Here is a 218,849-nt window from a genome sequence, read left to right as displayed (position 1 = left end):
CAGCTCATCAAGTAACCTTATTTTGTACTTGGTAGACACTACCTGGAGGACAACTGTGGCTGGTCTCAGAACTTTTTTGTCACTCACAGGTAATAAAAGTTCTTAGATGAGTAATAAAAATGTCCAGTCCCACATAATTGTCAAAACTCTGCATGTGACTTAACATTAAGGCTGTTCTGTTTCACAGTGGTTGGGCCTCCTGAATGCAGGGAAGCCTGGAGTCAAGCAACCATTAAGAAAATCTTGGGTTTCCATTCCTCATCATCCATTCATGTTTCAGTCTTATTGATTGCCTATGTTAGGATCACAGGAAAGGATGAGGGTTAAAACAGAACAGTCTTAACTTGCCTGGTATGAGCCTCCCAGGTGTTTAAAGCAGACCATTCTCCAAAGACCACTCCACTCCATCCAGTGGGGACTTCTTACCTGCATTGCTCTGGATGCAGGTGGCACGTTCTCCTCAGACCTTTGCTTACTGAGCCCCTAGGCATCAAGTGATCATTCTCACTTCTCTCTGTAGGATATCAGTGGTCCTCCTAGAGAGAGTTATGAATGACCCACTTTCTCTTACGTTTTTGCATGTCCCATGTCAGACCTATAGAAACGCTCTTTCATCCTTTGCCCTGCCACGCTGTGGGAATGCAGGACAGCCACATGCTCACCTCTCTTTGGCTCAAACACCAGCAACCCACCAGCCTAACAATTGTACTTCTGACTCCTCAGATGGAGTAAAAAACCAGCCAACTGTGTCCCCAGCTGCAGGGACCCATTGATGTACATCTTACCAGGCTTGAAATGACAGTCAGGGACTGTCAACAGACATTATCCAAAACCTGGAAATAAGTTAAAGGAATAACTACATGCCTTTTCAGATACACTCTAAGAGCCCACTCAAAGGTTATCTTATCCTCTAGGAAAATGTACCTTTGTGTGATCATCTTTTACTAATCATAAAGCTCTGTTTCTGTGAAGTTACATGTTAATCGGTAGGGTTTTTTTCATCTACAATTTTCACATCATTTGAATCTAGATTTTTGAACCATCCTGGTAGTTCCATCCTTAATGAATAAAAGAAACATGTAAATTCTATATTTATAGAACATCATGTTCTTAACTCTTGAAATTATATTTTGATAGTAGGTACCAAGCCTTCCTCTTCTGAAGGGAGATGGGACACAAGGCAGACCAGAAACTGGCCCAAAACACTCTTTCAATCTTCACTCCACTCTTGGCTTCTCAAACTTTTTTATAGTTAGAAGTTGATGGTCAGTTCAAGATTGTAAAACAGGTTTTCCACCATCTCCCTTTTACACGTCCTGAAATTTAGCTTTACTTTGAAGTGGAGCATCTACTTTCTTCATGCCCTGGCAAACACTGACTATGTGTCCTATTACATATGTATGGGATTTTTCAAATTGTCAAGGATAGCCAAGCTTTAGAGGCAACATAAAATTACAAAAAGATTTCTCAAAATGTAAATTAGTATGATATAAATATATTTAAATATACCTTAAGGACTAAACTTAAAAAGGGAAAAGAAGAAACTTGTAGTTAGGAGGTAAGATTGTCCTTTTAAAATTTTTCTCAGCATTGTAATTTCTGGCTGTCACCTATGACACAGAATTCTTCAGCAAATAAATTTCCATAACGCAAGGTAATGATCACTGATGTTTCAAAAGTGGAGGAAAATCATCAGGGCACATGATAAATTCCTGCTTCCTGCAATGTGCAGTCCTTTCCCAGTTGAAAAATAAATGTATAAGCTTTTTGGATGGGCATAGTGTTTTTAACCAGCATTTATTCAACACCAGCTCTATTGCAGACACTGCCCTAAGAGGGACAAAAATAGGAACAAAGACTGTATCTCTGCCCTTGAGGAACCCATTGTCTATTGAGGGAAGTGAGAGATAACAAATAATTAATATGTAATATAGCAAGTATTATATTCACAAAGTATGGGAGCAAGACGTGTGTGGCATGGCCAGAAGTTCTGGGTGGTTCAAACATAGCATGTGTGGCAGGGAGATAGGATAAAAAGCTGTGCTGGGGTCAAATTTAAAAGCATCTCAGACATTACACTGTTCACAATGGAAATTACAAAATTGTTTTAAAACAGAAATTAATCATCTCAGTATGCTTATAACAGCATCTTTTAAAGATAATTCTGGTGGTAATGTAAAAATAGAGCCAAAGGAGAAAATGGAGACAAAGAGACACGTTTAAAATATGGTTATATTAGTCTGAGATAGAAATGATGAGTCTGGAATAAATCAATGCAGAGGGCACAGGCCAAAGATAATAGATTCAAGGGGATTTCATAAACTCCAACAGGATTTGAAGACTGAAGAAACATGGTTGTTGAAGAACAGGGAAGAGTTCACAGAGTGAGGGTTGAAGAGATGGCACAGAAATGAGTTCAGTTTTGAAGTTTTTACTTTTGAGATAGCAATTGGAAATAATAAAAAGTAAAATATAGGTCAAGTTGTTGGGAAAGTGATGGGGTTGGCCATGTATATTAGAGTGTCATCAGCATATATAGAGTAACCAAAGCTAAAGGAGGAGTTTTGAAAACGTCCCGGGAGCCTTCAAAAAACTATGGAGGAGGGCTTCCCTGGTGGCGCAGTGGTTGAGAGTCTGCCTGCTGATGCAGGGGACACGGGTTCGTGCCCCGGTCCGGGAGGATCCCACATGCCGTGGAGCGGCTGGGCCCGTGAGCCACGGCCGCTGGGCCTGCGCATCCGGAGCCTGTGCTCCACAATGGGAGAGGCCGCAACAGTGAGAGGCCTGCGTACCACAAAAATAAGGGGAAAAAAAAAAAAAAAACTATGGAGGAGGTGGTTTTGAGAGAGACATTCATCCGACATTGCTAAAACAGATGGGTATGAAACTCATACTTGGACTTTTTTATCCAGCAGTGTTCATTGCAAGGTCCTCACAAATGAGCATGACACCCTGAATGAATTTATTAATGTGATCCTCAGTTATTCTCACTGTCATTCATATATTTACCGCTGAGAAGCATGGACTACATAAGTGGTAAAAAAAAAAAAAAAAAGAACTGGCATTGGTCCCTGAAACATGTGTTGCCAATACAAATACACCTACATACAACTTAGGTAAACAGGTTCAGAGTAGATGAAGATAGAACTCCAGGTGAGCCAGAAAGACACTTTATTTGAACATAACATTATGTTCTTTCTTTTTTTTTTTTTACTATATCTTCTAATTTAATATGAGGTTAGTATTTCTTGGTTCCATCCACAGATGAATAAACACCTATAGTGCACCAATAATCTGCGCCTTGTTTCCCTCCCCTTTGCCTGGCAACAATCTGTGAGCTTTGGCAGCCATGTTTTCCTGCACTACCCAGCCCATCCTTGTAATGATTTAGTGGACAGAGTCCATAAATACGTGAATAAATTCAAACAAGATTCTTTCTCGTGAGAATGTATATTTGAGACTGAGAGAGTGATTCTTGGGTTAACAATATTCTACCATGTCGACTAGAGAAAGAAAAAAAAACAGAAGAAAGGACAAAAGGAATTTTAAAAAGTTAGAAGGGAGGGAATTTTATGGAAGCTTTCCCTTTCCTGAGGACTACCTACATTCTAGCTTTTGGGTTCCATGATATACTCTTATATCCTTAAAATAAATTCCCCTTTGTTACTTAAACTGGCATGGCTTGATTTCAGTTGTACAGAAAAAAGAATCTTGACTAAGATGACTGTCAGAATTGTAATACTAAAGTAACTTCCTTTATAAGGCAAGTCCAAAGTTAGATTCCCAGAGAATTATTTTAAACAACGGTTGAACATTAATCTATGTCTCTCATAATGTTAAATTAATATTCCTATATATACAAAGATAGGAAGGTCATTTGGCATTCTTTTGAAGCCATTCTATCAAAAAAAAAGGGTAAAATCTCTTTATTTTTTAATCAGTTTAATTTCTTAGTTTATTTAAGTGTAGCTGTGCTAGTTTTGCTAGCAGACAATTATTTATAATTGATGTAGCTTTAGGGAAAAGCTAACCTTAAAAAGAAAAAAGCTGACATTTCAGAGAAAAAGACATTCATTTTGATCCTTGCCAAGTTTTAATAAGTGTATCGTACTGTCTTCTTGAGATTTATGCACTGTTAGCTGTACTTCATTTGGAAAATTTGCATTTTTTCTCTTATGCACTCAAGCTGGGAGGCACAAAACAAGAGTTATAAGGTTTGTTTGACATGAGATGTCTAACAGTAAATTTCATCAACTTTATTTTACAGCTCTGATCCCCAAGGGCAGGTTTTTCATCATATTTTGTGAAATATTTTATAACAGCCTTACCTTTTGCAGAAGTTGCTCCCAAAATATTGCAAAGGAGCTGTTACAACTCTCTCCGCTATAGAACAAACTAGATTTACCATTCTTATGCCCACTGTGAGTTAACATGACCTATGTATCCATCTTCACATTAATTCAGAAAACCATATACATCTAATGTAGCCAGCTTTCATGAAGGTGTAGACATTCACCAAATACTTCTTGAGGACCTATTATGTCCCAGTTACTTAGATAAATAATGGCTATAATGATGAACAAGACAGATTTGTATTCTATCCTTGCAGAAAAGACAGTTTAGATGGGAGGTACAGACAAGAAACTCAGAATATTAACTACTAAAACTGTATGAGAAATAACACTCTAGAAGCACAGAGGAAGGAAACTAACCCAACAGCTGAGGTTCAAGAAAGGCTTCTTAGCCTAAGTGATGCCCTATCTGGTTTTGGCCCAGTTGTTTAGTAGGAGCTCCAGACTGGTTTGGGGAGATGGGTGAAATTAGGGAGTATTCTGGGTAGAAAAAAAAGTATATGCAAACATCCCCACGATGAGTTAGGATATGGTTAAGTTTAGAGAATCTAAAAATGTCCAGCATTACTGAAACTTGAAAGGGACTTAGGAGAAGTGGGGAAGAGGGAGAAAAGAAGTGACAGTCACACAACTCTGGCAAAGGGGAGAATAAAAGCCCATTGTTACAGTCAGGCAGATACTAGTGGCCTAGGACAAGATAGCATGATTAAAAGAAAGTTTAAGGATTCAATATTTATATGAAAAATTCATCAGTGGACTTGGAGTTGATTAGATGAGAGGCTGAGGAATAAAGGGTGATCCCTAGTATATATGGACCTGAAGATAGGCTTTTTGTATTTATGTTCATGAGAGATATTGGTCTGTAGTTTTCTTTTCCTGTAATGTCTTTTTCTGGTTTTGTTATAAGGACAATGCTGACCTCATAGAATGAATTAGGAAGTATTCCCTTTGCTTCTATCTTCTGAAAATAATTGTACATGATTGGTATAATTCCTTCCTTAAATGTTTGGTGGAATTCACCAGTGTATCCATTTGGGCCTGGTGCTTTCTGTTTTAAGAGCTTATTAATTATTGGTTCAATTTATTTAATAGATATAGGCCTGTTCAGATAGTCTATCTCTTCATATGTATTGGCAAGTTGTGTCTTTCAAGAAATCAGTCAGTTTCATCTAGGTTATCAAACCTGTGGACATAGAGTTGTTCTCTCATTTTGCCTTAGGTGGCTTGGATAGAGGCTTATTGATTTTATTGATCATTTCAAAGAACCAGCTATTTGTTTCATTTATTTTCTCTATTGATTTCCTGTTTTCAATATTATTGATTTCTGCTCTAATTCCTATTATTTCTTTTCTTCTGCTAACTTTGGATTTAATTTTATCTTATTTTTCTAGTTTTCTAAGGTAGAAACTTAGGTGATTGATTTTAGATCTTTTCTTCTAATGTATGTATTCAATACTATAAATTTCTCACTTTAGCACTGCTTTCACTGTGTCCCACAAATATTGATTGTGTCTTCTTTTTTATTTTGTTCAAAATATTTTTCCATTTCTCTTATATTTCTTCTTTGACCCTTGTGTTATTTAGAAGTGTGTTGTTTAATCTTCAAGTATTTGGAGACTTTCCAGCAATCATCCTGTTATTGATTTCTAGTTTAGTTTCATTATGATCTGAGAGCAGACACTATATGATTTCTATTCTTTTTGTTACTGTGTGTTTTATGGCCTAGAATGTGATCTATCTTGGTGAAAATCCATGTGAGCTTTATAAGAATGTATATTCTGCTCTTGTTGGATAAAGTAGTCTATTGATGTACTTTATATCCAGTTGATTGATGGCATTGATGACTTCAACTCTGTCCTTACTGATTTTTTGCCTGTTGGACTTGTCCATTTCCGATAGAGGAGTGTTGAAGTCTACAACTATAATAATGAACTTATATATATATATATATATATATTTCTGCTGGCAAGCAGAAAGTTCTTCCAGTTTTTGCCTCACATATTTGAACATTGTTGTTAAATATAATATATAAATATTAAGAACTGTTATGTCTTCTTGGAGAACTGATCCCTTTATCATAAGGCAATGTCCCTCTTTATTCCTGATAACTTTCCTTGCTCTGAAATCTGCTCTGTCTGGAATTAATATTACTTCTGCTTTCTTTTGATTAGTGTTAGCATGGTTTATATTTCTCCATCCTTTTACTTTTTTGTATATGGGTCTTTATTTTAAAGTGAGTTTCTTTTAGACAATGTATAGTTGGATTTTTGTTTTTGATCCACACTGACACTCTTTTAATTGGTCCATTTAGACCATTGGTATTCAAAGTAATTATTGATATAGTTAAATTAATGTCTACAAATTTGTTACTTTTTCTTTTTTTTTTTTTTTGCTCTTGTTCTTTGTTGTTATTTTTATCTTCCACTTTTTTCTACTTTTTCTGGTTTTAATTGAGCACTTTACATGATTCCATTTTCTCTCTTTTCTTAGTATGTTAGTTTACCTTTTTTAAAATGCTTTTTATTTGTTGTCCTAGTATTTATCATATACGTTTAGAACTAATCCAAGTCCACCTTCAAATAACACTAAACTGCTTCACAGATAGTATGAGTACCTTATAATAACAAAATAATCCTAATTCTCCCCTCACCTCCATTATATCACTGCTATCATTCACTTCATTATATATACATATGAATATATATATATACAATATTGAATACATTGTTGCTATTATCATTTTGAACAAACTGTTGTCTGTTAACTCAACTGAGAATAAGAAACATAAAAGTTTTTCTTTTATCTTCACTTATTCCTTCTCCAGTGTTCTTCCTTTCTTTGTGTAGATCTGTTTCTGACCTATACCTTTTTCCTTCTCTCTAAAGAACTTTTTAAAAACATTTATTTCAAGAAAGTCTACTAGAAACAAATTCCTCAGTTTTTGTTTATCTAAAATATTCTTTACTTCTCCTTCCCTCCTGAAGGATAATTCTATGTTAACTCTTAAATTACAGAATTCTAGGTCAGTGGGATTTTTTTCTCAACACTTTAAATATTTCATTCCACTGTCTCCTGTCTCACATGGTTTCTAAGCAGAAATCAGTCTTTACTCATCTCTAGGTAAGGTGTTTCGCCCTCTGGCTTCTTTATCTTTGATTTTTTTATAATTTGAGAATGATATGCCTAGGTAAAACTTTTGGCATTTATTCTGCTTCATCCTCTCTGACCTTCCTAGATCTGTAGTTTGGTGTCTGACATTTATTTGGGCAAATTCTCAGTCATTATTGTTTCAAATATTTCTCTCTTTCTTCTCCTTTTGGTATTCCCAGTGCATGTATGTTACACCTTCTGTAGTTGTCCCATAACACTTAGATATTCTGGGGTTTTTTAGGCTTTAATCTATTTTTCAGTTTTGGAGGTTCCTATTGAGATATCCTCCTGTTCAGAGACTCCTTCTTCAGCCATGTACAGTTCACTAATAAGTCTATCAAAGGCATTCTTCATTTCTGTCCCAATGTTTTGTTTGTTTGTTTGTTTGTTTTGCTGTACAAGGGCCTCTCACCATTGTGGAGCACAGGCTCCAGACGCACAGGCTCAGTGGCCATGGCTCACAGGCCCAGCCGCTCCATGGCATGTGGGATCTTCCCAGACCGGGGCGCGAACCCGTGTCCCCTGCATCGGCAGGCGGACTCTCAACCACTGCGCCACCAGGGAAGCCCTGTCCCAGTGTTTTTGATTCCTAGCATTTCTCCTTGATTCTTTCTTAGAATATCCAACTCTCTGCTTACATTGCCCATCTGTTCTTGCATGATGTCTTCTTTATCCATTAAAGTTCTCAGCGTATCAGTCATGCTTTAAATCCTCTGAACTGATAATTCCAACATCCCTGACATATCTGGGTCTAGTTCTGTTGCTTGCTTTGTCTCCTTGAACTATGCTTTTTGCCTTTTAGTATGTCTTGTAATGTTTTTCCTGATAGCAGGGCATGATGCACTCGGTAAAAGGAACTGGTGTAAGTAGGCCTTTAGTAATGTACTGAAAGGTGTGGGAAGAGGGGAAATGTTCATTTTATGACTAGGTCTCAGTCCTTTAGTGAGCCTGAGCCTCTGGACTGTGATCTTCCCATATGCTTCTCAGTTCCACCTCCCCTTCAGCTGGGACAGAATGACTGAAGCAAGCTGGAGTTGGGTATTTCCCTTCCCCCAGGTCAGTTAGGCTCTGCTAAAACCCCAGCAGGTTAGACTCTGATTAAATAATTTTTCCTAAGGGTGAATCTTCTGAAGAAGAACAGAAAGCTCTGGTATATTTAAAAACAAATTTTTCCCCTCCCTTTGCCAAAAGCATAAAGGGTTTTCCTCCAATATTCACTGTGAGAACCTGGTAGAATTTCAGGAGGCAAAACACACAAAAGTGTGTGGTCCCTCCAATGACTGGGTCCTTCTGGAGTTTTTAACTTTCTGAGTTGTCTACACTGCACCTCCTTCAATTCTTAAATTACAGTTCAGGTTTCTTGGCCCTGGTACTGGTTCCCCAGGATGTTTCTGGCCCAGAAAGTTGTGATTCTCTGTATTTGCCTATGGGTCTCTATAATTTGGAGGCAGTGGTTGGCCCTGTGACCTCACTTCTCTTGTGGATCTAAGAAGCACTGTTGATTTTTCAGTTTATTCAGCTTTTTACTTGTTGCTAGGACTGAATGGTGACTTCCAACCTTCTTGCCAGTAGAAGCTCACCAGACCAGAAACCAGAATCCTCTGTTTGTTTTTTTTAATAGTTCATATGAGACAATCATAAAAATTTGCAAATCTTAAATTTGCATTTACTTCATAGTGAGTTTAAACATTTTCTAATGGCCATTTGTATTTCTAGTTCTGCGAAGTGCTTCTTTTCAACATGATTGATTTTTAATTGTTACCATTTGGTATCTACTGTAAATAAGGCCATCTTTTCTTTCACCCAAATTATTGAGATATATACTTAAAATGTAATACAATAGGGCTTCCCTGGTGGCGCAGTGGTTGAGAGTCTGCCTGCCAATGCAGGGGACATGGGTTCGTGCCCCGGTCCAGGAAGATCCCACATGCCGCGGAGTGGCTGGGCCCGTGAGCCATGGCCACTGAGCCTGCCCATCTGGAGCCTGTGCTCCGCAATGGGGAGAGGGTACAACAGTGAGAGGCCTGTGTACCACAAAAGAAAAAAAAATGTAATACAATAGATTACACACATTTTAAGTTTACAGCCAATGAGTTTTAACAAATGTTTACATGTAACTACCACTAAAATCAAGATAGAGAAAATATATATCATCCCCAAAAAGTTTGCAGTTAATACCCCCAAACAACCACTGATCTGCTATCTTCCACTGTGGAATAATTTTTCCTGTTCTAGAATTTATTATAAACATAAACATAAAGTTTGTTCTCTTTTGTGTAAATCTTCTTTCACTCAGCATAATGTTTTTGAAATTTTTCCATGTTGATGTGTATAACAGCAATTTGTTCCCTTCTGTTGCTGAGAACTATTTCACTGGATAGATATACCACAATTTGTTTATACACTCACCTTTTAATGGATATTTAATTGTACCTAGTTTTTGTCTCTTACAAATAAAGTTATATAAATACTTATGTGAAAGTATGAGAGTTCAATTTGCCACCACTTCTTTTACGGGCATGACCTGGAAATTGCATGTATGCCTTCCATCTATATCCCATTAAACAGGGCTTGGTCATGTGACAACATCTGGCTGTGAGGGAAGCTGGAAATATAGTCTGTATCTGGGAGACCAGGTATCTGTCTAAAACTCAGCGTTTCTATTACAATGGAAGAAAGTCAAGATGGAAATGTCAGGGATTGTCTTCATGTGAAGGGGAGAAATCTAATCTGGCTTCTAGATTTTGGATGGGTGTTGGTGCCATTATCTGATTTGACATTTAAGTGGATGGATGAGTAAACTGTTCACTATAACACTCTGATATATTTCCAGCACTGATCAAAGCTGAAAATATAAATTTGGGCATCATCAACATATGGATGGAATTTAAAGCAATAGGATGAGATAAGAGTCCCTAGGGAGTAAGTGTAAGATATGGTTTCTATCTGATGATGCAATGATTTCACCAACTGCTTTCAGAGCGCAAGCTAAATATAACTATCACTAGCAGAATGCTAGTTAGCCTAAAACAAAACAAAACAAAAAATCCTTTTACCTGGTAATATAGTAAACTACTTAAGGATTACATTTCCCAGCCTCTCTAAAAGGTAGGTGTGGCTGTGTGACTAAATTCTTACCAACAGAATGTGAGTGAATTTCCAGTCTGGATGCCCATCCCCAGACAGACTCTTCTATAAAAGGAAAAACTAACTTCTTTCCTATTTAAGCCACTATATTTGAATTTATTTTTAGCAGCTTAAGTTTTTATTTTCAGGATCAGATGGCCAGATTTAATAAATAATATTAAAATTTGTCAAAGGCAATGAGTAAAAAAATTTGGATATTGACAAAAATTCACTATGAAGTCAGGAAGTTGTAGACCTGGTGTTTCTTTTATTAAGTTCTGAGGACCTTTTCCATCAGGATCACCACAGATCCTTCTTATATTTTCCAATACAGATTTTGGGGCTCCACCTTGGATTTACTGAATCTCTCTCCTAGAATCTTCATTTTAATAAGTTCCATAACTGACTTGATATAAAATTTTTGAAAATCAACTTTATAGAAGGACATAGAGTACAATTTTCCTCCCTCCTCAAGTAAATTAAATCTAACTTTGTAGTAAGGATTTGTCCTTGGGGTAGAAAATTTATTTTACTGTAACAATAGTCAGGAACTGGTCTAGCAGATTACTGTAGCAGCTTAAGTTTTAACTGATTCAAGAAGTATATCCAATTATTTCTTATGCTCAACTAAATGAATCTCCATTGCCACTCATTTTATTCATTCTTATTGATTTTATCATAATCTTGGGGGGGGTTAGCATTATTTATTTGGGTTTAGTTTTCAAAAAGTATCAGGTTGCTAGTATTTCTAAACTGCTCCAAGAAATAAAGATACTACCTTACAGAATATTAATGAATATTTTCTTCATATACTTGCAATTCTTTCCAGTCATTGCCTCAATTAATTCTTGATGCTAAAGTTTAATAAATAATATTAAAATTTGTCAAAGACAATGAGTTAAAAAAAAGATAGCTAATATGGTTGTCCTCATTTCACTGAAGAGGAAACTGAAGTAGAGATATTATTTGCCTATAAGAGAAAACCAAATTAATGGAGAAGGTGGAAGTAAAATGCAATTACCTTACTTCTGTCTTTATTGAACTATTGAATTACAAGTCACAACCAATTAAAAACATGACATAAGAGCTAAGCAGTATAACCTGTTTATCATGTAAACTATGGGCCCCAAAAAACTGCCCATTAGCAGTTTGTAAAATGTTTCTTTTAGTGAATTTTATTGACCTTTTTCACTATTAAGTTTACATAAATATACATAGATATAGACACATAGGTGAAGATGTAGAAACTATTTTTAAAATAGAAAACATATTCACTCTAAATTTTCCACACTTGTCAAATCTGTTTATATCTGGATGTATTTTTTCCAGCACTTTCTCTATCCATATCGCTAATCATTTAATTTTCACATAATTGTGATCAAATATAAATTCAGATGGCATCTAAAAAACATAGTGTTTCTCAGCACAAGTGAAATTCAATAGAAATCCATTGGGTGGAGTTGTACTATAGCTTAACATTTCGAAGTATTTCTCAACTGTGTCTTTTTAACTTTTTCTCCAGTCTTTATATAGCTTATGGCTAAGCAATATTTGCTATTTGAAGATCTAAAAACTATTTTATTCCAACTGGAAATTGTTTGGAGATTATTGGTTTAGGCATTATTCTCTTTTCTGATTGTGTCTAATACAAGTCACATGCAATTTAGAATAGTCCTGTCAAAGAATATAGTTGCTTATTTTCCAAAAAATATGCAGATTAATGAGATTAAATAGAAAATATCAACTGGCTTGGTAAAAAAAAAAAATGCTGCTCCGTCTTTTCACCTCTCAAACTCATGTTTTTTCTGCCATCCAAAAAGACAGGTAAACATCTGATATTCCAACTCCTCTGAGACAAAATGCTACGTACACCAAATATGCAAGGTTTCATTAATGTTCATCCATTCTAATACATGCCACAGAAAGTTGCCAAAAGTTTTACGTATTCTTGAGGAACAAGCTCTCAAAAAAAGTTTTGTACCTGCATACACAATCAGGTTAATCTCTCTCTGGCAGAATTTTGGTCTTAAGTGTGCATTAATATCAAGGACCCAATCTTAGAAATTCTGATTTAGCCATAAGAGGTGGATCTCAAGAATTTCACAGGTACCTGCAATAGTCCAAGAATCACATGTGAAAGCACCACCCTGAGGGAAGAACAAAGAAGATGGGGACTTGGCTTCAGTTAGTTCTCAGTCTTGAGCCATGGGAGGAAATAGAGGCATATTAAAACTGGCCTGTGACTCAATTAACCCTCCAATTCCATTCATTCATCTTCTGAAGGAAGAACTAAAATTTTCTCACTTACTCCCTAGGGTTCATTCCCCAACTCTCAAAAATGCACCAGCTATTTATGCCATTTAGAAGAATGAAGGCCAAGATTGTAGTGGGAAAATGATGAGATATGGGAATTTACAGATTGTTCTAGATAAGTATTTTCTTTGATTCGTTAGGAATTACTAAAATTCTTTCTTAGGAAAAGATAATGTTCTTGAATATTCTGCTTTTTTTCTCACAGTTTGTATATAATAGTTATCAATTTTGGTCCTAGCTGATTTCACCAGTAGTACTGGTCTTTTTATGCAGGAATAAGGTTGTGAATTTTCTTTAGCTGGGTATACAGTAAGTATAGGCAGGATTACTAGTGTTAGAAAGCAGCCTGGCACCATGGAAAGATCATAAAGAATCCTCAGATCTGAATTTGAATCTTAATTCCATACGTAGTAGCTGAGTAAAAAAGGGGTAGGTTCTTGACATCCATGAGTTTCACATTTGTAAAATATCAATAATAGCGCTTTAACAACTTCATCATGATGGTTGTGATGAAGTTCTCAAGACAGCAAATAATAAAAATACTTTGTAAGCTGTGAAATGTTTTGAAAATCACAATAACCTTGTTTCTAACAACATATTCACACTTCCAAGTCATTATCCAAAAGACTACTGGCTGTAAACTATGCATATGAATTGAAGGCTGGGAGTCTGTCAAAATGTTCATCAATGAACAATTAAATCAACACTGAGGACCCTTTCTGTTTTCAGTGCAATGTCAACTCTGATACAGCCATTAAAGATATATTCCTCATGGGCTTCCCTGGTGGCACAGTGGTTGAGAGTCTGCATGCCAATGCAGGGTACACAGGTTCGAGCCCTGGTCTGGGAGGATCCCACATGCCGCGGAGCAACTAGGCCCGTGAGCCACAGCTACTGAGCCTGCGCGTCTGAAGCCTGTGCTCTGCAACAAGAGAAGCCGCGACAGTGAGAGGCCCCGCGCACCGCGATGAAGAGTGGCCCCCGCTCGCCACAACTAGAGAAAGCCCACGCACAGAAACGAAGACCCAACACAGCCATAAATAAATAAATAAATAAGAACCTATTCTTATATATGTGTGTATATATATATATATATATATATATATATATATATATATATATATATTCCTCATGGTCCAGGTGATTACAATAGAATTATAGAATATTAGAGTGAGAGACACCTTATAGGTGTGTTTCTTGATCATAAGACTCACTTGGGGTGTTTGTTAAAATCTCCAGTTTCCTAGCCCCCACATCAGATCTAGTGAATCAGAAACTCCAGGAGACCTGAGAATCTGTATTCTGTAATAAATACAAGGATATTGTTATGATCAGAAACAAAAACCTAGGAAACTGTTTCTAAGCCACTTTTCTCCAAACTCCTATACAATGTTAAGTATCACTGAGACAATACCCTTTAACATTTTGTTGACTTAAAAAAAAAATACATGCACTAGGTGAGAGCTGCGAGTTAAGTTTTTTGGGGGCAAAATGAAGACTGCAGCCCTGGAGAGCACGTTTCAGATAACTCTGAGAAACTGCTCGAGGTGAGCGGTGGAGCCGGGATATATAGGAGTTTTTCAACAAAGGATAGGTAGCCGGGAACGTCAACAATTATTGTTAATTGAAGAAAACCAGATATCTCAAATTAAGGAATTTAGCGCTTTTCTATGTATGGGAAGATGCAAGAGTCTGGGCTCACTGAAATCATTTCTCTGATGTGCACCTCAGCTCTCTGGGGCCAGTATCCTGACATATCCTGAGTTTCCTCAGGGTTCACTGCAGGGAGTGGCTGCAGTCTGATGGCTGCTAGACGGCAGGGATTCTTTTCAGCCCTGAGTTTCCTCACCTCACGTTGGAGGGTTGCAATCATTGATGACTGTGATAGCCTTTGTTTATTGATATGGCAGGAAATATTCCATTTCTCGTTTCAGAGGGATGTATTCTATCATTGGTCTTTCAGTCAAAGAATTGGAAAGACAAGATCACACACATGAAACAGCAGCAAGCACTGTAAGTGGTGAGTTTTGTGATGATACACACTGATGCTATGTGCTGGACACCTTTGCTCGAAGTAATGTGGACAAAGACATACCTAAAAAATAAAAGCATCCAATTCCAGGTTAATATTTAGTCTGGAAAGCATGACATATGTGCTTCTACAGTAATAAATATTCAAAAGGAGTAAGGTTTTTACTTTCTTATTTTTATGACAACATCAATTAACCTATGAGTGGCATCTTTAGAGCTCATACCACACCCATGCCAGACACTGTAGAAAGAAACAGGAAAAATTACATGTTGGTTTCCTCCATTCACATGTGGCCCTGAGCTTCCTCAGAGCAGGCACCATGACTCATTTTTCTCCTGGCCCCCTTTGCTCTGGGACGGAGAAAGAACTGCACCTCCTTTCCCAACTCCAGCGTATAGAAGACCAACTTGGGTCATGTCTTAAGAGGCTTTGAAATGGCTAAAACGTCAACACCTTGCTTTACTTGCTCTTACCTTCTCCCTTCTCCTCCACTCAGTACAGGCTGGACTAGGAAAGCACCAGCGCCTGCCCCCTTACCATGACCCTGCCTTCCTTCTCACCCTGCCTTGCCCACATAATTGTGAAGTCTACATGTACTGGCCCGGCCTGAGGCTCACTCAAGAGGCAACTAAAACCAGCTTCACCATTATCAGAGTGCACACTTTTTTTTCCTTTTCCTTATATCTCTGTCTATTTGATTCTGGCCCATTTTGCCCACACACATCATAAATTACCAGTTTGGAGGCGCGAAGGCAAAAGTATGGAATCAAGAGAGAAAGCCATGTGGCCTGCTTTGGTTTGAGGGTTTGGCTTACTTGGTATATAAGGAACCTTATTGCTTGATTCACTCTCATTAAAGTTCTACTTTAAGGCTTGAGTCCAAACCTCCATTAAAATAAGGTATTTCTTTGTGTTGCTTTGCCTTCTTCATATCTTCGTCAGGGATCACCTGAAAAGGAAGATAGTTGCCACGGCATGATTACAGAATTCCTTATTCTTCTGGCAAAATTTCTCCTTAATAGAGTCCAATTTAGTCCATGCAAAACTGCAGTCTCTGAATATATCTCAACTAGTGTGCTGATCCTGGGCCTCCTTGCCCTCAGATCCAGCTTTGCTGTCTACACTCCACTAAATGCAGTGGAGCCGACTGCTACAGATGCATTTCCCCGGTCCACGTCAGCTGCTCCCAACTGGGTTCTGTTGTTGACTGAATAAATAAATGACCCTGGAAACAAAGTCTGTCTGCATGATTGTAAACTTGAGTGATTGCGAGAATGGGGACTACTACAGTACACAAATCCAGGGGACAACATTCACTTTAAAGTGTACCTGAATGACACGTAAGGGAATTGTATGGAAAGTAGCTCATGTGGCCATTTTCAAGGCATGAGGCAGAAGGCTATTAGCATTGGCAGAGGTAGAAATGAGAGGAAAAAAAGAGTTTTAAGGATGATAATCTTATAGGTAGAATGAAATAGTGGAAAGAACACTGGATTAAAATTGGAGAAACTAGTGGGACTTCCCTGGTGGTACAGTGGTTAAGACTCTGCACTCCCAGTGCAGGGGGCCCAGGTTCAATCCCTGGTCAGGGAACTAGATCCCACATGCATGCCACAACTAAGCGTTCACATGCCACAACTAAGGAGCCGGTGAGCTGCAACTAAGGAGCCCACCTGCTGCAACTAAGACCCAGCGCAACCAAATAAAGAAATAAATAATAAAAATTAAAACATTAAAAAAATAAAGTTAAATCTCCTCAAAAAAAAATTGGAGAAACTAAGATTGTTCATATAGAGGGGATACAGGGAAGTCACCATAATGGATAAAATCACTGAAGGAGAAAGTATGTGTCAAAATATACAACAGAGATAAGGTTGAACTTAGAGCCAGGCTAATATCCAGAATTAGCAGGGAAAAATAAATAAAAGAAATGCAGAAACAGGACAGATGAATCATCCCATGCAATGCTTTGAAGACAAGGAAGAAAAAAAAGACCAAATGTGTCTAACGGACAGAGAGAATAGGGGTCTTCAGGTGATACAAGATAAATGCAATGCCTGGACATTGACTGTTAGAGAGTTAAAGTGGCTGAGGCAGAGAGACCATGTGCTTGGCTGTGAAACAAATTCCCTGTTACAAATCCTTTTGCTCTATAAACTATTATAATTGCTATTAGGTTCCCTGGGTTTGTGATTAAGAGCAATGACAATATCTAGATTTATCTGAAAGCAATAGTACTTAAATTTTAGAGTGCATTCTTATCAGCCAGGGCTTGTTAACAATGCCACTCTCTAAGGCTCATCTCATGAGGACCTGACTACTTAGGACTTTCCCAAGCCTGCTAATTCAGTGTGACTCAAAGGACCAGTGTGAACTAGCAAACTGTTTGTTACCAGTACCGGAAGAAAGAAGCACAGATAATGAGAGGAAGGGACTAGAAACTTTCTGAACCATCTGACATTGCTGCAACACACAATCCCCACAATTAGTGAACTTGTCTCATTGCGTAGAGCATAGAACAAAAATGTCAGTCCTCCACAGATTAAGGAAAAAAAGGACCTTCATCACACAGAGTTTAGGAAGCCCTGATCTACATAATTCTGATGCAGATAGATCACCAAATAGATCACCAGATAGATAGAACCAAAATTTGAAAAAATATGCCATTAGGAAGTTCCATGAAAATCTTAATTCAGTCACATTTGAAATGTATTTTATGTGTACAGAAAATAAATATTGTGTGTGTGTGTGTTTATTTATTTATTTACTTACTTACTTACTTACTTATATATCCAAGTGGTATCCAAATGGACTCATAACTTTCAAAAGGTAGGGAAAATTGAGATTCACAAACCTAGAGATTTTTGTTACATCTTTATACCTAGATGTGACCTATCTTAAGAAGTAGCAGCTCATTTTGTTTTGTTTTTTGTTGTTGAAACAGGTCATGAATGCCTGGGCATGTTATAAATATTTGTGATATATGACTGAGAGTGTGCAAATGACAAAGTCCTTGCAAAATAAACACAACCATCATGATACACTAAAGTCTTAAGGTTTTGTCAATGAACACTTTAATTGGAAAATTACATTAGCAAATTTTTTGTGCCCTTTTCTTTTGAAGAGCAAAGGGTAAGGAAGACTGGGATATATCAAAATGACCTCAGAGAACTTAAACGATCATGATTTGTCTCCGCTTTTCACAGGACTTAAATAAAATACCACCACGATGTCAGATTTGGTTGTTGTCACTGGAGAGGAAAGACCAGGGAGAAAGGCGATGTGCCCTTGTCTCATATGGTAAGCATGACACTGCCTACCTGTTTTTTTCTCTTTCTTAATCATTAAATCCTTGAGTATCGCATTTATAAACATAAAGAACTCAGCTACTCGCCTGCAGAATTGTTGAGATGTTCGTTAAGCACAGAGAATCTTGGTGGTAGAAATCTGGCTCCTTTCCACAAACTCTTTTTCTACATCTCACTTGACTTCCCTCATTTCAATTTCTTTGCATTTTTCAGTTTTTTTCTTCAGCCACCAGTTGAATTGCTAAGTTTCATTTGACTGAGGAAGAGCACTGCCCTAGGCTTGCAAAGATACACAAGTCACCTCATAGATACTGTATGGATGACCCATGGAAATAAATAAATTACTCCCTATCCCATTTCAACATAAGTGCGCATGCGCACGCATGCACACACACACACACACACACACACACACACACACACACTTTTCCTCTTCCATGTCATGAGAAAATTATCAGATATGTGTTATTTCCTTACTTTATCTTCCTTGAAACACTGCTTAGTCTCATACATTAATATTTCATTCCCAAATATAACATGTCAAAGTGGAGAGTTGTGTTGACCAGCAAGAAGTCAGAAGGTAAGAAATTGCCCTGCTACCAAAAAAACTATTGTTGGTACAGCAGACAATAAATAAAAGGGAAAGGCAGGAGGGAGCCTTTTATGCTGAGAAAAATGCAGACGATGACAGAACTTATAAGGCTAAGAAAAAACAAATCATCTTTAGGAGAACTTTCACTCAAAATGGTTTTGCCTTTCAAAAGGAAAAATGCCCTGCTGAATCAGCAGCCTTTGGGGGGGAAATCTTATGCGGTTTTCTAAATACTAAAACTCACTGGCAAAAAAGAAGATTGTGTTTGTATGTAAAATGAGAATGAGTTTAAGCTCGGCAAATTGCAAGTTTCAGATGAGGACAATCAAGCAGAGGGGTTGGGGAGAAAAGAAACAAAGCACTTTTGGGCATCTTGACGTACAACAGAAAAATCCACATAGTTGGGAGTGGGCCCATTTCATCCTTGCACTTTGTTTCATGGGTGTGCTACAAGGTAAAAAAATGAGTTCTAATTCTTGCTCAGTCATAGAGCCTTTCAGCCAAGCAAGATAACAGATAATGGACCTCTACAATGGAAAACTGATTTGTGGGCTCTCAAATTCTTCATTTTGTTTATGTTTCAGAAATGTATAGATGTGTAAGTATGTCTTACTAGGTTTTTTTTTTCCTTTTCAATATTTTATCACAGCAAAAAGGGATAATTTGACTATCACTGTGAAATGCAAATTTGTTTTATCTTGAAATGTCAGATATACTATTGTCAATCTACAACAAACATAAAAAGGAATAAGATTCTCTGAAGGACTGGATAACATAGTCAATAATATGCTTTTACTGTGGAAAATAAAAACCCCCCTCCTTCAGAAAAATATTGTCTGGATTTTTATGAACTTTAAAATTACAGGCCATAAATTGTGATATGTATGTTGTATTAGTTAAGAAATATTTTCTATATCTAGTGAATTTATTATGTAATATGTACAAATCAAATATATAAAAATTTAATGAGTGTTTATAATCACTGCTGGTTGGTATTTACTCTAAATCCTTCTACTTTTTGTCTAAAGAATTACGATAGTACATGAAAGAAAGTTTAGTTTTAGGTATCTGACATTTGCAACCTTTTAGCAAAATTTAAGGACATGTGAGACACCAGAAATATATTGTTCTTAAATAGGCAGGGTATTATCGTAGGCCAATGTGGCTTCATTCCAAACCTTGTACAGGAGTAGATAATTAAGAGCCATTGTTAAACTGATGAGAATGAGCAAATATCAGATACAAGAAAAGGTAATTTACAGAGATAATCCACACAAAACCTAAAGCTGCTGAAGGTTTGATTAAATCACGACCGCTGTTGTTCATTCACTCACTCATGAACTCATGCATTCAGTCACTCACTCAGTAAGTATCTTGTGAATACTTCATCACAACAACTATTTTGTTAATACAGCACAGGGACAATAACTGCCATTTATAGAGTACCAGTTATGTGTCTGGAGAACAGGAAAAAGATCCAGTTAGAGACAATGGCAGTGACTGAAGTCATTGGAATTGTTGAAATAACCCAATGAGAAAAGGTAGATGATACAGAAATCTTGTACTCTGTCACAGAAAAGGTAGACAAAGGATAAGGACCCTGAGAGGAAGACTGAGAAGGAAAGAATGAGATGATGACCAGAAAAACTATGTCACAAAAAAAATACAAGGAAAGAGATTAATATGAGATGAGGAGAGTGTCCAAGGGAGCTAAATGCTGCAAGAGAATGAAGACTGAAGCACATTCATTGCACTTGAGTAATAGAAGATTGCTCCCAAACTCTAATAGGATATTTTCATGAAGAGGTGGGTTGGAAAACTGACTGCACTGAATTGCAGACTGAATGAGAGATGAAGGCGAAGAAAAAATTAATATAGTTTTTTCATTCCTGAACTTGACTTTTAAACTGAATGGGAACTCCTGAACTGAAATTAGTAATTGAAGAGGACATTCCAGTGAGTCGTTGTCACCAACAATTAAAAAGCCTATGATGTAGCACAGGGAGATCAGCTCGGTGCTCTTTGCCCACCTAGAGGGGTGGGATAGGGAGGGTGGGAGGGAGACGCAAGAGGGAGGAGATATGGGGATATATGTTTACGTATAGCTGATTCACTTTGTTATAAAGCAGAAACTAACACAACATTGTAAAGCAACTATATTCCAATAAAGATGTTAAAAAAGAAAAAGCCTATGATGAGAAAGATGCAGTAAGGGCTTTCTCCAACTTAAGCAACCAATAAATTCTTCCCAACTGGAAAAGAGATTATCAGAGCTCCCTTTATGTTATGTTGATTTGCAACCTAAGTGACATCTTCAGAGATAATTAGCCCTTAATAATATGCTTTTATGAGCACCACTTCTGTGTGAAGTGTCTAGGAAAGGAATATATTTATAAAGAAGAATATCAATAAACGCTTAAAGGCAATTTGGGCAAAAGCCAACTTACATTTTTCCCAACGGTGGAAAAGTTTAACACATCTTTCTTAGTAATTTATACAATGGAGACACTTTCCAGGGAGCTCATGAGATTGAAAGTGTGTATGGAAAAGAAGTAAATGTTAAGGGAAAACTAAACTATAAGCCCATTGATAAGATGTTTCTTAGGATAGTCCTCAATGTGAGCACCATGGATATATCTAGGAAAATGTTTTAGACTTCAGGTTTCACTGCAGATTAGTGAGCTTTCTCAGTTTTTATACTGTGATCTCTAGGAAGGAAGGAGAAGGGAGAGGGAAGGACCTTGAGGAGTGGCAACCAAGAACTAAGCCCTAATATTATTCCTGAAAAGAAGGCAAGGAATGGAAATTGTGCAAGGTGGAAAAGTTTTAATTTTGTGGGTAGGACTTAGCATTTGAAAAATAATAATCTAACTCAAGAGATCAGTTTTCTCCTAGTAGCTCCTCAATGGCCTGTCTGCCTACTGACACAGGAACGGGGAGGACAGGCTATTGCTTGCGAAGCTGGAAGCTTTCCCATTCAGTCCACCACTAGGAGCGCCTTCTGCCTGTTCGCTCCACTCTCTGCCCTAAGTGGCCATTATGTCAATGTTTACTTGGTCTGCTGGGTGGCGCCAGATCATCACATAACCACAGAATCCCAGCAGCATCAAGCATTTCGAAAACTTCAAATGCATAAGTATAAATGTACAACTTTCACTATATTTTTAAAAATTTTCTAACAAAATCCAAATAACGATACCAGAAAGAAAGAGTATGAAATCTCTCAAGTGTAATACATTAATTTAAAATAGTTTTTTTCTAAAGTTAATGCTAAAACATTTTTATATAGAAGGAATGCCCAAAGGTAATGTCTGTATCTACATGACTTTTCCAATCAGAGAGGCAACTAGAGGTGCAATATGGTTTATGAAAACAATATCCGAGTGTTATCAGTTAATGACTGATATGCTCTCAGACGGTTCTGGGAAGATCTTGACCTGGTCTTACCACCAGCTCAGTGTAATATCTCCACTGTGCCCCAGTCCCTCATAGTTTATCCAAGTTTATCTTTGGCTACAATATTCTCCTCCAAGATTATTTTAGGCAACTGTAAACTCATCTCCATACCCAACTCATAATCAGGCCCAAGTAGCCTGCAGAGGCCTTATTCACTCTCTCCCCATTAAAAATATTCTTGTCGTATGTCCCATACTTTCAAGTTTTCACTAAAACAATAGTTACTTTATTGAATTAATTATGCAGAAAATGTTCTGAATGATTCTATGGTAGATACTGCTACTGGTCTATCAAAATCCATACTCCTATTTTTCCATAGTAATAGGGTTCAAACTGGATATGTGGCTATCTAGCTAGAGACTATGTTTTCCAGACTCCTTTGCAGCTGGGATGTGACTTAGTTATCATCAAGGGACTGTGAATGGAAGTGATAAGTGCAATTTCTACCTCACTGGTTTAAAAGAAAATTGCCTGTCTTAGACATCTGCTCTTTTCCCTTGCCTTCAGCCAGAACATGGACTTGTCAGCAATTCAGCTTTTATTGCAGAGATGAAGACATTTCTTAGGAACTGACAGTTCTTTTAAAGTCATTGTATTTCGGACCTACTTTTTTAAAATAGTAATTTAGCTGTTACTTAACTAATATAGATGTTAATAGAGCAGTGAGTTTCATCTCCCACGTTTGCATTTTTGACACAGATGGCCCAGAGACCTATTTACTTAATGACAAATAGCACCTCTACTACAAGAATTCTCCACGCCTTAGCAAGTCAACCATGTCTGCTACTCTCCCAGCACTAATGATTCGAAGGAAAAAACTATGTCTTTCTAGCTCTAGCATTTAGCACAAGTTTTAGTACAATGGTAGGTATAGAATAGATGTTTGCATAGAATAGATGTTTAAAAATATTGGGAATAGGAAGAGTTTACAGCCTCTAAAGTCTTGCCACATTGGCAGCCACTTAACCTACTTACACACAGGGTGAGCCCTGCAAAGGTTAGGCTTTATGAGAACTACTACTGCTACATTGATGGATATAATATCAAGCCAGAAAAAAGACCATATGGCTAATGCATCCACATTTTGACCTGCCAGAAAATGTGGCAGCTCATCAGAAGATCAGCAGTAATATTGACATTGCTAACTTTATTGACCTCTGAACTGTGTTTTAATATTAGGTGTCATAAAATTACAGGAATGGTGAGATACCTATAGGCTTAATTAAAAAAATACTGTGGAATTAATTTACCAGATGAAAGATAATAAGAAATTTGAATCTTTAGCATTCATGTCACTGTTTGGATGCTGTATTAAAGCAATCATGGCTCTCCATGGTGCCTCATCAAAGGCTGTGTTTGGATAAGTTAGGGCACACCTGGGCAACACTGACCTCATTTAAACATTATTCTCTAAAGGACACTGCTTAAGAGCATTTCTCAATCTGCTCTACACAATAATCTTAGCTTCAGTTGTATATTTGGTCTGCCAAGGCTAGGTACCCATCTATAACAACCCTGGAAAGTGATTTTTGTTCTGGACTTGATAATAACAGCAAAATAAGTCATGGAAGAATGTACTCAACCTACAGTTTTTGACTTAATATATGCCCAAGAAATACAAATAATATCTTTTTTTGTGTGTGTGTGGTACACGGGCCCCTCACTGCTGTGGCCTCTCCCGTTGCGGAGCACAGGCTCCGGACGCACAGGCTTAGCAGCCATGGCTCACGGGCCCAGCCGCTCCGTGGCATGGGGGATCTTCCCAGACCGGGACACGAACCCGCATCTCCTGCATCGGCAGGCAGACTCTTAACCACTGCGCCACCAGAGAAGCCCCTACAAATAATATCTTGATGGCAATTTTCAATGCCTCTTCACTAAGAAATCAGAGCCAAGTGTAGACAGAGAAAATGTCTCTCAGGACCCAGGAGAAGTCTAAGATACAGGATGGTCTTAGTCTACTGTTCTCTGAGTCTTAGAGTGATCCCTTTCTCCTTCACTCTTCTTTGTCAGGCATTTTTTTAGATTCACCTTCCCTTGCTTTTGAAGATTGAATATAAAAGGGATGATAGGTAGCTCTGGGCTTGGGAGAGATATAAACAAGCTGCTCTGCCTGATCTGATTCCAGTTGAAGCTGCCCTATCATAAACCAGAGGGTTTTATTTTTGTCTCTTTCTGTCCAGTTCAGCCTATGAAAAAAATACTTTAGAGTTAAGGCTAAAGGTCATTATTAATAAAGCATTTGCATTTTCCTGGTCTGGAAACTCCTAAGAATCTGGGCATGCTGACCGCTAATATTTGTAAGTCCTTGGGAAGAGTCAAATGGAGGCCCACATACCATATGTCCAAGTATTTAAAAGTTATAAATCCAGCGAAAAATTTAAAGGAAATATGTCTATTCTCTTAATTTAATAAATAAAATTTCAAAATAACCTGGAAGGCCAGATTTGAATTTAGAATTCTTGAATTAATTGGGTTCCTTTAGCAAAATATGGCAGCATAAAGAGAGCCAGCCCCTCATCCCCAGAAGGAAGTAACCCACTCTTTTCTCTTTCACCCTGCCTCTGGCTCACTCTGGAAGGAGTGTGGTTGTGTGCCCATCCCAACCTGTAAGGCCAAGCTCCATCTACCACCCTGCAAATACCAGTCCTTTGACCCTTTCTTGGATCTCAAGATGGTCCCTCTAGCTGTGCAACAATTCCTAGAGAGAACAGACTCTTGGGAGTGCCCTACACTAATGTTGAAAGAAGGCTTGGGGCTGTTTGGGAAGTGAATTCTAGGATTTCAGGTATCCAAAGCATGATCTAAAAGATCTAAAAAAGAGAGTTCCAAGCTCTGGATGGACTCATTCCCTTGGTTTTGCAGATTTTTAGCTCCTTGGTCAAAGGAGGTTTATAACAGGGGACCCAAACTCTCTTGCCTGGGACTAATTGTGAATCTAGGGCAGCAGTAGGCAGTCAGGAGAAGATTTGGAAGTTGGGCTCTGGTCCTATTTCCTAATACAGCCACCTGATGTCAACATTTGGGAAAGGATCCTTTTGAGTATATCAGTTGTGAGCTATGTTATACAATGGCATGGGGATTGATCACATCAAATCAGGTTCCCAAGACTGGTGAAAGACTAGGAAGAAATAATTTGGGGCAGAGTTATGATAAGCACTGGAAATGAGAATTTTAGAATTGTTTACAAAAAGAACTATTACTACAGCATATGTCATATTGCCCTAGTTACTAAATTAATCTGAGATCTAACTTTCTAGTCCCAAGTATAGAGCTATAGAAATGATTTTTTCCCCTTTAATTAAGTGGGTACTTACACAGGGACATGTGTAAGACAGTACTGATAAGACACAGGCAAGCCTGAATACCACTTCCAATTTCTCCCTTTAACTAGAGGAATTAAAGACAGTGCATGGCCAAGGAAGAGGTTTGGGTGTTACATTTTTTCAGCATTCTCTAGGCAGGACTGAAGAGGAGTAGATCGCATTTGTAAACAGTTTTTTGGCTCTTCCAGGAGAAGCCCATGGTTGCATCCCAGACCAAATTGTTCATGTCCTGCTGACTTAGGCTGTAAGGGTGGGATGGCATTTAGGCCTTCCATTTTATGAGTGCAATTGGGTGTAATTCTAACATCACCAACAGTGATGAGGCACTCTGACAAACAGCATTCTGGACAGAACACTTTAAAAATGGATCCCAATGCTAAAAGTCAACCGCAGGCTCCCATTTCAGACTTACAGATATCGCCAGTTATTTTCTCAGGTTGCATCAGCCCCCATTTATATATAGGTTCTGATTAATTTAGGTGAGAGTCTGGTGCCCAAAGAGAGAAAGTTCATTATAACATAGCAATTGCTTAGGGAGGTCCAAACTTCATAAAGAGAACTGTCCAGGGGACTTACATCAAAACAGATACCTACAATGATATGTAAAGAAAGTGGTTTATGCCAGTTACTAAAACTGTAGTGATTATGTGCTGATATCATGATTGACTGAGACTCTGGGGAGGGTAACTAAGTTACTTAGATATAAGTAGAAATCTGTAGCATATAATTACATATCTCTTATTTCTAGTGAAAGGCAGTGTTTGTCCAGCTCTCAAGGCACTCCTCTGAGACCTAATTTATATTCCTTCATGAACATCAGCCCCTAATACCTGTAAGCAATAACTATGTTAATCAGGGCTGAACATATAACCCAAACTGGGCTAATCAGATTATTGCAAGCTGGAATAATCTGGAATCGGAATTCAGTGATGCTAGCCAGCCTCTGCTGGTGGGTTGGCTTGTAAATGTGGAAACTTACGTGGGAACTTACTTCATACTTAACCATATGCATAAAGCAGCAAAAAAGCTGATCTACAGAGACAAATGAATTTATCAGGATCCCAAAGAGAAGCAAAGATGAGAAACCATAGTGCTCCCCCAAAAAAGGATAATGCTTTAATAACCTCCTGAACACTTGATGGTGGTTACTTCCAGTTTCTTGTCCTTCCTGAAACTTGGTTGCAGGTTCTCCCTTGGTAATCAAAATGCCCCTATATCCTCAAATAAATCCTCTTTCCTGTTTCAGCATGATAGGTTTCTGTAGCCAGAGAGCCTTGACTAAACATTACTTGAATTTCTAATTTACCCTGTAAAGAACTCTGCAAACACTGGGTAGTAAAGATGAGTCTTGTTCTTCTTTTAATGCATGTTCTCTACAAAACAATTTCGATGATGTTTTATTTCCTCAGGGGAAAAAATACAAACACACACACACACACACACACACACGTAGTTTTTTAAATTGCATTAACGCTCTGTTGCCCTTCCTATGGCTATATTCTGCTCTGTAGTCGTGCTCTGCAGTCCATCTGTCCTGAAGTCATGTAAAGGATTTTATAGCTATTCTGTTTCTTTTTCTGGTATGAGAAAAAATTGGGGGGCTGGGGCACAGTAGTACTTGAAATAGTTATCCACATTATGCAGATATCTCTAGGATGTGCCTATCTCACATTACCATACACTCCTGGTTCCCAGACTTATGCTGCTACTTCTTCCACCCATCAGTCATCTCATTTTTTTGTTTTTGTTTTTGTAATCTTTAACCATCTCATATCAATGTGGCCTATGTAAATATACACTAGGGGTTTACAAGAACTTTGGTCTCAGGGTATCTTTCCACACTTAAAAATCACTGAGCACACCAGAGAGGTAAATATTTTTCATACTAAAGAATAAAACTGAGTAATTTAAAAAATATTTATATTAGTTCATTTTAAAATAGCAATAATAAACCTATGACATGTTAACATAAATTATGTATCTTTATTTTAAAAAACTACATTTTCCAAATTTTAAAACAATCACAGGGAAGAGTAGCAGGTGTTTATATTTTTCATGTCTCCTTTTCATATCTCGTTTAATAGAAGACAGCTATAGTTTCGTATCTATCTGCATTCAATTTGTTGCAATATCATATATTTTGCATGTAGCCTATGGAAACTCCAGGCCATGCTCATGAGAGACTGAGAGTGAAACGGGCAAATACCTTCATAATATTATTATGAAAATAGTTCAGACTCAGAGTCTCAGGTACTAGGTACTCAGGTTCCTAGACCATACTTCAAAAAGTACTGCCATACACTATAAAACCACAGTATTAATCTAACAATCAAAAAATAAAATATTAAATATTTTACAAAAAATAAATCTTTTTGTTTTGGCTTTTAACTAAACAAAAAATTCACATATTTGTGGCATCTTATACCACTAATTTCTGAAGGGAAAATTATTTTCCTATTATAAATTTGCTAATGCATAAAATACTTTGGTGAAATTTAAATTGAATCCGAAAAAGCTTATATAACCTATCCATATAGTGGACTAGTTTGTTAACTTTTCATTGTCCAATAGATAGAATGAATAAATTAGTAACTTAATTTATTAAGTGTCTTAGAAGTCTAACATTACCTTTTTCCTTTGAATGCTCACATATAGAATTGGACTATTCTAGCATTTTTCAATTTGATATATTTTTTATCCTAACCTACTGGTACAATAAGTATATAAATAAATATACTAGTCAAAATTGAATTGCAGAATTCTATAAATCTCTAAAAGGAAAATGTATGCTGTGATTTGGTACATCTGAGAAAGCTCAAACACCCCAACTCCCAAATTATCTTTCATCAATAATCTCTAGATAATTTGATCCAACACAATTTCCTCTCTTAACATTCTTTTGAAAATGCACCAGAGTAGAACTCCCTTAAATATATTCTATCTGTCCTTAGACGATTAGTTCCATGTCAAATTCAATATTTATAAAGATATCGAAAGTTACCTCCTTATTCTTTTCTCCACTCTGGGCAGGTATAACACTTCAAGGTGATGTTAAGGGCAGGGAAATCAATTTAAGAAGTAGCCTACCTGGATTGCAGTGAAACATTGCAGAAGACATGGAGGAAAACATGTATCTACTTTTTCCCTGTTGAATTCTAGATTTTTTTTTCCAAGGTGGAGACAAGATGAGAAAATATGGATATTAAACTAAATAAGTAACTATTTATGTTGACTTTAACAATCAGCAGGGAAAGCAATGTCAGCAGCTTCCAGTTCTTTTAAGACTTAACCCTTTTACATGCAAATCATATTCTTCCCTTTCATGTTATCATTTTCTGTATATAGCTGAATTTTCTGTCTTTGGCCTTGAAAACATCAAACTGATCTGCAAGTCATTTATGTCTGCTAAAATAAAACTCAACTCTCTTTAAAGTCAGGCAACAAAATCCAGAACACAGCAACATAATAAAAACATTAACAATGACCAGCATCTAATCAGAATCACTACATATGCAAAGAAGCAGAAATGTGATCCATCAATAAAAGGAAAATCAACCAAAATAACAGTGATAATGGATTTAGCTGACAAGGGCTTAAAATAGCTATTATAAATATATTTAAGGATCTAAAGGAAAACTTTTTAAAAATTGGAGAAAAATGGAAGGTTTTTTAAAAATAAAACTTCTAGAGCTAAAAATATAATAAAAATTTTACTAGATGGAATTCAGTGAAGATTAGACCCTACAGAAGAAAAGACTAATGAACTTTAAATATATTAAAATGGAATCTATGCAAACCAACTTATAAATAAAAACATAAACAAAGCTACAGTGTCCTGTGGAGTGATGCAATGCAGTTACCATACATGCAATTCAAGTCCAAAAGAGGTGGGGAGAGGAAAAAATGTTTGGAAAAATAATGGCCAAAAATTTCCAAAACTGATATTAACTATGAATCCATGAATCCAATAAGGACAACAACCCCAAGCAGAATAAACACAATGAAGATAACATCACAGCACATTGTTATGAAATTGCTGAAAAGCAGTTAGAGAACAGGGTCACATTACCTAAAGGGAACACTTTAATTGTGCATTTCTCAGCCTCAAGAACTGTGAGAATTAAATGTCTGTGTTAAGCCCACCCAGTCTATGGCATTTTGTTGTAGCAGCCTGAGCTAAGATACAACACCATAGAGACAGAATTACTGAGGGAGATTGAGTCTCTGATAGTCGTGGGACCTCTATACCAGCCATGGACTGACAGCCCCCAGTCAGTGAACTTTTGTTATTTTAAGTCACTATTTTTTGAGTCACTGTTATTCATGGTTGAAACAAATTCTACCTTACACAATTATCTACAATTTTGGGGTCCTCATACTGTCTGATAAGGCAAACATATCCCTGAATTGGTGACTCTAACAAAGTTCTTTAATAACTTCGATTTGATGACCCCCTCACTGAGCAACTGCCAGGATGCAGCAGAGTCCTAGGTCCTATGAGAAACAAATGTGAATAAGGCTTTATTATGATGCAGTTAAAAAACACACAACTCTTCCTGGGCCCATTGTTATATGAGCAACTCAAATAACGGTTATGATACAGGGGAGAATATTGGAGGGAAGAAGTAGAAATCAAGAAAGACTTGGATGGCATTTTTAGGAAAGGAAATATTTGGACTAAGTCCTGAAGCTCAATTAGAGCTTTGACAGACAGAAGAGAAAAGCATTTCAAGTCAAAGGAAGCAGCTTTAGTAGACACCACCCAAGGTGAGAGATCGGAGAGGTGCTGGATGACCAAGCACAGATGAGTGAAGCTTAGTCTAGAAGCTAGACTAGTCTAGAAGCTAGACTAGTCTAGAAGTCTTAGTCTAGAAGTCTGGGATTAAATTATGAAAGACTTTGAATATTGGCTGCACAGTCTTGGTTTTATTCTTCATGCAATGAAGAGTCATCACCTTTGTAATTTATTTACCTCCTTTCATTTGGATTTTTTTTTTTTTTTTTCTGTGTCGGGTCCTCGTTACTGTGCTCAGGCTTTCGCTAGTTGCCACGAGTGGGGGCTTCTCTTCGTTGTGGTGCCCAGCCTTCTCATTGTGGTGCCTTCTCTTGTTGCAGAGCACGGGCTCTAAGGGCATGGCCTTCAGTAGTTGTGGCATGTGGGCTCTAGAGCACAGGCTCAGTAGCTGTGGCGCACGGGCTTAGTTGCTCCGCGGCATGTGGGATCTTCCTGGACCAGGGCTCAAATCCGTGTCCCCTGCAGTAGCAGGCGGATTCTTAACAACTGCACCACCAGGAAAGCCCCCCTTTCATTTGGATTTTAATGTAATCTTTTCTTATTGGCCTTTTTCTTCACTGAATCTTGTGTTCTAGTGGCTTCTTTCAAATTGTACTGATTATCGGATCATTCTAATTATAGCAAAAAAAAATATAGAAGAGAAGCAGTTTATCTTATTTCAGTGGTTCTCAAAGTATGGTTCCCAGACCAGTAGCATCAGCACCATCTGGAAACTTGTTAGAAATGTAAATACTTAGGACCCAATCCAGACCTCCCAGGGTGGTCCTCACCTACCCTGAGGTAGGGACCAGCAATCTGTGATTTGACAAGCCCTCTAGGTGATTCTGATGCACACTGATGTGTGAGAACTACGGGCTTAGTGATTAAGACGTGAGGTCTGGAGTCAGAGAACCAGAGTTCAAATACCAAATTTATGCTCCATGCATGCCCTTGAGCAAAGTATCTTAATATTTCGGTTTCAATTTTCTCATTTTGCAAAGGGTGGGGCAGAAATGTGAGGATTATGTAAGATGCTGTATATACTTTACTCAGTGATAGTAGGACCTCTGTAAATATAAACTATCATTAATTACAAAATTAAAATTTAATTGCCAGAAATTTTTCTCTGTATATTTCCATGGATACAAAAAATATGAATAATGTGATACAGGCCATGACAAACCAAAGAATTCAAATCTAATATGTATAGAGAATCCAAAAGAAAATCTGTTTTGATCTCCACAAATGCTTGTTGAGATCTTCTAAGACCAGCTTTTTTTCTGTCATTTTCTGTGAATCATTGAGCACATGCTTTTAAGAATCATTAGCGAGGCCATATCTGCATTCCTTACAAGTAGGCATAATTTTTTATATAAGTCAAAAATCTTTTCAGGACAAATCTTTAAAGATACCCTCAACCCCCACCTCCCACTTCCACACACACATGCACACTACACACACACACCACAGACACACCACACACTGCACACACACTGCACACACCACACACACACCATACACACCACACACAACCACCACACAAACCACATACACACACCCCACACACCCCACACACACCACACACACACACACACACCACACACCGCACACACCGCACACACCCCACCACACCCCCACACACACAACACACACAAACACCCCCACACACACTACACACACACACCACAGACACACCACAGACACACCACACACACCACGCACACACACCACGCACACACCACACATACACACTACACACACTACACACACCACACACACCACACACACCACACACACACTCCACACACACCACGCACACGCCACACACACACTCCACACACACCACACACACCGCACACACACCACACACACCACACACACCACACACACCACACACACCACACACAACCACACACACAAACCACATACACACACCCCACACACCCCACACACCCCACACACACACCACACACACACACACACACCACACACACACACACACCACACACACAAACACACTGCACACACCCCACCACCACCCCACACACACAACACACACAAACACCCCACACACACACTCCACACACACACCACACACCACACACAACCACACACACAAACCACATACACACACCCCACACACACCACACACACAAACACACACACCACACACACCACACACCACACATGCACACCACACACACCACACACACACTCCACACACACCACACACCACACACATCACACACACCACACAAACACACACACCACACAAACACACACACCAGGCACACACCCCACACACACACCCCACACACGCACACAACACACAAACGCCACATACACCACACACACAGACCACACACACACACACTACACACACACCACAGACACACACCACAGACACACACCACAGACACACACCACACACACCACACACACACAGAGTAACTCGGAGATAAAGGCTGGTTTTATATTACGAAAAGAGTCTCAATCAAGAAAGCTATGTGGCAGCCAGCAAAGCACCCCATTAGTGAGCTTTCTGCATTTTACATCCTTTCCTCTCTTTTGGTGAAGATACATTTTTACCACGGAGCTGAGCAGTTTGCATGGGAAAATGCACTGGATCATTCCTGAACTTCTTTTACAGAATTAGCCAAAATGAAATAGCATTCCAGAATTTTGTCTTACCAGGTGTCAGCACCAGGATGAGAAAACGTACAGTACAGACTAATACATGGAAAACGTATTAAAAACATAGGTGTACTACTTTCTTGAGCACTAGGTACCTAGTTCCTGTGGCTTAACATCACATGGTATATTTCTTGTTCCTAGTAGAGTCCAGTAGGGAATCCCTGGTCAAGGGTGATGGGCAGAGAATAGAATGGTTGTGATCCATGTAATTATTCAGGGACCCAGGCTGATGGAGATTTGTCATGTTCCAGATGCCTTGTAAGGCTTTCAATGTCATCCTTGATGTTGATATGCAGCCAACAGAGTGAACAAAAGAGAAAAAAAAAATAGGCCAACTTGCTTCCTCACCACTGTGGCCAGAAGGGACACATAACATTTCTGCTCATATTCCACCTGGTGAGTTTGAGGACAGGTCAAGTAGTCTACCAAGTTCAAGTTCAAGAGAGATATGAAATGTAGTCTCTAGCTAGATACTGGGTCTGTATACACATGGTTTACTTTCCAGGTTATCACAGGCAACAGGTACCAAATAGTTCCACAGCTTAACAAACTCTGCTGCTTTCAGCCTGCTCTGTGTTCTTATTGTTGTCGTTTTTGCTGTCCAACTACAAATTACACCACATACTTTCCATACTTTACAAAAGCATCCCATTAAAGGTACCAAATTAACACTCACTATTGTCACTTACAACCTCTTAAATTTCAATGAAAATGTAACTCTTGCTCACATCAGTCCCAGGCCAGTAGGTATTCCTGATTGACTTTGGTGCCAGCAGCAGAGAGGATCTGGACACACGATGACAGAGGAACCCAGGCTAACAGAGGCTCTGTCATCTTCTAAATAGAGCTTCCAGGGTGTCCTTGAGCATTGGCATCCAGCTGGTACAGGAGAAGAGAGCAGTTAAAGAGGGACATTTATTCCTTAATCATTTGGGCTCACAAGTGACACACTCACCTCCACTCAAATTCCACTAAGGAGAACTAATTACAAGGGTCCACTTAGATAAGTGCAATGGTAGGAGAAATGAAGTCCTCAGCTAGGCTGCCACTGCCCAGCAACATCTCTGCACCTCAAAACCATGCTCAAAAGTCTTCACTAGATAGGGGTCTCTGCTACAATGGTAAAACTGTTTTATGTGCATTCTATTTTTAAAAATTGAATCTCAAACTTATGAAGAAACAACTGTATCATTTTTTATAACCTATATGAGAAAAGATCTGAAAAAGAGTTGATATATGTATATGTATAACTGAATCACTTTGCTGTACACCTGAAACTAAAACAACATTGTAAATCAATTATACTCCAATAAACTATTTATTTAAAAAGAAACAACTGGAAATAGTTAAAGATAATGTCATGGACCAAAATTCTACTGAGAGATGCATCCTGGATTTTTGTTTTGTTTTATTTTATGAAAAAACACTGCTTATAGACAATATTGACTCAGAAGACATTATTCCAAATGTATCTTTGTTGAGAAGATTTACAAACATAGGACTTTGGGAAAAGGACTTCAAACTTAGAAATACAGCAAAGACCACCATATTTACTTACTATATGTTCTTGACTAATTTATATAATGTCTTTGAGCTTCAGTTTCTTCATCAGGAGGAGGGGTAATAGTATAGTACCTCACAGGATCTTTCATGCATTTAACATAATGCCCAAAAAAGTGCTTACTTCAGTGCCTGCCACAAAATTAGGGCTCAACAATGGAGAGCCATTATCATTAAACTCTCTGCAGATAATTGCCAACACAAACAAAAGGACATTTTACATCACTAACATAAAAATGGAAAAATTGTGAAACACTTTATATAAAGTCATTAGAATGTAGTATTATTTGGGATATTTACATCTGACATCAGAGGAAGTGTCTTGCATTTAATATTTGTAGATTACAATCTAGGTTCTAACACTGCCATTAACTCAATGTTATGAAATCATGGAAGGTCAGCATCCTGAATCAGGCTAATTTAGCTGCCACTTTCATGTATAGGAAAGTTTTATAGAAGTTCTCATCATTTCTACTTTTTTACATGTTTAAAGCATAAATCAGAAGAAAAAATTGATATGTCCCCAAAGGTGTTGAAACAAGGCAACTGTTAAACACAACACATGGAGTATCAAGTTAAGATTAACTACATACTCACAGTTTGTGTACTGTCATGGGTACTGGATTTTTGTATCTCAGGTTGGACCACAGAGAGGCACCCAGCACACCCACTCTCTCTTGACCTTACTTCCCCATGGTCTGGATAATGCTGCTATGCCTGGGAGTCGGATAGTCCAGTCTTTTAAGAATACAGACTTTGATATCTAAGACAGGAATCTGATATCTAAGCTATTTTAGATGGATTGTTCTAACATATTAATATCTTATGTAAGTTCACTGCTTTTGATTCATGTATACTCTATAAAAATACAGAAAGAACAAAAACATTTAATGCATAATTTCATTTATTTATGAATACAGATTAATAAAGGCACAGTTTAAAACAGAAAAAGATATATAGAAAATATTTGATGATATTTTGCCAATCAACTATTTTCCATATTCTGAGGCTGTGCTTTTCATTCACAGTGAATCTCTTCCCTTCATCTTCTGGGTGTCAGGATTTGTCACCCTTCCCATAAACAAAATTGAATCTAGGAAAAGAAAAAAAAAAACTTTCAGAATTTCTGGAGAAAAAAATGACAATGATTAGTATTTCTTAATATTTTAACAAATCATTGTCTTTTTTCTCTATATGATAAATAGGCAATGTCTAATAGCAAAACCCACTCCTCTGTCTAAAATAGATAATTATATCATTATTAATCATTTTCTGATAATTTATGAAGTAAATTAACACCCACAACAGCTTGTCATGGAGAATGCATTAGTCCTGTTTCTCATAAAGGAAAGCAAAAATAAAGTGACAGAGAGGTGCTCTTCAAAATATAGAGATTCAGTCAGGCAAACATAGAATAATAAAATGGTGATGAGCATGGACGCATTTTAAATTTAAGGTATTAGCAGTCATCTCTTTATGCATGTAATATAAACCATTGGGGTTAAAAGTGCAGCTTCTCAGATCTCTTCCTTCAGCTCTGAATCAAATCTTACTGCTAAAGACAATATTTTCACATCTCTAGTGCTTTCAAATCCTCACCGGTGATATAGTATAAAGCATAAATGTAAATACATAAACATCTATTTCCAGCCATTCTGTGTGTGCAAGTGAAAAGGAACTAAGAACTAGAGGACAAAACAGAAGTAAATATGTTAAAATGCATTCATCTTCCTTTTCAACTAGGGTAAGGGAAGTGGCTCTATGTCAAGCGTTGCCTTAAGTTATGTCCCTTAAAGTCATATGTAATAAAGGTTTATTTCAAAAGTGATAAAATAAAATTTTACATAATTTTAAAGCTTACATGTATTTGAAATAACAATGGCAGAAATGAAATAAAAAGGAAGAACCCTTTTTCATTAACTCCTTACTGTTCAGTCCAAAGACAGACAGTCTTAAAAGAGTCAATAACATGGAAATAGACATAATCTCTAGCAGATTTTTTCTTTTTATGATTATAATTAATAATACTTTGCCTCAAAACTCTCAGAATAATTCCCCAAACACAAGAAAAGAAATACTCTATTTTTCAGATAGATAGAGATACATAAATAACTTCCTCAGGATGTATACTACATTTAGCCACAATAGGAATCAATAGTAACTCTTGTGTCTTTATAATTCTATGGAATTAAAATGCTTACCAGAATTGCTTGCTTGGGGAATTTTTAAAGTAACTTTCATAGAAACTAACCTCATAAATTGAAGGTAATAGTTTAAAGTTCTAAACACTGAGAAGTGTAGGACATTACATAAAAGCCATTTGTCCCAGCCTTTTTAATCTGTTTTTTTGACCAAGAAAACCACATTTTGAGTAGAGTCTTCATGCAATCACCAAACTACTCAGTACTAAATTGGACAGATTAGTGAAATCTTCCTTGACATAGTCACAGTGGATTCACAGGCAGGCTGAAGCAGAAATCATTGTTGTTTCCACATTTCTTTTCATGCCCACTTCTTAAAAAGTGTTCCTCATATTTAATCAATACAGTTATAAAACATCTCCATCAGATGGAAGCAGTTTTTACTTCATAATGTAAAACTACAATAGCATAACCAAAGCTAATGACCTAGAAAAAAGATTTCTTAGTGAATACCCTGCAGTCTGCTTCTCCCTTCAACCTACAATCTGAAAGAGTTATAAACACATTTTAAAATTATGTATGGAGTACTGTCAGTTTCAAAACCAGGATTCACTATTTTCTGAGAAATGGCACATTTCATGTAGCATCTTTGACAATTTTCTTCTGAAAGTCTCTAACGCTGGCCTATACCCTCAGCCTAAAAGAAGAAAAATTGTTCTTCATTTCCCTAGAAGTTTGGCTTGGTAAGAGGTTTCGATGAATATACTGAAATATATATGATAGGAAGTCAAATACTGACAGGAAAATACAAGTAATGTATGGATTTTGCATAAGAGGATTGTTTGACCAAAACAAAATTTAAAATTTAGGTAAAAATTGGTTGTACTAAATCTAAACTTATTCACCCTCATACTCCAGAAATTGTCAAATGAATATATTTTATATAAATCATTAAGCCATTTAGTAGTTTACTACACCATGCTAAATCACCAGCTTCGTTAATCCCAATGATTTCTTCAGTTCATTTGTGAGAGGAAAAATAAATAAATCACTGAATGTGTATTGTCTTAAGGCAATAACCCATTCTACAGTTTATATGGCAACAACTTACAGCCTCCAATAAATGAGTGGTCATTCATTTTAAACAATACTTTAAGGGAGTAACCCTAGTTTAGAAAGTCTCATTACAATAGAGATCATAAAACAGTGGAAATTGTCATTAAGGGTCTGATAGTTAATTATTATCATAAGTAAATAAATAAGTGAATTATTTTGGGTTTTGAATTTTCACTGCTGTTTAACTGATAGCTATTACATGTCTATAGTCATCAACTTGGAAAATAAAGAGTAAAACATCATTATGCTAAACACCATTATTTCCTAGTGCATTGATGCCCAATGAGCTTCGTTTCTTTCTGTTCTCCATACTCAATAGTTACACACTGATGGCAAGAAATCAGAGTTACCCTAAGGTTAAAGATGTATAGATCAAATGACATACTCAGAATATCTCTTAACACTGACACATCCACTACTAGAATTGAAGTTGTGTTAATACAATCTCAGCAAATCTGAAACTGTCCCACTGTTTCCAAGATATAACTTTCAGAAAGGTCATTCAGCATTAGTTTCATGGAACTTAAAAAAAGAGACTGATATATCCCTTAGGGGGCCAATAATATCAGTATTGTTAGTTAATCTAACAGATTCAGATTCTGAAATTAACTCTGTCTCTTCTCCACGCAAAACAAGTTATATAGAGAAAATTTCCATTTTTCTTCCTTCATTTATTCAGTCGTTCACTCATTTACATTTATTGATGTATTCACAATGAACACTATGTGCCAGGTAGTGTCACAGGTTTCATATATTCTTTTATTTAACTCTCTAAGATAAGTACTAATATTATGTTCAAATAGGAGGTGGGGAAAATTAGGTTTAGAAAGTATGTGACTTGTCTTACAACTATTAGTTCATTAAGCTGGGACTTGAACCCCAAGTCCAAACCTTCAATCTCTAGGGGCACTGATATTAAGTGCAAGGCACTTTGCCAAATACTGGGCTGGATAAAGAAATGAATAAGACATAATCTCTTTTCCCCTGGTTTAGAGTCCTCACATGGGGTTATGACTCCTGAGAAGTCCTAAATATACACTTAAAGAAAGTTTCCTCACTGTATCCACATTTCTGGCCTCTCTTTTTCATAAGAGAAATTGCAAAAACATCTACTCAGACAATCTGCATTTACGATGCCATTGTGTCTAACGCCAGTCCAATCGACTACTACCCCTACATTTTGTGCCCCTACCTTTTGTGCATTATCTTTCACAATTGCCCAAATTGGAGATTTGGAATAATATTTGACTCCTCCAGCCCACTCAGAGCCTATAGCTAGTCACTTATTCTTTTGGAATCTACCTATGAAACTTTTCACAACTGTGCAACTTCCAATTTCCACTCCCATTGTGGCACCATTGAAAGAAAAGTTGACTTCTGAAACAAAATGTCTTATTCTCACTATGCCACTTTTCATTTGTATGACCTTAGACAAACTACACAACCTCTCTCTGAGCATCTATGTCTTTATTCATCAAATATCTAACTTATTGGAATGGTGTTAGCTGTCGAGACTGGTATTTAAAATCATCAGCACAGGGCTTCCCTGGTGGCGCAGTGGTTGACAGTCCGCCTGCCGATGCAGGGGACACAGGTTCGTGCCCCGGTCCGGGAAGATCCCACATGCCGCGGAGCGGCTGGGCCCGTGAGCCATGGCCACTGAGCCTGCACATCCGGAGCCTGTGCTCCGCAACGGGAGAGGCCACAGCAGTGAGAGGCCCGCGTACCGCAAAAAAAAAAAAAAAAAAAAAAAAAATCACCAGCACGTATAGTAACTATTTCGGCAGCTATTACTACTATTGCTCTATTTTAGGTCACTGTCATCTCTTAAAACACAATGCCTGGTACAAAACAAGCACTCAAGAAATAGACACTAAAAAATTTTTGAAAAAAATTAAAATAAATTCAATAAATTGAAAGAACAAATGATTTCAGATGTATAGACTGAGATTAGCATCTAGGACTAGGTCTATTTAACTTAAGCAGCTCCCCCAGGGAATTCTCAAAAAGGTACCTGTTGGGTTATTCTTCATAATAAACAGAAACGGATGGTTTGCTATAAATTTGTTTCGAGGCAGACTCATGATTACAGGGACGTGTATGCCTATGAAATAGAGACAACAGGTATTTAGATGTGCACATTAAAAGATCAGTAAAGAAAATATATCCATAATATCCATACTATTTTTTGTAGACAGGAAAGGTCATTTTGTTTGAGAAATTAACATGTGGAAAAATAACCATTTTCTAAATACAAAGAAATTTGTAATAAATTTAAAAATCGAAGAGCAGAAGAATACATATCGGATTACTCATTGAATAATTCTAACTTCACATTTATGCTCAATGAAGAAGAAAACCAAAACTAGTTTCAGTTTAGTGAAAGCAGTTGAAAATTTCATCTTTTAAGCAGTAACTTTCTGCTCACTTTTTATTTGCATTATATGATTTATCTCATAATTTTTCAACTCCTAATTCCTATCCAGGTATGTTTGTACTTTATTTCTATTCTCCAGGCTTGTAGTAATCACATCTGACTTCAAATTTATTTTTTTTAATTTTTCCAAAATTATTCTGTGAGCTCAGAACTTTTAGGATTTGTGCTGTGAATGTGTATGGGATTTTTATTATGATATTAGAAGTTTGCTGCCTTAACAATTATTTACTATAATAATTTGTATCATGCTCCTCCATTGTGGCATTTATCAATATTTCAGAGTGGATAAATTTAAATGGCTGGATTGTTTTTCTTTCTAGATTAAATATTTCTGCACTCAATTCAGATGTTTTATTTAACAGTAATGTAATAATTTTGTATAATTTTTCAGACCTATGAAAATGGTTTTTAAAATGCAACATGTGATCAGAATTGAAAAACAAATGTAGAGAAGGAAAAAACTATTCCTCTACACTTTTTGTTTGTAACTGGGGTGTGCAAATTAAACTGACAAAAGACAGATTAACAAAATAAATGGTTTTATTTTGTATCCGCACAGGAGCTTCACAGAAAAGAAGTGAATACCCAAAGAAGGGGTTGTATCATTTTAACAAAAAGTGGTAAATTGTGGAGAAGTGACTACACAAAGGAAAAGGGGCTTGAATGTCTAGGGGTGGTAAATTGTGGGAAGGTAAATATATGGGGAAAATTAATGGTATATAAGGATTATTTAGTAAGGTTTTCTTATGCAGACTCATATCACTGCCAACTTTCATCTCCTATGCCAAAGGTTCCTTCTCTTGACATGGAAGACAAGAAGGGAGATACCTCCACAAGGGAAATCTATGCCCTGATTTTAGACATGTAAGAGGAGGGTAGAGAGCTCTTTTTGTACCTGCTGTTTCTAAACTGCCTTCAGCTCAAAATAACTCTTCTGCAAAAATAGCATATTTGGGGGTGGCATATTCTGATCCCCTGCACAATCCAAAATAACCTTAGTAATATTAAATGTATGGCATTCTTCTACCTGAAATATCAGGGCTATGTTAACCAAATTACCAGTGAATATAGACTCCCGTCTGAATTAATGAGATAATATAGAAAATCATAGTCAGGATCACGCCCATTCTCATTTGGGTGAATATTTGAGTTCTTTTGTTCCTGAGCATCCATTGAGTAGATGCCTGAAAGTCAAAATACTCACACTAACTATTTAAGTGTGATACATCAGGGTCACTGCTGATCCCTTAATGATTGTTACATCCTCTTAGAGAACTCTACACTTAAAACACTTAAAACAAGAGGCATCAGGTGAAAGCAGAAAGAGTTCTGAACTTGAAGTCAGGAAACGTGATTTCAGTCCAAACCCTACTGTCTATTATTAGCATGACCTTAGGCAAAGCACTTCACACGTGTACCTGTTTCTTCACCAACATAATGAGAGGTTCAGACAATGATCTATAAGGACTCTTCCAATTCTGTGTAAAAGCAAGTGGAAAATTTGTCTACGTGAACTAGCAACTTCATCCCAAAGCCACCTTTGATTTCTCCAAGGATTGTAATAGCTCATCTCCTCCAATCTAAGTTACTTGAGCACAGTAATGCAAAGTCCTTCAGGAGATGACAAAACAGTAGTGGGAGTCCAGTGTGCCCCACCTAGATGTCAAAATCCATCACCATTACATAGCATTATAAATTAATCAAGAAATTAATAATGTGGATATAAATTTATCAATGTGACTATTTAAAGGATGCATATCTTTTACATACAGGTTAAAGTCATGGTCTGAAGAATTAAAATAGACTTACGAGGAATTCATTAAAGTTGCCCTTCCATTTCTAATTGAACTTAAGGCTTTTCTCCAATTATTTTTTGAGTATTACTTTTATGCAGCACAGATACTATTCAAAATGCCATTTGTTCAAGGAAATATATCATAGAAGTGGTTCTCAAGCTGTAATGTGCATACAAGTCACCAAGAGACCTCGGAAAATGCAGATGCTGGATTAGTAGGTCTGGAGTTGAGCCTGAGGTTCTGAATTTCTAACTAGTTCCCAAGGGGCACTGATGCTGCTGGTCTATGCATTACACTTGCAGTTGCAAGGATAGGCTCCAAGTGTTTCTCAACCTGGGATTCACACTGTTATCACTTAGGGAAAGGTAAGAAAATACTGAAGGCTGAATCTCATCTGCAGAGATACCGTTCTAATTATTTTGGGGTGCAGTCTGGGCACAGAAATTTTAAAAGCTTTTCAGCTGACTCTAATGTGCAGCTAAGTTTGAGAGCCATTGCCATAGAGATAATAAGAGTCACATTAGACTCTCATTAGAAAAGTAGGGACTAAGAGTGCAAAGGAAGAATGGAATTAATACAATTTCTTAAGAGTGAACATTTCTGAGCAATCATGTTTCAGGTTTGAGCCTACAGTTTTCTCCACTGGGTCCTATCAGCTAATGGGCAGGTAATCCAAGTGAAAAATAAGTAGATATCAGTAGTTGAGCCTCAACTCGTAATCAAGTCCCTTCCTTTTTCTTTTGCCTTAAGCTCCAGCCGCACAGGTGCATAAATAGCTTATATAGCCATTTTCCCCTTCCTTCAGTGTACTGGACAGCAGGAGGAGAAAAGGAGATCAGAGGACCACAGAGTGGAAGCATCCTCACGCTCATTTCCTCCAGTCCTTCCTCCTGGCTTGCTGTGACATCATTTGTCCTACCAGTTGATGTTGCAGCTTCACTGCCATCTTCGTTTATCTCAAAGAAAACTTGTTGCATGACATAGGAAACATACACTTCAGCGGAATCTGTAGGAAAATATGAAAGTGCATTGAAGGGTTAACACTCAGGGCTAGTACTTATTGGATCCCAGGTGAATTACATTTTCAAATGAACAAAGAAAAGGAAAAAATCCAAACTCTTTCCAAGTTAGTTAATTTGCTAGAGATAAATGTGGTTTAGGTTTAGGTCTTGCAGAGATGATGTAGAGAAGGTATGGAGAGACCAAGTTTAGCTCAGATATAAGTGAAATATTTGAATGGACAAAGGGTTTTGCCTGCCTTAGTCATGGTCTACAGGCAAGATGAAAAAGGCTTTACAGATTTGAATTAATCCCACCCTATGTCTTTGACCTCAAAGCCAACTTGCCTTTTAAATTCCGTATTGGGTTTTGATCTGAGTTTAGAACAAAATTTACTTTCTTTCAAGACTGATGAGGCGATAAAGGTCTAAAGAGCTTTTGTGTCATCTGTTACAAAATAGCTTCAGAGCTATGCTTTAAAACCTGTCAAATTTCTCAGTGTAAGATAGTGTCTTAATAACGTTTTGTTCTGCTGTGGAAACGAGCTGAGAGAGAAGGCCCCTCTCCTCCCCTTGGTGGAACTGATGTATGTGTGAAGCGTTTCTGGTATTGTGACCTGTGAAGAGTCTCCTTGAGAAGGGGGAGTGAAACCATGAGTTCAGAAGCCACCTGCCACCCGTGTCCAGACCAGATAGATCTGACAATATTCCTCAGAGAGACAACGGAAAGGTTGTCGTGAGTTCAGTGGTGGCGAAAGGGTGAGGAAAGGAAGGCAAGCCTTGAAACTTGAAGAGAAAGGAGCTTTGTCCCTCATGAGAGAGAAAGCTGATGTGACGCAGGTGGACTCCACCAAGACGACTGAATTTAGAAGGATTCATGAAGAAATAATTTAGTCAAGGCAAACCAGCTCTGACAGCTTACAGAAAAATAAATCTCCTCAGGCAAGATAGAGAGAAGTCATCAAAGGGTTACTTTCGTAAAAAATGGCTTCCTAAAAATAACTCCAAACTGCTTGTAATGACTCCGTCTGGGCCCCTGATTACCTCTCATCCTCATCTCCTACCCTCGTCTCCGGGTCCAGTAGCTCCAGCTACAAGGTCAAGCATCAAGACTTTAGCCCCATCTCTCCATCTGCTTAAAATCCCTTTTCCCAGAACTTTCCCTGATTGGCTCCCTTGTTACTTAGGTCTCAGCAAAAATGACACTTCCTCAAAGCAATTGTCCCTTCTCACCATGTCTAATTCTGTTCTTATCTGATCTAAATCTCTTTATCCCATGACTCTATGTTAGTTAATCCATAGCATCTATCACCTCACCATTTAATTAATTAATTACTTGTTAATTGTCCATCTGCCCTAACAGATGTAAACTTCATTAGAAGAAGGAATGTAGATTTTATTCAACTCTAGAAAACTGCCTGGCACATAGTTGGCTTTCAATAAATACTTACCAAATAAATAAATCAATGGATAAGGCTATGTCCAGTGATAGAAACATGTAAGATGGAGAAAAGGGGGCATCCACATCATTAGTGTGGGTTAACTAAAATGCAGGAGTGTGGTTTTTTAAGGTCATGCAAATGAGCACATTCTTTTCCCACAACTGCCTGGAATAAGATAGGATTCACATATAGAGCACAGAGTAGATGACCAAGGGGCTCATGCAAAGAATGAAGACCGAAAAGCAGGTTGGGGTGGAGTGGAGAATTTCACGCATGCAGTTTAGCACTGGCACCAGACCAAGTGACTCCCTGGCCATTAGACTGAGCAATTTGGTCTTCTGTATTCCATCTTACACAGAGGGGGGCCCGGTCTTGGAAAAAGAACAGGACTTGGGAGATGATAGATTAGAACAAGGGATCTGAACTTCATAAACTCACTGGTTTCTACATCTTTGCAATAATTCTTTCCCTTAATTTCCTACGAAAATTCCAAGTATGTCTTTGTCAAGTTAAGAGGACAAGAAACTTTCAATAGCTTTGCTAGAAGATGTGCAAGTAAATATTAATGTGCCATTTACTCACTTTTTTTTGTATTTAACATTTACTGAGTGTCCACTATATAACAGATGTTGAACAAGGTGATTTACATATATTCTTTTTTTTCCACCACTAGGATATATTATCTCATTTAATAGATTAGAAAGTTGAAGTTCAGAAAGGTTAAATATTTTACCAAAGGTGACACAAGAAGTAATAACAGTTAGAAGTCAAATATTCATCGCAAAGTTTCCAAAATAACTCTTTTGAAAACATTTCATTCAAAACTTGTGAATGACATGAGTATAAGATAGTGTCTCTTTTGTGTAACTATCACACAGCACTAGCATTGGACTGGTTCCCAGTAGCCTTTAGCAAATGTTTATTGTCTACTTACAAATGGTAAGTAGGGATAGCAGGGAATTAATTCACTATTCTCCTGAAGACCAGAAATAGTGCCAGTCTTGACTGTGGTTGTTCTATTTCAGGCAATAAGACAGAACCAAAGAATCAAAGTAGTTAAAACAACTCAAATAGGCAACTCAGAGCAAAAAATGTTGGACATTTATTCTTTTCTGTTCAGGGTTATTCTCTCGCACAAAATCTTTTATAAAGCATTTTGGAGGTATTTTCTTGATACATCTTCTTGTAAAAGGAGACTTTATAGAAGTCACAAATTGCTGGGAATTTGCAGAGCAAGTGGCTATTTGAAAGTCTGAGATATAGCAAGTGAGCTTCCAAAGGCCAGAAAGAAATTTAAGAGGAAGAGGTGTTTAAAAAATGGCTTGGTTTATTTCAAGTTGGTGAGGTGTCTGCATTCCAGGACACACTTAGATAGCATCCTGTTGCAGTATTTAATTTTTTTTATTAGTTTCTGCTTTATAACAAAGTGAATCAGTCATACATATACATCTGTTCCCACATCCCTTCCCTCATGCATCTCCCTCCCTCCCACCCTCCCCATCCCACCCCTCCAGGCGGTCACAAAGCACCAAGCTGATCTCCCTGTGCTATGCGGCTGCTTCCCACTATCTATCTACCTTATGTTTGGTAGTGTATATATGTCCATGCCTCTCTTTTGCTTTGTCACAGCTTACCCTTCCCCCTCCCCATATCCTCAAGTCCATTCTCAAGTAGGTCTGTGTCTTTATTCCCGTTTTACCCCTAGGTTCTTCATGACCCTTTTTTTAAAAAAAAATTCCGTATATATGTGTTAGCATACGGTATTTGTCTTTCTCTTTCTGACTTACTTCACTCTGTATGACAGACTCTAGGTCTATCCACCTCATTACAAATAGCTCAGTTTCGTTTCTTTTTATGGCTGAGTAATATTCCATTGTATATATGTGCCACATCTTCTTTATCCATTCATCCGATGATGGACACTTAGGTTGTTTCCAGCTCCGGGCTATTGTGAATAGAGCTGCAATGAACATTTTGGTACATGTCTCTTTTTGAATTATGGTTTTCTCAGGGTATATGCCTAGTAGTGGGAGACAACCCTCAGAATGGGAGAAAATATGTGCAAATGAAGCAACTGACAAAGGATTAATCTCCAAAATTTATAAACAGCTCATGCAGCTCAATAGCAAAAAAACAAACAACCCAATCCAAAAATGGGCAGAAGACTTAAATAGGCATTTCTCCAAAGAAGATATACAGACTGCCAACAAACACATGAAAGAATGCTCAACATCATTAATCAGTAGAGAAATGCAAATCAAAACTACAATGAGATATCACCTCACACCAGTCAGAATGGCCATCATCAAGAAATCTAGAAACAATAAATGCTGGAGAGGGTGTGGAGAAAAGGGAACACTCTTGCACTGCTGGTGGGAATGTGAATTGGTACAGCCACTATGGAGAACAGTATGGAGGTTCCTTAAAAAACTAAAAATAGAACTACCATATGACCCAGTATTTAATTTTGACTGTCTCATTCCTGATGCTGATGAAACTGTCAGAGAAGTCAGATCTATCCAGCAGTGTGAGAACAAGCAGCTAAATCATGCGTGAAGGTGATAATGAACAGATATGTCACCTGTGTACCCCACCCACCTCCTCCGCCAGGAAAACTCATTCATTCTATTCATTTACTCACGTAATTGATGAGTGCATAAATTAATGAATACTTCTCCAAAGTCCAAATTTTATATAGGAATACACAATAATGCTGGGTTATGATATCCAACCCCATCAGACAGACAAGCCTGTGTCATTAGGACTGTTGTTTATATATATATATATATATATATATATATATATATATATATATATAAAACAGAAGACTGAATTTAAAAAAGGGTAGATAACTTAGGACAAATTGGCCCTCTTCATCCATTTTCTTTCTCTTTAGTTATTTTTGAACTTGTGGGTACTGCCAGGATGAGAAAAATTAAAGACTGTCTTGGGCTTTGTTGTATAAGTAAGTGTCTTAACTGCACACAATTTCCCAGGTGCCAGTTAGCATAAAAGCTCCATCTCCTCAGATGTGTTGTCAGTCTCAAGCTAAATCTACAAACTGCAGCATTACAATTTCTAGATTGTGTTCATCATCCAGCAACTTGTGGATGCCTATTTCATGGCCTCTAATATTACCGAATTAACATTTGCTAATTGGTTTATAAAAGTTTTATTAGCTCTGCTTAGATGAGAGCCTCACAGTTGTAATTCCCATTATTCAGATAAGGAAATCCAAACAGGGCTGGAATAAAAGCCCATATAATACTTCTCCTACACAGTCTCACTGTAAGCATGGTTAGAAGGCTTATCTAACATTCTATAATGCTGTCTGACTTTCATTAAGCAAAACTACTTAAGTGCAAAATAGAGTGCTTGTTTACAGACAGCTTGACATGACTATGACATTTATTCTCTGTGTATGTATCTTCTGGGGCCAAATGCTCTCTCAGTTTTAAGATCAGTCAGTTAACATCATTAGTAAGAAAACATATTTACATGATAATATAAGAATAATTTTCCATATTACCTGTTATTCCAGAAAGGTCACAGCCACCATTAAATATCTTAGTTATATTCAATGAATACAAAGCTTCTTTGAGGTCTAATTTTTGTTCTACTTTAAATCTGTTTTAAAAAATGAAGAGGAAAATTTTTGAAACACTGTACACATTTTCTACCAAAATGATTTTTATAAAATGGATGACTTGGAAGAGATTTTATTGTGAAATATTTTGTTTTCATTATCCCAGTTACGTTTCCTCACTTTTCACACCATTTTTCCCCAGCTACACTGAGCAGTTCTGAGTTGCTAATAACTTGTTTCCCAGATAAATGGTTGGTTGGGAAGGGAGAAGCAAATACTCTATTTTTTGAAGTAACACCCAACAAAACAGGGTGAATTCTAGCTAAGTTTTCAATTATTTGCTTCTTCGCCAGAAATGTAAAGCTTCCCTCCAGCAACTATACACACTCAGATTTTTCACATCATCAAAGGTGGTTCCTGGCAGGCATCCACGAGACTATGAGCCTGAAACAGAAGCCAACGGTCCTTAAAGAAGATTTTTGGCTACTGAGGTACAGAGAGGGGGCATTAGTAACCTATGAGCCTTCCCATCCATTGTCACAGTTGATGTGACTTCCTTCAGTTTACAGACACACCTAACATCTTCCCCAAAAGCCCTGTATTTTACAGGTAAAAGATTGAAAGGGAACTAAACTTCTTTCCAATAAAGTAAAAATTATAGGAAAAACAAAAAGCTGGTCAATACTTCTAATTCAGGGCCCTAAGTTAGGACTCCAGATTCTGCGCAAGTCTCCAAGCCTCGATTTGCCTGAAGAGGGAGCTTCACCAAAGAATCTCAAAGATTCTCTCAAGCACTGATCTTCTATGATTCCAAGTCAACAGCAATCAGTGACCCTCACTTTCCCATTTCAATAAAAAGGGGGGGGGGGCAGAAAAAAAAGAAGCTAGTACTTACTGGCTTTAGAGATGCTGAAAGCATCCATTTACATTTTACAACCAAGTTGGAGACTTTGTTTATGAAAGAAAAGAGTCTTAAGTCCTCCATCAGGGGGCTATGTATATTTCTTACCTCAGGGAAATCCCAAGACAGCTTCTGCCCAAGGGGCTCTGTCTGTGCCCTAGCTGGGCCTTTGCCCCCGTGCTCTCTGGTTTGGATGCAGACATGATTGCCCAAGCACAGGATCCTTGCTTAGCTAACAGGTAGGCCCACATCTGGGGCTAGAAATTAGCTTGTGCAATCAGTCTAATTAGATCATTGTTTTAATTGCCAAATACTGAACAAGCTTCTTAATTATAGTTCTTCAAAACAAGGAACATGCTGTGGCAAAAATTTACTGGCCCTAAATTACTTCTTGGTAAAATATTATGCCCTTTTGGAAGATGTTTATTCATTCAGAACCCTAGCTAACTGGGGACGGGCACAATTCACAACAAGCACATTAAAACCTACTGATAATGAAAATAACTTGTTTTATGCCAATCATTTTCAACTTCTTCCTTTTAACTTCCTGCTAAGAAAGATAATATGCAGCATGATGGCTCTGAGGCTTTGGGGTTGTTCTTTTTTTCTATTTTCATTAGCACACTTTTTTTATTCTGAATGGAGTATGCGCTTCTAAAAGGTTGAGGAACAATGTTCTAGTCCACCCATAATTTGGCTATTTTTAGTATAACAGTCCAATGATTTGGGGATAATGACAAGAATACTGCAAGACTTATTACAACCTCTAATAAGGTCTAATCATACCAGAGAGTCATTTAAGTAACAGTCTTGCTCATAACATAGTCCAATGAAAGCTACAGTGATAGAAACCCATTCAACCATTTAATAAAAGTATAATCTACGGCCGATTACTAATTAGCCATAATTATTGGAGCCATGAATAGCCAGGTGTGAAGTAGCACTTCCATGTGTTAGCAGTTAATATAGATCATAGTTTTTAATCTTCACAAAAACCCTAGGAAGTGAGCATTATTATTCCCATTAACATATAAGAAAGTGGAGGCTTTGAGAAGGTTGATTTTCAGACTCAAGGACAAGATAGGAGACAGGGCTAGGATTCAAATGCAGGTCCCTTCCAAGTCAGAGCTAATGTGCTAACTTCCACTGCCTTCTAATCTAAATATAATCCAAAATCGTAATCTCGATCAATACAATATGTGTAGTGTTAATTGTGTACCTCTTCCAAATTTTGTGAATCTTAATATTTATTCTAGATGTGGTTCATTTCCTCTTTTCCTTGACTCTCCTCTAAAATTGTCAAAAAAAAAATACAGCTAAAGGTAAAAGAATGAGTAGCAAAAGGACTGGATAGACAATTATCAACCAAACAATCATGAAATGAATGTTTTAGCATATGTAAACATTATCTGCCTCCTTAAAAGGCAGCAATTTACTGCTATAGGCTACCATTGTGCTTAAAGGGGTCTCACACAGGTTAAAGCTGCAGAAAACGAAGGAACACAATTCAGAATTTCTGTTTGAGAAGGAGTCACTCCTGGTCTGCAGGCCCTACTGTGGATTGGTGTTGTCCCTTTCTTCTCCTTTATACCCAGGACTCTTGTTTAACGACAAAATGTCTTCAACTGATTCCCCTCAAGGTCCCTGTCCTTATTGTTTAGAATTCCACTTTTGATACAGTGGGCTTGAGTCATCTTTGGAAGGTTCAGGCTTAGAAACAACCAAGTCTTAGGGCTGCCCACAAGGATAAAAATATAACACAATCCTTGACAGTGGTGGACTTGGACTATTATGTGAGTACATAGTAGTTTCCAGTCACTTTGTGTGTGTGTGTGTGTGTGTGAAATATTCCATTGGCCTCAAGGGCTGAATTAAAAATTCTTTCTGTCACATAGGAAACATATCTGGACAATGTTTAATGTAAACTTGGATTCCAATTTGTATCAGTGTTTGATAGGCTAAAGTGAAAGAACATTTAGAATCATCATTGCAGCTGGTCATGACTTATCTATTCTCACACCCAGCCTCATTTTCCCTGAGGTCACTTTCTCTCACCCACACACAGTTCACATTCACACACTTAGAGATCCAAAGCTGTCTGTTTGGGATTGACGTATGTACACTACTATGCATGAAGTAGTTGGCTGGTGAGTGCCTACTGTATAGCACAGGGGGAAAAAAAGTACAATCCGTTTGCAGGACATATATTAAGTTAACCTGAAAAATGCATTCAAATATACATTAGGTGCAGACAAATACTGTTTGATTCCACTTATTTGAGGTACCTAGAATAGTCAAATTCATAGAGTCAGAAAGTAAACTGGTTGATGCCAGGGGGCGGGGGGGGAGGGGGCGTGGTGGGGGAGGGGGGAATGGGGAGTTAGTGTTTAAAGGGGACAGAGTTTCAGTTTAGGAAGGTGAAAAATTTGGAAGATGGATGATGGTGAGAGTTGCACAACAATGTGAATGTACTTAGTGCCACTGAACTGTGCAGTTAGATACGGTTAAAATAGTATGTTTTATATTATGTGACTTTTACCACAATAAAAAAAACATTTAAAAATAAAATAAAAGAGTAGTGTTTTGAAATACAAATAGCTACAGTTACAGCAGCTAATAATAGTAATTAGATACCATTACTGACTGCTTGGAACTATACTAAGCTCTTTATATATATTATATCATTTAACCCTTTAAATGACTTTATGAGGTACAGAGTATTATTATCAATTTGCAGATGGGGAAGCTGAGGGTGTGAAAATTTAAGTAACTTTCCCAAGGTTAAATAGCTACTCAGAGGTGGAGCTGGGATTTAAATCCAGAACTGTCAGACTCTAAGATCATGTTCTTCACCACTGTACATACCCCTTCTGAGTGTGTCTCAATAATTGTGCAAAATAGCACTCACAGTCTGTAGAGAACTTCCCAGAGATGCTTCCTTGTAGGAGCAAATGGCTTTGCTCAGTGGGATCTACCAACTTGCTAATTACATTGCATACAACATCCTGAGGTTAAGCAGGGGTACTGGTCAAAGAAAAGAACAAAGTCCACCAAAGACAAAGGCCACTGAGCTAACCAACCACCAATTCCCAAGCGAATCCTGACTTCTTATTCAGTTCCACCCCCCTGCCTAGAAATGAGCTGGTCTCTGGGGGAATCTCTTAGAACTAGATTTCCTGGGATTATTCCAAACATCCTAATCACTTCTCTCTTCCCTTCTGGATGTTGAGGTCGGATAGCATCAGCTAATCCAGTGCTAAAACCTCTAAATCACATGGGATTGTGCAGGAGAGAGACATCAGGTAGACATCAGACCCACCCCCTCAGCACCACCACACACAGACAGGGCCATGTTCTGAATCTGTGGATGAAGAACTGCACCCAGAAAATGGCAATGGGGCCCCCCAGGACTTTGTGCAATCTTTAGATGGCATTATTTGGTCAAGTGAACCCAGTACCTTAGTAGGTTTACATTTTCTACATCTCAGCAGCTCTCTAGAAAAGCAAGCTCCTAACTCATTCCCATGTATTATCTTTTTTATTTGGCAGGCAAGCAGGGAGGAGAAAGAAATAGAAAATATAGAAAAGGAAAAACAAAATGTTCATAATGCCATAACCCTATTACAACTAATGTTAACATTTTGGTAAATTTCCTTTGTTTCTTTCTGTAGATTTGTTTCTTTACATAGCTGTAATCATTGTAAAAAAATTTTAATCCAGTTTTTTTTCTATTAAAATATACCATAATTTTTTCTCATTATCACAGCCTCCATATCTATCATTGTTATTGGCTAGGTTACATTCTACCACACTTTTCTTAAAATTCGTTTACTGTTGAACTTTTACATTATTTCTGTATTTTTTCAAAATAAACAATGTTGTAATAAAAAAAAAATCTTTGGTGCCTGGAATTTGTTTGGAAAAGGTGGTACAACTGCCAACTAATGTTTCTGCTTCCATATAACTGAAGATTCGATTTCACCTTTTAAGGCAAGTTATTCATTTGTTTGGGAAAAGCAACGCAGTGAGCTCTTTTAATGCAAATAGAACCCCTGGGATGGAGATGGAGAAGTTTGAGATGATGAGAGTGGAATCTGTTCTACCCCATATGAAGACGTTGTTTTCACTAAGGGTTGAAATCTACTGTTATAGATTCCTATTACGACTAGGAATCTGGCCTTAGAGGGGATGGAAGAAAATCTGTGTTACCTTTATTTTATGCTAGGAAAAGTTGGAGGACTCTGGATGCTGGGTAGGATGGAGATGGGAAAGACACCCATTTTGGGTGAGTGGGCCCCGGCACCATGAAAATGGTAGGCTAAGGATAATAATGGACAGAGGAAGACTCCCTGGTACAAGAAATGACCTACATTCCAGGAATACTTATCCCTGAAACCTGGTTTTAAATTTCTTTTCACCTTGTAAGCCCTTTTTATTATTAGATTTCAGTAAAGTTTGGTTAAACATTGAAGTTGCTCTTACTTGTAGTAGCTTGCCAAGGGCTACCTTAACAAATTACCACAAACTATATGGCTTAAATAACAGAAATGTATTGTCTTACAGTTCTGGAGTTTAGAAGTCCAGAAACAAGGTGTCTGCAGCATTGGTTCCCTCTGAGAGCTGTGAAGGAAAGATCTGTTCCAGGCCTCTCACCTCGGCTTGTAGATGGCCATCTTCTCCCTATGTCTCTCCACATCATCTTCCCTCCCTGTGTATCTTTGTATCCAAATTCCTCCTTTTTATAAGGACTCCATCCATACTGGATTAGGGCCACTCTAATGACTTCTCTTTAACTTGATTACCTCTACAAAGACTCTATCTCCAAATAAGGCCACATTCTGAGGTAGTGGGAGTTAGGATTTCAACATACGAATTTGGAGAGCTCATAATTCAACATATAACAGTTGTTCCTGGGCAAATTAAAAGAAAAGTCTGTGTTCACACTATGGGAGAAGTTGTATGAGAAGTGTGGCTACAGTTTGGAGTCGCTGATGACAAGGCCAAGCAGTTTGGAAAAGCTGTCCAGACTACAGTAGTCTAGGCAGATTTGTGGACTGTGAACCATTCCTGTTGGTATTCCTAAAATGTTGGAGAAGGGAATTCTGAAAAAAGCATGTATTTCCTATTGTCAATTCAGTTTGGAACTTATACATTATTATCTAGGCATTTGTTATCTAGGCTAATGAAGATGAAGATACCTTAGTTATAAGTACCATTATCCCCATTTTGTACTAATAAAACCACAACCAGGACATTAAGTGACTCTCCTAAGACCCCACTACTAGTACATAGCACAGACAGTTCTCAAACTCAGGGGTATTTTTGTGTGTGACCCCAAATATTAATCTTTCCAAAGGGAAAAGAGAGAGAGAAATAAATTTGAAAGTAACCAATTCCAAAAATTATTTCTATGATCAATAGGTAAACTATCCGTCACATACACCATTATATCCCTGGTGTTTGGCACATAGTAGGAGCTAAAAGAAATACTCTTTGAAAGACTGAATAACATCCAAGCAGAGATTTATAGATGGTAGAGAACTGGAAGAGAGATTGGAAAGAGAGAGTCGATATTAGAGACATGAATAGTAAGGAACAAATAAAAGAGAGAAGAAGAGGAAATTTCTGAAAATGAAACTCTGGTAAATATTATCTGGGGACAGAAGGAAAAAAGGTGTAAGTCAGGGAGAGGAAAATTTCACAGAAAGAGAGAAAAATAAATAGAAGTAAGTTATGCCATAGGGGTTAAAGAAAGAAGGGTTTTCAAGAAAAAGGGGATGGTCAAAAATATTTGGATCGGGCTTCCCTGGTGGCACAGTGGTTGGGAGTCCACCTGCTGATGCAGGGGACACGGGTTCATGCCCTGGTCCGGGAGGATCCCACATGCTGTGGAGCGGCTGGGCCCGTGAGCCATGGCCGCTGAGCCTGCGCGTCTGGGGCCTGTGCTCCATAACGGGAGAGGCCACAACAGTGAGAGGTCCGCGTACCGCAAAAAAAAAAAAAAAAAAAAAAAAAAAATTTGGATCAAGAGCCCAGAGTTAGTGTGAGGGAATCATAGGATACCTCTTTCTCCAGGATATCAAGGAAGACAGAGGAAGAGAAGTTTAGCAAAAATGTACACAATTTTTGAGGTGAAGGGTTGAGAGGTGAGTTTGCATGCTAATATGTTTTCTTTAAGGAAGAGGTAGTTGAGACATACATTGAGAGTAAGAGAATCAACATGAAGCAGTGCCTGGAGAGCAGAGGTAAAGTCTTGGTTGGGTGTTAGAAGAGAAAGTTCTCTGAAGAGAAAGACTACCAAGCTCCAGCCTCAGGGAGACCAGAGTGACTGATTTGGAGAATTTTGCTTAACAAAATCAGTAGTTGGGAAGCAGGAGTAGCTTGTTGATGAGAGAACTACAGAAGCACAAAGACAAGGTGACAGAAATATTTAAAACGTTTGGTGAGAGTACAACTGAAATAACTGACTGGATCCCGGCTAAGTGGGAAAGTAAGGAAAAGTCAAGAGGGTGGAGAGGTGGAGGGCCAGGAAGGCCTTGATGAGTGTTTGAAGAAAAGTTTAGAAATGAAGGGACAGAAAATAATCTATTAGACACCTGTCTCTTTTTAGAAGTTCAGGTAGAGTGTGATTTATTTGGGCACCCCTTACTCTCTGAAGTTTCTCCTGTCTCCAGGAACCATGATATCAAAAAATTAGTGTTTATAATTATGGCTTCCTGAGATACACCTTTGTGATTTCCATTTTGTATTAACTATCTGAAATGACCCCAATATTTCATAATAGCTATAAATGGAAAGTAACCTTTAAAATTGTGTAAAAATAAAAAAAAATTAAATATTTATATAAATATATATACCCCAATAATAAAAAAATGACCCTAAGATTTATATTTTATATTTTAATGACTCTTACGGCACTATCTGTCAAAGGCACTTTAACATATCTTTTAATTGTAGAGTATCACAAGAGTTTTGGGAATTATATTTTCCTTAAACACAATAGAAGACAAAATATTTTAAATTCCAATCAGGAAAAAAAAGAGAAAGGTAAGTTTGTATACTAAAAAGAATAATAATTCCCTTTAATCCCAGCATTCTGTTTTGAAGACTTACATTTCTTCATCTCTTTCAGAGAATATTGAGTACTTAAATTCCATTCTTGTCATGGCAACGCAATGCTGGCAATGTTCAGACCTGCCTTTGTAAGCATAAAGTAGAGTAACAACTCCAAACGGGTTTTTTTCTTTATATGTTTGTCAATAGCCTTTTCGAGCATTGGTTATCTTTCAGCCGGCTATTCAAGTCCCTCTATAAGTGAAAACATAGGAACAAGAATGATAAAATGACATTACCAACCTGGGGAGGCTTATTTCCACTTCCTCTTCTTGCATCTCAGAGAACCACTGCAGGATTTGATGAGCAGTAATTAGCTTTTCCATTTCTTCTATGTTCACATCTTCTGCAGGAAGTATGATAATTAAACTAAACTCATCACCTTTGTAAGGTAATTCTAAAACCTGGTAGTTCATGGAGGACTCAGAAAAATAACCTGGAACAGAGAAAATAAAATATTAATATACTTGGTAATTCCCAAAATAGTGCTTTAGAGTGTGATTTTTTTCATATTACCATATTTTGTTCTCAGAAGAGTCTTCATCATTGGAATTTTGACTGCTGCACCATATTTCTGAGTGAAATTCATCAGCCTTGTGTCTTCTTTTCTAAATTTCTGTTTCCAATCCCCCTTGAAATAAATAGCATTCACCAAAACAAGCCGAGTCAGAGGGCCAAATTCTTCCCCTGAAAACATGTCTTTAATTTTTCCTGTGAAAGGAAGAGGAAGAGGTGGGAAGAAATATGCAATAGTTATTCAAAGGAACTGCTTTAAATAGAATTAAAACAAAAATTTATTTTGCTAATCAATTAAAAACAGGGTGCTTTATCATTTAAACTTGGCAATTTTGAGAACAAAGGGGAGCTTTATTAAATATTTCACTTAGAAACAGGTACAAACAGGATTTCACTAGGAAACAGGAGGTACAGGATTGTCTTAGGCAAATTTGGACAGACCTAGTAATGGCCTCTCTTTAGTGAGATTATTTGTGTAAATTGTTTTTCAGACAGAAAGAACAAAACCTAAGTATCTCTTCCTGTATATTTGTTGGTAATTTTTAAACTTTATTTCAAGGTTCTTCAGCAAGTCAATCAGAATTAATATGTTAATGGTTCACTCAAATTCTCCACTCTTGCAGCTGCAGCCACTGACCATTGGGAGAAGACAAGAATAAGGTTGCTAGTATGATTTTCCTCTTCTAAAAAACCAGTCTCCTGGATTCCCTGGTGGTACAGTGGTTAAGAATCTGCCGGCCAATGCAGGGGATGCGGGTTTGATCCCTGGTCCGGGAAGATCCCACATGCCGCGGAGCAACTAAGCCCATGCGCCACAACTACTGAGCCTGCGCTCTAGAGCCCGCCAGCCACAACTACTGAGCCCGCGTGCCTTGACTACTGAAGCCTGAATGCCTAGACCCGGTTCCCCCACAACAAGAGAAGCCACCACAATGAGAAGCCCATGCACCACAAGGAAGAGTAGTCCCCACTCGCTGCAACTAGGGAAAGCCCGCACATAGCAACGAAGACCCAAAGCAGCCAAAAATTAATTAATTAATTAATTTAAAAATAAATAAATAAATAAAAATAAAAAACCAGTCTCCTATTTCTACATCCAATGAGTATTTCCAAGCTGTGAGTCAACAGCATGATCAGGTGCCATGGAGCTGTCTAGGGATGTGTATCATTGTGTATCCCAATAATAGGACTTTCCTGTGAACACTGCTCACAGCACCCATCTCATATTTTCAACTTCTGCTTCCCCATAGGAGGCTCCCCATGAAAAATACAGTGGTGTCTTACACATCACAGTTTTTTGTAACAGGACGAATGAACAAAGAAACAAGCTACTATTAATTGAGGACCTGATATATGCTGTTCACTTCACATACATTTTTTTTAACCTTCCAATAATCCTGAAATGTTTTAATAGTATCCTCATTTTAAATGGAGCATAGTTTAGAACTTGTCAGAATTTGAACTCAGATCTGTATGAGTTTAATCTTGTGTTCTACTATGTCACTCAGTAGCGCCTTTGGAATTTTTGCCAGAAGTTTAGATTACAACTTTATGACAGAACTATCAATATTTATTATGAAACATTAACACATCCAACTAACATGAGTTAATTATTTACAGTATATGTGGGAAAGAAGGCATCTGAGATGGACAGATCTAAGTTTTACCTGGCCAAAGATATTATTCCTGCTGCCATACTTAAAAATCCTATACTTAAACAAAAATTATTATTAAAATTCTTCCATCAAGAATTCTACAAATAGGGCTTCCCTGGTGGCGCAGTGGTTGAGAGTCCGCCTGCCGATGCAGGGGACACGGGTTCATGCCCCGGTCCGGGAAGATCCCACATGCCGCGGAGCGGCTGGGCCCGTGAGCCATGGCCGCTGAGCCTGCGCGTCCGGAGCCTGTGCTCCGTAATGGGAGAGGCCACAACAGTGAGAGGCCTGCGTACCGCAAAAAAAAAAAAAAAAAAAAAAGAATTCTACAAATAGGTGTCTCTCTCAAACAAAAAATAATAATCTGTATACCTTTCAAAGCAGCTTACAATTTCTCTCTGTTTTACAATTTAGTATTAATTTGAATAACAGGAAAGAAAAATAGGAGATTTGATCCCTCTGAACCATAATTTAATAGGAAAATATTCAACCATTCTTTACTTTAGGATATTAAAAATCATGAATACAATGGCAAATAATGACTTAATGAAAATGGGAAACTTTACCATCTGTTTTGCTTTCTACCCAGGTACTTATTGTCTCTGCACAAGCTTTTGCATTCTGAAAATCCACCAGTTTTATGGCACTCTGAAAAAATTCCTTGTTGCCATGGAGATACTGTTCTTTCACAGTGAATCCTTCTTGAAGGTAGAGGGCATTGGCAAGATTAAATGTAAATTCTTGTTTTTTCTCTGAGATGGCAGAGAAAAATGACTTCAGCACAGAAAATTCTTCTCCTAAAAAATAATTATAATGTATACTGACATATTGAACAACATAAGAACAACAGCTTCTCAGCTTTGCTTCTAAGCACTCTGATTCATATCACCATTTTTTACACCCTTAGGTATAACTAACGATCCTTTCTAAGTTAGTGTAAATATCTTAAGCATTTATCTCCTGTGGAATATGCATTTTGTAGAGAAATCAGCTCTCATACAGGAAAAAAATGTCCATGTAAATTTGAAGTTTGTCAAAAACAAGAATATGCATTTAAACAGGCTGAAGGAAACTTCCTCTTTATAATCAAATTTAGCTCATTCTTAGTTGTTGGAAAGGTATCTTTAGAATCTCATTCTTTGCATAACATGCAATATTTATGAAAGAGGAATACTAATGAATGCTGATGGGGGCTAAGACAGTGATGAGCAATCCTTTTCACTACTACTTTTATTTCAGCTTAAGAAAGAATTGCTCTCTTATGAGCAACTGTGCCTGTCCAAGTTTTGAAATTTATGAGGTACCCCTATAATTATCTCTGGAGATGCATAAGAATCAAAATTACCTATTTCTTCAGGTTCATGAATCTATATACTTTGGCTGTCTTTGTGAACAATAAAAATCTTTAACCATTCCAACTATAACCACTAGCCAAATGAGTCTGTCAGAGTCAGCTACTAATCACCATTGGCCCATTACTTATTTATCACTGGGTCATCCTGACCACCATGTTTTCAGGAAGCTGTATGTGCCATTAGAGAATTCAGCTCTGATCGTTGCTCAGTGGCTTCCTATTTATTACCAGAGGGTACCAATATTTTTCATTTCTTTCTGGCTTAATTCTGGAACTCAGTTGTTGAATCTGGGAACTGTATTTCAAATCCAAGGTTCCTTCAGAGCGTTTGTTTATTTTGATTTAAATACTGAAAATACCGCTTTCATAACTTACAAGTTGATTGCATGCAATTAATCTCTATTGAAGAAAACACAAATGGTTCATCATTGGGAGATGTCCATTGAATAAAGAGGGAAAAAAAAGACTGAGAGGAACTTGCTATGAGGTGTCTATTGGAAATAAGGTGTGTAAGTGTGTGTGTAAACCTTTTATCAGAGAGCTAGCAGCCCATAGGGCATCTCTGTGCAAATAAGAACTCATGCCCTCACTGAGTGGTGGTGGTAGGCTTCATGCCCATATCTTGTCCAGCTGAGTGGAGACTACATTGTCAGTCCCCAATTGCCTCTTTGTCCTGGTGCTCTTGAGCAGATACAACCTACATAACCATAGAGCAGGCTTGGAAGGTATATTGCATCATATTTCAAACTCCATGATTCTCCATTTGTGGGGATATAGACACAGACATAAACAATTTTAGTTACAAAAACTTACTTCCATATGATTGGGTATGAAGAATATCAATAATTCTTTACAACCCTGGAGTTCCTTACATAAGGAAGAATGTTAATCTATTTTACTTGTTTATACAATGATTTCAGATGCAATCATTTCTTGCTATTGGAAGCTGAGAGAATATCTCAACAGCTGAGAGCCTACAAAGAAGACTTTCTGAGGGAAGGCATAGAGCTTCTCCAAAAGACTTAAGTAAGGTCAGAAATAAAGTGGCAGAATTTGAAACCAATTTTCAGAAGTTTGTAATTTATGAACATCTTTATAGGAATGGGGAAAAAAGGAGAGGGGGAGAAAAAAATAGTTCCAACTCATTTGTCAGAGCAAATAAATTTATGTCATGTACTTAAGGTCTAAGACTGTTTGACAAACAGTCAGCTGCCCTTTGATAAATCACTGGATGCAGAAGTCAATGAAAAAATGTCACCAATAGCACAAGTTTGGAGAATATAAAGTTATCTGCCTATACATTTGATTTAGTTTACAGATTAATAGTTTCTTTTAGCGCAGATCAAAAAGAATACATATCCATGGCTCCTAGTAAGCAATGAGAATAAGTTTATTTCATTTCCTAAAATAGAGCCATGGAAAACCTACCAGTCATGGAGTGAATGTGACTTTTGGTTTGGTTGTACCAGACCTCCAAAAAATGTTCTAAAATTTGGTACATGTTTACTTCTCCTGCTGTTAAAAGCCCAAAGATCAACCGTGTGTACAATGTGAGAGATCCAAAGATGAAAACAAAGGCAGTCATAGAATTATAGATTATTTTAGCTGAAAGGTCCAGAGAAGTCATCTAATCCAAACTCCTCTTTTTATAATGAGGAATCTAAAATCCAGAGAGATAAGATAACTTGAAAGGTGCCCAATCACAAGGTCATTTGTATGCTTAACTGAGACAGAAGTTCATGCTCTTCTCTTTCTATAACCCTCTTGGAATAAAGACGCACCTTTAAGTTAGTCTTCGATTAATAAGCAGCATCATTAGACACAAAGCAAAATGGAGTATTATCAGATGCTCAGTAAACTGGAGAAGGTAAATTCTGAGCAGACGCTTTGTCAATGGGGAAAGAAGGATAAGTGAGGATACTGAGAGCTCCAGTAGGGGTAGGATGCTAGGAGTTGTATGCCCATCTGAAGAATAAGCAGTTTAGATGTGAAACAGGTTGGTAGCTGGAAAAGTAAAATATAGCCTGACTGAACAGATAGCACTGCTTGACAATCAGAGGGAATTGAAGGCAGGGCCAGGACCAAGATGGGTCAATGAGACACTCATTTTGGCATAAAATTTAAGGAGATGCCAACAAATTCAGTAATCAAGATAAATAATATTTTACTGCAATATAATTTTAAATCAATATTAACACAAAGAAATCCATGATGAACAAAATATAAAAATTTTAAATAAATAAAGACAGGCTCATTGTTACTGATTTTTCTTTTTGTCTTGGGTTCCAATATGGCTCTGCTAGGCACTACCTTCTAATCTGTCATACCCTTTGTTCTACCCTTAACACCATTTTGCTTTTCTTTCTTTTCATCTTCCTGCACTTTTTCTCTCTGTTCCCCTCCTTAACTCTGTGTCTTATTTTTCTTCATTTCTTAATTTTCCCTTTCTTTTTTTATTTTCCAGAGTTTAATATTTATATTTTCTCCCTTTTTGGTTGGTCTTCTTTTCTTTTTGTACTTATCCTCCATCTGTGCTTCTTTCTCCCTCCCTTAATGAAGTATAATAGAAAGCAAGTTTGGTAGATTTTGTTACATGTGTTAAAAGGTTAATGTTTAATTGTCCATATATACTCTTTCAAAGAAAATATTAAAATGTTCATTATTGCTCTTGTGACCTATAACCCTCAGTGAATCATTTTTAGAATTAGTTCTGGGCAAGTTACTCAACCTTTCTCTGACTCAGTATCCTCATCCGTATAGCAGGGTTATGTCTGCCTCACAGAGTAATTGTGGGGATTAAATGAGATAAGCACATAAAACAGTGACTGGTACACTATATATATATATGTTTGATAATGTCATCATTATTATTACTATGATTATTATTATATTCACAATCCAGCGTTGTTAAGACTCCCATGTTCCTCTATAAGATGGATTCATTTAAAGTAATTTAAATTTCAGAGGCTCTAATTTTGCTAGTTTATCGTGGAATCAACTTTACATATCTTCATAAATGTTCTATTACTTTCCAAAGCAGTATCATGTGATATAAATGTTTCTGGGACTGTGTAGTGGGATTTGCTGAAATTAATACAGACAATGAAGACTAGATCTGCAACACAGTGGCTTCATTTTACATTATCCACAAAGGAAAACTCTTGCAATTAACTTCACTATCACCAACTTCTTTCCTACATAAAATTGCCTTTATTTAAAATGAAGCAAATAAAACCTTGTAAATAGTTTATTCAGAAAAAAAATTTCCTAAAAATAACTACTCTGTGCTAAAGCAAACATACTGAAATTGGTTACAGTTACAGTGACTAAATGTCCAAATCAAAAATCTGGAAGTCACCTCTAATGTTTAGGACACAGTATCTGACAGTGATATAAACATTTTAAACTAAAATGGAAATTGGAAGCACAGGATAGCCAGGGAGATGGACAACTACCCCCTGAAATGGGATACCAGCACTAAAGCATCAACACAGTATCTCAGATGGCCGGGCCCTTGCAATGCTAGAAAACAACTACCCACATGCAATGGGTTATATAAATGCTTCTTTTTTTTTTTAATGTTTTTTAAAAACTATTAAATAAGCTTTTAAAATATATAAATGCTTTTTCTTGGTCTCACTTAAGTGAAAAGGTTAAATTCTAATTAAAAACTAATTTTTAAAAGCTTACACAATAATAAGAGATGCACACAAAGATTTCTGGGTGAGGGTACTCACTGAAGCATTTTTATAAGAGAAGTATTGGATATTATCTAATGAAGAAGGGTTAGGTGAGTATGCAATAATGTTTTCATCAGAGGCAAAAAGACACAGCAATTAAAAACTACATTCTGAAGCAGTTGCATGATATGAAAAAATGATCAGACACAGTAAGTGCTAGTAGAAGAATATGTGTATACATATATATGGGTGTATATCTACTCATACACATACACACGTGCACACACAACATAATCTCACTTAAAACTGGCTAAAACAGGCTAGAATAAAATATATAGACATAGTCACAATTTTTATGTGTATAGAATTAATTAATAAATTATTTTGGTAATATTTTCATTAAGAAACAATTATAAATATTTACATTGACAATTATTTGCATTTAAAATTCTCCATTTTATTATAATTTCATACTTTTCATAACTTTTTATATTTAATAAGTTCTATGACCCTGAGCTTCTCTGATAGTTTAAAAATAAATTTGGCCAGATCTTATCTAGTATAAATAATCATATGTAAGAATCTTACCAGTTGAGGTTTCTTGAAATTTTAAACTTTGTCTTATCTGCTGTTGTGTTATTCCTTTTGCTCCCAGTTGTACCATTCCAAGGGCCAGAGTTGTTCCAAAAGGGGAAATTATGATGTTGTTCTTATGAGATAAACAAACAGCTTGATAAAGATCCACTGTAAATTCGGTATTTCTTTGAGCCAAGGGGCTTGAGGCTTGACTTCCAGAAAAAGTCAATAGGAGACTCCACAACAAGATCTTATCCATTTTGACCTCTCTGCATTGGTTAATTCAAAATTTGTTAGTTTTCAAAATAATCAGAGTTTACCATAGTAAGCTCAATAGAAAGATTTCTATTAGAACTTTCTGTCTTATTAGAACAAACTACCACAAGAAGATTCTAATGTCAATTTTCAGACTAAGCATCTTCTATTAGGAGAAATAGGCCATGTGCTAATAGCATTTTTAATATGTATTCAAGAAGCAGTACAGGTGTACTGCAGTTTTTTTAAATTAAAGGAGAAATTATAATGCTGGAATATTATCAATAGCAATACTATCTCTGAATAGCTATGTGATACTTTTTTGCATCTTTTCCATGGTTTTAAATGGGATACTTGCAACTCTGATATCAAGGGAAATTTCTGTTCAGACTACTCTAAAATAGTTTAAAGAACAAAAGGAGAAATGGAATAAAAACCGAACACACTCCAGTGTGGTTTTGAACCTATAATATTAGGAAATTCAAGTATTCTAAATCAGTTGAGTAATCTGGCTAACTTCTTACAGCAACAAGTCTCACACTTTATGGAATGGTGAAATAACCTCCAAACCCACCTCATACTTTTCCAAAGAGAGGTTTTACAAACTCAGAAAAAAATTATAAAGAAACAAAATTACAATCAAATATAAATGGTACAATAACAAGAAATGAAGAAAGCAATTTTTTAAAAATCAAAGAATAATTTGACAAATAAATTAACAAATATAAGAAAGCTGCGACTGAAAACTGTAACCAATTCACAACACTAATGACACCGTATTAAACTGCTCTCCACTAAAACTCCAGGAAATTCAACCATCTCATTACATCGGGAGCAGAATGAGTTTTACAATATTACTGCAGACTTAGTAGAATACTGACTCTGAAGTATTTTAAATTTTAAGTACTTTAAATGAATAAATTTTAAATAAAATTTCAAAGTATTTAAAATTTTAGTAACAATAGTTTTACCCTACAAATAATACATTTTAGTCACTTTCAATAACTCCTACTAGTTTAATAGGTTACTAGGAAGTAACCCTTTATTGGACATAAATATGAAAACCTCCGGAATAATGTTTTGTTAGCCTTAAAGAAATGAAGAACTATATTTCTAGTGTGTTTTGAAGATTATTAGGAAGGCTTCCATGGCCCCTAAATGGCTAAGAATCACTAAGAATCACTATTATACATAAAGATTACTAATAGTCAATTATTTTCCAAAACTAAGTTGTAGAGTCATTATCTAGATATTTCCATTTCTTTTCTAATATGTGTAGTTAAACTTAGATATACAATTTACAAAGAAAAAAAAACCTCAAAACACAATCCAAAGCAATTGTTAGAAAATAATGTGTTGATAAACTGCAAATATAAATATATGCTATCAAGCATCTTATTGAAGATTAAATTAGTACATAAGGTTGTGAGTGGTAGTGCAATAGTAAAAGTGTAAAAGATGTTTTACACGCAAAATAAATTTCTGAGTATCATTTTCTAATATATTCAATATCTCAGAAGATTTCTGACCAAAATATCAGTTTGTAGATAACATAAGTAGTCAAAATGTTATCAAAAATTTTAAGTCATCAAGTGGCAATTCATTTGGCCCATTTTTAAGTACTTGGTTTATATTAGAATAATAAGCAATATTTTGAAGGATGTAATTTTTCCCTAGTAGTAGAATCTGGGAGTTGCCCTATCATTATTAACAGTCTTAATAATTAAAATGTATATTCTTTGAGCATCCATTTCTCCCAGGAAATTTTTAGGCCCTTAATAAACTACAAGCTCAGGCAAAAAAGTTGTTTTAAAAATTCACTTACCTCATTGGGTTTTGGATTGTGTCTCATCAGAAAATACAAAGTACTGGTGAACTAAGCAAACTGATGAATAGTCATAAGAATTTGACCTTCAAATTTGTAGTGAAAATTTAAGGAAAATTTAATCTTTTAAGAAAAATAAAAGTAATGTGTTAATTTGATACATTTAAATAATACCTACACCAGAGTGAATTGAAATGCCATTCCCTTACTCTATTAAACACTCATGGTCAATGTTGTTGCATACATACTTCATTCAATCATTATTTAATTTCAAGGTACTTACCCGAAATTGGCTTCTGATTACTCACTGTAATGTTACAGCTAAAATGTGCCTGCTGGGAAACACTAGTACATGGAACACCTGATCAGTCAAGGACAACTCTACTTATCTTGAACATTGCTCGATTAATACCTCTAAAACCAAAGCAGGTGTTCACAACATTTGTACAGAAGGACTAACATGACCAGGTTAATGATCAATTATGAAATATACAAGAATTGAGGGAGAAAATAGAATTTTAAAAAATCATTAAGTTTGAATTATTATTTCATCCATTATTTCACTTCTTTTATAAGTAGAAACAGAATGTGGAAGAATGTGCCAGTGGTTGTAAATCTGCTAGTAATTAGTTCTTTTTGTTTTTTACAGAACTCCCATATCAGATTACCAATGTATTCCATCATAAATATTTCAGAATGCCTATAAGAAAAAGAATAAAGTTAAATCAAGTCCAAACTGCACAAATTACTGCTGCGTTTATAGAGCTCTCAACAATTCATCAAATTATACAATAGTCAGAGGAGTTTCCTGGGGATACAAGGCCCATTTGAATCCTTAGGAAACAGAGAGAATATTGAAGAAATATAGTCTTTATGTTGAGCAAAAGCACCAGATTAAGATTATTGTCTTACCAAATTATCAGGTTAATATCAAGATATTATTAAATATGAATAATTTGATAATAAACATTGGTGTTACTTGTATATGCTTTTAAAATTCTACATGATTTTCTCTACAAACAGGTTATTAATAAAAAATGGATGTACAATTGAATGGGTTTTGATCTCATTTTTCTAGTTCAAATCAATCACCTCAGGGACTTCCCCGGTGATGCAGTGGTTAAGAATCTGCCTGCCAATGCAGGGGACATGGGTTTGAGCCCTGGTCCGGGAAGATCCCATATGCTGCGGAGCAACTAAGCCTGTGCGTCACAACTACTAAGCCTGCACTCTAGAGCCTGCAAACCACAACTACTGAGCCCGCGTGCCACAACTACTGAAGCCTGCGCACCTAGAGCCTGTGCTCCACAACAAGAGAAGCCACTGCAATGGGAAGCCCAACACAGCCAAAAATAAATAAATTTTTAAAAAATACTATTAAAAAAATCACCTCAATGACAATCAGATATTAAACACATTGTGTTATTCATCAGAGGCCTCTGAGAAGGGGAAAATTTGGTGCAGTTTCAATTAAACAAATGTTCACTATTTTTTATTTTATTTTATTTTTTTGCAGTATGCGTGCCTCTCACTGTTGTGGCCTCTCCCGTTGCGGAGCACAGGCTCCGGACACGCAGGCTCAGCGGCCATGGCTCACAGGCCCAGCCGCTCCACGGCATGTGGGATCTTCCTGGACCGGGGCACGAACCCGTGTCCCCTGCATCGGCAGGTGGACTCTCAACCACTGAGCCACCAGGGAAGCCCCAAATATTCACTATTGATCACTAAATGTAATATTATTTCTGATAAATTTATGAGAAAGAAATAAAATGAATGTAGATACCTTTAAAAAAATTCATTAAAAAAAAAAACTTTTGCAAGGACTCTGTTAACCTCTTTCAGTGTCCTAACAGGGCTATAGCTCAGGCCACAGAAGGCTGATGACAGTCATAGGCCATAATCTCTTAATTTACTAAAATTCTTAATTTCCCATCTAGGCATCTCTAAATGTTTTCTAAATCTTGGGTTATATTCTAGTATTACTTACTCTAACATAAGCAAACTCTATTCCAACTTCAACTTAACACTGTTGGAGATAATTTTCCAAACACAGAATTATACAACACGAGAACATTATCATTCCTCTTGTTCTAGTCAGCAATTCATAAATAAGTCTGAATGCCTAAGACTATCATTCAATCAATGCTCTTCTACCCATGGAGTGACACTAGCAAATATCCATCAGAAGTACCCTTGGCTTCCAAATTATTATGTCTGTACATTACTCAGATCATAATGTGACTTACCCAGGGAAAGGCCATTACTTTTCCTTCTAATGACAGAGACAGACACTCTGTCTTAGTAAGATCACTTAGTTGTTCAGTAAGAACCTCATGTTACAGCAGTTCCAGCAGAATGTATACTTTCCGGTCTCTTGGGTAGTAAAAAGCAATGGCCATGAATTTCTCCTCCTTGGTTTAAGCTCTTTTAACTGACAATAAAGATACCATGACTGTCCATAAAATATTGCTGCAAACCTTTTAAATATTTTCACAAATCTGTTTTCTCTATAACTCTATTTGCTCCTAGATCATCAAGAAAAATACATTCATTAGTGAGAGCCAAAGCATCCTGCTATAAATTTGAGCACCGTCACTACCGCCACTGTAAAAAATACACTTGAATGTGTATAAAAATAATAGCAAGGGGTTGCAGCTTCAATCTCATTATCTTTCTTAGCATTTATAGATTTTTTTAAGTAAAAATGTATTTAATTCCAAACTAAAAACATATAAGCAAGCGCTCTCATTTGTAAAGGACATAAAAGTTAATTCTTCCATCTGAGTATGGATTAATTTCAGGCATTCTTTCCTTTGTCAGTTTGCTCTATATATTTTGAGTGATAAGAGGAAAATGTTCTGTAAAGAGAACAGGCTAAATTATATTTAGTGTAAGTCTACACAGTACAAACAAAGTAGCCTATTGAAAATTATGGCACATCCTATTTTGCCATTTTTCCACTGCAGAAAAATGGCTCTTAAATAATTGAACCTAAATGTTAATTTCAGAAGCAGCTTATAAAGTCTTCAGTTCTATTAACATTTGATAGGTGAGACCCTGCTACCTGCCTGGCACAATTAGATACTGTAAGATATAAAAGAGTTAAGACATAATAACTAAATGTCTTTTTTTTTTCCTTTTGTGAGTGTTTTTGTTCCACATTATTAGAAACAGTAACATTAAAAGAGACTTTCATACCCTTAAAAGTTCTATTCTCATTAAATTTAGAGAATAGACAGCTCCTCTTAATTCCTTTTACAAAGCAGGCCCTGAAGTTAACTAAGGATGAATTAGGGTCACACACAGCATAGTGCCATGCACATGTAGTAGGCCACAGAGAGAAGTTCTGTCTACATGAACCAAGCTATTTCAGAACAGTCACTTCAAACAGAGTCGTCTCCAGGGATAAAAAATATATAAAATAGGTCTAGTAAAAGAACTTCCAAATTATAACAGAAAAACTAGAGGGCTCATTCAATCTTTACTTTAAAACCATTGCATTTTATGTGCCTTCACTCCAGAAAGCTGATGGCAGGAGAAGTGTATTCTATTTATATGTGTATACCTGGTGTCTAAAACAGTCCCTTGTATATGCCTTCAATAACTGGTGGGATAGATGGATGGATGGATGCAGAAAAGGGCCTTCACGAAGTATTTGGTAACCATACTACTTCTCTTTAACATCTTAATATTCCTTTAAATTTCTGGAAATAAGGCTCAAATTTCCCTCCACTGTACTGTCACCAATCTATGATTCATAGATCATATGCTCTAAGTTTGAAATGATGGATTGTCCAATCAAACCTGCCAACTAATCCAAGAATTCTCTTCAATATCCCTGTGAGTTATTCAGCCTCTGCTTTGACATCTCAAGGAACCCTTTGGATTAAGGCAAAATTTTTCATTTTTTAAAAATAATTTACTTTAAATACCTTAAAGTTACAGAAAAGTTGCTGATATAATACAAAGAACTACCATCTCCGTCTCTCCTTCTCTCTGTTTCTTCAGTTGTTAACATTTCACCACATATGTGTGCTCTATCTATATACCTAATCTCTCTTTCCCTCCCTCTATCTCTTTTTCCTTTCACACACACTATATATATATATATAGTTTATATATATATAAACTATATATATAGATAGATAGAATGAAATGTTTAGGAGTGATTGAAAATTGTGATTGAATCTTGCTCTCAAATGATTCAAAAAATACTAATTATAATATTTATATATAACTATAATTATAATTTATATATAACTATAATTTATATATAACTATAATTATATAATTATGTTTATATATATTTATGTACACAACAAACACATATATTTATCTACACACACATACACACTATATATATATATATATATAGTGTGTGTGTGTGTAAACATAATTATATAATTATAATTATATATAAATATTATAATTAGTATTTTTTGAATCATTTGAGCTCCTCCTGTTTCCTTCCCTAGCTGTACAGTGGGCCTGCTGCCAACAATTCTGTACCAAGATGAGAAGTGAAGATGGGAAGGAAAGGGAAAATAAGAAACCTTTTCAAGTTCAACAGGGATTAGGAAGAAATTCTAGAATCTGCCTTCTTAGCATTGTGCCTGTCAGTTCTACTCTCTTTCTTCACTGCAGCTTTGAAATATTTGAGGATAGTTTATATCTCCCATGAATTCTCTTTCTTAAGCCAGACCTCCCCATTTCTTTATTTGTTCCTCTAGAATATGGTTTCCAGGACCACTACTGCTCTGACAACATTCTCCAACATTTGTTGAGATTGATTCTTCCAAATATCTTTCTCCTACATCTTTCCCATATGTGACTGTCATTCAATGAGAGGGAGAAGGAATATTCATAGAACTCACAACGTCTGCCTCAGGATTCACTTAAATGTACATGAAATAGGCAACTGTCTTCTGAAAATCTTTCTTCTGCCTCCCTCTCCACCAAGCTAAAGCATTTGCTCCACTGATGCTGAAAATTCTATAGTTAGAGTTCATTCCACTGACTTTATACTAATAAGAAATGTGTGAACAGAATAGTGAAAGGTGAAAACCATGGTCTTTGGAGTAAAACAGATCTAGGCTCCAATCCCAACTCTGCCATCAATAATTGGGCACTCTCCTAATGTATCCAAATCTCAGATTTTAAACTTAAAATAGATATATCTTATACAATTATTGTGAGGTTTAAATATGATAAACTTTTGCAGTAACTGGACAGAGTAGACCGTAGACCCTTACGTATTGTCAATTCCTTTACTTGCATGTGTTACTGCAAAATTCTTAAAAAACAAGTATTTTTAAAGGAGTCTTTTTGTTTTTTTGTTTTTTTCGCGGCACGCGGGCCTCTCACTGTTGCCTCTCCCGTTGTGGAGCACAGGCTCCGGACGCGCAGGCTCAGTGGCCATGGCTCATGGGCCCAGCCGGTCCGCAGCATGTGGGATCTTCCCGGACCGGGGCACGAACCCGTGTCCCCTGCATCGGCAGGCGGACTCTCAACCACTGCGCCACCAGGGAAGCCCTAAAGGAGTCTTTAAAATACAAAAAAACCTAAACTTATGTGAATGAATTGATTAATTATTCCTACAGGACACATTAGCTAATGTACCATAAAATACTGGTTGCCTAGTAGATAATATTTATAAAGAAAAATGGATCAAAAATGTGATGTGTTTCAGAACGAAACAGTCCCTACTTGACCTTACACATAAAGTGAAGCTTTTACACAGCCTCAGTCCCCTATTTTTCCCCCAAGGCTATTCCCTCTTTGGTGTGCCATGCCTCTCAATTTTAGAGTATAGTATAACAAAGTATAGAAGTAGAACATATGCAGTAATTTCTCAAGAAGTACATAGAAGGATAAATATAAGTAATTAAAAATTAATAGTAATAGCTGCTATTGACAAGGTTTAATTGCATTATCAGAATCATTTTTTAAAAACCTAGAAAGTGTATATAAGTCTCAATGCTTTTCTCAGTCAAGTTTATATAGATATTCACTGTGTCAGTACATATTTAATTTCAATGCAAATTGATTTTACAATGAAAACTGACCAAAAATATTTATCTATAGGAGTAACAAGAAGTGTGACTGGTTAGAACACTTTGTTCTGGAGTTGTACATTTTTATATAAAAACACTTGAGAATAGATAATACCAATTGCTATTGCCCCCCCTCTTTAGTCATATTTTTCTATTTAAAATGCAGAGAAAGTGAAAGGTGATGGATAAAAGCAGCACTAAAACATTGTTTCAAAATGAAGCTTCCTGGGGCTTCCCTGGTGGTGCAGTGGTTGGGAGTCCGCCGGCCGATGCAGGGGATGCGGGTTCGTGCCCCTGTCCGGGAGGATCCCACATGCCGCAGAGTGGCTGGGCCCGTGAGCCATGGCCGCTGAGCCTGCACATCCGGAGCCTGTGCTCCGCGACGGGAGAGGCCACAGCAGTGAGAGGCCCGCGTACCGAAAAAAAAAAAAGAAGCTGCCTGAAGTTCAAATATAAAATAAAAGGAGCAATATTTTTGATTCCATTTTTTTTGCATTTTATATACATACTTTATGTGACCATGAAATATTTATTTTTCTTTCAATTATAATGGCTTCTTATTCCTTTTTATCTTTACATCACTACTTGTGTCTTGACATAATTGCCTGGCTCTTCGTTCACGATCCAGAATTTCTTTGGGGAATAGGCTCTTCTCATCAAATACTGCTTTCAATGCTACAAAATGATGAAGAAAATGACATATAAATTATACTTGGCAAAAGATCCAATTAAATGAAATAGTGGGGAGAAATTTTCAAATTTCACTTCTCAAAATGTGGATGTTCTTAAAACCAAGAGTGCTCTGGGAAAATTTCCTCTTAAGCTTCTACTATTCCTTTTAGTTCACTTTAAATTTAAAAGTTAAATTCTAACAGAGTTTGTCCTATTAATGTATTTATAACATGATAGAGATCTACCACGTAACAGGAGAAGTCTAAAGAAGCTTGTGTTTTTCATTTTTGTTTTTTAATCTACTTAACAACTATCAAGGACTCATAATAAGCAAAGAACAAATTATTCTGTATTGAAATAAGACAATTAAAAGCATCAAAACACAGTTTGACTGTCTGCATGACTAAACAAGTACATCTGTAATCACATCCTTATAAGAGAGTTTGACCTGCAGGGATCTGTGGCTTCAGAAGAAAAAGAGCCAAATTATCCCCATGAATGGTTATATGTGCATCAGTGAGAAGTGGAAGGAAACTGTGTTATGCATTCAAAAAAATAATTTTGGCCTTTTGCTAAATTTTGTCATTTCAACAAATGTTTATTGAAAATATATTACGTACTGTGCTCAGGCATAATGGGGCACAAATATGACTAAGTCACAGGCTTCCTTCCAACTGGTAGAAAGTGGAAGCAGTAGCCAAATAACCAAAATGTCATCTATAATATGATAGCATTCTAAGAGAACATGAACAATGTAAATTATGTGGTTAACCATATAAAGAGCTTATAACAATACACAGAGATCAGAGAAAAAGCTTTAAGAATCAGATGCTATTTGAGATAGATCTTGAAGCCCAGAGAGGATTTTCATTGATCTTGAGGGCTGTGGAGATGAAGAAGGGTTTGCAAGGGGGAAAGGAAATGTCAACTAGAAGGAACAAAGTAAATACAAGTATGGAGAAACAGAGCTACTCTTCAGGTAACTCTGAGTAATTCAGTACAATTTAACATAAAGGAGAGGAAAGTAGAATGAGATTGGAGCTGGACTGAGGGGCACTTTAAATACCAAGCCAAGAATTATGAAACAGAGAAACTACATGAACATTGAATAACCTCACAGTATAGAGGCATCTTTATATAGTTGGATTAAAAAAAAAAACCAACAAAACTCTCCACTTCTCATACAAACATAACTCTAAAAGTCAGTATCTTGCCCCCTTTGCTCTTGGATATTATACAAGAAAAACCAAGAAAATGAGGGGAAGTAACTCCGCGAATAAATTCCACATTCGGCAAAACCCAAAGGCAGATGTAACCTGCAGCCTACAGAACATGAAGAAGGGTAGCCAAACAGCTGAGATTGGGCAGAAGTTACACAAGATAAATCAATCCGCATGGAGAGTATAAGAAGGCCAGCAGCAGCTGCAGCACTTCAGAAAGTGCTGGCACAGAGACGCTCACTAAAGATGAGGGGCTCACCCTGCGGTCCAAATGCTGTAACTTTCATTTATATCTATGGATGCTACACGGGGTGAAGAAGGCTGGGAGCAAAAGCTCTCCCCAACCTCATTTGGTTCAGCGAAACATATGAGGCAGGACTATATAAAGAATCACACCCACGAGCCATCTTCTGCTAAAAGCAGTCCGCCTCTGTAGGTTGTAAAACTTGAAGGCCACACTGATCCCATGTCCCAGGCTCTCACCCAGGGACCTGCTACAAATGTCAAGTCTAAGAAAACCAAACTCATTAAAGGTAATTGATTAAAAGGGTAAATTTTAAAAACTGGCATAGCATGGACATAAATGTATTACAAGCAAAATTAAAAACTAAACAAAATGAATTTTAAAAAGAGCAGCAAAACTAATCAATACATAGATTGCCACCAGGAACATGTTGCCATTGGACAAATATTGTTACCAAGCATTTTGCCACAAATTAAAATTTAAAACTTGAAAACGCTCCTGTCTCTATGAAAGAAGATCACAGAGCAAAAATGTCCCTTCATCTCAGGGATGAGATGAAGACACAATGGGAAGTGATGAAATGTCAGCTGGCAGAACTCAGGAAAAAAATATCACAAGTGAGAATAGACTGCATGGTAACACAATGGGAAGCGTAGAGTGTATGAGTGAGAAAAACAAATAAGATGAAAATTAAAAACAGAACAAATTAGAGGGAAATGATAGATATTAGGGAAAAAAAGACCCAACAAATACATAAATGGGCTGAGTCCTCAAGAAAGAAAAATTAAGCAGAAAAAATTTTAAGTGTTATGTAATAAAACTTTCCTCAAATAAGAGACAACCTGACATATATAAAAAGGACATACTGTTAATTACCTCTTTAATGGACCTATCTGCAAATAGAGTCACATTATATGATACTGTGGGGTTAGGAATTTGGGGAAACACAGTTCAGCCCATAGCATATATTTTGGAACTTTTAAATGACCAGTGAAGCTGCAGGAGCTTCAGCCTTGCTTCTGCATTTTTGGTAACTCAGTTCCAAACACAATCACAGTTTTATTAATGTGTCTTCACTTTTCCAAAATCCTGACCCTTTTATTTCTTGGTAAATTTGGTATTTCTTGGTATAATTTATTCTTGTATAGCTTAGAGATAGCCAATCTTTGTTACTGGCCTGAGACAATTTTTAAAAATTGTGGCAAAGATGGAGTTTGGTGATATCTCTAGTGGAAAGAAGGAGTTGGAGGCAAAAAGTTAGGTCTTTTAAATAAAAGACCTAACTTTTCTTGCTCTGGGGGAAAAAAAAGGACATAACTTGTGCCAGGAATAATAGAAAAGTCAAAAACAAGGCATATCCTACTAAAGTTACTAGACTTTAAAGATAAAGGCAGAATCATTTGGCAGCCAAGTAAAATGATCAAGTCACTCAAAAGAAGAGAAATATATGTATTGCATTTGATATCTTCATAGCAATGATCAATACCAGTAGACAGTAAAGAGAGCAATTCCCACAAGATAAGTAAGGAAAGAACATGTGAGGTACAAATACTATAAACATCCAAACTACCCATCAAATCTGAAAACTTCCAATAGTTTCAAAATGCAGGGAGTTCATGGACTATTGTTCCCAAGAGTCCTTTTTGAGGGAATTACTACAACATAAACTGAGAAATGACTGAGGAAAAGATTTGGTGGTGAGCACCAAATATATTTTAACGTAGAAGTGAGATTAAAACAACATAAAGTTTAGGATGATAAATTAGAAGGCAAATGCCACATGCCTGACAACGTAAAAATGTTGACAAAAATTGGGAAAGTAAGAAAGAAGTTTCATTCATGATAGATCAGTAACAGCTGAGAGACAAAAGACTTAAACCAACAAGTCAAGTGCCGTATAAGCAAATTTAACAAAACAAAAGCAGAAAGAAAAATCATATTATTGAACAAAATTGTGTGGTGGAAGAGGGGGAGGGGAATGAAGAAACACATTCATTTATCATCAGTCAGCATGGATTTAATTGTTACTGCTCTAGAAAAATAAAGGGTGACAATTATAATTATATGAATGTATAAGTATAAAGGTACTACCAGAACAAACATATAACACCCACCCACCCCCCACCTCAAATAAAAACGAAGAAAAAGATTACAGGTCCAGTGAAAACTTCAAAAAATATATAAACAGTAAATAGCAGAAAAGAGTATGAGATATACAAAACCAAACTATCTAATAAACAACAAATTTAAATGTGCTCAATTTCATGATTTTTTAAAAATGGATTTTTTAGTTGGATCAAAGGCAAAAACCCGATTCACATCTAAAATAAAATGATTCCGAAAATTTGAAATAAAAGGATGGGAAAAGTATACCAGGCAAACCAAAATCAAAAGAAAGCAGGGATCAAAATCTTCTAAAATCAGGGCTTCCCTGGTGGCACAGTGGTTAAGAGTCCGCCTGCCGATGCAGGGGACACGGGTTCGTGCCCCGGTCCGGGAAGATCCCACATGCCGCGGAGCAGCTGGGCCCGTGAGCCATGGCCACTGAGCCTGCGCGTCCGGAGCCTGTGCTCTGCAATGGGAGAGGCCACAACAGTGAGACGCCCGCGTACCGCAAAAAAAAAAAAAAAAATCTAAAATCATAGATGCATGAAGAAACCCTCAAAGGATACACAGACACTCGCAGTAGTGGTTGCCAGAAATAGGTGATAGTGGGAACTGGACAGATCAGCATCATGGAAGGGAGGTAGACTTCTCACTGAATAATTTTTTACATGTTCTAATATTTGATCAGTGTGAATACATGCTGTTTTTCATATAAGAAAGTATATGAAAAACAGCATATTCTGTTTTTTAATAAGACAAAAATGCAAGCTGGACCTACCTCATAAGCAAAGTTACAAATGAAAACCCTTTCCACTGGCCTAATACCAGCGGTACAAGATAGTGTGGATTTCTGCACATCAGCAGTTGATTCTGTCCTCTGTTGTCTGAAGGTAAGCACGTCAGAATCACAAGGCATTCTGAATGCCTCAGAGTTCTCCTGAGGTCCACTGTGAAAGCCAAAAGGTTGCTTCTGAAATAAACCCTAGCTGCTTTACTGAGATTTGTCTCTCAACTAGACAAGGAATTTTCATTGTAATTGACTGGGTTTCAGGACAGTTAAACCAATAACTAACCAATAGGCCTTTGCAAGTTCTTTGACAGGGATCATCTTTCTGGGATAATTTATTTTTCTGAGTTAAAAAATTCATATGCAATTCATATGCAAGGGTAGGTACCTATTTCCTGGGCCTGAAGCTTACAATTTGGGGAGCTTTCTTTAAGAAAATGAACATAAAATTACAAATACAAAATTATTCATAAAAGTGGTTATGTACTTAGAATGAGAAAATAAATCTCAACAAATTACTGGAGTTTTGTAGAGCTGAATCCTTTTCTTCTCAGATCTCTTTTAGGAAAGGCACCTGAAATGCTTACCTGGAAATGATTCCTACTTGCAACCTGGCTTCCTCTCTTCACCCAGAACACCCTAAAACTCCCAGCAACTCCTAATACTCACAAGGGACTTTGCAGATAAGGCTTATAAAACTTAACCTACATTAGCTTCACTAGCAATCTCCTTTATGTGGCGAAAGCCATGTCATTAACCTAACACCTTCTAAATGAATAATGGTCATCAATTCCTCTCACTATTCAGAGTAACAGCATCTGCTGGGTTAATGGCATAATGTTTGCATATAAGTGAGTCTGCCATGGATTATGAACCATGTAAGAAACCATTAACCATTTATTGAACCTGTTTAAGATGATAAAAGAATGTCTTTAACCTTGCTGTGATGACTTGTTTTCTTTTCTTTTTTTTTTTTTCGGTATGCGGGCCTCTCACTGTTGTGGCCTCTCCCATTGCGGAGCACAGGCTCCTGACGCGCAGGCTCAGCGGCCATGGCTCACGGGCCCAGGTGCTCCGCGGCATGTGGGATCCTCCGGGGCCAGGGCACGAACCCGTGTCCCCTGCATCGGCAGGCGGACTCACAACCACTGCGCCACCAGGGAAGCCCGATGACTTGTTTTCTTGATGAACTTGGCAAGGCTCTTCCCAGTTATTCAATCAAACACTAATCTAAGTGTTGCTCTGGAGAAATTTTGCCTATATAGTTAAAGTCCCTAATCAATAGATTTTAAGTAAGGAGATTATCCTGGATAATTTGGGGGAGCCGGACTTAAATCAGTTGGAAGGCCTTAGAAGCAGGACTGAGGCTTCCCTAAGACAGAAAAGAAATGCCAACACTGGACAAAACTTCTGCCTGTGCCCATGGAGTTCAGTCCTCTTCCTTTAACTGCCTGTGGACAACAGCTTTAGCCTGTGCCCAGTCTGCGATGATCTTCCTTCCTGGCGCAGCTCTTCTCCTTTTGCACTTGCTCCACCAGCCCTCACAATCCCATAAGGCAATTCCTTGTCATAAATTTCAATACATGGTCCTGCTCGTTCTGTTTCCCTGCACCCTGACTGACACACTTGCCATAAAGTGCATTGTTTAATGCAGAATCATCGTGAAGGGCGAAGCATTCTTATTGAGACAAATAGACTGGTTTGTCAAGGTTCCTGCGGTTTGTGACTGGAGTCTGTCGGATACTCCTTGAAAAGAAAATTTATGTTTATTCAAATATACAGCTTATCTTAAAGCACCTTCAAGTTCCCACACAGGTGTTATGTGGGACCTCAAGCCTTAAACTTCTTTCCTTATGGGTCCAACAACTTACTTAGAATCTTGGTGAGTAGTTCACTCAGAAGGGTTAGTAACAGCCAGTGTATTTGGACTCACTGTGTCCAAATGGACCCATCTTTAAACCTTCTAAAGGCTTCCTTCTCACTTAAAATAAACCCAAGTTTCTTGCCCAGGCTACCTCATCCCACAGGAACTGATCCCTAATTCTTCCACCCACATCTTGGGCTTCCTGTGAGCATCCCTCACACTCTACCCTGGCAACACTGACTTTTCTGTCCCTGGAACATGCCAACCTTGTTCCCACCTCAGTAGCTTTACACTTCTGCTCCCATCCTTGGAATGTTCTGTCCCCATTTGTTTGTGGAACTGCTTCCTCTTATCTTTCAGGATTCAGCCCAACAATCAGAGAGAACTTCACTGATGCCCCACCTTAGTCACGTTCCATCACATTGTCTTGCTTTATTTTCCTCATACCTTTTATCAATATCACTATCCAAACGTATCTTCTTCTATTTAGTTATTTATTTATTGTCTATCATGACCCTAGGTGATAAATTCAATGAGAGCAAAGACCTTGTTTGTCTTTATACCCCATATACCCTTAGCACCCAGCATTGTGTCTGGTATTTACATAGAAGATGGTCACAAAAATGTATTTGTTGAATAAATGAGCAAATGAATGAAGATACCTCCAGGCTTGGAAAGGGGCAGGATCACTGCTCACACTTTGGAATTCCTGCCTTCCAGAGACCCGAGGGACTCTATTATGGTAATAGAAGGCTGGTCCTCCATGTCATTTATCTATATATCCATCCACTTACCGCAACCCCTGCTCTTAAAAATTAACATCAAGTGTTATTGGTAACCATTTATGTTCCCTATTTCCTACTTGGGAAAAGATGACATTATACATTAATCACTTCATTTTATAGTTGGCTGCCCAACAAGGCTTGTTATAATGATAACCAAAAGGTGTTTTAAAAGTGATGGAAATGAAAGATGCGGTGGCCATGAAGCTATTCAAACATTTTCACTAAAATAAAATGATTCAGTGATTTTCATAAAGCAAAGTTAATCTTTATCATCTGATCCCTCCCTTGCCCCCTAATTGGAGACTAACTATATATCAGATGAACAACAGTGGCAAACCTCACAAAGGCACCCTGGCAATAAGGTACTTAGCGACTATGTAAACACAGCACTGCAATGACCAACTGTTGTTAGTTTATGAATATACAGTATTCTGAAAACTTTCTCTTCAATTCACATTCTCCATCCTATTCTAAGTCCTCTAGATAAGTGCTTCTCAATCATTAATGTGCATAAAAATCACCTACAAGTCTTGTTAAAATGCAGATTCTGATTCCATAGATCTGAGTTGAGGCCTGTGATGCTGCATTTCTAACATGCTCCTGGGTGATGCCCAGGCTATATCCACTGCCCACATTTTGACATCAAGGTTCTAATTCCTAAATATAGACTAGATCAGGATGGCCAGGCTGTCATTTAATTTCAGCCATCACTGTGTAACAATCAGGTAACAAAGCAACAGGTTGTTGGCAGAGTAGTGAGAATTTATCAAAATGCTTTAGTGGTCTTCATATGGCTCTTAAATGATTGTGCTTGGGACCTGTTCAACCTTTTTTTTAAGACTTTTTTTTTTTATGAGCCATTTTATTTTTACAACAAAACTGAAAGGAAGGTACAAGTATTTCTCATATATCCTCTGCCCACACACATGCAAACCCTCCCCTGTTATCAACATCAGTCACCAGAATGGTATATTTTTTAGTAAGGGTGAATCTCCACTGACACATCATTATCACCCAAAGTGCATTGTTTACCTAAAGTTTCACTCTTGGTGTTGCACATTTTAAGGATATTTAAAGGATAATGACAAATATCCTTCATTATAATATCATACCGAGTATTTACACTGCCCTAAAAAAATCCTCTGTGGTCCCCCTATTCACCTCTTCTCCTCCTCCCCTGGCAACCACTTATCTTTTTTTATTGTCTCCATAGTTTCGCCTTTTTAGAATCTCATAGAGTAGGAATCATACAGTGTGTACCTTCTCAGATGAGTTTCTTCCACTTAATAATATTCATTTAAGATTCTTCCATGTCTTTTCATGGCTTGACAGCTCTTTTTTTAAAGTGCTAAGTAATATTCCATTGTCTGGATGTACCACAGTTTATTTATCCATTCACATGCTGAAGGACATCTTCGTTGCTTCCAAGTTTTGGCAATTATGAATAAAGCTGCTATAAAGATCTGCATGCAGGCTTTTGTATGAAAATAAGTTTTCAGGTCCTTTGGGTAAATACCAAAGACCATGATTGCTGGATTGCATGTTAAGAGTATGTTTAGTTTGTAAGAAACAGACAAACTGCCTTCCAAAGTGTCTGTACAATTTTGCATTCCCACCAGCAATAAATGAGAGTTCCTGTTGCCCCACATCCTCACCAGCATTTGGTGGTGTGAATGGTCTGGAGTTCGGCCATTCTAACGCGTGTGTAGTGATAACTCATTGTTCTCTCACTTTGCATTTCCCTGATGGCATATGATGTGAAACATCTGTTGAATCTTTTAAAAAAATGTTTTTCACATGTTAATGACCTGTTTTATAGGACCCAAATTATGGTGATATCATGTAAACAAAGATATAAAATAATAGGAAGGATTTTTTTACTTCTAAGATATCTCTGAGTTTTGTGCTCAGCCTGGATCTTCAGTTATCTAAGATTTCCTGGCATGGATCATGTGTAGAAATCTCTCATTTCCTACTAAAAATGAATATATCTATAAATGCATTCTTCTTGTATTTAATTATTTGTTCAAGTAAGAAGATTTCCACAATATTTGATTCTTTTTCTTTACTGGTACTAGATTTAAGATAGTATTTTAAGGCAAAGATATATAAGGTTGATTCTACTAAAATCCTGTGTGTATACTTTTTACCTGTAGCTTAAGAATTATAGAGAGTAAGTTTGTATATCAATGAAAAACCAGTATTGTCTCTAGCACACCCTTCTGAGTATGTAGATTCTGGCTGAGTTCACCATTTTTGAACTATTTTGCCCCTCTTTGTAAATTGCTGGTTACCATGGATATGCAAACTCCGCCTCATCTGGTAGAGTGTTAACTGACTTGCTCCCCTTCCTTGGAAACACCAGTTTTTGTACCTACCTGCAAATTGGGTCAGGGACAGTTATCTTGCACAAATTATCAATTCTTACGAAATTTTCAATCCTCCCACTTTTCTTCAATATCTGACCACAATCCTCCAAACTTTTTCAATTCTCACGTCTGTCTAAAACCGAGAACTAAAACCTGACAGTCCAAATCTTTATCCAGACTCTGTGCTGCCTTGCAGCTGTCCTTTGCTCTCAGGACCTCCAGGACACCAAAACAACTGACCTCCCCCCCTCCTAACATCTGGTTCAACGGGTTCTACAGAAGCAATGCCAACAAGAATCCCTGAGAGACACTTCTCAGACACTGTTCTGCCCCACCCAGAAGATTCATGATCACCTCTGGGCTGTTCAACAATGAGCGGTAATCATTCATCTTGAACAAAAGTAAGGGGGCTGACAACAGTGACCTCTACCCTGTGCAACTAGAAAGTGGAGGCAGTTAAGAAATGGCCCGACCCTCTTGCGTTCCAGAAACAGATAACAGCAAAGGACCACTCTTCTCTCTCTCATTCTGAGATAAGACCCTCTTCACCCTCCTCCCAAGTCTAATAAGACTCATGGATTCACTGACCTGTCTCTATAATAGCTGAAGCCCCCCTCCTTTTTTTGAGATACTCCTCTTTAATGACTATTCTCCCTGTTGCAATAGCTTGAATAAAATCCTCTCTTTAATTGTCCCGCACACTTTGTCTTTGACAAACAACAACAACAAAACAATTCACCTGAGGTATCACTAATGCAGCATTTTCTCTACGCTGGAAATTTTAAAGATTTTATAGGTACAATATGATGACTTCTGGGGAATTTATTGGCAAAACCTGACCCAGAGCCACTTCTAAGTAGATTCCAGTTTTTTGAATAAAGCATATCAAAAAGGAATTTCAAGCTGTTTGAGAACCCACGGGGAGCAACTTGGAAGCTAAAGAGAGAGTGTGAAAGATGTTTCAACTTGAAAGGGAAAGAAAGAAAATACAAAAGGACATTAAAAACACAGTAGGTAAAACTGAAAAGTCACCTGGGGTTTATGAAGTGTTTGAAACTGTCCCAAGTTCCAAAGCGGTAGTTTAGAATGTTGAAAGTAAGTCTGGCAAAATGCCTCTCATCATACAATTGCCAAATAACCTTCAGCACACTGTAATTATGGAGATTTCAGGAATGTGTGTAAAATGCAGTGCAAAGACTTAAGGTAGACTCTGTAATGATAGTGTGGAGGAGGGCATGTATTAGTAACTGAGATTTTTTTTTAAAGTGCTCATTTATAATAACAATTTTTAAATTCAGTAGCCTCCTACGAAAAAGGAGATGAACGATTTTAAATGAAAGTGTTAAAAATAGGTAATATTATAGTGAAATAGCTCGTTTTAGAAAGCCGCATAAGAATAGGTTGCCTAGGGACTATGATTTCAACGTTATTTGAACAAGGGAGGCTGTACCTAGAAATACTAATAACATGGACACCTGTAAGACAGGGACACTTCTCAACTAGGGTCCACCTTTTACTAGCTACACGAGACTAGGTATGTTATTTAAACTCTTTTTTCTATCCCACAGAGTCTATGCCAGAGACTCTTTATATAGTAAATAGGGGCAATAATAATTCCTATAACAAAGAGCCATTTAGTGGAATAATAATAATAAAATACCATCAATAAAGAAATGTATCAAACTCTTATTAGGTGACAGGCTCTGTGCTCAGGGCTTCACATGGGTTATTTCACCTAATGTTCACAGAAACATTAGGAAGACAGTAACTAATACGATGCCCATTATTAGTTGAAAAAACTAAGGCATAAAGAGTTTAACTGACCTGCTCAAGGTCATATAGCTAGCAAGTGGTAGAGTCTTGATTTGAAGCCAGGTTGATGCTTGAAATTTTGCCCTTACTATACCTTTATTGCTTTGAGTCTTCCAAGTTTTATTCATTCTATAAATGGAAATTCTCCAAAAGACAACCATAACCGTTAACCCCTTATAACTGAGTAGGAATAATGACTGTGATTTCAAAGCTTATAAAATAATGTAAAGGACCAGGAGTGGGATAAAAAGCATGAATAGCCAGGGAAGATGGTACTATGCCAATGATCAGTACATTGCCCCTGAGCTCCAAAGCCACTCTTCACTGCTCGCTGTGTGATAATGGACCAGAGTCTTGTAAATGGTTCTCCTTTGACAGCTGGTACAATGTTGAGCTCTGTCACTAGAGGGACACTGGAGGAGAAATGGATTTCTTTCCAAGCGGGTGCTCCCTTCACCAGGCTCCTGCAGGGCAGTTCCTCCAGCACTAGACTCCTACAGCATGACTTCCCCAGGACCAAGCTCGTCCAGTGCCTTCTGCAGCTCCAGACTCCTGTGATGCAAGGATGGCTTTTCCAGAGCCACAGCTTCCCTTGCCACCCTCCCAGGGGACTTTGCAGCAGAGTGCCACCTGTCTGTCAGCATGCAATGAATGACTTTCTGTAATACCCTAGGAGGCAAGCAGAGGGCCGCCAGTGTGACTCTTCTCTGTGAACAGCGCCCCCCTGCAGCCCCTTGATGGCTTTGCAGTGAGTTCTGAGACACAGCACCTCCCTGTGGATGGCTTCCCCTGACACCCCTGAGAACAGATTTCTGCAAGTTCCATCTGCAGCAGCTCTGCCAACTTGCCAGGTGGCAAAACAGCGATAAGCCCTCTTGCACAAGGTCTGGGTCTCTGCCCTAGCTTAAGTGGGCCTATTCCCTGGTCTGTCTCAGGCCTGGGAGTAGTGGCTTCTCTTTAGATCTATTCCTGTGTTCTTTAGAATCCTCTTTGCTGCTTACTAGCCAATGTTCTATAATGTGTGTATATTATATCTAAAATCGGAAGAAAAAATGAACTGAAAAATAAAATTAATTCTAAAACATGCCTTGACTGTACTTGCTCTTCAGTTACCATTCTTTTTCTTTCCTCCCTACTATAGTCAGTTTCTTGGAAAAGTGTTAGCTTTTCTTGGTAGATGTCCCACAGGTACCTCCGACTCAACATATTCTGAAAACTAACTCTAAATCATCTTCTCCTCCTATATTTCCTCTCTCAGTAATTGCCTATCTTTGACACAGTTATCCGGGCTGGAAACCTGATAGTCATACATGTCTTAACATCTCATTAGGACACAAAATCCTTTAAATTCTATCTCTGCAACACTTCTCAAATTAATAGTTACTTCCTTTCTAGGGTCCCCTTATCTTCAAAATAATAATAGTTACCATTTATGAGTGCTTATTATGTGCTAGTCATTGTGCTAAAATTAACCCACACAACTCCAAGAAGCAGGTACCATTAGCCCCGTTTTACAGATGAGAAAACTGAGACTTTGTAGCTTATTTAATTTATCCAGATATAAACAACTAGTAGAAGGCAAAGTGAAAATTCAAAAGAAGATAGCTGCGTCATACAACAAGTTCCCACCACTCTAATACATACACTGCCTTCAGTCTAGCCCCATTATAATGCATCAACTACACAGTTTCCAGAAAGCTTTCTAGAATGCAAATCTGGTCATGTCACTTGCCTGCTTAAACATTTCAACAGGAATTTTGTTTCTGGATAGGATTTAATAAGTAGTGGCAGGTCTTCCTTCTCATTGCACCAGATAGAAAAAAAAAAAAGGTAAATTACAGAAATAATATTTTTAAAGCCTTCAGAGAGCTGTGAAAACAAATATTATCAAATTAAAATTCATGAGATAGTAGAACCATTCTCAGATGAGCTGAGATTGCCAAATCTTTTCTTCCCTTTGGGGATTAATCATGTCTGGGCATTGCTAAGAAACAGGCTTGCCATAGACAGATTTTCTAAGGGAAGGGAAAATCAGAAGAGCTTTTGATGACTATGTGGGGTGGTGTGATGGACTGGAATTTGGAGAAACTTTGTAACTGTGGCCAGGGTTCCCCACAGGACATATTCTGAGTGCTGGGGTAGTGTGGGAGGCTGTGGATTGGACTGGGGAGGCAGATTAATGTTTCCTTCGGTCACAATATTGCACTACAGGGAGAGGCCTAAAACAAACATTTGAAACTGAAAGTAAACGAAGTCTAACTAAAGCCATAACCCAGCACTGACCGAACTCCATCCCTAATTGGATTAACATGGTCCACCCTTCATGCTCTCTGTCCAGCTAAGGAAAGGGTGCATGCACTGCCTCAGAGAAAAAACGTTAAGTTCATTATCTGTAGATATTTAACACATAATTTCTGCCATATAATAAAAAATTATACAGAAATTACAGGACTTGCAAGAAAAAAGGAAAATGTGACCAATAACCAAGAGGAAAAAATAGACATTAGAAACAGATCCAAGGATCACCCAGATACTGATGTTAGCAGGCCAGGACTTTAAAATTATTATAAATATGTTAAAGAAAACAGAGAGAAAATTTGGACAAAATGGATGAAAACAGAAGTAATTTCAACTGAGTATTAGAATATATATAAACAAGATTCAAATGGCATTTTAGAAATATATATACATATATATATATATGTATATATATATACACACACATATACATATAAAATCTGAAATTGGGAACTGATATCATGGGTTTAAAAGAGATTGGCAAAAGAGACAGGATTAGTGAATGCAAAGGTAAGTCAATATAAAATATCCAAAATGAAGCCCAGAGAAGAAAATAAAATGCAAAAATGAGAAGAACATAAGAAATATTTGTGATATAATGAAAATCCAACATATGTGTAATTGCAATCCCAGAAGGACTGGAGAGTGGTAACTGGAAAGAAACAATATTTGAAAAGATAATAGCTGAGAATTATTCAACATTGAAGAAAGATGTATTCAAGGATTCCTATCAACCCCAAGCAGTATATATACAGAGAAAAGTGTATTTATGCCCACTGTGATAAAACTGCTAAAAAACAAGGATAAAGATAAAAACCTGTAAAGCAGCCAGAAAAAAAATTACATTCAAAGAAGCAACAATAATATGAAGAGTGGAATTTTAAACAGGAACTACAGGAGCAAGGTAGCAATGGGATAGTATCTTTAAAGAGTTGAAAAAACCCTGCTATCTAGGGTTTTAAACCCAGTGAAAAAATCCTTCCAAAGTCAAAATGAAATAAACGCATTTTTCAGACACATAAAAGCTGGGAAAATTACTCACCAGCAGACCAACATTATAAGAAATACTGCAGAAATTTCTTGTGAATAAAGGAAAATAATCTCAGATGGAAGCCTAGTACCCCAAAAAGAAATAAAGTACTGTAACCTCTAGAGTAATCACTAAAAGGTTAACACAAAGAGATCTAAAAACTGAAGAATTAATAGAAGAGATAAAATGGGATAATTCAGAATACTTGACAAAAACATTCCAATGGTTCCGCATTTCTGGTAAAATAAATACCAAAGTCCTTAACACAGTACACCAGGTGCTCCATGATTTGGCCCCCATTTACCTCTCTGGCCTTAATTCTCATCATGTCCCTTCAAGAACCCAGCCATTTGGGACTACTTATAGCTCCCTTAGCACACCATCCATATACTGTTCCTTTGCCAGTAATATCATCCCCCCTTTTTTCTTACCTAACTAATATCAATTTAACTTTTAATATCTAGCTCAGGCACAATCTGGTTTCTCTGTAAAATCATCTATGAACCTCCACGTGATCCCACAGTACCCAGTGCTTATCTCTATTATAGCCTTTGTTGTAAAACATAATGATTTGTTTCCTTATCTAGTTCCCCAACTAGTCTTCAAGAGCTTTGAAGGCTGTGCCTCTACACGTCAGCTCTGTGCCTCCACCATCCAGCACAAGGGCCAGCACAGAGCAGGCATTCAATATCCACCAGGAGGGCTAAATAAACACATGAGCAAGAAGACTGCTATTATGCAGAGCATGTTACCAACCTCTCCCATTCTCCAGACCCTTATTTCTAAACAGCACACCAGTACCTCAAACTCAACACATTCCAAACTCAACTCTATTCATCTGTGTCAAACTCAGTCAACGTGGCACCATCTGAAGTCACCCATTGCAGCCAGCTTGGAATCATTTGGACTTGTGCCCTACTTCATCCACAATGTGTCTTTCCTTATGTTTCCTTGATCTTGACTTCCTCTTCTCCTCCCTCGCCCTTTGAACTCCTACTCATTTTAAGTCCCAGCTCAGAGGTGACTTCCACTAATTCCTTCTTATGCCCCAGGCAGAGTTAATCTGCCTTCTTCCCTGATGCGTCCACAGAACTTCATTTGTGGTGGCATGTGTCATGCATTCTGCTGTCCTCAGTAGTCTACATCTGTCTCTCCCTCAAGTCGGTGAAACTTTTTAAAAAAGGAACTATTTTCACTTGCAGAGAAGGCAGATGACTGGAAATATTTAAAAGGGAGCAAAGAAGAAAAATAGAAAAGCAAAAGAGAGAAAACGTCTTTTTTAAACGGTGTGGAAACTATAGAAAAATTTTATATTAAGAAATCCAGGAGAAAAAATTCTCTTTGATAATGTATTAGAGGTTTTTTTGTATTTTCAGTATTTCCAACCAGCCATTCACCCCCAACTTCCCCTATACATCCTCCCTGCCCAGGAGGAGAATTTATGTGCAGATGAAGGAGAATTCTCCTGCTGCAGAACGTGCAAGGCTCCTCACAAAAACAGGAGCTCCCAGGGCTGAGGAGAGACATTTGCTGCCCTCACCCTTGCTCTCTCCCACTTCCTGGCTCTCCATCTTCTGCAATCTCTTTCTCTCCTATTTCTCTTGCCTCTATTCTGACTCCTTGCTCCATCTTGGTTTCCTCCTGTGTGCATGTTCTATGTCTGGACTGTCTTTACACTTTGTTCTGGCTCCCTGGATCTTGTCTTACTGTCTGTTCCCCACATTCTCTTCCGTCTGTGACTCAGCAGGACAAGATAAGTCCTCCCCATGTTTATTCTTGAAGATGAATCATCCTGGGGAAAAAGCAGTAGGCTGATAGACTGAAAGCACAGTCAGATGCACTAAAGGTTATTTAAAGCCCTAACGTTTGTGGATTCATGTTTTTGAAGAAATGAGCAGATATCATAGATGATCCTCCTGAGAGCAAATGAACGACTATAGATTTAGAAAAGAGAAACTGAGAAAAAGCAAAGGAAGCTGATAATAATTAGACTGGAAATACAGCGGTGAGAAATGACAGCTGTACCTTGTTTACAAGTGGAATTTTTTTTAAAAAAGTGTTGACCAGCTGTCATGGGGAACCAAGCAGAGACAAGAGGCTTAAACTTCCCCAAGTGTAGACATAAATGCCTCCCTCCTACAAGGGTTATTATTTCTCAAGGATGATGTTGAACCCCCATCTCAGAGGATTTGAAGTTTAGAAACCACAGATCTCAGATGGTTCGAGTGCAATTCTGATCTTTTGACTGTTACAAGTTGAAAACTTCTCTTTTCATTAATTATTTTAAATTAATTCCCTGCCGTGTCCATATGCTTTCTGAGTGCCTCGCTGAGTAGCAGGTTGTGTTGCCTGCACTCCCGTCGGGTCCCTCTTTGCGGGTAGGATGTTTGTACAGAGATTACTCTTCAAATTCTTAAGACACTCAGAAGCCTATAACAGTCCGAAAACTAGAGCATTTTTTTGCACATCTTGTTTTCAAATCCTCAGAGATCATTCACTTCTGTTTTCTAAATTAAGCTTTCTTGTCGACTCATCATATTAGCCTAGCACAACAGCTGGAAGGCTCTAAGACAATACACTTTAAGTAGCTGCTATTTATAGTGTTTCACATGAAAAGAACAAAACCAGATTGTCAGAGACTCTGTTCTGAAGCTGCCTTAGGATATCTCTTTCTCTGGTATCAGATCTGAAAATTAAGGTTGTTGGGAGGAATGGGTTCTCATTCATAGCAGACTCATTATATATATTCATGGCATTCTGACTTCAGAAAGGTGGCAAAACAAAAATATTCCTCTTATGTATTTTGGCCTGTTGACTGTCCTTTCTGAGAACACAGATCGGCAGCTGAGCTATAAATCTTAGCAGTCAAACCGCACGTCATTTCACTGCAACCTACAAGGCGAACACGTGTTACTTTCGTGCTTTTCTACTTTGTTTTCTTAATTGGTTGAGTTTCGTGGGGAGAGAGGATGGACGTGGTATGATGGTTGAGGACTTACTTTCAGAAAGTGATGGAAGCTCTGGAATTTGGGGACATTCCTCCTCTGGTTCTTCCCTAAAGTATTTCTCAGGGTCTAGAAGAAAAGCTGGTTTATTCACTTCAGGTAGTTCTTTCAAGTTTCCAATGCTTAATGACCTAAAACCGCCTTTACAACAGCAGGTTTTAAGGGAGGATGGGAAAAAAAAAAGTATAATATCATTAATTCCTCAGAAAGGGCTAGCACATTTCCAAGTTAACTTTTTAAAAAAAAAATCTAACCTCCCTGTTACTCAGCTGGTACAGCTGCAGATCAGCAAACCCTATAAACACAGCTGTTCAAGATAAATCCATGTTCCTTTTATGCAAAGGGACCAAAAGAAACTCAAGGCTCCCCATTCATTTATTTTTCATTTTGTATTCTTTGCTATTTTCCCTTGAAAATGAGTATTCTGCAGTTTGGGAAAAGCTCCAATTTCTCTTTTATCTGCAAGAAAACTGTAGGCTTTGTGAGATGGAATCTATTTTTCAGCGTTTAACAACACATCTAAAATTTTGAGTTTGCAGGTTCATTTTCATTTTGCTAAAATATAAACCAGATCTTTATTATTGTATCTATGATGCACACAATGAGATAATGGGAAGGAAGACTCTTAATTATGCCCTTACAGGCAAAGTCTTGGACAAAATAAAGTTTTCTTTTTGCTTCATGGGATAAATGGATAATGGAATGGAAGTCTACAAAAACTTAATTCAAGATGTGATTCTATGTTTGTTTAACTGTTAGCTCTGTGAAGGTAAAAACTGTCTGTGCTTTTGTCATTGTGGTGGCTCAGTATCTAGGAAAAGTAAACTAACAGGTAATTAGTACCTGATCAGAGACAAGTCATGTGCTGCCATATCAGTGGTTCTCAAACTGTACCAGCCATCAGAATCATCTACAGGGCTTATCAAAGCATAAACCACTTGCACCATTCCCGTTTCTAACTTAGTTGGGTGGGGATGGGGCCCCAGAATGTACCTAAATTTCCAGTGATGCTGGTAGACCAGGGAACGTACTTTGGGAACCAATGTGTTATATTAAACCAAAGGAGAAATCTTCACAACCTTTAAAGTATCATTATGCCCTTTTGACAGATGAGGAAATCAAGGCTCAAGATGCTTTAGTAACTTGCCTGAATTTACATAACTGGTAAATGGTAGACCTTAGACATCAACTCAAGTATATTTCACTCTAAAAGTTGTGGTCTAAGGTATAATAATAATAAATAATATTACTTATAAAACTGTATCGAGTTTCTACAATATGCCAAGCACTAAGTGCTTCACATATATTTTCTCATGTAATCCTGACAAAACCCTTATAGAGTAGATTAGTTTATAAATATGCATTGAATATTAACAAATAATAATGTATCTTTTGACAGCAAAATTTCAACAGAAATGAGCTCATTTGCTCTGTGAAAGTGCAGCTTCCCCTTGGACATAAGTTGACAAAAGATATGTAGTGAGTGAAATATTCTCATTATATGATGGAGCTTTGAGAATGATTCTCACAACTCTTCTAAGTAACACACTTCAATACGATAACAATCCTTTTGTTTCAATTACTTTTTTAACAGTTTTTTTCTGGTCAGCCACAACTAAACAAATACATTGTTCTGTGTGGCTTTGGGCTTTCTGAGAACAAAAATAGTTTTAATTTTATTTTTATCTTTTAAACACTTAGGAGAGAGAATTAACATCCTGTGCCAACTCTATTTTGGAAACTATAGTGGTCACTTTCCACATGTTTTCTGGTTTAGACCTTATACTTCTGCCTATTGTATACTATGAAGGCTTGGACAAGTCACTTAATATCTCTGAGCCTCGCTTTCCTCCTTTGTTAAAATGAGATCACAAGAGCTTACTTTCAGATTTATTAAGGAATACCAACATTCCTGGCACATAGAGTAGTTACTTGTTTTCTTCATACCAATCTATAAAATAATAACACGATAAAATATATCAACAGTGATTACTTACTGAATGATTTTTTTACAACTTCACCATTGTAAAGGTTATGTGTTTTTTTCTTATAAACATTTCCTTCCTTATATTCTTACCTAAATTTATAACTTCTGATGGTCTGACACTGGAAGAAAATAATTTATGATAAAACAAAATATCAACCACAAAGGATGAACAGACACTTTCTGGCTATAAATATACACCTTTAACAAAAAAACGTCTCTATCCTGTGGACCTAAGTAGTGACAACTGTTTACACTAATCAAGTTATATCTTTGAATATAATGCCTACTAGCCAGGTGATGGTATAAAAGGGTAAGAGCCACGAAGGAGGAGAAGCTAGTTAAGCTAAGGTCCTGTCCCCATAAAAACTGGAAGGTCAGAGAAAAAACTATGAAAAAGAAAATGCCACAGAAACGCACACTATACTTGCCCTGTGTGTAAATTATATGGGCTAATCAGTGGTATGTGTCAAAAGCTCTTTTATCCAGTGTTATGCCTGGATCTTCATTTATGGTATCCAAAATTCAAAAAGAAAAAAAAAAGTTTAGTGCTTTTGAGGCTTGTTACATGAATCGATAGGAAAACTTTAGATTAGCTTGAATCCACAGGAAAAGCTTTTATCAATAAAACACAGGAAGTGAAACCAGTCCGTAGTTGTATATAATTCCAGTCAGGAAACAGGAAATGGTCTCAAATATATTTAACATTCACTGTCACAGACCTCAACCTTAACAGCTACAAGCCATGTTTCCAAAAATTGTTATTATTCTCTTGGAAGCCTCAGGCCAGAAAACATACCTATTTTTCACAAAATCATTGAGAGCCATGGGGCCTGCCCTCTCCCTTCTGCCTCCTTTCCTTGCACCCTTTAACCCTTTGTGATTACTGCTGCCCTTAACCTTTATTCCCTATTTTGCTACACATTGAGTAGCTATAGAACCTTGAGATGTTTCCTATACTCTCAGCCTCAATTTCCTGCTCTGTATGAGATTCTTACTGTGATTTTAAAGGAGACAAGATGGATGAATGCTCAGCGATGTGTCTAATAAATAATAGTATTCAATAAATGTTTATTTCCCTCCTTCCTTTTCCTCTCCCCTAGTTGACTGTATCTCCCAAACCCAATGAGCTTAAAAGTAAAAGTTTCATTTTAGAGTACTTTTAGAGTTACAGAAAAGTTGCAAAGATAGTACAGAGTTGTGGTATACCCCTCACCCAATTTTCCCTGTTGTTAACATCTTATATTACCCTTTGTCACAATCAATACTGATATATTATGATTAACTAACCTTAGTATTTTAGGATTTTCCTAGCTTTTCCTAATGGCCTTTTTCTATCCCAGGATACCACATTACATTTAGTTTTCTGACTCCTTAGTTTTCTCTGGTCTATGATAATTCCTCAGACTTGCCTTGTTTTTGATGACCTTGACAATTTTAAGAAATATCAGTCAGTTTTTTTGTAGAATCTCCTTCAATTTGGGTTTGTCTGATGTTTTTCTTATGGTTACACGAGGATTATGGATTGTTGGGAGGAAGATAACAGAGATGAAGTGCTATTCTCATTATATCTTATCAAGGGCACAGGCTATCAACCTGACTTACCACTGCTAACTTTATCACCTGGCCAAGGTTGTGTTTCCCAAGTTTCTGCAGTTACTTTTTCCCTACCTGTCTATACACTACTCTCTGGAGGCAAGTTTCCAAGCACAGTCTACACTTAAGGAAGATGAAGAGGAGAGTTAAGCTCTACCTCCCTGACTGGGGGGCATATCGACATAAATTATTTGGAATTATAGATTTTATTTTTAAGGAAATCTTTGCCATCCAAAAGACTGATGGTAGGTAGCAGCTTTTCCCCAAATCACACTGGAATGATTTCCCTCGCAACATACTATCTCCCATGAATAAGACATATTATTCAACCCTCAGAATGGGAGAAAATATTTTCAAACAAAGCAACTGACAAAGGATTAATCTCCAAAATATACAAACAGCTCATGCAGCTCAATATCAAAAAACAAATAACCCAATAGAAAATGGGCAGAAGATCTACACAGACATTTCTCCAAAGAAGGCATACAGATAGATGGCCAACAAACACATGAAAAGATGCTCAACATCACTAATTAATAGAGAAATGCAAATCAAAACTACAATGAGGTATCACCTCATATGAGTTAGAATGGCCATCATCAAAAAATCTACAAACAATAAATGTTGGAAAGGGTGTGGAGAAACAGGAACTCTCTTACACTGTTGGTGGGAATGTAAATTGACACAGCCACTATGGAGAACAGTATGGAGGTTCCTCAAAAAACTAAAAATAGAACTACCATATGACCCAGCAATCCCACTCCTGGGCATATACCTGGAGAAAACCATAATTCCAAAAGATACATGTACCCCAATGTTCAGCACAGCACTATTTACAATAGCCAGGACATGGAAGCAACCTAAATGTCCATCAACAGAGGAATGGATAAAGAAGATGTGGTACATATATACAATGAATATTACTCATCCATAAGAAGGAACGAAATAGTGCCATTTGTAGAGACGTTGGTAGACCTAGAGACTGTCATACAGAGTGAGGTAAGTCAGAAAGAGAAAAACAATATTGTATATCACTTATATGTGGAGTCTAGAGAAATGGTACAGATGAACTTATTTGCAAAGCAGAAATAGAGAGAGAGGTAGAGAACAAACATATGGATACCAAGGGGGGAAGGGGTTTGGGATGAATTGTGAGATTTGGAATTGACATATACACACTACTATGTATAAAACAGATAACTAATGAGAACCTACTGTATAGTACAGGGAACTCTACTCAGTGCTCTGTGGTGACCTAAATGGGAAGGAAATCTAAAAAAGAGGGGATATGTGTATATGTATAACTTATTCACTTTGCTGTATAGCAGAAATTAACACAACATTGTAAAGCAACTATACCCCAATAAAAATTAATTTAAAAAAAAAAACATGTTTATTCAGCCACTATCCGGGCTTTGAAGACAAGAATGATGGTATCTTTAGAGAGTCATTTTAAATAGTAAGAGAATCTGTAAAAATAAGAAGTTGGTGGTGGATGCAGGAAAGGTAAATTACGGTGCAGTTAGGTCTTGCAGTTACTAGGTTAAGAATATATTTTTTTCCTCAGGAAAGTATAACTGAAATAAACTGAAGTGCAAAAGTTTGAGGGAGGTCTATCTTTGGACTAGTTAACACCAGACCTTAGTTTTTCTCCAAACACCCTGAATGGTTTCCTGCTTTTAGACCCTTTGTTTTCCAGCTCTCTCATCCAGTGGCATTTAAACTGAGTATCTTTTGTATGAAATGAAAGACTTTGTCTATCTCCACTAAAGAATTTAATCCACAGAGGGAAAGAAGAAGGCGGACAGTAAGAGAAACTCTTCTAGAGAGTCATAACAACCTGCACGAATTAGATGACTGCCTAGGAAATGGAGCTATACTGATAAAACTCCAAGACAAAGGGCAGTTCTATGAACAACTAGACTGTAGAATCAACTTCGATTTACAGGCCAACCTATTGCTTCTTTTCCATAGATATTTGACTTCTTGGAAAGTGGTTACTATGAAAATGTACAGGGAACTGGAAAGAAGTGAATATTCCTAAGAGTCCAATATTCCTAGTGGTCGAATACAAAGAAGCTAAAGAATGTAATAAGGAACACAGATAGAGTTTAAAACTTTTGCAAAAATGTCTTATGTGCTGATGCAAGAAGGGAGCCTACTATGGGCTCTGACATCCTTGCCATCAATTCTATGAGAAGGAAAGACTAAATCTGCCATCTCTCGGTTCTGGATGTAGAAAGGAGGAACGATGTGTGACAAGTCCCCAAGTGCCCTAAAGGAAAGTGAAGGTACCTAGAGTAGTGGCTTACCCATAGCAGGTACTTGACAAAACATTTGATCACTTGACTCAGGGACCAGCAACTTTTCAATATGGTCACATGTTGCTTGTCAGACAGGCAGAACAGAGCAGTGGCAAAGTGTACTGACTCTGGAGTTCGAATGCCTGCTTTGGGGTCCCTGGCTCACCTCTTCTTCATTGTGTAAATCACTTAACTTTTTTCTGTCTTGCTTTCCTAGTTATGAAATGGAGATTATAATTGTAGATATCACCAAGGATTATAGTGACAATTAAATGTTAAACACACAAAAACCCTAGAACAGTGCCTGGAATATGGTAAGAACTTAATAAGTATTGGCTACTATCTCTTTAAGAAAGAATAATACAATATTTTTCACTCAAAGCAGGAGTTCCAACACCCCTTACAGCCAGTTCTAATACTCTTATTTTATGTTTGTATTTTTTATATTTATAATATTCTTATTTTATTTTCTCACATAAGCTCTACTGGCAGAATAATTAGATAATCAACAGCATATAAATGATATTAAATATCAGTTCCCATCTAACAATAATATGGAATTTAGAACATAATTATTTCATATTTCTAAGGAACATTAATTTTAAGTGTACCTTCTGCCTTATATAAACTTACAGAGAAATTAATGGAATTTATGTTTCATTTCCCATCTAATTATTTTATCCTGGTTTCTAATAATCATTTCCCCATAAATATTTTTTTAATGGTAGCCAAAGAAAAATTTGTCACATAGTAGAAGATGGGATAGATTTGCTCTTTGTTGCCCTAGAATAAGATGAAGATGGATGAGAGCATGTCCTACAAATGGATAGATCTGACCTACAATTAGAGCCCTTCTATAATAAAGAGTGGTTGAATAACAGAGAAGGCTATCTGCACGATGGTGAGTGCAGCCCGTAGGATATATTCAAGAAGAGGCTGGGATGTGCTTCTCTTAAGGCCTCAATAGGAATTAGTCTAGCAGACATCAGATACCTCTTTCAAGTTCATTACTGAATTATTAAAGATTAACAAACGTGAAAAATATTCTCTCACAAATAATTAAAAAATACAACATAAAACTGATGGTTTATCAGAGTGGCAATTTTAAGACAATGACAATAGTCAGTGTTGGTTCAGAGACAGCCATTTCTATATACTGATGGTGGTAGAGTCTTCACATAATTGGGATGGCAATTTAGCAAGACTCAGAGGCCTTTAAAACTTTGACTCAGCAACTCCAATTCAAAGAATTTATTGTAATGATGAATTCAGTCAGGTACTCTTAACACGTGTGCATGAAGTTATTTAAATAAATGTTTCTCAGTTAAAATTTGTAAATATTTTAAAAGAAGACAATGTTTAAAAAGCTAGGTGATAAATTCCTAAGAGGTCATTACGAGTACTGATGTCTGTAGATACTCATATTAAGTAACTCGGAAGTGCACTGGCTGTATGGTTTTAAGTAGTAAAACAGGTTATAAACTGTGTGTATTATATCCTCACGTTTATAAAATGTATATTTCTTTATTTGTATACGCATGCTCAGAACAAGACCTGAAGAGTGAAATGCCTAAGTATTATTGGTGGTTTTGCTGCTAATGATTTCTTTTCATCTTTTTCTTCTTGCTTGTTTGTATTTCTAATTTTTCTCCTAATGAAAATGTATTATTTTCATAATAAAGAAACACTCTAAGGTTATATTGTCTAAATTATTCATTTTATCTACAATTTTTCTAGATTACAATAATTTTGTGTGAATCCAGAAACCAAATATTGCCATAGGTTAAGAAAAATGTATGTCCACTGTGGTTTTTGTTCCCCCATTTACTTTTTTCAGTTATTTCTTTTTTTTCCCATTTTCTAGTGGTACTAATGACTTTTGCAGAACCTACAGAAGGAGAAAAATCTATTTCTTTGTGTCAGTTTTTAACTCAGCATTAGGACTTCCTATTTTCTCTTAAATTCTATATTCATTTGCATATCCCCAGGACTTAAATTGAAGATGACATTTTACCACCTACCTACTTCTCACACACAATACTATAAAATACCTTAAGCACTATAAAAACCTGGTATTTATGTATAAGACAGAACATCATAAATGCCAAGCTTTTTATCCTGGAAAGAGAATCTTAGGAGTTAAGGTGAGAACATGGCTTTAAATTATTAAATTTTTCCTTCATTTTTCAAGCTTCTTTCATTTTCTATTGGCTTTTTTCTTTTTTCATCTGTATCTTACTCTTCCTCCCCCTCCATTTAAACATCCCTCCACCCGCATACACACACCAAATGTGCTTTTCCCCTTTTAGTCTCTCTAAATTCTTTCACATATTTACTTTTCTTTCATACTTTTGCATATGGACAAGAACTGGCATGATTTTCTCCTTGGATTTCCTAATCTGATTAGAAATAGGGCACATTCTTCAGAATAATATTTTCTTAGGGAAAAGGTGATCTGTAATCTCTTCAGTACTGGATGGAGGCCACAAGGGACATTCTACATCTGACAATTGTATTTCATTTGTAGGTTTTCTCCATAGGATTCATGGACATGTTTCCAGGAGAAGTGAGGGCTGTATCTGCCAAGTCAATTCTGAGGATACGTTTTTAACCTTTTCCTTTCAATTAGTTCAAAAATTCCAAAATGATATTATTCCCTTCTATCTCATAATTACAAAGTCTTAAAATTTATTTCAATTCACTCATTTGAATTAAAGGCAGAAATTTTAAATATCACAGGTATTTTTGGATGTGTTGTCACTTGAAAAGATGCGGTATAAACAGAGATAACTTTGCTTTCTACTGCCGGAAACATCTCCCAAGGCCCACAGAAATGTATAACGAAGGTGAGATGATCACTCTGCTGTAGTCTTATTTCCTCTGGCAGAATGCAAAGCTCTAGTTTTAAGAGAAATCTGTGAAGTTAGGAACCTATACATCAGCACTAATTTTCAGAAGACAAGTAAAGTGTCATGGAACAATAGGAAATGAAATAAGATGGATAGAAGTCAGAAAGAAGTCAACAGTTTAAAGTGCCAATTTTTAAATCTAAGGAAAGGCTAATTTAAAAAAAAAGAATAACTGAGATTGTCATAAGTAATGGGAAATTAGTATCTTGGCTGAAATACTCAAACAGGAATCTGTGACACTTGCATTCACTCTTCTAGAAGTGTCACAGGAAGAGAAACAATGATCAATCTGTGTTACCCTGGGGTAACTTTATCTCCTGATCTGTACAATTGAGTTGGGTGGCTGGGTGGGGGCATTTTATCGAACACCAAGTCTTTCCATTCTCAGCACTCTATTCTTGTACAGCGTCGGTCATGCTGTATTTCTAAATTGAAAGATTCTTCTGCCTGAAAGTAAAATGCCACTTGACATTTCAGCAAGCCATAATTCAAGGAAATGGAAGAACAAATACCAAAAGGTAATTTAATGTAACAGGATGTTTAAAGGGGAATTTTTTTTTTCTCTCCTACCTCGTCATCAGAGGTCCAAAAAGTCTGAAAGCAAAATAATTAATTAATTAAGAGGTAAAAAGTATTCCCACATTCCAAAGTGAGGTGCTAGATCAATTCCTTGCGCAGGCCCACTTTGTCAAGGAGGTAGCATCTTGTGATGCTCAGCCAACCACCACTCTAGGATAGAAACAGACTAAGGATGCAGCAATCCTAAGAGAGGACTGCATTGGAGAGAGCCGTAGGTGGGCACTGAGAACCACTTCCACGGGAGAGGAGGAATGCTTCCCCCTCAGTTCTAGCTCCTGTTCACATAAACCAGGCAACGAGTTTAACACATGCCCCCTGGGGTAACCATTAGAGGGACACAGTGAACCAGTGACTCATTAATATCTGAAAAAGTCTACTGTGGTTGAAGGTACCCCAGTGAGAGGAGGAGAAGGTGTAGCTGTGGAGCAGTTGGTGTGGCAAGGACGTGTGAGCTTCCTATTGGTCAAGCAGAAGTTAACCCAAGAGAAGCTGTGCAAAAGGTGAGGCTGCCAGTGTGAGGGGACTGGAACAGAAAAACCCCAACTGGTGGGTTTGAGCCCCAAGAGCTTAGCCAAAGAGTGCATTAATTTAGAAAGGTGCAACGCAGAGGTCTCTGCGTGGTGTCATCAGAGAACTCTCAACTGTACTCCCTTAATGTAAACTATGGACTTTAGTTAATAATAAAGTATCAAGATTGGTTCATCAATCGTAACAAATGTACCACACTAATGTTTGACACTGTGTGGGATGGGCGTGGGGTATGTAGGAATTCTCTGTGCTTTCTATGCAATTTTTCTGTAGACCTTAATAAAAGTAATATAGGTACATGGTAATAAAAATGCCAAGTGTATCAAAGAAAATACAATGAACAAAATTGTTCTCTCAAAAGATTGTTTAATATGAAAGGTGAAATTACGAGATCATGAGTTAGCAAGAATATAGGAAACAGGGGCCTCCCTGGTGGCGCAGCGGTTGAGAGTCCGCCTGCCGATGCAGGGGATGCGGGTTCGTGCCCCGGTCCGGGAGGATCCCATGTGCCGCGGAGCGGCTGGGCCCGTGGGCCGTGGCTGCTGGGCCTGCGCGTCCGGAGCCTGTGCTCCGCAACGGGAGAGGCCACAGCAGTGAGAGGCCTGCGTACCGCAAAAAAAAAAAAAAAAAGAATATAGGAAACAAAAGAAACAATTAAAACTGCCTGGCATTAGAGTTAGATGAATGTAAGAATGGGATCCATCAGTGGCATGAAAAGAAGAAATGGCTGAACAACAGGAAGGAAAGGCTAGAAGTCATAAAAGGAGAGTGATATCCAACATTCAAAGTCAAGCTCTTTGAACTTCTGACATATATACCTCTGTGTGCCTTACTAAAACCAGGAGTAAAATCTGACATACATTCTAAGATGGACAGGTAACTAGCTAGGTAGATACATACATACACATATACACACATATATTGCTTTTGAAGAAAGGGGTTAATTTCCAAAATTAGGTTGCTAATGGAGTAGAAACAAAAGACTAGAAGACACAGAAGTCAAGCATTCAACAGAGACAAGAAGTAAGAATCAGATATCACCCTGAGAACATACGTTCTCCCGTTGCTACACACACATACCTACCAATAACCTAAATGTTAGCAAAATCTTGAAGTAGTCATTGAACATTCCACAAAGCACAGAAGGAATCTGGGGCCAATTTTACTCTTTACAGGTAAGATGTACTTACTTGTATGTTGACTCTTTGTTTTTCTTATCAAGTAGAGAATGTTTTGATGGGTCTAACCCTGATTCCTCCTTAGAAATCAAAGGAATTTCCTTTATGCTTTTCTCTTGAATCTTATCTTCCATTAAATTAGTATTTCTTTTAGGAAGGGAAAAACAGTTCTCAAGTTGCCAATGCTTTGCCTGAAAAAACAGAGATTTACTTTTATAAAATGTATTTTCCTTGAACATTTATATGTGTCTAACATGTGCTAGATTATTAATTGAAGTCCTGGGGACACCAGAAATGAAGATGATATGGTTCCTGAACTCAAGGAGCTTACAGTCTTCTAAGGGAGATGGGACATAGACATGTAAGTTTAATAAAGTTAGAAAGTGATGTATCATAAGAAACAAACAGATATTTTCTGAAGAGATAATAATGAACTGCAAAACAGAAATTAACATTCCCACTTTAAAATCCTGTATAGCAAGATGTATATTAACTAAAAAGAAAAATAAAGCTTTGGTTGAAGTACTGTCAGAATTGTTCATACTACTACTTTCTTTGCATCTTCCCCTCCCAAAATCTCAAAAGCCAGTCCAATTACTGAGTACTTTTTCCTAGAAAAATATATGTGTTACATGATAGTTTTCACAGATCTTGGCTACCGCTCTTAATGTGTATCCATCTAGCGAGAGCTCCTCATTGACAATTTATGTTTTAAATACAGAAGCAATTTCCTTGTCTTCTATTTGTTCACACTGTATCCACAGGAGTGCAGCAGGGAACACAGCCTGTGTGATATGAGGGAACATTAGGGATCCCCAGCATATCTGACAGGCTTATGAATGATCAACCTTTGTCAGAGGATTTACAAAGTAAAATGCCTACAGGGGTCAGGAAGGCAGTGTCAATGAATAAATCAAGTCTCGTACAAGATGATAAATAGCAAATGAAAGTCAGCCTCAGTGTTCATAGGCAAAAGGGAAAGAAAGGTGGCATTACACTGACTTAGAGGGAACCCATTTTCCATAAAGGGGGCCATGGCTACTCTCAGGGAATGACACGTTCTTTTCCAAGAGAAGCAAGAAATTTGGATATTATATGAAACCTCTTAATGTTTAAACGTGGGCAACTAAATCAAATTTTAAACACTGGGTGAATAGGTTCAATCAAAGTCACTGGTCATCAAAGCAATCAGCTGAGGAGGGGTGCCAGTACACACTCTGCCCAGCATAACAGTGGTTAGTGCTGAGATGGACACTGAAGAAGCACAAGCATCATCTAATTTCTTTTTATACCACAATCATCTGACAGTTTCCTGGGATAAATGTATCTCCACAGATAAACCATCCCTACCCCTATCTCTCCAACTCTAGAAATAGACATAGCACACCACATACTTTTAAAAATCTAACTTGAAAACCAACCTCAGATCAATATGTTATAAAACTGATTCACAGTTATTAAAAAAAAACTTCTTTTTTGAAATATACTGAATCACACTGCACTAAATTTTGAATACTTTAATCACACTGAATGTGATTGAAAAATGAAGCCTTAGTGTAAGAAATTAAAATACACGGTTGCTTTTCCTTTTGTTTTTATAACTGCTAGAACAGAATTAATTCCACGAAAAGACAAATGCAACATTCAAATGTAGGTCAAAAGTCACTACACTGTACAAATCAAGCTGGTTCAGGAAAAATTGCTCTGATCCTAGCTATATTTAAGAATTGAGTCTCTTCTTATCTCTGTATTTCAGTCTGTCTCCCATATCTTTCTGTTCTGTGAAAGGGTGTCTCTTCTCACACTATGAGAAGGACATTCACTGTTGCTTTTTTCCAGTATCTGCTAATTTTCTCTCTTTCTTCCTCTCCTCCTCTCCATTGCTCCCCTCCCACTGCCTCCTGTGGCCCTTGGAACTAGCAGCACCCATATCCAAGACAGCTTGACAAAAGTGAGTTCTTAAAAAACATTTAAAGCTCAAGCAGAAGGGACTAGAAAACCCAGCTGTCCCCCGCTTTGCCCGCCTTTACTTTCTAAAACTACCCAGCTCTGGTGGCTCTTTTCCTATCTCAAACAGAAGGGAAAAAAACCAAACTATTTTCATGCAGGCTTTCTGAGGCTGAGTCCTTTGAAATACAAAAGTAGAGATGTGGATGGACCTAGAGACTGTCATACAGAGTGAAGTAAGTCAGAAAGAGAAAAACAAGTATCGTATATGAACGCATATACATGGAACGTAGAAAAATGATAAAGAACCAGTGTGCAGGGCAGAAATAGAGACACAGATGTAGAGAACAAACATATGGACACCAAGGGGGGAAAGTGGCAGGGGCGGGGGGCAGTGGTGAGATGAATTGGGAGATTTTGATTGATATATATACACTAATATATATAAAATGGATAATGAATATGTGACAACCTATATACATGATGAAGTTCATCAATTTCATCAAATAGCTGATTTTACTTTTTTTCTTTCCATCCTCTCCCTTCCCCCCCTTCCTTTCTTTCCACTTCTCAAGTTAGTTAAATCAGTTAGAAACCTTTTTTTGAATGTTAATACCATTTTCCTAACCTCTGCTATCATGAGCTGTTCTTTTGCATTTGTATCACAGATTGCTGCTCCTAAATGTACCTTTTTCAATTTCCGTATCAGACTTTAAAAAAAAGGGTTACATCACTGCAATCATTTAATATTTGGACATTTTAGAATTCTGGCATTTCTGTTCATTTAGGAGTACTGTCTTAATTCCAGTAAGAACAAACTCACAGAAGCCCCAACTCTGTTAAGATCGTTCCGACCTCAATGAAGACTGGATAAGTTCCGTAGAGATGTGTGAGCCGGGTGGCCCCTTACTGGCTCTCTCCGCCTCTGTAGACTGCAGCATTTGTGTGACTGATGTCTGTGGTGCTCCTGTCCAGATCTTTGGTCAGGTAGAAATATCGTTTTTTTTATTATTCTAATATTTACTTGACATTTATTATGAGCTAGGCCTGATTTCCATTTGAATCTCATCGGCCATTAAAGTTCATTAGTCATGAAAGAACTGACTTCCATTTCTGGAACTGTAGCTCCAGGCCTCCCTTATTAACCAAGGCAGTTACATCAAGTGGAGGACACTGGAGACATGAAAAGTTTGGGGCCTCTACGCAGCTCAAAATGTACCAGGATTTGTGAGAAAAATTTCTCCTCCAAAATAAGTGGATCCCTTCAATTTCAAAATTTAGTAGAAACATACTACAATGTGGATACATTTACTGCACTACTATCAAACAGATAGATAACTATGACAGCCAAGTAATAATCAGGTAATAATCAAATATAGAAAATTTTAGAAAAAAAACAAACTCTTCTGTTCACTGTCTGATTTATTCCTGCCTAAATAACAATTGCTAATGTTTGCTGAGTTTCTCCTGTTCTAAGGTCTCTACATGAATAATTTCATGTAATCTTCACAATTGCCCGTCCCATGAGGGATGAATGATCATTATTCCTATTTTATAGATGAGGAAACAGAGGCACAGAGAGTTTGAATAAATTGCCTGAGCTCACAGAAGCTAATAAGTGGTAGAGTTTGGCATTTGACTCAAGCTGGCTCATTTCAGAGCTCATGCTTTTAACCCCTTCCTCCCATGAAACTAAGCTCTGATTTATACCTGCTTATAAAAAAATAGAATAAAGAAAATATTTATTGTCTCACATTTCTTTTCTTTTTTCCATTTATTTTCATGGGAACTCAGCTCCTGTTCCCTTTGTACTTTGGGGGACAAAATATCAGCCTGATCTGTTTCAACCAGCACTGTTCAGACATGGTGGTGTGAGCATACCCTGGAACCTCCGTTTCTATCTGGCCAGTTAACTTGGTCCTATTCAGCAGCCTCAGGTTCCACTCTCATGCCCTGAGTATGGTGATTCTCTTCATGCTGGAAGACAAAGTCTGTTGTTGTTCCCTTTGTGAAGTCGGCTTGAGGATACCAACCTGTGCTGACAGAATTCCATACAGCCCTTTAGGACATGGAGGGTGATGGTAAATCAGAAAATGATGGTAAATTGGGCAGATAGACCATTTTGGGCCGGGTAATGCAGAAGTCTCCAAGAGCTGTACAGCCTCTTCTGCTCTGTAAATAAGGCAAGTGCTAGACTTTTCTCAGGAAAAAGAGTGTCTGGGTGGGAACTCAAATCGGTGTGTGGGCAGGTGTGATGAGACAGCGTGGGGCAAAGCTGGCATTCTGAACATGAAAGGAGTTGAAAAGCTGCTTTGGGCAGTTGGAGAAGTTAATGCAATGCTGACATTGTTATATGGCCATGCCACATGGGCTCTGGTGAGATGAGGTGCAAAAAAAAAAGAGTGTCTTCAAGCGGGTGTTGTCTGGAGTATAAGTCCTTTAGATGGTGCTGAAGCAAGAAATAGGGCTGTTCTAGGTATGGGTGCCATATAAACTGTGTCCACCAAACACAATCTGTACTGCAATTTTATTTTAATTAAGAAATATGTGCTAGTAAAACTGTTCATTTTACACCTTTGATAGTTTTCCTTAGTTATTTTGTAAAGTCTTTTTTTTCATATAAAATACAAAAAATACTATTATTTTATAGTATTATTAGAAAATTGAGCAGGTAATCAGTGACACAAAAATCCCAAACTACCTCAGGATGACAATAATGTTAGATGAAAGGCCAGGACTCTATTTAAATTATGTTTACAGTCTCATTTCAAATAAGGCATATCTTAACTGTTTACTCTCAAACAATGGTATATTACTGACAATACTGCATTCCTAAATTGGGGGATTGACTTGACGATATATTAACAGAGGATTTTCAATATCGAGAAAAATCTGTTTTTCCCCATGAATTATTTAAAAGAAGTCTGATCAATACATATGTTTTCTTTAAAATACTCAGATTGATTGTGTCTTCCTTTATCTAGAAAACAGACAAGACCTGATTCATAGTTATCTGCAACAAAAGGCAATCAAAAATAATAAAGATAATGTTATAATTTTTTCAATGTACCTCTGTATTCCAGATTTTCAACCACCCCTCAAGATCTCCTGCAGCGAGGTATCAATTTGACTTATCAGTAGACACAATAATGGAACCAACAACATTATGAGCCAAAAATTCAGCCAGAAGGTGCTTCTTAAATGTATCCCAGAATCTGACATACCCAGATCCTCCACATGACACCAGGTTGGCTCCCCCTAACGTGTAAGAGAATCCCTAATTAGGAAACTACAAACACAAGAAACAACTTCCTCACTGGTTTGCCCTGTAGAAAGCATACGGATGTTGGAGAGGTGAGTAGCCCCAAAATCAACTTCCAGCACTCTGATTCTCTCAAATATAAACTGGAAAAAACCCTATGATACCTTCACTGGTTTTTGTTGAATATTAAATGAGATAGGATGTGTAAGATATTCCATTAAATCTAGTTACCACTCCTTTGTTCATTGTTTTGATATTATTTGGCTTTTTAAATTTTTGTTTGTTTGTTTTTTGTTTTTTTGCAGTACGCAGACCTCTCACTTCTGTGGCCTCTCCTGTTGTGGAGCACAGGCTCTGGACACACAAGCTCAGCGGCCATGGCTCATGGGCCCAGCCGCTCCGCGGTATGTGGGATCTTCCTGGACCGGGGCACGAACCCGTGTCCCCTGCATCGGCAGGCGGACTCTCAACCACTGCGCCCCCAGGGAAGCCCTTGGGTTTTTAAATTTTGATAGAATCTGTTACTTCAAATAAACTTATAAAATAGTAATTTCAACATTATAATAATATTTCAATTACGTAAAACACATGTTTCTTAATTACCCATTGGACACATATACCAAAGAAGTAAAATTCCTCTTGCACAGAGCTGGATGCGTATATGTAGTTATAGCAGCATAGCTATTGATTCCTCTATGTAGCTGTATGCTTTGAATTCTACTTATGAGCTTGTTTTTTAATCTTTCATCAAGAATTCATTGTAAGTCCTTATGGAACACTTTCTTGGTTCATAGGCCTAGAACTAACCTTTTCATTTTCCATTTTTATATGCTTGTAGAAGCACTTTACCTAAATTATTCTTCTGTGGCAAAGTTCCTATTATTATATGATAAATCTGTAGAAGACTTCCAATTTGCTTCACAAATGTGCTGCCTATTCACAATCATATCTGTTTAAGGTAGAAATAATGGTATGTAGCCGCTTCAGTGGAAACAATTTGGGAATAACAGTAAGAAGAATTAGTGTTGAGAGCAATTTCAGGATAATAGTCATTTTGTAAGTATAAGTGCGTCCTGGAAAATAGAGAGTTTTAGAATCTGTTTCAAGGTCTATTCTAAATATTTCACAATGGTTCTAAAACTCTATAAGGGTATACCTTTATTGACTTTTAATGCAGAAAAATTATATAAGAAAATCATGCAGGTTTTCCATCTGCAAATTGAATATGAGAGAGTGAATGTGGAAAACGGTTTAGATATGTTTCTTTTTTCAATCATATAACATATATATGTCTAGATTCCTAACGTTAAGGAAAAATATTTCTAAAATTAAAAAAATACTTTTTTAGGTGAAAGGTCAAAACTATGCATTGTTCTTAGGAGCAGATTTTTACTTTGGGAGCATGTAGGCTGCATCAACACCACACTAGCACAGCCATTGAAGACAAAGGGGAAATTAAGCAAATAGTTATTCAATCTATTATAATATCAAATAACTATGGTAAATCATATGTTAGCATACATCTTAGAAGAAGCTCTAACCAGAACTCTGACTTATTCTGGAAAGGATTCGTAGTTGGTAAAGACACCCAAAGCATTACCCATAGCCCCCAACCAAAAAAATTAAGACAAAGAGCAGGCAGCTCTCTTGACCTGGGATCAGCAGTTAGCAGCAGCTATTTCAAGTTTTGCTATTGCCCCCAATCTCCAAGTTTCTCACTATCTTCTCATAGCCCACTTTGATAGTAAGTGTCAGTGTGGTCATCTCAAGACTCAACCCTTCTACCCCATGCAGACCTAAGCTTTGGCTCATATATTTGGAGCATATTTCTTGCTGTGCCCTCTACCCTACCAAATCTCTACGCCATGGCTACAACACCAATTCTGATTGCTGCCCAGAGTTTTTCTCACTCTGATCCTGACATACGCAGCACTGTATAAATTGCTTGTGGGGTCTGGTCTAGCTCCTGTTCCTGGATCCATCCTCCTGAATCCTAACCTTGTTTGCCACAGCCTGTGGCTTCCTGTGACCTGGTGCTGACCATTCGCTTAGACGCAGTCAAACTCTACAAGACCTAGATCGGATTAGATTGAACTTTCTTTATTGTTCCCTGCTCCAACACTTTACAATATATCAAAGCAGTCTACAGTCAAAATATAAATATATATTTTACCTGTGGCTGCAATGTTTTCTCTTGCTTCAAGGAAGCAAAGCCTCATAACAGCATTATTGAGCTCAGTGTCTGTCTCAAAGGAACAGGCTCCCAGAGTAGCCTGGTCAGCTGTGGGGTGGGTGAAGTGGCTCCTCCCAGCACCAGGAAGTTTTTGAGGCTCTCTATCTGAGATGGAGAAAAGCCAGGTGTCTTAATGAACAGATATATGCTTTTTAAACAAAACACTTATGAAAAACAATAGGCTCACCCCCATCACAGCCTCCAAAGACTCCAGCAAATCTCACAATATGTTTCCAGTCAACATCCACGGAGCCTTGTGCTGTTCACTTCCTCAACCCCAACTTCAAGGATTGCTTGATTCCATTTTTATTTCTCATACTCCATACAAGCTTACTGTGTTTTCCCTTGATGTGAATTAATATGGACTTCATTTTATAGTCCCTGCTAACACCTTAGAGATCCTGATATGTTCAAGACAAATGTGATTTTAATATCATGGCATTTTCAACTTATTAATCATTAATATTAAGCTTGCAAATAATTTAATGAACATGAGATACGACTATGTAATGTATTTCAATGATCATTCTTAAGCAATATTATTTTAGTGAGTTACCCTGGAAAGGATATTCCTAATGGTGCTTCAATTATCTAATGATACCATCTCCAAGCCACACTAATAAAAACTGGGGATATTTATCTCAGAATCTATAAATAGTCTGCACACTGTTATGAAAAACCTATACAGAGGTGTCTTCAAAATTTCAAAGCAAGTCTATAGCAATGCCTCTTGTGTCCTTTATAAATTGGACATTATCTGCTTTTCTTTCCTATCTGTCTGTCTGTTTTTAATCATAGCCACAATTAGGTCTGCTATCAGAACAAGACTGTGCTCTCCTGAGGACTAATGCAGACAAAAAGGCAGAATTCCACCCTCTCCATGGAGGGTTCAGATGAACCCTCATGATTAGCTTTTTGTATATAAAGCAGGTCAGAGTTTTGTGCCTGCAGCTAAGTAAACTCTAAATCCCTTAAGTTAGTCATGTTCCTCCTAAAAAATTACTCCCTTAGCTTTTCACACACACACACAAAAGTTGTATCTGATGACCAGTCCTTTCATAAGGTCTAACTCAGCCTCTGTGAGTTTATCCAGTTGAGACAACAGAACCTCACTGGGCCATGAGGAATGACATATTCATTACCCAAATAAATTAGTCTAAGGAAAAACCTTTAGTATCTAAAGAAACTAAAATAAAATGTGAAAGGCAATTGTCAAGACATTTTGCTTGAGTATAAAATATTCATCTGCTATGCTAAACTCCCATAAAATACAAGTTACTCCCATCTCATGCTCCTCACAGGTTTCTAAAGCAAGAAATAACTTAAGATTTCCAGGTGGTATAATATTTAATACAAGCTCTAGATTGAGCCTGAGCAGCCTATCAAGTGAACACGAGTTCCCATTTTCCTACCAAGGAGTGCCCAAGGTTCAGCCAAAGGCAATTTGGCAAGGTTTATTGGCAAAAACTAAACTAGATAAAAATGAGAGGCCTGCTCCCTGCTGTCAGTAATTCAGAAACGCTGATGTAGCATAAAGAGAAGGAACGGCAAGCCATGGAGAATTTGCTAAGCCAAGTAAATCACAAGGTTCTTTTTAGTCACTTTGACAAGACAACGATATACTAATCCCTTGTGCTTATAGCCAATCATCTATAATTTAGGAGCAAGCTGCAGCAGGTCCATGAACAAACAACCAGGCTTACTGTGGCTGAAATCAGCCACATTATTTTAGTTGCAAACTTACGCTCACCCGATTTTGATTTTAGCAGCCGCTGATAATCAGGGTGAAGGATATAGTGACCATTTTCTGTGCTATTGTTCCACAGAACAGTTTCTCCATCATAACTCCCTATATGAGCCAAGACAGAGAACAGAAATGGCCTGAAAGTTAGATAGAAAATATGAACAACAGCAATTAGAAGAAATCATTATCAAAATAACTTACACAGAATCTGTCACTTCATAAGTTCTATGTATTTGGAGACATGAATGAATAGTAATTACTAGTGTTTTTATTAAACTTTAGAACTTAGAAACTTCATGAAATATCTGTTCAGTAAGTGTGATAGAAATTATTGTTGTATCTTTTTCATTTTATAGTAATAAAGCATTCAGAATAAAAGCTTTGTAATTAAACAGCTTGAGTCTGAGTCCTGGTTCGACCACCTACTAGCTGTGTAACCTTGGGCAAGTTATTTAACTTTACTTGATGCCACAAGTTCCTCACCTATAAACCTTGGTTAATAATTTTATTTTTTTCATAGGGCTGCTATGAAAAATGAAAAGCACTTAGTGCCTAGCATATTACAAATACTGAAAAAGTGTTAATAATTTTTATCATATTTGTTTATTATTGAGTGAGGGCAAACAAATTAAGTCCTTCTGAGTTTCTGTTTCCTACAGTCTTCATGTGTGTGTGTGTGTGTGTGCGTGTGTGTTCTTTTTTTTAAATTGAAGTATAGTTGATGTGTGTGTATTCTTTCAATTCCTTCTCTTTTATGTCCTTTATTGAATGCTGCTTTCTCCAATATTAAAAGTTTCCCTACACAAAGTCCTTCCCTACTGCTCATTACAGAAAACATAGAAAAGCCCAAATATCAAGGCTAAGTCTGACCAAGCCTGTCTCGGGAGGAGCCGTGCATGCCCAGACCACTGCTCTCAGCAGCCCAGTGAGGAAAGCTCCCTAGTGAGCAGAGTGCCAATATCAAATAGAGAGCAGAAGACAAGAGCTGAGTGGGCTGTACTGATGGTGTCTTTCTTGGGATTTGGAGAGAGAAGAGAGTAATACATGCTGAACTCTGTATTGTCCTGGAGAGGGCAGCCTGTGTAACTCACAAACTGCCCGAGGATGATGGGTTTCCATGGATTAGCTATCCATGGGAGTAGACTTCCAGCAGCTACATAGCAAATTCAACTGCAGAGTTGGCCCCCCAGAAGATAATCAGGCAAGTTCTGAAAACAATGGAACTTTAAATGTAGATAGAGCAGGAAACCTTGTATTGCAACACTTCATAGATATCCAAGCTCTTTTCCTGTAATTTTTCATTCCTCTTAATTGATGACATTTTTGGTTCTATAAAAAAAAATTAGTCTGTCAAAATACAGACTTGATAATTTCATGGTGCAATCTGTCTTTATAAATTGATTTCTTTGGCTGGAAATGATTCAGCAATTTCTGATCCTCTTTAATATATCATGTCAAAGTATGCCTGTAGATCCTTTCAAAAGCTTGGATTTGTAGACGTTTCATGAGACCAGTCTTTAACCGATGTTATTTAGACTAAATTGTGCCACAGGGTTAATGTGTTCCCATTATAAAATACCTGAGTACCACAGAAGTGTGATTTGTACCCAACAGCCCTAATGCTGCTCCTCAAAAAAGGACAATGAAAATAAAAGCTTGTATTTACTGATGAGCTTATTGTAAGCACTGGGTTAAACCCTTACACAGATTATCTTGTGCAATCTTCACTATAAACCAAGATACTGATATATTATTATTAATCAGAAACAATTATAATTTAGAGTTTAAATAACTTTCTCCATATGAGGTAGTGGCAAGTGGTGGAACCAGGATCTGAAGCCAGGTAGTCAAGCTCAGGAGCTGACTGTCATAACCATTATCACCCAGCCCTAGAAATAAGGACCAAGAGTATCTCTAAGGGCAAGGACTGCTTCTTTAAGAAATCTTTTCATTTTGCAGTTGAGAAAAGCCTTTTTCAAAGTGAGTGAGGCAAAAAAATACAATTTTCACAACTGATGGTCAAGTGAAGGTTCAAGTAACCTGTAACAAGAATTTGTGGAGGTAAAAATGCAGTGCATATGATATCATTATGGTGTTGCACTCCTCCCTTCCATTCTTCAGGCTGGATGAAAAACTGATTGAAGTTTTTACTTAGAGTAAAACAGAGTAATAGCCCTAGTAAAAAAGGATATAGCATTTAGCTGTGGATATAAAAGTGATATACATATTGAGTAGCCATCATGCACTTGGATGGTGTGATTTGAGAGGTCTAAAAGATGCTGCTGCCCCAAATTTTATCCCTACTTGTCATCCATAAGGCTGAATCTCCACACTGAACTTGCTTTTGGATTCTCTCCTGAATCCTCTGGTAAATTATAAATATTTAATATCAGAAGGTTAATCTTCCTTTCATAATCATTAAACCAACCATGCATGCATCTATCAGGTTAATTATCCACAACCAAGACCCTAAAACAAAACTTCTCCAACATGGAACCACCAAAAGGTTTTTGACAGTAACAATAAAAAAGGGTAGAGTCTGTGGGTCCTTTTTCATACAGCATCTTGAGGAACTATATTTGTGGAACACTTGAAAATGCCACTTGAAAGAAATGGGATGGAGGACAGATATGTTTTCAACAGAAACAGTAGTTTTGAGAAGGTCAGTATTCTGGGGCACTTCTGGTGACTTTGAGGACAGACCAGAAAAGACAGAGAATGAAATGTCTTGTGCCTGGTAGGGAAGGGAGGAGACTAAAGTTAAATTTGGGGGGCATCAAAATATGGGGCCACCCTGTTTCCTCTTGATTGCAACTCTGGCTTCCAGCCTCTGGTAAGCCTCTCCCTCCTTCTAGAGCCACACACATTTCAAAGGAGCATTTGTAACCCCAGGCTTGGTGTCTCCACCCACGTTCTCTCTTCACCTTTCTGAAATCTTGCTTTCTATTCCGCCCATGCTAAAGGTCTCCCAACTGCCCTGCCAGTGTAACTAACTCCTCACCCTCTGATGGATGTGAGTTTCTTCCTGGAAACTCTTCTGTTTCCAAACGCCCTGCTTCTCTTGCTGCCTCCCCAACCTTTCATTCCTTGTACTCTACTTCACCTCCCTTTTCTCTGTTTCTCTTGTTAATATGGACATTACTCACTGTCCTCCACTCCCCTCTCACTGCTCAAAAGAGCTTGTTCAGAGATTTTGTATATCACCATCATTTCCAATCTCACTTCTGTACAAATGGCTCTTAAATTTATCTACATTTAGAACTTTTTCCAGTTGTGAGTCGCTCCCACTTGACAGCTGACAGTTCCATTATACTTTCCATCAGCAACATATCAAAAATCCAAATGTTTCATCTTCGCTCCACAGGACTCCCGAAATTCCCCAATTGGTTAATAGACCAGAACTCCACCCTCCTGCATGCCTTTCTCTTCTTTAGTCAAATAAAATACTCAGATTCTTCCTCTGTGATATGTTACATATTCATTCCTTCCTTTTTATTTTAAATAACCAATGACAGCTTCCTAGTTCAGCACTCACTAGCTCATGGTGGAAAAATTTTAATAGCCTCTTAACCCATTTCACTGTTTCTAGGCTACCCACCTCTGGTACATTCTTCATCCTGCAACCAGATTAATCATTCCATTCAGGAGCTCTTAATATACATTCATTCTACAAGCATTTCTTTTCTCCTTGGAAGTCCCTGTTCATGGTGCTGCAGGGGACAGAGCCATGAACACAAAGTGACTAAAATGCAAAGTGAAATGTGCTAAGTGCCAAGGAAGTACTGACCAACTGCCATGGAAATCCAGATGTAGAAATCACAGAAGGCTGAGTGAAGGGGTTATTTTTGAGCTGGACCATAACGGATGGGTAAGATTTGGAAGAGGAAGTCACTCTAGGCAGAGTGGGGAAACAGCATGATCAAAAGGTAAGACTAAGGCCCTGTTAAAAACCATTTCTTAGTTTTTTTCCATTTCCTACATGACAAAATTCAAATGTCTGGGGGCCTGTTATTCAAGATCTAATAATATTTGGATCCAATCAACTTTTTTAGAGTTTTTCCCTCTATCCTTCTATCCTTGGTTTTCAAAGTAAAATGTGAATGTCCAACTATTTGAGAGGGCTACTAGAAGCCACAGGGTAAATATGACATGCCTTCCTAAGTGTTCATTTTACTCAAAGGGTTTTAGGGAAAATATTTTTATATTAAAAATAAGGATACATGAATTCATGAAATGGAATGTAAAATTCACCTGGATTTTATAGCTAGAATGCAAGTTTTCAAATAACTTTCTTGCTTGTAGGAGCTCTTTTGAGCTGTTAGGAGTATTCAGAGGCTGTTTCTGAAGCACGTCTCAGGTTCAAGCCAAGCAATACGTACTGCTCTCTAAGTATGCTTTGCATTTCTAGCTGCCTTTTTTTTTTTAATTTGTTATTTATTTATTTTATTTATTTTTGGCTGCTTTGGGTCTTAGTTGCGGCATGCAGGATCTTCGTTGAGGCGTGGGGATCTTTCGTTGTGGCACGCCGGCTCTTCACTGTGGTGCGCGGACTTCTCTCTAGCTGTGGTGTGTGGGTTTTCTCTAGTTGTGGCGCACAGGCTCCAGGGTGCATGGGCTCTGTAGTAGTGGCATGCGGGTTCCAGAGCTTGTGGGCTCTGTAGTTTGTGGCATGGCAGGCTCTCTAGTTGAGGTGCATGAGCTCAGTAATTGTGGCGTGTGGGCTTAGTTGCCCCGCAGCATGTGGGATCTTAGTTCCCTGATCAGGGATAACCCGCGTCCCCTGCATTGTAAGACGGATGCTTTACCACTGCACCACCAGGGAAGTCCCCTAGCTGCTTTGTTTTTATTCATGATGGGTTCTTCCATTCCTCCATGGATTTCCTTTCACACACAGACCCACATCTACCTGTCTACACACCCATTTGTTAAGTCTATCTTGTTCTGTAGTCTTCCTTAATGACTAGTGCTGAAAGAAATATTTCCCTCTTCTGACCTCTTACATCATTTGCAGTTTACTTATAACATTTAATTAATATTATATAGTCTCTGCTCCTCTGCTAGACTGTAAGCTCTCAGAAACCAGGGATCGTGTCTTATTCTACAGCTCCTCAGTGGCAATCATAGTGACCTACACATATTAAGTATTCAATAAATATTTGTCAAGTGAATGAAGGAAAAATTCTCTGCTCAGATGTTACTTCCTTGGGTAAGCCTTCCCTGACCACCCAAGCTAAAGACTCTTCCTTGAGTTTCTCGTTCTTCATCTACATCATTTTTCTTTATTACATTATCATTATGTGATATTGGGGTCCTATTTGTCTGTTTCTTTTCTGTCTCTCCTACCATAAATAGGCTCTAGGAGAGCAAAGACTTTGTTTCTTCCCCTCAGCATCAGTAGTGCCTAGAATAGTACCTAGAAAATAATAGGCATTTCATAAAAACTTGCTGAATCAATATATGAATTATTTTATTTTTAAATCAATAATTTAATATTAATGTTACCTTAATATTAATATAAGACTTAGCAAGAAAAGATAATATAAATAAGGTAATTTGCAGTTCTGAAATTGTCATTAATCTCATAATAGCTTTATATGCATATATTTTTAATTTTCTCTCTACCTATTGGTAAGTTTGGTTAAATAGGTTATCTTTTGGGAATGGAGAATGTGAGGGTGGGAGTGAGAGAGAAGCGATCAGTCCATATCTCTTCTATTATCTCTCAGCCAAAATACAATGTCAGATGTCTTCTTTGCCAAGCTATCCATATTAACTAGGTATATTTAGGGAGTACCACCCAAAGGCACAAAATCCTTTTCATAAGATGGTATAAAAAGCCCTTCTGATATTTGACCTTGTGTGTCAAAATGGTGAGAAACTAATTAGCTGCCACCTTTCCCTTGAAACCTAACCTGAAACTTTCATTTGAAATGACAGTTATCCTTAAAATACCTTCAGAATCCACCCTGTATTTCTTACTTTGTACATTTCCAAGATAACTATTTTTTTTTGTTTGTACTTTTGCCAAAAGTAAAATTGAAGTGCAGAATGAGCCAATTTTTAGGCCATTTTAGGAGTCTGAGAGATTTGTTCTTTCTGACATTGAAGGAGTTTACTAGTTCCATTCCACACCTCACATTTGAAATCCTGGGAGTACTGCTACTGAGTCATTGTGTCTTCTTCTGATGCCGACCTTATCTCTAATTCAGAATTTAGATATGATGACCAACTCTGTGAAAGCAAAATTAGTTTACCTGTCCAGGGCAAAATTTTTTTTAATGTTTTAAAAAACAATTTCTTTTAGGATGAATGAGATAGGAAAATAACTTTTACCAAAACTTATCATGTAGAAATTGTCATGGTGAGAACAAAAGAACACAGTCAACTATTTGTTCCCTCAGAGATTAATTGTTCATGTTTTGTTAGTCCAATTATCATAAGAATGTATCCGTGTTCAATCCATTGCTTTTTAGGCCAAAAGGATTATCTCAGAGAGAGAAAGTGAGGTCAAAATAAATCAGTTCATTTTTATTCTTTTTCCTAAAATTTGCGGAGTCCAATCTTGGATACTGAAACTGTCACAAAATTAGTTTTGAGGGTTATTTGTGAATTTCAAACATACTCACCCCCTCCTAGCTTCCAACAATATTATTCAGAATAAGTCACAACTTTGGAAGTTTTCATTCTGATTCTTATCCTAATAATAGAAACTGACTGAGTCATATATAAGATTATGTATAGTTCCTTAGCAAGGCAATTATTAAGAATTTAATATCTTGTGATAGATAAGTTTTATTGTTGAGGAACTTCAAATCCCTAATCTCATTTCCCTGAAAAATACTTTTAGAAATAAAATTATATCAACAGCTATTTACTGACCATTTGCTTTTTAAAGGACGCTACTATCAATCATATTTTCAGAATTATTTGAAATTATATGAAAGATTCTCTTTTTATTTGTATAAGTCTAGATATTTTACAGAGATAAAACCTTCATAAAGAGAGGTTTTTCCTTTAACTAAAAGAAGAGAAATAAAGTGGGGAAAACAAAGAGCTTGAGTTTATTTCTACAGAGTGTTGCAAATACAGAATCATGGAATTTTAGGGCATAAAATTAAGATAAAAATAAGATCAAATGTTAAACTATTATGATTATTTGATTTCACCAGAACTATACATATTAGATGACTACTTTTAACAAATGCAAAGGTAATTGATCATCTATTCACTTAGTTTTACCAACATAAATACGGCTAGGTATTTAACCAGGTTTTTCCCGTTGCGGAGCACAGGCTCCGGATGCGCAGGCTCAGCGGCCATGGCTCACGGGCCCAGCCGCTCCGCGGCATATGGGATCCTCCCAGACCGGGGCACGAACCCGTATCCCCTGCATCGGCAGGCGGACTCTCAACCACTGCGCCACCAGGGAGGCCCTAACCAGGTATTTTTTAACTGACCCTATGTCAATTCACAACTTTGTCTCTAAGCATATTTTGCTTAAGGTGATAAGAAACATATTTCTAGAAGTTCTGAATTTGGGGCTTTTTTTCTGATGGAAATATTCTCTAGATATGAAAGGTCATATTTCTAAATAACCAGCACGGGCTCTCTGATTCAGGCTTTGCTTAGGCCCATTTCACAGTGACATTTTCCATATCTTGCCTTATATGCATCGACTCCCCTACTAGAATGTGATGCCCTTGAAGGAAGGAATCCTGCTTCTTCACTTTCAGTCCATCATTGTTCCTAACTCCATGTTTTTCATCTAGGTGCAGTTTAAAGATATTTGTGGAAAGGAAAGGGGAAAAATCATGGTAAGCTAAAAGTCTAAGGTATTGTTAAGTTGATAAATGTGTGGGTTTTTATGTGTTTCTTCAAGTGCACAAAACTGATTCATTAGCGTTGACATGACCAACCTACTCATTCATATTATTTATTTAAAATAATATAATTGATCTCCCAAGATTTAATGACTCCATCTGTAACTCTGGAATGGTGGGAAGAGCATAGAAGAGCATAGAATTCTAACTCGGCTGCCTGCTAGCCTTGGCCAGGCTACCCAACCTCTTCAAGCCTTGCCTCCCCCTTTGTGAAAGTGAGTTGGTAATACTTAGCTTTCTGGCTTACTGTAATGAGAGAATAGATTTGAATAGCTACTCTGCTTTCCTCTAATTCGGAGTATAATTACTGGGTAATAAATCTCTCTAATCCTCAGATTCCCTGTGTATTCAATAAACGTTAATTAAGCCATTCAACAAATATCATTGAGCATCTAATAAGCCCCAGAAAAAAAAATATATATAGCATATATATATATATATATATATATATATATATGCTTATTAAATGCTCAGTATATATATTCCTAGATTAAATAAAGTACAGGAAACTAAATAACACAAAGACAAAAGGGGGCATATTTCCACCCTGGGAGTAAAGAGAAATGTTCTGGTGGAGAAGATATATGAATGAGACTTGAAATAGGAATAAACATTAGCCACATGAAAAATATTTGGAGAGCGTTCTAGACAAGGGGAGAGAATAAAGGCATGGGGTTGAGAAACAGTACGGCTTGTATGGAAACAGTCTGACAGCAGGTTGTTATTTGAGTTTAGAATGTACACAAGAATGGGTGAGTATGAAGCTCAGAAAAGTCCAGGCCAGAGGGCGTTTCGTGGGTTTTTTTGTAGACACTTTAAAAAGCTTTAAACAAGGAAGTGACGTAGACAGATCACATTGTAGAAAGAAATCACTGTAGAAATCATTAAAACGAGCAAATCTATTTAAGAGGTAAAAGGGAAGCATTACTAGAGGAAAGGACAAATAAGAAGGCTGTGACATTCGTGTATGTAGAAATGATGCTCTGAATTATACAATTTAGTAGTAATAGGAACAGATTTGAAAAAATATTTAGAATATAAAATAGATAAGGCTTAGAGACTACTTGGTCGTGAAGTTGAGTGAGAAGGGAAAACCAAGGTGGATGAACAGGGTGTCTAGCAATTAACTGAAGCTCCGAATCTAAGAGAAGAAGCAGATTTGGGGAAAGGGAATGAATAATACATTCAGTTTAGAATATGTAGAATTTGGGATTGCAGTCAGACGCATCCAGGAAGCAAACGGATAAGTGAGCTTAGAGAGAGAAGAGCTGAAGATAGAGATTTGAGATATCTATAAAATATTGCCTACCTTCCGAGAAGAAGCTAAGGATTAGGTTAGATAGTGTATGTAAAGTGCGTAATGCTACAAAGCACTATGAATAAAATAAATTGGATGGCATATTTATGTACCTAACTCAATAAATGTAATTCCTATTCCATCTTGGGCAGAATTATCAGACCAATTTCTTTATTTAAATAGAGCCTAAAGTTAAAGTTACAGTATAACTTAACAGCCTCCTCTGGGTTTTAAAGAAAGCTTAATAAGCTGATGGTCAATCTTCCAGTTATTTCTTCTCAAATCACTAAACTATTATGGAGTTGGCTTAATGGACCATCCTCCCCAAGCCAGAACCAAAAAAACGACCTGTTCTCATGCCTCTTTTGCTAAATGCCTCTTGGTTAAAAAAAGACCCTGCAAAGATCCTGCAAAATCCATCCTAATGTAAGACCTTCTACTTAGGAAATATCATTTTTAAACTCATCAACATGAAAGTAAAAAAATATAATTGAGAATGCACTCATTCAACTTTCAATTCCAACCACAGGGATCCAAGTCCTGACAACCTTGTGGAAGATGGAAAAGATGGAGGAAAATGAGAGAAGTGGTAAGTTTTCCTCCACTCATTTCAATCCTCCCAAAAATTCCTCCCAAGATTATAGAAAGTGACCACCCACCATGTTGGGGAAGCTAGTAAAGTAGTCCTGTTCAGGCTTCAGAGGTGGCACTAGGCCTCTCTCTGACGGGACAATGACGCTAAAGCTGGCTGCATGCCAAACTGCTGAGCTACACTCAGGCCAGCAGGGGTGGCACAAGCACACATTGTAAACCATTAGATAAGACAGAGAGTAAGTCATGGGACTTCTTGCACCTTGAGGGTCTGGCCAGCCCCCGGGGATCAAGAACATTCTCAGACTTAAGAGTTAAGACCAAGGCATTTATGACAACAACCAGAGCTGCAAACTTGCACGTAGGCTGATCGTTATCAGCCTGTGGCCTGGTGCTAAAAGCTGGGTTCCTTTGAGCGGCAAACTGAAGTCTCAGCAATGGGGTGGACGCACCGCCTGGGACTTTCCCAAATGGGACTCCAGATTGCTGTTCAAGGGACTTCCCAGTGCTGCTTGGATCTGGATGTAGCTGCTTCCCCAATTCGGTGATGTATAAACCTGTCTTTACCATTCTTTCTTAGTTACACTATTCTTTTCTTAATTAGTATACTGTGATCTTTGTTAATTCAATAAACGCTCTCTAAATTCGTTTGAGTGTAGAGTGGTTATTTTGCCAGCGAATCCTACTAACCTTGAAACCGAAAGTAAGGCTTTCAGCAAAACACACCAATACAGATCAAATCATTGGGTGTTCTTTTAAACCACTTTTGAATGACTCTATATCTTTAATCTTTAAAAATCTCCCCGTGGGCTTCCCTGGTGGCGCAGTGGTTGAGAGTCCGCCTGCCAATGCAGGGGACACGGGTTCGTGCCCCGGTCCGGGAAGATCCCACATGCCGTGGAGCGGCTGGGCCTGTGAGCCATGGCCGCTGAGCCTGCGCGTCCGGAGCCTGTGCTCCACAACGGGAGAGGCCACAACAGTGAGAGGCCTGCGTACCGCAAAAAAAAAAAAAAAAAAAATTTCCCCCTGTAACCAATTAAAAAACCTCACATTTGATGCTATTTCTATCCACGGATGTATAAAAAATATAACTAAGAAAATGGTGTGTCTCCATAGTTTTGACTAACGATTAATTTTTAAAGTTCTTTTTTGTTACGTTCAAAATTTAAAGTGGCTCAGCTGTATATTACACATCTACCCTGCCATGATATTAGAGAACTTCACTTATTCATTGCCATAGCCTAATTATAGAGATCATTAGGCTGTAGTCTGCTGGAGTGGTTATGAGTCATTGATGGATCATGACTGCTACCAGGGATGTGAAGAAGCTGTGTCTTTCAAAGGTGGGGATGATTAAATTAGTTCTTAATAGCACGTAGAATATACATGCTATTAAGAACTATAATTAATGAACTATACTTTCTTTACTTATAGTCAAACTACCCCTGAAAACTAAGCTGTGTGTGTATGTCACTATATTTTCTAGTCTGTGTTTACATTTACATTAGGCAAAAGCCTTCCCTATGACTGATAAAAATCCCCAAATAAACACTGCTGGTTTTCTAGGTATAAAATCTGATTTAGTCCTACTTCAAACCATTAAGATCATATTTCTATAGTGAATAATCTTGGGCAAATTACCTATTAGAGCAATATTTTGTGAACTGTTGAATTTATGGACAATATATTTTCAAAACACATCACACTTTAATTTTCCTAGTGCTTATACAATGCCATAGAAAAGGCCATTTATGATCCCTTAGTTCTCTCAGGAAAAGAGGAAAGAAAAGTAATTTTCCTTATAATGAATGGAAAAATCGCTCCTTGAGAACAGTAAGTGGGCTGTGAAAGGCCCTTCTCTGCACTGATATGAAGGAGGTGCTAACATAGATTTCAGCAGGCTGTTCCCCTCTTGTGCTGTCATTTAAACTAAGTAACAAGAGAAGAAGGAATTAGTTCCTTTTACAGTTGAAGGGATGCAATTTATACATTAAGAATTTACTGACTATAAAATTTGGGAAACTTTTGGATTTAATCCCCAGGAAGTGGTATTATGTTTCTATCTGGAATGGTTAAAGAAGAACATTTCCAAAGCCAGGAGAAAGCAATGTAACACTTCTCAAAGCCACTCAAACTATGTGATCATAAAATATTTTATTCACAAGCATTCAGTCAATTCCAAATAGAGTTTCACTCACCTAGGTCACCAGCGAGTTAAAGACGCAGAATCAGTCAGTATTTCTATGTTCTATTTTCCTTTAGATTTTGATTTAAATAAAACTTTCTCCTTTTACCTTCCTACAGTTTTGCATGAAGCACATCTTACCTGTCCCAGCCTGTAATCAGGATTGTCTTCTTAAGAACCAGGATGTGTGAAATATCCACAGCTCCCTCTTGCCCAACATTTAGTGTGTGGTGACAATAGCCATTGAGGTCCCAGACCTTCAAGAGAAATATTAAAATCAGCTTTGAGACAAGAAAAGAAAATGTCTTCGATGAGTACATTAACAGAGTGTAATAGGATTATTTTACATGTTTTTGTTTACATCCTGGACTAGGGTTGATTCACTTGAGATACATAATAAATCAAGAAAATCCTCTCACTGTTTGAATTTAGCTATTATATTTATTACTCATTTTGTAACCTTATCAGTCTATTCTAATATTGTTGATTCAAAGGCTATAAATAAGTGTATATTTTTTAGGGGGAGACAATACAAAATCATGAAAAGCCACATTTTGGAGTCTGTCAAGATCCTGGTTCTTTCTCAAAGTGTCTTTCTACATTTTAGTTTCCTCATTTATGACACAGGACCTTTACTCTTCAGGCATGCTTGGAATTTTAAACATCTAATACAGAGCCTGAAACACAGTCATCCTGTCCTAGGTTTCCTATCTTCTGCCAGTAAAACCTCCCGTTGACAGTGCGTGCCAGTCCCAAGCCCAAAGAAGCACAAGCAATTCCAGTTTACCTCTTCAGGCAGTGGGTGAGGATGTAGACCTGATGGGTGTACTTTAAGAGAGAAAGTCATTAGGTCACCAGCAGTTAAAACTAAGCCCTGCTATGAAACATTATTGGTTCATCATCAAAGAGGAAGTTGGCACCTTCTATCAAGATTAAAACACATATACACTTTGCCTCAAAAATTCAACTTCTAGAAAATCATCACACAGAGACACTCATATGTATGAAATGACACAGGTTGAAGGATATTCTGGATGCTTTGTTTACAAAAGCTAAAGATTTAAATCAACTTAATTGGTCACTAACAAGAGACTGAACATCAGAATATGGAATATCTACAGTAGCATATAATGTAACTATTAAGAAGAATGAATCACCTCCAAGTGTCCAAGCTTTGCCCAGAGTCGACCAGCTATAGAAACTTAAAGCAAGTTGCTTTATCTCCTTGGGCTTCAGTTTCCTCCTCTGGTATAATAATAGTACCAACCACGTAGAGGTGTGTGTGTGTAAAGTGCTTAGCACAGTGCCTGGTTCATAGTAACCATGTGACAAAATTTAACTAACATCATTATTGTTGTTGTTTGCATTCATATGAATCAATGTCCAATACAGGGAAATGCAAAATGCAGAACAGCATGGACAGTGGACTGCCACTGAGAAAAAAATGGTGCTCATAGTCTAGAAAGATGTACAAGAAACCAGTACCACTGGTAGCCACAAGGGAGGAGCTGGGAACAGGGGTGAGAAAGAGACTTTCTTTGCACTGTATATCCCTTTTATGTTTAAAATTTTATTGTGTGCATACATTATTCAAAACAGTTAATTTAAAAACAGACACTTCAAAACTGTTATAAATAGGGCAATACTTTTAAATCTTTGATTGCATAGGTACTGGGTTTTAGATTCTAAATTATAAATGAGATTGGAAAATATCATTCATTCTTGTTTCTTCATAGAATATGGCCAGCGCAGCTCAACCTTGATTTATGCATCCTACATACCTACACTGAAATTGCCAAAGTTCAGAATTCTGTTGTGCTATTGTGATAAAGATAAATGTACCTTCAAAAGCTGTGACTGTAATACTAAATTCACATTAACTTCTAATACGTCAAGGTTCGAGCTGAGACATTGAGGGGTATACATGCTCTTCACCCACATCACTTTGTTCTCCTCTAAATATGGCTCTTACCGAGTCCACCTAAAATAATACCCACAAAAAAGTATTGTAAAGACCTGTCTCCAGATCCCATCAAGCTGTGACCCTTAGCTGGGACCATTTTTGCAACCATCTACAAGTCTGCCCTACCCTAGACTCTATGACCATTTATTCCTAAGATAGGAATAAAAATAATCTAATCCATTCCCTTCATTTTTCACTTCAGCCTTGTATCCAAGGACTGGTAAGTGGGATTCTCACTTGTTCCTTTTGCCTAAGCCACTGTCTAATACTCCAGTTCCAGTTATTCTTGTTTTATTCTACCTTGACTACTAGGACTGGGATTATCCCATTACCTTCCCACACTTTACCAGTTCTCCCATGAACTAGATTACTTTACTTAAACACATTCTCCCAGTCCATACCTCACACCATTACCCTTCCCAGAGGCCACGTTCTGCTGATTTCTAGAGATTCTCACTGCAACATGCTTCACACTGACCGTTGCAGCCTGGAATCTCCCAGAGTACTTGCCCCCAACTTCCATAATGTTCTACCTACATATCCAGGTAGCTTTCCACTACCCTCCCATGCAGCCTACCTGAATGCATCTTACAACCTAACACAGAAGGTACCTCTAATTAACAGCCTTCTGACCCCAGTTATGACAGAAATTTGAGAACCATTCAAGGCTTATTCAAGAAACTGCTTTCTGTTGCCTCAGAGTGTCACAAGTCATCTCCCATCCAACACTGTCATCTCTCTTGAAGCTGAGAACAGAGAAGATTCACTGGTAAGCATGATTTCAGATTGTAAGTATCTAGTTTTGCCTGAAATTTCAATCACCTTTGCAAAGTAAAATACCACTTTCCTCCCAGAAGAAATTAATAATAGTTACAAAATTTAAAAACTGAGAGGATAAAATAGTGTTCGTTTAGGATGGATAATACATAAGATTATGATTGTTCTTCCTACTTTCCTTCTTTACTGTCTTACTTACCTTCACATAAAAATGCAGATTACAAAATGGGTTAATTTCTAAATATTCATTTTCCAAAAAATTTGCATCTATGCAATTTTTGAAGTTTACTTACTTGCCCTGAGTTCTCATTTTATATACCAAAAAAAAAAAAAAAAAAGAAAAATGAAAACTACAGACATTAGCTGAAGCACATGAAAATTATTCAGGCTTCTTATTCCCCAGAGTGGTCCTCTATGGCTTTCTGAAATAAGTAAGTCAAGTTGTGTTTTGATTCTAAATAATTTATTCAGAAAAATCATTTATTCATTTTTCCTCAGAGGTTTATTTTCCTAACAGTTTTGTTATTAGATGGTTTGGGTTATTTCGTTCTTCTTATCTTCTCATCTCTCTTCTTGAAAGGCCAAAAATACCAACACAAATATAGCCAAAGCTGTGTCTCCTCACACAATATTTTAGCCCCCTCATATCTGGATAGAAAAACGTCACTGTGTTCGCACCTTTACAGTCCAATCTGTGTTGCCAGTCAAAAGCCGTGTCTCATTTGCATCGAGGGCCATTGTACTGATTTCTGCGTTGTCATGGCAACCAGTAAACTGTGTGATTTTCTGCCCAGTGTCTATCATCCAGAAGGAAACAGTCGACCCCGCATCAGAACTGATTACCTACAAGAAAATAACACTGTAGAGAAATTAAATATAGTTCCAGAATCCACCATTTTTATTTAAATAAAATATCCAGCCTGTGCATTTCCACTAGTGAGATCCCCCAACAGTGACAATTTCCCAATGTATTTGCTTTCTTTTTGTTAAGCTGACAACATTTCAATTTCTAGGCCAGAACTGAGGTAATGAAGTCATGATTCTCTTTATCAGAGAAGATAGGAATCTTCTTTCCTTACCCACTGTTCAGCTTAGTGTCTAGAGGCCATCCTGAAATCGAATCCTACTGAAATAAACTTATATAGCTTTCACATTTAGATGAGAAACTTGATTTTATCAGTCACGATGTTCTGACACTATTTACTATATGAAAAGAAACTTTTTATTATATATTAGCTTCCATTTAGCATTCAGAAAATAAAGCACTACCAGCCATTACGGGGAGGAGTTCATTTCAGCAAGTTGCTAGAGTTACTGCTTCTAATGCCGTTAGTTCCTTTCTTCTTTTTTTCCTCAAGGTACTGTGTATATGTTTACAACTAACACAAGTTTTGATGGGTCACTAAAAACAAAGAACACAGGAAGGTTAAATATAAATCTGCATATACACTCCAAGAGGAAGGCAATCAAACAAATGCAAGAAGGGATAGGATTATATATAATAGTTCCATAGTAAGAAATTTAATAGTGTCAAGTAGAATGCTAATTTCAGCTCTAGGTATTTAGGCATCCTTTAAGAGATTTATAGGTTAAAACTACCTTGCCCATATGACTTTCGGACCCAAAGGAATGAAAGAAAAAACAAAAAAACACTAAACATAAAAATGTGTAGACAGAAAGTTGCCTGAAGCAATATCTAGATTTTAAGAAAATTTAAAGTGCATCTTTATCCACTTAGGTATTGATTACCAATGTATAAATATAAATGTATTAAGAATATGTTAAAATGTCACATTTTCATAATTAAATGGGTTAAAGTTTATCAAATGTATGTTCGGAAGGCCTGGATAACTGGCTGTCATACATGTATTCACTCATTCATTCACTTATTCATTCACTCTACAGGCATTCACTGAACGTCCACTGGGTGCCAGCTCCATGGGGACAGTGGGGCTTCACTGATGCATCCCTGCTCTCAAGGGGTCTATAGTCTAGGCTTGTACACTAGAATCACTTTAAAAATCACAGTTGTGTACCAGACCAGAGACTCAGACTTAATTGGATCAGGCAGTGGAATTTTTAAAGAGCTCCGCAGGTTATTTAAGTATGCAACCGGGTCAGGTACTACTGGTCTAGAGGGAGAAACAGACAAGAAGTAAATAAATGCCCAACAATCCTACAAGTTTAGAGGTATCACTCCTGGGTGATCTGGGGGCACAGAGAGTAAAACCACAAATCCATTCACTAGAGGGGGAAATGGGGATAAAAGGTGAGGAGGATCAATCAGGGGTTGAAGATAGGAACATGTATTTATTGAGTGCCAAGCCCTTTACACTCACTACTTCATTTGATCTTTAAAGAAACTCTGTAAAATTATGTTATCACCCTCTATCAGTGATGAAATTGAGATTCTAATCAGTTAAGTACCATTCCCAAGCTTATATAATGAGGTTTGAATCCTGGGCCTTCTATGACAGACACATCATAAGGCCTTCCTCTATTTCAGCAACCTACCCCAGATAATTAAGAGTGGTGAGAAGACAGAACTTGGAGGCTATTCCAAGCATGAGAAACAGTAAGAAGTGTAATGGAGCCAGAGTACAGACGATGAGATAAATGGTGGAATATCAGGTGAAGAAGCAAACTGACGACAGATATTTGAAATCCCTAATGAGCAATGCCAGAGAATAATGGGTAGTGTGTATACAGTTTTTTTTTTTTTAACTGGGAAAGGGTTCATGGCTTTCATTGGTTATCAGTGGCATGTATGATTCAAAATAAAATTAGGAACAATCTCTTTGTTCTTAATAAGGAGGAGAGAGATATTGCATTTTTGTTGGTTGGTTTGTGAAGGTACCTCTGGCAGCAGTGTGGAAAAAAAACAGGTTGTGAGAAGACCATTTAGAGGCTGCTGTATCAGTCCAGGTGGAGATGCTCACCTGAGACAGTAGTCCCAGAGGTAAAAAAGAAGAGGAGGGACTGAATGAAAGGACCACCGTTTAGCAATCTTTATGCCTCAGCAAAGAACTGATCGTGAGTGTGGGAGCTCTCACAGACCTTTTTTCCCCTGATATTACAGCTCTTAATCAGACAATTTCTTAAATGATGTAAAACTATGTCTATGCTACACATTTTCTCTCTGTGAAATCAAAAGTAGCTTCAAAGTTTAATTACCGTTATTAAGCTACAGTGCAATTTCTAGAACAAACGACCTGGATCTTCATAATAATGTGACCTAACACTTTAATTATCATTCCATGTAACTGTGTTTCTATTTGTTTTGGTTTGTGCAATATGCATGGTGGTTAAGCACTGGCTCACGCCAGCAGGCCTAAGTTTAAATGTTAGTGTCTGACCTTGGATTCATTACTTAATCTCTCTAAGCTTCAGTTTCCTCACCTATAAACCAGAGAGAATCAGAGTCACTACCTTAAACCATTTTTAAGAGGTTTAAGTAAGCTAATATTTGTAAAGCATTTAGCACAGTTCATGGCATACAATAAATGTCATAAAAGTTAGCTAGTGTTACTATTCTATTTAAGCTTAATCATCTGACCTTTTATTTGGACTCATATCCCTTTTCATATCCGAATCAATTTAAGAAAAACATTTAATGTCTTATTTTCTTCCAACCATGAGAGTGAATGTAGACAGCTACATTTCAGAAACCAGTTTTTAAGATGTACGTTGAAATTTAAAATTATATCACACTTGGAATTTTCTCACATAACTATTTAAGAATTTGGATTGTATTCATTAAAGATAAAGCCATGAAAACATAATATTCCAAGCATGAGTAAAAATTTTGATAGTGGTCTTTGAAGAAAAGGTTAGGGGATTTTATGATTTCAATTCAAAAAGCATTTATTGGGCTTCCCTGGTGGTGCAGTGGTAGAGAGTCTGCCTGCCGATGCAGGGGACATGGGTTCGTGCCCTGGTCCGGGAAGATCCCGCATGCTGCGGAGCAGCTGGGCCTGTGAGCCATGGCTGCTGAGCCTGCGCGTCCGGAGCCTGTGCTCAGCAACGGGAGAGGCCACAACAGTGAGAGGCCCGCATACTGCAAAAAAAAAAAAAAAAAAAGAGTTTATTGAGCATCTATTATATGCTAGGCATTTCAGTACTAAAAGATGGGTATTCCCTGATAGAAACAAAAAAGGCAAAATAAAGTAAACAATGTTCAAAGAAAGACTTGTTTAAGACTGGTATCACACACATTACAAAGCATTTCATCATCCACCCACCACTTTTATCTAATGCAGACATTCGATAAGGAATTAGTAACCTTTGCTTTTTGCTATTTTGCACTCGCCCTCCTCTGCCTTACCTGGCTGAACCCCAACATACTGTTCATCACTTTTCAGCACTTTACTCATTTCACAATTTCTCACGAAATCGGAATCAATAATGACAACAGTGTATAGCCAGTCAGATTTCATTTTATGGCAATCTACCTTAAGGCGCAGTCTTCAGGAAAACGACGTGTTGAAATGCAAGGACTGACTATGTCACAAACACACACCTGGTATTAACCAGAATCTGCTCAAACTATGACAATATCAGAATACAAGAATAACAAGGCAGGTGAAAAGATGTTCCAAGTCAAGTGAGAGAGGAGGGCGTTTACCATCACTTGGCAGATGAAGTGGTTTGACTACAGGACAGTGAGGACCGTGTTTTTAGCAAGCTGTTTTCATCTGCAATAAATGCCAGGAATAAGTATTGGCATCATATTTATATGCCACATTTTGATGATACCAAGTCCCTTTAAGTTTTCAGTTTCCTCCTGGCTGCTTCTTATCAGATGAGACCTTAACCTTTGAGGACAGGGCCTTGGCGTCTGCAGAGCAGAAACGGCACTTTCCTAATAACTACACTTCAGTGCAAATGGACCCTGTGAGCAAATCGTTCTGATGGAGGCACGCTCCACCTTATGTACCTGAGTTAATAACTGTTTAGGAACATATGGGTCTGTTTTGTCTCTCTCATCTGAAGCTGTCACAGCCAATCAGACAATTCTAAGATATGTGAGGCTCTATCCATGTCCCCTAATTGTCTTTTTGCTATTCCAACGACAATAAGCACTTCTGTTCTCTTTTATAAGCATCTCAAATTCTAGGTCTAAGCAAGAAAAACCAAAAATTGCAGCAGCAGATATTGCTGGCTACCAAGGGATCAGGAGATTTGACTTAATTGCTGTTTATAATTTTATTTTTTTAAGTCAGTGCTCTTTGTGGTCCCATAATATAAAGCAGGTTGTCTCTTTTATTTCTGTTTTGCATCAAATCTCTAGAAGTTACTTACCAGTAAGTAGTGAGGTAAGGAGAATGATAATATCTCAGGGTACTGGTACAGACAAAGAATTCAAATATTTTAAGGCAGCCATTCTCTATTTATAAATCTTATTTATCAGATATCACTTCTTTGTAGGTTAATTTGTAATTGGATCTTTCAGACTCATTCCTGTAGTTTGTCGAACCCCTACAGTATGCAAGGCACAGGATCTAGGCATTGGGGATCCAACAGTAAAAAATTCCTGCCCTTATATTTAGTGAGGGAAGAGGGGAGAGATGCAACTAAATGAGAAAAAAAGCATGCACACACACACACACACGATGTTTAGCGGTGATAAGCATTAATAGAGAAAAATGTAACCAAGAAGGAGGTAGAGATCACTGAGAGTGGGTGAAAAGCTGGGGGCTCTGGGAAGGTTTCCCTGAGGAATTATTTGAAGACAGACACAGAGGTCAGGGAGGGAGCCATGCAGATACCTGGGTGAAGAGAGTCCCAGGAAAAGGAAACAGCAACGCAAAAGCCCTGAGACAGAGTGTCCTTGGCATGTTCAAGGACTAGAAAGGAGGCCAGCAAGGCTTAGGCAGCATGAATAACGGGAAGGACCACGGGCTGTGACCGCCTGTGATCATTATACAGGTGCTCAGAATACTCCCCCAATCAGTAGGCACCCATAGGGATTAGGGTATGAAGTCAGAAAAGTATCACTTCCCTTTTTTTGGGCAATTTTATTTAGCTTTTACTCCCACTTTGTTCTATATATCTTTATACACAATATTCTTTGTCTTTCATAGAAAATCTACACAGGAGGTATTATAATTCTCACTTTACATATAAGAAAACATTGCTTAGAGAAATTAAATTACTTGCTCAATGGAAAACATTAGGAACTCTGACTCTAAAACCTCACTATGTCCCTCCTTCTAAAAAATTGCTAAGAAAAACTACTTCAAAAAATAGTTGAGGCTGCATTGGACTTGCAGGTCCTGGTGCTGCAAGCTTGGAAGTTGTCACTCCATCCTAACATGAGTAAAAATCCGGAAAAACTGAAAGATCAACAACTCCCCTTAGATCAGTAAGAGAAGTGAGGTCACAGGGCAGATCACTGCCCTCCAAATTGGAGAGACCAACAGGCAGATCGGGAAAATCACAACCTACCAGAGCAGAAACTCATGAACTGAAAACTCCCCAGGAAACAGAGCCAAGAGAGGAAAACCTGAACTGTAACTTATGAATCACTGGAGACTCAAAGTGGACAAGTCTGAGAGTTAAAAATTCTGGGAGCTGGTGATAGGGGAGCCTCCACAAGTTTATGAGTTTATTTTGAGGTTATGGACCAGGTTCTCCCTATAAATATTAGAGAAAAATCGCCTCATGCTCTGGCAGGGCCAGAGGGAAGGGAACAGCTTCAAAATACGTCAGACAACTCTGTTCTTCTTAACAAGGTCTGCCCTCGGGAGAAACTGTTTAACAGAGCCTAACCTGCTGGGGTTTCATCAGAGCCTAACTGATGGGAAAAGAAAAAGACAAAATTCTAGCTAGTTCTAGCCTTCTTGTTTCACCGAAGGGTGGAAGACAACTGAGAAGCATATAGGTGAAGTGCACAGTCCAGAGGCACAGGCTCACTAAAAGACTGCGACCTAATCACAGAACTACAGAATACTCCCACCCCCGCCCCCTGACCACCACATCTCAAAAGGCCTGTTTACATCAGTCCCTTTGGCCCAGCACAACATGTCCGACTATAAAGAAAATTTACAAAACATACTAAAAGGCAAAATAACGTAGTCTGAAGAAATAGAGCAAGCATCAGACTCAGACATGGCAGAGATGTTAGAATGATCAGATCTGGAATTTAAGACAACTAATGTTAATAAGCTAAGGGGTCTAACGGGTAAAATAGACAGCTTGTAAGAATAGATGGGTTGGGTAACATAAGCAGAGAAATGGAAATCCTTAAGAAGAATCAAAAAGAAATGCTAGAGATCAAAAATATTGTAACAGAAATGAAGCATGCTTACTAGTAGACTGGATATGGCTGGAGAAAGCATCTCTGAGCTTGAGGATAAATCACAGAACTGAAAAGAAACTGAAAAGCAATGCGAGCAGAGACTGAAAAAAAAATACAGTATCCAAGAACTGTGGGACAACTAAACAAGGTGTAACATTCACATAATGGGAATACCAGAAGGAGAAGAAAGAAAGGAATAGAAGAAATACTTGAAACAATAATGACTGAGAACTTCCCCAAATTAGTGTTGGACATCAAACCACAGATTCAGGAAGCTCACATAACACCAGGAAGGATAAATGCAAAAAAACTACACCTAGGTATATCATATTCAAACTACAGAAAATCAAGGATAAAGAAAAGATCTTGAAAGAAGCCAGTGGAAAAAGATACCTACCTTACCTACAAAGGAAAAAAGGTAAGAATTACACCTAAAAAAAAAAAAAGAATTACACCTTGACTTCTCAGAAAACATGCAAGCAAGAAGGGATTGGAGTGAAATTAATGTGCTGACAGCAAAAAGTCACCAACCCAGAATTCTGTATCCTGCAAAAATAACTAAAATTAAAGGAGAAATAAAGACATTCTCAGACAAAGAAAAATTGCGGGAATCTGTTGCCAGTAGACCTGACTTCAAAATAGACTAAAAGACGTTCTTCAGAGAAAAGAAAATTAATATAGGTCAGAAAATTGGATCTACAAAAAGAAAGGAAGAATATTGAATAGGAATAAGTGAAGATTAAAAAAACTCTCGTTTTAACCTTAATTGACCTAATAGGTAACAGTATGCTCAAACCAATAATGGCAACAATGTATTAAATTATATATTTAATATGTATTATGTATATACATAATGTGTAATTATGTATATAATTAAATTATGTACTTAAGGGAAATGAATGACAGCAATGATACAAGGGACAAGAGGGAGGAATTAAATTATTTTATTAGTATAAGGTACTAACACTACCTGTGAAACAATATAGTGTTATTTGAAAGTAGACTTGGATTAGTTATAAATGTATATTGAAAACTCCAGGGCAATCTAAAGAAAGTTTTAAAAATATATATACATGACTGATAATGCTAAGAAAGGAAAGGAAACAGAATCATTTAAAATACTCAATTAAAACCACAAGAGGGCTTCCCTGGTGGCGCAGTGGTTGGGAGTCTGCCTGCCGATGCAGAGGACATGGGTTCGTGCCCCGGTCCAGGAGGATCCCACATGCCGCAGAGCAGCAGGGCCCTTGAGCCATGGCCGCTGAGCCTGCGCATCCGGAGCCTGTGCTCCGCAACGGGAGATGCCACAGCAGTGAGAGGCCCGTGTACCGCAAAAACAAACAAACAAACAAACAAACACCCACAAGAGGCAAAAAAAAAAATGTGAAAGACAAAAAAATAGGAGCAAAGAATAAGTGCAACCAACAGAAAACAGTAACAAATATGGTAGATATTAATCCAACTGTATCAATATTAATCCAGCTGTATCAATAATCACTTAAAATGTCAAAGGTCAAAATGTACAAATCAAGTCAAATTGTCAGAGCAGATCAAAAATAAGACCAACTATATATATGTAGTCTAAAAAAACCCCACTTGTGGGCCTCTTGTAGACAGTATATATATATAGGTCTTATTTTTGTATCCATTTAGCGAGCCCGTATCTTATGGTTGGAGCATTTAATCCATTCATATTTAAGGTAATTATCGATATGTATGTTCCTATTACCATTTTCTTAATTGTTTTGGGTTTGTTTTTGTAGGTCCTTTTCTTCTCTTGTATTTCCCACTTAGAGAAGATCCTTTATCATTTGTTGTAGAGCTGGTCTGGTGGTGCTGAATTCTCTTAGCTTTTGCTTGTCTGTAAGGCTTTTGATTTCTCCGTTGAATGTGAATGAGATCCTTGCCAGGTAGAGTATCCTTGGTTGTAGTTTCTTCCCTTTCATCATTTTAAATATATCATGACACTCCCTTCTGGCTTGTAGAGTTTCTGCTGAGAAATCAGCTGTTAACCTTATGGGAGTTCCCTTTTATGTTATTTGTTGTTTTTCCCTTGTTGCTTTTAATAATTTTTCTTTGCCTTTAATTTTTGTCAATTTGATTACTATGTGTCTCAGTGTGTTTCTCCTTGGGTTTATCCTGCCTGGGACTCTCTGTGCTTCCTGGAGTTGGGTGGCTATTTCATTTCCTATGTTAGGGAAGTTTTCGACTATAAACTCTTCAAATATTTTCTCAGGTCCTCTCTCTCTCTCTTCTCCTTCTGGGACCCCTATAATGCGAATGTTGTTGTAATTAATGTTGTCCCAGAGGTCTCTTAGGCTGTCTTTATTTATTTTTATTCTTTTTTCTTTATTCTGATCCATGGCAATGAATTCCACCATTTTGTCTTCCAGGTCACTTAACCATTCTTCTGCCTCAGTTATTCTGCTATTGATTCCTTCTAGTGTTATTTTTCATTTCAGTTATTATATTGTTCATCTCTCTTTGTTTGTTCTTTAATTATTCTCGGTGTTTGTTCTTTAATTCTTCTAGGTCTTTGTTACACATTTCTTGCATCTTCTCGATCTTTGCCTCCATTCTTTTTCCGAGGTCCTGGACCATCTTCACTATCATTATTCTGAATTATTTTTCTGGAAGGTTGCCTATCTCCAGTTCATTAGTTGTTTTTCAGGGGTTTTATCTTGTTCCTTCATCTGGTACATAGCCCTCTGCCTTTTCATTTTGTCTATGTTTCTGTGAATGCGGTTTTCATTCCACATGCTGCAGGACTGTAGTTCTTCTTGCTTCTGCTGTCTGCCCTCTGGTGGATAAGGCTATCTAGGAGGCTTGTGCAAGTTTCCTGATGGGAGGGACTGGTGGTGGGTAGAGCTGGGTGTTGCTCTGGTGGGCAGAGCTCAGTAAAACTTTAATCTGCTTGTCTGCTGATGAGTAGGGCTGGGTTCTGTTCCTGTTGGTTGTTTGGTCTGAGGCGACCCAGCACTGGAGCCTACCTGGCTCTTTGGTGGGGCTAATGGCCAACTCTGGGAGGGCTCACACTAAGCAGTACTTCCCAGAATTTCTGCTGCCAGTGTCCTTGTCCCCACAGTGAGCCACAGCCACCCCTGCCTCTGCAGGAGACCCTCCAACACTAGCAGGTAGGTCTGGTTCAGTCTCCTATGGGGTCACTGCTCCTTCCCCTGGGTCCCGACGCACACACTACATTGTGTGTGTCCTCCAAGAGACAGTCTCTGTTTTCCCCAGTCCTGTCAAAGTCCTGCAATCAAATCCCACTAGCCTTCAAAGTCTAATTCTCTAGGAATTCCTCCTCCGTTTGCTGGACTCCCAGGTTGGGAAGCCTGACGTGAGGGTCAGAACCTTCACTCCAGTGGGTGGACTTCTGTGGTATAACTGTTCTCCAGTTTGTGAGTCACCCACCCAGCAGTTACGGGATTTGATTTTATTGTGATTGTGCCCTTTCTACTGTCTTACTGTGGCTTCTCCTTTGCCTTTGGATGTGGGGTATCTTTTTCAATGAGTTCCAGTGTCTTTCTGTTGATGATTATTCAGCAGTTAGTTGTGACTCTGATGCTCTAGCAAGACGGAGCAAATGCACATCCTCCTACTCTGCCATCTTGAACCAATCTTCAAAAAAAAAAAATTTTAAATCAACTCCAACAATGCATCAGAAGAATTTGGTTGGTTCAACTTCTGAAAATTAATTAATGTAAACCAGGGGGCCCCAACCCCTGGGCCTGTAAGGAACCAGGCTGCACAGCAGGAGGTGAGCAGCAGGCAAGCAAGCAAAGTTTCATCCGCTGCTCCCCATTGCTCCCCAGCACTCACATAACCACCTGAACCATCCCCCACCCCCACCCCCCACCCCATCGGTGGGAAAACTGTCTTCCACGAAACCAGTCCCTGGTACCAAAAAGGTTGGGTAATGCTGATGTAAACCATCATATCAATAGGCTTAAAAAGAAAAATCACATGATTATATCAACAGATGCCCCCCCCCAAAAAAAACCGTGACAAAATCCAACACATACTTATGATTAAAAACTCTCAGTAAAATAAGAATAGAGGGAAACTTCCTTCACTTGACAAAAAAAATCTACTAAAAACATGGAGCTACTATCATACTTCATAGTGAGAATCTTGACTCTTTCTTACTAAGGTCAGGTACAAGGCAAGGATGTTCCCTCTCATCACTCCTTTTCAACATTATATGGAAACTCTGCCTAATGCAATAAGACAAGTAAAGGGGAAAAGGCATAAAGGCTGGGAACAAAGAAATAAAACTGCCTTTGCTAGCAGATGACATGATTCTCTATGTAGAAAATCTTAAAAGAATTGACCAAAAAAATCTCCTGGAACTAAGAAGCGATTATTGCAGGATTGCAGGATACAAAGTTAATATACAAAAGTCAATCATTTTCCAATACAGCAGCAATGAACATGAGGAATTTGGAAATAATACCACAGTACAATTTACATTAGCATCCACAAAGCTGAAATAATATAAATCTAATAAAATATGTAGAAGATCTATATGAGGTAAAGTAAAAAACTCTGATGAATGAAATCAAAGACTAAATAAATGAGAGATATTCCATGTTCATGGTTAGCAAGACTTAATATTGTCCAGATCTCTGTTCTTTCCAAGTTAATCTATATGTTTCATGCAATTCTAATCAAAATCCCAATAAGTTACTTTGTGGATGGATATCAACAAACTGATTCTAAAATTTATAGAGAAAGACCACATACTCAGATGTAGCAACACAATATTGCAGAAGAAGAACAAATCAGAGGATTGACACTACCTGACTTCACAACTTACTATAAAGCTTCAATAATCAAGACAGTATGATACTGGTAAAAGAACAGACAACCAGATCAGTGGAACAAAATAGAGAGCACAAAATTAGACTACATAAATATAGTCAACTGATCTTTGACAAAAAAGCAAAGGCAATACAATGGAGAAAAGATAATCTTTTCAACAAATGGTCCTTGAACAACTGGACATCCACATATAAAAATATGAATTTGGACACAGACTTTACACCTTTCACAAAAACTAACTTGAAATGGATCACAGACTTAAATATAAAACACAAAACTGTAAAACTCAACGAAGATAACACAGGAGAAAATTTAAATAACCTTGGGTTTGATGAAGAATTTTTAGATAAAACACCAAAGGTATAGTACATGAAAAAATAATTGAAAGCTAGACTTCATTAAATTTAAAATTTTCTGCTCTGCAAAAGACACTGTCAGGAGAATAAAGAGACAAGCCAAGATCAGGAGAAAATATTTTCAAAAGACATATTTGATGAATCACTGTTACCCAAAATACACAAAGAACACTTAAAATTCAACAAGAAAACAAACAACCCAATTTAAAAAATGGGCCAAAGACATTAACAGGTGCCTCACTAACGAAGGTAAACAAATGGCAAGTAAGCATTTGAAAAGATACTTCCCATCATATATCATCAAGGAAATACAAAGTAAAACAAAAATGTGATACTACACATCTGTTAGAGTGGACTAAATCTAGAACACCGACAACACCAAATGCTGACAAGGATGTGGAGCAACAGGAACTCTCATTCTTTGATGGTGGGAAAGTAAGATGGTACAGCCACTTTAGAAGGCAATTGACAATCTTTTTACAAAAGAAAAATATACTCTTACCATATAATCCAGCCACCATGCTGTTTGATGTTTACCCAGAGGGGTTGAAAACTCGTGTCCACATGAAAGCCTGCACACAGATGTTTATAGTTGCTTTATTCATAATTGCCAGTACTTGGAAGCAACTAAGATGTCCTTCAGCAGGTGAATGGATAAATAATCTGCAGTACATCCATACAATGGAATATTATTCAGTGTTCTAAAAAAATAAGCTATCAAGACATTAAGATACGTAGAGGAAATGTAAATGCATACTACTGAGTAATAGAAGCCAATCTGAAAAGTCTACATACTGTATTCCAGTTATATGACACTCTGAAAAAACTAAACTATGTAGACAGTAAAAATATCAGTGGTTGCCAGAGGTTAGGGGAGGTGGGATAAATAGGTGGAGCACAGAGGATTTTTATGATGCTATAATGATGGACATGTCATTATACAATTGTCTAAACTCTTAAAATGTATAATACCAAGAGTGACCCCTTATATAAACTGTGATTACACTTGATGGTAAGGATGTGTCAATATAGTTTTATCAAGTGTAACAAACATACCATTCTACTGGGGAATGTGGATAAAGGAAGAGGTTATGCATGTGAGGGACAGGAGTACACCGAATATTTCTGTACCTTCTTCTTAATTTTGCTATGAACCTAAAAATGCTCTTAAAAAAATTTTTTTTTAAATAGTCTTTAAAAAATAGCTGAGACTGTGTTAATGAGAGAGGCTGAGGAAAGGGTCATCTTTTACCCTGCTGATGGATTGAATGCACCTTTTATGCAGAAAATTTGACAACATCTGTCAAGGTTACTGTCATAAATACTCTCTGACCCACTAATTCCAGTTCTAGAAATTTATCTCACAGATATTTCCTCACTAGTGCCAAAATTTGTGCATTCAAGGTAAAAAATTACTACATTATTTGTAATACAAAAATACTGGAATCCATCTAAATGCCCATAAGAACTGAATAATAAAGTTTGGCACACCCATTTAGTAGAATAGCATGCAGCTGACAAAAAGAAAGAGGATACTCTGGATAAGGAGATAAATAAAATAATCTTTCGGCTGTATTGTTGGGTGGAAAATCAATGTACAGAGCAGTGTTTCTGTGCAAAGAGCAATTAAAATAATAAATATTCTTAAATATTAAGAATTATTATATACATCTATTTAAAAGTGAGTATACATATTTATATATGTATATGTATATGTATATGAATACAACAGCCCTTAAAGGGTGCTCATGGATCTCATGAACTGGTTGCCTCCAGAGAAGGAAACTGGTAGGTAAAAACAGGGATAAAAGGAAATTTTCACTGTATACCCTTTGTCCATTTGAGTTTTATAACACTGAAATGTATTATTCCTTCCAAGTAATCACATTTAACTAAGTGTGTGTGTGTGTGTGTGTGTATGTGTGTTGGTTTAACCTTAAGGCTTAGGGTGTTTCCCACAACTCCATCAAGTGACCAGAGCTCATAGCCTCAGTACTGACATGTAACCAAGGACAGCCTTAAGCTGACCAGTGAAGAAAAGCCACGTTAACTGAAGGGTGGTCACTTGGAGCCCAGCAGCAAGCAGGCAAAGAGAAAGTTTTCACTAGTGTTCATCCAGTTCTGTTCAATTATAAGCTCATTGATTTTGCCTTAAATACAAGCACTAAAGAGGTGCTTATAAGGTGGGGATAAATTTCCCTCAAGCTTGTCCCCTTCCCTCTGCTCAGATATTACATTTCCCACAGGAACTACCAATTGAATTGGTTAGATTCTCAAATATCTCAATTCCCCCAAAATCATATGCAGAAACGAGGGCAGGAGATGCACTGTCACTAAAAAATTATACCCCAGTCCTATTTTTAATGAATGATTGGCATCATGTTTCCTGTGAGAATGTGAGCATTGGTCCTCAAGAAAAAACACTACTCTGGGTAAAGTAGAGGTCTAATCTTCAAATTTTAAAAGCCAACATCCTATGCTGAATTACAGGAGCCCTGTCAGGGATCTCAGGAGTCGTGCTGGAGGCCGCCAGGCAGCCACTGTCTGACAGGTCTCTTTACGTACGTATGTGATTAATGTTTTTACTCTTAGAGATCAGGTAAAATGGGAAGATTCAGGAGGCCATTTTTGTATCAAATTGTCTCATACGCATTTATTGTAACCTAGAAATTCATTCTCAAGATTTTACCTTACAGAGATAAAGTCATGAGTGTGAATATATTTATGCATAAAGAAATGCATAATAGCAAAATGCTCATCAAGGCAAATGGATCAGTAAATTATGATACATACATACAATAAGACACTGTGCTGCCTTTTAAAAATGATGAAGTAGATCTACATTTAGGTACAAGGAAATAATTCCAATATGTTTCAGAATAAGAAAGTAGGTTACAGAACCATATTCAGGTGAAATAGTCTATGCACAGAGAGATATTTAGAAGATATTCAGATATTTTGATGATGTTTCAGCAACATTTAATTCTTTATCTGAACTTACTGCGTTGTTTTAATTTCTTATAATAAGCAACTAATGTTTTACAAAAAATAAATTATTTCAATGAGAAAAATAGTAAATATCATTGTCTGTCAAGATTTGATGATACTGATATATTTAGCCTGACGATAAATATGTCTAGATGCAAAAAACACTGAAACATTACCTATTTTACAAAAACACATAAACCCACATCATTAGGATGAGAGCCATGGTGATAAGTCAGAAATTTTATCTGTTCCAGTTTATATGTTACCTACAAATACATTTTTAAAGTTCCCCAGCATTCATGGGTTTTTAAGAAAAGTTTTATTTAAGAATTCTATGCAAAGACAGTTCATTAGAACTACCTCCAGGATACTGAGTGACTTTGATTCTTTCAAAATTGTGCATTCCAGGGACTCCCTCAACCTGTCCCAACTTGTTCTGCCACTAGCTGTGAGGGCAAGCTTTGCTGGGTGAAATAAAGCATAAGGTTCCTTTTCAAAGGCCCTGTGTGGTTTAACATCACTTTCTTAGATTAGGATGCGAGGGTACCAAAAGGCAGGAAGATAAAGAAAAGTCAGAGAAATATGCCATGTCACTTTCATGTAGAAATAATGGTAGGTTCCCACTGATGACCAAATAGAATGAAATAATAGTAAAGTGTCAGCAACATGTTGAAATGACAATGGAAGGGAAGGTTTTCATTAGATTCAGATAAAAGGAAAGTCTTTCAAAAAGACACCAAACCAAATAACCAAAGAGCAAGCACCAGTGGACTGAAAAAGCATGGGTTCGTTTTGAACTTAGAATTAGAAATAGCAGTAAAAGGAATCGAACATCCATTGGTGCTCAGAAGAGTGTTGGGAGTTGTAGGAAAACACAGAAGGGGAAGACAAGGATCTTTCCCTTCCATCAAACATGTGAGGGGAGAAAGTGAGAATTTAGCTAAGTGTTTAACTGGAAAACAACTAGAAATGCAACCGACGCGCAGAGAGGGGAGAGAGGTATGGCAGGAAATGTCCCTGGAGACCTCGGATGTCGAGAGGACCAGAGATGAGCCCCGGAACTGAATGTTTACCAGCAGGAACTTCAATGGCAGAGAAGAGAAGGGCAGAAAAAAACTCTTCCTCACCTCAAGGGACCAGAGACAAAGCCCAATGCAGGGGCCCCTCCGCCTTTCTAAACTCTTTCATATGACACGTGGGTAAAATAAAGAGTAAGAAATATCAAGATGTTAATAAGAAAAAGAGGTGTCCAAAAGCATCACCCTTCAACCTGAGAAGTATGGGGGAGCGGGGGAGACTTGCCAGGGCTGGCCGCCCGGGAGGAAGGAGGACGGCTTCCAAGAGGCAGGACACAGTAAGGCAATGCTGCAGAGATACCTGTTGTTACCATTATTACGTCTATGCTCACAGCACCCCCACCCTGCCACACACACACTTTTGAAAGTCAATAAACTGAAGCTTAGACACGATAAATAGTCTGCCCAACATCTGAAGTCACATTTCTCTAACTCAGCAGTTCTCAAAACTTTTGATCTCGGAATCCCTTTATACTACTAAAAATTATTGAAGAATCTAAATAGCTTCTATTTATGTGGGCAACAGAGACAGAGACAGAGGTAGAGATAAAGACAGAGACAGACAGAGAAACATATATATTTACCAAAGTAGAAATTTAAACTGAGAAATTGTTAAAACACAGGAATACAAAAGCACATGTTCCTGTAGCCATCAGAGCAACGATGTCTTCACTCATCATATAGCCTCTAGAAAACTCCATTGTACACTCATGAAACAAGAGAGGAAAAAGTAAACAGCAAGTTAACATTATAATGAAAAGAGCTGTGATCTTGAAGATCCTCTCAAAGGATCTGACTTCCCCAGGGATCTGAGATCACGCTGTGAGAACTGCTGCTCTAACCTCAAGTCTATATTTTTCCAAGACTAGACCTTGGTACATTGAGTGAATGACCTTCACAATCTGGCTCTAAGCTCCCTTCACTGCCTCAAGTCCCACAGTTTTTGCTAAGTATCCCCAAACCAGCCATACCAGAATAAACCCTCTCCCTGAAAAAAAAATGTAGAGTCTGTGCTCAAGCTTCTTTGCAGGTGGCCATGTTGTACCTTCTGTCTGGAACTACTTCCTTCTCTCCTCTTAGGGGTTCTCATTCTAGATTTCAGGGCTCTGCTGAATGTCACCCACCCCAGCCCCAGCCAGATTTGATCACTTTCCAAGGAGAGCACTTTGCTTTTACCCCTGTTCATTTTACTCCACTCCACTGCTTCCTTGTGAGTTGGTCATGTGTCTGCTTCCTCTTCTTTCACCCCACCATCCTGTAATGAGCACCTACCCAGCAATGAGCTCTTGGAAGACGCCCAGAACCTGAGTCTCCCTGAACTACAGGGGCGAAGAAACTATGTGGCACGTGAATCTTTGATCCCTCATTCCTGGCACCTGAAACTTATTCAAAACTGTTTTATTTGCTTTGTCTAATTATTCTGAAATGATAAATTATCACTGGCTGATGGGACTGTGGGTGATATTATTTTCTTTGCACTTAACTGCCACATATTTTTACAATCATAAATGTTATACAACGTTAAAGTGTTTCTCTATAACTTAGCTGCTAATAGTCAGGAAACACTTATGTATGACACACAGCTCTGTGTGCTTTATATACATATTAATGCATTTAATTATTTATACTTTTAACAGCAGAAATAAGTAGAGGCATGAATATCCAACTCATTTGTACAGAGATTCTTTCTACATAATATTCCATATGTGCATAGTCTATTGTTGCCTATAAGTTGCATATCCTTGTGTTATCTTGGCTTTATCTTCATGTTCCAAATGGAAGATTCCAGACCTTCTTTGTGTCCCATTTCCTGAATTCCTCATGGAAGATTGCTCATTTTATGGTCAGGCAATAGCAGATCGTAGCATCAACACACAAACCTAGCACTTTAACTTTGCAGATCTCAATTAGCAGAATGTTCTCCTGGAAACAAATACATCTCTCAGTGGCCACCAGGGAGTCGCATTAACTGGTTGCCTTCATAAAGTTCAGTAAAACATTTACGAGGGAATGTTTTCCCCGAAGATGGAATTCAAAATGGATCGTTTTGTAAAGGATTTTTATCTCCTAGAATAACTGGAAAACAGAGTGTATTTGAAGTAGTGACATGACACACTACTCATTACTAACAAAGGGCTCTCCTCCCCTTGCACCCCATCTGAACTACTCATTTCTGTGTAGATACAGAAGCTTCTGCAGCAAGAAAAGAAAGAATGGGCTGGAGTTACTGTTTAATTGGCCACAAGCTGGATACTGGCTGTCTGCTTGGCTCCAGCTGTGCTGTGACTGTCAGGCCTGAGGTGATCATGGTCGCAGACTAAGCTCCATGAGTGCCCGCTCGCTCTGTGATATCCACAGGCTGGCCCTCCCTTTCCTCTAAGAAGGCCTGTGGTCCTTGCGGCATCTCCACTCCAGAGGAGCCCGCTTCCTCATTGACATGCAGGGAGCGCTCCCATAAGCAAAAGCTGCAAAGCATCATTACCGTGGTCGGGAGACAAACAAAACCCGCACTGCATACCAAGTGGCACCACATTTAACTGAATCATTTTATTATGAATACATTCCGGGCTGCCACTGTGAGCCACTTGCCTAAACTATGCCGGCAAAATGGATCTTTGCTAATTACACTTCATGCATATTTCAGATCTTTCCATGGGGATGCAGGAGGATGGTGTTCATAAAAGGGAATTTTACAGCCAGGTTCACTTGCATTTGGCATCACAACCCAAACTAGCGGGTAACAAAGATAAGTTCAATTACATTCCATGTTGTGTTTGTTTTAGCTGGAATGTTTCCTCCTAGTAACTCTATCAGTGCTGCTGTGGTCACTGGTTGAAAATGCAATCACTCTTCAAATCCACCTGAATACATATTATTGCAGAAATGCACACAGTTATTAAATCATTTCTTTTCCACATTTCCTTTTCTATATTTGTCCTTAGATTGAATTAAGGAAATAAGTCTCTGGATGTGGGGACATCTCAGGAGAGTGACAGAAAAACATCATTACCTGCTTCAAGACTGAATTGTAAAGCACACAAGTGACTGCTTTCTTGTGGCTTCTCACCCTCTTGCCGGAATCACTTTTCATTGCCAGCAATGCTAGCTGGTTATTAAATGAGATGAAAAGTCGTCCGTGGGCTTCAGCAAAGTGGAAGAGACATCTGAAGTCCTGACTTTTGGAGAAAGAACAAGCTATCCTCTGGATGGACAGCTGGTGCTGAATATCCCAGAGTCTCAAAACCTGCATGAAAAGTAACAAAGTCACATGAGTATGTCAAGAATAATTCTAATTTTTTAGCCAGATTTTCTCTAGCTCACCCTCGATCCCAGGCAGGCTCTGCATAGTGCTGTAATTGTTCACACTTCTCTCATAGCACATATTTTTTTGTATTTCCCTTCTCTGTTTCAGTGTCTCCTCAATTGTAATCTCTTCTAGGGAAGGGACTGTGTTTTGTCTCAGTCCCCAGAAAAGTGCCTGCATTTAGTAGGTGCTTATGGTAGGCAGAGTAATCATCTTCAAAGATGCCCACGTCCTAATCCCTGGAAAATGTGAATATGCTATCTTACATGCCAAAAGAGATTTTGCAGATGTCATAAATTAAGGCCTTTGAGATGGAGAGATTATCCTGGTTGATTTGGGCAAGTCCAATGTAATCACAAGGGAGATCAGAGTGATGGGATGTGAGATGGACTCTACCTAATGTTCCTGGCTTCAAGGAAGGAGAAAGGGGGCCATGAACCAGGAGAGCTGGAGAAGGCAAGGAAACGATTCTCCCCCAGAACCTCCAGAAAAGAAGACAGCCCTTGGAGCACCTTGATTTTAGCCCAGTGAGACCCAGGCTGGAATTCTAACCTACAAAACATTAAAGGTGTGTTGTTTCAAACCACTGAGTTTGTGGTTATCTGTCACAGTAGCAATAGAAAACGAATACAACCTCTTTCGATAGATAGATAGATAGATAGATAATATATGTATATATTTTTTGTGAAATAAAAGACTTGTTATTAAATGAAATCAAGTTCAGATAAAACACAACAATTAAGACACAAAAAATGACATGCAGATGGAACAAGGTAAACACTGAAGGAAACAGGAAGAGCAACTTTGCAGATGCAAGTGTTGCCACTGTCAGTCACGGTGCAGAATTAACACAGGGCAGTGAGGGAGAGTCAGAGTGAAGACAGCAAAAATCCTCTCCAACAGGGGCCAGCAGGCCAGCTCTAGGGCCAAACTTTTTGGGTTTTGATTTTGGCTCTATCCCTTACTGCAGGGTGACCTCTAGTAAGTTTCTTTGTCTCTCTGAGTTTTTGATGTGGTACCTACCTAAACTGATGCTATGAAGAGTGAATGAGAGCCCATGTCAAGCACTTAGCGTGATGACCAGTACGTGGTCAGTGTTCAGTAAATGTTTTTTTTTCATTATTAAGTGCATTTTATTCTTTTTATTGTATAAACATTAGAACCTAAGAGCAAAAAAGTTTCTTTCAAATAAGCGAGTGCATCTTATACAGTATGAGAATTATTTTAAATTATCTACAAAAGATGACCTCTGTTTACATGAGTGTTTATTACTCCATAGGGTAGGCTACCCAGTAGTTTTTAACTGATTTTAAATCATATACTCCTTTGGGGGAAAAAAAAATCGTTTGAAAACGATGGTTCATCCCCTCCTCCTAAATGCATATACCCATACATGCACACAATTTTCCACATAATTTCTTTGGATACATAGACACACACATCTCCCATACAGATCCTGATATCCCATGGGATAGGAATTCCTAGAGTAATCATTATGATTAGCCGGGTAAATGGCCCCAGTTCTTTCAACATCATAACATCATTTTTAGATCCCCGTCCACCAAGGCAGCCTCTTGATTCTCTCACTTTGTCTTTTTTTTTCCATTTTCTCTCCAGGGGAGGATGGTCATCCAGGCCTTGTTTACTTTTTTAAAAATATAAAAAGATATGGCCATGGTGTAAAATGCAATAGCACCGAAGGGATTTTTCTTCAACTCATCCCTCTCGGCCTCAAGTCCCACTCCTCAGAGACAGCCTTCTTTAACTCTTTTTGAGCTACTGTTTTCTCCTTAACACCAAATAATAGCTCTGTGTGTGTGTGTGTGTGTGTGTGTGTGTGAACATAGCATATATTAATCATACATTGAATGACATTCTCCTCTGAAAGTAATGCAGTTACTTACACTCATTTTCTCCCTTTCTCTTCCCATTGCCCCAATCTAAACATTGTATTTTTTTAGTTCTATTGTTATTATGCTTTAAAATAATACACTTACACATTAATTACTGCACTATCAACATAAGACGTATCTCTCTGCTCACTAATATGTAAAATGAATACCTTAGGGTCCTCAAGGACCTCTTTAAGCCAAGTGCTCAGAATTGAGCCAATATTTCAGGTGTGTTCTAACCACTGTTACAGCCACTGTGACTTCTTTAAAGCAGCCTACTTTTACGTGAGCTGATTAAGCCACTCCAACATGCATTGCCCTTACCTTGGGGTCCTGACTGAGCAAAACTCTAAATCTTATTCCCATGAACAAATAATCAAGCCAGACATCTACCATCCTACCTTCAAAAATCTGATGTTGTAAGCTAAAACTAGGATTTTTCTAGTTTCAAAGTGTAAAGATATAATTTTGAATCTTAGTTCTATTATATTGATAATTCCTCCCTGATTTGTCCACACATCCCATGGAATACAGTAGATGGTCAATAGATATTTTCTTAATTTGCTGAAGGTTGTGGTTCATTTAACAACTATGTTTTTATCCCACTCACTGTTCAAAATATTAGCTAGGATAAGTCCAAAAATATAACACTTCCATAAAAAAGCTTGCCTCGCTTCTACATGGTTATTTACCCAATTGCAGATCTCATCTAATTCACAATGAAATTTTATGAGACTTTTTCAAACATCTTGCAGAAATGAGTATGTTTGATATATAGGGTAACCTCTCCATTTACTAACACTTATAACAAACTTAAACTGACCTAGTCAAATTTTACCAGATGAGCAGCATTACCAATCCCTCTAATCCCAAGAATATATATTTATAAAGTAAATTGGGTTTTCTTGGCAAGAATTTTTTATTAAACAACTTATTCTAGTTCTTAAACCTTACTATTTTTATTTAAAACATCTGGCCACTCTCCAGAAAATGTTTATCCTCAAAAATATAAACTCTACAAGAACTAAGACTTGCAAATATATTTCAAAGTGTTCTAAATATAAATAGGATTGATAAGCTATTATTTTGAATGTTAAAACCACATAGATTAGATGCATCTAGATCATTCTCAAACACTCATATAACTTACAATAGTCATATCATCATTGTTCAAAATCCTGTCTTGTTTGGTATGGACTCCCTCCTAAAAAACTGAAATTAACTTCATTTCAGAAAAATAATCTGGGGCATGGCTGAGTATAGATCAACAATAACTCAACAGTATTAATGGACTATAATTTCCCCAGAATCATTTTCTGCATGTTGTTCAAATCATTTATGTTGACTTTAATATTTCATTGACATTTAGTCTCATAAATTAAATGAAAAATTAAAAATAGATGAGTGATAACCTCTACTCTATGACAGGTGAGTTCTTCCTATTAGCAATTAAAATTAGAGGTGCATTTTTTAAGCAAAATATGCATATTCATTCATTTTTCTTAAAATTAATTTTTACTTTTCTTCTTTCCCTTCTTCCCTTGAAGAACCCTTGACTCTCATAATTAGTGATCCTACTAAGTCCCCTTCCATCTTTAATTCTCTAATTTTTCTTTCTGCTGAGAATCAAAGCCAACAACATTTATATACTGTCATCAATGTATAAAACAGTGTTTCAGCATTCTCCCAGAAATCATATCATGGTAGGTGACCTCCCATATGGTTTTCAATTTTTTCTACACTTCACATTCTATACCAGTGGTTCTTAATCTTGACATTAGAAGCACCTATGGTGTTTAGAAATTGCTTATGTTTGAGACTTTTCTCAAACCTATTAAATCAGACTCTCTGAGGATGAGGCTCAGGCATTAGTTTTTTGGTTTTGTTTCTTTTAAATTTCCCAAGTATTTTCATTGTATTGTACTTTAACTTCTCAATTTGGTTTTAAGATCAATGCTAATCTCCTTGAACAAGATATCTTTCTCTCAGCTTAATCAGTAATATCATGTGGCTTGGCTTTAAACCAGATAACTGTACTCCCTTAATCAGTCTATATCTTTTTAATCAAGAAAAATATCTCACATTAATTCTATTTTATTAATCAAGTCCTTTTGCAAAATATCACTTAAATATCTAGTTAATATTTGAGAATCCTTGATTTTCCTTTTTTTATATTCAAATTGACTTCTGGAATAGAATTAGGTCACATTTCAGAAAGGAGTATATTTAATATCATTTTCCATTCCGATATCCTAGAGAAGTTTTCTTTATTCTTAGTGGGAAAAAATAAAGAAATTGGTAAACACCCAGGCTTAAAAATTATAATTGAGTAACTGATTATTTTTAATTTATATTTTCCATAATTTTTATCTAAACTGTACTTCCCATTTTCATCATGATACCTGAGAACTTGTGATGCTTGTCCAAACTCAGACTTACTAAGCCTAGTCCTTGAAATGCTTTATATAGGAGCTCTTTACTTCATCTCCATTTTTATAGTATTAGGAGGAGCAAGCATCCAAGCTTGTGATTTTATATCAAGGCAAAATTTAGCTTTTCACATAATGATGAGGACTTATTTTTCTACTTAATCTTTATCTTATTTCAACTGTTACCCAGTTAATAATGCAGGATTATAAAAGCAAATCCTGTACTATTCATATACACTAGCACTAGAAACCAGTAGATTGGGACTCCAGACTCCAGACATCTCGATCCTAGTTTTAATATTACTCAGGTCTGTCAGCTTAGGTATATTACATTACTTCTCCATTTCCTCACCTTTATACAGAAGGGGACACCGCCAGCTCTAAAATTCTGTCAGTTTTGTCTAGAATGTACTGAAATTGCTCAATCCATTACCTATAGATCCCAAAATAACAACAACTGAAGCAATTTCAAGAAGGTGTATTGTGACAATTGGGCTAAAGAAATGTAGTTTAATTTTACAAAAAATTTCTTCCTGCCCCCTGCCAGAGATGGACAGAATCATTTCACATAGGCATAATAAAACTATATTAAATAAATAATAAATAAATAAACAAAACTTTTCTTTTATCCTATAAATATTAGAATTATAAATGGGTAACTTCATGGATGGGTGGGTACAAAAATATATGTATGGATGGATACAGAATCTGTTTTCAGTGCACTTCTTAAAACCAAATCAGCATTATTTACATATTGGCAACATGTCCAAATTTAATTCAAAGTAGTTAGGGGGAAAAAAGGTTCATAATTTCCTAATAATGATATAAAAGTGAGGGAAAAGTAGAAGACAGACTTAGAGAACTGCATCAAAATGAGATTTGTTTGGCTGCATCAAAGAGAACTGCATCAAAATGAGATTTGTTTGGCTGCATCAAATATTTGCTACTAACTCCTACCATCCTGTAGGGCATAGATATAAAATGACAATAAGAAAAAGAGAGAGAGAGAGTATATATCACTAAGGGGATTTTGAAGACAGCAGTGCAGCAGCTCAGCTCTCTGGGATAATCCACAAAAATGGATAGCCTTCTTGCAGATAATAGGATAACAGAAACTGAGGGCATTGGTTTTCTTGAATATACCTTTATGTATTAACAAGTCTATTTATTTAGAATTTAAGCCTTTGGATAATCCACAAAGGCATAATCAGTGAATGCTTAAAGGCAATTTTGTTTGACATGATATATGCTAGCATGTGTATTCTACTGAATAGCTCAGCTAATGTTTTTATCTTGAAGTAACATAACAGATCTTCCTTTAAGAAATATTTTTGCCATTTTTTTCCTCAGGATTGAGGTCCACCTTAAAATATTAGTGGGAGGTTAAAATCTTCTCTTGTGCTATTCATTGTTAAATTGTTACCATAGCCGTTATCATCTTTTTTTCATTCTTTTCAACAAAAATGAAAGAGGACATACAGCTCTAGGACACAGATTTCTATTGTGTGTCTGTGTATTCTATCATTGACCTTGAAAAAGTCAAAATGTTTCTTAATGCTATGAATTGTTCTGCAAAAATCTCATTAATTTCCCAGTTGAAGTTCAGCAATAAATTTAACTAATATCAACATTTTATTTAATTGGCTTTCTTTTTTCAGAACAAAAGTCCTTTGGGGAATTTTAAAATTTCAGTTCAATTGATTTTTTTGCTATTATCATTGCTCACATAACACTGAAAAACATAACAGAATTTTTCACAGTTTTTAAACAAAGTTTTCTAACTTTGCCTTTCAAAGATCACTGTTCCTCTTTTACTTCACAAAGTAAACCTAAACACTTTAAATTTTCTTTTCTTTTTTAATTCAATATTTATACTAACAACTGCTTTGAAGAAAGTAAGTGAAAACCAGCTAGAACAAGGGAATCTTGGTTCAATTATCATTCCAGACTAGGTTTTTGTGGGGGGCCTTCCTGCTTCAAAACAAAACAACTCTGAATAAAACATAATTTCTGCTGCCTTGCTGGAACTTCAGGGATTGGAGACAATCTCCACAGGTCCAAAAGAAGAAGGAGGAAAAAAAGAAGCAAACTTCACAAGGAGACAGTGAACAGTAGGCATAAATGAGTAGACTATAACCAGGAGAGAGGGCAGACAGCAAAAGCAAGAAGAACTACAATCCTGCAGCCTGTGGAACAAAAACCACATTCACATAAAGATAGACAAAATGAAAAGGCAGAGGACTATGTACCAGATGAAGGAAAAAGATAAAACCTCATAAAAACAACCAAATGAAGTGAACATAGGGAACCTTCCAAAAAAGAATTCAGAATAATGATAGTAAAGATAATCCAAGACCTCAGAAAAAGAATGGAGGCAAAGATAGAGAAGATGCAAGAAATGTTTAACAAAGACCTAGAAAAATTAAAGAACAAACACCTAGAAGAATTAAAAAACAAACAAACAGAGATGAACAATACGATAATTGAAATGAAAAATACACTAGAAGGAATCAAAAGCAGAATAACTGAGGCAGAAGAATGGATAAGTAATGCGGAAGACAGAATACAGAAAAAGAATTAAAAGAAAAGAAGAGAGCTTAAAAGACCTCTGGGACAACATTAAATGCACAAACATTAGCATTATAGGGGTCCCAGAAGGAGAAGAGAGAGAAAAGGACCTGCGAAAATATCTGAAGAGTTTATAGCCAAAATCTTCCCTAACATAGGAAATGAAATAGCCACCCAACTCCAGGAAGCACAGAGAGTCCCAGGCAGGATAAACCCAAGGAGAAACACACTGAGACACATAGTAATCAAACTGACAAAAATTAAAGGCAAAGAAAAATTATTAAAAGCAACAAGGGAAAAACAACAAATAACATAAAAGGGAGCTCCCATAAGTTTAACAGTTGATTTCTCAGCAGAAAATCTACAAGCCAGAAGGGAGTGGCACGATATATTTAAAGTGATGAAAAGGAAGAACCTACAACCAAGGTTACTCTACCTGGCAAGGATCTCATTCACATTCAACAGAGAAATCAAAAGCTTTACAGACAAGCAAAAGCTAAGAGAATTCAGCACCACCAGACCAGCTCTACAACAAATGATAAAGGATCTTCTCTAAGTGGGAAACACGGGAGAAGAAAAGGACCTACAAAAAGAAACCTAGGGCTTCCCTGGTGGCACAGTGGTTGAGAGTCTGCCTGCCGATGCAGGAGACATGGGTTCGTGTCCTGGTCGGGGAAGATTCCACATGCTGCAGAGCAGCTAGGCCCGTGAGCCATGGCCGCTGAGCCTGTGCGTCTGGAGCCTGTGCTCCGCAACGGGAGAGGCCACGACAGTGAGAGTCCCGTGTACCACAAACACACAAAAAAAAGAAACCTAAAACAATTAAGAAAATGGTAATAGGAACATACATATCGGTAATTACCTTAAATGTGAATGGATTAAATGCTCCAACCAAAAGACACAGGCTTGCTGAATGGATACAAAAACAAGACCCATATACATGCTGTCTACAGGAGACCCACTTCAGACCTAGGGACACATACAGACTGAAAGTGAGGGGATGGAAAAAGATATTCCATGCAAATGGAAATCAATAGAAAGCTGGAGTAGCAATACTCATATCAGATAAAATAGACTTTAAAATAAAGAATGTTACAAGAGACAAGGAAGGACACTACATAATGACCAGGGGATCATTCCAAGAAGATATAACAATTATAAATATATATGCACCCAACATAGGAGCACCTCAATACATAAGGCAAATACTAAGAGCTATAAAAGAGGAAATCGACAGTAACACAATAATAGTGGGGGATTTTAACACCTCACTTACACCAATGGACAGATCATTCAGACAAAAAATTAAGGAAACACAAGCTTTAAATGACACAATAGACCAGATAGATTTAATTGATATTTATAGGACATTCCATCTGAAAACAGCAGGTTACACTTTTTTCTCAAGTGCACACAGAACATTCTCCAGGATAGATCACATCTTGGGTCACAAATCCAGCCTCAGTAAATATAAGAAATTTAAATCACATCAAGCATCTGTTCTGACCACAATGCTATGAGATTAGAAATCAATTACAGTGAAAAAACCCATAAAAAGCACAAATACATGGAGGCTAAACAATACGTTACTAAATAACCAAGAGATCACTGATGAAATCAAAGAGGAAATCAGAAAATACCTAGAGACAAATGACAGTGAAAACACGATGATCCAAAACCTATGGGATGCAGCAAAAGCAGTTCTAAGAGGGAACTTTATAGCAATACAAGCCTACCTGAAGAAACAAGAAAAATCTCACATAAACAATCTAACCATACACCTAAAGGAACTAGAGAAAGAAGAACAAACAAAACCCAAAGTTAGTAGAAAGAAAGAATCATAAAGATCAGAGCAGAAATAAATGAAATAGAAACAAAGAAAACAATAGCAAAGATCAATAAAACTAAAAGCTGGTTCTTTGAAAGATAAACAAATTGATAAGCCTTTAGCCAGACTCATTGAGAAAAAGAGGGAGAGGACTCAAATCAATAACATTAGAAATGAAAAAGAAGAAGTTACAATGGACACCGCAGAAATACAAAGCAACCTAAGAGACTACTACAAGCAGCTCTATGCCAATAAAATGGACAACCTGGAAGAAATGGACAAATTCTTAGAAAGGTATAACCTTCCAAGACTGAACCAGGAAGAAATAGAAAATATGAGCAGACCAATCACAAGTAATGAAATTGAAACTGTGATTAAAAATCTTCCAGGACCAGATGGCTTCACAGGTGAATTCTATCAAACATTCAGAGAAGAGCTAACACCCATCCTTCTCAAACTCTTCCAAAAAACTGCAGAGGAAGGAACACTCCCCAACTCATTCTATGAGGCCACCATCACCCTGATACCAAAACCAGAAAAAGGTACTACAAAAAAAAGAAAATTACACACCAATATCACTGATGAATACAGATGCAAAAATCCTCAACCAAATACTAGCAAACAGAATCCAACAACACTTTAAAAGGATCATACACTATGATCAAGTGGGATTTATCCCTGGGATGCAAGGATTCTTCAATATACGCAAATCAATCAATGTGATACACTGTATTAACAAATTGAAGAATAAAAACCATATGATCATCTCACTAGATGCAGAAAAAGCTTTTGACAAAATTAGACACCCATTTAGGATAAAAACTCCCAGAAAGTGGACATAGAGGGAACCTACCTCAACATAATAAAGGGCATATACGACAAACCCATAGCAAACATCATTCTCAATGGTGAAAATCTGAAAGCATTTCCTCTAAGATCAGGAACAAGACAAGGATGTCCACTCTCGCCACTATTATCCAACATAGTTTTGGAAGTCCTAGACATGACAATCAGAGGAGAAAAAGAAATAAAAGGAATACAAATTGGAAAAGAAGTAAAACTGTCACTGTTTGCAGATGACATGATGTTATATATATATAATCCTAAAGATGCCACCAGAAAACGACTAGAGCTAATCAATGAGTTTGGTAAAGTTGCAGGATACAAAATTAATGCACAGAAATCTCTTGCATTCCTATACACTAACAATGAAAGATCATAAGGAGAAATTAAGGAAACACTCCCATTCACCATTGCAACAAAAAGAATAAAATACCTGGGAATAAACCTACCTTAGGAGGTAAAAGACCTGTAATCAGAAAACTATAAGACACTGCTGAAAGACATCAAAGATGACACAAACAGATGGAGAGATATACAATGTTCTTGGATCGGAAGAATCAATATTGTGAAAAATGACACTACTACCCAAACCAATCTACAGATTCAATGTAATCCCTATGAAATTACCAATGGCATTTGTTATAGAACTAGAACAAAAAAATCTTACAATTTGTATGGAGACACAAAAGACCCCAAATAGCCAAAGCAGTCTTGAGGGACAAAAAAACAGACGTGGAGGAATCAGACTCCCTGACTTCAGATGATACTACAAAGCTACATTAATCAAGACAATATGGTACTGGCACAAAAACAGAAATATAGATCAATGGAACAGGATAGAAAGCCCAGAGATAAACCCACGCACATATGGTCACCTTATGTTTGATAAAGGAGGCAAGAATATACAATGGAGAAAAGACAGCCTCTTCAATAAGTGATGCTGGGAAAACTGGACAGCTACATGTAAAAGAATATAATTAGAACACTCCCTAACACCATCCACAAAAATAAACTCAAAATGGATTAAAGACCTAAATGTAAGGCCAGACACTATAAAACTCTTAGAGGAAAACATAGGCAGAACACTCTATGACATAAATCACAGCAAAATTCTTTTTGACCCACCTCCTAGAGAAATGGAAATAAAAACAAAAATAAACAAATGGGACCTAATGAAACCTAAAAGCTTTTGCACAGCAAAGGAAACTATAAACAAGACGAAAAGACAACCCTCAGAATGGGAGAAGATATTTGCAAATGAATCAACAGACAAAGGATTAATCTCCAAAATATATAAACAGCTCATGCAGCTCAATATTAAAAAAAAAAGAACCCAATCAAAAAATGGGCAGAAGACCTAAATAGACATTTCTCTAAAGAAGACATACAGATCGCCAAGAGGCACATGAAAAGCTGCTCAACATCAGTAATTATTAGAGAAATGCAGATCAAAACTACAATGAGGAATCACCTCACACTGGTCAGAATGGGCATCATCAGAAAATCTACAAACAATAAATGCTGGAGAGGGTGTGGAGAAAAGGGAACCCTCTTGCATTGTTGGTGGGAATGTAAATTGATACAGCCACTATGGAGGACAATCTGGAGGTTCCTTAAAAAACTAAAATTAGAATTACCATATGACCCAGCAATCCCACTACTGGGCATATACCCAGAGAAAACTATAATTCAAAAACACACATGCACCCCAATGTTCACTGCAGCACTATTTACAATAGCCAGGTCATGGAAGCAACCTAAATGTCCATGGACAGACAAATGGATAAAGAAGATGTGGCACATATATACAATGGAATATTACTCACCCATAAAATGCAATGAAATTGGATGATTTGTAGAGACATGGATGGACCTAGAGACTTTAGTACAGAGTGAAGTAAGTCAGAAAGAGAAAAACAAATATCGTATATTAACGCATATATGTGGAATCTAGAAAAATGGTACAGATGAACCAGTTTGCAAGGCAGGAATAGAGACACAGATGTAGAGAACAAATGTATGGACACCAAGAAGGGAAAGCGGCATGGGGAGTGGCAGTGGGATGAACTGGGAGATTGGGATTGACATATATACACTAATATGTATAAAACAGATAACTAATAAGAAAGAACCTGCTGTATAAAAATAAAAAAGTAAAAACTATAACCAGGAGCCTAAGCCTTGGACCAGCAGTGAGTCGGAGGCACTGAGGCAAGACTGTTCAATTAAAAGGACAACAGGAGCTTCCCTGGTGGCGCAGTGGTTGAGAATCTGCCTGCCAATGCAGGGGATACAGGTTCAAGCCCTGGTTTGGGAAGATCCCACGTGCCACGGAGCAACTAGGCCCATGAGCCACAACTACTGAGCCTGCGCGTCTGGAGCCTGTGCTCCGCAACAAGAGAGGCCGCGACAGTGAAAGGCCCACACACCGCGATGAAGAGTGGCCTCCGCTCGCTGCAACTGGAGAAAGCCCTCGCACAGAAACAAAGACCCAACACAGCCATAAATAAATAAATAAACAAATAAAGTTAAAAGGACAACAAATAAGGAAAATGCAGTAGCCTCAGGACAGTAGTTTTCCTCATTTCCATTCTGCAGAAACGAACACAAATCTTCTCTGGAGGAAAGCATTTTCAATTTCATTCCTCAGAATGCCTATAGTTTAGCAATAGCAAAAAATGAGGTAACAATAAAAGATAACCAAACATAGAAAGGAAACAGTAAGGAACAATTCACCATGAGGAAGAATCATCAGAATAGTAAATATCTAATTCAGATACCCAAGGACTCCAGGTATTAGAATTATTTGATAAGAAAATGCAGTAATTAATATGAAATTAAAGAGCTAAAAGTCAAAATCCCCAAAATGAGCAAACAACAAAAGAGCATACAAAACTATCAGGCAGTTAAAAAATGTTTTAGAAAAAAATTGTTAAATTTTATAACTAAATGTATAGGTTATATAGAAAGTGGGCACATCCCATTATAAACACTCCCATAAAAGTCAAGAATATGATAAGATGCCACCTGAAACGTGGAGGAAAAACCTCAACAAGGAATGGGAAATTTTTGTACAATTTTTCTGAAAGGCATTTAAAAAAATGAATAAATGGATAAATACAGGGTGTGCTTTCTCAATATTTTAAAGACGTCACCTATCAAATTCAATGTAAATCCAATCCAAAAATTAATACGGTTTTTCATGAAACATGAATACTGATCCTAACATTTACTTAGAAGGATAAGATGCCAGAGGATTGTTAAAATTAAAAACAAAAAACAAAAAAACCCCACAGAAGTAGAAATTTCTCTACCAGATATCCAAACATACAATAAAGCTATGCTGGTTAAAGCAGTGGTGTATTTATGCAGGAAAAGGCAAATAGACTAATGGAAAGAATAAAGCATCCAGAAACAAATTCATGTATACCTGGAAATTCAGATGATAACAATGGAACTTCAAACCAGTGAGGGAGAAAAATTTTTCAAAAGAAATTATTCAAAAAAAATCTTGGATGTCCGTTTGTAGAAAAAAAAACATTTTACACAAAAATAAACTGCAAAGATAAATGCAAAAAAAATTTGACAATAGAATAAGTATTAGCAGAAACTAAAGGAGAACACCTCTATAAATATGAATTGTGGAACATGTTCCTAAGCTAGATACAAAACCAGAGCCACAAAGAAAATCATTTCTTAGACTCAACTTCATAAAAATTTAAAACTTTTGAATGATAAAAATCACATAAACAAAGTTAAAAGATGTATGCTTGAAAGAGGCAAGATATTTGCATCATATATAATAAAGGATAATCAATATATTTTTCAAACTACTACTATTGATAGTATTCCCAAGTCCAGTTGATAGGATAAAGGGCTTGATCAGATAATGCACAAAAAACAAGAAATATAAATGGCTAATAAATAATTGAAGAAGAAATTCATCCTAATTTTTTGTCCATTAGATTCACAAAAGAATGAACACATTAGTGGTATCTATCATTGACAAGAATGTGGGGAAAGAAACACCTTTACACATCTCTGATGGGTATACCAATTGGAACAATATTCCTGCATCTAAACCATCCTTTAAGAATTGAATCCCTGTTGACCCAATAGCATCACTTCTAGAAATGTATCTCTAAGAACATATCACAAGAAATTACTTATGTGATCTTAAAGATGTGTGTGCATGTGTGTGTAAATGTGTGTGTGTGTGTGTGTGACAGTTGGTTAGAGACAATATCTCTTATAATCAACAGGTGATTGAATAATTAAATTATGACCATCCATACTATGAATTACTATGTAGCAGGTAAAAAGTCAGGTCTATGTATACTCACATTGAAAGATCTCCAGGAGATATTGTTTAGGGAAAAGCAAGTTGCAAGGAAGTATGTCTCATGCGATGCCACTTACATAAAAATTAATAATAAATACTACCTTGTATTTGTATACACACATAGGATGGTATACAGTATATAATAATAAATTATAACAACATCACATATTATAATACAATATGTTATAGTATATAAGTATGTGATATAAATATAAGACAATACCCATCGTGTTGGGCTCCCCTGGTGGCGCAGTGGTTGAGAGTCCGCCTGCCGATGCAGGGGACACGGGTTCGTGCCCCGATCCCAGAAGATCCCACATGCCGCGGAGTGGCTGGGCCCGTGAGCCGTGGCCGCTGAGCCTGCGCGTCCGGAGCCTGTGCTCCGCAACGGGAGCGGCCACAGCGGTGAGAGGCCCGCGTACCGCAAAAAAAAAAAAAAAAAAAAAAAAAAATACCCATCGTGTTAATAATAGATATTTCTTGGGAGAGGGATTGATTTGAAGGGGGAGTGAAGAAAAGGGATATTCACTTCTTGTACTACATGCTTTCTCATTTGTAAGTTCTACGGAAGAGCATTAATCTGTTTACTTGCATAATTTAAACAAAATGAAAATGGCTTTGTCTCTGGATGGATAGAGGAAAGTTGAGGAGAGAGGGTATACAGAAGGGGAAGGAAGACACACAGGTAAGAGCTAGTCACCAGCACAAGAGTTTTTGAATTTTCCTTCCCAACCTTGGGTGCACAATACAGAAACCAGACTCTGGGAAAAATCAAAACCTCAAACAAAAGATTAAGTTACAAACTGATCTGATTCTGGTGGCCAAATCAGGATAAGTAGCCCAGGAGAGAAGAGTTAGGAGCAATAGAAAAGCCTAATCAGATTCACTGGTTGAGATATTTCCCAGAGGCTTTGAAAATCCTTTTACTCCCATGGTGATTCCTCCTCTAAATGACCAAGTTACTGGCTCCCAGCAGGGCCTTGCCATCAGTGATTGCCATCTTATAAGACAATTTAGGAGTCCAAAGCAAAATGCAATTGGACTATTACTTATACCAAATGCTATAGGGATAAACTTATTGTTTAATAATCACTGGAAAGCACAATAGAGCAGTTTTCCAAAAAAGAACTGAAGTAAGTCTCAGGCAATTATTTGGATCTAAATTACTTTGGTCTGAAAATCCTCTAATTTAGCAATTCATAGACCAAAATATGGTTCAATCAAAGGCTCTTTGAAAAAAGAATGCTTTCTTTCATTTTCCCTGTTCCCTAAATTAACCCTAGTCCTATAAAATATCCAAAAGAATTTTATGCAATAAAACAAAGACTTAACCTGGTAGCTGAAAGCCCTGTTGTTTGTTGTGAAGACATACAGGCTAAGATTATTATGCATTTATCGAAGTGAAATGGCTTTAGACTAATGTGAAAGACGGCATGGCAAGCTTCATTACAATGTAATGGTTTAAAAGTCAAAGCAAAAATAGGATGATAAAACTGACTTGAAAGAGGCCAGGTAGTCTTAACATTGATAATAGCTATACACAATCAATTCTGACTCTAAGAACATTTTTTTCACTTGCTTTAAAAGTTATAACACCTTTCAGGGAATTCTATAATGATAAAATATGTGATTTCTTTCATATTTAGCTTTGATAAAGATTTGTTCATTTAATTAAAATGTATTGAGAACCTACTATGTATATGGCACAGTCCAAAAAGAGAGTTCCAAACCTCGTGAATCCTGTCGGTTAGTTGATAATTACACTATTTTATATGCTTTATTCAACATTTAATGTACATTAATATGCGCTAGATACTGGGAAACACAAAAATGAATTCAACAAATAATCTTTGTCTTTAATCACTCAAAATACAGTGAAAGATAGAGTATACATATACAACCTTCAAGTATACATGTCAGGTTGTGTTAAATTCAATAATGGGGGACTTCTCTGGTGGTCCAGTGGTTAAGAATCTGTCTTGCAGTGCAGGGGATGCCGGTTGGATCCCTGGTCAGAGAAATAAGATTCCCACATGCCACGGGGCAACTAAGCCCGCAGGCCACAACTACAGCAACAAACAGTCCACGCACCACACGGAAAGATCCTCCACGCACAACTAAGATCTGAGGCTGCCAAAAAAAAAAACCACAAATAAATAAATATTTTAAAAAACAAATTCAATAATGGGAGTTAGAACAAAGTGCTAAAAGATCTCAGAAAATAGAACAACTAAAAGCTAAGGCATCAGAAAAGTCTTCATTCTGAGTTTCTTTCCTATTTAAGATTCACAGGAATATGTATTCACTTCAAACTGTCAAAAAATAATCACTGGGGCTTCCCTGATGGCGCAGTGGTTAAGAATCTGCCTGCCAATGCAGGGGACACGGGTTCGAGCCCTGGTCCGGGAAGATCCCACATGCCACAGGGCAAGTAAGCCTGTGCGCCACAACTACTGAGCCTGTGAGCCACAACTACTGAGCCCGTGAACCTAGAGCCCGTGCTCTGCAACAAGAGAAGCCACCACAGTGAGAAGCCCACTTGCCACAACTAGAGAAAGCCCGCATGCAGCAATGAAGACCCAATGCAGCCAAAAAAAAAAAAAAAAAAAAAATCACTGAACAAACACTGCAAGGTGCCAAGCACTGTGACTGATACCAAGTGTACAAGCTGAAAAGACACTGACCCTACTTAGGAAAGTTAACTACAATTTCAGTACAACAGAACACATGCTCTAAGGAGGGACACACAGGTGTAATGGGAGTGCAGAGAAAGAAACACCTAGGTCTGTCTGAAAGACTCCAGAAAGTCTGAAACTTCAAGGATAAATAGGCTTTTGCCAATTAAGCATGGAGGAGAGGGAACTGAAGGCAGAAAGAAGGGCACGTGGCAGAGCCACGAGGCAGCGTGGTGGAAACAGGCAAAGTGTGATGCGGAGTATCAGATGAATGGAAGAGAAAAGCAAGAAGTGAAGTGGGCCTGGTAGACCGGGGGAGGGCTCTATATAAAAGCTTAAGAATTTTAGAGCTGATATTTAGAATGAGGGTAAGAGGAGGTATTGAAGATTTTTTTCTTAGACACCACTTAATTAGCAGGAGGAAGGGCAGATTGGAATCAGACCCGTATGCAAGACGGGAGACATGTTAGGCAACCTTGCAATGTTTTGGATGAGCTAACTCGAAAGATAATAATTCAAAAGAGGATGAGATTTTGAATTAGAGCAATGGCAGTTGAGAGGGAGAGGTGAGGCTGATAAATATATTTGATGGTAGAATCAACTAGAATTGGCAGTTGAGTGGTGAAGTTTCAGGTGAAGGGAGGAGATTTATGGTCTGATAGGTAATACAGTAAAATAAGCAAGTTTGGCAGGACTTACACATAGGGTGAGGCTAAGGAGTTGAAGATGAATTTCTATTTTTTCTATTTAATTTTCACATATACAAGTATCACTTTAGAATAGAATTAAAAGTCAGAGTCACTGAAAAAGTCTCAGAGGCTGTCCCCAATAAGCCTATTGCCCATCCTTCTTCTCTTCACAGCCAGGTATCTTGAAATCTATCACATGTTAACTGGATCTATATCAGGCATTATGTAAAACAGAAGCTTTACAGAGGAACACATGATGAGATTATTAGAGATAAAGAAATTTTTCTGGGAGATACGAGTAGTGAATAATGTGATCAGGATACAACCGGGACTATCTGGTTTTGGTACAATATTTTTTTCCACCATATTTAGAATTTGCACCAATATTATCAAATAGAATGGACTAATATACTTAACTGAAATGTTCTTAATGTACCTGATATTCTTCAGATTAACTCTGATTTCTAATTTACTGAGTCTGTTCAATGGAAAAGCAACAATAGTTAATTGGCTGTGCCTATTCCATATCTTATCAAAGCAACATTTTCTCATTCCCATTTCTGTTTTGTATTTTTATTGCATTAGTGAGTACTTTGGAAACTCTCAAAATGTGGCCTATTGAGAACCCAAAAATAAGGATTACATCTATGAGTACATGGTTTAAAACAATTTTTTTTTTTTTTTTTTTTTTGCTGTACGCGGGCCTCTCACTGCTGTGGCCTCTCCCGTTGCGGAGCACAGGCTCCGGACACACAGACTCCGCGGCCATGGCTCGCGGGCCCAGCCGCTCCGCGGCATGTGGGATCTTCTGGGATCGGGGCACGAACCCGTGTCCCCTGCATCGGCAGGCGGACTCTCAACCACTGCGCCACCAGGGAAGCCCTAAAACAATTTTTTTTAATGAAACACGTTGTCCAGTTGTCCAGGACTATTCCTAAATTACTATCAGTATCATTTTTATTTTTTTTATTTTTTATTTTTTTTTTGCTGTACGCGGGCCTCTCACTGTTGTGGCCTCTCCCGTTGCGGAGCACAGGCTCCGGATGCGCAGGCCCAGCGGCCATGGCTCACGGGCCCAGCCGCTCCGCGGCATATGGGATCCTCCCAGACTGGGGCACGAACCCGTATCCCCTGCATCGGCAGGCGGACTCTCAACCACTGCGCCACCAGGGAGGCCCAGTATCATTTTTAAAATACAGATTTCCAGGGCCTCCCTGGTGGCGCAGTGGTTGAGAGTCCGCCTGCCGATGCAGGGGATACGGGTTCGTGCCCCGGTCTGGGAGGATCCCATATGCCGCGGAGCGGCTGGGCCCGTGAGCCATGGCCGCTGGGCCTGCGCATCCGGAGCCTGTGCTCCGCAACGGGAGAGGCCACAACAGTGAGAGGCCCGCGTACCGCAAAAAGAAAAAAAAAAAAAAAAAAATACAGATTTCCAAAAACACAGTAGTAAGTCACTATATTATAAAAATCTACACCAGCTCTAAGAGGAATTTCGGACCAAAGACACATTTGCGTAGGAACTGGGGAGGCAGAACTAAATAAATTAAATGCACACTGTTACTAAATTTATCTTCGGAAAAGATGAAAAGTTGTTTTCTTGCAGCAAAGAACTGGACAGCTATTACACTGGCTGAGTGACCCCAAAGGGCAACAACTGGCTTAGAGACAACATAGGGGTTCCAAAGGCAAACTTTATTGTTAAGGCAGCAGTTGCTAATCAGAATTAGAAAGAAAAAAAATGTTTTTAATAACATGAATACTCTACATTTTTTTGAAATGAGTATATCACATACTGTATCACCGTAGGTTGATAAAAGCCTTCTGAGCACTAATGCACCCTCGTCCTGAAGGAAGGAAAATCTTATCATTGTCCAATAGCCCAGGCTAATGCATGAATGCTATCACTGGAAATAGCTGAAATGCAGGGTGGAGGGGAGAAGGAGTCTGCATGGGGTGAAAGGACAAGACAGTTCCATTAAGAGGCAACCAGTAGCCCAACCCGGAGGGGAGAAAATCCTTCTCCCAGTCCCAAAGTTCCCCCTCTACAGCCACCACAGCCTAGGAATGCAGACCACGTTAGAATTATTCCAGGGTTAAGAGAGAACTAAAACAATATTTAAAGTTCCCAAATTAATGAAAAAGTGTAAGGAAACCAATTATTTTCACTGTCATGTAAATAATCAAGTATTTGCAAGCAAATAAGCAGCAGAAATATATGTTTGACCTGCCCTATTGAGGCAATAGTTTTTTTGTTTTTTGTTTTTAAACACAAATTGATTATATTCAGGGAGCACATCAAAAACTGGGAGCACAGTGCTTCGTCAGGTCTGGGGAAACTCAGCAGAGCACTCTTTGTCGTTCCCTTGTTTAGGGTCAACTGTGGAGCTGAACTTATTCACATTTATGGAATCACCATAAATGGCAGACCCCTATTTGGATTAATACCCAGTGTAAGGGTTATGGCAATAAGAGGAAGTGAATCCACTCTTGTTTCAAGTCTTTACCCTATAGTATGAAATTAGTAAGACAACTGATAAATTTTACCCTCAGTGTTACTGCATACAGTAATATGTAATACCAGCACTGTGCCAGGAACAAGGTAGCGATCAGTATAAAGGGGCTGAAATAATCAATGAATCAATGCAATGGTTGATATTTGAGTCCTCCCAAACTCAATTCACTAACTCCTCCAGCTTTCTCTAATAAATCTACAATCCTCCTTGAAAGTCTGATGTTGGCATATTCCTGAGTTCAAAGTCAAGGTCTCTTTTTACCATGATTGTCAGCTGTGATTGTTGGGAATTTTAGAGACTCAGCTTAGCTGATATCATTTATATACTCTATATAAATGATAATTTTTGGAAGAGGGTTAATATGACCCATTCTGTAGGCCATGTATGTTCATTCTCTGTACTACCTTATTAATTTTTAAAATAATACCTCACTTTTTTATAACATTTGAACTAATATCATATATATCAAATTATCAGCTTTCAAAATACCTAAATATTTTATTTAAATAGATAATGCCTGAAAACCTTTATTGCTTATTTCTTCAGCTAAAATTTACATCAAATAAAGAACTCTCCTTTAGTATGCTAAAGGACAAATCTGAAATTTTTCAAAAAGCATTAGAAGTTGTATTCTGAAAGGTGATTGAAAAACATTCTACATTTTGCATTTCTCTAGTAAGTGAGTGAGTGTGTGTGTGCGTGTGTGCACGCACACACATAAGAAAATGATGTATTTAGGCTGAGCATCTGGTGATGTTAGGAAGACGGCAGAAGGCAGACACTGCATTCTTTCTCTATGTCATTTTACATTCCCCACCAATTCTGATAAAAAGACTCATTAAAGCACTGGGGAACTTTCTCATATTGTCACCCCAATGTAGTGCATATACGCTGCACATCATAATGCATCATTATCAGACATAATAAAATGTGAGCTGCTCAAGTTGGTCTCTCTGGCAATAAAGCAACATGGTGAAGAGGCTCCATGCGTGCAGATATGCATCCCAGACTATTGATGAGTCCCTCATAGTTATCATGATTTATTTTACATACCAATTAAATTGAGACGAGAGTGGTAATCAAAAGCACGAATGCCCTGGGCAATGTTGAAGGATGTCATTTTAAGATGCTTTTTTGATTTCTCTCTCCATGCCAGCACCACAGTGTTTGTATTGCTGGTTGTACTGGAAATAACAGCATCTAAGGACGCATTGTAAGTAACTGATTAAAAAAGAAAAGAAAACAACCTTTAGTCGATTTCTCAAAAGATACAGGCAAAACAGAATTGTCTTAAAAGATAAAACTAAAAATTAAACTCAGATTATGATGATGCAACCTGACACTTAGAAAACACCTCACTAAACCCTTCTCTCACCAAAGAACCCACAGTGAAAAGTTACATCAAAGTCTGCATCCAGACTTTTCCTCCCCCCCGATAGCTTAAAAAATTTTTTAATTAGAACACATGACAGGAAACAATATTAATCACAATAATCATGTGGGATTCTCAGGATATAAGCACCTGGCCAAAATGCTGGGCTCTTCCTCCTGGGTCTAAAGCAGGCAAACAGGAGCTCAGCAGCCATCTGCTGCTCTCAAGGTCCAGCTCACACCCAATCCACTGGTTTTTTTTTTATGTTTTGACTGGTCTAGAATGTTTGAAAGTGGGGTGTCCTGGACTCAATGCTCTGCCAAGAGTCACAAACACAGCTAGAAGCCCAGGATGATTGGCTGTTCCCCTGTTCCTGATTATCTAGTACTAGACGGGCAGCCAAATCCCACTTCCCAAGCAACAAAAGTGATCCTGCTGCCTTTTGTCAGAACGACCTGTGCATTCCTATCAGACTCTCGGGCTCCAAAAGACATAGCTGCTCTGTCACCAACTTCAAACCACTAAGCCCTCCATGGTTAGAGGGCAGTTCTCTTTTGCATTTTACTAAGACAATGATTTGTGCCCCAAGGTGAAAGATTTCTGATTTGACCTCAAGCCCAAATTTCTGCCTCACATAAAGAGGGATGTTGGAACTTTGTACACCTTAAGAAAAGTTGCTTTAATAGAACAGCTCTTGAAAATGTTTCTGATCCGTTTATTATACAGAATCAAGAATAACACTCTTGGAATACAATTCTCAATGGATCACTAGCATTCCTGCACTTCTTATGAAACTAATCCCTGACAGCAGTTCATTCCACACTATCTGGTTAAAGATGTTTACATGGAAAACAGCCTTGGAATGTAAGATCGCTTCTCCCTTTGCAGCAAATTATAGATGAATTTACTACCAAGAATAACTCTGGAGCAAAAGATAGCACGCGCCTGCCCACTGTAGAAGATTCAGGTTCTCTAAACTCAGGGTTCCTCTCCTGTAACATGACCCACTGCGTGTGCAGGCATTCACCTGCAACTGTCTGCTTTGCCTCTGTGGGACTTGGGTGTCAAGGGGAACTGACACAAATATGAGGATACTCATGGGGCTTGCTGTGCTGGGAGTAATGAAGTCTTTTTTCTCTAACACAGGAGTCTTCTGCCCTCTGTCATTTTAAGATTATTTTAAAAATTCTTTCTCCAAGTGAGAACCACAGTATTTGTATTGTTAGCTGTGCTGGAAATGGCAAGCTAACTTATTAGTAACTAACTTGGAAATAGTCTTACTATTTTGGTGAAAGAGTTTAATTTGCTTTATATAGATGTGTGTATATACATATGCATATATATATACACACATATATATGAATACATACATTTCCGAATTACTAAAGGCAAGGAAATTCTGAGAGGCAGAAGTATAGCTCAATACATTCTTCCCTTTGAGCTTATTCTATTAAGATGATTGCTTCTAAAAGCAACTGGGACTTATATGTTTTAATATGACCAATTTAAAACTAAGAAGATTGGGGCTATTCATGTGTCACATATAGATGTCCTCTCTCAAAACACAGCCTCCAATCTTCAGATTTATTAGGCGTCTACTACGTGCCCTGTGCTATGATACCTTTAATAAGAGAAGAAATAGACATAGCTTGGATGGTCCCAAGCTTGGAAAACACGATATGTAAATCAAACAACTACAGAAAACTTTAGTATACAATAAAGGGATAAATTGAGTAGTACAGAAATTATAATAGAAGTTCAAAGATGAAAGAAACCAGTGTGGGCTTCAGGGTTTGGGAGACATTTGGTGGGCCCTGACAAAAAGAGAGCATTTCAAGAGATAAGTGGTGACAAAACACATGTGTGGGAAACAAAAGGTAAAATCAGAGCTCAAAGAAGACGAATCTACTCCTTTATTTTACAGGCTAAGAAATAGAGACCCGTGCAGGTTCACAGATTTGGCCAAAGTCAGCAACTGACTGCTGTCCAACTCAGAACTAGAGCCCAAGCATTCTGATTCTGAGTTTGGTAGTTTAATGTTATATAATGTGTAATATTAAAAATCCAGTCGGGATTGGACATTAGCGTTTGGCAGAGCCAGAGTACAAAGTCAAATCTGATCTCCTGACCACTGGAACAGGGCTTCTCATATTTTAGTATGCACAACTGTCACCTAGAGATGGGTGTTAAAACGCAGATACTCATTCAGAAAACCTAAGGTGCTGCATTGCTAACGATCTGCAGTTGTGGTTGCTGATGCTCTCTTAGGACCACACTTGGAGCAGCAAGATACTAGAATACATTCCTTAGAGCACTGCCACCCTTCTATAGTCTAGAGAATTAAACCATAGTTCTTAAAATTTGGGATATTAAATGCCCCTTTGGGAATCTGATGAAAGATATAGACCTTCTCCACCAGAAAGATGTGCACACACACAAAATTTTGTATAAAATATCAGGATCTGGGGAACCTCCCCCCTTCTACTCATGAAGCCCAACCAGGATAGATCTGAAGAACTCAGGTAATTAATCTCCAGCTACAAAGTAATTTGGGATTGCAAAACACTTCAACTGCTTTTTCAAGTGATTCTTAAAGTTTCTGTTACTAATGATGGATATGCTTTGCTCTTTGCAGGGAAGAGCCCTTTGCAGGAAGCAGCTCTCTGCAGGAAGCCCCTTTTGTCTTGTCACTTTGGCAAAGCTATATTGTAACTAACCTTTAAACTAGGCGCCCCCATGCTCTACTCACCTCCTGCCCAAGCACACCTTTCAAATCTTTTGATCACACAATGCCTTGCCTAACCTGTTGGTTCTTTCCTTAGATCAAAGAAATAGAAATGAAGACTAAGTGATTAACAGATGACCAGATCTTTTCCCCAGCTTCCCCTTCTGTAATCCCTCAAGCCAACTGTGTGAACAAGACAGCATTTAAAGAAAGATCACAAGGAGTCCACAAGTCTGCATGCAATGGGAGATGGTGATGAATCTGACCCCCTACCTCAATGATTAAATGAGTTTACTCCCCCTTTTGCCCTTTAAAAACTTTCATGGCCGAGCAGAATCTTCCGAGTTGGTTCTAGAACACAAGTCCGCCTTCTCCCCAGGTTGCAGGCCTCCTGAATAAAGCAACCTTTCCATTCCTACCAGCACTTGTCTCTCAAGTATTGACTTTCAAGTGGCGAGCAGCCCAACCTGAGTTCAGTAATGCCCACTTTGGCGCAGCTAAGGAGCCCGCGAGCTGCAACGAAGGAGCCCGCCTGCCTCAACTAAGACCCCACACAACCAAATTAATTAATTAATTTTAAAAAATACCAAAAAAAAAAAACCCCCACTTTGGGCTTCTCTTTTTAGTTTCTACTTCTTTAAAGTAAATGAGTTTAACCGATCTTTGATGTGGGGGTTCTACAAATCAATGCCAGAAAACAATTTCTAAAGAAGAAAGGAGGAGGTGCAATAATGCAAAGGAGACTTTCAGAAAGGAGAGCTCACAGAGCTCTAGGCAAACAGAATAATTCACTGAGCAGTGTATTGTGAAATGTCGTGAAACACAAAAAGCCTGCTAAGGGCCAAACTGGTCTATGTCTCCACTCTGCCCAGAGTTCACCTGGATGGTATGTTTCTTGCTCGTCCCCCATCATGTCATCTCCCTCAATCTATGGATTACTTATAATAATTATTCCGGTAATTTTTTGAATCCCTCCCATTCATTACCAGGTATCATCATGCCAGATGCCCTCACCCTGTAGTCATCTTTAGTGGGCAGATATCCCAAATTTACTGATGAGGAAACAGTCCAAAAGCCATATCACCCAAAGGCATGTGGCTAATTGGAGGTGGAGATGAGATTGAGCCCAGTCCTGTCTGGCTGTGAGCTTTCCATTTTGTACTACTGCATCCTTATTTTTCCCTAAGCCACACTGCCGTGTGTATGCCAGGTTCTTTCTATTACGTGATCTGAAGTTCTTTCTATTACCAACTACATTTATGTTCCCCATACTCTCAATCCCAGACCAAACTCCCACTTCATCTTTAGTCTTTCCTGATCTCTTCACTTTTTTATTGCTACTTATCCCCCTAGGACATAGTATTCCTATGTCCTCTTGTTTTCCATCTTTTTCTCATCTACTCTTTCCTTCTTAAAAAAAAAAAAAGAAAGAAAGAGAGATAAATGAAGGAAGGAAGGAAGGAGTAATCAGTTCCTATAAAACTGAGTTCTTTGAGCCTCATTGTGGAGCAATTAATTTTAGGAGCATAAAGGTTGATTACTTTTACACTAACACTGCTACTTTACTAGAAGTACCAACAGTATAAAATCTGAGGACAAGTATCCTCAACAGGAGCAACCTCAATGAAAATATTCCCTTTGTTTACAGAAAATGCTAAGAGTTATTATAACTTGACTTAATGAAGCAATATTGTAATACATAAAGTATACAACACAGCACTATAATTATATCTTCAAATCCATGGAAATTCCATAATATCATTACACTACAATCAAAACAGTTTCTACCCAGAAAATTGCTTTGTCATGTGTTTCCACATTATATCCAAGTATCTTCTTTAATTTTGAGGCTATAAAGAAAGACATATAAAGAAGTACATTCTGCCCTGGTATTTAAAGTATTGCTGTAAGATTTGAATCTGGAGGTTAGCAAGTGACATTCATGGGCCTGTAGTGTTATATATTAGAGGCTCAACAATTCACACTTTATTTCTAAACCAAGATATAACCCGTTTCTGATTAAATTGTAAAATGCCAGAGCTCCTGAAAATGCCTGAGTAAAAGGTGAAAGTAAAGCCATTTCCTTAAAATCAGATTACCTGATATATAAAAATGTGTAAATGTGTTCCTCCCTTCTTGAAGAGAGGAAAGGAAATAATGGGTTATGATGAAAACATTTTTAAAATATCAAGCTAGGGAATGGGATGAACTGATAAAGTATATGAGTTGTTTTTAACATTCTCACTGAGTTTGGGGATTGGTAAAGAAACATTTAAAAATTACTTTTCAATAATATTTGAGAGGATAAAAGACAATTTGATCATGTCTGTCCCTTACGGTGCTAACTTTCAGCTCTTCCACTCTCTTGCCCCTTAGTCATAAAAAAGGCATTAAGGGAAGCTGTCATTGATCTTTGTACTCATGTTGCTGTCAAAATAACCCTGTGTAATAGCAATTAGTTAATGTGAAAAAAGTGATTTGAAAATGAAAAGTGATGCCTAAAAACTAAGTAAGTAATTCTATTAAGTACCCTCAGAGTAAGCTAGAATGAGGCCACTCTTTTATCATTTGCCAACAGATGAAAGCTATAGCAGGGTAGAAAATTGGGCCATTTCTAACTAGGAATTCTTATTATCATTTTTCGGGCTTTTACTTTATGAGTCACATGACTTAGGAAAACTCCCTACCTTGAACTTTCTTTGATGCCCTCTTGTTTGAGTTTATTTTCAGTTGCATTTCTTATTTTGAAGTTGGAGTCCCATTCTCTGAGACCACCACAGGGCTCTCTACATTCTGAGCAGCTGCCATTTCAAAGAGGAAAGATAAGAAAGAATAATTCTATCTATTCCATTTTTAAAAATCAAAATACATCTAACTCAGCACTGGTAGGTACATTAAAAATAATAATGCAATTCATTTAATGAATTTTCAGAATACTGATTAGACCTAGGTTCACAATACAATGGATCTTACCCTTCCACCACACTGTGGAACGAGCTGCAGGAAAAGATCTTTTACTTCAAACTGAGGCCAGTGGCTCACAGCTGATTTCAACTGCTTTAGACCCAGTGACGGCACTGGCAGGAACGGCAGAGTGTTCCAGCTGACTCAGTGGTGCACCATTTTTGTCTGCAGGACTGATTTAGATGCAGGGAAGTGGAAAAACACACCAGCAAGACACTAAATCTGGCTTCTCTTCCAAACTTAGTCCCATCAATTATGAAGGCTCCCGAAGGAAACGACCTGCTGCCTGGATTCTAAATTCCCTGGCACAGTTCCATTAATTAGCTCAGCAATTAGTGATTTTATCAGTTCAAACTCATAGCCGTGGTCAAACAAAGGGGGCGAAACACCTTTCAACATAATAGAAAGTCAATCATTTTTATTATTGGCAATTTAGTATTCACTCTTTCCGGAGCTGTACTTCCAGTCTCTGGTTTCCAAGGTTTCCAATGATATTGTCTATATGAAAAGGCAATTCTTTGGGACCAAAAAAAAGAGAAACTTCTTTGAGGTTGATGACATTTATGTCTTGCCACTACTGCCCAAAATCACTGTGCTTACTTTTCAAGTATTTCAGAAGGTAATTATTTTTCCATTAACATACAACACAGAATCACTCAGACGCAATGAAAACATTTTCTCCTCCAAAGTTTTAAATAAGTATGAACCTTACCTTAAAGCAGTTAAGCTAATATTCACATGTCTGAAACTGAGTTTTTCTTTTGACATTTCAATTTTACAGATATTTTATCATTAGCTTCAGTGAAACATTATCACCAAACTTGCCATGTATTAGTTTCTTTCCTCAATTGTACATTCCCTCCTCACACTGAGAAGGAAATCACTACAAATATTTCTTGAGGAGGTCTAAATATCAATTCATGTTGCTGGGGTAAAAAGAGTATCACATGAATGCAGCCATTGTTTGCTTGCTCCTGACACAGTAAGTCTTGCAGACCAAGAAGCATAATTACTACTAAGCCCACTGTCCTCTACTTGACTCCAGCCTGCCTTCTTCCTTTTCCTGCCTCCTCATTTCAGCCTCCTTCCATTCTCCTCATAGGGAAATAATTGACCTGCAAGCAAACCAAAAACAAAAAAGTTGTATTTAAGCTTCGAATCCCAGTGACTAAATCTGGGAAAAGGCAGTCATGCACTGCTTAGGACGGAAGCCAGTCCCCTTTCAGAGGTACCTGAGTTTCAAATCTAAAACTTGAAAGAAGACAAAGTCTTATATAGATACTTCACCTTTCCATATTCTCTACTTTCTCCTTTTTGAGTTATCTTCTCTTCTACTGCATTTCTTCAACAGCCATTCATAGAATATTACACTATACACTATCGGTAAATATATTTTTCTCACCCTGACCATTTTCTTTTTACCATAAATAACTCCCATTAAAAGAAAAAGTCTACCAATATTTGCAAGATTTCTTTTGGTTTCTCTTTTCTTCTGAAATATTTTTAATAATGTTTATTCAATGTCTTAGTCCAGGCTGCTGTAACAAAATATAGAGACCTAGTGATTTAAACAACAAACATTTATCTCCCACAGTTCTGGAGACTGGGAAGTCCAAGACCAAGGTGCTGACAGATTTGGTGTCTGGTCAGGGTCTACTTCTTAGTTCACAGATGCCCTGCTTCTCACTGTGCCCTCATGTGGGGAAGAAGTGAGAGAGCTCTCTGGGGGTCTCTTCCTGTTCACAAAACCTACACTTTCATGACTTAATCACCTCCCAAAGGCACCATTATAAGGGGGTAGGTGGGGGGCTTAGGACTTCAACATATGAATTTGCGGGGGGAGAAGGACACAAAAATCCAGTCCATACACTCTGCCCCTGCCCCTCTCCCCAAATTCATGTCCTTCTCACATGTAAAATACATCTCAACAGTCCTAGAAGTCTTAACTCATTCCAACAACAACTCTAAAGTCTAAGTTCAAATCTCATCCAGATAGCTAAATCAGACATGGGTAATACTCAGGATACAAGCCATCCTGAGGTAAATTGCTCTCCAAGCTGTGAACTTGTGAAACCAAACAAGTTACACGTTTCCAAAATAAAATGATAGAACAGGCATGTGAGAGGCATTCCCATTCCAAAAAGAAGAAAGAACAAAGAGGTGATAGGTCTCAAGTAAATATAAAAACTAACGGGGAAACTCCATTAAACTTTATGGCTCAGAAATAGCCCATTGGTCTTATAATCTGCCTTCCAAATGTACTGGGATAGCAACGTCACCCCCAAAGGTACTGCCCACGCTGTGGCAATGGCCCCACCTATGCTGCAGCCCTCTGAAGTGGCCCCACTCGTGTCAGGGCTCCATTGGCTGCAGCCCACACCACAGGTCTCTGCAGGGCTGCCCCCAACCGAGGCACTAGGCTGGGGCACGCTAGCCCACCTGAACCACAGAGGCAGCCTCACTCACCCTTTGAAACCACTCTGCAATATCTCAGAAGAAAAGATTCAGGAACTTGAAGACATAGAAATAGAATCCAACTCAACTAAAGCATAGTGGTTTAAAAAAACAACCAGCTGAATAAAAATGAAAAAGCCTCCATAACTAGCAGGGCAATATCAAGCATCTTACAGAAAAAAAAAAAAGAGGGGGAGACAAAAAACTTCAGAAAAAAATAGCAATAGAAAAATTTTCAAATTTAATGAAAATCCAAGAATCACAATGAATTCCAGTCAGCATAAACACACACACACACACACACACACACACTCCAAGAAAACTAAGGCACATCACAATCAGACTGCTTAAAATCAGTGAGAAAGGGAAAGTTGTACGAAACATTATACTACGTGTTATAAAGGACACTAAGAGAATAAAGGACATATTTCCTGCCCTAAGAATAATGTTTTAATTTTCAATTTATGTATAAATGTGATTTGTAAGTGAGCCATCCAAATTTGGGACATCTGGGATTGGGAGGGTTATGACAGACAGAACTAAGATTCTGATGTGGATACAGAAATTTGTAGGAACCCAGCAGCAAAGCCAAAATAGAGAAGTTTGCAAATTACACAAGGAAGTGTCCATCTGAATTAGATGGTTGAAGAGACAAATATGAAGCTTGGCAAAGGGAAGGGAAGTATCAGAACAATACTGGTAAGAAAGACTCTTCTTTTTTGGCAGATCAGGAGTATCTCAGAATAAAGAATCCTAGAAGTAGTCAACATTGAGAAAGTAAGCCGGGGAGAGTCTGAGCATTGGGCCCAGGAGGGCATCTGTCAACTGCAAATAGAACATTCCCAACCTGGGAACAGAAGTCTTTGTGAGATATTCTAAAACAGCTCATCATTCCACATTTCAGACCTCAAGTCCTGAAGATTCCTGTTTCAAAATGTTGCTTGTTTCTCTCCTTGCTTTACCATTTCCATTTTCTCATGATCCCAACTAGCCAATCTGATTGCAGTTTCTTTCTTTGCCCCCCAATCTATGCTGGACAGAACTACTAAATAAAATTTTCCTAAATGCTGTCTACATCAGGTCTGCCCAAATTTCCTCAAAAACCTTAAATGCTTCACTGTTTCATTTTTTCTGTTAAATGTGAACTTGGCCTGATTGCCAAGATCTTCCAACAGACATCCTTATTAGACCTAGGCACTGTTATGTCCTAATACTCCATCTCTGATCTATTCATGTCCACCTCACCCTCCATTATTGTGCCTACTTGCCTACCTTTATTTATGTTCACCATGCTCTCTTTTTTCCCCTCTACCCATCCATCCTTCAAATACCACCACTCACCCTTGAAGCTCTTCTTCATGTCTTTTCCTGCTTAAGAATTACAACAGGAGTCAAAATCTTGTTTATATGATTTAGTAGTTAATTTTCAGTACCATTGTACAATGTTCGAATACATGCTTTTATATGTCTTTAATTCTTACTTACCTATTAAGTTTTTTGAGTTAAGCCTATAATTTATCTTTCTTCCACTGCCTCCAATACCTAAGACAGTTTTAAAGCACATAAAATATAAATAATTGTTGACTGATTTAAATAAGTGGACTAAAGTAAATATATTCTTTCAGCTATTCTTCCAAAGACTATTCGCCTGATTATGAGTTTTAATTCAAAGAGCTAAGACATATATAATCCAAATTAGATAACAAAGATCCCTAATTTTTTAATATATATAAAACTTTTCTATAGCCAATTCCTAATTGCCATGGTTTAGAGGCTAAACTCCAAAGGTGGATTCCTTAGGTCATAAGCATGAATATCTACTGCTGATACTAAACTAAGTTCGCATATTCTTTTGTCAGTAGGTAAAAGAACTACAAATCAGAATGATATGTTGGAGATATGATGAGCAATGAATTCACATTGACCTAGAGAAAAATTCTTGTCCTGCAACTTAACAGACAAGAGCTCATCAGCAGATTACTTCACCAGTAGCGTTGGTTTTTGAGAGGTTTAAATGAAATTGTGACAGTCTAGAGTGAGAGCTTTTCATTCTCTCCCTGAGTGTGAAGAGAGTATTTAGACACTACTCATATTCAGACAAATGATCTCAATTTTAAAACCTTGTTACATCCCCAACCTTTTCAAAAACAGAATTCTATTAGCTTTTCTCTTTATTTATTCATATTAATTTAAGGTCATGGAACTCAAACTAAACTTCAGGGAACTTACTACAAGCAGATTTCAAGAACTATAACTTTACTACTGCGGTCTTTTTAGTCTTTAGTTTATGTATTAAAATATCATGCTTGTTTGGAAGCAGCTGTAATACCTCCCTCACTTTCAAGGACTCTCTTCACTTTCTAGTACTTTCTTGTTTCCAAGTTATGAAAACATAACACATAATTTTGTGTCTGTCACACATAGTGGATGACCAAAAACTTTTATCTTTTGGTTTTCCCACAATTTATATCATGCCAGAATTACAGGATAGGTAGAAAGTACCAATGACATGGTATGATTTACATTGAAGAAAAAAGTACAGAACCTATAGCTCATCATGTGGGATATTATTATTGTAGGTCATGCATTAAGGAATTAGTTCCAAACTCCTAAAACTCAAAAAGGGGAAAACTACCATAAAAACCAACAGTTGGGTCCATTCTGACTATCTCTTCTTCAGAGAACATTAGGAATATGCCTACAATATAACAATGAGATTGACAGTTTCCATTCCAATCATCACTGGAATGTAGCATTATTTAATGTAGCAGTTTAGAAGTGAGAAAAATACCATAGTCCTTAGTGTCCAGACCAAAGGAGGTATCAGAGCAGAAAAGGCACATTTGGATCTTGAACCATCAGATGCAAATTTTGTAAAAAATTAGGCATATTGTGAAACTAATAAACTCATTGTTGACTAGGTTTTAAGAAAGTCCTGGCCTTCCATAGATGTTGTTTTATAACATAATCCTATCACACAGAAAACCGCCACTCAAGTGCTCTAGATCAGAGCAACTCAGTCATTATATCAAAAAAGAGAAAAAAGAAAAGAAAACTGAGAAGAGTCCATTCTGAAAGCAGTCAAACTAATACACTTCCCATGAGAATATAAAGAAAGCAAGGGAGTGTTTTGAGGGTACCTGTTAAATTCTTTTATTAAGTAGACCCAAATGTGACTAAACAAAATTAGTTCGGATCAGAGTTGGGGTGAAGTTAAATGGATTCTGTGACAATTTTCTCCCGTCTTGAGATTTCTTGACTGCACAGTGCGCCTGAATTAATTGTATGAGGCATAAATTTTAGAAGGAAAAAAAAGAAAGAAGTATTCCTGCTAGTGTGCAGGGGATATCAAAGTCCAGGTCAAAACCTCCAGGGAATCAGTTATTAGTTTCTAGACTTGAACACTGTGTGTGGAAACATTTTCATTAAGAATGTAAATGTAGAAGTCTAAGGTGACTGTTTCTTTCATTGTTGTTTAAATTCAGTACCTTGTGTGACCCAGTCTCCACAATGAAGTTTGTGCCCTAATGTATAGCAACATTTGTGATGTCCAGAGCATGGCTCTGCCCAGTTAATGGTCACGGTTGCTTCTTCATCTTTACATGCACCAGCAGGATGCTCAAAAAGGGAAATCAAGGCCGTTGTGAAAGCAATTACTTGAACCTTGAGAGAGACATTACAAGAAAAACAAACATGGGTAGGTAACTGTTGCAAGAAGATTCTATGTTCTTTATGATTAATAAGGAACAGGTATTGAATTAACAGGCATTTCTTTAATATTATTTAAAGGTTGCAGGCAGTTATATTGAAAGACATGACACTACAAGGTTGCTAATGCAATTACCAAGGGCATTTATTTGTTTGCTTTTATGATCTGTCATTAAAAACAGTAAAGATGAAAGGCTTACATAACTATGAGTGGAAATTGTTCAAATTAGACTATTTCAGCATTCACAGGCATATTCTACTGTCATTCAGTAAGAAGTCATTTTTCAGAGGTTGGGTGGAATTTGATGGGAAGACAGAAATCATTGTATGCAGTGTCTGGGGTTCAGTGCTGCTCTCTCTAATGCACCTATTCCTTTGTCACATGAGACAGGAAATAAGCATTTCCCAGGAGCTTGCTACTGAGAAGCCTGAAATCTTATAAATGAAAATGTGAACAATTTGAAAGAATTATGAGATAACTTTAGACACAATATTAAATGTTTATTAATAGTGGGGTCTATGGGGATTCCCTGGTGGCGCAGTGGTTGAGAGTCCGCCTGCCAATGCAGGGGACAAGGGTTCGTGCCCGGGTCTGGGAAGATCCCACATGCCGCAGAGTGGCTGGGCCCGTGAGTCATGGCCGCTGAGCCAGCGCGTCCGAAGCCTGTGCTCCGCAATGGAAGAGGCCACAGCAGTGAGAAGCCCCGTACCGCAAAAAAAAAAAAAAAAAAATGGGGTCTAATAGATTAAGCATCCTATGGTGAAAAAGTTAGCAAATACTTTTTTCTAAATAAGGAAAATGAGATTATACACAGGCAAGAAACCCAAAGGGCAGATTGGTTTTCATATGCAAGGAGAGGAATTATGACCTAATCCATCTTTTTCATGTCCAAGGTGTGTGGCCTTGTAATCTATAAAGTAGCTCAATTAGGGGGTCACATTCATTGTACTCTATTTCTATTTTGAGCTAAGCTTTGATGATTAAATCCATAGTGTTCAACCTTATCCTTCCCTCACTTACCTTTCCGGTTATGTCCCCAAGAGAAAGAATTGACTCATTGGCATCAAAAGGGTCGTACGAGGGCTGCCGGCGGCGGCGGTGGTGGCGGTACGAGGCGCGCGCTACGGATCCCGGTTGCGAGGAGGAGGGATCTGTGGCGCGCGGAGGGGAAATGGCTGCTGAAAACAAGCCGGAAGATGATCATGGGAACAGCAATAGTAGTCATGTAAAAATCTTTTTACCGAAAAAGCTGCTTGAATGTCTGCCTAAATGTTCAAGTTTACCCAAAGAGAGGCACCGTTGGAACACTAATGAGAGATCATGATGCAGCCGTCCTTTTGGATTTCTTTTTAATAATGTGTGACCCTTCACCTTTGATCCCCTGACCTGCATTACCTTGGTAACCATTTCTTTTCTTTCTTTTTTTTTTTTTTTTTTTTGCGGTATTTGATTTCCTCAAATAGAGATACCCCTTTGAGCGATAAATTTGCAAAATGCTGTCTTCATTTTCTGTATTAAAATTCACTTCAGTTTAAAAAAAAAAAAGGGTCGTATCAATAATCAATGCAAATTGGTGTTCCTTTCAGGCCTTGGAGTTTATATTGACAAGGAAATTCTTCTTTGGACAGCAGATCATAGAAACAAATCTCTTTTATTGTAAAAGCCACTGCTATCTAAAGTAGCAAAGTAGAAAATCAGAAAATATTTCTGATGGATTTAGTGAAAACAATATGAAAAGCAGACATGCAAATCTTAGCACCAAATCAGACATTTGCACCTGAGGGTCCTTAATGTATTACAGAAGTATAGCATGGTAGCACAAATGTGCTTTATTCTAACCAAGTATTCTAGGCAAGATAAAACCTTTCCCATTTGAACACACTTTCTTCCCTATCCCTACTTTACAGACCCCCAACTTCTTCCACCCATGGGAGACTAGGCAACTAATCACAGGAAAGACAAGGACATAGAGGGCTACAGCATCACACAACCATACAGAAACTTTAAAAACCATGTTTTATGAGGCAAGCAGAGGCTTTCACAGAAATAAATTACTAAAAATTCTGTAAGTAGCCTTCCTAAGTCAAATAAAATCCTAAAAACTATTTAAGAAAGGGTAAATACATTTGTAAATAAAATTGACAAAACTTTAGCTAGACTAACCCCCCCAAAAGAGAGAGAAGATAAACATTACTAAATCCAGAAATAAAAGAGCAGATATTACCATCAACCTTACAGAAATTAAGAAAAGGATTATAAGAGAATACCATGACCAACTGTAAGCCAACAAATTAGATAACTGAAATGAAATGTACAAATGCCTAGAAACACAAAATTACCTAAACTAACTCAAGAAGAAATAGAAAATCTCAGCAGACATATAATAAATAGAAAGATTGAATTTGTAATCAAAAAAATTTCCCACAAAGAAAATCCCAGGCCTGGATGACTTTTCATTAATAAGTTCTATCAAACATTTAAAGAATTAAACCCAATCTTTCTAAAACTCTTCCAAAAACTAGAAATGGAGGGAACACTTTCCAAATCATTTTATGAGGCCAGTATTTCCTAATACCAAAACCACACGAAGATATCACAAGAAAAGAAAACTGCAGACCAATATTCCTAATGAATATAGATGTAAAAATCTTCAGCTAAATAGTATCAAAGAGAATCTAGCAACATATAAAAAAGATTACACACCGTGACCAAGTAATATTTATACAAGTGTAGGGAAACAAAATTTGCCACCTCAAAATGTGTCTCTTTGGCATGAGGATTAATTTAGGTTGATTATTTTTAAGAAACAGAAGACTCAGGAAGTTTTTCTTTTTACCTCCCCCCAGCTGCCTGAAGAATTTGGATAAAGGGCCTGTTCCTAGAATAGAGCTATCACCAGAGATATCTGCAAAGACCATGGGCTAGATGTGATGGCAGAAGCTCAGGGTCTAGAGTCCACTCTGAGTCCCAGCATCTCTGTATGGCCCAGCAAATATTTGTATACCATATATTTGCTTTTCCATCCTCATGTAAATTGCCTTCATCCCCTTTGAAATCCCAAACCACCATCCCAACACCCTCTTTTGTCTTTGTTAAAGATGATATTTAAGGTGAAGTCTTTGGACACTTTGGTGAGTTACTCAGTTTTCCTGGGTCCCTTCCATATATACATATTATTAGACTTTTGTTTGATTTCCCTTGTTAATCTGTCTCATTTCAATTTAATTATTGGACCAACCTAGAAGGGTAGAGGAAAATTTCTTCCTCCCAACACCAGGAATACCAGGTTAGTTTAACACATACAAATATCAACTAATGTAATACACCATATTAATAGAATAAAGGAAAAAGGTGGTATGATCATCTTAATAAATACAAAAAAGCATTTAACAAAACCCAATGCATTTTCATGATAAGAATATTCAACAAATTAGGAATAGAAAGAAACTTGATAAAGAGCATGTACAAAACAAAACAAAACAAAAACACAACCTACAGCTGATATCATACTTAATGGTGAAAAATCGATTGTACTCTCCCTAAGATCAGAAATAAGACGAGGCTGTTCACTCTCACCACTTCTATTCAACACTGTGCTGGAGTTGCTAGCCAGGGAAATTAGGCAAGAAAAGTAAATAAAAGGCATCCAGATTGGAAAGGAAGAAGTTAAACTAACTCTATTCGTAGATGACACGATCTTATATACAGAAAATCTTAGGGAATCAACAACAACAACAAAACCAATTAGAACCAATAAGTGAGTTCAGCAAAGTTGTAGAATATAAGATTACTTTTTAAAAACTATTTATATTCACTAGCAATGAACAATCTTGAAAATGAAATATCAAAGGCAGTGTAAGAGAAAGAAAAGACAAAGCACAAACTGGGATACAATATTTGTAAATTATCCATCATATAATTGCATATAACCAGAATATATAAAGAACTCTCAAAACTCAATAATAACAAAATAAACTCAATAAAAAATGGGCAAAGGATTTGAATAGACACTTCACCGAAAAGGATAAATAGTTAGCAAATCAGCACATGGAAATATACTCAACATTATTAGTCATTAGGTGATTCAAACTATCAAACAAACAATTAACAAACTATTAAAAAAATCATAAGACAGAAATATGTACATGAGTGGATATTTGATGATATTAAGGAATTATTGCTATTGATATTAAATGTGATATGGTATTATGTTTATGCTAAAAAGAGAGACTTTTTTCAAAATACTGAAATATTTACAGATTAGATGACTGGATGTTTTGGATTTCAATAGAGGGGAGATGTAGGTGAAACAAGATTGGCTGTGAATTGTAAATGGCTAAGGGTGGATATTGGTTCTTAATGGGATTATCCCTGCTTGTGTGTAAGCTTAAATTTTTCATAGTAAAATTTACCATCTGCTTAATGTAAAATACTAAGAATATGGATTCTTTAAGCTGCATTCTTCCCTCACAAATTGACTTTCCTTTCAATATGTTATCTTTCTCATAGGTCTAGTTATATGAGGGTATTTGGACTGAATGGGCCCTACCCATCAAAATTAAGAAACTGACTAGTACAGTGGTCAACATCAGATAAGCAGTTCCCTGAAATTGCACTGAGCTGTGCTATGCACTGATATAGCCTCTCAGCTCTGCATACAGATCCAAGACTCTGCTAAAAACTACAGTCATAAAGGTCTTATCAGCTAGTAATGCAGCATGGCCTCACTGGGGACAGAGCCAACAATCTGAGTCACTATCAGTCTTGTTATTTAAAGGCACACACAGAACAGGCTGTGAATTGGATTTACTTGCATTCCCTCCAGGTGAGATGAGAGGTACAAAAGAGTAATTCAGCTCTCTGTCACTGCTAGTGTTATACTTGCTATTGATCAGGAGCCCTGTCCTATCATTTCCCCCCTTTTACAAGCAATAAATTTATTTATAAAGACTCTGTACCTTGTTTTCATTTTCCAGAGAAGCCATACTTGTCAGCCACAGGTGTTTAAGCTTGTTGGCATCTGAAATGATGGGAAGCATTTCTTGCAGCTTTAAATTCTCTCCCCAGATTCCTACTAAACCTTCCTTCCTGATGATCAGATAACGACTTGAACTTGTTAAGAAAATTACTTTTTGAATGGTGTCCTTGCATTTCACCGGGAGGAATTCAAGGTCTTTCCACTGGGGAACCACCATTGCCTTTGCTTGTTCATCTTTCTCATAAAGTGTTAACAGCATAAATGAAGTCAGCTTGTCCCAATTAATACAGCCATCTTGGGCCACATCCACTTTATCAAAGAGCTCTCCATATTCTTCCTTTGTGCCCCAACCAACAATCTCTGTCATCCTCTGCACAAATTCTTCTCTGGACATACAAATGGTTGACTTGGCTCTGAGGGCTAGAAACAGGAAAAAAAACAAGACATCAGTGAAAACATCCTAAATACCAGAGCACTGTGCTACCCCCAAAGGTGGATCTAATCAGCGATTCTTCCAAGATGCAAAGAAAAACACCTACTTTATAATGGTGCTATACTTAAATGAATTGGGGCTGCAGAGCAAATAACTGACAGACCTACAAGCTGACATCCTCAATCACAGATGTCCTTATAACTGGCAGAGGGAGATAGGAGAGTCAGAGGTTTGATATGATGATGAGTGCAGAGGTCAGAGTGATGCAGGGCTATGAACCAAGGACTTCAGGTGACCTCTAGAAGCTGGACAAGTTAAGGAAAGAGATTATCCCCTAGAGGCTCCAGAAGGAAGACAATCTTGACAACACATTGATTTTAGCCCTGTAAAACCCATTTTGGAATTCTGAGCTGTAGAACTGTAAAATGATACATTTGTGAGGTTTATGCTACTAAGTTTGTGGTAATTTGTTATAGCATCAATAGGAAACAAATACAGTGGTTTAGAGAAAATGGGTGAATCCCTGAAGAGAGTTTAGCATAGCCAGTAAAATGATATCACAGTGACACTTTAATCCAAGGGCAAGAAGTCACCTCTATGAACACACCATTACAAAGACAGTGAAACCTTATAAGTTGATTTTCATTATTCGTGGTAGTTATGTTCTATAAAGCCTTTGCAAACACTAAATTAGCAGATACTGAACCATGGCTTTTATGGGAAATACAACATTAGGTTTCTGTGAGCCTCTGGTCACAATATTTTCATCGTCAATTCTTAATTTTGTTTTATGTCTGTTTCCACTGAAAGACATTTTAATATATATTGTTAATTCATTAACCGTGAATTCATGGCCAACATTACTATAAGTCAAGACTGAGTGAAGCTTATCTAACACACGTATTTTCTCCATAAGGCACAGCACAACCTTCTTGCACTTAGACAGAACTTTACACTACACTTGGGGAGCCATTTTAAACAGTGAAATCGCCAAAAAAAGCACAAAATGTAAAAACCTGGCACCAAGTGGAGCACAAATAGGACACTTGTTTATGGTACGAGAGCTGGAATAAGAAGGCAGGGTGTCACTGAGTTCGACCTCAGCACTGAACCGGCACACTGGAAGACTGCAACTTTTTGCCACTCTGTACATGTGTGTGAATGACCATGAAGGTGCCTTGAGTATTGACTTGGGGGTTACAAATAAGTTTTAGCAAGTAGGCAAGTTCACAAATACAGAATCCATGAATAATGAGAAGCATCTGTATTTCAAATAAGTATATAGCTTAATATTGATAGGCTGTTTAGTTCGGTGAGCTTCATGATGAGAGAATCTGTTTTTCTACTACCTCAGAGCCAAAGAGTCAGAATTGATGGTAAACACAGGGAGGCAGCATATTGTAGAGCAGGTCAAACAACTGTAGATTTAATTCTGGTTCCATCAGAAACTGTGGGAACTACTGGCAAGTTACTTCACTGTTGAGGCTTAATTCTCCCATCTGTAAAGTGGATACAGCAAAATATCAGTCTCAAGAAAATGATTATGAAGGTTAAATGACATATCAGTAAATGCAGAAAAAGCATGTGACAAAATTCAACACCCATTCATGATAAAAACTCTCAGTAAACTAAGAATAGAAGGAAACTTCCTCAACTTGGTAAAGAATATCTGCCAAAAACATACAGCTAACATCATACTTAATGGTGAAATTTGTAGCATTCCTACAAAGGATCAGGTACAAGGCAAGCATGTCTTCCTCTCACCATTGCTTTTCAACATCATATTGGAAGCTCTACTTAATGCAGTAAGACAAGAAAAGGAAGTAAAATTATAATGATTGGGAAGAAAAATAAAATTGTCTTTGTTCGCAGATGACATGATCATCTATGTAGAAAATCTGAAAGAATCAACAAAAAGCTCCTGGAACTAAGAAGTGATGATAACAAGATTGCAGGGTACAAGATTAATATACAAAAGTCAGTAGCTTTCCTATACACCGTCAATGAATGAGAAGAATTTGATATTAAAACCATAATATCATTTTACATTAGCACTCTCAAAAATGAAATACATATAAATCTAACAAAGTGTGTATGAGATCTATATGAGGAAAACTACAAAATTCCTATCAGCAAAGTCAAGAACTAAATTATTGGAGAGATATTCCATGTTCATAGAGAGGAAGATTCAGTATTGTCAAGATCTCAGTTCTTCCCAAAATAATCTATAGATCCCATGCAATTCCAATAAAAGTCTCAGCAAGTTATTTTGTGGATATTGAAAAACTGACTCCACATTTATATGGTGAGGCCAAAGACTGAGATGAGCTAACACAATGTGAAGGACAAGAACAAAGTTGGAAGCCTGACTCTACCCAACTTCAAGATTTATTATAAAACTTCAGTAACCCAGACAGTGTGGTATTGGCATAAGAATATAGAACCAGATCAATGAAACAGAATAGAGAGCCCAGAAACAGAGCCATATAAACACAGTCAACTGATATTTGACAAAGGACCAAAAGCAATACAATGGAGAAAAGACAAAATCTTCAACAAATGGTGCTGGAATAACTGGACATCCACATAGCAAAAAAATGAATCTAGACACAGACCTTATACCATTCACAAAGATTAACTCAAAATGGATCACAGACCTAAATGTAAAACACAAAACTATAAAACTCCTAGAAGATAACATAGAAACAAACCTAAATGACCTTGAGTTTGGTCATTTAGGTTTGTTTTTAGATGAAACACCAAAAGCACAATCCATGAAAGAAAGAATTCATAATCTGGATTTCATTAAAATTTAAAACCTTCTCATGAAAAACAATTTCAAGAGAATTAGTAGACAAGCCATAGACAGGGAAGTATTTTCAAAAGATACATCTGATAAATAATTCATCCAACATATACAAAGAATTCTTAAAGTTCGACAATAAGAAAACAAATAATCCAATTAAAAATGGGCCAAGGACCTTAATAGATACCTCACCAAAGAACATATACAGATGGCAAATAAGCATATGAAAGGATGTTCCATATCATATCAGGGAAATGCAAACTAAAACAACAGTGATATATTACTACTTACCTGTTAGAATGGCCAAAATCTGGAACACTAACAACAGTAAATGCTGACACAAATGTAAAGTAACAGGAATTCTCATACGTTGCTGGTGGCAACCTAAAATCATAGAGACACTTTGGAAGAGAGGTTAGCAGTTTCCTACAAAATTAAACATACTCTTACCATATGTAGATCCAGCAATCATACTCCTTAGAATTTACTCAAAGGATTTGAAAACTAATATCCACACGAAAACCTGCACAGTGATCTTTATAGCAGCTTTATTCATAATTGCCAATACTTGGAAGCAACCAAGATGTACTTCATAGGTGAATGGATAAATAAACTATAGTACATCCACAGAATAGAATAGTATTCAGTGCTAAAAAGAAATGAGCTCTCAAGCCATGAAAAGACATGGCAAACTTAAATGCATGTTACTAACAGAAAGAAGCCAATCTGAAAAGGTTACACGCTGTATGATTCCAACTACATGACATTCTGGAAAAGGCAAAATTATGGAGACAGTAAAAAGATCAGTGGTTGCCAGGGATTAGAGTGGTGGAGGACGATGAATAAGCAGAGCACAGAGAATTTTCAGGGCAGTGAAACTACTCTGTATGGAACCACATTAACGCATACATGTCGTGATACATTCGTCCAAACCCATAGAACGTACAACACCAAGAGTGAACCTTAATGCAAACTGGACTTTTTGGGTGAGTATGATGTGTCAAAGTAGATTTATGAGTTGTAACAAGCGTACTACTCTGGTGGGGATGCGGATAATGGGGGAGGGTGTGCATGTTTCAGGGTAAGGGGTATATGAGTAACCTCTGTACATTCCCCTTAATTTTGTTGTGAACGTAAAACTGCTCTAAAAATATAGTCTTAATAAAATGGTTAACTGAGATACCACGTGTGTGAGAACTAAGTAATCAAGTGTTTAATAGAAGTTAGTCTAAGCTTTTAATTAATTAAATTAACTTTCTGAGAAATAATTGGTATTTAGCCGTTTGAACTACTCAGAAGTCCATCATTCTTAATTTTGTTAAATTATTTTTAGACTAAAAAGTTTAGATGATGGAAATTTTTCAGTGACCCAGATCTTGAGTACGGAAAGAAACCTTATCTTAAAAACACTCCATTTGAGCCCAAACTGCAAACTGTTCCTGAAAGCTAAGTCAAGTTGATCTCAATTTTAAACTATTATGTAATGACATCAATCAGACTCTCAAATCTATATCATTATCCCTTTAACAAAAAGCATTTTAAAGCCAAACCTTATTTTCTTCCTATAAGTTTGTAATTTATTTTTATTTCTATGAACAAGAAACCGTTCTGACTGACAAATACCAAGACAATTTCTTTTTTACATTCTAGAATATGGAATGGCAAATAGACCATAAACAAAGAAGAAAATTAATTTTCTTCCCCAAAGTAACATATACGATCAACTTTATAATTTTCTGCACATTGATAATGCCAATATGCACCGGGGGAAATTTTGAGAAATACTTCCAATTTATGAAATGTGACAGAGAAGCACAATTGTATGACATACTTGGCAATTCTATTACTAATTGTTCACTCACTAGCTTTTTTTGCTTTTAGTTTTAAAATAAAACCATGGTTTTACCATGAAAATCCTTCATTCTAAATAAATATGCACCAGGGAAGTCCCACATTAAACAATTTTATTCAAACAATATTTATTATTGTTGAAGACACATCCACATCAAGTTAAATTCACAAGCATATATTTAGTCTAGCTAGGGAAATATTAAGAATTTATGAAATTGGGGCTTCCCTGGTGGCGCAGTTGTTGAGAGTCCGCCTGCCGATACAGGGTACACGGGTTCATGCCCCGGTCCGGGAAGATCCCACATGCTGCGGAGTGGCTGGGCCCGTGAGCCATGGCCGCTGAGCCTGCGCGTCCGGAGCCTGTGCTCCACAACGGGAGAGGCCACAACAGTGAGAGGCCCGCGTAGCGCAAAAAAAAAAAAAAAAAAAAAAAGAATTTATGAAATTGGATTTCATTATAAAACATAGAGCATAAAATAATTCTCAGTTCCTTCAACTGAAAATTTAATTAGTATGGCTTTAACAAAACCTTCTTCCCATAGACAATTTGTTCTAATTTGAATGTAGGCCTTCCAAATAAAAACTACCTCATAATGTTTTAAAGTATACCCTTTCACTCCTATTAGCCATGATTCTCTGTCTGGTCTTTTTGAGTAATAATTAGTACCTCTGCATCTATTAGAACTCCTTTTCTAATAAAATTGAAGAGTGAATGATCCATTAGAAAATGTATTCTCATTCAGCTCTTCCTAAGATGATGTTAAGAAGTTTATTTTGCTATGTCTATGTAACTATGAGTAAGAAAATAACCAGCTATGGCCTCTCATTGTTCTTGCAAGGAAGCTAATATACTCAGAATGTCTGGCTGATTATCTCAGCAAGCACGACTTTAGACCTTTAGAAAATCTTCCTGTCTTCCTGAATCCCTTTCAAAGAATATTCTAAAAATCATCTCCTTTTACCTAGAAAGCATTTTCTGCAACTACAGTCAGTTCTTGTGAGCTGTCTTTAAGAAAAAAAAAAAAAAAGCATGAACTCTGTTACATTCTCTTCAGCTTTTGAGCTTTGTTAAGATTTGGATTTCACTGTAACTTATATAAAAACTGAGCACTAAGGCTAAGCACAAAATTCTGAAAATATACCCTTTCTAAGAAACTTGACAGCCCTTTTTTTCACCAAGAAGAGATCACATACTTTCAATTAGCAATATATGAGTGTGCCAACACATTTAAAAATTATTTATTTTTTGCATAAAATAATCCTTGTTTACTATAGAAAAGACAAAATATAGATAAGCCAAAAATTAAAATCCTCCGTAATGCCAACAGCCTACCAGACTTGTTCCTAGGCAGAAACAGAAATACCTGTGCATTATTTACCAAATGGTGTCATGATTTACATACCTTTGTGTGCTGCTTTTTCCATTTTACATCGTACCATGAAGCTATGCCTTGTATAATATATATTGGTCTTTAACATCATTTTAATGGCCACGGAATAGTCTATGGAAAGGCATAAAATTTATAACCCCTGTTAATAAAAACTTCAATTGTTCCCAATGTGTTCCTGTTTCATAGAAACAACCCTGCAACAAACATTCCTGCACATACATCTTTGCTTGTTTGTCCAATTATTTCCTGAGGGAAATTCCCTAGAAGCAGAATTGCTGAGTCAAAGAATTTGCACAAGTTTTTGATATATTTTGCCAAATCTTCCTCCAGAAGACTCAACAAATTTACATTTCCATTAACAAAGTATGAGACTGCCTATACCTCACCAAGCTGGGGTATTCTCATTCTTCTTAAGAGTCACCAACTGGTTTCTAAAAAATAGTTCTAGTAAGGCTGAACATTGACATACTTGCTGGCAAAACAGATCAAACATTCCCAAAGCAGACACAAATATTTCCAAATCTGTTGACTCTTAGAAATGTTGTTTATCTTTGTTTTTTCCTCGACTTTTTCCTATAGCAATATTTTATAATGAAATGCGGGCAAAATTTTTTTTCTTTTTTTTCCTACTCTGTGAACAAGGACTTCCCCAAGACAAGAATACAAGAATACTTTCCCAATACAAGAATACAAGTCCTACTACAGAGAGAGCACAATCCAATTTAGTCAGAAATCTGGGTATTTTCTCCTTTGTCAAAGCTGATAGTCGGTTAACATGTCACTGACCCAAGTTTCACTGCCTGATATTGTTGAGTATTTACTTTCAGATTCTGAAAATTAATGTCAAATGGCAAGTTGTAAACCACTTAGAGAAGTATTTCCATCCATTGATCTATTTATTAATAAAATATATATTGAACATGTACATCATACAAGGTATCATGAGGTAGATTTATTTATTCATTCATTCAACAAACACTTAGTAAGTGCCTTCTCCATGCCAAACACTATTCTAAGCCCTCAGCACCAGCTCTGAACAAGGTAGTTGAAGTCTATGCTCTTCGAGTACTTACATTAGAGTGGGGAGCCCAGGGATGCTGATCACATTGAATGACACATTGCTCTAGATTACCAAAAGTAAAAAAATCACAAGAATAACACTAATTATTGCTTTTCCTAATTTCAAACTGAATTTAGGACTTAAACATGTCAAAAACATACCATGAACTGAAATCTTGTGTGGACCAGAAATCTTTCTTAAGTCTGAAAAAAAAATTTTTTTTAGATGATTAAAATTCTGCAGTGCTTCTTTTTCTCTACATAAAAAAAGAGTTTCTAATAGGATCTCAGAATCTTGTTTTCCCCAGAATCTGCTGGTTTTATCAAGTAATTAACCAAAAATAATATTTCTTCTATCAAATAGGTAACATGATTTTTGGGTAAAGCTCCATGACAGCTGGATGAAGATATACTATCTCAGTGCATCCTTCCCCCCATCTCTATAATTAATTTTTTTTTTTTTTTTTTTTTTGGTACGCGGGCCTCTCACTGTTGTGGCCTCTCCCGTTGCAAAGCACAGGCTCCGGACACGCAGGCTCAGCGGCCACGGCTCACTGGCCCAGCCGCTGCGCGGCATGTGGGATCTTCCCAGACTGGGGCACGAACCCGTGTCCCCTGCATCGGCAGGCGGACTCTCAACCGCTGCGCCACCAGGGAAGCCCTAGAATTAAGTTTAAAATTGGCATGCTGCTTCCTCACACTTCATTCTGTTGCACTTGCTTCAATTTCCCTTGGTCACAAAGTGCCTTGGTTATGAATACGTATTAGAGTTTGCTGTCAAACCCTGTGAACAACTTCTGGAGCAGAAGATTAGATATGTTATTTCAAACAGATGCATCAGTTTATATCATCCCTTGCAATTTTTATCTACCAATGAACATCCATGAGAGATTGAACAACAGAAGAGACTAGTCTGCCAGCCAAGGTTCATACTGCTATTTTTTCTTGCTGCAATGGATTTTAGTTCGTTTTAATTTTCATTTACATTATGATATCAATGATTCAAGAGCTTACCAATCTAAATGGAGTTAAATTTTTGTGACTAACAAAGACACAGGCCTTGAAACCCCCATACTGAATTTAAGGTTTAGAACTAAACTCTCCCAAACCAAAAATTCAACAGGTAGATTTCCTATTCAACTGGTAAATTAGAAGTGAATTGCAGTTGCAGGATATAGAGTCAAAAAATCTTTCTCTTTTAAATAAAGATCATATTCCCTGAGAAGTGTAAGTGTCATAATATTTTTCTCTAAGTCTATGGAAGTCTTTAATTTTCTGCTATGGACCTAAACCATGTTTATCACTATCATCTGTTTTGCCTAAGCTTAAAAACTTGGAGGGATGAGCCTGACCAGTGGAATGGTATAGCCAAGAGACATTTGAGCTTCATTGATCTTCATTTGGAAATATCCTTACAGTAGGATAAACATATACTCTTTTTAAAACCAATTGCTCTCTCTTCACTGGAAACCACAGACAGAGTCAAAGAATTGCACACATCCATGAACTTCAGGCATGTTAGAGCTGGAAGAAAGTTTAGAGAATCTACACCAAACCCTTCATTTAAAAGGAAGAAACTGAGGCCCAGAGAATTAAAAAGACTTCTCTGAGGTCACATAGCTCACTGCTGTCAGAAATAGGCTTAGAATCTAGGATTTCCAATTCCTAACTACTTTCATCATGCCACAAATATGTTGACTTCAACAAAATCTGATTCTCTCTAGGATAGCACATTCATTAAAAAAACAGAAAAATATGAGGTTGGAATGTGTATACCCAAATGGTCTCAGGCAATTTTGCTAAAATCTATTTACTTAGAACCCTAAAGCTTTCTGCTGGTCTACTTAAAATTTACATATGAACTCTGAATCAATATAGTAAGCAGGAAATGACTAAAAAGTCAGAAAGATTCCAACCCAGGTTCCAGAGGAAAATTTTTTAAACCAAATTACCAGCTCCTTCCTGCTCTTCGTATTCTTCTCAAACCAGAAATCCAACACTTCAACCAACCTCTGGCCATTATACTCATTCCTTTTCTCTGCCACACTTCCATCCCAGGTGTCTAGCGAAACACTAGCCCTGGAAAAGCATCTTCTCCATGCCTACATCCAGGCTGCTGAACAAATATCACAGAAATGGACAGAATGGTGTCACAGTAATAAAATGCATGATCTCCAACTTCAAAAGGTCCCTCCTATGCTACTAGGAACGCTTCCATGTTTCCTGGCAGAACTCTTACCCTTATTTTCACTTTCTTCAAACACCTACTTCATCCTTTCCCTGTCCATTCCTAACACAGAAGTCTGACTATTAATTCACAGCAATGAAGAAGGAAAATAGAGAGGAGGAGGAAGAGGGGTAGGGGACATCAATCAGATGGGAACTTCCTCAGTTTTCTGCACACACATAGAGTTTGACCTGCACCTGTAGCCATTTCCTTCCTTCCTTCTTTCCTGTGGTAACAGAAATTCTCCTGTTTCCTGGATATGTCCTTCCCCCACCACCTCAGTGACTCTCTTCTCTTGCTCTCTCTTGACTCCTTTTCATAAGCATTTCAACATAATCAAATTACTTGAACTGTTAAAAATCTTCCCTGACATTCCTATCTGCTTTCAGCTACTGTCCCACCTTCTCCTTTCAAACAACCATCTCAAAGCAATCACGTTCACACACTGTCTCAATTTTCTCTCCTCCAATTTACTCAACCTTTGCAGTCCAGCTTCTTTCCCTTCACCTCCACTGAAATGGTTCTTACCAAGAAGATTAAAATCCTTTAACTAAATCTTTTAGTGGATTCTTTCAAGTTCTTATAAGGTGAAAAATGTACCAAGTTAATATTTGATGCCAAAATATCTTTGTTTGAGAAAATTTCTTGAGACTTCTATTTAGTTAGAAAGTGAAACCTGAGGCCCATGAAAGACATCGATCAAGAAAGCAAAAGGTTCAAGCTGCTCTAAAGGAGAGAAGAAGAATTTGGTATTTGTTTTGTTGTTTGTTTAAGCAGATGGGAAGATAATAGTGTCAGAAAGGGCACGTGGACAAGATGGGAGACAACAAGAGAGCAGACGGAGACATGACAATAAAGGGCCATTGAGAAAATCTCATAGGCAACACAGCCATTGATAAAATATAGATATAAATACTTGTTAGTTTTTCATGAACCTCCCTCCATGTGGCTTCAAGCCACTAAGATACAGCCCCCCACACACACACATATACACACACCCTTAATCTCTTCCTCAGCTCTTCTGTTGAAGAATTTGGCCTCCCATGCACCTATGGTCACCTAATCTATGACATAGGAGGCAAGAATATACAATGGAGAAAAGACAGTCTCTTCAATAAGTGGTGCTGGGAAAACTGGACAGCTACATGTAAAAGAATGAAATTAGAACACCCCCTAACACCATACACAAAAACAAACTCAAAATGGATTTGAGACCTAAATGTAAGGCCAGATACTATAAAACTCTTAGAGGAAAACATAGGGAGAACACTCTTTGACATAAATTACAGCAAGATCTTTTTTCACCCACCTCCTAGAATAATGAAAACAAAAACAAAAATAAACAAATGGGACCTAATGAAACTTAAAAGCTTTTGCACTGCAAAGGAAACCGTAAATAAGATGAAAAGACAGCCCTCAGAATGGGAGAGAATATTTGCAAATGAAGCAACTGACAAGGGACTAATCTCCAAAATATACAAACAGCTCATGCAGCTCAACATCAAAAAAACAAACAACCCAATCCAAAAATGGGCAGAAGACCTAAATAGACATTTCTCCAAAGAAGACAATACAGATGGCCAAGAGGCACATGAAAAGATGCTCAACATCACTAATTATTAGAAAAATGCAAGTTGAGACTACAATGAGGTATCACCTCACACCAGTCAGAATGGTCATCATCAAAAAATCTACAAACAATAAATGCTGGAAAGGGTATGGAGAAAAGAGAACCCTCCTACACTGTTGGTGGGAATGTAAATTGATACAGCCACTATGGAGAACAGTATGGAAGTTCCTTAACAAACTAAAAGTAGAACTACCATATGACCCAGCAATCCCACTACTGGGCATATACACAGGGAAAACCATAATTCAAAAAGATACGTGCACCCCAATGTTCAGCACAGCACTATTTACAATAGCCAGGACATGGAAGCAACCTAAGTGTCCATCAACAGAGGAATGGATAAAGAAGATGTGGTACATATATGCAACGGAATATTACTCAGCCATAAGAAGGAATGAAATAGTGCCATTTGTAGAGATGTGGATGGAACTAGAGACTGTCATACAGAGTGAAGTAAGTCAGAAAGAGAAAAACAAGTATTGTATAATATCACTTATACGTGGAGTCTAGAAAAATGGTGCAGATGACTTATCGGCAAAGCAGAAATAGAGACATAGATGTAGAGAACAAACATATGGATACCAAGGGGGGAAGGCGAGGGTGGGATGAATTGGGAGATTGGGATTGACATATATACACTATTGATACTGTGTATAAAATAGATAACTAATGAGAACCTACTGTATAGCACAGGGAACTCTACTCAGTGCTCTGTGGTGACCTAAATGGGAAGGAAATCCAAAAGGAGGGGATATACATTTACGTATAGCTGATTCATTTTGCTGTACAGCAGAAACTAACACAACATTGTAAAGCAACTCTACTCCAATAAAATTTTTTTTAACTCATCAAACTGAAAAAAAAAAAAGAATTTGGCCTTTATGACAGGTTGCTTTGGGGGTTTTTCCTTCCCCAGAACTTTATAGTAGTCTAATCATACCACATCAATTATGGGAGAAGCTCTAGTATTTTTTCTGGCAGCATTTACCAGTGTCTGTTCACTGACCAAAGTCCACAGTTGTTTAAGGTTGACTGTTATGCAGAAGCCCTGCCAGAAAGCAAGGAAGTGATAAAAGATTGATGGAAACATGTAAAAAGGATGCAGGAGCTGGCTTGAAGGGGCTCACACTGTCCAAACTTCAGCAATTTCAGTATCAGAAAGAATAATGATGGTAAGAGATAATAATGCATTGAATAGAATAAATGAATCCATGAGTCTGTAGTAACACCGAAGATACGGAGAGACAGACAGACAAACAGACAATAGAAGGAAGAGAGAAAAGGGAGTGAGAAACAGGAAGCCTCTTTATTACAGAGGAATGCTACATTGAGAATAAACAAGGATCGAAAGAATTTAGAAGTCACCATTTTCCAAGCCTATGTAGTCATTGTTTCAAGCAAAGATCATCAATTAATGCTTAAACTAATGGGTGAAAGTTACTGAAGAATACTATAACACAATATCAAAGTACCACGCCACAGGTACCTTTAAACGGTAGAACTCTAGTGGACCCACTTTATCAAGGGATCCAACTTATAGCATCACCAGTAATGAGACAAACTGACATGCTGTGCCTCTGATGTCATTCAAGAGGTGGACATAACATTTCTTACGTAGTATCTTTTCCAAAAATGGTGAACCTAAATCTAACAGTGAAGAATCAATAAGAAAATCCAGATTGTGAGATGTTCTAGACATCTGACATGACCCTTCAAAAATATCTACGTCATGATAGATGAGAAAAAGTAAGAGAATGCTTCTAGATTAAAGGAAACTAAAGGAAATGTGTGATCCTGGAAGGGATCTATAATTTAAAAAAAAAAACATGAAAGACATTACCAGGACGAACAGGGATATTTTAATACACACATTTTTATTAGGTAATATAAGAAGTTAAATTTCCTGGGTAAGATAATTTCATTGTTGTTATTTAGAAGAAGACCCTTGTCCCAAGGAGATATATTTTGAGTTAATTGGGGCAAACTATCATCATGCCTGAAATAACTTTTAAATGACTGAGGTAAAGCCATGTGCTATGTTCTGAATATTCATGTCCCCCCAAAATTCACAAGTTGAAATCTTGTGATGATATTAGGAGGTGGGACCATTGGGAAGTGACAGGTTATGAAGATGGAGCCCTTATAGATGGAATTAGTGCTCTTATAAAAGAGAGCTCCATAGCCCCTTCCACCATGTGAAGACACAACAAGAAGTCTACAGCCTGGGAGTGGGCCCTCACCCACCCAGGCTGGTACCCTGATCTCAGACTCCCAGCCTCCAGAACTGTGAGAAATAAAGTTCTGTTGTTTATAAGCTACCCAGGCAGCAAAATATTAACAATTACTGAATCTGGGTAGAGGGTATATATTCACTGCACTTGTCTTTCCATTTTCAAATTTCTGTAGGTTTGATATTTTTCAAAATAAAAAGTTCAAGGAGAAAAAAAAATACTCATTTCTCTTCCTGTGTTCCCCAACTCAATGTATGTTACCACCTTAATACATTCAATTGATCAACGAGTTCTGTGCAGCATCACTCCCGAATCTCTCCACTAATCTCTGTTGTGCAGGCAGGCCATTGTACCAGCCCTCTAAGTGGTCTCTCCGCCTTCTTTCAGTCCTGCTCCCATCTCCACCCCCGAACCATTTTCAAAAAATACAGCCTTAGTGATCATTTCCAAAATGCCAATCCCATCATGGCATTCCCATGATTAAAACATGTCAGGGGCTCCGTACAGTCCCCCAATATCCGCCTCTTTATTTATTTGTGTGTGTGTATCACTTCTTTATCCATTCATCTATTGATGGACACTTAGGTTGCTTCCACATATTGACTATTATAAATAATGCTGAAATGAACATAAGGGTGCATACATTTTTTTAAATTTTATTTTATTTATTTATTTTTTATACAACAGGTTCTTACTAGTTATCTATTTTATATATATTAGTGTATATATGTCAATCCCAATCTCCCAATTTATCCCACCACCACCACCACCACCACTCACTTCCCCCCTTGGTGTCCATACATTTGTTCTCTACATCTGTGTCTCTATTTCTGCCTTGCAAACCTGTTCATCTGTACCATTTTTCTAGATTCCACATATATGCGTTAATATATGATATTTGTTTTTCTCTTTCTGACTTACTTCACTCTGTATGACAATCTCTAGGTCCATCCACGTCTCTACAAATGACCCAATTTCGTTCCTTTTCATGGCTGAGTAATTAATACTCCATTGTATATATGTACCACATCTTCTTTATCTGTCTGTCTCTTTGTCTGTCTCTTTAACACAGTTCTCTAAGGCCTTCTTGATGGTTCTGGCTTGATGCTCCAGCCTTATCTTTCCTTCCTTTCCCCTTTGCAGATGAGTTTTCTGACTTCTTCAAAAAGCATCACACTGCTTCTTCTGCTCAAGCAAACTTTGTACTTCGCATCCTCTTTCTAGAAAACTATTCTCCCAAGCCCCATTTACCTGCCTGAGTGATGCCCTTCTGTCAGATGGCAGCCTGGATGTTACTTCCTCTAGGAAGCCTCCCCGGAGTCCCCTCCCCAATGTGAGCTATGTGCTCCCCCAACATTGCTCTCTCCTCAGAGCACTGAGTGATTACAGAATAACTCCAAGTTTATTTGTCAGTATAGCTCTCCATGAGGGAAGGTCTGGGTCTCAGCGGTTTTCAACTTCCATAGGGTAAACTTTCAATAAATATCTGTTGTAAGAATCAGTAAATGAATGAATGTATTGTTAATATTCTCATCTAAATTGTAGAAGTGGTGCTCATCTGTTTTAACAATAATAGCCGGTTTGGGGAGGGGGTCAGAGTAGTGAACAATGGTCAAGTTATAGAATCATACTGTGTAAAATAATGTTGGAAGATGAGAAATAAATTTGAGTAAAGTTCAGCGTTGTTCACTAAGGGAAAAGAGACAAAAATGGAAATCAGGCCACTTTGGGTGATGTTCTGGTTTTGCCAAAAACTCAATGGACAAATCCCTTCATTTGGATTTTTGTTTCCTCACCTGAAAAATAAAGGCAACAATGGCTCTCTATAGTCTCTCTCTTAATGCTAAAGTTCAATGAAAGGAAGGTGATGGAGAAAACTACTTCATAGAGAGACAAAGTATGTATAAAATGTGCTGCTTTTAAATTCAGCATCGTTAGACCATACATTTAGAAAATAGTAACACCAAGTCTTTAGGCTATTAAGATATACTGACATTTTAATAACATTTATCTTTGCATTGAATTATGGTATAGATAAGGAGTCCACAAAGCCATTTGCCATACCTTACCCTGCTACAAGCACAGTTCTATTTTTCCATAATTGAGACCTTGACACACAAGGTCTCAATTATGGAAAATACACACACTTTTCATTTTAGAATATGATTATGCACTGCTCTGCAATTTACTTTTTTTCACTGAACAGTAAATCTTGGCAATCTTATGTCTTCCTTATTCTTTTTAATAGCTGAGTAGTAGAAGTATACCATAATTCATTTATCCATTAATTTATTGATGAATATTTGGGGTATTTTAAATACTCCATTTTATTGACAATATTACAATGAATATTTTTATACAAATTTTATTTCTGTACCTGTCATAATTTATTTAGGATAGCTTGTAGAATTGGAGTTGCTGGTTCAAAAAGTATGCATTTGATACATTTTACATTTGATATATTCCAGAAAATTGTCTACCAAAAAAGCCTTCACAATTTAATAGTGTTCATTTCCCTGATTCTTTGCCAACAGTAAATATTATTGATCTTTTTAATCTTTGCCAAGCTGATGAATGAAAAAGGATGTCTTCTTTTTTGATTAGAGTTTCAAATCCAATTCCTAGTGAGTTGAAGTATCTTTTCACATGGTTAGCAGTTATTTATGTGGCACTCTTCCTTGAATGCACAAAATAAAATATGTAATATATATTATATGTAAAATACACTGTATGTAAAATAAAGTTACATGTGATATGTGTACATGCATATATGGGTAGAAATGAATGAAAAATACACTAGAAGTATGCAACATTAAGGGTAGTTACCCAGGGTACTGTAGTTGCTAAGGGTAAGCCATGGTAAGAGGAGACTTTCATGTGTAACTTTGATTTTGTACAATGAAAATAATGTATTCCTTCTTTTTCTTTTAATAATAAAAGAACTGTTAGGGCTTCCCTGGTGGTGCAGTGGTTGAGAGTCCGCCTGCCGATGCAGGGGACACGGGTTCGTGCCCCGGTCCGGGAAGATCCCACATACCGCGGAGCAGCTGGGCCCGTGAACCATGGCCGCTGAGCCTGCGTGTCCGGAGCCTGTGCTCCGCAACGGGAGAGCCCGCAGCAGTGAGAGGCCCGCGTACCGCAAAAAAACAAAAAATAAAAAATAAAATAAAGGAACTGTTAAATAAATAGGAATCATAAAAATTGTATATGCCTGACTGCACCCCTTTTTTCTGTTTGTTTGTTTCTCCTCCCTCAACTTCCAGGAAATAACCCTGCTTCTTTATTTATGGTATGGACTCCAGTTGTTTCTCTACCCCCTTGAAGGATTCCCCTAAGATCTTGTCTTAGACACTCTGCTCTTTCCTCAAGATAATCTCATTTGCACCCAGGGTCGCCATGCTCTAGGGTCTCACACTGATTTCTCTCTGCCAGCCTGATCCTTCTACATGGCTCTACTTGTACTTAATCAGAGCATCTGCAATTAGAGAAAGAAAAGAACACACAGGAGCTATGAAGAGAGAAAACAGGAACAGGATAAGGTGCTAACCCAGCCTGGGTAGTGAGAGAAGACTTTCTGGGATGGTGGTATTTAAACATGAAGTATGAGTAGGAGTTGGCTGGAGATTGGGGGGAGGGAAGAGGGAATATTCCAACATGAGGCACCAGCATTTGATAGGTCCTAAAACAGGAATACTGTTAAAGCATTCAAGTAACTAAAATACCACCAGCATGAACAATTTGGGTAATGTGCCAGTGTCAGGTAATTTTGTGACTGACTTGTTGGAACCATAAATCCAGACTAAATACCAGTGGCGAGGGGAGGGGGCCTTGAAGGTGGAGGTAAGAATTCCCTTGAAAGAAATGGATGTTCCCATTCTTTACAGCCCTAGGAAAGTGGAGAGATAGGTCTTAGACTAAAGTAAAGGAAAATATTTTCTGGTATCTCTGGGGCCAATAATCAGTTTGGCCTCCAGGCTCTAAGGAATGAGCAGTCTGGTATATTTCCAGGGGGATTAAGGTGCTGAAAGTAGCCCCTTGGCCATATAAATGTGGCCAGAAGTGAGGAAAGGGAACAAGGTAGTAGAATACCAAGAGAAAGATCTGACACAGCCTTATCCAATAGGACTTTCTGTGATGAAGAAAATTTTCTATTATCTGCACTATCCGATGTGGTGCCTACAAGCTACGTGAGCCTACTGAATATTTTAGATGTGGCTGGTGCTTGTGAGTAACTGAATTTTTTATTTTATTAAATTCTAACTTTATTTCATTTTAATTTAAATAGCCACATGTGGCCCATGGCCACCATATTGGACAGATCTGGAGGAAGACCAGTGTGACAACCTGGCCTCCTCAGGGGTGTTGAGAGAATTAGGGAGGGAGAACACGGGAGGTGATGGAGTAGAGGAAAACCGTGTCCCTGGAAGTCCTCAGCAGAGAATGCTGATGCCCAGAGAATCAATATCTCACAAGATGCATATCCATAATATGGTGGTAAGACGTGATGAGGGAAGAAAAGACCCAAGGGATTCGTGTCTGAGCAAGAGTGAGGCAGAGCTTCAGGCAAAGGTCAGAAATCAACAAGAGACAATTCAGAAGAGTCCTATTCCTAGCAACAAAGTTGGTGGGGTCTTGTCTCATCATTGGGTGTGCTATACTTGCTAACACAGGACAAATGTGAAATCAAAATAGCACAAATTATACTTCTCCAGTTGTCTTTCTTCATGTTCCTTTTTTAATTTTCAGGAAATTACAAAGGTAGGCTGTGCCCTAGGTCTAAAGGTCTGGCTAAGTTGATATATTACAAATGAATAGCAATAGGCACCTTTGCTTTCTTTCTTTCTCCGTTATGACCAGTTTCTTGGTTGCCTTCTCTGCTTCAGTCCTGGCCAAAGCTTAAGGTTAAAATGTCTGTCCCCCAAAAGCACTCTTCACCAGCCTCCCTGACCAAGATTCATTTTTATAAGCACCTGTTATGAAAGCACACAGAGAAATTAGAAAAGGCATGAAGCCGTTAGCACTTGTCACAAAATTTAGCACAAAGGCAGCAGTGCTCAGGAAGACCGATTTTTCATATGTGTTGACAAAGGACTTCACTTGCTTGTGTTTTGGTGATGGCCTTGTTTGTTAACCTCACCCATGAATTCTAGCAACTCAGACAGAACCACCAAAGAATTCCTCTGTCGTTTCCAATTGTGCCAGCTGCAGGGCTGTTGGATGTGTCTTCACGATATTACCTTAATGCTGAGGAGGGGGGGCCTGCAGGGTTCACTGATTTTCTACTGCCATCCAAAATAGGTTTTTTGGATTCCACTAAGGGAGTTGGGGCGAGAAATGCTCTGCCCTGCTGCCTTTGTTCAGCAGGTGATGGATTGACTGAGATTGCTGAATGTACTCTGTACTATGGAATAAAGTTATAGATTAAGCTTTACCTGTTTACTTTCTCTCAAGCCTCCATTGAATGCCTTTAGAAAGGAAAACAATAATAAAAAAGCAATGAGTTATTCCTACCTTTCCCTTTTATTCTTCCACCCTCCTCTGCATTGATTTTATTGTAGGAAGTGTTGATTATTTGCTAATTGTGCATTAATTCCAAGTTACCAAGGCACAGTGCCTGTGTGCTACTAACTTGACATGCTCGTTTTGTTAATGAAGTACTTATTCTATTGGATTCCTATTCCTTAGAGAAAATCTCAAAGGGAGGTTGCCTGGTGGCCAGTGGGAGCCATGCCATACAATGGGCTGGGAAGTTGACAATCTACCCCAGAGCCCTGGCTCTGCCCCATGGGACAACTCAATTAAATATCTTTGAGCTTTATTCTCCTTATGTGTAAATGGGAAATAAAAATATCTGCCCTGCCTACATTCCAGGCTGGTGAGAGGATCAAATAACACGATACCTACAGAAGTGTTTTATAAAATCTTACTGAACTTCAAAGATATTAAATTTTTATTCATCATTTTTACCTCCACTGATTTCTAGAAAGAGTTTTAGTTCAGTTGCAATAGAAGGTACATAGGGACCATTAAAGCAAAGATAAAAGAGCAAGGATCATATAATGAAAATAGAAGATAATTGTTCCAGAAAAATCTATGTTAAGAATAGTTGTATCGGTTGAACACTGAATTTAGCTTTGAACTTCCTGGCAGCTAAGGCAAAACACAAAACACCATTAGGCACACGACTTTCCTTAATCTATGAAATAAGCACGCTGGTTTATTAGGAGAGATGGAAATTTTCCTACCATTAACTCTAAGGATTGTGGGTGAGACTGTTTTCTGGGCACACGCCTGCCTACACTTTCCAGATGGCCTTGCAATTGGGACGGGAACCTGGCCCACAAAACCCTTCCCCACGTGCTCCTTCATGCTCTTCCCCCATGACTAGCTTGACATATGGCCATTGTGGAAGGAGGAAGATGGAAGGAGCCCGGGGACCAGAATCCCTACTTGAAGCTGCCTGCCTATTAGAAATATCTGCTCTCTATATGAGCAAGAAATAAGTTTTATCATGAATGTGCTATTATATATTTTACACAGTTTGCACACCTTATAAAAATAAAGATTTTCTAATTTTAGAACTTTATTGGATTCCATAATATACAGTTTTTAACTATCAGTCTTACCTTAAAAATTTTTTTTAAATGATCTTCATGGACTGTCTCATATTTTGACAGAGGCAAGCAAAATCTAACAGTTCTGAGGAAAGGGAATGAAACAAAGATGGGTGATTTTATTTATGTGTTTGGAATGGTGATGTCTGGGGTAGAAAAGAAAGAAGCGAGAGGTAAGAATAGTTCTGGAACATGAGCCATAGCCAGGAAGGCCTGTCCATTTGGGTAACTTAATAGTGAAGATACAGTGAGCAATGAGAAGGCGGGTCCCTAATGAACTGGGAGAATCCTGACAGTTCAGAAAGAAGGATAGGTGGGAAAACTGGACAGGTACATGTAAAAGTATGAGATTAGGGCTTCCCTGGTGGTGCAGTGGTTGAGAGTCTGCCTGCCGATGCAGGGGACACAGGTTCGTGCCCCGGTCTGGGAAGATCCCACATGCCGCGGAGCAGCTGGGTCCGTGAGCCATGGCCGCTGAGCCTGCACGTCTGGAGCCTGTGCTCCGCAACGGGAGAGGCCACAGCAGTGAGAGGCCCGCGTACCGCAAAAAAAAAAAAAAAATTATGAGATTAGATCACTCCCTAACACCATACACAAAAATAAGCTCAAAATGGATTAAAGACCTAAATGTAAGGCCAGAAACTATCAAACTGTTAGAGGAAAACATAGGCACAACACTCTATGACATAAATCACAGCAAGATCCTTTTTGACCCACCTCCTAGAGAAATGGAAATAAAAACAAAAATAAACAAATGGGACCTAATGAAACTTCAAAGCTTTTGCACAGCAAAGGAAACCATAAACAAGACCAAAAGACAACCCTCAGAATGGGAGAAAATATTTGCAAATGAAGCAACTGACAAAGGATTAATCTCCAAACTTTACAAGCAGCTCATGCAGCTCAATAACAAAAAAAACAAACAACCCAATCCAAAAATGGGCAGAAGACCTAAATAGACATTTCTCCAAAGAAGACATACAGATGGCCAAGAGGCACATGAAAGAATGCTCAACATCATTAATCATTAGAGAAATGCAAATCAAAACTACAATGAGATATCATCTCACACCAGTCAGAATGGCAATCATCAAGAAATCTAGAAACAATAAATGCTGGAGAGGGTGTGGAGAAAAGGGAACCCTCTTGCACTGCTGGTGGGAATGTGAATTGGTACAGCCACTACGGAGAACAGTATGGAGGTTCCTTAAAAAACTACAAATAGAACTACCATATGACCCAGCAATCCCACTGCTGGGCATATACCCTGAGAAAACCATAATTCAAAAAGAGTCATGTACCAAAATGTTCATTGCAGCTCTATTTACAATAGCCAGGAGATGGAAACAACTTAAGTGTCCATCGACAGATGAATGGATAAAGAAGATGTGGCACATATATACAATGGAATATTACTCAGCCATAAAAAGAAATGAAATTGAGCTATTTGTAATGAGGTGGATGGACCTAGAGTCTGTCATACAGAGTGAAGTAAGTCAGAAAGAGAAAGACAAATACCGTATGCTAACACATATATATGGAATTTAAGGAAAAAAATGTCATGAAGAACCTAGGGGTAAGACAGCAGTAAAGACAGAGACCTACTGGAGAATGGACTTGAGGATATGGGGAGGGGGAAGGGTAAGCTGTGACAAAGTGAGAGAGTGGCATGGACATATATACACTACCAAATGTAAAATAGATAGCTAGTGGGAAGCAGCCACATACCACAGGGAGATCAGCTTGGTGCTTTGTGACCACCTAGAGGGGTGGGATAGGGAGGGTGGGAGGGAGGGAGACGCAAGAGGGAAGAGATATGGGAACATATGTATATGTATAACTGATTCACTTTGTTATAAAGCAGAAACTAACACACCATTGTAAAGCAATTATACTCCAATAAAGATGTAAAAAAAAAAAATGAAGGATAAATAATGGAAAGCAGGGAATCTGACTGTCTGCATATTTTTTTCAATCTCATAGCCTTTTAATAGATTAGCCCCACCTCACTTTAAAACTACAGACCAACACTGTCACTACCAAGCAGGTTACTCATTTCTCCTTCTCATCCCTGGGAGAGGTGAGGATGGAAGGAGTGGGGCAGGAGAGGCAAGAAACCAATACTGCTCTTGGTCTTTTTTGGGGGGGTTAATATGATTTATTTAATTGTAAATGTATATAATTAAATTTCTTATAACAGTTACTGTCTGTATTCTCTTAGAGTCTAGCCTGCCCAGCAGGGCATCAGAACTCTCAGCTTTGTCCTGTTGGTACAAGGAAGCGTTGTTCATAGGCCCTACTGTAGACAGGAATCTTGAGAATTTTATAAAGACAATCCAGCATGAAGATATCATACATTCTGTGGATTTAATCATTTACTATACCTTAAGCACAATTTTCAGACCTGCAAAAGTGCCTTCTGAATTTCTCTGGTCTTTTTAGATTGTCAGCACAAGTGTGTTGTGTTTAGATTCCATTCAGCTCCCCAAGACAAGTTTGTTCAGAGAACCTTCCCCTAACATCTCTGGGGACTTCCTGTTAGGATTTTTATTCTCCCTTTCTCACACTGAACTGTCCTGGCCCTTCCTACTTTAAGCAGAAATAGTTCACCTTTTACATGCGGTTTAGGAGATTTCATTTCAAGCTATTTAACCTAAAGATTTAGTAGGACTTCGGCAAACAGCAGCATGGAGTAGACAGGGTAGGGCCAGGCCATGGCTCTGGGCCAGAAAGAATGTACCAGGAGGTGATACAGACACAGTTGCTGACGGAGGCAGGTCAGCACCCAGTCCAGTGAGTCCAGCAGTATAGGCAAACTAGATACAGGCCAAATAGGCAACAAGGCTCCAAGATCAAAGAGCAGACTGTCCTGACATGAAGAGGTCAACAATGGAGAATTAAAGAAAAGAAATATTCAGGAACCTACATGGCCACAGTCTTGGAAGAAAGTCAGTATACATCAAGTCTCAATGCGGCTTTTCCAAAATTCCATTTCCCTTGGACCATAATTTCTATTTCTCAGAATTCCTATAAAATTAGCAAATCACAGCCATCCTTCCTCAAACAATAACTGACTTTTGAAGTATCTAAGAAAATATGTTTGACATTAAAACAATATGAATATCCAGAGACCACATCATTTCTCTAAGCATTACAAGTGCTACAGGAAAGTTTAAGTAACATGCATTTTACAATTCTATGAATAATACAAGTTTCATTCCCTGTGAGCTGATATATGACTTTTTGGGCACCATCACTTGAAAGAAAAAGAAATCCACAAGTCACTTTTCGAGTACTTCTATCCAGATAACTTCTTTGTTCTAAAGAAGAGGATCAAGACATCACTTAAATTTTTTTGTATGCTAATAAAATATGAAGTAAGACATGGAAAGATGATGCTTTTGTACTCTTCTATGTGAATTTGTGTCTTTGCAACTCATTGCTTCCACTTCCTACCCCAATTAAAAGGAATGTAAAAACATAGTTGTGAGTGTTATTCAAAGCTTAATTTTTTTTTTAGGAAATGTATGAGTTAAAATTAAGAGAATGTTAAAGACCATGTTGTTCAACCTCTACTCACTGAACATAAAATACCTATGTTAATTGAGCACTTTTTCTGTGTCAAGCACTCTTTCAAGTGCTTTCCAGATAATACCCCATTTAATCCTCACAACAACCCTATTATTCGCACATTAGAAACAAAGGAAACTGAGGCTCAGAGAGATTAAGCAATTTGCACAATTATTCGCACGTTAGAAACAAAGGAAACTGACAGAGAGATTAAGCAATTTGCACAAAGTCTCATTGTCGGTGGCAAAACTGGGACTCAAATCCAAGAAGTCTGACCCCTGACTCTTATACACTAAGTGATTCTGACTCATATACCATCATGCAATAAACATAAGCATTACTCACTTCATTCCTAAATGTTACTACTAAGATTTATATGGTATGTAATATCTCATTTGGAACATATGTGAAACATTGACTACAGGAAAACTCAGCTTCCTATTTTTCAATTAAGCATCACTACTGCTATTTAAGGACATGGACTTTACCTACTGTCTAAAAACTCTTCAGCCCCAAATAAGCAATCTGGGTACAAAAAACAAAATAGGAGATGGAAGGATCCAGTGCCAGAATCGTGGCATTCCAAGAGCATGTCTTTAGTGACTGGACTACAAATCAGTGACTTTGGGGTTCTGTGTTGCAGGACAGCCCCTGAGGGCAATTTTTCCTTTCACAACAATCTACGTCTGTGGCCTGTGGGCCCAACGCTCATGGCAGATGGAAGAGAGTCCACAGAAATCATCTAGTATATGATTCTTCTCTAGGTGTCCATGCTATGTGTGGAAACCGTGTTGTCTCAAGGGCCTAACTTTTATTCCCGGTTTTACATTTGCCATTGGATCGTTGCATTCTGTCTGTTGAGTCTGTTAAAAATCTATGGACTTCATTTTTTCTTGAAGTATGCCTGCAAAGCTCAATTTTTTTTTAAATTACATTTTTTAAAAAGATTGTAATTAGATTGTCTAGGTTCATGCAAGCTCTGAATAGCAATTTCTTTCTCCCTTTTGGTTCATCAGTGGTACCTGCTTTTCCAACTGGTTAATTTCAAAATAAGTGATCCAGCCTTTGAAACATTTAAAGTTAAAAATATATATGTCTTGAGATCCAATTTTCCTATTTCACTTGGGTTCACTCCAGACTAATTGGTAATTTGAAAAGAACACCCACCCCTAACCTTTTATAGCAGTTTCACTTTCTAACACATTGACTTTATACAGTTGACCCTCCTAATAGACCCTAGCGTTCAACTTTGTGTTCTTAACACCAGAAAAAAACTGCCACATTTCTGTTCATTCCAGAGTGAAAGCTGTCATAGTCTGCTGTTACATTTTTCTGAATGTCCTCAAGCTGTCAAAATGTTTGCTATGTCTATCAAACTATGCCAGATTCATTTGGGGCATTGGACATGAGCAGCACTAAAATCTTTCAGACAAATGGGTTTGGATGAACTGCAAATACATGAAGATTAAAATGAGAAAAGTGTAGGGCACAGCATGTCTTTGCTACTAAATATGATAGATTCTATTAAAAAGAAATGATTGATACTATTGGAACATTCTCAACACAGGTAAAATTTAACTTGTTATACAAAACAGGGTATAGTAGAGTATTTCAGTGGTTAGCAACTCTTTTTTTTTGATAGGTAAAGATTAAAATTTGTGCCAATTACAGGCCAATATAACAGTAAGATTTCATCATACTTTATTAATTTCAAGGTGGTATTCCCAAACATTGTATGTCTGTTTCAAATTAATATGACATGCTCAAGCACCCCCAAAGGACATTCTGAAGCCCTGAGATCATATTTTAGCAACTGTAATGCAGTAGGAAGGATGGAGGCTCATGTCTACCTAAATTCCACAGCACGGAAGAGCACTTCTTCCTATCAGCATGAGAAACTAAGAAGCATTTTGATATATGCTGTTCATTAGGCATAGCTGCAGAATTCAAAATTAATTAAGATAGAGAGAAGGAGCTTATTCATTTATAGTTAAAATTCCTAAGGTCTATTTTATATGTAGAATTAAAATTTTAAAAATTTTGTTTTCACTGGCATTGCTCCAATATTTGCAAAAAGAGTGGCAGACTGGTCCCTCCCATGGGATCTGGGACAATGAAGTGCCACAATCTGCTTTGAAAAGGAGCTGTGTGGCTGGGGTGAGGCAGGGGAGAATGTTTGCACACCAGGAAGTGGCTATTTGCATTTCCAGAGGGATACTCTATGTTACCTGCAAGGACAGTTATTATTGGGAGTCACCCTGGAGATCTGGCTTCCCCCGTCACCATCGTAACTTTCCGTTTTCCAAAAATATGTTGATCTCTAAGAAAAAAAATTGTCCAAGAATTCATTTTCCTTCCTGGATGGTAATGATATGCAACAACAGTAATTTCATACTAAATAATATTATTTGTCCCGAAGAACGGAGGGATAAAGTTACTCTGGTGTTAAATCCAGGTCTGACCAATTCTTTTCAATTCCCTGTTTTAACCATTAAGTATATTAAAAAAAAAAAAACTTATAAGAGAAAAATCTCTTTCTGTTTCATCCTGGTCTCCTTCATGAGCAACTCAAAGTCTCCAGGAAATAAGATTAACGCTTACCTCAAAGGCTCTTTGTATTTGGACAAAGTCACCCAGGCTGAGTTCGTTTTCAAGCAGGGCTATGCAGGCATCTTCCTCTGCAGTTTCACCTTGTGAAATTCTCTCTGGGTTCTCTGGCCCGGCCTGGGATCCTTTGTTCAACTCAAGGGTAGCATTCTGGGAACTCATAATGGCTTTACCTCTTTTTAACAGCCTTCAACTCTCTAAGTATTTATCTTTTTCTTTTTCTTTTCCTTCAACAGGTGCCTTTGAAAAGAAACAACTTAGCAATCGAATTCCAGAATCAAAGTACATTTCAAGGTACACAATTAGGAGGCAAAAAGTTCAAGCCCAGAGGTAGGGAATGAAAGCTCTCAACCCCCGCACTTCCTTAATTCCACAGTTTATTTTCAAAACCCACTGTTGAATTGTTTTAAAACATCCCCTCCTTATACTCTGTTTAACCTGGCTTGATTTTAAAAAGTGTAAAATCTTCCCCCGTGTTTATAGCAACTGACACAGAATGCAACATCTAATACTCATTTTAAATGCATTAGAAAAGCAATTTCTCAAAATCTCTTTGGCTAACCTTGCTTCTATTCACATGTTGTGGTTTTAAACTCCATTTTCTTGTGGGGAGGCGTGAGGTGACACAGCTGCAAGGTTTCCGCCCCAGTGAAGTGCTGGCCTCTAAAGGCCACCTTCCCAGCAATGTGGCCTTGTTTGTTTCATCCTTCCCTGCTGCCTTTGTATGCTTCCTGGCAATCAACATAAAGCCCTTCACCTCCCCAACTAATGAATTACCTGAAGGTTGGAATATGTAATGTAAACATTGAGGCTTTTTTAAAGGGCAATTCAGGCACTCATTTTTTATTAAATTTCACCCCTGCATTATTTAATGACAACTTCTATAAATACATTTTCTATGAAGCATGTTACATATTATGAAACAAGATGATTAGCCAAAGAAGAGAGCAATGAATTTAGGAATGTTACATTTTCCACATAAAAAATGTTTCATTCTTATTTAATAAGAATCCATTCCTATATTCTCTTTGTCTTAGTTTCTATGTATATAAAATGAGGATGGTTTAGCATAGGCTTCCAATTCATTGAAAGTAGGGGGGACACAGCATAACATAATATGATAAACCTTATGATAAAACTACTTACAGTACCATCCCTGGTTCAGCTAATATTAATGAAAAGGAAGGAAAAAGGAGAAAGTTAATATTTTGTTTTAGTATTTACCATATGCCAGGCACTACACTAAGCACTTTGTAATTCCTTATCTTGTTAAAGCTTCACAATAACCCTGCAAGGCAGACAAGATCACTCTTCCCACTTTACAGATGAAGAAGCAACGTAAAGGCCAAAGGCCATGCAGTCAGTAAGGCGTGGAAAACGACAGAGTGGCTCTGCCTTTGGAGCCTGCCCTTTAGATGGAGGCCATCTCTGCACCTTATTTTCATCTCTGTAAAACTGAAAAGTTGTCACTAGATATTCTCTAAGTTCTTTTCCTACAATTTCATTCAATGAACTAGTGTTCACAGGCACGTGGTGGTACAAAGCACACTCCCTACAACACAGAGATGCAAGTATCCCAAGGCTTTCCTGGACCAGTTTTGGGGAAAAAAAGTGAAATATCATTCATGCAGCCATCAATTCATCAATTTCTCTGTCCATCATTCATTCCAAAATCCATTTACTAAGGACCTGGTGCTACCCGTGAGGGGTTTACAGTCTTATAGGAGCTGTTACCTGTCTAGTTCATCTTTCATGCCAATCCCAATCTCTTGCTGTCTATAGTGCTGTGTTGAGAAGAATTGTGAAGTTATATGTAGGCTCAGAGGAAAAGAGTGGCGTTATAAATTACAGATGTGTATCATGGACACAGAAGGGCTGAGGGAAGCATATTTACCACACATTTGCCTTTCCTGGTTTAGCCCTTCATGTAAATTAGAAAAACAACTTTAAGCCCTAATATGATAAATTCCCCTAAATCATCTCACATAGGGATAAAATTTGTCTTCTTACCATCCGAATTAGTAAATTAATAATAGTTTAGTTCAGCCAGATCAGTCCCATAAATGTCTGTAAAATGTTTTATGGTGATATGTTGAAGATTTGGGCTTAAATAACAGACACTAATGAGGGAAGGAAGAGGAAACAGAAAAAATATTCTGTGAAGCTGCACCGGGAGAGGTAGGCATCCCACTGGATGAGGATGCAAAATTCTCTAATTATTCTAAGAGAGTCAAACTGCCTAGACTACTTAGTTTTCATAAAGATGCAGCTCTAAACGTTTTCATTAGTCAAAACAGGAGAGTATAATGAACAGCTAACAAATTACTGTAGAAGTTAATTAACTGACAGTTTTCTTTCTGTAAAATCATGGCATTAGAAATCATTCTTGATCATAAAATCTTCGATGGCTTTCACCTTCTTTGTAACGGTGTGGTTAATTTTCAGGTTAAATTTCCACTGCTCTGAAAAGTCCATAACTAGCCTCTTGCCAATACTGAAATTTTCCTTCTTGCTTGCCATGAATCAATTATGAGTTTGTAAAAATCTGCCACATGCCCAGTGCCATCCTAGGCTCTGTGGGGAACGGTGCACTGATGAAGACAATCTGTGCTCTCAAAAAGTGGAAGGTTCAGGACTTCCCTCGTGGCACAGTGGTTAAGAATCCGCCTGCCAATGCAGGGGACACAGGTTCATGCCCTGGTCCGGGAAGATCCCACATGCCGTGGAGCAACTAAACCCGTACTCCACAACTACTGAGCCTGCGCTCTAGAGCCCTCGAGCCACAACTACTGAACCCACGTGCCACAACTACTGAAGCGCACACGCCTAGAGCCTGTGCTCCGCAACAAGAGAAGCCACCGCAATGAGAAGTCTGCATACCACAACGAAGAGTAGCCCCCGCTCGCCGCAACTAGAGAAAGCCCACACATAGCAACGAAGACTCAACGCAGCCAAAAATAAATAAATAAATAAATAAATAATTTTTTTTTTTTAAAGTGTAAGGTTCAGTCTGGAGAGAAAGCTGACTGACTGACGGACACTTGCTCTCTTCTCCGGTAGGGACCAACCAACAGCTTCTAGCATAGCGGAGCATTTGGCACCCAAGAGGACAATGCAAGCAGATACATCCACTAGCTTTTGCTTTTTTTGGAACCTTGGGACTGAATCATTCTCCCCACTGAACAGACACTCCCATATGTGTCCTTGTCACAACTCCCAGTCCACGCCCAAATCCCTGCTCTCCCGAAATTCATCCGCACCAACACAAATGCAGGCCCTGTCTTTCCTCTTAATTTCCCTTCCCTTTTGTTTGTCCTCCCGTCACCCCAGGCCTGTTCTTACTAACATTCTTAATCTTTGCCTAGAATTCTCCCACCACCTCCTTCCTATAATAGAAAGCCGCTTCCCCTTATAAACCCCGTTTCCCACCAAACCATCTCAAGCTGAAGCTCCTCCTTGGCCCAGGCTCTGTCCCTCAGGGTCAGTGGAAAGGTGTCTTCTCACGATCTCCTCGCTTCTTGAACCCACACCTTCCCAACATGGTCCCAGTGGCCAAATACACCCCTACAGCCCTCCCCCTTCAGCCCCCAGCTCACTTTAAACATCACCTGATCCCAGAGCCTGAAAGCACCAGCCCTGCCTTTGGCACCTTTTTTTTTTTTTTAATAGATCTTTATTAGAGTATAATTGCTTCTCAATATTATGTTAGTTTCTGTTGCACAACAAAGCGAATCAGCTATATGTATACACATGTCCCCATACCATACCTCCCTCTTGCGTCTCCCTCCCACTCTCCCTATCCCACCCCTCTAGGTGGTCACAAAGCACAGAGCTGATCTCCCTGTGCTATGTGGCTGCTTCCCACCAGCCAACTATTTTACATTCGGTAGTGTACCTTTTAAGCCCTCAATAAATACTAGTTTCTTTCCTTCCTTGTTCCGGATCCTCCTGGTTTAAATTAATTCCTCCTTCCACTCTGCAACCACAGCATTGTGTTTACACTTTCACTACAGCAGTTTTTCTTTCTGCCTTGCAATGTAATTAGTTGCCTTTGTATCTGTCTCTCTCCTACAACATGAACTCCCTGAGAACAAGGATGGTACCTCACTAATGCCCATAGCCCTACATTGCCCAGTGCAGAACTTTGTATAAACTACACAGTGGTATGGTCATGTGTACTCATTTGTAAAACAGAATGGGCTGAAAGCAAAATTCTCCTATAGCTTTGAGTTTTCAGTGCCGGGTCCTGGGAATGGGTGGCACTGAGTCCGAAACGGAGGCAGAATTCCATAAAAAAAAATTAATGAGGGAAACAAAGTTTGAGGTTGTATCTTCAAGGGTCTTAGAATAAACTGTTCAAGCACTTTTGAAACAAAGCATTTGTTTTTTTTTAAATTTTTATTTATTTTTTGGCTGCGTTGGGTCTTCATTGCTGCATGCAGGCTTTCTCTAGTTGCGGCGAGCGGGGGCTACTCTTCGTTGCGGTGTGCGGGCTTCTCATTGCAGTGGGTTCTCGTTGTGAAGCACAGGCTCTAGGCATGCAGGCTTCAGTAGTTGTGGCCCACGGGCTCAGTAGTTGTGGCTCGTGGGCTCTAAAGCACAGGCTCAGTAGTTGTGGCGTACAGGCTTAGTTGCTCCGCGTCGTGTGGGATCTTCCCGGACCAGGGCTCAAATCTGTGTCCCCTGCATTGGCAGGCAGATTCTTAACCACTGCACCACCAGGGAAGTCCTGAAACAAAGCATTTATTTTTATACATGCAATTTCTGCGTAAGATGCTCCCGTGTTGAGGCCCTACTCTGTCCCAGGCACTGCTTTAGACACCAGAAAAGCAAAAATTAATGAGACACAGCTCTGTGCTCATTGTTGCTCAGAGACATATAACAGTAAACGTTGGTTTTAAGTTAATTTTACCTTTGGAGAAATCAGGTCCCCTGTTAACTCTTAGGCAACAAAATATTTCCTTTTTGTGATCTGCTGAACAATGTCTAAAGTAAGAAAACTATATTTTTATAACAGAATTTCTCAGGCTGTTCAAGTATTTAAACCCTGAGAATTCATGAAATAATGATATCCTGAAATAACTAAATATATCATTTTGCAATAAATTGCAAATTGTTATATGTCACGCTCTAGTCTAAGCAAGCAGTTGTAGCCAAATTTTAAAATATATGGAAGTGGAAGGTAACATTAGGAAAATCCTAATTTTTGACTTAAGCATTCCTACTCATTTGAAAAAAAACAACTGCGATTTTTATATTATCAGTAGATACTTAGGATCCACTGAACTGAATATTGAGAATAAGTGCTTTAAAATATTCTCAAATTCAATCTTTTTTATGCAAATTCTGATAGGCCTTCCCAACAGTTAATCACTTTTTGAGCCCTCTTTGCTTTAACATAAAAATCCTTGTCTTTGAAATCCAGTGTCCACGTTCAAAGTCCCACATGGGCTTGTTGTTTGTCAGCGAGATTTCCACGAGGAGCCACTTTCTGGGCAATTACTCTGAACTACCAAATTTCTTTATGTTTCCGCTCTAAGAGAACACTGCATTTTTTTCCATTTGGAGATTGAGAACAGTTTGTCAAAGTCACCTTGATATTGAACACTTGTATCCATGTATAGAACCACTAAAAAGTAGTCACAAAATCATTGCATGAAAGGAGTCACCGAAAATCCAGTAAACATTTATTGATTTCTTCCTTGAAGAAATAAGGAAAGCAAGTAGGTGGGAAATTAACAATTATTGAGTCCCTAGTATATGCTAAACACTGTGTTAAGCACTTTCACAAATGTAATTTTATTAAGCCTCATGATATCGCTGCAAGACACTTGATATTTTCCCAATTTTGTTTTACTGATGATGGTGCCAAACAAGATTAAGTATCTTGCCCAACTTCACACAACTTGCAAGTTATATAATATAATAATATCATAGTATGGTCTCTGCTAAGACTTGACACATTTTTTCATTTAATTCTCTTTGAAACTCTATGATGCGGCACCATTATGGTCACCATTTTACAGATGAAGATGGATTAAATAACTTGTCTAAGATCACCCAGCAAAGCTGTAATTCAAAACTCAAATCCTTCTATGTACTCCACAGTGTAGTACCCTGTACAGAGTAATCTGCTAGACACCATAGTAAATTCTAATCCAGTTTGGGAGCTGAGATGTGTGAAAAGTGGGGAAACGAGAAAGCATATACTTGGTAATAAAGTCAAAGGAACTTAAGAATTTGGACTCAGTACACCAGGTTTAAGTCTTAATTCTCTCACTTTCAATCCTTTGTTTCTTGGGCAAGCTGAATCATTTCTCAAAATGAAGACAGTAATATTGTTTATTTCAGAATAGTTTTAAGGTTAAAATGAGATATGATGAAAGCTGTATGTAAATTGTAAAACTTTATGCACATGAATTAGCATTAATGTTAGTACACAGTCAGAGAAAGGGAAATTCCCTGAAAACTCAGAAAGATTGGGTAGGAGTTCACAGAGAGATTGGAATATTGTAATTGTAAAACAGAATGAAGCAAAACCATCCATGTCATGACATTTTCTATTGAAGCTGGGATTCTATAACCATCTTCATTGCTCCTAGGAAGTTGTTACATCTAAATCCATCCCAGAGAGATCAAAGCCATATCAATATATTCAAGGTTAGTTATTTAAAACAATGCTTATTGTGTGTGTGTGTGTGTGTGTGTGTGTGTGTGTGTGTTATACTTAACACTTTGAAAAAACATTTTCTGCCTTAGAATTAGTTAGAGATAATGGCAGCTACAGAAGTCTCCTCTAATGGATCTGGTCTGCTTGGCACTGAACCTACTTTTTTTTTTTTTTGTGGTACACGGGACTCTCACTGTTGTGGCCTTTCCTGTTGCAGAGCACAGGCTCTGGACGCGCAGGCTCAGCAGCCATGGCTCACGGGCTCAGCCGCTCCACAGCATGTGGGATCTTCCCGGACCGGGGCACGAATCCGTGTCCCCTGCATCGGCAGGCGGACTCTCAACCACTGCGCCACCAGGGAAACCCTGAACCTACTTTTAATAACAACAGAAATAGCTCTTCCCCATCACTAAAACAGTGTTACCACTATCCATCATAACATGAGCCTCTTACTCTTCAAGTGCCCAAATCCCCAGAATCAGATGTTTTGTTTATAAAACTCTGTTTTAGAAGTACTCTCTAGATGGCTTAGCCTCAAGGGAGGATACATGCATGTAAACACATACATATACATATGCATATGCATATAGGAGAAGAAAGACAGAGGGGAAGGAGCCACATCAGAGTGTAAGATTGGGAGCTTCTAGACAAGTTGTCTCAAAGCAAGGGAGGGTCATGGGCAGCCACAGCGCTGGTCACTACCTGGGGTGGCAGAGGTGTAACTGAGAGATAAAAATATCTCCAGAAGAGATAAAATGTAAGGGGACAAGAGCTCTAAGGTCAGAGTCAGGAGACCTGGATCTTAATGTAGTCCTACCATGTCCATGTAACACTGGACATTTACCTTTGGGCTTCAGTTTCCTTGGTCGTAAGTGGAGATAATAATTCCTACAAACCCACTTCAAAGACTCGCTTTAAGGCTCCAAGAAGATCATGTATGTGAAAACATTTGCCAACCAGAAAGAGCTATGTAAATATTTATTTGTTGGTTGATTCATTCATTCATTTTATAATACTTTTATGTCACTTAACATGTGTAGGGCATCATGGTCATGATACCAATGCTTCTCAGTCATGGGTCTTAACAGTAAAGGGCATAAAGTCTAAAACATGAATCATGTAGGTAAAATAAATGTTATAGATGAAGTACTACGTGGATTTGGTTAAGAAAGAGATTGCTTAAATATATTTGAGGGGGCACTGTGAATGGAGCAAAGATGGCTTTGGAAGAGGTGGCACTGGAGTCGCTGTTATGGCTTGCTTTATGTATCCCCAAAATTCGTATGAAGTCCTAACCCATGATACCTCAGAATGTGACCTTATTTGTTATAGGGTCATTGCAGAGCCAATTAGTTAAATTAAGATGAAGTCATATTGGAGTAAGGTTGGCCCCTAAGCCAGTATGACTGGTATCCTTATAAAAAGAGGAAATTTGTACATAAACACAAACACACACACACACACAATACCATATGAAGATTAGAGTTACTCTGCCACAAGCCAAGGAAATACTAGAAGCTAGAAGTGAGGGCTGGAACAGATCTTTCCTCAGCGCTTGCAGAGGGAGCATGCCTGCTGTCACCTTGATTTCAGACTTCCAGCCTCCAGAACTGTGAAATAATAAATTTCTGTTGTTTAATAAAGCCACTCGGTCTGTGGTACTGTGTTATGGCAGCCCTTGGAAATTAATACAATTGTTTATATGGTAATACAAGAAAAACTGTTTATGTATAGAAATGTATGTTATTAATATATTTATTATTGTTATTATTAAGCTAATAAAAATGTAAATATAATCATTGTAATACAATAATATGCTATTAATATATTATATAATTATATTGAATATAATATACTATTATAATATTATATAATATTAAGCACCTAGCACAGTGCTTGGTACATAGTAGGCACAAAATATTGATAAATACTTATTGAGTTAATTTTTTTATATTTATTTATTCATTTATTTGGCTGCGCCAGGTCTTAGTTGCGGCATGCGGGAGCTAGCTCCCTGACCCGGGATCAAACCTGGGCCCCCTGCATTGGGATCATGGAGTCTTAACCACTGGACTACCAGGGAAGTCCGCGAATGAATGTTTTAATAAATAAAGAGGAGATCGCAGAAAGAGGAATGAATTGGCAACAAATATATATTTTTTATCTGTTTCATACTTTCTTCCCCACCCCGGACCAATCCTTTACTTATCACACACAACAAAAATCAGAAAAATCCACGCTCCTATGAAAAATGCTGCCATTTCACTTTTGTTTACTCTAAGAAATTCTGTCTAGGAAAGCAAAGAAATAGAAAAAGTCAAAACTTGTAGAAATCAAAGTTCTGAGACAAACTGCACTTTAAAAGATTGAAAGCTGTGATCCCAAGAGAGAACACTGCCAGAGCAATATTTCTCACAGAACAGAATGCTCCCAGACACGGTGCTCTGATGAAAGCCCTGAAGACCACAGGCCTCTATTTTTCTGCGGCAGAAACAGCAATGGTCAAATTAATGTCAGAAATACACTCCTAAATCAATTGTTGCACGTGTACCCATAGAGAAGGCATCTTCGAAAATGCAGATGGAATGTTTGCACTCATTGCCTAGACCAAATGCTGTCAGAGAAAATGGATCTTAATTTACTCAACATATTTTGG

The 218,849-nt window shown here is 37.6% G+C and overlaps 2 protein-coding genes across 2 annotated transcripts; both read right to left on the bottom strand.

Moving 5' to 3' along the window:
- Nucleotides 1–35,630: 35,630 nt before the first annotated feature.
- Nucleotides 35,631–64,382, bottom strand: SERPINI2 (serpin family I member 2). The gene is made up of 8 exons (XM_082625257.1): nt 64,007–64,382; nt 58,951–59,181; nt 56,730–56,924; nt 56,457–56,649; nt 48,143–48,240; nt 43,093–43,179; nt 39,955–40,044; nt 35,631–35,776 (listed from the first exon to the last, which is right to left on the bottom strand). The coding sequence occupies exons 1-8, from the start codon at nt 64,251–64,253 to the stop codon at nt 35,706–35,708; spliced, it is 1,212 nt and encodes a 403-aa protein (XP_082481383.1). The 5' UTR covers nt 64,254–64,382; the 3' UTR covers nt 35,631–35,705.
- An 8,289-nt stretch (nt 64,383–72,671) lies between these two features.
- WDR49 (WD repeat domain 49) lies at nt 72,672–209,685 on the bottom strand (the record flags this gene model as incomplete). Its single annotated transcript, XM_082624325.1, is given in 22 exon segments — nt 72,672–72,802; nt 90,314–90,460; nt 92,397–92,425; nt 101,409–101,587; nt 106,414–106,464; nt 106,468–106,601; nt 108,779–108,943; nt 110,589–110,687; nt 112,623–112,732; nt 112,734–112,757; nt 122,677–122,792; nt 125,954–126,118; nt 144,830–145,063; nt 163,955–164,094; nt 164,097–164,102; nt 165,956–166,123; nt 177,906–178,080; nt 179,147–179,209; nt 179,686–179,799; nt 183,085–183,506; nt 183,509–183,524; nt 209,518–209,685. Coding segments are annotated over 22 exon segments (2,856 nt in total).
- Between the last annotated feature and the right edge of the window lie 9,164 nt (nt 209,686–218,849).

The sequence above is a fragment of the Mesoplodon mirus genome, assembly GCF_964341445.2.
Source record: "Mesoplodon mirus genome assembly, chromosome: 6".
Taxonomy (NCBI): domain Eukaryota; kingdom Metazoa; phylum Chordata; class Mammalia; order Artiodactyla; family Ziphiidae; genus Mesoplodon; species Mesoplodon mirus.
The sequence above is the reverse complement of the archived record's forward strand: the minus strand, read 5'-3'. Positions and strand labels throughout refer to the sequence as shown.

What these genes read in the sequence shown, in the direction of transcription:
- SERPINI2 (XM_082625257.1), bottom strand. Translation starts at nt 64,253, where the DNA reads ATGGATAAGATCTTGTTGTGGAGTCTCCTATTGACTTTTTCTGGAAGT. An exon ending in ATTTCAAGAAACCTCAACTG is followed by an intron (nt 59,182 to 64,006) that starts GTAAGATTCTTA and finishes ATTATTTTTTAG; the next exon opens with GAGAAGAATTTTCTGTGCTG. An exon ending in GGTAGAAAGCAAAACAGATG is followed by an intron (nt 56,925 to 58,950) that starts GTAAAGTTTCCC and finishes TTCCTTTCACAG; the next exon opens with GAAAAATTAAAGACATGTTT.